The sequence below is a fragment of the Xiphophorus maculatus genome, chromosome 20, assembly GCF_002775205.1.
Source record: "Xiphophorus maculatus strain JP 163 A chromosome 20, X_maculatus-5.0-male, whole genome shotgun sequence".
Taxonomy (NCBI): domain Eukaryota; kingdom Metazoa; phylum Chordata; class Actinopteri; order Cyprinodontiformes; family Poeciliidae; genus Xiphophorus; species Xiphophorus maculatus.
In genome coordinates, this window is record NC_036462.1 from 11,271,161 (window position 1) to 11,559,518 (window position 288,358).

General features: G+C 35.6%; 1 protein-coding gene across 2 annotated transcripts; it reads right to left on the minus strand.

The window, feature by feature from the left end:
• Positions 1–75,825: 75,825 nt before the first annotated feature.
• On the minus strand, positions 75,826–237,234 carry cdh22 (cadherin 22). 2 transcript variants are annotated; one of them, XM_023325751.1, is made up of 14 exons: positions 237,016–237,234; positions 199,613–199,730; positions 158,503–159,611; positions 142,248–142,542; positions 129,933–130,052; positions 122,772–122,939; positions 120,317–120,498; positions 118,456–118,712; positions 112,452–112,588; positions 104,235–104,356; positions 89,391–89,508; positions 85,348–85,497; positions 84,914–85,015; positions 75,826–77,519 (listed from the first exon to the last, which is right to left on the minus strand). In XM_023325751.1, exons 3-14 carry the CDS (start codon positions 158,731–158,733, stop codon positions 76,990–76,992), a joined length of 2,412 nt encoding a protein of 803 aa, XP_023181519.1. In that variant the 5' UTR covers positions 158,734–159,611; positions 199,613–199,730; positions 237,016–237,234; the 3' UTR covers positions 75,826–76,989. The 2 variants fall into 2 exon arrangements, with proteins under 2 accessions (XP_023181519.1, XP_005805305.1); XM_005805248.2 differs by lacking the exon at positions 199,613–199,730.
• Between the last annotated feature and the right edge of the window lie 51,124 nt (positions 237,235–288,358).

Consider the following 288,358-nt stretch of genomic DNA (forward strand, 5'->3'; position numbering starts at 1 on the left):
AATATGGTAAGTTGGAGCAGTAGCATGCTAATGTTGAATTGTGTGCACAATGAATAACACGTGAGAGTGACAAGCAAATAACATATTGCACATTTTAAATGCACAAACACAAGAAGAGTACTTCACCAAGCATAAAATGACAAATGAGCTGCAGAACATATTTGGACTAAGATGCTAAAAAAGCACTAAAGCACATTAATTTTAATTTAATCAACTCAGAGACTTGCTGGAAGCTTATTATTCATTTACCTGTCATGGAGGGGTTAACATATTAGGACTTATGAGAGTTAAGGAAGTGTGTTGGTCCTCATATAAAAATGGCCATTAATATTACATCATATACAAAAATATAACAGGTTGTTTATAAAACAATGGAGAATGTTGAAATTGTATGTCAGCTTTTGCATCTTTCCTATACTGCTCTAACTGTGTGTTAATTGATGACCTTGCCACATCTGTCTGCTTAGCCAGTGAATGATCAACGTAATCGGCAAGATCATTATTAGCAAGATCAGTAGTTCATCCACTTCTATTCAATGCCATTCATCACATCAAGATTTAATTGGATTGCTAATTGATGTGTAGAAACCCATGTAATTGCACTAAAAGCCACTTTCAGCAAGCCTGCCATGCAAGAAAAGGGGAAAAAAGGTGGGGAGAATTGGTAGGTGAGGTGAGGGCGGCTGGAGGGCATGGAAACAAACTGTCTAACATAAGGTCATCATGTAAATGTAAACACCCTCTAAAATGTAATTGTATCACTGCAACACTTTAATGTAAAGCTATTTCCAAATTACAAATTTAAAGCACAGTTGCTTTCTTTTAATCTTAAGAGAAAAAAAATCAAAGATTATCTCCATTTTTATTGTAGTCTGTTAGAATTACACCAGCTAACTGATGGCATGCAGTTTAAATTAACATGGTCGATCAACCACATAATGGACCTCAATGAGACACCATTCAGACTGGAACTAAAGGATCCTTGATGTGGCAGCTAGATAAAACAGAAATCTAATCTCTATTAGGAAAAAAGTTCTTTTCATTACAGTCCCATACCCTTACTGAAACCACCCAAATTCAGAGAGAAAACATATAGTACTTAGCTTCTATAGTTTCTCTGTCATTTCTTCTGTTCATGACTGCTTGTAATATAGCAGACTTTTGTTTCCGTGCAGTTTGATCATTTTTCATTCAATATATTGCGTTTTCTTTTCTCTTTTCAATTTTTTAAAACAAATCGCATGTGCACAATTACCTTTGTTGTCTTACATCCAAGTAAAGATATGATATTGGGTGGGCTCCATGTCGACTGGCATTAGTTGTCATCAGCTCAGTTGTATGGGATTTTGGAGGTCAGCCAAACACATTAACCTCTTTTTGGTGGGATGCTTAGGTATTGCTGTTCATTCTTAGATTTATGTATTTTGATTATCTTGGTGTTTGACCATGTTCCCTGTGTTTACTGTGTTTAGTTGGTTTCCCTAATCCCAATGTTTGATTTGCATTTAGTCGGTGTCAGTTAGTGTGCGTACCATTCATCCCACAGTGAAGATTTCGGTTCACCATATAGGCATGATGTGTACACCGTTTCCAATGAAGTTGCAGCAGGGACACACTCAATAGTGTATCTGAAAATCAGGAAGACTTACTTTGACCGTATGATTGATATAAAAATAATGGGGTTGTTCAGTTTAAGGTTGTCTGAAAAACTATATCAACAGAATATATTTTATTTCATATTCTGTGTGTGAACTAGTAGTTTGTATAATACTTTTGCACATTTATATTGTCAGGGTTAAAAAGTTTTAATCAGACTGGGCCTATGGAAGTTTACTTCTTTAAGAAAACTACAGGCATTTTTTTTCTATTTCGTGAGCAATACCATTAGTATTTCACTTTGTATGATAACTGTATAAATATTGTTGGAAAGATTGACGCACACAGAAGAGACATAAAGAGAAGTAAACTTTGATGATCAGGTGTTACACAAAAGTCAAGATCGGCTTCTATGTTTAATCTGGGAAAAAGCACATTATCAAATATTTGCTGTGGCTGTGGATTTTGCTTTGTGTCAGTTTTCACCCAGTCACTCCTTGTCAGTGTCAGACTTAACAAGGCAAGCAAACTGCCCACAGCCAGCGGCCTGTCAGGTGCAGCATATCTGCACCTCATGGGGCAACAAAGTCAATCTGTGCTGACAAATGCTCACTGCTGCTCTGCCACTCTGGTCATACCCCAGGCATGAGAGATGGACAAGAGAGGAAACCACCATTCTGTCAGACCAAATTAAAACAAATCATCAGCGCAACTGATGAAGACCTATCAGAACAATGAGAAGTTGATGAACTAAAGAAAACATTTAAGTTGATACTTCTGTCTTGTTTTTTTGTCTTACCCTGTATTCTTTTTCTTTACATGCGTGGTGTTTTTTCAGAAATCATGGATGCAGTGAATAGAAGGGAATAGAGCATATACTGCACAAGGGGTAGTGCTTAAACTTGTCATTACCAACCAAAATTTTATACACACCCACACATTCCTTTTGAATATACTGTAGATACAACATTCAGAGTGAACCAGGGTAAAAATGACATCGTTATTTCCAGTTTGAATGATTGATGCACACTAAGCTTCCACCAAATAACCCATTATGCCATGGCAAATCAAAATAGTACCCCAAGTTCAGGTTTGCATACATCAGTTTAAAAGAAAAATACCAACCTCTTCAAAATATTAAAAGTACAATAATAATAGAATAGTCATAAGATATTTTTTTAATTTTCCTTTTTTTAAAAAATAAGGTGTAATACCATTAAAAATCACATAGTCATTTAACTCTGGTTGTTAGAAGCAAAAACTGTACAGTAGTTTGCTTGTTTGTTCATTTTAATTATTGTGGCGTTTTTAGAGTAAATGATGTTGTCTGTCAATTTTGTTACCAGTAAATAAATATGAATTAGAAGACTGACCTGCCAGTTTTGTGAAACCAAATGATGACTTTAGCAGACATGTTAATGATCTGAAAAAAGTGTGAGGGAAATGTCCAGGTGAGACACAAAGTTTTCAAACATGACACTCCTGATGGTATGCTAAACAAGATTAAAATAAATTAAATCTCTCCAGTTTTTGCACACTTTCAAGGGCAGCAAAGAGTAGGTATGTGCCCAAGTAAAATTATGGCTCTCTTTATATCCATTAAATGAAAATATTATTAACCCTGTACTTCATGCAACCACAATTTGCTTGACCAAAATTTGGACTTTTAGTACCAGTGACATTACACTTTTGCACACCACACCAAAGTATTTTTGTCATACCTTTGTAATTTCAGTTGTGTCTTGGGTTTTAAATGTTTTTGTATTTCTTAAGCCATAGAAGTGACCTGCCAAGCCTGGTTCTAGACACGGGGAGTAGAGGTTGTTTTAGTAGAGGGAAATGGCTGATAGGTGAGAAATGAACCAGACATAAATAGGTCTGCTGATGTATGTATTACGTGACTGATACATGACTTGAAATATCATTGCAATTGCCAAGATACTCAGAAGTTAACTCTGCTGAGGTTGACCTGGCTCACATTTTTGTGTTATGAGTCTTTATAAACTGAATTATGAAGTTTAATTGCAAAAGCTCTACTGGACAAAGCAGCTAGCACCACATGTGAATGTGTCACAACTTTATAGCTGAAATTCCAGAGACGTGGTGCTAAGAAGGCAGAATCGCTCTGGGTGTATGATGTAATTGTCTCCTGAAAATTTGAATATTCTACTTAATGAGATATACTCAAACTTGGCGAGGTCCAAAATAGGTGGCAGAAATGAGTATTATTATTATTATTATTATTATTATTGGTAGTAGTTTTTTTATTATCATTATTTTGGTGTAGAAGCTCTGTTCCTTTCAAAACTTCTAAATAAATGATATGTAGTTAGTGTCTTCTTGGGAATTAAGTTCAAATATTTAAATGTCCAAAAACATGACCGTCAGGTTGATTGGTCTTTCTAAATTCTCCCTACGTGTGAGTGTGTGTGTGCATGGTTGTTTGTCCTGTCTGTCTCTGTGTTGCCCTGCGACAGACTGGCGACCTGTCCAGGGTGTACCCCGCCTCTCGCCCGGAACGTTAGCTGGAGATAGGCACCAGCACCTCCTGACCCCACTACGGACAAGGGTGTAAGAAAATGGACAGATGGATATTTAAATGTATCTTTGGAACTAAAGAAGCACTGCATGAATGAACAGTTGTTTGCACTATTGCCTCTTAGCAATAAAGTACTGAGTTCAAATCTTGTCCATAACGTTTCTATTTGGAAAGAGTATATTTCATTCTGAATGGTTGCCTGTCATGGGTGTCCATGTGTTGCTATGTGATGGACAATGTGGTTAGAGTGCATCCTGCTTCTTGCTCAAAAGTCACCAGAATGGTGGGATTGTCTGCAGGAACTATTTGCAACAACCCCTCCACCAACACTTTGTGTTAAAAAGTAACGCAGCAGCAAAGTACATTGTTATTTTTTTTAAAGAAGATGAGTAGCTCCACGGGAGGAATTTTAAAAAAAGTACAGTATAAATCAAATATTAATTGCCTGTTTATGTATAATCTTGTACTAGCACCACACTGAGTGAGTTTTATATACCTTACAGTAAATTCATGTTTTTACCACTGAAATGGAAATATGTTGTATTTTCAGATTATTTCCTATATGACTCCAAATGTATAAATCTATAGATCAAGGAGACCCTTTTTTCTATTTAACAACATTTTATTTTCAGGAACTCTGTGTTAGAGGGGTTGTATCAGTCATCTCTCAGATACCCCAGCGGTGTTTTATTAACTTTGAGAAATACTGTATGTGACCAGGTCATCACTTTCTTTTTATCTTATTGAGAAATTTGTGTGACTTTGACCTCTGGAAGATAAGAGTCATTTTGTCAGCCAGTGTCTTGTCATATCCAAGTGTGACCTCTTCCAAACCTTTCTTGCTCCCACCATTCTTTGGTTCACTCTCAGGACTTAGTATTTACTGTGATACCTTGGATTAAGTTCAGGCCAAATATGTTGAACCTCAGATAAAATAAATCTTAGATGCCAAACATGCTGAACCTCAGCTAAAATAAATCTTAGGTGCCATATATGTTGAACCTCAGATAAAATAAATCTTAGATATGTTGTGCAATAACCAAGCTCAGCTGCAGATTATGGGGGTAATACAAAAAAATAGGCCCATCAAGGCTACTCAAATCAATATAACAAAAGCACTTCTAACTAGAGGTATTTAAAACTTATCTCGTCTTCTCTCATGAAAACCTCTGTATAATAACCTATTCTTACTCAATAGACATAACTACATAGTAGAGGTGGGACCAAGTCACTGTTTTGCAAGTCTCAAGTAAGTCGCAAGTCTTTGTCCTCAAGTCCAAGTCAAGTCTCAAGTAAAGATGGTACAGTCAAGACAGGCAAAAGTCGAGTCAAATCTCAAGTCGGGAGCTTGGAATTTCAAGTCCTTTCGAGTAGTTTTTGTTTGTTTTTTTAAACAATGTTCCAATTACGCTAAATATAAACAATAGACCATGTGTTCTTTTTAAATTCAAACTCGCAATGCAATGCATTTATATGTCAAAGATGTCGCAGCTCTAAGTTTTCAACTAATCACAGGTCCTTTGTATTCCTTTGTTGCTTCAAAGCCTTTTTCGCAGCAACATTGGTGATTCCATCTGTCTGTCAAAATGATTGTCTTGGTGTTAGTTTTTAATATTTCTTAGCCTAACTGCAAACATAATGGTGGTAGTCATGGTTAAAAGTACATTGCACACCATTTATTCAGACTTCTACATAAAACGCATTTTTTTATAATAATGTGGAAGGACTTCCTGCCAATTTATGTAGGTATACAATGAAGAAGAAAAGTTGGAAAGTCAAAGATTTCCTGGTTTAAATAATTTTTTTGGTTATATAGGCCTTTACTTACCAGTGAGGAGACATACAAGAAGGTTGTGAGACAGGGGGAATATATTTAACTAATGCCAGGAGGCCAGGATTCAAACCTGTGACCACCACATAAGATGTGTCTTTGTTTCTGTGCCACGGCTGTGCCCAGTTTTAATCATGTTTTGAGTAAACTTTGGATGTATTTCCTCTAAATTCCTTTAATATTGTTGCCTCTTCACAAACTAAAAACATAAATGTACCATTAAATTGTTATTTCAACTCTCTGAGTGTGAGAATACAGTCTTGTCATAATAAATATCTTGCCAATCTTTTCAAGGTGTATCCCCAGTTTGATTATATCCTGAATGAATAAGAGTAAGGATATTCCAGTCACCCCCACACTACTCCCACAAGCCTTAACAGGATAAAATAGATTTTGAAAATAAGTGAACCAATGCACATAAGTGTTCTCACTTCTGATCTATGCTATATCACTAGCATAACAATAAAACAATCAAATTAAGATCCATACTCTGAATGTTTGCTTTTCCCTTCGGATAGATTTGATAGTGCTTAATCTCTTTGTTATCTGAACACATGTAGAGTGCAAGAGGAGGCACTGAAATGGATTTTGCAACAGTCTGCTAGAAGATTGTTAGCGAGGAGAAAGGGTTGCTGTGACTTTGCATTCACAGTTTACATTAGTGCACACCTACTCATGCCATTCTCTAAGAGAAAAAGAAACAGCACACACAGAACATTCACTGTTCATGATGGGACTCTATATCCCCTCTCTCATCTTCTCCTTGCAAGTCTTGTCATACTTCCCTCTAGTTTTCATCTCTTAGACTGCCACATCCTTTTATTTTTGCTTTTGGTCAGCCTATCACTAATGTGACAGAGTGGGTCAATAGTTTGTGGTGCATTAACTGGATTACCACCAACTAATTAGCAAGGACCCTCTGCTCTTTTGATCCTGCGTCCTTGTGTTCTGGATGACTTCCCAGAGTTTGAAAGTAGCAGGGATGGAAAAGCAGCTTTCAACTACCGGTAATCCTTTGGCTCTGGCTGTGTGACCCTGGTTAGATCACCACATGCCTGTCAGGGGAAAGGTCTACCATTCATCTAGGACACCATACCTGGCAACTATGAGTGAGAGTCTGTGTAGATGTGTAGATGGAATGCACTGATTAAGCAGGGTCCGACATACAGAGTATTTCTAATTTCAGATCTAATGTGAGAATTGTGGTATAATTGCATTGTACAGCTACATGAAAATGGAAATCACACCTTGGGGAATTTATCTTGGATAGAATTGGTTTTTGTTATGACATGGACATATTTTGGATAGCATGGTGGCAAAATTAGTATCACTGTTGCCATGCAAACAAAAGGGTTCCAACTTTGGTCTTTCTGAATGGATGTTGCTTGTACTCCTCAGGCATGCATGGATTCTCACCTGGTATTCTGGCTTCCTCCCACAGTCCAAAAGCATGACTGTTAGGTTAACTGTTATCTCAAATTTGCCCCAAAGTATGAGAGTGTGTCTGCATGTTTGCAAGTTCTCTCTGTGTCGCCCTGTAGATGGACTGGCTACTTGCCCAGGGTGTGGCCCACCTAGACCACTGGAGATAGGGATGAGCCCCCCCCTATCTCCAGGACAAGAGGTTGTAGACAATGGATGAACACTTTTTTTCCATCTTATGCTCTGAAGCTTCTGTTGGTAATATTACAACTTGGACTCCCGTTCTACATCTGTGATTATATGTTATGGAATTTAGATTCCATAGAGACTGGACCTACGAGCTTAATCACGTCATGATATCCAGATGAATAAAGGTGAACATTTGATTTAGTATTGTGTATTGTTTAGTAAATCACCAAAAAGTGATTTTTACATAATACAAATGTAATCTCTTCAGTTTTAACACATTTCAGTCTGTGCTTGTCTATTGCATTGAAAAGAGAGAGGAGAAATGTGCTTAAAAACTGAATCCATCCGGATTCTCTTTCAATATTCTTCTTATCATGCAAGTAATACGTTTCCCCAGGTGAGAAAAGTGGTGGAATACAGGATAAAAGGGAGTAGAATTTATTATTTTTTTTCTCATTTTTTTCAAAGGCACATTGTATGCAGTACAAAAGGGCCAAACTGCACCATTTACAAAATCAGTTAAGCCTTGAGGGAAATCTGTTCGTGGATGACATTGAAGTTAAAAGTGCCCATGGAGGGGCTTCATTTCTCTGCAAATCATAGCCTACATTTCAGCAGTCTTTCTTTGTGCATGAATATGACTGGCAGTAAACACCTGATTTGAATGTTATTGGTCTATTAAAGGGCAACCAACAGCTGCTATTTCCCTCATTTATATGGCACATAGGGACTCTTGTCAACCCCCTTGTAGGCTCACCTATTATTACCAAAAGATTGCTTTCAGATTTTGTCAGCTCTCTATTTCTTAAAATTAGTAAAATAACAATTACTAGAACCCTGACCACAGCTACGAATAAATTAGTGCAGAACAGACAAACCCTTGAAATAATTTATATTTAATTTCAAAACCTTGGTTGAGAACAATGAGAGGAATAGAGGACCATGTACAGATGTTTAGAATAAGAGGTTACCCAAACAGGAAATAGCACATTTGCTAGTAAAGTATAGCTAAACACAGTGAGAAGAGAAAAACATATAAAGAATATGCCTGTGACCGAAGCATTTGAATAATTAGCAAAAAATGGGATGATACATTCAACTTTGTAGGCAAGATGATAAATAATATAAAGTTCTAAAGAGTCAGACACTACATTAATATATTTTTTAGGAAAATTTAAAAACCTAATTGTATTTTCACCTACAGTATGTCCCAAACAGATTAATGACACTTGCACATTTTTAGATCTGGTCACATTTCCACAATCTTCAATATACTTCATTTAATTATTTCAGAAAATCATTTTAGGATGAAAGAAAAAAAAAAATCTATATTTATCTTTCATTTTTACAAGAGCAATTAAGAAGTTTGACACATATTTATATTTATAGCCCCATGCTCCAATTGACAAATTCTGTGCTATTAATTGTCTTCAGAATTTAGTCTAATTAATAACTAAATTTCACCATAGTTTAATTCAGTTTCAGTACAAATTCAATTGTTCCATTGAGACCTTAGAGGTTGGTAAGAGAACACTAGTAGCCAAAGAGCACAGAGAAGACATAGGACATTTTAAAACAGGGTCATATAATAAAATACTAAAGCAAACTTAGAACATTTCACTAAATCCATCACTGATTAACCCATTATTCAAACAGAAAAAATAAATTAATAAATAAAATATGGCAAAACTCCAAACTTAGCCCGATATAGCTGTCTATTTAACATGACATATAAAGTGAGGACGTCATTAACCAGAGTTAATGAGAATAAATGTCATTGAAGTGAACATGTATTATTATATCTGGATTAGTCTAATTTATTTGGATTTATCCTAGATATGATTGCATGCAATCAAATGTCTCATAAACCATATAAAAACAAACTATTTTCTGAGGCCGGTTGAGCACATGCAACTTCTATGTAAACAAACATTAAATGTAGTTGTCAGAGTACATGCTTTCAATGTTCAAACTTTAACATCTTTTTCAAGAAATTATTTTTGATTCTGTCATTGTTCATTATTTTAACTAGGTATTTAACATGGTCATCTGTTAAATAATTTTAAATTAGTGGGGACTTAATGTAGTCAAACAAAGTTATGCCACCAGCAATTACTTAATGACACATGATTCCACTGCATGAATTTGTTTTAATTTAATTTGCTTAGCACAAGTTCTTGTTATACCCTAGGAAAAAAAAAACGCCTCAGTTTCTGAATTTTGACTTTTGTTATTTTGATCTATCAAAAGTACTAAAACTATGTGGGTCTGTTTGAAGAAATCTGGCAAAACTGTATGTATCAGACATGCTGTTTTTATTTGAACACAATAAACAATATAACAACTAAACATTACATTCCACTATGTCCATAAGAGCTTGGATATCCAGGTTCTGCTTGTGATTCTGTTTCATTAGTAAAATATAATTTCTACCTGCTAAGCTCTTTTGAAATAAGAGATGGTCTGTCTGAGAATCAAAACAGATTAATATCAATGAACAAGCTGACAATGTAGACTGCCTGTGAATAAGTTTGTATGTGTTCATTTGACAATTGTCACCACAGCACATAGATTGCTTTCATGTTTGAGAGGTTGATGCAGCAATATCAAATATCTATACAATTAAATATTGTGTTTTGTGCAGCACTGTTGTGGCCCCAAATCACTTTTGCCATAGCACATTTTCTTTGATTCAGCGTTTTTCTGTCTGATTTTTACATTACATCATGGCTGAAACAATTGTTCAATGACTCAATTACAAAATAACCTCAAGGCAAAATCTTTATGCTTCATTTCATATAACTTTCATTCTTTTCACAGATCAGTCTTGTTTTTATTTTATTTTTTTGAATGTTTCTGTGATATGAATAATACATTACTAAATTGACTGCAATGGTGGGCTGCAATATTCACAGGCATGGGGCTGCTTGAAAAATGGTTGGGAATATCAGAAATAGCACACTTATTTTATTATGCAATTAACTGAGAGATTATCCGATAGATTTAGTTAAATAGTACATAGCAACAGCGTTACCCTTTCCATCATATTCTCTCCTTCTGATAATATCTTGCTAAGAAAATAAATGCTCAAATGAAGTTGTTGATTGCAAGTAACAAAATGGTTTATGCACATTTGACTGTCGCTTATCGCTGAGTAACTTGAAGCTATTGGAATATTAATATGATATATTGAAAGTTAAAATGCAGTGGCAAACAATTATGCAACAATGTAAATCGAAACAAAAGACTTTTTTCAAGACTTTGTGCTGTTTTTGTCTCGAATACTTCTATTATTCGTGCCCATACAGCCAGTGTATTGCATAATATTTCATGCTCCTCTTTCCACCCTAGCATATTAAGTCTACTGTAGAAGTAGCCAAGGCAATAATGATAGCATATAATTAGGGACTCATATCCCTTAGCTTCCTCCATAATTGCAGTCTCCATACCAGAAATCTCCATTTAAATGTTTCTCAATATGAGAGAAACTCATTAATTGTAGACAATAAGGATTAGGAATATGCAAAGCTTAACTGAAATGTGGGAGCTAAAACTGAATGAGGGTTTTCTGTTTTTCCATACCAGAGACATCCTCATCAACTCCACCTCCTTTCAATGAGTCGGAGGAAGAATTGCATTTTGTTCCGGTGCAGATGTAGTTGGTATGTCTTTGTGCTCAGTAAAGAATCTGTTCATGGCTTTCTTAAACATTTATTGTTTAGTGTAAATGTCAAGTTTGATCACACAACTCTCTTGGTACTTCCCTTTTTAGTTTAAATTGGACATTATTTTACTCTTTAATGCAGCAATGAATTGTACAAATGTAACATCTTAGTTAAATTCCCTTCCATGTAGGAAGACCATGTCCAGTGTTGTATGAAACATGTTTGTACTTCACGCTTTACCAGATCGCTTAGTACAACCTGTACTTCTCCAAAGATGGATGCTACCTGTATTGTAAGTGTCCCAGAGAAAGACATTTGCTATGCTGAGTTTTTCTTTGGGATCGTTTCTCAATTAAATAAGTGGGGTGCTGCTGCAGTAGTGGCTGTAGATTAAAATGGGTGAATGATTAATCAGGAAAAACTCTATTACCATGACAGGAATTAATGTAGGAAGTGGTCGTGGCATGATGAATGAATAAATGAAACACGGACACAAAGAGGACAAAAGTTAGGGGAGAGAAAAAAACGCTATACCAAGTCTACCATGACAAAACTAGTCAGCAAATCCCAGCACAAGTGTCCCCATATACCCTCAGGAGCTACTATTTCTTCATTTATTTACAGCTGTCTGCAGGAGAGCAAGCAGATAAACAACTGCAACTCTCCTGTGAGAGGCCAGTGCCCCTACCAGAGCCTCACCTAATGATTATGAAATGCATGATCAACTACATTGCAAACATTGCTTGGAAGAATACAGTGTGCATGCACATGCACAAATCCAAAGCTGGCAACAAAAACTTCCCAGCTGTCTGGCTCTCAATTTCCACACTGACAAATATGCACACTCAGCCTTCCAGAAAGCCTCCCCCCTTCTATAGTGGAACTACCACTTTCCCCTTTTTCCCACTGAGTTATGCCAGCAACATCTGTCAGTTGGAAATATTTTATTTATTTACTTCTTCTTTTGTGAGCCCTTCAATCAAAAAAAAAAAAAAAATGCTAGATAGAAAATTGCTTCAAAAAGAAGAATTGTTTGTTTGGATCATGGTAGATACCCTGTGGAACTCAAAATAATAGAAAAAAAATAATCTATGTCCTTTTAAACATAAAAACAAACAAAACAAGCTATCACTCCAATACTACCATATTTTGATAATGAAAATATTTTTTGCAGTTTCAAGTGAGAAAAAGCATATTCCTTCATCTTTGAATATTTCTGCTTTGGTGTATTTTCAAAACCCACAATGCCAGATTTCAGTCTCAAGCACTGCAATGGAAAAGCTTCAAACACATATTTGTTCCATACCCTGGAGCTGCCTAGGCTGTTCCTAAACAAATTACTTTATAGTCCTCTACAGACCACAGTACGCTCGCATTGTACTCTGCCAATTCACAATATGGAATTGTTGTTCTTTCTGTTGCACAACTCCACATGGGATCATGAACAATATTGGATTATGATGATAATCTAGGAGTCTGCTTTAGCATGAATTAAAGTCTGAGTTACAAAAACAGACTTGCAAATTGTTCAAAAAGATGAGCTAACTGCCATGAATTTGCTCTTGCCTCACTCTTCAAATTTAGAGACAGAATTTGGAAAATATGGACACTCTGCTAGGTTTGTTCTGAGTGAATCTGTGAAAGAAGACTATGCAGTTGTAGTCAAAAACATTGAACTAAAGGGCGTGGTGATTTGTATCAGAAAAAACTGCAGGCATCCGTTTAAATATGTGGCGTCCTTTTATTGTCGCTCAACTTACAATTCTTGATGCAACGAAACAAAAATGATCAGCAAATATCACACTTATTACTCCTTTTGATAATACACTTGCTAAACTATTGAACTACTGCAAGCTACTACAAAAAACACATGTTCTGTCACACTCTAGAAAGTTCCAACACATCACGGCTCTGATAGGTTGGCGTTGACCATGATTGACAGGTAGACCAGCCAATCGTTGTCCAGACAAGCCTACAAGGCAAAGTCCAACAAACTTGTGTTTTTTTTCCACAAATATATTTATGGAAAATACATTTCTCATTAGATAAAACAAAACATGCAATTTGTTGTCATAAAAATAGACATCTTGAGGATTCTGACAACTCCAGAATGCATAAAATATTTTTGTAAATGAGTTGCATTGTTTTTTTTTTACAGATGAAAGCTACAGTAACTAGCTATTGTGACATTGAATATAATATTTATTAAGTATAGTTCTGGATATAAAAGATACAAACAAATACATTTTGAAATCACCAAGTAAAAACATAACTTTTATTACTGGAAGATATGTCAGAGACTTTTCTTTTAGTGCCTGCAGTTTGAAAGTTCAATTTAAAATTTAAGGACAATCTATTCATTTGATCAAATCCTGAAATTTGACCATATAAAGAAGTCACTTGATTAGTCAGCTAAATATGCAATACACATACTGTAGGTACACATCAGAAATGTATAGGGACATTAAAAAAACAACTGAAGCAGATAAACAGAAGTCATAGGTCTAAACAACAAAAACACAACCAATACAAGTAATACATTTTGGTGAGTGTTTTGCTGCAGGAGAGCTGGTGCATTTCACAAAATATGTAGATAGCGTCATGAGGAAAGAACATTACACAGAAATGTTGAAACCACAGACCAATGTTCCAGTGTTTGTGTTCATTGTATGTATCATTGTCTTTGTACCCAGAGTTCTCTTAACAAAAAAACATAATAATTTCATTGAGACATTTGTAACTATAAAATAAATTTGAAACAAATTTATCTGTAATGTAAGATGTCTGTTCCTCTCCCTCTCTCTGCTGCTCATATTGCAGAAGCAAATCTGCACTATTGTAAAGTACAACCTCTTTTTTTCACAGCTCAATTAAAGAAATTCTGACAGGTGTTTTTGCCCTTATCCATTTTTACCATAATTCAGTTCTTCCTTCTGCATGCAGCAACTTCAGGTCTTGAAAAGAAGAGTTTCCAATGCTGTACCCATGAAGGATGCTAACTTCTCAAAAGTCTACTTATTATTTGCTTATTCTTGCAAAACAACGGTATTCACCAAATGCAAAAGTCCATTTTGCAGTGTTTCATAAAGCTTTACCAAAAACACAGTTTTACAAAGAATCAAAAACTAGAATGACTAATGTTTCAAGTCACACAGTCAAGGACATCTATGCAGACAGAACATAAATATTTAAAAACGCCATAAATGAACAATGACATCATCCTAAAAAGATTAGTCCCAGTAGTGTACAAATTTGTACACATACAAAGAAACAAAATGTCCAAGAAAAATTTTGCTTTGTCATGAGATCAAAAACAGTTTACAACGGAATGGAGAAAACTGAACTTACAGATAAATATTTTTAAGGTCCCCCGACGGGCTTCTTAAACTCGCCTCTCCCATTCTAGGTTTGTTTACCTCAATGTCTATGGATGTCAAACTATTCCAGAGCTGCAGAAGAGACATTTGTGAAGTGAAGCAGCAAAACAGAGCCTTATTGATCATTCTTGTCCATGCTTTGGGAGTACTGAGCTGAAAATATCCAATGTGTATTGGATGAGTGCATCTTGACAGAGTGGCATAGGTCATGTAGCAATAACAGCACAATTTCTTTTGTTGGCCTGGATGCCTCCCATTGTTTGTATATAATACAGAATGTTTGAATAAGGTGTAATAAATAAAGTCATGGTCACATGGACACCTTTACCTCCGTACATTGGTAAGGTTTTATGTAGTTTGTTGTTGAGAGTGTCTGAAAATCTGAAGTTTGCAAAGTCGCACTAGGAAACATGTTTCTTTATACTGACTATAAGTTGCAAAAGAATTTGTTGTATATAATGTTTATGTTTACAAATAAAGCAAGGTAGCAGCTTGAAACAATTTATATTTTAGGAGTTGTCTCTGTTATGTATGCCTTAGCTTACACAAAAACAACCATCTCTTAAAAATTGAATTGACTGATTCAGCAGAAATATTGATTATGATTTCTGTTGTTTTGTCTGTGATAAAACATGCATGTTTCTTCCCGGAACACACAAAACCTTGAGGGCACTCTCCTAGTGGATATAGTGGCATTGTAACTGTGTGTCTGACTTTGGATCAATGAAAATAAACCAGCAACCAATAACAGTAACCTCTTTAACTTTTTTTCTTTCTTTTTTTGCTTTCATATGTAGTATACAGTCAGTGAAGAGCAAATTTTTCAAAAATGCTCATAGATAGACTTAAGATCTTATTATTTATTTACTAGACAGCTATATTATACTACAAAAGCTATCTAAAAGTTGGGATGAAGAAGTTAGATTTCCTCCTTGTGAAGATATATAAATGTCTAAAACAACATTTTACAACTGGTTTTATATGTGTTGTTTCTTAAAATTTGAAGTAAATCATATTTAGGTTTGTCACATGTACTTGGTAGTACTGCAGGCCTAACAGCCCTAAAGGTTATGTCCTTTAAGACTTAAAATCTTAAAGGGCATTTTAGATAAACTTACTGTAAATGACAGCTGACAACGTCAACTACACTATCAGTGAGAAACAGATTTAAATTTTCTTTGTAATATCTGTGCAATGAGTACTTGTAAAACTTAATTCTGTATTTCTAGTATTACCTTCCCTATAATAATGTGGCATTTTATTCCCTCATATGGGAAATATTTTCCTCTGGATTATTTTTCCAGAGATTACATTTTGGATTAAATTTCTAGAAATGTAGGATATAAGCAGTGGTAGAGAAAGTACAAATACACAGACAAAAATGTGCTCTAGTAAAAGTAAAAGTACCACATTAACATTTTTACTTGAGTAAAAGTAAAAAAGAACTGGCTTTTAAAAATACTTTAATATTAAAAGTAAAAGTACTTGCTGAATGCATTACCTAATCGCCAATACAATACCATTAAGTGTACCTATCATATTTAATTTTAATACATCAGAAATGTGCCATTTTAACGAACAATCCCATAGACAACACATGTTTTTATTGTGTTTACTCTGTAACATAGCTTAAACTTAGATATGTGATTCTATGCATCATAATTTCAGAGACGGAAACATCTCGTCTCCTGTCCTAACATAGCATGAACTTCACTTTTATGCCACTAGTGGCATTTATTTTGAAAAAAATCCAACAGAAAGTGGATAGAAAGACAGTGGGTGGGGGAGGACATGCAGCCAAGGAGCCAAGTAGCAGTGTTGTAGTCAAGACCACCTCCAGAGACCAAGTCAAGACCAAGACCAGCACCCCGTGCTACATGACTCAATAAAATTAAGTGTACCTATCAAAATTGCTTCTCAAATTGATCTGAAAGATCCACTTTCCCATAAAAAACCTAGATATTAAATACTTAGAGCTGAAATAAATTTAACCAGTATCATTATCAATTCAAACTGTTCTTCATTCTGCTTTGTTTCCATCTCTGTGCCACAATCCGTGGAGGTCTCCTGCTATCCCTGAAACATAACTCCCTGGGTGGTTGCCCATATTGCCCATGTCAGAAACCACAACTCTCTGCACTATTAAACATAGCAATTAAGGTAATTAAGGCATTAATGGTAAACAACACTCAACTATGAGCACTGTCCAATGACCAACAAGCAATAAGTAACAAAGCAGCAGGAGCACCGTGACTGTTCTCATCCTGTCTGCCACCATGACAGGTGACGAAAACAAACAAAGAGCAATGAGCATGCTCTGCTTTCTTGTCTTCTTGTTTTATTTATTCGCCAATTAAATAAATCTATATCTTTTTAAATAAAATAATAATAATAGCTAATGCAGTGTACGCAGAGCATTATAAGAACAAAGAAAAAAGCGCAATGCGACTTGGATGTAACGAGTAACGCAAATGTTTTGTAGAAATGTAGTGAAGTAGAAAGTACAGATACTTACTGTAAAATGTAGTGGAGTAAAAGTCGAAAGTATCCATTAATAAATCTATTTAAATACACCATGTTCCAAATCATTGTGCAAATTGGATTTAAGTGTCAAAGATTAAATTTTTTGTTGTGCTATTAAATTTATAGATGGTATTGTGTGTCAGGGCTCTTTGAATCACTATAATTAATTTCAGAGAGCTGGGTTGATTAGTCTGTCTCATGAGCTCAATTAAAGGAAATCTACTTAAGAAGGATGTTCCACATGATTAAGCAGGCCACAGTTTTCAAGCAATATGAGAAAGAGAAAGGATCTCTGCTGGTGAATTTGATTTGTCAGCAATTTGATTTATACTCTAATAGTTCATGACTTGGAAAATTATACTGACCATCATTTGCATTGACCATTTAAAAAAATCAGAGAAAATATCACTTGCATAATAATTTGGAACACGGTGTAAAGTACAGATACACGAAAATTGTACTTAAGTACAGTTACAAAGTACTTGTACTTCGTTACTTCCCACCACTGGATATAAGTTTTATAAGTCATGTGCATAATTTGTTATGGACATCTCCTATTGATGGGACATCATTTAATGTCATTTATTTAACTTAGTGAGATTGTGTTAATTTATGTTGGAATTTTATTTTGACCCACAAACATATCATCAAATGAGATGATTGCATCAAGTAAACATATCAGATACCGATATGACTATATTTCAGCAGTTGTGCCAAATAATAACTGGTACAAGAAAAACTTTATTATTAAAACATTATTTACATAATTGACAGTCATAGAGCTTTAAAGTTTTGTGAGTTCAATTAAGATTTTTTACATTTTGAGGAACTATGCAGACTAAGCTGCAAATAAGATCAATTACAAAAAAAAAAAAAAACGTAATTCAATGAGGTTCTTAGCACAATCATACAGTTTGTCTAAAAATGTTGCTCAAGTGCAGCCAATGCAATCTTCAGACTCCAAAGCTACTATTATTTTGTAAGGGAATCTTGAGTAGCTTAACATCTCAAATAGTTGATGGCAGCAAGCCTAAGATCAAAAGATTGGTTGATGTTTTGGACTTCAGAGACTTACAGCTGTTAACTGAGTACAATTTTCTCAAAGAGACCGTGTGAATAAATAACTAAATAAATAAAAATAAACTGCTTTGTGTAAAGGAAATAGTGAAACATTTTAGCAGACTGGAAAAATATAATAATTAAGATGGATATTTTTTTTCAATATTCAACTGCAATTTTGATTAAAACAAGTTACCATGCAGACTCATTGTGTTTTGTAAATTTATACAAGGCTAGCTCAAATGTAATACAATAAATGGGATTAAAGCTCAATTCATCATTTGAAACTTTTCTTTAACAATTTTCTAAATGTCAGTATCAATGTCAATGGAAACTTTAATATTATTTTATTTTATTTTGAACTAAATATTTAATTTTTACTGTTGAAATTAATGAGTCAATATCACTTTTTATTAGAAAATATTTCTGACTCACTTAACCAAGTAGCCAATGACTACACACAGCAATGACAATTAACAGCAATGACAAGCATTTATAATAAATTATGTAGATGAACAATCACATAAATTGCAGAAATGGCACATATGTTAAACCTAACTGAGTTCAAGATCTAAGAAGGAATATTAAATAGAACCCAATTCAGATTCTATATCCATAATGTTCTTCAAGTGACAACTGATCTTAAGAAGAATGTGACAATTACCCTTACTTAGAGAAAAAGCTACTAATGTATATTGCTATTGATTTTTCATGATACATGAAACCATTCTTGAAGTAGTTCCCATTTCTCCATTTCCCTCCTGTGTTATTTGCATAATTTCTGAAACAATGGCATTTGGAATTTCAGTTGATTTAATTGCATTTCCTTGCAAAAAAAAAAAAAATGAAAGCAAAGACTGCTGGAATACAATAATCCAATATGTGCTCCAAGAATGTGTATATGCCTTTCTAATACCATCTGATTATTTTTTTGCTAAAAGGGCTTAAAATATATTCTTTCATGCAATAACACAATTTAAACCCCACTTCTTTTGTAGATGAGTCTGCAAACCTACCATTACATTTACACTGATTTTGACCGTATAATTGAGCTTCATTTTGAAAGCTGTGGGACATCCTGTAGAGTGACCTGCATGTTATCTCTCTAGCCCACATTTCTTGTGTCTACAGAGTATTTATGAAATGGAAGATGACTGCTGTGGCTCTGAAAGAGGACACACTATTAGTAGGAATGGTGATACAACACTTTTGACATGCACATAATTGTCTTTGGCATAATGTAGAATCATTTCAACCCAAAGTCAGGCTCATTCTCATTTCTGGCAAGTCAGAAGTTGGGTTAAATGGCAAAAAGAAAAGCTTTGATTAATTATGCTCTGTTAATATCACTGGGGAGTGAGACAGAGGATATTCAGCAGCTCTCAGAGTCACCATCATCAACAGTTTCTAGTAGTGTAGTCAAAGGATACTATTCCTGATAGATGGCATGACTTTTTAGTTGTAACTCTTCTGGTTGAGGCTGGGTCTACATATCTTTGCATGCTTTCACACCTAAGGTCTTTAATCAGTTCACAACCTTGTTGCAGTTGTGTACATGTGATCACAGCCATTGCTGAGACTGGTTAGAGAAAGTGGTCTCCGTATAGTTCCAGTTCCAGTGGTTTGTTTGTTTATGTGATCCAACAGAAGGCTACACTGCAAGCTAGAGCCAGACACACTCCCATAGGCAGGCTTGTGTTGGATTGTGGGATGCACTAGAGAAAACAAACTAAACAAAATCTGCACATCAATTTTTAAAGCATAAGCCCCAATGCAACTTTCAAGACGTATTCCAGTGATTATACTTACCGTATTTTCCGCACTACAAGGCGCACCTAAAAACCTTCAATTTTCTCAAAAGCCGAGAGTGCGCCTTATAATCCGGTGTGCCTTATATACGGACCAATATTGAGCCACAACAGGTCTCGCAACTACGGTAAGCAGCCGCCGACTTCATTTTCCCCCGTAGAAGAAGAAGCTCGCGGTGCAAGCTGGGTTTTGTGTAAAGACCCCAAAATGGCTCCTATTAAGAGACACGCTTACGACGCAGAGTTTAAGCTCAAGGCAATCAGTCACGCAGTAGAACACGGGAATAGAGCAGCAGCAAGAGAATTTAACATGAACGAATCAATGGTGCGGAAGTGGATATACTGAATATTGTGATTGCACTAACGTTTGATTTACCGTAACAGTATCAGACTTTTTTTTACGTGTTTATTGAATCAAAGAAAAGTTCCCCTCCACTATATGTTATACCTTGCAGTTGTTAAAAGATAAACTGTGTCACGAAAATACCACGTCACTTACTTTACCTCGGGGAAAATAATAAAACAGCTGTTTATTCATTTTGGGAATTAACAGAGTTTTCAGAATGCTTGTTTGTAATCTATTAATAAAGTTTGACTGACCTATCTGACTATTTTGTTGACATTCCCTTTAGCGCAGTTAAATCTAAGGGATGCATAACGTAACCCCAGCCTCTACTGTAGCGTCTATTCTATGCACCTTATAATGCGGTGCATAGAATATTTTTTTCATAAAAAATATGAAAAAAGTTTTAAAATAGGCCATTCATTTAAGGTGTGCCTTATAATGTGGTGCGCCTTATAGTATGGAAAATACGGTATATAAGTACATAAGTACATAAGAAATACTTCAGGGAAAAATAAGTATTTCTTTGCATACTTTATGTTACAGAGGATTGCATACTTTATGTTAAACATCATCCCACCCTTGACACATCTGACCAATAAACAGATTGACGTCTTTCTGATTTGTAGTGAGAAGTTCATGTTAACATTTTGAAAAACTCAACCACCAGAAAAAGATACAAGTTTACTGAACAATTGACTGGGACCAAAGTAAGCAAAGTATAAGTGCAAAACAGTTAAAAGGTACATGAGGTACGTATATGATTCACAATGGAATATTAAAAAAAATATATAGTTTTGGGTTAGGTCATCTGCTTATGTGTGCTCCAAAATTAACAAAATACAATTCTTAATATTATAAAAACGTGCCATAAATGGTATTACGACCTTTTGTACTGGTTGTGACTGCAGGAAAGTATTGATACTTGGTGTTGACGGTGGCTGTATAAATAATAATAATATTATGCATGAATATTCTTTCAGCTCATGTTTTCACAGGCAAAGAAGCCTTGTAGAGCAATGAAGCTATATTATGCAACATTACCCTGTCAATCAATGCTCTGGTTATCATTTTGTCTGAAGTGTCAGCACTACAGGAACATAATGGCCCTCATCTCTGCTTCTTAGTCTCTGATTTTTATGATTACACCCCTCACCCTACCCTTCTCGACATACAAATGCCATTTGCTTTTTTTGTGCTCCACAATAAACAAAATACCATTCTTTAAACAGGAGACCATCTTGACCTACTTGTGAAGACCCTGATCACTCTCTCATAAATCAAATGTCACTCTGCTATGGAAATTTTATCAGCTTTGTCTGGGGAAAGGAAAGCAGTCTGATACTGACAGTGATACTTTTTTTCCTTCCAGTACTGCTCGCTCCAACACTAATGATTTCATAGGCTTAAGCCAACTTTAAATGGCCCATAGATATACCCACTAGTTGATACCTTATAAATATCATGGAATGCTGGCAGGAAGTCAGACAGTCTGAAAATAAACTGGTCTCCTTAATGCAACTAATGTTATCTACCCAGATATAATCTCCTCCACATAAATGCTGTCAGTGAGTGTAGTAAGATATTTAAACATTTTAGCATTATTTAATGTACTATGCTATAGGTACTCATCAATGTGTGCTATTTATGCATTGGTAAATGTTTCATACATTAAATAAACTGAGCACAGTAATAACATTAACAGTAAAGTCCAACAAGTTGTTATGGGTTCTGCTGCCTTTTAAGATAACCTTGCACACATGGGAGGCTATATTTCTGTATCAATAAACATCAACCGACACAATACATAGTTATTGACTTTCAGCTGGGACTGAAAAAGTACTCCAAGTCTTAAGAGTTTCCTAAGGGTAGAGTTACATCCTGAGACCCTTCAGCTATGTCAAAGGTTATGCCCTGAAGCAGGGCAAATAAATGGCAGCAAAAAAAACAAAAAAAAAAAACAAATAGAAATGAAGGCACATAATATAAATTCAAAGGCACAGATAATTAATAAATATTTATCCTAAAAGTTTGGTGCTACCCATTTAAAATAGGCATTTTAAGCAACTGTGATAAAGAAAGGTTTTTGGAAATCTTTAAATGTATTGTTACCATTTTACGGAGCCCTCTAGGGGACATGGGGATTTTTTTTTCTTTTGCGTTACCTCGCAATACTTTTGCGTTACCTCGCAAAACTTTTGCGTTACCTCGCAATACTTTTGCGTTACCTCGCAAAACGTTTGCGTTCCCTCGCAAAACCTTTTGCGTTACCTCGCAAAACTTTTGCGTTCCCTCGCAAAACTTTTGCGTTACCTCGCAATACTGTACTGGTCAGTTATGCAGCATAATTGAATACTGCAAGCCTTTCCTATGGTGGGCGCCGTACTTTGTGCTTTAATATAAGGTTATGTGAGGTATTTCCATGAATGTTAGTATCTTTTTGTGAAATATCTGAAGTTTTATATCTTTCTTTAGGATAGAAAGACACCACAAACCTACGATATAAACAGAAACCTTCCGTAAGTAGGAAAGAAATAAAAATACATCCTAATTTGGACTATTTCTGAGTTATTATCGCGGTTAATAAATAATCTGACAGTTTTGATTGTGTCTCTGTTGTGTTCGTAACCTGAATGGTTTAAAGAGCTGCTTTCAGTGCCGCTCCATCTTAACCTTAACAGACATAAACATGCAGTAAAAAATAAATCGATTTTCAATCAGTGTTTTGCACCAAACAGTTAATAATAATAAACACGTTTTCACTGAGGCTCTGTAAGAGCCATATGAATGAAATAAGTAATTATTGATATGACAGGAGCAGCGGCTTTGACACTTAGGTGTGTCGACGTGGGAGTGACGTCACCAGGTATGAATGGGAAGGATACTGGCTTTGTGTGTATTAGGAAGCGGTGAGTGGGGCGGTCAGTCCTTGCAAAGTTTGGAACCTGATCATCAAAATGGAATAAATCGATAATTGTGACAGAACAAAGAAATGGTTTGGAGCTGATTGATACACGGACAGATGAGATTCCCCGAGATAACCCAGTGCGGCCCTTTACCATCATTAGTTTGTCGTGTGTTTAATAATAAAAACTTGTTAACAGTAAAAACTGTTTGGTGCAAAACACTGATTGAAAATCGATTTATTTTTTACTGCATGTTTATGTCTGTTAAGGTTAAGATGGAGCGGCACTGAAAGCAGCTCTTTAAACCATTCAGGTTACGAACACAACAGAGACACAATCAAAACTGTCAGATGATTTATTAACCGCGATAATAACTCAGAAATAGTCCAAATTAGGATGTATTTTTATTTCTTTCCTACTTACGGAAGGTTTCTGTTTATATCGTAGGTTTGTGGTGCCTTTCTATCCTAAAGAAAGATATAAAACTTCAGATATTTCACAAAAAGATTCTAACATTCATGGAAATACCTCACATAACCTTATATTAAAGCATAAAGTACGGCGCCCACCGTAGGAAAGGCTTGCAGTATTCAATTATGCTGCATAACTGACCAGTACAGTATTGCGAGGTAACGCAAAAGTTTTGCGAGGGAACGCAAAAGTATTGCGAGGGAACGCAAAAGTTTTGCGAGGTAACGCAAAAGTATTGCGAGGTAACGCAAAAGTTTTGCGAGGTAACGCAAAAGAAAAAAAAATCCCCATGTCCCCTAGATGGCTCCGTACCATTTCATGCAGAACCTTATACTGGGTTATTTAATATTCAATACCTGTTTTATAATTTTATCTTAATCAGGTTCAATGCATGTTGTCTAACTGCATAGCCCAAATATTTGTCATTGGTTCTCAAGCTTCAAAGTTTCAGTGTCTTTTTTCTGATCCTGTAATCAAAATCAATATTGATAAACATAATAATAACAATAAAATAATGTATCACAAAGCTTTTCAGGTGGTGCAAAGTGAAATGTATAATAGAAATCATTGTATCTCAGCAGTGTCTTTTTAAACAAATATAATTGAATTGCCCCTACTCTGTCTCAGCATCTAATTCACAAAATACAAAGCAATACTAACGGACCCACCTCAAAACTTTTGCAGGTTGCAAAATTTTGTAATACTAATGTTGATGTCCTAAGAAGGGTAGAGTGGTAAACTAACAAATTTCAGGGAGACATTTTTTTTGCATCAGAAGGGTGTCACATTGAGGACGTATTTTTATTTTAATTATTTTTTTATATATTTAATGGGGTGTCTTTAAACTCTGAAAAAGAAAAATGTTCTTTACTTGACTGTCATTTCATCCTGACTGTGGCGCTAAATAAATGAGTCTGAGTGGAGCTGATCAAGGTCCTGAATCCTAATCATGTTCTGACAAATGAGTCAAGGACAGATGTTATTTACATAGCTAATTATCTTTTAGTCGCATCCTCTACCTTTGGATAGGAGATGCTTTATGGCAAAAAATTCCATTTGAAGTATTGTTTTTTGAATGGAAAACAAAAAAGAAAACGGAAAATGACTTAATCTTGACAACTTACGGATTGCTGAAAAATCTAATAACGTCGGACATACATGACTGGAAAGAACAGTTCAGTTGTGTCCTTACTGACATGCCTGTTTTTCTGTTACAAAGTCAGAGTTGCAGCAGGTTGCCACTCTTCATTTGTCTCTTACTCCCCTGGGTCACAATTAAAATTAATTCTGAAGTGATGCTTATTAATGTGTCACTCTTATAGCATTTGAAAAGCTGAAACAATCTTTGTGAATTTGCTATTTTTGACATGCAAGTAATTCAACTGACTCCCTGCTCCAAATGTAAAAATAAGCTTTTATTTAAATGTGTAAAAACTTGACATTGTAAGATGTCAACATCTCTACTATTTTCTATGCAACTAGTTGATTGTTTGCTAGCTAACCAAGTTCTCTATGTGATGCAAAAGCAACCCTGGATGTCAGCATCTATGAGAAAACAAGTATTAATAAATTACATTACATTACATTAATAAATTAATTTAAGAACTATGTTAATGAGTGACACAATATAACCATAAATGCTTCAACATGAATGTACTCATTGGTAGAAATGTTTACAGAAGAATTGTGAACTCTATGGAGGCACATGTTCATTTTCTGTATTTACCTCTGTGTACAAAAGTTTTTTTTTTTTTTGTTTGTTTGTTTTTTGGGTGTTTATCTAAAGTTGGCATTTTTATTTAAACAGGATTTTTAAACAGATTTATCTGAAAATATGATTCTGCTTTATGTTAAATTCTATTTGAAATATTTTTAAGTCACAAAATACTGTATGCATGTGTAAGTTTAGAATGCTTTTGGGATAATCAAACCATAAAGCATGCAATATGCTCCAGAATAAAAATGATCTAAACTTAACAGGCCTTGGTATTATGATCTCATTTATCTGCCGGAGAGATTATAAATCAGATGATCGAAAATTCTTCATGGATTCTGTAGTCATCTCCTCATTACTGTAAGAAGTTGTGTTATGGAGATACAAAGGGAACGTTGCATGATTTTCAAGTACAAAACATAAACAGCTCCTGTCCATCTTGGATGGAATTATGCATCATAACAAACAGAAACTGCTGCTCAAAAAATCCATCACTACAATAGCCACGATTTGGTTTGTTTCACTTGATTTGGGCAGGCTATTGAAGGTCACCATTCTCATTTCCATTTTGATTCAAGGCAATAAAAAGATACTCATTCTACAATTGAGCTCTTCTAAGTAATATCCATTTCTATTAGCTTTTTGGTTCAATAGCTGTTGTCTTGGGTTGTGATGATAAAAATCTGTCTTTCAGGAGTTACTTTTTAAGGATGTATTCAGGCCGGATAGTCTGGTAGACTCAGTTCGATTGGGGACTAAAATTGCAACATTTGTTACATTTTCAGAACTCTCGTTTGCATTCACACTGCACTGTGTCAAACGAGTAAAACTAACTGAAAACCTTGTTTCCCCCGTTGCCTGTGTTGGCGCTGCACCAAGAACTACTGAAGGAATCGACACAAAACCTCTGAAGAAGACCAGCGCAAGTTTCTTCTTCACAAAAAGTAAACAAAAACAGAGCAGTGTCAGATTTTAGCGGTTGTAGGATTTCTTCATTGATATACATCATGGTTTGGACATCACCTGTTAGCTGTTAACGCTAGCAACGGTCCTGCAGGCACCATTACTATGCGGTGAGTCTGTCCACTAAATGAGGGTGTTCCAATGCGGGATGAGCAGGAATCACAAAAATGAGCCTTTATTTCTTACCCGATTTCTATAAACATGGCTTAAATTAAAGCTGAGAAAATTGCTGATGTTTGTAAGTATTCTCCCTTGATATAAATCTATAAACAGTTTGGTTTCTATGAAGATTCAAGAGAGTACTAAGCAAATTCCTCCATCCTATGTGATGATTATGTTTAAACAAACGAGGCAATTAGTTCAGTTTTTGTCATTTATTAAAGGTTTAAAAATTGCAGCAGCTGCAGAGCGCCACAGCAATGGGACAATGAGCTGATAAAAAGTTGTAAAACAACTTCAAACCATTTATATTCTGCTTTTCCTTGCTTAGTGTTGGCACGCAAACCCGTTGATATGACAACCGACACAACATCTTCGTTAACCCGCAGAGCAGAGAGCAATATATTGCCCAGAATGTCCTGCACTGTAGCTAACTTCCTGCTTTTGAAACTGTCTCTAGTCAGGTTGCATTCAGACAGGTTTTCTACCGTTTTAGAGTCCACTTCAACCGGACCGAGACCTAGATTTTTAGGCGGATCAGAGTTCGGTTTTTAAGTCCATTTTGGAATTCAAATTTGCATTCAGACCTCCCCAAAAACTCGGGTTTTCTAGACAAATGGATTAGAGTCTGATTCAGGACTCTAATTCTGGGTTGGTCTGAATACACCCTAAAGCTCCAATGGCACAAGTATGAATTTAATAATTTAAAACCTGATCACACAAAATAATACTTCCTAAATCTTAAAGAGGACTAAGGACAAATTATGTAAAATCATTTCATAATATTATTCCCCCATCAAGAAATAATACCTGGCTTTGATGCTTTCACACATGTTTGAGAAATCCTTTACACTTCTATGGCAAACATTCAGGGTGCAAAAACGCTTGCTTTCACTCAGTGCTGCCTTTTCCGTGGAGCTCCTCCCCAGAGTTGCTGTCTCCAAGCCAAGATCCCACTTTACAGAGCACCTCTCCCCGGTGATTCCCCCCCACTGAGGCCCCTCCAGACTAGTGGCAGGAGCAATTAGCTAGTCTGTCGAATTGCATATCTGATTAGCTCATCATAGGAACTATTTCTCAGTGCAACGCTGATAAGAATGTTGTTAAAGGCTTAATGGAGAAACATTTCTGTAATGATGTGCTGAGGGTGGAGTGTCATAGAGAGTAGGAGCTTCCAAAAGAGACAGGCGTCCAGTTTTAAGGCCTTAATTTGTGGAGTCATATTTCATTTAAGTCATGCTTGATATCTACAGCATTTTTATAACAAACTGAAAATAACACAACACTTTATTGTGCTACAAAGTGACCATGTGTGTGTGTGGAAAATATATCATACTGCCCTTTAACCTACAGAAACTGAAAATATTTATTTGTCTTGTTTTGCAAGTAGAAGCAGAGTTAGTAGTAATTGAGCCCGAGGGCAAAACACAGGCATGAGGCTGCCCACAAACCTTGTTTGTACTTGTTTTTCAACTCATATTTATTTAACTTTTTGTTACTTTTTGATACAAAGAAGTGCCCCATGTGATTCACAGTTGCATGTTCTTTGCTGGTTTTTATTTTAGTTTACTTGAGTTACAGCTTTGGATGTTTGCACTCCATGGAATTACAGCAATGTATTTGTTTTCTCCTCTCTTCCAACGTCAACATGGAAAACTACATTTCTACACTTCATTTTCAAATGAAGCAGGAGATAATAACTGAAGGAAGACCAACACCGGAGCTGAAAGGTTTGCTTTGAGACAGGTTGATGATTCTCAAACGGAGTAGTATACAAGAAAAGACGTGCCGAGGATAGACTTGACTTTGAATGAACGGATATTTTTGTGCAGAATTGGCAGTGCATGGATTTCATTTATTAGTAAAGGTAAGACAGCAATAACATGTTTTTGTTTAGTTTTTTTAATGAAATGTGCATATTGTGGGCTACAGTTTGTATGTCTAAAGAATTTAGTAAATTCATCAAAGAATAGAAGCGGTAGCTAACATACCACAGCAATCATTTATTAATAAAACATTAAGCCTAAAATATACTACTGCAACAGACTGAATGTTCTGTTCTGTGTGCAAAATTATTGAATGTTGTTTTGGTGTTAAATCCTAAAACATGAAGTGGCATTGTTGTCAGTTGTCAGCTATGGCAACGAGTCTGTGTGTAGCTTGGCCGATACAGAGCGAGAAAGTGGTTTCGGTTTTTCCTTTTGCTGTGGATCACAGCACGAAATTAATACCTACATTTCCAAGTTTCACTGAGTTAACGCATCTATGGATGACATGTAAAAGAATAGTCTTTTTGCCCTCCAGCGTTGTATGCATGCGCAAAATTTCCATACATAAACATATGCATGGTGTCTATATTTATAAATTGTAAGTCAGTGCCTCACAAGCTATGAACCTCACTGCATGTCACTGCTTTCTACCAAATACATTTTTTATTCTTGAGTCATTTCATGACTATCTTTTACTTTTAGTTGAGTAAATACCTGTTGACATAGTGCTACTATTACTTGAGTATTTTTGGGTACTCAACCCAACTCTGTGCACCTGGTGTATTGAACCAGTAATAGATAAGAAATCAGATAAGATAAATCTTTATTGTCATTGTCACAAGGACAACGAAATTCAACCCAACATCTTCTTTTTTAATCCATGTATGCTGCCAAAATTTTGAAGTGAAGGGGGTGCAATCCTCATGCATTCATAATTTAAGCAATTTCAGGTACACCCTTCAAATATACACAATCAGCACATTTGACAAACAGTTAAAGATAAAAAGATATCCCCTTCATTGAGTTTGTTTTGAGTTTGTTATGTATTTTTGGGGCTCCTGACATTTTGTTTCCACAGGCCAACTGTTGCCTTTGTCTGATTAGGTCTGCCTCAGTTGCCAAGTTGCAAACTATGACAAGTTAACAATGCAACTTTCAGCATTAGTCAGATGACAACTGCGACAAATGAGAAAATACTTCTGCATACAAAGAGAAGCACATGAATGTGTTTGTTTCATAAACAGGTAACATTTTATATGGAGACAACTACAAATGAATGTCTGAGTTAATTGTTGTAGTTTTGAATAATAACTTTAATATATTTGTGGGAACAAACCATTTTGAATTTCAAACATCTCACAACATAATTCCGGGCTTTGACTTCACAGAGATCTCTTGTGCAAATAATACTATTAAATTTATCTAGCCGAAGATGTAAACATGATAACAAAATGTTCTGGCAATATTTCTCAGTAAAAATAAGATAAATATGGTAACTCTCTTGGTTCAGATCTATCACTGGTTGACATTTGTGTTTTGAGAAGATTCACACATTTCATGCAATAAATCATGTGAAATGTTGTTTTCTAAAAAAAACATTGATTGAATTTGCAGTCCGTATAAGACAATAATAAATGTGCACTATGTTTGTTAGTATCATTTGTAATGAGTTATTGACTGCCAAGTATAAAGTATAATTGTAATGGAAATCAATGTATTAAATTAGGTCTCAAATTTCTAAAAGACTTTGCACATATTGCTTCCCTGTTCACTGCAGACATGTCATCGGAAGGGAATGATTTCTACAGGAATACAAAAGAACCACTGCAACTATTTAAAATAGTTTATTAAAATTAAATCAAATACCTGTGAGTTACATTTAGATGACGATTCACAAAAAATATACTTTATTACGATGTTAATTGCAAGTTAGATTACAGTAATCTGCTTTTATGTTCTTGACAGTTGAATGAATGCAGTCTGTTGTTTTCATAATTTTTTCTAATGTATCCATTCCAGTTGCTTAATATTGATTGGATGATCTTATGTTAAGGAGAATAATAGATATGGAATTATTACTGTGAGGATGATACTTTCAGTGTTCACATGATATATAAATTAGAAGTTAGAATTGTTATGAATACTTATATCCAACATGGATATTATGAGTGACATAATTCACAAAAAGGACAAAAAACTCTTGGGAAGATACATTTTCTACTAAATTGTGTTTTTTAAAAACATTCAGCTGAAAACAGATACTTAGATACACTGGTATACTTCTCAAAACAGATATGATGAGAAAATAATACTGCATGGATATATTGAAGAAGCATCTCAAAACATCAAGCAGGAAGTTGAAGATATTTGACCCTAGTCTTTTACACTCACTAGAAAGGAAATGTATGCATATCTCTTGTGTTTGAAAAAAACCCACACTGTTTAGGTAATTAACTTTCACAATATTCAGGCATTTATTAAATCTAATTAATTCTGTTAATCATAAATGAACCAAACACCCAATATTAAAATTGTAAGATTCAGTCAATCAATGCATCAGCTGATTGCAATCATTTATTTATTCAATAAATAAATGCAAGTGTTCCTCCAATCTACAAAAAATCTGCAGATGCATTTTATTAATTTCTTTTAAAAATCAATTCATTTGAATATAAAATAACTTTACATGTGCTCTGTATATTTGCAAATTAAAGTGGTTTTGCTTGGTTTTGTTCATAACATTTTATTTTGTGTGTATGCTACACTTTCTACTGTTGTTTTTCATGTGTAAAGCATTTCAGGGTCAAATAACAGAGTAGCGTGTTAGTAGATTGCAAAGCTGTCTACAAGAGGACTGTAATTTAGGGCTGTTTGTACAAACCACACTTGACTTGAGTATTGCAGTTTATTCACAGTAAAATAAGCATCCATGTGTGAGCAAGTATATTTATCCAGCACAAAGCAAGGAACATATAACAGAACATATTTTAAAACTCTAAAACATGCTGGACTGCGCATGCATAGACAAGGTCAAAAACTGCATTTATTAACTCATTATTTTTAAAATGCTGTATTACATTTCAGACCTCTGGGAATTATACAGTGAAGTGCATTGGTATGGTGTGACATAGCGTTTGTTTATTCAACCAAAATTATCACGAGCTCATTTTATTATTATTAGGTATTACAATAAGGAATATTTGTGAAAAATTTACTTGACTGTAAAATCAAAGATGCATCTATTTTGCACATGTGAACTGTGCAATAGAGAAAATCTGTAGTCAGAAATGCCTCAGTTACATGACAGTTGCTTAAAATTAAGTTGGTTTTGGCAGGAAAAAACAATTATTTACATATCTTGTGGGGAAAGTGAAAAAAAAAACCACTCTCTTCAAGGACAGTATCACCGTTAGATTTCCATAAACCTCAAGACAGGCTTTGTGTTGCAACACAAAGGTTGATTGATTACTTCTAAATTTGTGTCGTCACAGTAGCACAAGTATTCCAGGCAATACCACAGGTACCCTCCACTTGGCTAGGGGCAAGAATAACCAGCTGTCAAGCAAGACAAAAATAATAATGTGGTCATTGCAGCAAGATTTTTCTTCAGCTTTCCTATTTTTCCATTTGAATTTTATTTACATAGTTCAATTTGTTCAACATTTTTTCACACTGCTGTGGCTCATGTACATGCAGAAACCCTGTCAGTAGATATTCTCTAAGTAATTGCTAATTAATTCAATGAATTTGATTTTGTGCAAGTGCTTAAGTAACATTTGAGTCAAAAGATAACATTTGATACACTTAAATATTAGTTTTGGGAAGTTAACAATTCTACAGCATGCCAATATTTCTGTGCACATGCTGATGGATTTTTTCCCCCTGAAATTGTCTATAGAAATAATTATCATTTTGAATTCTCAGTTTGCAGAAGAAATAAGCTGCAAAGTATAGGATAGAAGGCAGAAAGAGCCTTGTCACCCTGATTATCTTTTAATAGTAAGCTATTTAAAGTAGTCTTCTAACAGCTTCCTCAAATGTTATGCTATTTGTAACATTTTTAGTCTGCATCTTTGACTACTGGTTTTAATTTTATATTGAATCATATTTTTTTCTTTCTTAGTGTAGCTGAGATTAAATTCTAGATTAGCTAATATTTTCACAATATAATTTTAGTTATTCTGTAAACCACTACTCCAGGTATATTTTGATAAGGTAATAAAATTATAACATGCTATATATAATTTTTTTTATTTTTTTTATTTTACATTTTATCCAACATCCCTCACATGAACTCACACAAGATTCAAAATCAATATGTTAGATAAAGCTCAATGCAAAACTCTAAAGATTTTAAAAAATAACACCACATCATTTGCATGCACAAATGTTCAACTAGTTCAGTGAACATATCAACTTTGGTACTTTGCTGTGTAGAAGAAACAGAAAAATACAGACATCTAAATTGACCTCCTGCCAGAATCAGTTTGAGTGCAGATTTTATTAATGTGACATATTTCTTTCATGGTCAATGAGAAATTCACTCTATTTTTATAGAGGCTGGGAAATTTGACCAAAACTGCTAAACTAAACAAATTAACAAAAAAACATACATTTAACAGTATAGCAGGAGAAACCCTGACTTTTAAATATGAACTTTTATGCATCAGCTCAATGTTATGCAGAAAAGCAAAATGAGGAGTCATCATCTAAGCCAGAGGCCTTGGCAGTTTGCAAAGCTCCTTTGTATACACAAAACTGCCCAAAAGTGCTGTTTTGTTTATACAAATGTGAGTTGTCTGAATGGTTTGATTACTCTTGGATATTGTTCTCACTTGGCAAAAGCATACATCTCCTCAAGAGACTTGCTGTTCCTGAACAAACTTTGAAAGCCTCTGCTTTACATCAGCAAAGCTGTGTACTTTTAGTGTTCTGGCAGGAGAGTATGAGTAAAGGTCAGGCAGGCTGCTTCTCACAAAAAGCGATTGAGATGGAAAGAAATATCTGTGTGATGTAGAGCTTCAGCTTCACAACAAAATCAACTTAAAGCAAAGGGGGAAAAAAACAATAATAATTTTACATTTGATTATCAGGGTTTTGTGGGAATATTTTTGTTTTCATTCAAGCATCTCAAAACAGTATGTTTATGTAAGCTCTGATACATAGCTATCTATACAGCACACAAATCAGCAATAGCTAAATAAAACAATTGTTTTTATGTAACTATGTACTGTGGCTGACAGGTACAAAGACACAACAAACAGTGAACAGTGCTGCAAACAGATGCAAATGCACAGCAACCAGCAAAATGGGCTGCAGACAAACAATTGATAGAAACTCCAAAACACACAAACACACACACATCAAAACAAATGCAACATAAAAAAATGTTGCAAACAAAAATATTTCAATCACAGAAAATAGGAGCAAAAACCTACAATCAACAAAACAAATGCAAACAAAAACACATGCTACAACGACAGAAAAAAAGAAACGAATGGGAAATTTCTGTAATTTATGTAAATAGCAAAAATAATACCAAGTAATTTGTTCCATGAAACTGAAGTAATTCAGACCACTAAGGGAGTCTGAAGTAGGTAATATTACCTATGTAAATATGATACTATAACATTGTAAAACACTTTGTCTTTGAAAAAGACCAGAAGAATAGTACACCTATTCTTTCTTCCATAATTTTTTCTCTGAATTTGCAGTTAAATGATGACATTCTGTCTTTTCTTAGGGTCTGTTCCCATATGATTTGGTGGTCAATTCCTCCTAGTGGTCTGCACCACTTCTGTTTTATGCAATGAGCAGCATTTCATTTTTGTTGCTGTTTGTGATATTTGCAGCATTTTCCGTTTTGCTTGTTCCTTGGGGCACTTTCTTTATATAATATAGGATGAAAACATTTAGAAATTGCTTTTTTTTCATAACTACAGGGTTATTTCAAGATGCCATTGTTTGTGTTTTCAATTCAGAAAGATATCACTCAGCTTGGGGGAGACTACAAAATAAGTGACTTTACAAACCGTATCAGTTCACATTCACAACCTAAGCTAAATCTATCATAAATTTGTAAGTCCAAAGGATGTCGAGGTACAGATGCTTCTCATAGCATTACTGGTTGAGCTCCAAAATCAGTCAAGTTCACCTTAAGATCCACTTTTCTTCACAGTCACAGGGAGGGAGCGAAGGGAAGAGGACGAACTGAGATGGTGAGAATTTGTCACCTATCCAGTTTTTCACACTTTTTGAAATAGGGTTGACAAACAGGCAAGAGCCATTTGTGAGCAGGCGGATTGTGACAGGATTTCTGTCAGGACTGGCAACTCTAATTAGAGAGCTAGAGCAGCCGAGCTTAGAGAGAGCAACCACTTAAGCTGGAAGGGTCAAAGGTTCAATAACACATTCACCAGCATACAATATATTACAGCCCAAACTATACAAGCAGAACAGCACTCAGTTCAAGCACAATAAAACATAACTTTTTAAGGCTCTATTGAATGTTCCAAGGTCATAAAAAGTTCATGACCTTCCAGTAACAGTTGTTTTGCAGTCTAAGCTCACAGGCCATTTGAGAGCACAGTTCATGCTGCAGTTTTAGCACTCAATAAGGGCTACTTTTGTAACTTTCTCTTCCAGGTACATAGTGTCTGGAAATTATTATTGTGAAATAATCATTTCAATAGGTTTTATTATCATAATCTGTTGTAAAATGTATTCTAGTACTAACCCTAACAACTCTGTCATGATCCCTCATGTAGACTGTCTAATGGCATTCAGTACATTAGTGGTATGTCACGTCATTCAGTGTATGCTGATGTAGCTCAACAGTCTGACCACATACAAAGAGAGAAACTTTTTTTTTAACCTTTGCTATCAGGAGATCATGAAAACCTGGATAATTGACAGAAAATAAGTGCTGCAGTCTTAAACTTATGATCAACTGAGGAAAACTCTTTCAGTTTAATATTTGTAATATTTTTTTACACTGACTTTTATTGTTTCAGTACCAAAACTTCTTTTTGCATTTTGAAGTTCTGCTTAGAACATTTTTAACTCTCCCGCAGTCCTAAGAGGTGTGGTGTGGTTACCACTTAGGCTTTTACCCTGTGTGTGTTTCCTGTGGGGTCGCACTGACCCCACATGAATTTTTACAAGTTTTTTTTGTTGTTCTTGTTTGTATTTTCATTATTTTGGTAACTGGGAGCTGACGCCCCCATTGATTCCCTATTGTCTAACCCTGACATCTGCCTCGCTCTTCCTGAAGCTTTGAGCTAGGACTGCAGGAGGGTTAAGATCCAAAAATGCAAAGTGTAAATACTTGCCATTTTTCAAATAGTTTTAAAACTTTGATCAGGAGTGTGTATATATACAGTATATCATCTAAAGAGAAAAAGCAACTGGAAAAGCTCCATATAATTCAAAAGGCAAATTTGACCCTGAGGCACTCTGCTAAATCTGGGGGATGTAATACCCCACTACACTTCCCTTGTCTCTCATCCCCCATCCACTACTACTCACTCACTTGGGCCTCCACCCATCCTCCTCTCACTCTCCAACAAACTAATATACTTTAAAGGCTGCCGCAGGCAAGGCCAGTTTACATATATCTAACTCGACAGGCGAGCCATGAGGAAACAAAACCAATGACCCGTATAGATCCATTCAAATGCAAGGATGAAGAAAATGAGACACTGTAAGTCTTTTTCCTCTATCTCCTAGACAGTTCTTGAATAATTTATCTTTTAAAATGTGTTGTTTTGTTTATTTCCACAATCACACTGTGTTTGTGAATGTACACTGTGTCTTCAACTCAGTTATCAACCTAGTGACACACATTCTAAAACCTGCTGATGACATTACGAGACATGGAAGGAAAGGTAAGACACATTAATTGAAAAGAAAATAATAAGTGTGCTATGAAAATTCTTAGAAAATTGCATACATATGGCATACAGCAAAATGGTGAGCTCCAAAAAAGTTAACACACTACCTAAGAATTATCAGTACAAATACTAGTTGAAAATAATCAAACTAACACTTGTACTGAAAAAAATACACCAGTTGTTAGGTATTAGGTAAAAGTGACAATATTGTGCATTATATTGGAATTATTAGATAAGAAACATTTTACTAACTGGCATTTTATTTTATATATTTTTCTGTGAATATACAAGCATTTAGTAATTATATTAAGACATGACTCTAATGTGTTGATTTGGGAGGGACTGGAATAAACTGGATCGTTTAAACCTGGATTTAAATCTGAATGAATGTGAAGATGGAGATTTAACTACCACTTGAAGTAGACTCAGTTAAAAAAGATGGTTTAAGGTAAAGTACATGTAGCTGCATTTCAAATGGACTATTTCCAACCATCTAAGATATGAATCTACAGACCACAGTAATATTCTTCACCAAAATGCAGGTATCCATTGGTAAGACTGCTTGAGTCCTGTCAATACAGGTATTAAGACATATGCACGTCATTACCCTATTGCTGAATCATTTGTACCTTTAATTTTGCCCATAATGAAGCCATTTTCAAAAAATTAGGAACAGCTGATTTTAATCTAAATGTATAAAATTCCTTGAGTAGGTATGATTCCCTTTTGAGCTTTTCTCAGGTTTTGTCTTGTTACACCCAAGCTACAAGCAGCTGTGGATCTTCCAGGTCACTCCCCTGCCCTCCCCCCCAAAAAATAAAGTAAAACTACATGTATTCATGATTTTAAATCATAAATTCATAAATAAATACATTTATGTATTTATTACTAAATAAAATACATGTTTTCTAATTTACAAATTAGATGACTGCCAAAGGCCATTGTTTCACTGAATTTTATTTTTGGACAAGCCTGAATCAATATGAACACATTTTTATTTTTGAAAATGGTGTGTCTTTTTACTTTCACATCAAAATTGTGTGTTTTATTGGTCTATATTAAATTCTAATAAAACAAATTGAAGTTTGTGCCTCTGGTATGTGTTTAAAAATGGTATGTGCACCATGACATGTGAATCAGTTTATAGGGGATGAATAATTTTACAATCCACTTTAAAAATGAGCAAAATGCTGACACAAAACAATGACAGCTTCATAGTTTTTACAGCATTCTTCTATACACCTGCACTTGTGAAAATGTTTTTTCTAACTATAACCACAAGAAGAACAACTGAAAGTGTGCTATCACTTACCAATTAGCTACATGCCAAATGTTGTAGGTTATATGTTAACAACTACCGTACTTTCATCTGCAGGGTATACACCCTACTACATTAGCAAATGTTAGCATAGCCGAGGGTTATACTTTCAAGATATCATCATAATTAATGAAGTGAGAACACAGTCTTTCAAACAGTATCTGGTAGCACAGGTTTCTGAGCAGAGCTGGTTTGACAAATAGTTAATCTTTAATCTTATCTTTAATTAGAAGATGATTTGGGGAGAGACATTGTGGGTTAATTGCAGTTACATTCATTAAAATGCACAAATAGTGTAATAATTTTTGTTCCGTGTTGTTATCTCCACTCATATAGTGTAATTAATCAGTTTTACCTTTTATGACCTTTCCTCAAAGGTTTTTATTTGGACTTGCAGCTCCAGCCACTGGTGCCTGGTTGCACTTGATCTCCTGTTAATGTCTGTGCTTTGTCTCTGAGGTAATTGGCAAAACCTCCAGCACATAAACATTTATTTAATTGGGAGGATTGCAAACAACTTGTAAAGACATCTAAGGGAATAGAAAATCTGATTCCTACTCCTCTAAATCTTGCAAAAAAACATTACACCCTTTAAAATTAATTTAGAAAAAAAATAGCTCTGTTAATGCATCACCATATTTTTTAATGATGTATTGTTAAACAAATAGTCAGGTGTCAGCTTTGACACGGTAAGCTGTTGCTTCAGTCAATAGACAGAGCTTTCAGATGACTTTAAACTAGGGTGACCAGACGTCCTCTTTTTCCCGGACATGTCCTACTTTTCAGACCTAAAAAGATGTCCGGGGGTAATTTAAAAATCGTCCGGGATTTTGGTCAACTGCCTCAAAACACATTACATAGCTTACATTGTAGGGCACTGCGCACGGCGCTGCGTGTCACGTAATCCCTGAGCCGCGTCAGTGCGGGCAGCCCTGTTCTTAATCAGAAGATGGCTGTCAGTACGCCAATAACATGCGAAAGCGCAAATGTATGTACTTTTCCCGCTTTTAGACTTTCTCTCTCCCCCCCGCTCAATGGTGTTCTGGTCCCCCCCCCCTGCAGGTTGTCCGGGTTTTCCCACAGTAAAATATGGTCACCCTATTTAAACACAGCACTTTATTGTGATACCAGTTTTCACACTATCATTATTGAGCTAGTTTAATATTTGAGTATGTTTTTTTTTAGCTTTGACCTGAAGGGAGTTTTATGAAAATTATGTTTTTCCTACATTGTGTTTATTAGAAAAGTAAACATAAAATGTTCAGTTTTATTTTATTTTCAGAGACCCAGTTACACCGACCTTCAGTCAAGACAAAAAAAAAAAAATCATCTCAAACAACTCCTTCAAGAAAGATGATTGAGTAATTAAAAGAAGATTAAACATTATATCCTCACTCTTTAATCCAAACCTCCCTGTCAGTATGATGTATTGTCACTGTAATGGAGTTAAGCTGGAAAGGTCTTTACCGTTACTTGTTAGAAGATCTACATATCAAGGCCTCTCATCATTAAGAAACAGTGAACAACTTTGCTGACAAGAAACAAAACTGTTGAGTCCATTTTGTAAGCTGCCTCACTCCCACGCACCATCTCAGAGCTTCCCACAACTTCTCCATAGGACTCAGATTGGGGCTTAGAGATAGCCACAGTAAAACACTGACTTTGTTTTCCTGAAACATTTTAGCTCTATGCTTATGGTTATTGTCCTATTAGAAGACCAATTTGTGCCCAAGCTTTTACTTCCTGACTGATGTCTTTAAATGTTGCTTCAGTATTTACAAATAACATTTTTTCCTCATGATATCATGTAATTTACGAAGAATACTAGTTCTTCCTACAGCAAAACAGCTCCACAACACGATGCTGCCACCTCACAGATGGCAGACACTTAAGATGGTGAAAGCATCCCAACCTGACAAGCCTCTTCCTGGTATCTTGGCTGATTTCTTTTGACTTTCCCATTTCATCAGACAAGAAAGCAGTGTGCTTAAGGCCTGTGCAGTCATCCACACGTGTAACTAAAAGTTTCTGGAACCAAGCCTAACAGGTTTGACGCAAGTCATACATTTTAAAAGATAGTTATTCCTGATACTAACCATAACTTTTGAATTCAAGGAAAGTTACAAAATTGATTAAAATAACTTAAGCTTATTTCTAACTTGAACAGAAAAAGCACAAACAGAATTAGAAACAAACAAACAAATGAAAGGATTTTTGAAAGAGCCACGTCACGGTAGTATTTAAGTCATTCTGTTCTTTGTCTTTTTTATTATGGTCTTTAAATAATGCAACCAGACATCCTCTCCATCATCCATAGAAGTTTTTTTGGGCATCGTAAAAGTGGCCTGACTCATTTCTTAATTGTGATTTACCAGTTTATGCTTTATTTTTGTGGTGGGGAAGGGGGGACAAATTGCAAAATAATAATTTATAACAAAACCTTTTATTTGTGAGGATGCTCATATCTGATAGTTTGAAAAAAAAAAAAAAAGAAAGGCACCTTCTGTGAAATTCAAAGAACCTGGCCGATTCTTAGTGTCTCTAAGGACACCTCCTATCTACAGGCAGGGATGATAACTTCTGCTTTAATGATCTTGTCAGGGTCATTCAAATTAGAGACCTGGAGGAAGGTAAATGAGAATGAATTGAGATATAATCCTCTAACACTGCAGACTTCATCAGCATGTGGCCAGAGATATATCTCTTTTAGAGGTTCTTTATGTAAGAAGGAGGAAGCTCTGCAATGACAACCCTATTATCTGTTTCTGTTCAAGGTTAAAGCCAGGAGATCTATAGAACTTAGAATTGAAAAATAGCTTATTTCTACATGAGCATAGGTTTTTATCATATCTCAAACTGTTATAGATGATCAGTGTCATTATGACTGATGACGTCTCACTCTTGATATTCAAAATGCAAGCATAAGGTGATGATGACTTTCATTTCCTCTGGAGATAGCATCTTTCTTTGTAGCATGCCCATGTGGATAAAAGGAACAAAGATTGAGGTAAAATCCAACCTAAGCCAAGGGCCCCGAGGTTAGGGCTAGAACAACCCCTATAATAAGTTGATAGTGGTAGAGAAGTAAATAAGTCAATTATTTATTAAAATGATCCTGCTTTTCACCAGATTGATCATGTGAACAGCATGATGTGTGTCTTTCTAATGTATGAATAATCATGGAACACAAACTAAACACTCAAAACCCAACATTCAGCCTTTATGAACAATTCCCATTTGTGTTGCCAAAACCATAAACAATATCATTCTGGGTCATGGTAAACATTAAAATTAAGTTGACAGCTAATTTTATTTATTTTAATTAAAATGTTCTCAGATCAGTTTATTCATATGCTTTCATTTTACACTGAAAATTGTAACTGTTTTCTCAGTTACCATATTTTTGATCAAAGAATAAACAATAATGTCTAGTTATAAATGTTCTATTACATTTTGTATTACAGTTACTTAGCATTAATCAACAGATAAAATGGCAAAAAAGCTAATCTTAAAATATTTTAGGTAAGGTAAGGTAATTTTATTTATATAGCACATTTTCAGCAACAAGGCAATTCAAAGGCAGAATGTAAGTGCAATTTATTATCTATATCTAAATATATATTAGATACATTAAAGACATTTCACTTTTACCAGGATGTATAATTTATTATAGCTTTGTTTTCTTCTTTGTTAAAGCTTTAGAAAATAGTATCAGGTATAGGATGAACACAATGCATTTAGGTATACTGAGAGATATCTTTTGGTTTCTGGTTTCTTAATGCATGTTGACAGATAAAAGCAAAAGTAATGGAAATAACTGGGAGAGAAAGCAACATTAGTGTTTTCTAAGAGAGTGCATACACTATTGTCTAAAGTGTTCTCTCATTTATTATAGTTTTCTGCGAAGAAACCAGACCTTGTGTAGCACTTTCAAATGGTATATTTTGCCTAATATTTCAGCTTCCTAGCAGCGTGTGGTTGACCTTGTGTGATTCTCTGCTACATGATTCATTATACATTTTAAAAGGAGAAAAGGTTGCAGGGCAGCTATGTCAAGCAAACCCGCTCTGCATCTTTGAAGTCACAGTCTTCCACAAAATGGGGTCTGACATTTTCCTGCATACATAACAGTGGCTCATAATGACAGAACATGTGTCCATGGTCCTTCAGTCAGTCTCATACAGGCTTATACTAGGAGCACTTTAGTGTGGAGAACATGTGCCATCTTACACAATTGTTGCAATTGTGTAGGATGTAGCTTCCAATAATAACATCCCTTAATTTCGTGTTATGCTTCACTATTCTTGCTGCGCTTATGAAGATGCATTTACTTGATGTGCCTATTGCTTTACAGTTAAATTGGCAGCTTATTCTATTATATTGTTTATTAGGCTAAAAACTGTTAATCCACTTGGGAGCATTGACACAGAACTTTGAGTCTTCATTCTCAGTTAGTTGATGTTCAGATATGCACAGACAGACAGACACACAGAAGGACGGATGGACAGATGCACAGACGCACAGACAGACAGACAGACAGATAGATAGATGCTGTGACAGAATACTGTGGAACTCAAACCCCTCATCACAATATACTTTTACTATTCAAAACAGCAGTGCATAAAAAGTGGCACACATACTTACAGACATGACATAATTTGATATTCCACAAAACTCTTTTGATTTCTTAATGTTTAGACTCACCAGATGTATTTATCAACTTACCAGCATAAATGTCAAGATTGTAAACAGTGTGACAGCAGCTTTTGCGAAAACTAAATCTGTATCATTGAAGTATTTTGAGTGGTTAAATGCACTGCTACCAAATGATTCATCTAGGACATGTAGTTGCCTTTCACATTTGGTGGCTCCACTGTGTGAGGAATCAAGTTTTTGGTTGTGAAATCCTACAGAATTATATAGTATTGTAATATTTCTCAGTTTTCAGGCATGGTATTGGTCTTCACTTTTTTGTTGGTGCTGGTGGCCTCAAGCTCTGGATTCTTCATTCATTTATTCATTGTCCAACGCTACACAGCATAGTAACTTAATTTTAGCTTTGGCTTGAGTCTGCATAAAGCAAATATTAAGATTATATATATATATATATATATATATATATATATATATATATATATATATATATATATATATATATATATATATATATATATATATATATATATATATATATATATATAGGCATAAATGTTTAATAAAGTGACTGGCATGCTGTATCTAAGGACATTGTTGTTTCAAATATATTCAGCATCCTTTATAGACCTGTCATAATGCTAATGATGATGAATGCATTCTGGACTAGACATCCTTCGTAATCAAGGACAATTCTGATGTTTGTCACTGCTCTGTTCCACAATCTCTTGTCTGTACTCGCAACAAATAAATCTCATACTATAAACAATGGACTGTGTTTCATGCTGGTGAATGGTAATTGTCAATTATACCAATCAAAATCCAATTGTCCATGCACAAATCTTCCATTATTGAATTTATATCTAATGTTCTCACCCAGACTTCCAGGCGCATTATGAGATTATATTATTGTCTGTCACAACACTTCCAACCTCCTGTGTAAAGCAGAAAATGACAATTACATAATTAAGACAGTTTCATTAATTACATCAAAGACCAAAGCTGATTTAGAATTAGGACTCCAAGTTATGACACAGATTATCCTGTCTGATAAGTGAGCACTTTGCATAGGTCATTATGAGCACCTTGGTACAGATTCTCAGAATGCACAGTCACGCCTCTGGCACTCTATCTCAATAAAAACATTTTTTTTTTTTCTATTCATGCCACAAGCTTGTCAATAGGAGTGACTTTGTCAGTGGCATTGTCAAAAGTTTCAATGAGATCATTTTCTCAAAAATCATTCTTTATAAACAAGACATGCAGCACTCAGAAGCTGACAAGAGACCCGGGTTAGCAGGCTGTGGCCTAATCAGCCAAGCAGAAAAGTTATTCTTCTCTATTGTCTGCAGATGAAGCTTCCACCCACAAATCATGTTTAAACATTTATGCTAACAGAATGGAAAATACCACCAGATTTAAACTCTGTAACAACAGTGATATGACCATAGGTATGGACATGAAGTGTGCTGCAGAGGCTGAAGTCATTCTTCATTTTTAAGTATGTATATGCAAACACTGTTCTCTGTATCAATTACTAAATACAAAAACTATGATTACATTTACATTTATTACAAGCATCAAAATTATGAGCTTCATCGGTCACATCTGACCAAAAGCTTTCACTGTGTCATTGCTCTAATCAAATTAACAAGTTAAACAGAATCAAACGAGAAATTATGAAAATACAAAAGTGCCACCAGCAGTAAAAAGTGTGCAAAATTTCAAGCTCACACCAATAAACAGTAATAAAACAGTAGATTTGTGCATATGTTAGCAGTCTCCCTGTGTTTCATTGCAGAAGCAGTTCCCTTAAAAATCTTTCTTTCTTAAATGAATCTCTTTTAACAATTCCACAGAGCGAATAACCTGCTTAAAGACACACTGGTTTATGAAGAGTAAGCTTTGCACCTTTTAATACTGCTTGATTGCCTTTTTATGAACATTACACACAAATAGACATCAATGTATTTGATATGTAGCCATATTTGTTTATCTTGTGTAGTTGACAGAACAGTTGCAGGACAAATATTACCTGGTAAATTAAATAAGTAGATTTTTACCAAATGATTAGTCTTAAGTTAATTTGTGAAACCATGTTTTCAGAAAGGTTATTTTGGGTTATATTGTTCAAATTGAACAAATCAATAGAAAATATGCTGATAAGGCAAAACAAAAATAAATGTAGCACACACAAGTTATAAATATTTCAAATGGTTAAACATTATTTAGCTGCGTGGAAGGTTCTTGTTTTTTTCACATGCAGATGTTGAAGTTCTTTTAAAAGTGTAACCCTGCAGATATAGATCTTAATATTCAAGATCTGATATTCAAGTACTGAGAACTCGCATCTAAAGTGTACCCTGTGTATTAAAATATAGGCTTGCAGGAGATAATCTGATGAACGTAGAGCTGCATCCATCATTTCCAACATAAATGGAGAAGTGGAAGTGTTTTGTAATTTGGCATTTGAATACATTCGGGAGAAAATCACAGACTTAATTACTTTGCAAGATTACCCCTCTAAAACAGAACTGTATGAGACAGATTGCTGAGCTGATAGGGACCAAAAGGTGAAATGACAAATACCGTTTACTGCATTTGGCAATTCCAGACCCCATTTACGTTGCCAGTTCATCAGACAGAAACTCAATTTCTGATGGGTTTTTTTTTCAAAAGCTTTGAATAGCAAGATGAAATCCTCAAAATTTATTTTAAAGACATTTTCTAATCCTTTTTTATTACCTAATATATATTATCAGAGTTATCTAAAAGCACCTGGCCCACAGGTCAAGTATTCATTAACACGTAACATCTATTTTAATTATTTATTTTTTTACAGATTTAATCAAATAGATATTCTTAGTTCTTGTTCTGTACAATTAATTCATATTTCATTAATTTCAAAATTGTTTCATTGAGGGACAGGAAAAGTTATGCACTTAGTACAAAAAATGTCATTTAAATGTTTTATGCTTATTGTAAAAACTAGATATATAATCTATAATAATATATAATAATTTGAGTAATACCTGGGAAATTACCCTGGGTATTTTTGCCCATAATAATCCTGATTGAAGTCATTTCAAAGTCATTTTTGGGTTATTTAAAGTGTCTTCCCTGAAATGGGTGAGAGTAAATTTAACATTTTACATCTATTTAATGGTCATTTCCATCTGTTTCTACTCTCTATGATGACAAAACAACCATAATTAGCTTTTTATCCCAGGGAGTTTATGATTGATACAAAACTACACAAATATACTACTTCATTAGACATATGATAAGGCACCTGTGAGAACCTGTGCATTGTCCCTTGACATTATTTAGAAGCAAAGTGCAACACTAGATAGGCCTTGTTAGCTCTGCTTGCCCGAAAGTATTGAATTGATTTTACCTCTGGGGCCCTCCCACCTCCTCTGCACACAATGCTTGGAGCAGCAACCAGCTACTTTAACAGTAATAGTGAAGGCACTCTAGTAGTAGGTGATATATAAATTGTATTGTAGAGACAGTTTAGTGAAGGGCCCCAAGCGGGTTGTGAGGCTAACGCTTCCTAATTAAACAGACAGATCTGGGGTGTCTACAGAGAAATAAAAAATGCAAGTAAGAAAACAATGTAATGCGATTTTTATAGGTCCTATATTTTTTAAATTATTAAACGGCTGTCTCAACTCCCCAAAAAACTATTTCACATGAGTATTTATCACGAGTAGTAAAACAGTGAATAGAATTTAATGTATGACTTCTACAATAGGGATAATTTACTGTTTCTCTAAAATTTTGAAAGCTGTTGTTAGCATTCACTTATATTTATCTGTTTTTTGTTGTTTTTTGTCAATATCAGTATTTACAGGACAGGAAATGTGGTGTATTTATACAAATCAGTCTTTCATATTGACTTTTGTGAAGTTGTGGGAGGCAGAGATTACAGGCTTTGCAAGGTCTCAAACCTTTCCAGGAGCACAGGGGATTATGAAGCAAAGATTCTGTCTTCTCTGAAAATAATAATAAAAAATTGTTTAGATATACATATATAAAACATATCCATTTATATATATATATGTATATATATATATCTGTACAGAAAACTTGGCTGACTTTTCAAACAGTGCTACTGGCTGTACTGAAAGCAAATACCCCAGAGCAAATGAAATGTGAAAAAAATGGTCATTGCAACGGCTATGTGATCTTCTTAAATTCATTTTTGAAAGTGAAAAATAACAGTTCCTGAGGAGCATGCATTAGCAGAAATGATAAATGAATACATTACAAACATTTTGAGATTAACTTTTGTCATGTTTCATGCTAGAGTAAGATTGAGCTCGGGTCCTCTACCAGAGGCCTGGGAGCTTGAGGGTTCTGCGCAGTATCTTGGCTGTGCCAAGGACTGCACATTTCTGGACTGAGATGTCTGATGTTGTTCCTGGGATCTGTTGTAGCCATTGGTCCAGTTTGGGGGTGACTGCCCCGAGGGCCCCAATGACCACAGGCACCACTGTGGTCTTCACCTTCCAGGCCCTCTCCAGTTCCTCCCTGAGGCCCTGGTATTTCTCTAGTTTCTCATGCTCCTTTTTCCTGATGTTGCAGTCGCTTGGTATTGCTATATCTACCACAACGGCTTTCCTCTGTTGTTTATCCACTACGACAATGTCTGGTTGGTTCGCCATTACCATTTTGCACAGATGTTTCTGTACACTATGCCTGCAACTTGGTTATGTCGTTCCATGTACGCTTTCCCTGCCAGTATCTTGCACCCTGCTGTTATGTGCTGGACTGTCTCAGGGGCCTCCTTGTCTGGTGTGGTAGATCTGGGCCTCTATTGCTCTGGTGTTTAGGGCCTGTTCCTGGGCGGCCAGGATGAGGGCCTCTGTGCTGTCCTTGAGTCCAGCTTTTTCCAGCCATTGGTAGGATTTACTGATATCAGCCACTTGGGTTATTTGCTGGTGGTACATCCCATGTAGGGGCTTGTCCTCCCATGATGGTATCTCTGGCACCTCAACCTCCGTTCCCTGTTGTCTGAGACATTCACTGAACACATTGTCTGTTGAGGCTTTGTCCCTGATGTATTTATGGATCTTAGTTGTTTCGTCCTGGACCGTGGTTCTCACACTCACTAGTCCTCTGCCTCCTTCCTTGCGGCTCGTGTACAGTCTCAGGGTGCTGGATTTGGGATGGAACCCTCCATGCATTGTTAGTAGTTTTCTAGTCTTAATATCCGTGGCTTATATATATATAAGCCACGGATATATATATATATATATATATACTGCTCAAAAAAAATAAAGGGAACACTTTAAGTGTTAAACACCTGTTTAAGTGTTCCCTTTATTTTTTTTGAGCAGTGTATATATACCAGTTTTAAAGTCCCTCCACTGGCTCCCTGTAGCTCAAAGAACAGACTTTAAAATACTGTTGTTAGTTTATAAATCACTGAACGGCTTAGCACCACAATACATTAAAGATCTGCTTTTATTGTATCAACCTTCCAGACCTCTCAGGTCTTCCAGTTCTGGTCTGCTCTGCATCCCCAGAACCAGAACCAAACGAGGAGAAGCAGCTTTCAGCATCTATGCACCACAAATTTGGAACAAACTTCCAGAAAACTGTAAAACAGCTGAAACACTGATTTCTTTTAAATCTCAACTGAAAACCCACCTGTTTAGAATTGTATTTGAAATGTAATCAATTACAAATTTAGTGATGTAACTTGACTTAATGATTGATTCTATATTGCATTGTGATTCTGTGTTTGTAATGATGTAAAGCACTTTGAAATGCCTTGCTGCTGAAATGTGCTATACAAATAAAATTTGACTGATTGATTGATGTATATATATATATATATATATATATATATATATATATATATATATATATATATATATATATATATATATATATATATATAATTTTTTTTTTTTCTTACAGAGCAACATAGCTCCCTAGAGGTTTGATTTTAGCAGCCAGTTACTTGGTGAGAAGAGTAATTCATTATACTCCTCTTTAGTTTCATAGTATTCACATTATTTGAGACTGGTGGCTAACCTAACAAATATTATTGACAAACTGTTATTTATCATTGAATTCGTTTTAACTTTATACTCATAAGTCAAAATGAAAAAAATTCTGGAAGCATTTTAATAAAAACGAATAGGTCTAAATCAAGTTCAGTCTAGTTTATTGTCTTAATCCATTTCATTTTCACAATAATCAATTAATATGTGATCCAAAAACAAAGTCAGTTGGGAAGCAATTTGACTTTCTGTAAGGCAATGCAGAAACAAGCAAAGAAAATGCAAGATACCAAAATGATTTTCCTGTTTCCCTTTTTGAAAGATATTTTAAAAGTATCATGATTTCAATTAGGGTTAGGATACTATAAAGATGATAACAGAAAACATTGTCATGAGAGCAAAACAAAAGAAATAACTTTATAATATATTCTTCTTAATACATATCTGTTTTTGAATTCAGAAAAAGGTTTTTAGGATGGTGGAGCTTCATTTGAGAAGGTCACATGTAAAAAGGAAAATCACGTTAAAAAGAAGCCTTTTTTTATTTTTATTCAATTGTGGTAACTTTCTAAAGACGACCTCCCAAAGCCTGGAGGCCAAAGTCAATGATTCAGACTTTGCTCTTTCATAAGTCATCATGTCCAAAAGCAAAACTGTAAGGAGGCCTATGCTGTCACTGAAAATATTGTGTGAAAGAAGACAAGAGAGAGAGGGCAGAAATACTACTGTGTCCTTAATTCATTTCATTTGATAAGATAAGAAAAAAACTCAACAAATGCATTCATGTCCCTTTAGTAACTGCATAAAATATAAAGGAAGAACAATAAAATGTGTTAGCAAAGGGTTGGTGAGAAGGAGAATGCTTAACTCAGGGCCAGGGACAAAAGTCATTAGTTGCCTCTTTGAAACTCCCCAGCCTTCAAACACATACCCCTGTCTCTCTCTCTCTGCCTAGTCCCCCTGCTCTCACCCGTACTTCACTGATCACTGTTCGCCAAAGGTTTGGCTGGAATCTAAAACTATTACAGCTGCACAGCCTCTATGTGTAGCGAGCCTAAAAAGAAGTGACAACAATGTCTCAGGGGAAGGTTGGCAATAGAGGACAAATGGAAGTTCGGAAAAGCAGAGAAAATATTAAGGGAAGCAAAGGAGCAAGGAAGCAGAAAGAAGAAGAAAATTTAAATAACAAGATAAAAATATTAAAGATGAGCGAAGCAAAAAGGCAGATGTATATAGGGAGAATAAACTGTGAGGATGAGGGAAGCTCATTATTTGGTGTACTTTATTGTTTTTCTACTGAGCATATTTCATGCCAGCATTTTATGATAACTACTATAATAACCAGAAACATTGTGCAAGCAACAAAATCAGTATAAGGTTTATAACATAAATTAAAATTGCACTGTTCTACAAGAATCCATATTACCCAGAGATGACCATCATGCGACACTGCATGATGTGGTGCAAGCACACAGTATTGAAATTATGTGCAGGCACCATGGAAATAATATTAATGAAAACCAGGTCCCCTGCCTCGACATGGGCGAAACATGAATTCAGATAAGACTTTTGTCCGAACACCTGTGGTTTTGTTTCAGTATGAAGCAATTATCCTCCCTAATAATTGCTCTTATCAAGATATTGCTATACTTCTTGTCAGATGGAGCTAGGTTGTGTTTAGGTGACAAAACCTTCGTCATCAGCTACCACTTTAAGCAAAGTAGTGGCGATATCAAAAAATAGTAACAAACCGTGAATTGGATAAGTAACCTCAATCGAATTACTGGTTTGGAAATAATAACAATTTAGATTACTCGTTACTCAGGGGTTAAAAGAGACTAATGGTTTACTAAGTAGCACTTTACCGGCATCACTGGTCTTAATTATATTAGAATACAGTCAAAATCAGTAGATAACATGTCAACAAGTAAATGCTAGCTGTCTAAGAACGTCCAACTCATTGCATCCAGCCTTTAGATGTACAGCTTCTCCTGAGCAAGTATGTGTAAATATATATATGAACTGAAGGATCCTTTTCTTCACAGTCACAAATATAATTTCTCTTCACATGCGATTTATGGGCCTTGCACAGAAGCAAATTGCTGATTACCATTGTTAGAAGAGTGCAGTGTCAACACTTTGTCACTTTCCAGTTGGTGTATGTCTTTTGGGCAATATTAATAGTGTTTATGTTAAAATCTTTTTCATTGGGATTGTACGGCAATAGAAACTAGACTGGTAAAAAAACAGCCCCCTCTACTACACTTTGCTGTCATTGCTGAAATTGATGTCATCGTTCACAACTTCTCCTTCTTTTCATTGATTGGCCCGGTCAAAAATTGACAAGAGACAGTCGGAGTCAAGGGAGAATGCCCAGAGTGTACTGGAAGTGAGAATTTCTTTCAAGGGGAATTGCACAGGAAGGCAATGGCCAGGCCAAATAGACACTAAACCAACAACCAATCCTATTCCAAACAAACATGTTGCAACTTTTGGTTAAGGAAAATGTGTCTTTTATATATAATAAGAAAAATGATATAGATAATTTAACAAACAAACAAAATCTAGAACATTACATTTGTACAGGGATTAAAAATGCATTTCTGATTAAATTTACATGACCTTGTGCTGGACAAAACAACTGCAACAGAGGTTAATACAGCCTTCAAACAGAGATGTAGTATAGGGATGGATGACTTGGCTCAATCACTCTTGAAAGCTGCATAAAGGAGAAAGAAGTGTGAGATTGGCAGACAGTTAACCATGAAATTCACTTCCACTGACGTCTAGCAGGTTGCAATTTTCCAGAGGGATTGAGTTGAATCCTTTGCACTCATGTCACAAATTCATACATTCGTGTATGGTAGGTTTAGAGGGCACATACAGTAGTTTGCAATGATGATCCCAGGTTAGATGTGTTAACTAACTTCTGTTTGATTTTTTTGATTTCACTGAAATGGTGTATGGTGACTTTAATCTGACTTTACATCCAAAAGAACACCCTAAAACACTTAACTGAAAGTAAGGACTGGGGGAAAATTTCCCTTGACCAAAGTCAGACTTGTAAAGGGCTACGACAAGGAAGGATGTTTTATTTAATTTGTAAAACAAGGTTATGTTTTTGTATCCACTGGTAATAAGAAAAAAAAATGTTTTTTAGAGATAGATTTAAAAAGTGTGATTATTTCTTCAGAGTGAGTAAAATATTAAATGGGGTGCTTTAATTATTTATTCACATGAGATAAACAGGAGACCAACATATATACACAGTATATATATATACATATACTGTGTACTGTGTATATATATACACACACAGTATATATACTGTGTATATACACAGTATACACAGTATATATACTGTGTATATACACAGTATACACAGTATATATACTGTGTATATATACATATACACAGTATATGTATGTATATATATATATATATATATATATATATATATATATATATATATATATATATATATATATATATATATATATATATATATGTATATATATATATATATATTATATATATATATAATATATAATATATATATATATATATATAATTTATTTATGATTATGGAACATAATCATATGGGGACAATATGTTTCAAATGTGAAGTATGGAAGCCTGGTAATGTTTAAAGTTACATCTCAAAGTTCATGGGTTAAACATGCAGTCCACCTTTGGCTGTAGAATTGTACTTCATTGTAGTGAAAGCAGACCTCATGTAAGTCTAAACTAGTATTGCTTTTTGTCTCCCTGCGTATTCCCAATTAGGATGGGATTCCTGTTGGGACGATGATCACTTTTGACAATCACTGCCTGAATCTTTGGGCCTCTTTACTTCACCAAGAGGTTTGGCCTTTTGGTGGTGTAGTACATGCATATATTTAGGAAATGTTGTAGCTGTTTGCAGATGTTTGCTGTCAGGATTTAAAGGGTTCATTGGCCTGCCCAGCAGTCTGGCAAGGGAGCAGTAGACTGGGTCACCGACGATGTTTAAATAAACAGGAAATGCATCAGCTTGCTTGAATTAGCACAAACTGCCAAAACAGAACTGTATGTAGTCACTTATAAAGTTGAAAAGAAACAAGCAGATAATGAAATGTAGAGAAAGGGGTGGGAGATGATGGCTATACTACTGCTCTCTCACCCAATTCAGTATTCCCTGCAGCGTGAATTAACATTTTATATTCAGAGCTGTATGTGTGTTGCCCCTGCTCTGCTGAGGGCTTAGTGATCTCTCATAAACTTGGCAAGCTCTGTAGGATTCTGCACTGGCATTTATAATTAGCCAGCCACATCCCCATTGCCTTTGGGAGACAGACAATATGTTATTATATTATTATCATATTAAAAAAAAACAATAAAATCAATATTCTCCATTGCTAAAAATATGGTACAAATATATTCTCCCTTTGAAAAAATAGTTGTGATTTATAAACCTATAAACAGTAATGTAAATCAGGAGCTATCTAATTATTTTGTGAACTTGTTCAAAAATATCTGTCAATTCATCTAGCTGTTCTGATAAACAACTTATTTTATTATTATTATTATTATTATTATTATTATTATTATTATTATTATTATTATTATTATTATTATTATTATTATTATTATTATTATTATTATTATTAATTATTATTATTATTATTATTATTATCCTCTTTCTGGCTCATAGAACACCCCTACCCCACATCTTCCCCACACAGATCCACCAGACTAGCAGCAATTAGTAAATGCCTGGTGAAGTGCATATTTACTAAGCTCATCATACAAACTACTTCTCAGTCCAACATAGTCAATGAGACAAAGTGTACATGGATGAATGAGTGTTAAGCTTCTCTCAGTGAACAGAACAGGAAGTTTATTTTGATGATTTTCATCAAAAGTGTCTTTGTAATGTTGCAGCTAGCTTAACAGCACCAAAATGTCAAAAGTAAGTTAGTTTTATTTTGTTTCCTAAATTACTCGAAGTGATTTAGCACAGTGCTCTTTTGGGGAGACATTTATGTGGGAATCACTGAGAAGCTGCAGCTATCATGAACATTTTATGAGCCTGGTTATTATCCACCACTGTCACAGGCTAACAATCAAGCACATTCTTCCACATAAATACAAGCACAGCAGGTCATCACCTGTCAGTGCTGCAGCCTGTTCCTCACATACTGTCTTCTTTTCATTCTTTGATAGAGACAAAATATTAAAAAACTGCTACAATAGATAAAGTCTCAGACCAAGAATCCAAGTCAAGTCTTTAGGGCACAAGTCTAGGTCAAGTCTGAGGTGTTTCATGTTTGCGACTTAAGTCCAGACAGAGACTCAAACTCAAGTCACAATTTCTGACTTTCTCTGACAACCTTTAGTCTGGCTGTTATGTTTTTCTTACAGAGCATAGGTTTCCTACTTGAATGAACCCAATGAAAGCTGAACTTGTGCAGTCTCTTTCTGATTACACAGGCACACACTTTCACATCAACAGTAGCAGAGAGTTGTTGCAGGTCCCATGACGACATTTCAAGGTTTTTGTTAACTTCTTTTTTCACCTTGTGGTCCACTTTCAGGGTGATTTTTTTTTTTTTTTTTTTCTGGACAGCCAGACCTCAGCACATTGGCAGTTGTTTTGAATGCCCTCCACTTGCAGACTATATTCCATATAGTGCAACAGTTATTTCAATTTCTTTTGGGACCACATTAAAACCCTTACTAGACTCAATATGGGATTTACTGAGATAGAAGCTGTTAGAAGGAAGGACGGAAGCTGTTGCTGCCTTCTATTTGCAGGCCCCAGACAGCTATTTAAATCTTACTGCAGTGTTCACTCTCACTTCATCTTCAGCAAAGTACCAAACTAAATGTCTGGGTTTTAAACATGATACATTTTCTTCAAAATGCTGAGTAACAGCTTTTTCATACACTTGATATACTTCAATGCCTGAGTTTAGCCATGTTAAGTGGGGGTAACATGGGGATGTCTTAATGTAATCCTCACAAGAAAAGAGTACCTTCTTGTACTTTATAAACATTTTTAAAAGTTCTACTCCTTGGTCTGTATTTTTTAACTATATAATTTTTTTAGTAATAAATAAGCATAATTAAATGCCCATGTGATCACACAAAAACATTTTTGCTGCAGACCGACATAAAATATGACCAAACTTTTTTTTTTGTTTTAGAATTTTAAGGCACACCTCAAACAAGTCTTCACTCTGTGGCATTATGGGAAATACAATTAAATAAATAAATCATTCAGGAAGGTGACAGGTCTTGTTGTTCCACAAATTAATGTTTTTTAGTACTTACATACTTTAGATCAACATTAGATTATTTTTCTTCTCTTGCTCTTTCCTTTGGTTTGTTATTTTGTTTCATTTTAAATCCTTTAAAGCACTTTGCATTGCCTTGTTGCTGAAAATGTTCTATATAAATAAAATGACCTTTACCTTTTAGTAAAAAAACAAACAAAAAATAGTTCATATCAACTACAGAATGAAAGGAAATACCTTGTGAAGATGCTGATTGAAGTTGGAAAGAGTGTCATTTTCCATAGTGAACAGACATTAAAGACATTAAATGGTATGCAGAGTGGAAGAACCTATTACTCTAAGCACAGCATAGCAAGTCAAATTGCAATATACAAATACACCTATGGACAAAAACTGTAATTGTTAGCTGTCTTGTGGACTGATGAAGCATTTTTTGGACATACTGACTATTGATAGATTTGGAGGGAGACTGGGGAAAGCTTCCAAGCCTGAGAAAACAATCCCAACTGAGGTATGGGGTGAAAGCATCATATTAAGGGATTGTTTTACTGCACAAAATAGGACACATCCAATCAAGAGAATCCTAGAAATCTTACAACAATCTGCCAGGAAATTAAAGATGCAAAGCAAATGTACATTACAAGTGAATACTGACCCAACAGTATTTTCTACTGTATTATCTAGATGGATGGATGGATGGATGGATGGATGGATGGATGGATGGATGGATGGATGGATGGATGGATGGATGGATGGATGGATGGAAGTTATGTATATAAGCAAGCATGTGTCAGTATTATTTTCTCTCATTTATATTACATGATAAACATTTGCATTGTTTAATAATTAATTTCATTGATGGTGTAACTCATTATATTGGAAGATCTTCAAATTTGTATCCTTCACGATGAAGAGTTTTATTGAGACCATGTTCTCTTGATTGTAATGTGCTCATAAAATGGGCAAGTTTGGCATATGTGACCATATCCAGCAGAGCCATGTACACAATTTGTAGTCTTCCTTTGTTTTGTTGAAACACTGACTCTGTGGGGGCTTTGCTCTTTTGATGGCTGTGCACAGAGCAGGAGGACAGAGAGGCAATGAGAGGCTGGTCACCTTGCAGGATTCTTTCAGGGAAGGACTTAATGACATGCTCCATATCGCAAACATTGTTAGGAACAAACAAGCCCTGCATCAATGATCGTGAAGATAATTGCTCCCCAATTTGCATAAGAAATGTTGTCAAACCAATTGGGGTCCTGTGCAAATAAGGATGTACATAGTGCGACAATGATGTGTAATGAAAGGTGAAGAGTTACTGATAGTTAGCCGCTGACCTTAAAAAATGCCAATCAAATGTTATGTTCTTATCAGAGGGCAAAGAGAGCATGGAGGGAGTGGAGCTGTGTAAATGAGGAAAGTGGAATCTAGAGTTGTACTTTTTAACTAACTTTTAGGATATTCCCGACTTTAATGAATAATGTCATTGCCATGAATCTAGGTTGTACATCATCATTTCTTCAGTAACTTTAAGAAACAACACTGAAGTTTATAATCAACTGAGATGGCAACCTTATATTTCTTGTTTCCAAAACTAATTTAATTTTCAGTCTATTATCACCCATAAAAAAACAACCCAAGTACTTGTAAAATAGAAGACCCCATCTACCCACCACCCCACCCAGGATTTACCTTTGTTCTATTTCATAAACTCACTGTAATTGATTCAGGACTGCCTCTCTGCAGCTGGAATCAATCTATCATCGGTGCTGCCTGTGCACTGTGTAATACAACTGCTGGTTAGCCATCCTGCATACCTGTTTGTGGTTGCTTTCCTCCATGTGTCATTCCCTGTTTGAAAGACAGATTGTATTGGCCTCCTCTCAACACAAAAAACCACAACTCTGTGCTGTATCATAACAAACTGTAAATGAACTCAAATGCTGCCAACAATAGAAAAGCATATTGGATTTGACATGAGCATGATCCTTTTCTCATTATATGTTTCTTCTAATCTCTAGTTCTTTAATACAATGGTCAAGTTGCTATGCAGGGATGTATTTTTATGGAACTATGGGATTATTTCACCGTCACACCTGTTTGGCAGTTTGCTAAGTGGCTGTTGTACGTTACATTAAACTGTTGCTGTAAAAATCACTTTTACACCACAATATAAAAAGTATTAGTGTGAATTCAATCTTGACTGCTTACCTGTTTAATCTACAATGATCAGCAACATTGGTTATTAATCAAACAGGGCTGTTTTCCAGGGCTGTTTTAGAAATTCTCCCCCTAAGCATGTCCTTAGAAAGAAGCAAAGTCAAGAAGTCTTCTCTCAGCAGTGGCCAATGTTTGTTTTGTTTGTTCTGCCAGTGAAAAACCTTTATATACATGAAGTCCCTGAACCTGTCTCTGTAATTCAATGTCCAATATTGAGTGTGTTAATAGTTAGGGACATGTACAGATAGACAGAGGTGGGGCTAGAATGTTTCCCTTTGTCCCTGTGGACAAAGAACTGCCCTCCTAAGATTGTTTTTTTTATTTTGTTTTATTTTTACAGTGTAGAGTATCTGGCCCAAAGTAGCATTTCTGGATTTGCCCCATGTTACCCCACGTTTTTGTAATTTTGACCTGCAAGCCTCTGCCATTTCGTGAAGTGGACAGCTGGATTTAGAGCACTGCTCACTCGCACTTGAACAATTCTTGCATACTATATAGCATGCAATGTTTTAGCTGTACATTCTATATGGAGAAAAGTCTTAGCTATGTGAGCATATAGCTAAAAACTAGGTGAGCATATAGGTTACTTAACTTTGTGTATCGTATGAAGCACATCATATTTGGTGTGATGTTTGTGTCACACTGATACTCAAAGTTTTCTGTCTTTAAATGAATGAATGCATTATTATCAAAAATACTTACTCAACTTTTGGAATCTTGTTAGAAACTCTGAAATCATTTTCCCTACACAGGGAGTCTCACACACGTGGGCCACATGCGTGGGCCAATACACGCCCACGCACACGCCCAATGCCCACGCATGCCCGCACATGTGCTTTTTCTGTATGTAAATAGCTAAAAACTAGGCTTGTAGTCTTCCAGAGTCTCTCGTGCAAAATGTTTTTGTCTTTAACAAAGTAATGAAATCTCCCTTTATAAAACTTTGTTCACTTGCAAGCTGCATGGTTTAAGCTGCATGGCTGTGAATTTGCGACATCAGCTGTTTCACCTCAATATATCTAAATCCTATTTACGTGTACAATTTTGTTGTAATTTTGTCTAAAAATATATGAGTTCTTCAACTTGACATTTTAGGACCAGTGCATCTTATGCATATATATTCAATTTCTAAACATTCTATACATGCAATGGGTCTGCCTTTGTTTTTTCAGCAATGTCATTAAGTGTTGCCGCTTCGGGACATATAATGAGTTTTGCTTCATGTTGGGTGCTGGCAATGAATGCTGAGATGCTGTTATTAAATGACTAGATCAGGTACTACAAAGCCATTGCATCATTGCATCATGTCGGCCTGCAGACAGTGTGCCTACAGGCTGTTTAAAATATGTCTACACTTGTGAATCTTTTAGTCCAGGAGTTTGATGCACATATGTTTTTTTATCAGCTGAATTCCACACGCTATCTCTGTTTATGGAGTTTCCTCATTGAATCTTTGACACTGAATTCTGTTTGCTTTTCTCAATTGATGATGTGTTAAGTTTTTTGTTATTTTTACTCAAAGTCTACATTTTTATATTAGTGCTATGCTTTGAATACACTCAATTGTTGTTTTGAAAAGATAACAACATAATATCCTTGCTGTCATCTTATGATCTGAAATAGAAGGATAAGACATCTAAAGGATCATTGCCGACTGAAAATGCTTCTTCTGCTTCGTTTCTCCTGGCTGTGGCATTTCTTCCAGCTTTCACGTCTAACTCACTCTATCATAATGCTAGACATGTCAATCAGAGCTATGCGACAGAACACTCATCTCCCAAGGAGATTATCTGTCATCAGAGGATGGAGAAACTTGAAAATCCCCCTTTCCTTCCACTGCTCCAATTGAGGGCTTGAGGAGTAGCCTATCTCCTCCTCAGTGATTAAAGTGGGAGATTGAGTGTGTTTGCGGAGCACACAGAGAGGCTCATTACAATGCACTAGCATGTTGTTGGAAATAGCTCTAGCCAGGAGCTGTAATCCAGAATGTGCTTAATGAGGGGCCACCCACCCTCTTCATGGGTCTAAGGAGTCAGACAAACCTGAAGAGCAGAACGAGAGGGAGAAGCAGAAAGAGAAACAACTTTTCCACCAAGATGTCAGTCTTCACAGCGATTGAAAAATTATAATAATATGGCTCACTGCTGACATTTAAGCCTTTTCGTCCTCTACTGCCTCTATTTAAATGAAATTCATGTCAGATAGTTGTTCAAAGAAAAAAAAAATCATAAAATATGGATAGAGTTACAGGAGCAAGATTGCTTTTAAGCAAAGATAATGCAGGACAAGAAACCTAAAGATAGGTTATGGTGATAAAGTGATGCAATATGACAATTTATTGATGCTCAGGCATCATTAAGCTCCCTGTACATTTTGGATCTAAAATACTGAACTACTGAGTTTGATCTTAGAAGTGTGCTTGCAAAGTAAGCCTTCAGTTGTTGTCGAGTTCACTGTAATGTGCAAAAATTGTGTGTTTGCCATCAATGTTTGAATAAAGTTCCACTCACAGTAATGCAAAGGCTCAACACAAATAGCACCTCAAGGACTGGGCTTTCTTGCTGTAAATATTCAGCTTAGAACACAGAAAAGTCAAAGTAGTAGTCATCATGAAACATCATTTTCCTTAAGAGCTTCTTTTAAGAATGATGCAAGGTTTTATTAGCATTGAGATTTCAAACATGCTCATACAACTGAATTCCCGTTGCTCCAGTTAGTGTAATTTGGCAACTTCCTTGAAGCAGTGATTGGGAATGTTTTCCAGTTTTTTCACTGAGAGTACCAATAAATATCAATAAACTTAAAAATGTGATTAAATGTATCATTTGACTATGAGCAGTCAAGTAATACAACTCACAATTTGTTATGTGACTGTTGTTCAAAATAAGCATGTTACACATTTTTTCAAGAACTGTATTTATGTTTGTGGAACCATTCAGTCAAAGTTATCAAAAAAAAAAAGTTCTTATTGTGACTTTTATCGTCATCACAATAGTGCCACAAAATATAATGGTAAAACTTGAAATCCATATTGTTAGCTTTGTAGTTACCATGAGCAACAAAAATGTTATAGTTGCAGTGTTTGCAGCCCTTCATTCCACATTTCTGAGTGTTGAATTTAGAAAAAAATTATATCATTGTATATCTTTTCTATTAACCTATTATATTTTCTTTTAATGTTAGCCTAGTCTAGCGGTCTTGGATGGTTTGCCTATCAATTGTAGGGCTACCCGACAGAAACACATGAGTACGGCACATGCTGCACTCTGAACCCCAAAATATATGCAATTTCCACAAAGGATGGACAGTAATAATATTCCAGTTACATTTAATTTATATATCATATCTATCATAAAATTTTTACCTGACAAGGGCAAGAACTAAGACAGTTTAAATAATTGACCAAAAAAATGACAAATATTTTCATGGACAAAATTTCTAGGTGCAGCCAACGTGTTGAGGGGATCCATTTTGGTGGCCTTAGGATCGCATCTCTGCTTATTGCGGATGATGTGGTCCTATTGGCTTCATCACGTCGTGATCTGCAGCTCTCGCTGGAGCGGTTAGCAGCCGAGTGTGAAGCGGCCAGGATGAGGATCAGTGCCTCCAAATCTGAGGCCATGGTCTTGAGCAGGAAAAGGTAGAGATCGGGGGGGTCCTGCCCCAAGTGAGGAGTATAAGTATCTTGGGATCTTGTTCACGACTGAGAGAAGAAGGGAGCAGGAGATTGACAGGCGGATTGGCGCAGCATCTGCCGTGAAGCAGGGGCTATACCGGTCTGTCGTGGTGAAGAGAGATCTGACTCAAAAAGTGAAGCTCTCAATTTACCGGTCGATCTACGTTCCCACCTTCATCTATGGTCATGAGCTTTGGGTCATGACCGAAAGAACAAGATCGCAAATACAAGCGGCCGAAATGGGTGTTCTCTGTAGGGTGTCTGGGCTCTCCCTTAGAGATAGGGTGAGAAGTCATTCGGGAGGGACTCAGAGTGGAGCCGCTGCTCCTTCACGTCAAGGACAGCCAGTTGAGGTGGCTCGGGCATCTGGTCAGGATGCCTCCTGTACGCCTCCCTGGTGAGGTGTTCCGGGCATATCCCACTGGGAGGAGGACCCGGGGAATGCTGGAGGGACTATGTATCTCGGCTGTCCTGGGAATGCTTAGGGATTCCCCCGAGGAGCTGGAACAAGTGGCTGGGGAGAGGGAAGTCAGGGCCTCCCTTCTGAAGTTGCTACCCCCGCGACCCGATCCCGGATAAAGCAGAAGATGGATGGATGGATGGATGGATGGATGGATGGATGGATGGATGGATGCTAACCACAATTACATCTTTAAAAAAATTTCTTCAGATTAAAATTGAAAATAATCTAAGAATTTATTTTTCAAAGTTCACAATTTTTAATTTTTTTTTAAAAAAGGACAAGAAAATCAAATGAAATCTTATTCAAAACAAAAGAGAACATTATCAGAGGATCATAAAATATTGTGGTACAGGTAAACATCTCATCATCTCTAAACTTTGTCTCTTGCAACCTTTTTGGAGAACCAATTCCCAACATGCAGCGTTTCAGAAGTTTAGTGAAATTAGCTCAGTTCTCCAGAACCATAAAATCACAGTGGGACAAAAGAAGGTGGGGTGGAGAAGGAGTGGCTGGTGGCCAGATGCCAGATTAAACTCTCCTGAGAGGACCATGGGCACTGGGCAAAAATATCTCAGCCAGAGCTTTGTTGTGATACATCAAATTCATAACCCTATTTTTACTCTTCTATAAATCTTAGTGAGAAAAAACCTAAATGACCAGGGACTGTGTAGGCTCTGCTTTGCAAGGAACATGGAAGCTGTCTCTCTGTACTCTGTTAGGTAATGACGCTCTAATGACCATTGTTTATTTTTGCTGTCGCAGAGTTCCCTTGAATCTAATCTATAACAGACTGGTTGAGCTAAATTAAAGTATCATTTAGAAAAATACTGACAAAATGAAAGAATAGCAACAAGAAAGAGGGTAAAGGTGAGGTGCATTCCCATGCTTTGCTAATTGCACTTATTTGCACTTATCATAGCAATTACTGTGAATATAAATGCAGCAGTAGGGTTAGAGAATGTTGCAGGTAAGTGTCTCGGGTGACGTTGTGGTAAAAGATGGAGTTGGCACCATTTCACATGCTGGGGGTTGTAATGCAATAATTCAAAGAATTTAATCTTGGTTATACCTTGGATGTCATACTGCAATGAATTCCTGCTCTGCAGCAGATGATCCATCAGTACGCCATAAAAAATCCATTTGCATTATAAAGGAACCGCTTCTCCAACACCTCAAGAACAGCAGTAAACTAATGATACATTGCCACTCTGTAAGTGGTCAGTCGCCTTCAGAGAACATAATTACTAGCAGTATTTGTGGGGCTCAAAGTGCTTTATGTTGAAAATTGTAGATTTAATTAGCAGTTACTAACAGAAAAAAAATAGAAGACATATCAATAATCATGCATGCATTAAGGGAATCGTTTCTGTTATATGGAAGTCACGATTATGGAGTATATTGAGATCAGCATGCGGTTTAGGCAAGTAAATATCACTTATTTACTTCAGTCTTATTACTGGTTATCTGAGGCCAGTTGCAAAAGTTTCCTAACTTTATTAGCTGTCAAAGTTACTTAGGAAATATTGTTTAAATAAAATTGCTTGGATTTGATCAATTTACTTCTAACTTTTAGAAGAAAACCTTTCTCTTTCTGGACATGAAAATAGTTAATGGTCTGTTTATCTCTGTTACTGGAGCATGAAGAAAAGCACTACATTCACACTCCCCAGTGGCTTTAATATAAATTAATGATGTACAAACCCCGGTAATTAATTGTGCAGCCCACATGCACTTTCTCACACTACCAGCTTACTAGGCAAAGGGCAAAAACTGCAAATGCTTGTTGTGTGTACACTTCATAATTAGATTTACAATGTGACGACAACTAGAAGCAACAACAAGACTATGAAACATTAGCCACTACTATTTCTAAAACTCAACTACAACCAGCAAAATAAAAACAAGTATAATCATAAATAATTGTAAATGTAGCTTCTTTGCTTTCAAAAGTTAAATAATACATGTTGGAAATGGCAGTGGCAGGGACAATGTTCAGGGTAGGTAGAAGGTTTGATTGTCAATTTACTTTAAGTTTATTTTTTACCATATTGAGTATGAAACACAATAGGCCTGACTACTCAGAACCTTATCTGATACAGTCTAGGCCCAAAAATAAGGAAACAGATACACTGCTCAAAAAAATAAAGGGAACACTTAAACAGGTGTTTAACACTTAAAGTGTTCCCTTTATTTTTTTGAGCAGTATATTTCTAGTAGTCTGTCCTCTGAGAGTGCTAAAAGCGGAACATATATCGATACCTATCGATTTACAGATACACTTACATCCTTTTATGCAATTCTCAGAAATTGAATATTATTTTATTCATGACAGTGTGTAAATTGTTAGTCTTGTCAAATGGCATATAAGTAAAGTTTATGTAAAATTTGGACTGAATCCTTAACGGAAAGTCTTGATACTCTGTAATCTGTGCATCAGCTTTAGATTTGTGCAGCTTTGCACTGTCAAAATGATGGAAAACCAACCAAGAAAAAATAATAGTGAATTGAATAGTACATGACAGCCTTCAGATTGTATCTAAACATTAACCTAAGAAATTTTTTTTGTCATAATAGCTATGTGTCATTGTTCCTACAATCAGAATCCTATTTGATTAAAGTTTCTTCAGACTGTAAGTGGAATATATGTTGCATAATAATTAGAGGTTATCACTCCCGTGTAATAGTGGAAGGTTAAAGCTAAAATTTAACAAAAATTATAGACTTAGGTCTTCCTTTTAGTCAGACACAAACAGCTCTGATATTGAAAATGGAACCATAGTTTGCTTCAATTTTCTGGCACTTTCCTGGCAGGCATGATAATGCAAGCATGATAATTCACCTGTCAGTGTTGCACAATGGCACAATTTCAATGTAAAATCAACTAATTGTAAAGGGTTTTGTAGATATAAAGGCTTTACTAAAATGTATATTGTCAGCTATATAATAAATCACATCAAGTCATGATTGTGATTTATCTTCTTATGTACATGTCATCTGATATTCTTAAGACTCTTTCTTGTAGGCCACATATTCAACTGCCCTCTAACAACATATTACCTCCAAACACTTTTTGTCAAACCATAAGTCAAAGGGGATAACACTTCAATAAAATGGTTTTACAGTGCATATGTGATCCACAAAAGGTCTCACCTTTATTTGGGAGCACCACATCGGTGTGCTTAAAAGCCCTAGGCAAAGCAGAAGCCAAGCATCAGGATTTGGCAGCATTTCTTCTTGGCTGAGGCTAAGGCTACCAATACAATAAACACAGTTCATGTACAAATATGTCTCAGCAACAAACCACTTGACATTTTATATAAACTCACTTGTGCAAATTACCATTGTTTGAAGGACAGTTTTTATTTAAAAATTTAAGCCTTTATTGGGAAACTTTGACATTTACACCATCTAAAATGTGAAACTTTTACATACCAAGTTACATAAAATATATGATTTTCTACTGGTCATCATTACATCTCCCTTTTTACTGTAAAAAAATACATGTAAATTAGAAAGTGTAGAAAAATTGAGTACATCCTCAGAACTTAAAAAGACAAGTAGCTCCATACAGACATGAGCATGTCCATAAAACCAGAAGTTTTGGTAGTGTGCTGCTTGGGAGCATTTATGAGTGAGTTAACCCACTTTCAGGTAGGAAAGGCAGCAGCAATTATATTGGAGCATATAGTTTTTTACACTTCATCAACTGTAAAAAAAAACAAAAAAAAAACAAAAACAGTCTTGCATTACATGTGAGAGGACACTTCTTTCAAAAATATGAAAACATTTAAGTTGCTGGCAAATTTCCAGAAGACTTAATGACAAACCAAGGTCAGCCCTCTGACACCTTCCCCCATCAGACAGAAAAACAAAAAAAGAAAAACATGGAGTTGGTGTATGGCTATAGACGCATAACTTTGTATTAAAAAGAAATGTTTTAATACTTAATTGAAGTAGCTCTAAAAGTGGTGTAAGGGGATGCATTAAATTAAGTTTAATTAGGGCAAGACCAAAAGAATGTTGTTTGGCAATCATTAACAACGTTGAAAACGAATTTTGCAGCAATCAGCATGAAGGTCTACCTTAGTCTACCTGTTAAGAAAGACCATTTAGTGGATACCTGGATTTGATCTGCTGCCAATAGACCTGCTCACCTTGCATGCACAGAATGCTTCTAATGTGTTTCCCATCAATTAACATTTCTGCTCCTCAAACAGTCAGGTGAGAACACAACTTGTTTTCTTTTTGTTGGGGGGAATTGTTTTTCTTTCTGTACAAGAGTGAATGTATTGCATTTTTCCAGGGCTACATCCTTTTGCAAGCACACCTGAGTGAATTGATTACAAATGACTAATGCTACATGTAACAGGGCACTTAAACTGTTTGTTTTATTGAGATTGAAAACACATCCTCCCACATTCATGGCAATGACGTTAGACTTGTTTGAAGTATTTGCAATGTGGTCCTCATTATTTTTCACACAAAACGAGTACAGATCAAAAAGTGGAGAACAGAAGGGATTGTAAGGGCTCATGAGAATGAGCAATAACCTTGCCAATGGCATTCATTGTATGAGTGTGTGTCATAAGTGTGTATCGGTATGTGTGTGTGGAGCATCAGTTTGCTTGGAGTAGACATATACTAGGCCAGCTGAGACAGCTTGTACACACCCCAGCATCTGGTTGGTCCCATGTAGACACACTTAAACACACGCCTACTTGCAAACACACATTTATTCTTCAAAGCAGGCCCATATTTACTGAGTATGCGTCCATGAGGAGAGGAGAAGCAACCTTGTTGAAAGACAGTCTAGGCTTTCACCAAAGAGATGGTAAACTCTTTGGTTGTAGTAATTATGTTAGCGAAGGTTGAAAAACAGCAGTAAATCCAACAACAGCTTTTGGTAAACATGTCAAACTCTGTGTTTGGATGATTTTCATTAAAAAATCATCAAAGCTAATTCAAGACAGAGAAATAAGAGATAAAACTGAACAGATAAAATGAAACAAATTAAACTAAAAAACTAATTTGAAATGTTTCATCTTTGAATGACTTGCTTCAGAGGAGCTCCTGCAAAATGTAATAGTACAGGAAAGTTAAAGTAATGATTTAATTTCTTCATAGTTTCACAGATTTGAAATAAGTAGGATCCACTATATGGTTGTAAATATTACATGAGTCAGGTCATTGAGAGAGTAATTGGCTTTTAGAGTTGGCTGATAGTGCTCTACCATCCTTGCTGAGATTTATAATGTTGACTTACTGTACAAGACACAGAAGGTAATCACTGACACAGTTTGTCCCAAAGTGCAATCTATCTCTCACCCTCCAGCATTAGAAAAGCAGTGCAATTCTTTAAGGGCAAACAGGTGTCAACCTCAATCAACTTGGAATTCTTAATACATAAAAAGGCCCAACTGGAAAAAAAAAGAAAGTAAGGATTCATCTGTTAAAATTAGATCAAGGCAAATCCAAAGCTTGATTCTAAATGCATTTTTTTGTCTTTCCATTTGATCTCTGCTAATTCATCTTCAAGTCTCCCCACTCGTTCTCGCTAGGTTTTGTTGGAATTAAATTGATTTGCATAATGAAAGACGATCAAATTTGCAGTGCAGAAGTAAAATAGAAATAAAAAAAGGACTTTCCTCTGAGGGCGAATGGGGTAGGAGCCACATGAGAAAGGGAGAGTTGAAAGAAAGAAACAATAAAATGCAATTATACAGCTTCAATAAACCCATAATTCCAGCACGTACAAAAATACCCAGATAGGCGGTTCATATTATTTCATTTGACAAAGCTGTAAAGGCTCATTCATAGCTGCACATGCCTCACAAAGCCACAAATGGTCTAATCATTTTATTTTTTTCTTTTGAAGGGAATTAGTATGTTGCTTGTATGGTCCTTGTGACTGTCTTCACTTTCTAGGTGTTATTACTAATTACATTTCTGCTATGATGGTAATGCTCAGCAATCTCCAACAAAGAAACTCATCTAATTATTCAGTGTTGTATATATCAGGACAGGGTGCCATTCTGAGGTGGTGGAATTATTTTATTCCCAGCACCTTTGTGTTCTGATATTTATGAAATGTTGATATCTACCAAATGTTAATATAAATCCCAAAAAGAAAGAGAAAATGAGACATAAATTAGCCTTCTATTAGTGTATCCAAAGTAACTAAACTAGCTTTGCCTTAAACTTTGCTTTGAGAAATAAATTTTTCTTATATTGATTTTTTTATTAGAAAAAAAAGAAAAATAAAGATGCTTCATTCTTTGTAAAGTCATTTTCAAGAATCACCAGCCTAACAAACATATCCTAGACACAGAAGCAGGTAAATATCTTCTCTTTGCTTCATGTAACAGCTTGGCAAAACTGAAAGGATTTCCTAATTATTTCTTCACTAATTAACAGCCATTTTTAACCAGTTTCTAAAAATGTTACAAAACACAAAATCCTGTTTCATTCAAAATTGTAAAGTGTAAAGGTAATTCTTAATTTGATCAGTAAAAAGACAAACCATAGAGACATAGCTCACAAGATGAATAGCTCATTCATGAAAATAGAAAAGGGGCTTAACTAAGGTTTACCTACTGCTCTGGTTCACCTGTGCCAACATATTTTTCTCCAAAAAGAGTACTTTAATGAGACAAAATGATAATCTTTGCACATTTAATTTTGTTTTTATATTTTCTCCAGCCTTAAACAATTTATATAAACATGTACCAAGCATGTTTATTGTAAATGTGTTATAAAAGACCTACTGTGTTATAAAAGACCTATTTACAGAAAGGAAATTGGATTTATTACAGTTTCTATTTATTAATGTTTTTTTTAAGTTTTTTTAAAGCTATTTAAACTGTTTTACTTAACATAAGACAGCTCAGTAAGTGCATTCAAGGCTTTTGTTTTGTTTCCTTCATCTCATTCCTTGTGTGTCCTGTGGTTGGATCCTCTTTTCAGCCACCATCCTCTTACATCATGACAAACAGTTCTATTGCCAGACCCTTAAGTGTCTAAAATATTTATAAATCATAATTTATTCAGGTGAAATGTAGGTTTAAATTTTAAAATGCTTAGAGGAGGCTATTAGTGCCAACACATCTGGAGACAACAACAACACTAAAGAGCCATCAAGAAGGTTTACTCAGAGCTTTGTGTTTCAGGCAAATCCCTTAACTGTACTTTCCATCAACACACAGCCACATATTAGTGTATTAAAATTTGCTGAGTTAGTAAAATTTTAAGACTGCACACATAATATATGAAACAAAAAAACAGTGTTGTATAAAGTACTGAAATCTCAGAGTCAAGTAAAAGTATAAGTACCTCTCCAAAATATGACTTTGGTAAAAGTCCAAGTCACTGACTGAAATGTTACTTGAGTTAAAGTCTTAAAGTATCTGAAACTTCGTGTACTTAAGTATGGAAATTACTGTAAAAATGGATGTACTCAAGTAATGTAATGAAAAGTACAAGTAAAAAGTAAAACAAGGCAAATGCAGTTTGAATGACATTTTTATATTTTGGTAAACTTGTCAAATACACTTAAAATAATGTACCCAAACAAGTGCAGGCAAAATTAAACCTGCTAATAGATATACCTGCAGGCATCATTTAGTTAAGAAAATTAGGTGCTTTACCTATAGCACAAGGTTAACTTAACCTGCTTTACAACTGAACCAGCTTCTTAGTATACCCTCCAGGACAGAAAATACAAAGTTTTTGTAAGCCTTAAGTTTTCCCTTCAAGTAAGGTCAGTGCTGAAAATGAGAAAAATAAATAGTACAGAAAATGCGGCCAACATGAAGAAAAAGAGCTGTTACGATTACTCTACTTCACAAATCAGTGAATCAGTCAATGCTACAGTCAGTAGGTGGTGCACACAACTGGTCATTATGGAAAAGGAAAAAAGAATTGGGAGGGAAATGCAGCCTATTGTCATCTCTGTAAACCTGGTTTTGAACTTGCATGCCTTTCCTATATTCGTTAAATTTAGTCTAAATTGCTATCTATATGGCTTCTGTCCCCCCTTGAACAGAGGAGTCTAGGTAGCCTGATACAGTCAACATTAGGCCTAAGCTAAATACACCACGTGTGGAACTGAAACAATGCCAAACAAAGTTCATTTATACAGGTAACGTTATGCTCAAGATTTCACAATAGTGCCTAGTGACCAAGCTATAGTTACTGAAACAGGAGGATTATAACCATTTCATAAGAAGTTACCTCGATGTGTTTCTTCAAGTTGGACGGGGAGTTTTTGTAAGATAGAATTTCCACATCTTCGGGCAGGAATAACATACACTGCATGCGCTACGACAAAATCTTTAACACCCACGAAAGAGTATATTGTGTTTAAATAAGGCCATGGGCTCTCATCACCAGCTGGTGATTCCCCTGGAGCCGTGTCCGACGTAGTTGCAGTCGTTGTGGTCTCCGTCTCCTCCTCCATGTGGCTGCTGCTGATTGCGAGACTTGCTTTGTGTTTAATGGGAGAAGCGAAACAGGTGTATCCTATTGGTGGTGATGAACAAGCCCAGGCAAGCAGGCTACGGACTTTGTTGCAGTCAATCAGTAGGTGGGGTCAAAACACTTGCGTTTCTCTCTCTCGCTTTTTTGTAACGAGTAACTAAACCACACATTGAAAATGTATCGGAGTAAAAGTATGCGATTAAGTTCGGAAATATAGTGAAGTAAAAGTGAAAGTCATCAAAAATTTTCATACTCGAGGAAAGTATGAAGTACTCCAAAATATACTTAAGTAAAGTAGTGAAGTATTTTTACTTCGTTACTATACAACACTGCAAAAAAATGATATGCTACTAAAAAATATTCAGAAATTGTTTACGGAACGGAATGAGAGATGTGATAACAAGGATATTTAACTTAAAACAACCATGTACTGTATAAATGCTATTAAAAAGTATGTGTCTCTCTGTTGCTGGCTTTAAGCTTTTGAATAGTTTGGCAGAAGACTTCAAACTAAGTAATATCATGAAAAAGTATAAAATGAATTAAAACATAAAATGATTAGAAGCTATTAAGGAAATTGAACATTTGAAATCGAATTAAAACCTTTGTGATGGTGATTTACTTTTTAATCTTTTTGTTTTTTGTTCCTCTCAGGGCCAGGGACCTGTCCAGGTGGACAGCTATCCTGTCCATCTATCCCACCTCTCGTCCGTTGACAAATGGAGATAGGCACCAGCACCGTCGCGATAAGCATGTTAGATAATGGATGGATGGGTTTTTGATTCTTTTTCTTCTTCTTCTCGTGTTTGTATTCAATTGTTGATTCTGTGTGTTGTTAATATACTAAAGCTATGAAGAGTGAAACCGCTTTATTTTAATGAACAAGTAAGAATAGGCTCTTATATCTTATGAAGTTTAATATTTGACTTTTTTTGAATCCCATTGAATGCAGTAGGAATACTGATAGACTTTTAAGAAATGTTATTATTATTGTCTGTCTTTGGCAACAGTTGTCCATCTAATCTTACCCCTTCTCATTGCATCCAGGTGTACTAAACAATTATTATTTTGTTTTTAGTTTTTGTGTTTGTGTGTTTATTTAAATGTAGTTGACTACTTATCCACTTTCCCACAAAAGGTCATAATTAAGAAAAAAATGTGCTAAACAGGCAGATTATTACAAAACCATTTTTAGTGATCTGTGTGTAATTGCTAGTTACCACATAACACCAAGAAACCAAACTACTTTTACCACAGCTTCTTAAATGGGAATATTTAAAGATCTGTATTTCACCCCGATCCTTATGAAACTTTTCACACTTTGTCACACAAACACCTTAAAACAGATAGAAAAACCTGTCAGAATGACAAAAAACATTGCTGCACAAAGTATCAAACTTTCCAGAAGGACAAGGACATGGAAAACTTAGAACAAAGAGAGATAAGTCTCGTTTTGACAAGCACTTAAGTTCAAGTACTTACTGTGATAGCAAATTTTTATGTGGGGGAGTTGTGATGTCTATAGGGACTAAAAGTGAGAAACATCAAACCACAAAAACAAACAATAGTATAAAGAGGCTGGCATAAAACAACTGATTCCTAGTAGGAAAAGCAGTACACATGTGGCAGCATCAAGTGATGTTGCATGGTTGAAATCTTTAAGTTGTTTTTAACCATGCTCAGATTATAAAGGAGAAATCTGTGTTGGATAACATACTTCAGTTTCCACAATTATCAGTACCCTTGGTGTATTTGTAAAAAAAAAAAACAGTCTTTAAACTAAATTAATCTTTTATTGCAGCATCATTGTCTCAGACTTAGCAATTTGGAAGAAATCAACCAGATTTAGATTGTAGTGGAATCCATTCTTTTAGAGCTTGAGAAGAAAGGTTGAGTCTTAGGTTGAAGGCCTGTTGTAAATGGCAAGAGGTCAAGAATCAAACCTTGAACAGCTGTGTTGAAAATTACAGCTTTCCATCTATTGTGTGCCTGCTTTACCACTGAACCATGTGGCATCCCAGCCAGGCATTAATTTGAATGCATTTATTAAAGTAGAAGAAAAATCAATTGTAAAATCTATTTTCTTTTATATAAGACATGTATTGATGTTCAAAAGTAAGGAAACTACAAGAACTGTGTCAAACAAGGCTGGATGGGGACAGGGCTTCTTTGATAGTGAGCAGGATTGTAAAATCAGTAGAATTGCAGCACTAAATATTACAGAAAACTACATGGAAGTTGAAAAATCTCCATGACACCAACTTACTAATAAGATTAAACATATCTTTACCAGGGTTGCGGGTGCATGGGTTAATACTTGGTCAGTATATGCTGTGTGTGAATCAATAAATAATTAATAAATTGCAAACTTTAATTTAGATTTTGCCACCTACAAAGGACACCTGGGTTGTTCCCTGACTGTAAAGAAAACTATTTATCCTTCACTGTGTTAGAGCAAAACCTCTCATCCTCCAGTGTGTCTTTTCCTGGCAGGCTAAACCTTCAAGAAACAGAAGGATTAACTGATCCTTTTGCTTTTAACAACTATGGAGATAAAACAATCTACACAAGATGCACAAAAGAAACAGCAAACCCAAAATCAATAACACTATATTAATTTCTTAGATGCCTGCATGTGTTAGTGCCAGGGATGCTTTACTGCAGAAGTGCTAAATTACTTTCTGTTTTCCTGAGCACTAATTCATAATTTGTGTTCATGCAAACAGGGCTTCTTTGAATGCTAGCAGAAGTTTTCTGCTCAAAGCCAATAGCAGATTTACTACAGAGCCTGTGCTTATTTTTCTTTGATTTTTGGAGGGGGGTTAGGAGGGACTGGTAGGTATGTGCAACAGAAGTCCTCTCTTTTGTGTTTTAAAGGCTTTCCTAAGGAGGTTAATCATCAGTCAGCTTGCTTATTTAGTACTTCTCAGTCAAAGAATTAGCAGGTTTCTTCCACATAATAGGTACGTAAAAGATCGTGGAAGGTTAGAAGTGTAAAATTTAAAACACAATCTCATCAATTTCCCATGCATTTGTAATGCAAACCAGGGCCATGTCTGTCATGTAGCTGCCTCAGGCCTCAGCCCCCCTGTCTCCTTGCACTGGGGAAGTGATTTACAATTTAGATGCATGTAATAATTTGATGCCTTTATTCTCTCTTCATTGTGTTTGATCTTATGGACCTGTCTTCGTTTTAAACTTTTTGTTGTAAATGTAACTTAACACAAACTTATGTTTTTTCTTTATGTTTTTATTTTATTTTCCTAAAACAAAGTGAACATTTTAGCAAACATTTGCTAAATTAGTGAAATAACAACAAAGAAGTAAAATATTTTCACCCAGCTTTAAGTAAAATACTTGTCAGTGCGTTAAAAACAAGTAATTTAATGATTAAAGGACACATTAAAAATCTCTGTCAGAGTGCAGTTTTTATAAAGACTCAATGGCCCTTGCAGTATAACAGTCATCTCATTTTAACATTTGGGCTTTTCAGTGAACAGTATTTGTTTTGTGATGTAGGCAAAGTTTGTTTAAGCGGCCTCTCTTAATCAAAACAGGTTTTTTTTGACCTGCTAAAAGTCAGCTTTTTTTTTATTATGCCTTGAAACTAAATGTTATGCAGCTATTAGGCAACATATGATTGATATTTCCTGGAGTTCACATTTACGTCCCCCTCCCACCACCAATGTTTAATCAATTGTCATTACCAAGTCAAGTACAAAGAGAAGAGAAGCGAAGATTTAATGTGCTCTCCACTATCCCCTCGAGAACTGTCAATCACCAAAGCTCTATCTGTATAACTAATGGCCATCTTCTTATTGCCCTTGGAATTTGGGGGAGGATGTTCTGACTGATGGCAACACACTTCATGTTCACATGTGTAGGTCATCACTAAGGAGTGACATGTTCCTTGACAGTGATAGAGGTGATGCTCTTTTACAACTGAAGAATATGAGCACAGCTGGGAACTTTCTGCTTCTTTTGAAAAAAACTGATATTTTATAGAATTAGACACATGACATGAGGTTCACTCAGCAAGATGGCTCTCTTATGTTTCTTGTATTTATATCCAGTCCTTCTGACTTTGAAGCTCATGATGATCTACAAAGTCTATGGCCACAAGCCTGTAGCTTTTGTCAGTCAGAAAACGCTGAAGGGATAGGGACAACAGTGAATAAATGCATGCCAAACCCTTTCTTCCAAAAGACACACATATCATTAGGGCACGTATGCAGTACAACAAAATGGCAATATTGTTGAAGAAATGCAAGGGGTGATCCAAAGTGTAAAGTCAGTCTAAATTGCTTTCAAATTATAAATTTGTTTGAGTTAATGCAGTGTTCCACCTATAATTTTTAGTTTTTGAGTTCCAAGTCAAAACAATTCACTGAAATGTTTTTCAGCTGTTCTTTCTTTACTTGGAAATGTGAATGTTTTTTCTTTCTCCAAAACTCAAAATCAAATACAGTAAAAAGTACACTTACATCTAGCCCAACGAATCATTTATTTGCAGGTTAGATTTGTCACAACTCACTAAATCAGTCACAAAGCTTGCAAAAGACACTATGTTTTTTTTAATCTTTCACATTTCATCAAATTAATCTAAGTATTTTATTAGGATCTTACATAACAGATTAAATGTAATGTATTGCTGTGAAAAGAAAGGATGATTATGTGAAAAGACATACAATTATGAATAATTGTATTTCCAATTACACTTTGCTAGTCTGATGCCCCTAAATAAAATCCATTGCAAATGCCTTCGGAAGTCTTCTAATTTGTAAAATGAGGCTAGATGTGTCTGTTTTAAATTTTGTATAAATTCAACTGTTCTGTGAAGTCCTCATATCACTGAACAAACAGAAAGATTAATATTTAAGAAGCCATCAAATATGTCAGATGTAAAATTGCTGAGAAATTTAAAGCAAGTTAATATTGTTAAAATAACTTCAGCATTGTTCATATCAACCTTACATACCTGAAATAGATATAAAAATATGGCACAAATATAAAAACTTTTGTCAGATGTGACAAAATTGGATGTTCAACATGCAAAAGGCAATTTTGTGACAAATAAGTAATTTTCCACCCTAAATTGTAAAACATACTACTGGCACCATCATCTTGTAGGCTTACTTTTCTTCAGCTAGAACAAGGAAGATGGTAACAGTTGATGGGGTGGGAGACGGATGGAGCTTTAACCCTCCTGCAGTCTTAGTGTGATGATCAGAAGGAGCACAACAGATGTCATGATCGGACAACATGATATTTGCATCTATTTAGTCCTTTATAATGTAAATAGAAGAATTTAGATTTCTAAGTGCTTCAAACTGACGATTTGATGAGGTGTCCAGTCAAAGTGTCACTTCCCAAAACCGCACACACAAAACAAAAAAGGCATTGAAAAAGCACACGTGGGGTCAGTGCCACCCACTGGGACTGCGCACAGGGTAAATAGCTTAAAGGATTCAATGGACCACGTCTCTTAGGACTGCAGGAGGGATTAATGGGGTCATTCTGAAAGAAAACTTGTTAAGAGGTTGCAAAAGATATTACTGGAGCTTTTCCATAGGAATATTATTAAACATATATTCAAAGTTTTAATGAAATGGTATATTCACAGCAAAATTTTATATTCAGGAGTTAGAAAGACAAAATCCAGGCCTAAAGCCAATTGATAATGAATGGCAGAATTTAAACTAATCTCACAATTAATCCAAAGTGACTGTTAATGTGTGATTAAAACAAATATGAATTGTATTAATTTTACTTCAAACTATGCAATTTTTTGTGTTTTCTGTCTCAATAAATCCAAATAAAATCATACATACATCAAGTTTCTAATTATAACTTCACATAAATGGGGAAACAATTCAGTAGTACAAATACATACTCTGTAGTAAAATGGTTGCTAAAATGTACTTCCTTAAAACATAGAAAGTATATTGTTTTATGAATTGCTATTAAGTTAGAATAATAAAACAAGAATAATAACAATTCAACTGCAACAATGTTAAATGAAGATGTTTATCTTAGAAAAAATTAAAGCATAAATGTTCTGCTGTTTTTTTCCCGACAAACGGTTTACTTGAAGAAGAGTATTATCAGGTGAACATGAATCCCATTTACTGTCTTACAGGCCATTTTAAAATCAGATGAAATTAACTTTGTATGCTTTGGCATTCTCTAGTGACTTTGACAATTACAGTGGTTTGGCAGAAGACAGTCATGAGGGAGATGTGCTGAGTAGAAATTCTTTGTTTGGCTGGATCCTCTCATATGGTGTGTTTGTTTCAACCTAAAACTACTCTTTCTATCTATCCCTGGTGTAAATAAAATCAAGCTCTGCAAATATTCATAATTCAGGAAATGTCTTCAGAAAGCAATTCATACACAACAACTGTTAACACGGGGGCTCTATTCACTTTATCACTGGCGTCTCATTTAATGAGAAATTTACAGTCAATACACCACTGCACACATTTTGGTTTACAAAAAAGTTAAATATTTATTGGTTTTTTTCTTTTTTATAATTTTTCCATACATTTGCAATTTAAGGTAAACATGGAATAACTTGGGATAAAAGGTTGATGTGATCCAATCTGATCATGTGTTACCACAACCTCCCCAAGCCCAATGAAAACAACCCAACAATTAATAAAATAAAATAAAACACTTCGATTATAAAATGGAATCAACATATTTTACACACTCACACAAAAAATATGAAATAACTTCTGGCTGTTTTTGTCACAAAGTTGACCACCAACCAGCTTCATAAAACAGTCATTTGTTTTTATTTTTTTGTGAAACCCTGCAGCAGTTTGTGCCTTGTTGCCCCACAAATGGCTGCAGAGAAAGTAGGAAAAAGACACTGTTAACACACAATTGTCCTCACTTTCTCACCTTCAAAATGTATCTTTTAATAAACCACAAAAAAATATGTTTGTTTTTTTTTCAGGCTGAAAGATCCAGACTGCATTCTTTCTGTTTTGTATTTCTCTTCAGTGGGTTATTGTACAAAACTTATCAAAGAAAATAAAACATTTTTCCAGTGTGTAATTTTTAGATGGCCCACTTATTACTTCGGTACTTGTGTTTTGTGTAATGATCTGGCACTGCTGCTCTTTCTTCTCCTTTAGTGAAGTCATTCTCCAATAATTTGTATTCAACACTAAGAGTTACCATCGTATGAATAAATAAATAAATAAAAATAAATAAATATACGAATTTTCCTTTTTTTTAAATATGTCATTCAAACAGTGCACTTCCATATTACTAAGTTTTACCCAAGTAATAATGATTCTCGTCACTCTCAGCGTCATATAGAAGCTTTAACTAAAGAGCTGCATGTTGGGTGCAGAAAATAATCCCTTTACAAACAAACAAAAAAAATTTACTAAATAGCACTTTTTATGCCCCCATTTTTATAGCCTAAAAATATTTCAAGAAAAATCACAACAAAAGTTTAAAATCAATGTCGTCTCAGAGCTCAAAGTCTACATTGGAGAATTTCCAAAGTGAGATGAAGAGGTTGCACTCTGACTGAAATGAGCACAGAAGGTTAGCTCTGATGATTTTAGTAGAGTGCCAGAGGGTGAGGAGACAGAAAAAACGAGGGAAAAGGAGTGTTTAACTGTCTCTCTGTAGATAAGAAACTGTGCTAGGATGCTTCCTCCTCAGTCTTTCCTGGAGCATAGTAGCCTGCCAGTTGCCTAAAGCGTGGCCCCCAGTCGCTGAGGTAGGAGAAATCCAGCTCAGATGTGGTGGACAGTGTGTGGATTGAACTGAGTGAAAGCGCAGGTGAACTGGTGCCCTCAAAGGCGTATGTCTGGAATGAGTCATATGGCGGCACTGACAAATCAGCATCAGCCTGCTCCACCTTCTTTCGTATGTAGCCTTTGAAAAGGGAGAAGTCTGTTGCTGCTGCCATAGCTCCGTCCACCCCACCTCCCACTCTGTTTGCCTGTATCCACTGAGGCAACGAGCGGATGTCCGGTCCAGAGTCACAGCTTTTGGCCTCTGGGAAGTCATAGAGGTTTCTCAGTGCGCTCATGTCATATGCTTGAGTGTCCTGCTCCCCTCCGCCTTCGTCATTGTATTTGATGACGTTATCTCTCATGTCCTCCTCGTCCTCTGCCATCCTTTGGCCTTTCCTGTGGCGTTTAAGGGTGAGGATCAGCAAGACAAGAACTGAAGATGGTAGAAAGCAAAAGAAGATACTGCTTTATTAAAGCTTTGAAATTATATATTTACAGATATAAAATCTTCAAAATACTTTCAATAGTTGAAAAACATAAAAAAAATGATGCACGGTTACACTGAACTCATTTTAAAAGCTTAATGTACAAGATATTGACAGTGATATGCTCTGTAAAATATGAATCAGTGTTAGTTTAAAAAGCTAAAACATTAGAATATAAGTTCTCATCATTTTCTCAAAAATGATGAGAATGATGACAACTTGTGATGCAAAAAATATGACAAAATGTGTTTATCAAATTTTCTCCTTGGATGATAGTTTTGAAACTATTTAAAGTTTGTACCTATTCTTTCTATAACTTTGATTTATCCTACCTGAATGTAATGTATGATCAAGTTTTCCATTTCAAATACATGAGCATTGATTTTTCACATCTTTGATAGCCTTACAAAAAATCAGCTACAAAAAGCCCTAATGGTGCCCGATACCACATCAATACTCATTCAAGTCTAATAAAATCAAGATGCTTGGGTTTTAAACTTGGAAATGTAAGCATTCAGCAAAAGAGACAATATGTCAGAGACATAAGTTCGAGCAAAAGAAAAAGATGGATTAGGACAGAAAAAAGCTTCAAAAGAGAACTAAGGCTTAATGTCTGTTTCTGAAGATAAAGAACTTTATTTTCTGATTATTTTGATTGATGCATAAAAATAAATTTTTGATTGGATATCTACACTTACAGTGCCTTGAAAAAGTATTTGTCCTCACACAAATTCCTTATTTCTTGGCTTTTTTTGTCAAACCATGATAAATATCAAACATAACTTAATATCTGACAAAGATAAATACAAAATGTGGTTTGATGATCATTTAATTTATAATTACATAATTAATTTATAATTAAATTGCCCCTAACACCATATACTGATTGAACATCGCTTGGTGGTAACAACTTCTATCAAGTTCTTGTGATATTTTTCAGTGAACTGAGATATTTTGACCCAAGCCATTTTGAAGAACAGCATTTTATAAGGCAAATTTGTGGCAATACTGGCATTTATTACACAACAAGAAGAGCAGAGTGAGAAGAGGAAGACATGCAGCAAATGGGCCAGGGCCAGGAATTGAGACAGTTGTGTTGAGGACAGTAGCCTCTCAGTATGATGCAACTGTTCTACCACTGAGTCATGTGGTACACCAAGAAAAACTACTTTAATTCAGCCACAATAGAGGATTTTTGCTTTGGATCTTTAATCCTGCAAAGGTAAGGTGCAAAACCAAAGTCTGGACAGAGAACAGAATTCATGGTTCCATAAATCACAGGAAATCCTGCAGGTTCTGAAGAGACGAAGGAAAACTAGACCAGCACAATCCCACCAACATATTCATCAGTTTCTGGTATTCTATTTGGTCTTGTCAGTCCAAAGAATATTTCAGAAATGTTTGGCTCATCATGATGGTTTTTAGGAAACATTACATGGGCATTTGTGTTTATCTTAGATTGCAGTGGTTTTCACTATGGATCTCTACAGTTATGGGTTTTTTTTTTTGCCTTTTCTTTTTCTTACTGCTAATTGACTTCAAATTCAGATTATCTTTATTTTCATTCAACAAAACAACACTGACTGATTCTCTGACCTTAAATGTCTTCTCCCAACATGTTATCTGACCACAAAACAATGATAAGCAAACACAAACAAATTAATAAAATAAACAAATTAAAAAATGTTGAAATAAATATATATATATATATATATATATATATATATATATATATATTTTTTTTTTTTTTTTTCATCTCATTTTTAGTTTTAAGTTGAAAAAAAAACTCACTCTTACCCTATAAAATAGTATTGTGGGTGGACAACATCAGTGTTACTAGCACAGTCAGATATATCAGGAGGCTGTGTTTTTTTATTCTCCTCTGCATTGCACAGTTTGAAATATGCCGTAATATTTTACAGCCCAGTACTTTCAGAATATTAAACAGTACTAAAAATATACAAACCTATAAGTGTCTCTCATATCTACTGGTGTCGAAAAAGCACCACCACTTTAGAAGTCAAGTCTGGTTTTAGCTCAGCGATGTCCCACAAATCCATGTAAACCAGACAAACATTCCAGGAGCACACTTGCAAATGTAAATAATCTGCCATGCTTCCTTCAAAACCAACATTAATTAAGTAGGAAGATACAGAAGAAAAAGAGACAAAAAGCTGCTTAACAAGAAAAAAAACAGTGCTGTGCTCTAAATAGGTTGACTAAGAGCTATGTTATAGAGTAAATGCATTTACAATTGCTTCATTCAGTCCTTTTTTAAAGAAATTACTAAGCACAATAAGCTTCAAATGGGTCCTACACTGTCTTTATTGAAACATATCGACATAGTATGTTAAATGGAGATTGCTCTTAAATAGCACTGATGAACAAATGGTGACAAATGCATTCAAATAAAAACTATCCAATTAATATCTTATGATTTGAGTGGCACTAAAAATTTATACATACCCATTATTGATGGAACCTGACTTAATGTCGAGTTTTGATTGTTGATTCTATGTTGCATTGTGTTTCTGTGTTTGATATGATGTAAAGCACTTTGAAATGCCTTGCTGCTGAAATGTGCTATACAAATAAAATTTGATTTGATTTGATTTTGATTAGGGTAAATAAAAAAAGGAGAAACCCCATTTGAATTTACAACAATGATCGCTAATAGATAGTTGACTTTAGATAGCTTTGTAGTAAAAATAGAACTCTAAACCCCTTTCACTTAGCACCATTGACATGCTGTTAAGTAAATTATTTAAATGATGCAATGGTCATTTTGAGTAACATATCTTTAAAATTATTTTGCATATTTCACTGTAATTTAAACAATATTTATTATAGGCAATAAGTCAATTACATGAACTGTTTACAAATAGATCACAGTTTTGTTGGGGTTTCACAAATAATTGTCAAACTGAAAGAAAATTGAGAGCTACTGCAAAACTATTGCAGAATTTTAGACTTGATACAAGTCGGAGTTCAATTCCAGGAAAAATAAAAGTAAATTAACTTGCAATCCATATCAGTTTTTGATATAGTTTATGAATTTGTAATTTGTGCAGACATATCACAATAATCTTCGGCAGCTTATATAGATCCAAACAAATATTCATTGTTACTTAAGAGTGTTTTCTAGTTCTAAAATATAATTTAGAAAATAAGACATCTTAGTCTGTCAGCTTGTTTTATAGCTAAGAGTCAGCTATTGGCTGTGACACCACAAAACCACCAATGCAATGTGTAACTTTTCCTAAATTAAACTGGCACAGAGGGAAGCTGCTTAAAAAAAACACAAGCAGAGAGTTATTTAGATTTAGTTAAAAGTAGACCCCATGAATCTTTAAGAACAGTTAACAGCGTGCCAAAATCAACAAGCTATCAGAAATTTAAAAAAGAGAATTTTCTGTTATAGTGGGGGTTGTTGGTTTGCCTGTCACGACAGCCATCTGTTTGCTATAAAATATGACTACATTCTTTTATTGCCACACTAGGTATTATTATTGGTCCTTCATGAAGTATGTACATGTAAATCACACATAACAAAGATAACTACATTTTGTATGCATAGAAAGCACCCTGTGGGCAGATGGTTTCTTTTAAAATGGTCTCTGATTGAACTATTCTCCTCTTAACAAAGGGCAAATAATACAAAAAAAAAGCTTTAAAATAATTTCCATTGTGTCCTTTTTCTATTATCTGTAACTGTCTGAATTTATTGCATGTGTCCTGAAAGTAAGACTAAAATATATCCCTTTGCAACTGTAAATCTCTTGCCAGAGTAAGAAGCTCTTTATGATCAACAATGGATTTTATATGGAATCTATGACTGATAACGTTGTTCTCCACTCACATTGTTTTGCTGGGCATCATTGGGGAAGCAGCATTTGTTATCATTGTCTTATTCTTCTCTTCAGTGAATGGAGCAAATTAATTGCCGTCAGGTCTAAAAAAAATCAGTTTTCTTTTTTTTTTGTATTTTGCCGTGCATACTTCCATGCATACTAAACAAGCACTAAGACAGAAATCCACCCTATTGAGAGAAGTGAAAGAGAGAGAAAAATGCCCCAATCTGAGCTCTTTTCTTGTACCAGATTTATAAATTTAGTTAAAGAATCTGTGGTGATATGGGACAGTCTAATAAAAAGACAAAAACCTGTCAGACCTGTCACTCACTTTTAGGTGTGCAGATGCCTGGATGGTGAAACTCTGCAAGCCTATTTACCTTGACAATTAGCACACCTTTGAAAATGTCAATAAACACCATGTACAGAATTTACTCTTGCTGGAAGCTCATGTACCTGTGTTTAGCCGTCTCCTATACATACAAAGCTGATACCCATGTGTACAGATGTTGTGATAAGTGTTCCTGACAAGACAGTTAATTTCCCCTTGGGCTGTGCTGGTTGCCCTCACGCGGGAGTTCATCACAAGCAGATGGGAGGTAATTGGAATGGATGCAAGCAGATGCTGCGACGCAATGAAATGGATTCATCACATCAGGCCTATATAAGAGCTGATGGAGGGACTGTTTGTTTGTACGGTAATTAGGCAGAAATTTGTTTTCATTTTTCTCATCATCCTGCAATTGATGCAATAGAGGTAGTCCAGCCTCCAGAGTAAGAGAGTGTTGGCCAGTTGATTAGTCATTGTGTGCACAGCAAGAGACCATGCATGCATGTGTGCAAGAAAAAAAACAATGTGAAAACAATAATAGACCATAAAATAAATAGATTGCATTGCTGTTAAGAGGGTTTTGAAGAGGGCTGCATGCTCAAGCAGTTTGCAGTTTGACGCATGAGGTACAGTAACTAAGTAACTAGAAAAGTGTTGGAGGCTATTTTTGAGATAATAAGATTAGGCTACTGTTAGTCAGCTAAACAAGTTGTTCAATGCTTTGATAAGAAAAAAAAGTATTATGTTACGTATTTCTATTTTCTACTATCATGGTGGCTAGAAGTTGACTGAAAATTTATTAACTCTTGTAACAGGAATGAATATGGATACATTTCAGTATAAAAACAAAACACATATTGCCTGATTTTCTAAAGGTATGTGTGTAGATTTGCATTAGCAAAATGATGCAGGCGTAATAATCTAGCATGTTTGTCTTCATGAATGTGTAAAACAGATGTTGACCATCTGAAATCGCAAAATACTCTGAGGATTAGCAAATATTACCACCTGTGGTGTGATTTATTAAACTTGAACCAGATTGCCCGATGCTGTTTATGCATCTATATCTAGCACATTTGAAAACCAGGTGTAAACTGCCACAAACAAATGTCCATGATCATTTGTCAATCAGAAGGCATAGATGCAATGACAAAAGACAATGCTTGTCAAATATTTAGAATATTTCAAGAATGTAAAATATAAATCCTAAAAAAATGTTTAAAAATAGCCTTCAGCAATGTCAATTATGAACTACAGGATTACCAAATAATTCCAGTGTACCATCACTTTATGGTAGCACACTACTATGTCTTGATACTCTGCAGAATAGTGTGTATATACTGTAGTCTGCTGCATATTCCACAAATTGTGCAGACAAAGGATGTCTGTGTGGGACAAATGAATACAGCCGGACTGCAGACATTGTTTATGCAGTTAAGCCAAAACAAAACAAATACCACGATTAGATTTAACAAATTAAATGCCACCAGAGACCGGAAAACCATTACAGAGCCAAAGAAATACTGAAAATAAAACAAATACTGGGCGTGCCGTGGTGGCGGAGGGGTTAGCACGACCCACATTCAGAGGCAACATAGCCTCGACGCGGCTGTCGCAGGTTCGACTCCCGGACCCGACGACGTTTACCGCATGTCTTCCCCCCTCTCCTTCCCCTTTTCCTGTCAGCCTACTTTGAAAAAGGGACACTAGAGCCCACAAAAAGACCCCTTGCGGGGTGATAAAAAAAAAATAAAATAAAACAAATATAAAAGAAATGTCCCATGCGAAAGAAAAATGTCCCGTCCCCCCTCCTTCACCTGTGAAACTTCCTTTACAGTATTATATGAGGTAGATTCATGTTATAATACATCATTCTGTGCAATCTGCACCACTTTTCAACATGCAATCATTTGCACATGAAATCTTTGGAGATTGTGTACATCCTAATGCACCCATAGTGTACATGTTTTGTTACCAAGTACAGCATAAAAATCATCTGTTCTTTCACAAAGTCTTGCTCTTTCCTAGGGTGAAGTATTAGTTTTCACCTTCAGCTGATGATGGGCCCATGTTTTGCACAACACTAAAGCCATGACTCATTGGAGAGAGTTTTTATGCCCATAAGGTTGCTTCAGATTTGCAGATAACAGATTTGTTGAGGCTTTAAAACCGTAATGAATAAGTGACGCTCTGCTTTTCAAGTTCACTGTTTTATTAATGGAGACACTTTTAATACCATTCATTAGAGAAGCTCTTAAATGAAAAGAGAACAATGCAAGTCATAGTTAAAGCAACATCATGTCACGTCATCCATCATTCACTCTCTGGACTGTATAAACTTTGTAGAGTCACAAAGCAGAGACAGAACACTCTGACATTATTGTTGCTTCTTGCTGTCAGTAAAGAGTGCAATGCAAAGACTTACAGTAGAGGTGGGGGCCAGTAAGAGGCGAACTCATAAATTTTTTAAATATTTCAGTATCAGCCAGCTTTGGTATTTGAGAGTGTAAGCATGTATATTACCATACTGGTCTATATATACAAAAAATCTAAACTTGTCTGGAGAGATTTGACTATTTAAAGCTTCCCATGCAGAGGGACACAAGTGCTGAGGCAGCACTTTGCCTGTTTTTGCTCTCTAACCTTCCTGCACTTCACTTTCATCCATTCTATTTCTGCCTGTGTTCCATGGATCAAAGTGGCTTCATATCAATCATAAAACCAGGTAGAATTTGCACTCCCCTGTTAAACAAAAGCCTTTTTGTCATAAAAAGCAGATACAAAATGTCTGACATGAACATGATGGTAAGATCAAAAGTGTATTGTATTTTGATGTCATGACTCTCAGTATTTCTGCCAGTGCCTGCGCTAATATACTGGTAAAATATGGATACCTTTTAAAAATAATCAACTCATTAAAATGCACTTGGCCACGTGATTTTTGAGAAAAAGACTTTAAACCTCAGATTTTTCTCCAGAACATCCTGGGCTTCAGTTATAATTTCTGTTGGGTCAACTGAAGTTGACCTCTGGTGTTACCCCAAAAAAGGCAAAACTAATGAATTCAAAACACAATACTTTTATAAGGATCTCTTTATTTATATATCTCTCAGACTAATTTAAATTTAGTAATTATCCATGAGGACATTTATCTGCTTACCTATTAGTATGAGCATGCAGACCAGTAGTGCTATAAGAGCCCCAGGGCTAAGAGCTGCACTCATTACATAGGCTGTTGCATTGCAGGTCTGGATGGCTCCCTCTGCATTTAGAGAGAAAGAGAAAAAATAAGCATTTGCTGGAACATATTTGACACTGGTGTTAAGTCAATTAAATGGACAGCCACTAACTTTTCAAAAAGCAAAAACATTCCTTTCACCATGTCCATATTTACAGATTTGAAACCTGTGTAAGAGGCCGTTTGTTGGCAGATTTTATTGATGTGTTGTTTTGCTTTCCATAAATATAGACTCAGAAGAAATGTTTGCTAAGCAAAACAATGACACGTTGACCTTTTCATTGCACCACTGCTGCTGCCAAGGGTGACAGTGATGTTAATGTTAGTAATGGTGCTACCCCCGCAGTGGCTCTCACCTGTGTCGCAGCCACAAACATGGATGGTCAGGGTGCCCGTTGAGCTGAGGGAGGGAGGTCCGCTGTCAACAACAAGAATGGGCAGGAAGTACACATTCTGTTCATGGCGGTTAAAGCTTGACTTCTGGGTACGGATGCCAGCTGTGTTGTCTTGATGTGGGATGCGATTTAGTCAGGGGTGTGTCGAGGTCAGACAGATAAGATAAAGCAGAGAATTACACATGAGTCACTGTATGTTAGAAGAACCTCTCATGCTCATCCCAGTGAGTCATTGTCTTTTCTGTTGTAGACTTAAAACTTTTGAATATAGATGATAGCTTAATAGTGTTTAGCAAATAGACACACAGTACTTACATATGTGCAGCAGTGATTGTAATAAGAAAAACTTTTTGAATAATTTCTAAATCATCTTACAGCACATTTCTATCACTTTAACCAATCTAAAAGAAATAAAAAATCCCAATCCAGACCTAGATCAGTTAAATATTTCCATGATATTGTGTGGTGCTGGTTGACATGTAGATAGGTGTAAGATCCCTACACATATCTACAGTCTAAATTCACTTTTAGAGAATTTAGACTGTCTAAGAGTGACATTTGGGGGAATTTTTGTTTTTAAATTTTCCTAGCCTTTCTCCTCAATGTGCATGATTGCAAGATAAACTTTATTATTTCACTGAATATAAGTTTGGATAAGTTTAGCATAGCAATTTCACAATAGTAATCTGATATTTGACAACGACCATATACCTGCCTTAATTAAATGGCATGTTCTTTTTCATTTTCCATTTGGAAGATTGGCTTTTGAAATTGTATCAAATCATATATGTAGGGAAAAATAAAATACATAAAAGAGTTCTTACTTCCTGCATAATTTTATCAACCTAAAAAGTGATTTCATAAAAAGTATTTTTTTTTGCTTGTTTGTTTTTCTAAGACAAAGCCAATACCATTTTTTAAAAAAGCATTTCAAGGCTTCATCAAGGCTGCCAAAAACTGAGGAGGGTACCAGATCATGAATACATTAGCTAAATAAAAAGCAGAATAGAAATTGAAAGCGACCACTACTGTTTGCAATTGAACTTTACAGGTGTGTGTATATGAGGACTCTGTATGAACCTTAGATAAATCCAACACAATATAAAAAATGAGGCTTTGAAAAAAAGAGTCATGGTGAGTCACGGAAAGATTCGTTTAGAGGATAGAAAGTAATCCGTCTCCCAGAACATTTATCAGTGTTCCTTGTCACCCGAGAACTTCTCTGGCACATGCAGAGCAAATTTTATATCATCATTTATGTTCAGAGGTTTGTCCTTTTGACTTTCACACAGCATTATGTTTTATAGATCTCTAACTTAAAAATAAGACAAGTGAATATATTGAAAGCGACCTTTCTATAACCACTTTTAAAATATAAAGTTTCTTTTTCAGTTGAAATTAATGATAAATTTCAACTGAACAAAAATAACTAATCCACAAAACTACCAAATCACTTTACCAGAGCTTTATCACTAAAATATTTTTAACCTTGTATCATTAGATTTCATAATATTTTTATCCAAGCATGACACATGATGTTCACACATATCTAGAAAGAAATGGCTGGCAGTGCATCATATAGCAGAAAACTTTATACGGTGAGATTAGGGGTTTCCTCTACGGACTGGCAGCAAGACTTCAAAGAGTTTTGCAACATGGGAAAAATGCCTTGTCATCATTGTCTGTCAAGGCCTGGAGACAGAACGCAATGTGAGGGCATGAAGAGCAAGAGACGAAGTGACAGATTGAAAGTGACAGTTTGACAAATGTGTCCATGAAAAAAGACAGTAGAGTGGAAAAAAAGAGAGGTAGGCGGATTTAAAGTATGCGTGGTGCTTTGTTTGCCTTAACCACTTTATATGTTTACACAATACTGCTGGCTGGTTTCATCACAAGTAGCATGTATATGAATGTTCGTTTTTGTATGCAAATGTATTTGGTGGTATGTACAAATGGAATAGTTTACACGTTATGATTACTCTACTCTTATCTAGTCATTTACATGCACTCTAACCTCAAAAACAAATTAAAACAGGCATTAAACTGACATTAAAAAGTGTATTTTGGTGGTTACTTTATTGTGTTTCATGTACTTGTTTACAAAAAAAAATTAGAGTTTAGGGAGTCAAAAAGAAAAATACTCTTTTACTTATTCATTGCTCATCCAAATAGCATATGCATAACCAGTAGAATATGTGCACATGTCCTGAATAGAGGCATGAGTTATGCACCTTTCCATTCAAATGCACATGCATGGTTCAGCAGGAGACCCTTCTGCCTTGACACAGTGACATTTCCCTGGCTTGGAATGCTCCCCTGACATTTTCCTGGTGTCAGATCAATCTTGATTTACCCAGATGTCACATTTACTTAGATACACATCCCTAAATGAAGGATCTGCAAGCGTGCATGCAAAAACACTGACAAGTATGAAAAAAGTAATTTTCCTGACAAAGCAAACTTATTGCCAGGGTGCACACTGAATTTTTTATCCCTTTTTCTAGGAACACGTCAATGCTAACTGTAATACAATTGCCATGGCAACTGAAAAAACATAATCTGCTTAAAAAATTGTTTCTAAAATAAATCTCTTGTATTTAAAAAAAATATGTACTCAAGCAGTTAGTGCTCAGCTTTATGCCATAAGACCATTTTTTTATTTTGTTGTCCAAGCATACTAAGTTTAATTTATCCAGTAATATCACTTCATAAAAAGTAAAAAAAAGAATAAAATAAATAGTAATTACCAATGATATTTGTCATGAAAGTAACGTCCATCTCCCAAAGCGCTATCTAGTTTCTGTGTTAATTCCAGGTATTATTATGAGCTACAGCTATAAAGTCAGTGCTTTTACCTGGATGTTGTATTTATGTTCAAGAGTTTTATTTTAAAGTAAGACAGGAAATAGTTATCTGGTTGTATGATAGAGTCAGTCTTTAAGTATAGAGTGACAATTTCCGGCAGGAATTTTGGTAGTTGGCAAAGAAAAGAAAGTTATAAATTGATAGACAATAGGAATGATTTGCAAGCACTATGAAAATACTGCTACTGATGAGATGTTAGCTTCTAATGATGGTTTAATCTGCTTAATAGTATCCGATTGGCTAGGATGACCATATCGTGATTTAAAAAAAAAATACAAAGGACAATAGGCCACATCTTAAAACATTTCTAATAATTTTTAACATATCTGTATCAGTCTGATGAGTAAAACTGGGCTGTTATAAACAACCACTGTTTATTTCCATCTTGTTGCCCTTTGTCTATGTGTTTCAGGAGAAGAGCGGGTTGACTATGTAGTATCTGTTTGGTCATGTGACAGTGACAGAAATATGGCTCGGGGTGTTTAACTGGAGCAACAAAACAATGGATGTGATGTGGAATGCACAGTGTGGAATGCATTGGAAAATACATAGTGTAAAATATACATATGACATTGGAAAAACTTGGAAGATATCGCCATAGCAGAAGTATTGATATTGGATGTTGCATCAGTCCAAATTTTCTTAGCAGCACATCCTTAATAATTGCTCTTCTCAGAAATAATAGCTCTCCTTTCAAATCAACCTGGACAAAAAGATTATTCTTAATTCCCCCAAACCAACCCAAAAAAGCCTTGCAAATTGCATCAAATTTGACTCCGTTGCAAATCCCACATCCTATGCTTGTTTTTCTTTTATCGTAGAAATAATGACGAGTTTTAGAAATATGTTAAGGGTTACCTTTTGGTGTTTATTTGAATGATGTATCAAGGTTGTAATCCAATTTTAACATTTTGGACAAATTTGGAGGTCTTATTTTTTATGACATCCACCCAGATCCAGAACATTTCTCTCTTTTAGTTTGACTGACAATGTACACATTTTGAATGGCTCCGCTCACACCAAATATGCCCCTAACTTCCTCAAAGAATATTTATTTTTTACTATTAAAGGTTTGACATCTCATTATGATGACAGTTGTAGTTTTTAAAAAATAAGTGAGACGATATTGTCCATCTTACCTTTGACATCCCACAAGGTGAAGTGACGACTGCTGGCAGCCTCTGATGGTAGTGTGAAGAAAAAACGATGTCCAGCTTGTGGTTCATCTCTATCCACTACGCTGATGGTGTGAATTAACTAAGGGCAGAGAAGCAGCAAGGAAAAAAAAATAAGAGGACAAGAAAGAAAGGTTAGATTTTCTACTCAGATCTTGTCAATGGGAACAAAGAAAGGCATTTAAAATCACTTTGCGTTTCAAATGCCTTTTTCACCAGGGAGGGAACGAGGTGGCATGAGATGCAACAGACCGAAAAGGCTTGCTGTGAAATAGTGGCTCAAAAGGGCCATAGTCACAAAGAGATTAAAACTTCTTTTGCCTGAGAATTGACAGCATTTTGAAAAATGCCCTAGTGTTGGGAAGTATCATACAATGCAGTTGTGAAAAAAAGGACACATCCTCTGTGGGGTTGGCACAATTGCTATAAGAAAAATAGAAGTCATGATCAAGATAAGCAGAACAGGAACAATGCACCAAGGCTATTGGTGGGTGTAATGCAATAATACTGATTCACATAAAAAAAAAAAAAGATGTAATTTTGAGAGCTTCATGAGGAAACAATGAGATAAGGTAGGATTCAAAGCAAGCTGAATAGACATCAAACATCCCCTGGAGATGTTTACCCCTTAGCGCACAGCATTCAGGGACAATTCGTCTTCCTCTCAAACTATTACTCTGCAGCCAGAATCAAACCTCAAGTTGATCAATTTTATTTTCGCACCACATTGGTCTGCTTTGTTTTCTTTCCCACCACATAATATATAAAACCACACTTTTAATATTTTGATTTCTTTCATTTAATGCATACTTATTGCAATCCAGATTACTAGAATAATATACAAGATTACTGACATTTAACCAATAATTACCCAAATGATCTATTTTCTAAAGGACATTTCTATGTAAAGTAAGAGGAAAAACAAATGTATATTTTTGCTTAGTTTATTAATTGCACTAGTCAAACATTTCCCTGTGGTTGGATAATACTTACAAATAATGCCAATGTTCTTCCATCTCCTCTACCTATTTATTTTTTATACCAGCTTTGTTCTGTTCAAGGTCGTTGTGGTGGGGGGACGAAGCCTATCAAAGCAATTACATGGACAATGAATAAAAGCCACTCCATACAAGAAAACAAAACAAAACCAACTAAATCTAACCATAAATGTATCCTTCTAAATAGCAGTCATGTTCTTGACAACAGAGATGTTGAAGCATCTAATTAACCATTGACCTCATTCCTCCAACAAACCATTAGCCGCTAACACTAATGTTGACATCTGATATGATGCTTCCTCCCCGCTCTAAATTAAAAGGCTATTTCACAGTAATTTAAACAGGTCTGGACTGTATTTTATTATCTCTACGGCAGTTAATAATAAAAGACTCAAACTCTGAACCAGATAATCTTACATTGAAAATGAAGACTCTGAAATGAGACTCTTATTCTATTTGTGAAATCACATTGAAATGCTATTTGGAAGAATAAATGTGAAGTCTACTGCAATAAGAGATCAATCAGTTAATCAAGTTTATTGCACATTTCACTAACAAGGCAGTTCAAAGTGCTTTACATTATAAAACACAAAAATACAAAGTCATAAAAAATGCCATTCAATTATTGAGAAAACCAGTAACAAACATAACATTTTGATGAGTGCCATCATCAAAATCATCAATACACATCAAATATGTTGGTCAATGTTCCATTTATTATTGTTCAAAAGCATCTCTAAATGAATGGGTTTGTAATCTTCATTTAAAGGAACAGAAGTTTATTCCAGATTTCTGGTACATAGAAGCTGAATGCTGCTGGTCTGCAAGGTTGATACAAAAACAGCAGATCTTTAATATATTGTGGTGCCAAGTCGTTCAGTGACTTAGCACTGTGACAGTGACCTAGCACTGAACGACTTAGCACAAGTCGTTAGTCTGACAGTTAGACAGACTAACTGTCAGACTGTTAGTTCTGAGAGTGAACTAATAGTCACTGTCAGACACTAAAACAAAAAAAGTTTTTGTGGTGTTTTTTTCTTACTTCCAGCCTCCTGGGCCCCAAGCCCTCAGGCACCAGTCAGGAGCAGCATCAGGTTGAGCAAGAGGGACCAACAAACAATGACGCACCTTCACCCCATTTGCCACAGATGCTGCTCCACCACCCCCAGCATCATCCACATGCCTACTCCACACAGAGACGGCAGCATTCCTGGTGCCAAAACCTAAACACTCGCCCACCACCCCCAACTTCAAGGTTCACTCTCATTACGCAACGTATTTAATTACTGGAGATCGGATCAATACAAATTAATCCTGTTAGTTTTTCTTACAAGCATATATTCTCTGTATAAAAAGAGTTTCATCACAATTGTTTAAAATAACTTTTATATTTAAACTCATTGGCATTGGTTTCTTGGTGATGCCAGAAGCATGTGGGATTTTGTCATTTCCATTATGAACTTTTGTGATGTTACCAAACAGTCACAGTGATGGGCAGACTGTTATATGCTCTCATCCAAACTTCATGGCCAGGCAAGCAGTCTCAAAGTGCATGCAGATAGGTGTGATAAACCCATGTGGAGCATGGGGGATTTTGTATTGCTACACCAATTTAAAGTTTGATTGATTTGAGAAGAGATGTACTATGTTTTCTTTTACTTTTATTTTATTAAAGTAAAAAAAGAAGGAGGGAACAATATGATATTCTCATTATGAAACCTCTTGTCAAATCTCAAACAAGTAAGTTATTAAATAAAAAATAAAAAAAATCTAACAGAAAGCCTGGAAACAGATTTGTATAACTGAGTTTCCCAAATCGGTTATTTGGAAAACTACTGCTAAGTTCTGACAACACATTTAACTTTTTTTTTATTGCAAAATTTATTACCTTCATCCTGGTCATCAAAGTCATTGAATTTTCTTCAACTGAACTTCAGTGCATTGTCCTTTAATTATAGTTCTGATGTGTCACGGTAAAAGCAGGTATTTTCAGACCTAAATCCTTTATTACTTCTCTATATGTGAACTGACTCCTAGACAATCAAATTCTTAACTACGGCCATTCTGAAGCCCAAAATGTCCTTTAATGGTATGGTTACGATCCTGTTTATGTTTATGTGAAAGCCGCCTTTGTGCCTTGCACACCACTAAATTATGAGAACGAATGTAGCCTAGGTATTACTGGGTCTGAGCTGATTACAGTCACACTTCCAGGACACAGTTGTACCTTTACAATAAATGGCTTCTGAGCGCTAACACTGCATCACAGACACACAACAGGCTTAGTCATACCCATGGCTCAAGGAGGCTATTTGGGATAATGTGGCTTAGTTTGTAATTACAAATTCTGCGGCATAACTTCATGGTAAATGATACGGCGTCTTAATGGTGCACTGCGAAGAAGCATGTGATGCATTCAAGAAATGCACAGACACCTGCATGATCAGCTACAATTAAAAAAGCTGTGTCCCCTGCTGTTATTAGCTGTTAGAGGCACTCACTGTGACTTTTTGATGATGGACCGGACAACCATTCTGGATGTTTCCAGAATGGACACATTACCAGTCTATCCCTGGTAATCAGAACATATCAAATCTGGGAGCTATTCAAACTGACTGTAATTTATACAGTGTGATAGCTTCCATTTGTACTGTAGAGTTTCAATATAACAGGAAAATCCAAACACATTTAATATTTTCCATCTGTAAACATATATTCTGTTCTATGAACATAAAGGAGATAGTATCTTGTTTACCACCAGATTGTGCACCACAGAATTGACCATTTTACTAATTTTGTTACTTTAATTTAACATCCTGAAAGCACCTCCAACATTGTTAAATACTACAATGCTTATTCTATATGTTGAAATGGGTGTCAAAATAGAGAGGCTTTAACTTTATTGGTTTCTACTGCTGTTATGATTTTATTGTCAAGTTCCGTTAGGTTTAATTTACTGTGCGATCCCCACTTGAAAAGGATAGGTCTCTACTGTGAAACAAAACTGGATTTCACTCAAGGAGTCTTCATTTTGGTTAGTCCATCTTAATTTTCATAATTTTTTGTAGTCCAACCACATAGGTGAAAAACCTCAAAACAAACAGAAACACATCTATTACAATCTGAAATTAACAAGATAAATGCACTGTGAAATTAACAAGATAAATTTCCACCCATTTAAACCATTTAATCCTAAAGTATAATAAATAGTAAATGTTTTATAATAAAATTCAACGCCAATAAATAAATTAGCATATTTAACAACATTTAATTTCATAGTCAAACATCCTAACCAACATTTTTTTTCACTTTCTACTTCAACCAATAAACACCAAGTGTATTGTCTTGTCTTTTTTTTCCTTTTTCTTTTCAATAATATTAACTCTCAAACAATCAATCCAAGTCCATGTTTATGAGCAACAGTATTGTAAGCTTACTGGCTGTCCTTCACAGTTTTTTAGAAACTTTTGCACAGTTTCAGTTTACGTGCTACCAGGATTGTTTGCTTTCATGCTGTGGCACTTCAAAACCAGGAGTGCCAGGTCAGTCACCCCTTAAGAACCTACACTCTGATTGGTAGGAGAATGAATCCACCTGGTTCTCATCACTCCAGCAGAGAAAAAAGATGCAGCAGAGGGGTTTGACAGAGGGGAGTGGCTTGCTGGCAGTTTGTCAGAACATTTATAATTACTCATTTATCAACCATACTCGTATTGCTAACATGGAAAAGGAGGGATAACTTTCTTATTTGTTATTTTAAAGCCACTGGGGCATTTTGGCAAATCACACATCAAATTGCTCTTGATTAAAGTTGCTTTTCCCCATGTTTTTCTGACCTGAGTGCAGGTCAAACACAGGGCGTTGGCAGGAATTATCAATAAATTGCATATTTGCATAAACCGCATAAAGGCTTACTGCTTTTTTGCTTATTGATGTTGTATTTTACAACATTCATCTTACTGGCAGTAGTCACCAAGGTTTCTCTGTCTTATTTGACATTATCTGTTATCTTATTTCATTGACTTCACACATCTTGCAACCTTGTTTCTATCCATTTCTTTTATTGGGTTAACTAAATTTATGTACCACAAAATATAGTTACAGGGTTTGCAAACCATTTCAAACAAATATAAGACACACACATCTCAGGTTTAGTGTTGACATAAATCTACATTCACCTTAACCATCATTACTGAGATAAGTCATTCCTTACTTAATCAAATACTACCATCCATTTACAAATACTTTAAACTTTAGGGCAATAACCCATTCACCGTCATTGCTAATTATGCCATACTTTGTTGGACCAGAAATACGAGAAATAAATCCAATCATTATGTAAAATGAGTCTCTGCACAAAATGAGTTGTGCATGTGTGGAATGTTACTTCAGCAGGTGCTGTTTTGTCCCAGATTTCTGCCCTTTAACTGGAGAAAACCTAGATAATTTTGATTCTTCTCCAGCTGACAGTCCTTGATTGTGTGAACAGCAGAAAACAAAATTGGCAGAGACATGAACGCAAAGGCAAGATGAATAAAAATGTTATGTTTTTTATGATTTAGAAGCTTTCCTGGAGAGAGAAGAGAAGACGTACAACAGTCACTATAAATAAATATTGAAAAGTTATGTAAAGGAAAAAAAAACCCTAGGTACAAATATTCAGAGAAATATGCCTTGATTAACATTCTCACATTCATTGATACCAATAGCGTAAAAGAGAAAAAGAATACCTTTTCTCAAGCGGAATTGAACCCCAGTGTCTCACCTGAGAGGTGAGACACTGGGGTGTCTCAGGTGAGGGGTGTCTCAAAGTGTCTCACCTGAGAGGTGAGACACTTTGCTAAGGGGGAAATTAAATTAGGCACCTCTCAGAGGTGACCTCTGCTATACAGTATCAGGTTAGGCGCTACAGTAACATTCCTGTCAGAATCCCGTTGGCTTTAAAATAGTGCAACTCAAAGAATGTCCTTGTTAAGTCATATGAGCGATGTGCGGGCTGAAATTTCAGAGATATACTGACTGTGCCAAAAACAGTAATGTTTAAAGATATATTAATCCGGGAATGATAAAACATCTAATCATGGTGTGATCACCCACTTCTGAGTTAGATTTCTGCAGAGTATATGCTCTCCATCATCTCCCCCAGAAAAGGACATGCCAGTTCTGACACTTTCCTTAGGCCAGGTCTCAGCAAAACCAGAGGGCAAACTCAGGATTTGCTTAAACAATCCTCTTACCGAGCAAGGTTGGTTCACAGAGTAAGTTGTGGAAGTACGTTGACTGAGGATAACGGCTGTCTGGCTTTCTGAAACTGAAAACCCAAGATATGCACATAGTTACTCCAAAATTTAATAAGGGTCTTCACTGATCCTGCTTTCAGAACAAGGGCCCTGGAGTAATTGCTATCTGCTTTTTCCCTTTATCTCTTTTTTTAATGTAGTCTATCTGAGCGGTCCAAATGATGGTTATAAAACCAAGAGTTTAAAGAAAAAAAGGTTTATAAGAAGTTTGCAATACCACATTTGTCACTTAGTTAAATAACATCAATAGACTGTAGTTGTACTGGTTTCACAGTTAACAGACTGTAAATCAAATTGTCCAAACTAATCATTAGATCAACAAAAGAAGGATCAACAAAACAAACCATGGAGATCTTAGGGAAAAAAAGAGAAACCTAAAATGACAAAATAATTATTTAAAAGGACAGCAGGTTTGTTTTGTGAAAGAAATTAATCTTCAACACATCAGGTGTTTGAATATTCATCCAAGAGTTGTTTGTGTATGTGCACTCAAGCAAAAATGACAAACAAAAAAACATAAAGTAGAATATACTACATGTCTACTCATCCACAAAAATGTCTGAAAAATACAGTAGAGTGGGCTGTGAAAAATGCAAAACCAGAATTGATCTTTTTTTCACAGCGGCCTTTGAAGCCCTGTCATTGGCATGTATTGTTTTTTAGTTTAAAAGTAAAAGAATAATGAGCAAGGCTAAAAGAAAAAAAACGTGTAAGCAAAAAAGTTAGCAACTAAGAGGAAACCTACGTTTTTTAAGAAAAATATGAACACCGATTGAGTTGTTGCAAGAGAACCATGATCTGCTCTCTGTTACGTGCCCTCAGCGGGGGACTCTAAGGGAGCATCGCAGAGTGAGTGAAAACTGAGCGCTGAGACAGAGAAAAACGAGCACGAAGGAAAGTGACTGTGTGGGAGTTTATCGAGTGCCAACTGAAGCTCCCTCTAGCAAAAATCACCTAATTAGATTTCTATCTCGCTATACCCTTTCTTGACCCCCTTAAATCTCTTGCATCTTTGGAAAGCTAGAGGGGGAGACTTTCCCAAAAGTGGAGCCCATTTGCACTGGATGTGTCTGAAAGGTGAAGGTTGTGAGAAGGAGGCATCTTTCTTATTCACAGTAAAAATCAGCAAACCAGAAAGGTAATGAATACCTGAATAAATAAAAAATAAACATGAAACAACCTAAAATGTGCTGGGAGGCTCATCACTGAAAGCAGAATTCTTCCATTACTTTGAAGGGTGAACATTCTTATTATTGTGCCCTTCGGATAATTAAACTGTTTTTTTTTTTTTTCTTTTTTCATGGCTCTGGGGCACACAGGAGATTCACAGCAATAACAATAAATGTGGTTGTTGCCAAAGTTCAAACGTGTCCAAGTCTTGTTTTACCTGAGGATAAGAGATTAACATTTTCTTGACATTATTCCTACCAATAACATGCCAATAACAATATGATTTATAAAAGCATAAAACAAGCTGCATTGTAAATACTGTATGTTTTACTAAGGTCTTTGAATACTAGTTAAGAAGATCTCATACAGAAGGTTGTAGGTGGTTAAAAGTAACTTCTTCCAGTCAGTCTGTATGGCTGAGTTATTTTTATTTGAAGAGTATTAAAGTCTCAAACTACTGCATCTCCATCTGTTGGTGTTTGTCCCCTTTCATGGTAAGTTATGATTTGGTTCTGACTTGCATAAATCTCGCACACATTGCTTCTTGTACATTGTATCGTCTCAGCTCACATAGGGCCACCATGACAAGCATCTACAGTGCCGTAGCACCATTGTAGAAAATGATTTAGCAAACACTTTATTCTAAATTTACAAGTGAAGAGGAGATTAAAATAATTAGTGTACTGAATCAGTTTGTTGCAGGCATTTAGAATAAAAAGGCTTTATTATAATTGAGCGCTGGTAGTAAAAACAAAGCTCTAAAGAGCTCTCAACTATGTCAAAAAGCGACTTTAAAATGCAAACTTACAGAATCATTAAAAATCCTTTTGAATATTGGTAATTTTAACAAAATTTCACAAAATATTAGTGGGACAGTAAGGTCCTCCAACCAAAAATTACATAAAGATGATAAAAATAATCTAAATAACTGCAATAGCAAAAAGGTTTTAATTGCTATAATGGCAATAAAATTTTATTTATATATTAGATGAAAATAAGATTCTCTTTCATTTTGCATTTTCCTTTTTTCTTCTCACACATATCATGTCTAGTTAAAAACAGACTTCATCGAATGAAGACAATTTTAAATATAAAACTGCCAGGGGTAAATATAATTTTTGGCTTTACAGTACATAAAGGGGAACTATACATTTGCTGAAAAAGGGCATGTCTGAACTTTTAAGCCATGGGTTTGGCAACATGGCATAAAAGTGCTGCGCAACACTGGTGGGCGGAAAGAGCTTGATTGCTGAAAGGAAGACATCACAGTGACTGGCAGCTAATTTTGTTTTTACAGACTAGGAATATGAAAACATCAACTAAATGGTATCATACAACACCAGAGGCATATGTCCCAAAATGTTATCATTCAAGCCATGTTGTCTTTGAGTGCAAAAACATACTTTAAGAAGCTGTGAGGATACAGTGATGCATCTGCAAGTTACGCTGTCGTCCATTTTCTGAATTGTGGATAACTTAACTCACCTTACAGAAGTTCAACTTAATTCCCTAAAGAAAATAATTCTACTTTTTGCAGTTAAGATGCCATGAGAAATAATTTCCACAGTCCCTCAGTGTCTATAAAAACAATGTTCTAAACATTTTCCTTCAAATATTTAGAAAGAAACATAGGAAAAAGCTGCTTTTTAACCGCCTATTCACAAAAGATACATATCGGAATCTACAATGGTGTAGACTTTTGCTGCTTGTTTTATCATCACTCTTGTTGCTTTCAAAGGGAACTGTTAAACTTGTTTTCAAAGTAACACTTGCTCCTAGCATCAGACATTACTGTGTCTAATGTATTATGGCAAAGAATCCAAATGACACCTTTTGCATGTATGAGAGCTGCTATAGGTGTTCAAAAAAATAGCATTTCTGATGTCATGGGAATGAGAACATGTTGTGCTTTTAAGGACCAATGTGGGTGTTCATGGTTTTAGTCTCTTAATAAAAGTGGGGAGGGCAAACTCTTTTCAGGGCAGGGACACAAAGGCACTAACCTGGAAGTAAAGCCAAAGCACTATAAAGCTTTTAATGTAGAATCTCAGATTAAAGCATGCATACATAGGAAGTCCAGCGGTTAACTTAAAAATAGCAAAAAATAGTTTATAACAGTTACCCAATTAGTTAAATAAACAACAAAAAATCCAATATGGTAATCACCAAAGCATTAATGATCACCTTAATTATGAAGTGAAAATGGATGTGACCAATCAGTGTTTGATGAAGAACTATCCCAAAGTTGTCCTGGAGTGTGTGATACTTATAGTAGAAAGTCAACCATGTTGGTTCAGCAGCAGGGTCTTTGTGAATTGAGCTTCCTTCCAAAATGAGATTGGTCTAATGCACAAAATTGAGGTTATGGTGACCAAATAAATGCTATGTCTTTGCTTTTTTTTTCTTTAGAAAATATTTGAACACTCTTGGTGTGGCTCAGTAGTGTCCTGCTGTGTTAAGAAGCTGTTATTGTGATATGTTGTTGTAGCTTAAAGTGGCAATAGGTAAACAGAAATGCTTTGGTATTAACTCTAAAAAGTGTATTTGGGCTGTAGTTTAAATTCCGTTGGTCTTGTGACAATGACAATAAAGATTTATCTCTTATCTTAGTTTATGTTATGGACTTATTACGTTAATCTCACTTAATTCTTTTGGTTTAGATATGACAACTTACATTTTTGTGTTGAATTGAAGTAAAAGTTACAAATTTTACCTAAAAGGAAATTTTTACTTTGACTTTACTTGAAACAATTAAGTTCAATGTGTGTTCGTATTCTGTCTAACCTTATGACGCAAGCTTCACCAGGGACAGAGACAGATCCGGTACTGACCAGGGTGCTGTAAGGAGGCCATAGTCCTTGACACGGCTGTCACAGATTTGATTCCCGACCTGATGACCTTTGATGCATGTCTTCCCCCACTTTCATAACCCACTTTCCACATATACATATATACACACTACTGATACAAATGAATACTGGTACAGCTTTCATCTAGGCGTGAAATCTGCTATTGTATCTGACCGTCTTAAATATTTTAGAGACAACAAAAGGACGAGGCATTTGGTGAGTAGGACAAATGACTCATACAGTCTCTTACACATGGAAGAATGTCTAGCAAGTCCGGAAGTTAGACAGTGTTTTTGTTGTCTGATTTGTTGTAACTTTACTATATATACCCAATGTGTCATTTTTGTTTTTCTATTTCTTCTCCATGTATATGAGGTGAGTATCATCGGTGTGTGTGTATGTTTCAACCTTAACATTTAACTATGTCTCCCGGGGGTTGGAGGTTGGCGGTGCTGTGGCTAAACTGAGGTGATTTGTCGCAGTGACCCAATCCATCAGCTGAGACAACACGGTGAAGTTGACAGGCCACTGTTACCCAAGGCCATTCTTTGTCCAAACAGCCCTTTTTTGTTCACATTGCACTATATGATATCTGTCCCTTTGTATTTTGTCAGGAAAATACCACAGGATCAGGAATGGGTTGACCGTGGAAATTGTAATTCACATTTAATAAAGACAAAACTACAGAATTTAGGAGAGATTTTAAGTCAAATCAGAATTTGCCACTATGGAAACTGTTAATTCTGCTTACTTTGAACATGCTTACAAAGCTATGAGATAAATTAAAAACTATTTTCATTCTTAAGATGGTTGGGGATGCCTGCATCATTTCCCATCACAAGTAAGGAAAAAGTATTTATACTGCTCTATCTGTCTTTGTCATGTAAATATATTCATCAAGGCCTAAGAAGCACAGTCTGTATGTTCCATTGTCCCAGGTTGAGCAGAGTTCACAATGAAAACATGTTTAACCCATGTCATTTAGTTATTTTGCTCCTACCTAACCCCTCTCTGCCCCCTTGTGTATTTTCCTTCTAAACACAAAAATGATTGTGTTGCCAGTCCTCAAATAGGATCAAACACAACCGCAGTAAAAAGGTTTAGGTAAATCTGATTTTCTCTGTGGTTCCACTAAAAGCAAGAGCTGAGCCAGAAATCCGACACTTTGTTAACAAAAGTGGGAGATAACACAGCACAAAACAGGCCGCAATGGAGCAACCCTTTTTAGCTTAGTAAACCAGGGTTTGATCTGATATATCAAGAGTGTGACAGCAAAGGATGTGTGAGTGCGGTAGGTGTTCTTGCAAGCCTTTATTATACTGTATGTCTCTACAGAGACAGGTATTGAGATGCAACAAGGGATACAAAATAAAATAGATATCTGTCTCATTGTTATACCGACAGCCAAGTTGGACTGTCTATGAAAAATAATTACTGCTTACCTATAATTAGTAAGAACAAAGTCAGGCAATCAATCATGTACAGTGAATCACAGCTCAAACTAGATTTCAGCCTTTCCTTGGAAAAAAAAACAACTAGTGTCCACTCCTCTTATTGAAAGTTTTGCATCTTAAGCTTAAGCTGGTCAATTACTATTGGTCCATTTACATAATTCCAGGTGGTCTGTGTGCTAAATTAATCTTAAACTAACAGTGAATAAAGCAACCACAACCTGTTCTTAACTCAGATGCAGCAACTGACTAGCATGCACATTCTGTGAGTCCAGAGGGAAATGCATTAGGCAAAGGAGGGGTGCACACCAGCATCTGCTAATTCCAGGTAAAAGTAAATTTGACTTAATTATAGCCATTTCTGAAAGCTGCTGGTTTTTCCAAGCTTGCAAATTGATCAACAACATACAAGGGAACTAGAACAAAATGAATCTCATTGTACAATAACAAAATCTCTCTGTTGATGTACATACCCCAAGGCTATTCTTTTGGCAGCTTTTTTTGTTACTGAACAAACAATTGCATCTTTGCTAACTGTAGACATCAAAGAACTACAGCATTTCAGACAACAACCCTTTAGTTCAATGCAACCTTTGAATTTTGATATCTAAATTACAGGTAAAGTAAAAGTCTAATCAAAATTCTTGCAAGTGGGTACTGTACTTATGTTCCGTAAAATGGTGTGTACATATGACATTCTGGTGGTTTAACTAGAAATACTGCAAATTATATTATAATGTAGTTCTCTGAAACAGAATGAAGGTACAGGCCATTTGCCATAACAATGATCCAAAAGGCTTTTTTTTTTTCTTTTGAGGGGAATTGTTGCAACCCTTTTTGCTTAAAATAGCTAAGGGTTGTCCTACAGGTTTCACAGTTGAAAAATCCACAACCAAATGGTAAGTGGTAACCACTGTGTGATCATCCACAACTCAGCTATGCAAAATGTACAAATGAAAGTATGATGTTAATAAAATAAAATGAATAAAATGTAATTTATTGGGTAAGCATTTTCACCATTTAATTTAAATGAATTTATTCATTTATTTACCAGGGACAAAGTATATAAATGTAGAAGACAACAAGTCTGTCACTTGAGCACCAAGAGTACATAGCTACAGCTAATTCGCAACTCCAGTCGCTGACTGAGCATTTCAATACATGGAAATACATGCAACATATAAATCAATAAACAATAAACATACATACATTTCCTGCCTACATATTCATATAGTACATGGTAAAAAAGCACCAAAGGATCAACAAAAGTGTACATATGCATTTTTTAATGTCATAGTTTAATGTTTGTATTGTTTGTTCATAATAACACCATGAAATATGTTCCTGCCTTTATCTCTCTAGTGAGCGCAAAAGAAAATGTAATTTTCTTTTTAGCAGGAAGACTAATCATCTCGTTGTGATTAGGAGATGAAGGTTAATGTGGGATTTTGCAGATGGGGAAAGGAGCTGGGAGTGGGAGAGATCAGACTAGACAGTGCTCAGCTGAGGCTCAGACTGGCAGTATAGCAGAGGCACATGGGGGCTATAAGTGGTTAAGAGCCTATGGATCAATGAGAGGAGAGGCCTGAGCCTCATTACACATGTAAATGCAGCTTCCAACATGGGGGCCCTGCTTTAAAGTCTCGTTGTTTTAATTATTCCTTTGCTCTGCCCATGATAATTGGGTCTAACTCTGCCAAAGGTCTGTTGGCGGCGGTGTAAGGTGAATAAAACTCCCTAACTACTTTGTCCATTTTTTAATCGTTATCAACTGAAAGACCTGGACCTCTATATGATTGGAAGGCAGCAGCGCCTTTTGTCTTGGTTATCCAGACAGGCCTGTCCAATCAATCATCACTGTTTGGTTGGTACATGGTAAAACGGCCCTTTGCCCTAAACTTATTAATAATTTTGGGCTTTTAAGATGCCACGGTGGTTTTCTATTTGTTTATGTTGTGGGAAATAAACAAGTGAATTGAGTTTTAATTTTATAGCCTAAAGAACACACTTTTATCAAACAGAATTTTACACATCACAAAGTAAACCTTTATAATGGAATAATCTCATATTCATTTAAATACTATTTCCAAGAATATTTTCTACAAAGCAAATACCTGCAAATCCTTGCAAGGTCATGTTGATTGTTTAACTGGTTCATGTTCAGAATAATTTTTCTTGTTCTGTGTAAGATTTTTTACTCCAAATGTTTGCAAAAATGCTTTACAAATGCAAAAATATACACAAGTTTAGAGACAAACAGAAGTGAATTACTTATTTTTCATTAGAATTTCTAACAAAGAAAAGAAATGCAACACTGATTCATGCTCTTGTGCCAATTAAACATATGGAAATCCTCATAAGTTTTCAGTTATGTTAAACGTAGGCTTAAAAAAATCAGGATATTACTTGTGCTTATGTGACAAATCCCTTGAAATCTACAGCTTTTTATTTTAAGACTCAAATATTTTAACAATGTGTCACTTTCATTCAATAGGGAAGGCAGAGAACAGAATGAAAGATGTGAAACTCCAGAGACTTGACATGCTAGAAATGTTAGAAACTATTTCTAGTATTTTTCATATGTCTGGACTAACAAGTAAGGTTGATGACAAACAAATGTAGTCCTATAAAGACCCTTGCTGGATAATATGTCATAGTCTAATGAAATCCATCTCAAGTCATTGAAAAAAAAATTATGTTTTGTCAAAAGGTAAAATTCTTAACATAGATTAAATACTTTCTTTTAGTTAAAACTTAGTTTAGGAGTATGCAAACACATGCAAAAAAGATATGTATTTTTCTTTCTACATATGCATTTGTCTGTTTTTTTATTTTATTTTACAAGATATCTATTATATTAAAAATGAAAAAAAAAAATGTCACAAATACCTGGTATTTTAACCGAAGTGGCTAAACTTTTGAGAGCAAGTGTTCCGTGCCAACTGTGAATGTGTCTTTCAGTGTTGTGCTTTTTTTGATATTGGGCAATTCATATATATTTAGCATATCTTTTTTGTTAAAAAAAAAGTAACAATCATACCTGGCCTGGCTTGGCATCTTCACATATAGCAGCTTCATATGGTGTAGCCAGTTCAGGAGGATTGTCATTTACATCCAGGATCCGAATACTAATGGCTGAAAAGGACGCCATTGTGTGGTTATCTGTAGAAAAGAAAAACAGAAAGTATTTAGACGTGGGAATTCTTCACTGCACCAATTCAGAACAAATGCCAAGTCAAAAAGCTGCAAGACTAGAAGGTCCAATTCTTACCTAAATACAGTATTCATAAACATTATGACAAATGGTGTGATGGTGAAATTGCAATGCAGTAGAGTCAAGGTCAGCAAAGAAAATAATGGCAGTGAGGAACAGGCCACTTGCTATGAGTCATTCACTTTAAAAGCAAGCCCTTCTCCTGAGCAAGTATTTGGTGACAATGGGAAGAAATTGTTTTTAACAGGAAGAAATATCCAATGGAACAACGCTCAGTATTAGTGTTGTGTTGATAAATGCATAAGAAAATACACCAAAAAGACAGAAACAAAAGTCCTGGAGTACTGAGACCAAATCAGTAAATTAGAATATTGTTAAATAGTTAATTTAGTTTAGTAATTCAGTAAGCAAAACAAATTACATTACTATGCACAGACTGATTTTTTTATTTCTGTTTTCCACCTACATTCAAAATATGACAAAGATTAGAATCATACTAATAAAATCAGCCTTTAAACTGTAGTAAAGCAATATTATAATGTATTTAATGGGATTAATAGTAGTCCTTTGTTCTTTAATAAAAACTGTCAGATCAAGATGTTATTACTTGTTATTTACTGAGTCTAAAACCTCACCTGTTTAAAGTTGTCTTTGATCAATAATAAGTGTAGCATTGATCAATATATTTGATGTATATTTGCTTGATGATTTTGATGATGGCATTAGGCAAAATGAAATGTTTATTGCTATTTCATAATTGGTTGCTGTGTTATATTTTTATGATGTGAAGCACTTTGAACTGCCTTGTTGAAATGTACTACATACATAAACTCGACTTGACTTAAACATTTGGAATACTGAAATGTGAGCTTAATGAAAAGTATTTTTAATACCTGCATAGGTTGTTATTTTCAAAAGCTACTTTTAATCTGACTAACAAGTCTCATCAGAATACCTGCTCTAATCTATTGAATGTATCACATTTGGTGCATAGAATTCAGTTATCATTTTACAAAATTTTTGAGAATCTCACTTAAAATCCTAATAAGTAAATAAAGGAAGTTCAGATCCAAGTTACTTCCTAACTTGCATCTGTAACTTTTGATGCAAGACAGGAAACTTGCATAAAATAGTATTGATTACAACATGGATTCTTTTTAAATAACTAACTAAAGTGTCTGTACACCATTCTTTACCAATGCTTTACGTATGCAAATGTAACCTAATAGGTTTTTTTAGTTGTTGTTGTTTTTACCTCATGGAGGCCATTATCCTCTGATGCAGTGATCATTTTGAAACTGAAAATTCTGCCAATTCTGAACACACAACTGTACCGTAGCTTGCTGCACTCATGCCAAAATTGACAAAAGACAGTAGCTTTAAAATACTGCCAACATGCTGATTTAGCAGCATTTTAGTAGTAGAATGCACTATGCATAAGGCATAACACTGTATTAATAGATATATTTATCAATGACTTTTCAAAAGTCAGCATTAATGAGATAACACAGAGATGTGTATATATCTATTTTTTTGCAAGGAAGTGACCAGTTAGTTTAGCATTGTGCCAAAGTGCTGAATAACATTTTCTGGCAGTGTTGATTGATATAAAAATGGTATAAAAGGTACCCTTTTCATCTCTGTATCTCTGCCATGGATGACGCAACTTCTGTACTATGTAATGGCCTGGGTGCAAGTAAGTGCACCCTAAAAATGACAAAATAATGCATTTTACTCCAGAATTTTAGTGTTCTTACTAGATATATGCACTCCAAAAACAATTTTCTTAATGGATTAAAATGTGAATGAAAAAATTAAGAAGATATATAATTACCACAATTAGGACTCACTTCAAATTAGCAACATTTTTGTTTGAGTCTTAATTCTCATCCTTAATGATATGATAATATTTGATATAGTTTCAGTCATGCTCACAAAGCACTGTGTACAATAAGGACAGAAGCCGGAGGGCCACTGAATGTGTCTATGTGTTTTGTGTGTGCATATGTGAAAGTACAAGTTTGTATACAAAAAAAAAATAGAGTCAGAGAACATTATGTGGGAGCTTAATGAACGATCTGGTTGCTTGCAGCGCTGGTGTGGGTATCCTGGTTAATTAGAATACACAGCCCAGGAATAAATAATGCACAACTAACACAATTGAGCGGCACCCCACAGAAAAGGCAGCAACAGCTTACCCATGGATAAAAATAATCCACACAAACGTCTACTGCTAGAAGTATCACATTGGATGTATAAAATTTGCTTAACATTAGTACGGAGTCAAGTGCAACAAACTCAAATAATAATACAAATTGGTTGTTTACAGAAAAATAAGACAAAAATAAATATGCCAGACTAATTGAGAATAAAGCGTGGCTTGATGCACCAAACACAATAAAGCAAAGCAATTAGACTTAGCGTGCTGGAGAGGGGTTTTCAAGCTCTCACTCGCTGTCTCACCTCAAAAATCTAACTATGTATAATACAAGATTTGACAAATAGGTTTGTGCAAACTAGTTTATGTTGGACAGAAACATAAATACTCTTTGAGTACCAGTGCCAAACAGCCCTATTCTTCTGTTTCTGCTTCTATTAAGGTTCTTAGTATACAATTCAGTAAATGTCAAAATGTTCACCCTCTAGATTTGAACTTGAAGAGATCCAAACAGATTTACTGAAACAAAATGGACCATCTAGCATTTAAACTAAAAAAAAAAAAATCTGTAAAACAGGTTCATTCATGTGAACAAAGTGGTACTGTTCCAAATCTGTCTTCAGATATAGGGGGAAAAAAAAAATAATAATACAAGGGTTTCAACAGCCTATTGGCATGCTCTGTATCTTTGCCACACAGACCAGCTGTCGAGAATCATACGGTGGAAATGTCTCTCAGGCACTGCATTATGCTGACATTACTTCAAGAAGACAGATAGAGGATGTGAGCGGGTGTGTCTCTCTTTGCATGCGAGTAGGCGTCTGGGGTGTTATAGAGCTTGTGACCAAATGGTTCAACGTTGCTGGAGGAAATTGTTTGGTTTAAAGTGTCACTTTTGTCAGGAGCAAAAAATGAAGATACAAATGTACTAGACTGTGCCTGAGTTTGGTCTCTCCATTGAGCCAAGGCAGGCAAACTGCGTGCAAAATATCGGTGGGAATTTATTTATTAATTTTCTGTGTGGAGTGAACACAGAAAATGTGGAAGAAGGAGAAACCTATATTTCCTATATGTCAGACTCATAATGAATCACAAGACACATACAAAAAGTGTCAAATTTTGTACACATCTTTACCTTTGGATAAAAACAAAGCAAAAAAGAGAGACACAAACATTAACCTATGCACAAACTACTATTTCTAATGAAATAACATTCTAAATGTATGCTTCAACATTCTCACTTCAGATTAACTCCACTGAGGATGTTTTAATACACTTTACAAAGTACTCTACTCATATGTAGTGATGCAACATTTTTGGTTGGAGAGCCAACAGTAATTCTATGTATAACTACCTTTGATGTTTGAATCGCTTAAATTAACAGGTGAGCCCACAGTCAGTGAGGCACTAACAGCACTACAACATTTGGCATATTGGTCAGGCTTTGTGTCTTAGAGAAACAAAAGGCTAAAATAAATTTTCCAGTGTATAACATTCCTTATAAAAGTACTGTTACCACTAAATGTGTTTACATTTGATCATACTGCATGACAAACTTCAATATTTTTTGTGACAGACAACACGACACAAGGGAGCAAAGGAGCAAAATCTACAGATTAGAAACCTCATGTAGTCATTTCTTATTTCTGAACATATGAAGCACCCTAAAATGAACATCTCTGAGAGTTGGTAAGAGTTGCTCCATCATAAAAGAATCCAAATGAAACATTAAAATTTGCAGACTAACACGTGAACACATTTAACTACATTCCATGTGAAACACCATGCCAGTGAAAGTGTCAAGTTTTTTCTTTACTGAGGAAATTACACAAACATTCCTACATTTGTCTAACAGCTAAGTGTCAGACAGGAATGTTGGACTATTAGTCTGACGAGTGGTACTTACGGTGATCACAATCAATATTTTAGTTTTATAGTTGAAAATATTGAAGTTTTATTTATTATTGGAGTTTTGGTTTAGGGGCCCAGAACAATTTATTTCTAAGATATTTTTTGCCTATGCTTAGCAAAATAAAAATCATTGCCTCTGACCAACTATTTGGTGCATAAACCTAACAAAATATTAATCAAAGTGCTAAAATATCAGCAAAACCTTAACCTGCTACTATACACAATGATTGATAATGCATGTTACTAATTAATTAATTGGTCAGTATGTCATGTTTATTGTTTGAGTGTAATTTGATTTTATATTCAGCCTTCCTTGTTAATCTATATCTTTGCTTTAACTGTTGCTGCTGGGAAACATTGCACATAAGTTTGTTTTAAAAGAGGAGACTAATTTTTACCTAACCAGTTACAAATAAGAGGCTACAAAATGCAACAATCAGTTATATGATAAAACACCCCGCAGTAAATAAACAGTATTAACAGTATTTTTGTTCATCTGTGAACAATTATTCAGTTCTTTTGAACAATCAAGAGTTATTGTTCTTCGCTATTGTCTCTTAATTGCAGAGGATAAATCAAAGTGTGGCAGTCAATATCTCTCACAAAAGGAAACCAGCGATGGATTAGCTAATTAAACTTAAAATTGTGTTCTTATCTAAAAATGTTACATTAAGACTGTATTTTTTTGCTTGATAGTAACATGCTTTCATAACAGAGAAAGTAATTCTATTAATTTAACAACATAGTGGTTACAATGACTTATGCAGCTGATTGTACTTAACATAGATACATAGCAATGAAATTAATTTAGAGAGCTCTAAATTAGTCATAACCCTATACCTGACCTTTGTTGATTATGCTAACATGGTGAATATTTGAAAAGCTCAAGCAGAAGACTGTTTCACAATATTGTGAGATGCAGTAATAACATGTAATAACATCTTGATCTCACAGTTTTTATTAAACAACAAAGGACTACTATTAATCCCATTAAATACATTATAATATTGCTTTACTACAATTTAAATCAATAACTTTATTGCATAAATAAATACATTTAACCAATTTAAAAGACTTGAAAAAGAAAATCTTTGTAATTCTACAACTGTATTTTTTTTAAATATGCTATATGGGATCCCTATTTTTATTCCTATTACCTACTTTTAGCATATGAATAGTATGGCTATGCCCAAATATATGACTGAGTAATAACAAAAATACACTTCTCTGATTTTGTATCATTAGGTATTCACATGTTTGTTGACAGGTGCTTTGCAATGCAATACAATGCTCATTCAAATGTGACAAATTAAACTCTGTTGTGCATTAGGCTACCTGCAAACAGTAACATCCCCTTATCTGCTCTTTATTACTAAATTTAATCTAATTTTGCTTCCATGCTTAATTTCACCTATGCATTTGCATATATTTTGCATATAAAACTGTTTTGCTTTTCAGTTTAATGTTCCTTTTATATTTCACGTCCCTGAACCTCTTTATCTTCCTTCAACGTGTTCCCAACAGTGTGTGATTCATTTGGACATACAAGGGATAATGTTCAAACATTCTAAGAGTCAAAAGGTCTGCATGTGTTTGCCAGACAGCAAATGTAGGGAAATTATGCAATGGTAAACATCTTTTCCATGCAATAGAGCAAGAGATAAAGACTTTCAGCATCTTCGGTATGTTTTTGCCCTCAGGGTGAAGCCCTTTTTTCCACCTACCTGTCTAGGTGAAAAAGCAGTTTTGCAAGGTGGTATCATACTCGCTATCAGTTCTCGAAAATTATATGTCACTCCAACTTAACCTGGTACATTTCTATAGAGGAGACTGCCAAGAAACTTGAGTACTCAGCTAGTGACAGTGTATTAAACGCTTCTCTTGTACTCGGAAGGTACTGCACTCCGTACATGGAAGACAAGCATTATACAGATGAGAGGTTGTTTCATCTTTCATTGTACCAGTGTCTGCAGACATAGCTGAAGACTATTAATTGGGTAAAGTTGAAGACATGCTGTGTTTGCAAATGTTTAGAATTAGCAGGATATGTGTTTAAATTTTAACAAAAGTAACTTTCCTAAGACTACATGCACGAGACATTTAGTTCACTTTTAGGGTACACTTTAACCTTAAGATTCACAGAATATCAACTGTCAGGAAGCTGTTTTCTCTTGTGCAATACTGATATACGCACAATAAAGAAGTTCAAAGGTCTATAATGGACTGGAATAATTGAGGGTAATGCCACAAATAAGACTTTAACAATGTCTTCAAACAACTTGACCTTGTGGCTCTCTTAGTCCTAAAAGAGAATAAAATAATTACGGTTAAAATGAAGATAGTTGTTTAAATGCTCCAAGTAGCCTCTTTTAAATAATAAACAGTCAAAACCTCTTCCAATTTCCATCTCTCTTGTGACCTTATTTTTTCTTTGTGTCTATGTTTTCCCCTTTCTTTCTCTTGCCTGTCTGTGTGTCTGAGCTCTCCAGACTTTGTGAGCTAACAGGCGATAAAGAAACATACTGGGTGGGCATTCTAATGCCACTGACCAGAGACTTTGTCTATGTAGATGTTTCTGTGGTTGTCAGTGCAAGAAGCTTTATCTTTCGAGCGCAGGCATGTGTTTATGTCTAACACTGAAAGGTGCTGGGCAGCATTAAATGTTCAATTACCATTTAAATGTGCCTACGCCATAGTGTCATGCACAAAAAGAAACCAATTAGTCCAGGAGGAATCAAACTGCTTAGGTTTTGCCTAAACATTTGTGTAGGGTAACACTGCATTCAATTTGGTTTTGGTTGTAGTGATTATTAAAGAAATGAGATTGTGGGGAGAAACACAGCAGGAACAAATATAAAGAATTTTTTAATTTTGTCTTGTTTATGGCATTGTTTCCTTTGTCCCTCTCAGTGTGATGTAAAATCTCTGTCAGATGCAGAATCCAATCTATTCAGCCATCACTACAATCCCAAAATCACTCCATCTGAATAAGATTGAAAAAGAGGTCTTATCCATTTTCAAGTTTTCTTCTAATGGCATAGTAATAACTTTCCTGCTATACAAGTTATTACATTCTTTATTTCTCTACTATGACAAACACCCATTGAGATGAAAAAAGAAATGTTCTCCAATCATTTTTAGTATTGTGTTTTGTAAGCTGAAAGAGTAAAATGATTACTTTATTTTCCCACTAGAATAAAAAAAAATCAAGTGCATGGATCACTACACCAACAACTAAGATGTCCCTCATGAGTACATCAAGAGCTTTGATTTAAAAGACAATTAGCATACCATACAAGTGTTATGTTATTTATACAACCACATACTGTACATCACTGGTGTGTTGATTTGATTATAAACAAGCACAATCACGACATGGTCATCTACATGTGTCCATGTAGATCTACATCTACATGGTCATCTACAGTATATATGCTCCTGTAGATGACCATATTACCATATTATCTGTAATATGGTCATCATTACCAATGATGACCATATTTTTGAGAAACTAAAACTTTATCTAGTACAGATTAAATACAATGTTTATAATTTGCATTTGTGGCTCATAACAGTGTAAACATTTCATCAAAAGGAGTCCAAACATATGTTGAAAGAACATATATGTCCATATGTTCAATATGTTACATTGCATCTCAACTATTGCTACTTTAGTAATAATGTAGTTTAGTAATAATGTCAATGAAGTTTCAACTTATTATAAACTAAATTGTGTCCCAATAATGTAAAGGTTTAATTTCAGAATTTTTTGTCATTTCATTAGATAAGTACATATGTGTCTAATATGACAAATAGACAAAAATCAATTTTTAATCATATTGCAGCTTATGAAAATAATTCATGACTTGTTTTATTATCATTTTCATCTTTTACAAATTTCTGATTTGGCATTGGTGATTAATGGTGATTAACAATCAGTGTTATAAAGATGCATAAAACAGAAATTCATGTACCTGCTTCTACAGCCTTCACAGTGATGTTGTGCCAACCTGCCGTCTCTCGGTCCAAAATCTTCCCTAATGTAATGGCACCAGACTCAGCATCAATATGGAAGATCATGTCCTGATCTGTTGTCGGATCAATGGAAAACCTGATATATCAAAAATACATAAATAAACAAAGACATAAAATAAAATATAGAGATTTAAAAGAAATTGTGCAACACATTTCTCATATGTTTTAAGTTTCTATTATTTACTTATTTTTGGGATTTCCTAAAAGGTCAAAAATAAAAGTGATATAGTCCTTAAAAAGAATAATCTCAAATTCATTATGCTTAGAACTGGTTTCTATGGTTGTTCTACTCAATTAGTTAAAGGTGATACAATATAATGCATAGACAAACAATGAATGTTCTTCTAAATATGCTTAATATTATATAATTTTGTTTCAAAAAAACTATATTAAAGAATCAAAAATATAGGCTGTCCTTAAAAGTCAATAATCCAGCTAAAATGTTTGTCAAAATGCAGAAAATTGGCTAATGCAGCATTGATAACGTAATAAGATCCATGAGGCAATATAGTCACACTTTCTGAGAGAGGCCCAAAATATAAAAGTTTCATTGTGCACTCTGGGCAAACCATAAATGGATGTTTCCTTCTATGGGGTACTGGCTGCTCTTAGAAAAGTGGTGAGTAAACAAAAAAATGCTGAAAGGTTTCTTTGTTCTTAGTTCTTCTCCCCAAAAGCACACACACACACACACGCCCGCACACACACACCCCCTGCATGCAGGCTGACAAAGATGTGCCCATGTAGATGGCTTTCTTGGGCACCCATAAAGTAAAAATAAAGAACTACAAGCTCTAACAGTCCTTATGGCTTCTGTCAGCCAGAATCCCTATGGTTTCATTAGAACAGAAGCTAGGTGATGCAGATATGAAACAAAATGTAATCGTAAGGCAGTGCGAGATAAAAACACAACTTTGACTCTTAAATAGATCATAAAAGAAGAAGTGTTAACAGAATGATTTCTGTTTGTGTACAAATTGTACTTATATTTATAAATATCAATTCATGAAAATAGACAGAAAATTTTTGCTTTGCTCTCACAATGTAGCTAATGAAAAATAATGTGGTGGCACATTCTGACACAGCAAAGAAAACATTGCAATATACTTTTAAGTTAATATGCACTGAAATATCTAAATATGTAAAATATTTCATCTTAATCATTCCACCTTCAACTTTGCTTCATACATAAAGATGTTAACTAAAGGCACAAGCTCCAAACCTTAGAACTATCAGGTTGCACTGATAGGTGAACCCTTTTTTTGTTTGTTTTGTTTTTCTATGTGGGAGCTGGAGCAGAGACACGCAGAAAAGCTGCAGATCTGAACTTCTTTCTTCGACCACATGAAAGAACAACACAGAAGAATTTTATTTACAGGATTCAAGATTTGCCAGCTAATATGCTAAAGACAAACATCATGGTGGGTAATTCCATAATAAAGTTTATGCAAAAGACAACAAATTGTAGCAACAGTCATAGGCATTAAAGGATGGGATGTTATGTAAAAAATTACATTTTTGAGCTCTATGTTATGTTATGCTATTCCCTCTACAAAAACATTTCTGGAGAGTTGATTTAATTCTTCTATGCATGTTTGAGAAATCCTTGATTCTCCGGGGGCACCCATTCGGAGTGCATAAACACTTGCTCTCACAATGTGTTGCATATTTCCACAAAATTCCTCCTCGGAGTTGCGGTCTCCAGCTGAGCTTCTCCTCCCCTGTGCCTTCCCCATTGGAGATAGGTATAAGCTCATTATACAAACTACTCTCAGTTCAACACTTCTAATAACGGTTGTCTTTACAATATAATTCTACACATAGAACACAGTTAAGGCCAGAAGCGTACCCCGAATAAAAGAGTAAATTCACTGACTCCGCTCCCAGAATCACAGGTTCCCAAACTGACGTGACAGAAGGCAAGTCATTGCAAAACAATTTACTTTCCACATGTCTGAGTTATTTACCATGCTTTGTAAGTAATTTTTTCTGAGATGGTTTATATAACTATTATTTTGAGTTGAGACCCAGTATGATGCCACATTGCTTGGTGATAGCATATTTAGCTTAGCACGCCGAATGTTTGTTTAATTCATCTACATAGACACTCTGTTAAAACATACAGTAGTTAAGTTTACATAGAACTATTTCCAGATTTACAATAAACAATATTACAAGCAAGAAAATGCCTGTCTGACCTATGTCATAAAAATACATCTCACAATAAGTTTAGCTGCTGCATTCTTCATGGAGAGAGCAATCAAGTGTGTTGTGACTTTTACTCAGTAAAATTGGTTGCACCTACATTTGAAGAACATCAGTGTATATATATCATGTTGTAAGGCAAGTGCAAACTATTTACTTTAACTGTGAAGTAAAAGTGCTGCTATATTTTAAAGTGACTAGTTTTTCACAATGTTCCCTCTTGGAAAAAGACTGAGGTCTAGTTATGTGTCTGTATATCAAAGCAAAAGGGATAAGATAGTTCTTACCAGAAGAACAGGCTGGGCTGAATTGCTACCGTGTTTAGAGCTCCATAGTAAGATAATATATTTCTGTCTACAATAGTAATTATTTGCTATTTTCTACAACTACAAAAGTCTATAACGGTGGTCTTGTTGAAGCAAGCCCTTCAAACAATAACCAATAAAACACTGCCCTCTAGACGGATTATTGTTTTGAGTATAAACGTGATGGCTGCCTAATCCCAAAGAGCAGGTTCTGTAACTTGCAAACCTCTAATGATTTAATTCATAGTTTACAGTTTTTTCTTTCCAACACATGAGCTCACAGGTGTACTCATTATCCAAATACATTCAGCTAGAGCTATTTTAACAGTACCATCGTGTGGTGTTCTATAATACATGGAACATTGGATGTCATGCATTTTTAATCAAGGTGATGCTTAGGGACCTGTGTGTTGGTTTATGTTGTATTAATAAGACTGTTATAGTTTTATCTACAGCCTCTCCTCACATTGCAATTACAGTTCAAAGCACATAGAAACCAAAGATATTGGTGTACTTTTCAATAGATAAAAACGTTGCCTGTATTTTCACTTTATTATAATGAGAAATTAAAAACGAGTTGTTGTTTTTTTCAGAAATCAAGCATATTTATATTCATAATTACTGAATCGACTGGAGAGTTGGGTCGGACTCTCCGGTCCAGTGCTTAACTGGTTTGAATCTTACATAAAGAACAGGGATTTCTTTGTTTCAATTGAAAACTTTTCATCAAAGAGGTCAAAGGTCACACGTGGGGTACCCCAAGGTTCCATCCTAGGACCCCTTTAATTCAATATTTATATGCTCCCACTAGCTCAGGTTATAACAGGAAATAATATTAGCTACCATAACTATGCAGATGACACACAGCTCTACATTACGATGTCACCAGGTGACTCAGAGCCCATCCAATCACTGAACAGATGCTTAGAGCAGATAAATGTGTAGATGTGCCAAAACGTTCTCCAGCTGAACAGAAACAAAACTGAAGTTATTATTTTTGGACCTAAAGAGGAACGATCTAGAGTCAATGCACAGCTTCAGCTATTACAACTGAAAACCAGCGATCAGGCCCGAAACCTGGGAGTAGTGATGGACTCTGACCTGAACCCCCAGAGCCACATAAAGACAGTCACAAAGTCGGCCTTCTATCACCTGAAGAACATTTCCAGGATTAAAGGACTAATGTCTCAGCCAGATCTAGAGAAACTCATCCATGCGTTCATCTTCAGTCGTATTGATTATTGCAACAGCGTCTTCACAGGTCTGTCCAACAAATCAATCAAACAGCTGCAGATGATCCAGAATGCTGCTGCTCGCGTTCTCACTAAAACCAGGAAGATAGAGAACATAACACCAGTTTTAAAGTTCCTCCACTGGCTCCCTGTAGCTCAAAGAATAGACTTTAAAATACTGTTGTTAGTTTATAAATCACTGAACGGCTTAGCACCACAATACATTAAAGATCTGCTTTTATTGTATCAACCTTCCAGACCTCTCAGGTCTTCCGGTTCTGGTCTGCTCTGCAACCCCAGAACCAGAACCAAACGAGGAGAAGCAGCTTTCAGCATCTATGCACCACAAATTTGGAACAAACTTCCAGAAAACTGTAAAACAGCTGAAACACTGACTTCTTTTAAATCTCAACTGAAAACCCACCTATTTAGAATTGTATTTGAAATGTAATCAATTACACATTTATTGATGTAACTTGTCTTAATGATTGATTCTATATTGCATTGTGATTCTGTGTTTGTAATGATGTAAAGCACTTTGAAATGTCTTGCTGCTGAAATGTGCTATACAAATAAAATTTGATTGATTGATTGATTGATAATAATTCCATCCAATAAATTACATTTCTTTAAATGGAACCTATAAAATTTTTAACAGGCAGAAACCTTGGGTCCTATTTTTGTGTGTCAGCTAAGGACAGCTGATTTTTTATTTCTATAACAACATAGGTCTACAAAGCAAATTATTTTAGAAGGCTGTTTAGAAAATGTAGTATGTGAAATTGGGTGTTGGGATTTCGAAAAGAAGCAGTTACTGTTTGTACATTTTTGATTTTTATTTTTTAAGGTCAGAGTTGAAAATACAACAAGAACACCCCTTAAATTAGAATTCTGGGAAAGTAAGTGGTTTTCCAGCAGCCTCAGGTTTGCTACACAATATGGCTGCAGCAGGTGGTAGATATAAACTATTTCATGGCACTTAAGATGTTAAAGAAGCAGAATTATGTTTATTCTAGGCATATAATGTCATTTTATGGCACAATCAAGTAACTAATCAGTAACTCGCTGTTACCGTTAACTGTTATAAAAATGCTGTATATATCAAATGTAACGTAACGCAATATAACACCTTGAATTTCTCTCTCTTTAAGAAGCTCCTGCTCTTTCAGACTCTCTGCCTTCAGGGTGTCATCACAGCATTCCTCTGTCAAGCATTTGACAACATTTTAACCAATGTTTCACTGAGAAGTAGTTCCTGTGATGAGCTCTGCAGAGGCAAAGTTCCAACTGGTGTTTTCCAATTTCTGCTACCGCTAGTCTGAAGGAGCTGAGTAGAGGAGTCATGGGGGACGCCTGCTGTGTAATGCAGAAGCTCTGCTTGGGGACTGCAGCTCCAAGGAGGAGCTTCGTCGAAATGGCTGTGCTCGGTTACACCACTTGTTTTCAGGATTGCTACCAGGGGAGATTAAAAGATTTCTCAAACATGCATGAAATAATCATAGGAACAATAATAACAATATGACTCGATGTGAAGCTCCAAAAAGCCAATTTTACAAAATACCATCCCTGTAAAACAAGTTAAGCACACTGTACAGTACTATACAACTCAAATTTCCAAACCTGTTTCATTAGTATTGGAAAACATAAAATTGAGAGAAATACATTATAATCAGCTTGTATCAATAATTATAGATAGAACCACAACAAACAGCAATTCCCATCAGTTTTACAACTTGCAACTAGGACACACTCAGCTTATGTGTAGCATAATTCCTGTATCTATACAGCAACTTCTGAGACAAATCTAACGAAATTCTATTCTACCCTATTTAACGTTACACATCTCCCTCCAGGAGGTGTGTCTCTGGGACAGAATGGATGACCAAACAGATTTAACTGTCTCTGATGCTCAAGCGCAAGCATTTGAAATTAAGTTGTAGAAACAAGAGATAACACTCTAATATATTGACCTTAGGAAAATTTAAAAAATCAGTCCCAACGAATGAATGGGTGTTCAGACATGTGCATGAAAAAATTGTACTTTAATTTATTAGAGGGAATCTCCAGGGTACAGAACTAAGTCAATAAAACACAAGTGAACTGTGAAAAAAGTCTAAAAAACTTCTGTACATTACTCAGTCCTTTATGTATTAAATGTAGGGAGAATTCATCAAGTTAGGGGAGAATTATCTCTTTCATACCTCACAGGTTTGTTCATCACATCTGGATCCCTGGCCGTAACAACGCCAATGAGAGATCCAACTTTAGCATCCTCCTGGACTTCCATGACAGCACCTTCCGCTGGTAGAAAGATGGGTGGCTCATCAATATCCCACACAGTCACTTTAACGATTGTCTGATCTCGGAAAGAGCCCAGGTCAACAAAGCGAGAATCAACGTGTTTATTTACTGCCTCCACAATAACACTATGGATCCTCTTGCTCTCGAAGTTCAGCGGCTGACAAAAAAAACAAAAACAAAAAAATGCATGTTCAACACATCAAAATTTATCGTTACAAAGAAATGTTCTTTCAAATACTGATTGGCTGCAATCCACATTTGTTAGCACCTATTAGTAAAGTTGTGCAAAAGGCTTAAAATAAATTAGTCTTTTATTGAAGCAGAACAATGTCAAAATATTTTTTTTTAAATACATGTGACTTATTTTTATTATGTCTTCAGATTTTATGTCATAAAAATAACTTTAACAAAATCACTACAGGTATGTTTCTGTCAATAAGAAAGCACTTAGTATTCTACTATAACATTTTACAAGATCGGAGCATACAGAGGGATCTTTGACCATACAGAATCTCACAGATTCTGTATCTGTGAGATACAGAATCAAGGCATTCTGTATCTGTGAGATACAGAATCAAGGCAGTACAGTACAGCCTTGTACTGTACTGAACATGAACGTGACGAAGTCATGGAAAGTTAATATACCTGATCCTGATGCAGAAAAATAAAAGTGAATTAAACTATATTGTTCTAAAATTAAATGCAATATGCTGATTGGGAGCACATACCTACTTCAAAGATATCACAGGTATAGATGTTTCATAAAATCGCCAACATTACCTGGACCCACATTACCAATGTTTTTAAAAACTTTATTCCCACATGACAGCACAATTATCCAAGTTGAAAAAAAAACAAAGAAAAAAAAAACTTTACACTTACTTTAAATGTCAAATTTAAAAAAATATGTGAAAACCTTTGCTATTGCATACAAGATCATTTATTTGAAAGCCTTTACACATCTTCACCAGGGATGGTGGCACTGTAATTTTTATACAGGAATTAGCATAGATTCCAAGACTGTTGGTGGCACTGTGCCAGTAGTGTGGGGAAAAGAAAGACTGTTTTTACCCCTGTTAAGGTATTTGACCATTGCTTACAGCTCATTTTTTGCCTTTAGGTAATGCTCACGGCAACAAATCTAATCTAGTTAATAAAGTTAATGGTTTAATAGCAAAAAATCCCTGAAGTAAGCATATTTTACCCTTTATAACTGACACTGCTTCATAATGTATTGAACACAGTCTGGGCTTTTTTCATGATTCACTGGAACATGTAGTTTCCCATTATCCTTTCTAGAGATAATCACTTTCCTACTAATTCAATAATATCAGTAAGTTGCTTTTCTTTTATTCATGTGAAGATAATGTGTACTTTGTGTATATTATTAATAACATTAGACACAGGATTTAAAAGCAACATGGTGGTTGCTGTTTATGTCTAATTACTGCAAATCTTACTTCGTCCTCTCCCAGTACAAAACCATTCTTGCAAATAATGAATAATAAGACATTACAAAAAAATCATCCTATATGGTATTGTTAGCAGAAACTACAATAGGCAGAAATATCACTAGAATGTGAATAAAATCATGTTCCTATGTAATATAGTCTATAAATAAGACATATTACAACTAATAGGAATTTTCTCATTAATTTTACTAGCACACATGAAAAATGCCTACATCATGTTCCTTTCATTTAAAATAAAACCAGTAGTAAACAGAAACACTGCAGCAGAACTGCTTTAATTCAGATGTACCTTTTTGATGGAGACAACAGCTTCCTGTGTTTCAACATCTGTAGTGACCTTGAAGAGATCTCCTTCGTCAATGATCAGATAGCTCATATCTGTGTTCTCCCCCATGTCTGCATCAGTAGCAATGACGCGCCCAACCGGTGTCCCCACAGCTGCCCCTTCTGACACCGAAAACTGGTACATCTCTGGTAGAGGGAGGAGGTGGCCGGAGGGAGAAAGCATATACATCTCGTATTGATGGCATTATATAAAACACCACAAAAAAGAATGAAGGTGCAAATGTTATGCAGAAATGAAGAGGAAAGCACCAGAATTAGAAGAGTTTGATAGTCATAGGCAGGCTATCAAGAGTAGTTGATGGAGGGAGTAAATAGCTTTAATAAATAAGAAAAATGACTGAGAAAAGAAAGAAAATAGGATCATACCAATGATACCAATGACATGTTAAGACATGCAAATTTTGGTTAATAACATCCATCTTAAAGCTTTATTTAGCTTAGGCATTTTTTTTACCAGTCCTATATATTTTCCATTTGGTATTATAAAATAATTGCTTCAGAGTGTGCTTTTATATTTTGCCAGACTAAACCCAATAATTCTGCTAAAATGTCAAGAGTGTGCAATAAAAATGTATAATTTCTTCCACTGATCATTATGAACTAGATAAACAGCAGGAAGATGAAATATGATTGTTACAGGAACAGAAGACATCTGAGATCTTACATACATCATACTGTATGTCATCCTTTTGTGTAACTGATTTATAGAACTGTATTCCAGATTCTGTTTCCCAACATTCAGCAGTGGAGGCACTATAAGTCTGCAGGGCTTATCACTCTGACTGAGTAAATATGATTTACTGAGATGAAAAAAGTGATTCATACACAAATATGAAAAGGTGTGTGAATACATATCACTCACTGTCAAATAGACTGCTTGCACATTGGCTTAATCAAATGTAATACTATTTATAGGGTTAAAGTGCTAGTTTATCTAAAAAAATTTAATGCAAAATAAATTAAATAATATCCAGAAAGAAAAGTACAATGTTTTGGTAAATGCATTTTCTTTCCTTTAAGGATGAGACATATACAGTATTAGAAAAGTGAATTGCTTCTACAAATGTACACGTCTATAAAAATATGATGTGTATTTTTATACACATCATATCATATAATGATGTGCATAAAATAGTATTTTTATAATGATTAGTATAAAAATATGATTTACCAATAGACTCATAGATTTTTTATTAAAAATATGGAATGGGGGTGTGCTGTGGTGGCGCAGGGGTTAAGCACAACCCACATGAGGAGGCTTTAGTCCTCGACGTGGCTGTTGCAGGTTCGATTCCCGCCGTGGCAACCTTTGCCGCATGTCTTCCCCCTTCTCTCATTACCCACTTTCCTGTCAATTAACTATCAAATAAAGGCCACTAGAGCCAATAAAACCTTTAAAAAAAAAAAAAAAAAAAAAAATATGGAATGACAACATTTTGAGAGCACATTCAGATAATGCCACTAAAATTATATCAGCATTATAGGTGATTACAAAGTACAGTAGTTTTTAAGTATGAAGTAGAGAGAAAATGATTAATGGTTTTCAATTGTGTTTAAAAATAAAGCCTCTTTTATTATAAGCCCTTAACATAATCCAGTATTTACTTCAGTCTGTTAGTAGGACTATTATTAGTTGTGCTCTCTTCATACAAGTAAGCCGTAAATTATTCACTGTTGAGTTTTGGAAAAGATATGAATGATAAATGCAAATACTTTAATACATTGTTTGATTATCTTTTCTCTTTCTTCTCCAACAAGAAAAAAAAATCCATATCTCTGCCATAATTATGAATAGTTTTGGACTTAACTGTGTGTGAGAAAGAAGAAAAATTTAAAATAAAAATAAAAAAGAGTAGGAGTACTAGGGGTGTTTGCCAAAAGCCATGTAGTAGACACAGCAAACATGTGAAAGAACACAGTCTGGTCAGATGAGACTGAAATTAAACTTTTGGCCAAGATGAGAAAATCTGTGTTGAGAGAAACTAACAGTGCTCTTCATCCTGAACACTCACAACCAAATACCAATAAGATTTGGGAGAGGTTTCACAAAATAGGAAATAGTTCAAGGGGTATTTTGCAAGGTCTTGTACATGACATGTTTTAAAAAAGTATATAGATAAATAAGCAGTTATGCCGATCAATTCTCCACCATTGTTATGACACCTTTTTGTGGGGCTGAAATGGCCCATAAATTTAATTTAAGCGATTTTTCCCAGGCCCCTCATGAAACTACCTATTGGTGTCAATGGCCTGCAGGTTTTCACATTGTCTTTTTATTATGCTCTCATTTCTCTTTCCAGAGAAAAGTCAGTCAGCTATTTCCAACTGCTTTCTTTTCTCCTCCTACACGACCATCTCTTTTAAAGTCTAAAGTAAGAGAATGTGCGGGAAACACTCACTCTGTGGAAAGCGTGGTGGGTTGTCATTAACGTCTGTGATCACTATGGTCACCGTGGTGGAGCCGGAGAGACCACCCATTTGTCCTGCCATGTCTGTTGCCTTGACGACCAACTCATAACGATCCTGTGTCTCGCGGTCCAAATCTGCTACTGCTGTCATGATTATTCCTAATGATTGAGAGAGATTGAAAGCAAAAGACAGAGGGATAAGTTGAATAGTTAGTCAATGAGGCCAGAAAAGGTTACATTAGTTGTTAGCTTAAGCAGTAACATGTTATAGTGTTTTTTTTTTGCTTGTTTTTTTTCTTTTTTTGGGGGGGTGGGGGGTGGGGGGGGTCAGTCTGAGTATCCATTTCTACTCAATTGTGTATTAAAAGATGTAAACATCAGACCCAAAAATATTTAAAGTTTCTAAGAGCATGAAATGAAGTTCCCAAAAAATTAGGGTTGTGTATCTGTACTGTTGTTATTAGCTAGTCATCATTTAGCTAACAATACCTGTATACACCCTGTGCATGCAAAATGATAATAAAGTCAGTCTAAGTCTAAGTCTATCCAACAGCATTACTCAACTCAGTCGGTTAGTTTGGGGAAAAAACTGTGCAAAGTTCTTTGCGTTTTGCTGGTTTGCTGCCATGATTCTAGCAGCTCCTGCGTAACTCTGCACAGCAGCAGCAAGTCTCTGTCACTGCCGCACAGCTGTAAATCCAGCGCGAGCGTCTCAAGGTTCATGTTGCATTTGTACGCGGCTCAGAAAAACAGGTTGCGACGTGTTAACAAAGGATTAAACAGTTTTAACTGCTGAAAAAGGTGACACGGATATGGGCAGTGCGGAAACCCCTACTGTATCAAATATTACAGTATTTGATACAGCAGGGTATCAAACTACTGTATCAAGTAGTTTGATACCCTACTACTTGAGGGTATCAAGTATATGTTATTCCTATACAGAGAGTTATAGGAATAACAGAGAGTTATTTCTATAACTTTCTGTTATAGAACTACCAGAGAGTTGGCTACTCTAAGGTAAAAACAACAAACAGCTTGCCCCCAATGCCCACCCATGCCGTCGGGCCAGGCATGCTGTATGCAAATAGGTTGCTTACATTTTTTTTAATTAGTTGCATAGGCAACATGCAAAATATAAATAAAGCAAACCAGACTTTTCCAAAAATAATATGTAGTTGCATTTCATTCAAGCTGCAGTATATAACATTAATAAAAAATATGTTTTCTCTTTATTTATTAAAGCTCTCACCATGTTGAGACGGTTTGTTATGAGACAGATAATCTGTGAAAAGATTAATCTCCTCCACCTCCTCCCTGAGCAACTATTGCTAGCTAAAGTAATACAACATTCAGGCCAAAAACAACCAATCAGATCTAGGAGGAGGGTGATAGCGCTGTCAATCAACCTCACTCACTGCTGTGCTAAAGGGAGAGAAACAACTTTTTGTTACAGGAAAACTGTTTATCTGCCATAATAGCTATGCTAGCTAGACTTAGCATTCACAACAGACTGTTTTAGCTGCAGCATAGCACAGAGCAAGGGGGAGGAAGGATGAGCAGCCACATGAGACTGTGATTAATAATCACAATCTCATGTGATTGGGATTATCACACGAGATTATGACAGTCAGAAGCCTTCTGCTTCTCACTGGTTGTTTCTAGATAGCACTGGGAGAAGGCAGAGACAATAAATATTTCAGAGATTATCTCTCATGCCATACTTTCACCACATAATGGCAGTTTTAACAAATATGTAAAAATATATATTTTTTATAAAAGTTACATACTGCAGCTTTAATTTCACCAAGGAGAAGACGGGTCTGGAGGGAAGTCGTAACATATCTGTAATTTAAATGCAAGTTAAGGTAAAAGGCTGTCTTTTTATTTAACCTGCTTTCTCTACAACAATAATTTAAAATTTGAATGTGGAACCTGGACATGTAAAGCTGATGTACTAAATGTACTTTTATTTCTAAGTAGGTATGTGAAGAATGTGTTTCTTTGATTTTTAAGGGGCATCTTTTTAGTTTGATAAAGAAGTATTAATGAATGTATTACTTGTAAAAAAAACTACACTGTTCATAAATTGGCTTATAACTATAAAGTTTGGAAATGCAGGACATGTAATGTAGTTCTGTTGTTGGTTTGAACCTAGATTTGAGGGCAGGGAGTTTTCTTGTGGCTGTGTGATCTTAAGTGAGGTGTGAAAATGGTTTTGTGCTTTTGCACTCAGTTGATGCAAAGACTTGCTGAAGAATATATTCATGTGGAGCCTACTCATGTAAATTTGTTTTACTGAATGTTTTTATTATTTTTTTTTAAAAACAGAATAATCCTGAGCCACCAGCTGCAAAAGCTGCTTCTGCTCATCTGCTCCTTGTCAATGCATAACAAGGCAGTGTCTCTGTCAAAATTATGGCACAAATGAGACCTGCTTCATATAGAAAAAAACCCATCTATTTCCGATGCAATTTATTTCATCATGCTCCAGCAATTAATTAACCTTGATCAAAAATATTGGCATTAATTTTTTGTCTACAAAAATGTGATGTACAACAGAAAAAATCAAGAACAAGTTCCCAGAGCAGAAATTTCTGAGAAAATCATCAGTTTTAATTATTGGAAAATAAGAAGTCATGAAGAAACCATTCTAGTTCTTTTAAAGGGGTCTTTAAAATGTTAACTTTATTTTTACTGTTTTGCAGTGTGGGGGAAACCCACATACCATCTTTGATTGGCTGGTCTTTTGCTATTGATCTCGGTCAATAAGCTGCTGATTTGAATAGAAGCTATAACTATCAAACACAACATTAGAAGCTAAGAGAGAAGAAAAGAGAATTTTCCAGTTGGTATACTGTTGTGCAGCTGCAAACTTTCTCCAGAGTTTATGTACAAAGGACTCTTTAGTAACAGCAAGAGAGCAGCAGATAATAGGACCACTTAGATAACCGGATGCACTTTAAGTCTGCAGGAAAACTTTTCAGTTTTTCATGGAGTGACTTTCAGAACTTTTTCTGTTTTCTAAACACAATTATTATACATAGCACTAAATATTATTTTGTGAAATGTACTTAAAACTTATGTGATGGATTTGAAAGGCTTTGTTGTCCATCGCATGGTTAAGTCTGTTCCACTGCACTCTACATGGAACCTGTCACATGAAGCGTGAAATTCTGCATGACACTTTCGGCACACAGATCAGGGTCTGCCCAGCCCTGCACTGTGTCACTGCGGCTGGGTTGAGTACGCTATGACAGTGACCGGGTGGGTCTTGTCTCAGACAGCATTCAGATGTGGGTAAAATCCATGTACCAGTCACCAGATCCACATCACACTCAGAGGAGATGACTGCACATGCACCAGTTCTGCACTATGCTGGGATCATGACCCTCCCTGACACCTGGAAAAATCTCTGATCCAGTTCAGGTCAGGGTCAATTCGGCCAAAAAATGAAATAAGAATTCTGTATCTGTGCCACATTTGGGCCAAATGCAATATATTTATACCACTTGTGTGATTAGGCATGATTTAATGACACTGAAGTTCAGGGTTCACAAATGACCCCATGACAAAGGCTCACAAGACAGAAGCTCATAGTTTTATTGAAACAAGAGACAAAAGCTTAAAACGTATAAGCCATAACCATATACGCCAGTCAAAAGAAAAGAAAAGGTGTCTACACACATTTCCAATAACATCTGTTGACAGTCAATGCTGTGGTGTGGGGCTATAACAAAGTAATGTGAATGAACAGCATTAATTAACATCCCTGGGTATCTCATAATAGGAACATGTCAACATTCAAATGGCAATATCTTCTTCAGTTTATTTAGTTCTTTATGTTTGACATCTTTAGAAAACGTAGAATCCACACTTTCATAATCTGTAAATAACGTGTTCCTGGTTTTGTCATGGTCAGTCACAAGTGCTGAAGCAGCTCAGTTATTCTTCAGATGAGCTGAATGGGAGAGGGCTTGTCACATTTGGTGCTCTGCCCATAAACCATTTTATGGCTTAGTTGTAATAAAATGAATAATATATATGGATAGAATAAAAGCATGGCAATTCCATCCTGAATAGCATTACAACTCTTCTGTGGTGGTAAGAGCACCCTTAGCCTAGGAAGTTAATATCCAGAAAGCATGTAAGGAATATAGTGTACTTTTTTAATACTGGGGAAGCATTTAAGGCCAGCCTGTGCAGTGGTGTGATGTTAGAACTGGTTCCTTAAAAGGTTGGGTCTCTGCTGGAGGATTTCTATGAGGAGTTTGAATGTTCTCCTTGTGCATGCGTGGGTTTTCTCAGGATACTTCTCCTCCTACAGTCCAAAACTATGCATGTTAATTTAAGATTTTAAAATGACCTATGGTGTGAGTTTGTGTGTACAGTTGATGACATCTACGTGTGTCTGTCCTGTAGTCAACTAACACCATCTCCTTGATGTACTCCAACCCTTCACCACTGACAGGACAGCACAGATTTGCATGCAGAAAAGATAAGTGAGGGTGAGCTGAGTTTTAGATAGGAGTCTAAGCCAGAACATTTTTTTTATTGTTGTTGGGGAGGGGGGAATACACTCTGCCATGCAACTAGCTGATGCCAGCCACCTTTAGTGCTGGGCCATGTTCCTACTACTACTTAAGATAAAGTACATGCAGTAGTATAACTTAGAAGAAACAAATCATGGTTCTTTTTTTTTCTTCAATTGTCTGTTTTCATCAGAGAAACTGAGAGTCTAATTCCATGTTCTTACAGCTGTTCTGCAGTTTGGGCTTTTACAGCCAATATAAAAATTGAAAAGAGGCTGTTTTAAGACTGAGATGTCAGCTTCCCTTTTATGGCTGTCACAGTACCATTACTTTGGCCTCTGTGCATAGAAACTGATGATCCATACACAGTGTATTGCTGCATTCACATTTTCATAGGCAGTGCCATTTTGCTTTGATGTTGCTGCAGACAAATGTGGCATAGACAAAACTGAGATAACTCATTTACCTCTAAAAAAAATCGAATATAAACAGAACGTCTTTTTTCCTTTTTATGCGGTTTCTTGTCTTTCAGTGTGTTGAAAAAAATGGAAGATTCATACAGCAATACTTTCCTTGTATGAATATTGACCTTCATTTTGCCCATTATCCTGTCTCTTAATAGAAAGCAACTTTTTAGTCGTGTGTGTAAATGATGCGACGAAGTGGAATGGTAGTTGTGAACAGGGAAGTGGAACAAACCATCCAGTCTTCCAGCTTATCCCACCAAGGTAGAGTCATTTATCATCCAGGCACCCAGGTGGACCAAATCAAAGTAGTGGACACCAAAAAAGGAATCATTAAGACTTCAGAGCGTTCCCCTCGGGAGGGTATTCTAAAGTAGCACCATGCAAAGTTTCAACTGCAAGTCTGTATAGGCCATGTTATAATGATCTATAAGTTCCAGTTCTCAAGGGAGATGGCAAATTTTCCATATATAGACATGATGAAATGTTTCATCAACTGAAAATAAATGCAGAAATATAGTCAGTAATATAGAATAGTAGACTTCAGTGTAATCTTAATGTTTACTTAAACCAATCAGCTTAAAGCATTTTTTAAAGTTTTACGTATGTCCTTATCTCCAAGCAATAAGAGGGGTCTGTGCAATGGTCATATACTTGTATATTTTGTTGGAGTTTTGTAAATTTACTTATTTCTGTTATTCTATTGTCTGTGTCATTCACTTGCATTTTATTATTCTGAGTATGATGCCATTACAAGTGAATTTATCACTGTGGGATCAATACAGTTCAAGTCTAGTACAGTATCTCAAACAAGCTGCTTAAATAATTAATTTCTAAAGTTCAAATGAAATTTAGATTTACAAAAAACAAAGCTTTGGACTTCCAAGTTGTATTTAATGGAGCATTATTTGAAGATAAAGTTTGTAGGAGATAAAGTCGAAAAATTGGGAGTATAGGACTCCAGCAACTTTCAAGTCTAGAATGCCTAAAACTGTGACAGAGGCAAACTTTCAGAGTTGGAGTTTTTCCCATACATCTACAACTGAGGACAGAAAAATAATGTGTTAATTTTATGCCAGTTGAAATGTGGGACACACTTTCAAAATACCTCTTTGTTTATATTTTCAATAAACTGATTTTTTTTTTCAACAAACTCTTGGGGATTGTCAATATGTTTATTGTGCAAATTTGAGATTAGTCATTTTTTTGTCAGTGAGTTCACCCTTAGAACTCTCCCATGTATGCCATTTTTAAATTTTTTTTATTTTTATTTTTTTTCTCATTGTTGAAGCATGAATACTGACCTCAAATATGGAAAGTGAGGCCATAGTTGCTTTAGATGTTTGTGGTTCTTTTCTAACCTCCTGAATAAGTCATTTGAGTGCCCTCAATGTAACTTTGGAAGGCTGATGACTCCTGGGAAGCTTTTACGGCTCTTACTGTTTGTTGGAGTCTCAAAGCCTTAAAATGGCTTTGTAACTCTTTCTGGACTGATAGATATCAATGACTTTGTTTCTGACCTGTTCTTAAACATGTTTTCTTTTATTCAAGTGAAAATTATCTTGTTTATAACTTTTATGCCAATTTGATATTGTCTAACAGGTTTGATTTAAGCACTGTCCTGAACCCACTAGTCTACCAGTAAAGCAGGCCCTGGTGTGGGTAGATAAACTGAACCAAAGACATTTGAATAATGACAATTAATTTGTCACTTAACAACAGTCAAGTTTTTTTTGGGTAGCTTTTTCTTCCAATACATCTTATTATTTGAAAACAGATATTTTCAATAAACACAGATTATTGTTGTTTGAGTTTAAAATTAGTTTGAGATTATATATAAACATATATATTATATAAACATTAAAGACAAAAAGCAAAAACAGATGAATTTCATACAGATGCAAATAATTTTACACTCCATATCTAACAATTGACACGTATGGTGTTACGTTTTGCAAAATTTACACAGCATGGTATTGCTAGTCACTGGAATGGACCTTCTTGGCAAGAATTGTATAGTAATACACAACCAGTTGATTTCATGGTTTAGGCTATGATCTTGAACATTTTGGTCTGTGAAAATTAAGCTGATACTTAAGAACCCAGCACAGGAAAAAAAAATAAATAAATAAAAAGCAGATTTTGGAGTTTCTTCTTACCAGTATGTCTATCAACAGTGAAGAACTTTTCTCCATCCAGTACACTGTAAACCACTCTTGCACTGCTGCCGTATGTAGGGTCGTCAGCGTCTGAAGCAGTAACCTTCATGACAGACGTTCCTGTAGAAGACAGACAGCATAATGTAAAAATAAAAATGGCAATGGAGGCTCCAGAGCCAGAAACCCACTAGGGACTAGTCCTGAATCATAAATCAGTGCAGGCTAGAGTCAAACTTGTTTTAGATTTGTCTTTGTGAGGACAAATGGAGGCTTGAGAACTTTTGAACACACTGGTGAAGTAGAGCTGTTCAGCATAGACAGATATGGTTTAGGCTTAGTTTGGTTTAAGTGAATGTTTGGTGGAACATTTATGGATAAGCAAAAGTTGATAGCTAAAAGGTGATCTATTCATATAAATAAAAAGTCATGTGTTTAATTTTGTAAACCTACCAGCATTTGCATTCATACTTATTTCATACTTTTGATATCAATACATTTGTGGGTTATGATAGGAGTAAACAAATTCAGCCTTTCTGCACATAATTTCCGTTACAAGTATTTTGAAGTTTCAAATTACCTTTTCACAATGCATGTGCATGTGAGCCACAACATTACTAAGATTTTTTTTTTCTTTTCATCTGCACAGACGGCCTCACAGAGGACAGCAAACATGGAGTTTTCTGTCAACATCTTCAAAGACTCTCACAAGCTTCATAGATCTGGATCAAACAACATCTGATTACCAGCACTTAGGCAAAAAAAGCAGAATTTTTTGTACAAGACATCAGGGTGTGTGGCGTAGTTTTTTTTTTTCCCCCCCCATCATTATTTTACACTCAGTGCGATATTTTTGTCTCCAGTGTGCATGCACAAGCCTCTGGCAACAGATACGCAGGCACATCGTCTCATTTAGTCACACATTTTAGTTAAATCTCAGCCCAGAGCTTTGTAAACTTTAGGTTCCTAATTAGAATGGTAAGAAATGACTGCATATTTGTTTCCCATCTGAGCACATTTTTTTTTTTGCCTCTAAATATATTTGTAAAAGAAAAATGAAGGTAAAAAGAGGTAAAAAGGAAGATGTTTAGAGACGTCACAGGTCTTAAAGGACACAGAGTCCGTCTCTGTCTCCAATCATCTGGCCAATTCTATGGGTAATTACTGGCAGCTGGTGTTGTCCAATAAAGGTCACCATTGTAGCCCGTCTTAGAGCCCTGTCATGCTACTGTCCAGCTACATAATGACCATATGCTAATGATGCTAATTAGCAGGAAGTGTCAGAGCACTGTTTGTTTCCTGTCACTGAATGGAGTTCCTAAGGGGACTAGGGGGAAGGGGCACTGGATTACCATTAAGGTCAAGCAAGCCATTAAATCACATGCCTTGGATTACCACTCCAAGGTGCCTTCTGAACCACCGTTTTGTACCCTACTGTATGTAAAACGGCGCTTGCCAGTTTGCATGTTGCTTTGCATTAACTTTTTGGCCTGTATTGCCAAATGCATTGTGAAAGCTTCAGTAAAATGTGGATTCACTTGCAGAATTAATTTAAAATATTACTCATAAATATGCTGGTAAAAGGTTTTAATATGCATTTGAACCATAAATTATTAAAAAAAATAATGTAGCATTCCAGTTGAGAGATTAGGGAGGTATCATATTTTAATGGAAATATGAGACTGTAAAAGGTAAGGTATTTTCAATTCTGGCAAAAACCATAAATGTATCTCTTTTCTACTCTGCTGATTATTCTGCCCATGCTGCTATGGGTCTAGCAAAGCCATTTTATTCATAGGATTACTTGCTTATCTTAATTTTCCCAGGTAATACTCAGTTAGACATCGAGCTGTTTCTGGGTACTGCTGGCAGCAGCGTCAGATGGTATGAGAGAACTATAGAAATGTAAATGTTTCTTTGATGTGTTTATATTAACTGGAGAAAGAAATGAGTTTGGTTCCTGGATTCTTATTTAGTTTTAGGGTTCAAGAAAATTTTATGCAGGGAAAGTCATTACTTAGAGAATCTGCTGGCAGCACTAATGGAATTTTAAGTGTTTATGAACTTGTATGAACTAATTCAAAATATATATATTTTTTACATATGGTGACTATACATACAGAAGGGAAACACATCTATTGTGGGGTTCACTATTTAAATGTAGGCTTTTCTCACAGCAGTAATAGAAATTATTTCTCTCAGATAAAGCAATGTGTATTCAAACTATAATGATTTAAATAAACCACAAACAAAACAGGGATTTCTTTTTTCGAGATGAATACACAGATGTTTTGGTTGATGTTTTTTCTTCTTTTGGTTCAGGTACGACAAAGTAAAAATAGTAACTGACTGTACATCATTGGAAATGTGATGATGGATGCATTTTTACATTAAGGTCTTTAATTAGTGAACATTGATGGAAAACATACATGCAATCCATTTATGATTTGCAACACCAATGTTAAGAGACAAGCCAAATACCACTTTTATGATTTCTTTAAGAATTTAATATTGAATCATTGTATCATTGTATATTTTTCTAAACAAAATTGTCCCCTTAGTTGCCTACAAAGCAAACCAAGATTTTGGGAACAATACTGGTGTTCACTGACTTTCCCAAAGCAATTTTGGAGGAAAACGACAGATTATATATGCCTGTCTCAATACATGTCCAATCACAATAAGCTTGGTCAGTCAAATGTGTGTTAACCTAAAATTAAGGCATTTCTAAGTGAAACATTGCAGGTCTTCATTTTTTGACCATTCTGAGAAAATATATTCCACTTAAAAAAAATATATGCATTTAGTCCAGTGTTACTGTGAAGTGAAACTTCAATGTGCAGCCTGCAAATATTTTTATTATTTGTGAGCATATCACCAGTCTTTCTCAAGGCCAACACACTCGCAGACCGCCATGCACCATTACACACAATATTCAATTTGAAAAAAGAAATAAAATAGCTGTCCTAACATGTAAGCTAGTCAACCTTTGGATGGTAGGAGGAAAGCACACAGAGAGCACAGTAGGGTCTACAGGAAAGACTCAGAAGGAACCCTCCCAGATCACAGAACTAATATCTGCAGCACAGGAATAGCTAAACTTTGGGATCCTTTTTATAATCAGAAATTATTAAAACTCTGTCTAGTTACAGACAACAAAATATGCAATTTTGTAACAGGTAAGGACCATTAAGTAAACCAAGATGGTTTAGAAATGTATCACACCATGATTTCCCTCAGCAGGAAGGACTAGACAGGGTTGCAATGGCTCTTTGCTGTGCAGCATTAATGAGGGTACAGCTTTGTTATTCATTAAATGTCCTAGCATAGTGGGTAAGTAATTGGGGGACAAATTCTTCACTAATCTCAACTTCTATCCACATTCTTTGTTAATATTTCTATAATTGTATCATTTATTTCTGTAAAGTGCTTACACCTCCCAAGGGTGGGTGGGATTAATATAAATTTAAACACAGTAAAGGAGCTAACAGTTTGCATAATTATTGTTTTTTGCAGTTTTGAAACCTTTCTAATATATCTTGTTTTCTTGAATTCAAAATTATTTCAACAGTTATGAAATGTCTTTGCTAGAATTTACAGCAGGGAAGCAGCAATTGTGTGTGTGAATGTGGGGTGTTTTTTTTTCCAGATATGTATTAATACTATATCTTTTATAGTATTTTTTATGAGTAGTGCAAATAATATTCAAGTAAAAAAAAGCTAATCATATGACGTGACAATATACAAGGAGGAGGGTTGCTTCTGGGGTGTGGAGGATTCATTGGGGATTAGTGACAATGGCTATATAGTCAGATTTATGCATGAGTTTGGTTTAATGGTATCAACACAGGCTGTCGGAATGGCTTCCCATACCATTTCAGCACTCTGGGAGAGATGGTTCAATTACTGCAAAGGGAGCAGGAGGAGTGAACCACGTGTGAGACACTAGACTGACAGCTATTTAAGAGGCAGCCTCGTAAAAGAGATTTGTGCCTATCTCAGCTGGTGCGATACTGGTACAGGCTTCAATGGAGGGGTCTAACTACTGCAACAGTGAGCCGCTCTCTTGCCTCGACCCACCTTAATCTGCAGGACTGAGTGCTCCCTGCCCGCATTATGGATCATTTAGTAAAGCCATAAAAGCTGAGATGTTTTCACATGAAAAGTTATTCCTTTACTACTTCAAATCTGATTCATTTCTCTCTCATCCACATAAATGCCCCAGGAAAGGGATGGCAGAGGGAGTAAGGCAGAGAAAGATGGGTGAGAGTGAATGAGGTTTAAGGAAAAGAAAAATCTGTGATGTCATAACAGCCAGTGGCCTGCTTACATTGATCCTCTTTCAGTTCTCAACAAGGATTTAGGGATATTTTTCATCTCTGCTGAATGATATTGTAAATCTAATCTTTGTTTGCTTCTGAACCTGTGTCTTTTAATAGATCAGATCATGGCTTGTCTTGCAAAACAGTGTTCTGAGCCAGTGTGGCACACCAGCTTTAATTTGTTGCATTTTGTTATTTTGGGTGTTTCTGTGTGGGATTAAATAATAAAAAAGTATTATCCATGAACACAAAATCAAAAACACAAAAGCCAGCATATAACTTTTTCCATTTATAACTTCTCAACCCACTCTGCATGTGTGTTTTGTTGAAAAGTCCAGTATACTGTTTGGAAAAGATTGCCGGTGCTTCTGTGCTATATCACAGTTCTATAAAAATGTTTCAATCTTGTGTATCACAATTGCAGATCTATTATGCTGCTGCTTTTTCTTTAAGGTTGGACAATTTTACATACTGAATCCCATATTACCACTTTGTTGCTTATCCTCTTCCCTAAAGATGTAAAAGCATGACCTTGCCTGCTGAGATCAGCCAAAATCAATCATGTCAGGCAGTGCGGTTGAGTGCATATTTGTGCATGTTGCTAGTCATATACATAAAGGTAGCTGGGAGGATATATTGATTGTAACTTTCCTGCATTGCTGCAGTCCTTTCTCTTGTGGTAACAGTGTTTGGAAATACCTCCTCTGTTGTTAGTATGACAAGGGTTTATTATTGTAATATTCGTTCTGTGGAACCAATCAAAGCCAAAGAAGCAAGAGCAGTGATTATTACATAAACTCTCCTTTGGAATCTCTGCATTACATGAAGAGGGATTGGGGCATCTCTTATGGTAATTATACAATGGTGTAGGATAAAGGTCAGGAGATCAAGAGAATACAAAGTAAAGCAAAGACTTAGTTGGTCTGTCTTGTATTTTGTAATCTGAGTCTTAAACGCTGAGTGCTTACAAAAACAATTTTTGAGTGTGGAGTCATATTTAAAAGGAATTATTGTCAATTGCAAATGTGGTCTATAAATTATGAGGGATCTCAGGTATATTGCCTTGCATCAATTTCTTGATTAATCATGAAGTATTCATATATCAAAATATAAGTTGGGCAAATACATTTTGTGTGCATGTACGAATCCAAGCACAGTTTCTTTAAACATCCCCAATAAATACGGAATTATGATTTGAATGTGTGATTAGACATGTTGTGTGCAGTTACAGAAACTCTTTAACATAGTTTGATAAATGAGCTTAAGGATATAAAATGTTGAGTAACGTTTGAAACAATAGTGATTTTCAGTAATTCATAGCAATTATCACAAAAAGTGGAGAACTGTTAATTTATCTTCTTTGGACAATTTGACTTGTCAGTCAGTGTGACCTGAAGTTTAAGGCCAAGGCACAGATGTTATGTATAGCTCTGCCACTCAACGGGTCTGAAGTAATTTATGATGGAACCCGCATCAATCACAGAATTATCCTGTGGATTTCTTTTTACACCATGAGCTGTTCACTTAGTTACATTCTTATCCAACCCCAATGGAGAAAGAAAAAAAAAAAAAACCGACGTCTCAGAGACTAAATGGTTTCATACCCGAGAAAATGTGCTATAGTACTTTATCAGTCAGCTCACATAAAAAAAAGAAAAAAAACTGATTGATGGATGTCTTAGTATGCAAGTTGTAACACAGTGTAATAGTGATTTTAAATTGGAAAAGGCCTGTCTTTATTACTTCAATATTAGCAGGCCGTGAGGAGCATATAAGCTATTGCTTTAGGGTGCCACTGCCAATAATGTATCTGCACTATATGTGCCAGAACTAAAAACTCAATTATTTCACTGCCTAATGCAACTTTTGTAATGATCAGACCCATGGCAAACAGTTTACTTTACCCACTGTTTTTTTATTTTTTTATTTTATAATTTTATTTTAAAGCCTAGCTCAAAGCTGCATGAATATTTAAGTCTTACTAAAGATGGCAAACAAAAGGAGAAAAAAGGTAGATCAAATTTAATATTAATGAGAAAGCCTTGAGAAGCACAAACCTTAGTTCAACATCTCATTAAGTATGAACTACTCTGCATTTGCATCTAAGGATCATAACAAAGATAAAGAAATGCACAAAAATCTTCTCGCTATGTTTAAAATATGTCATTCATTTAAAACAAAAAAAATGGACAAATAAAATTTTGTTCAGGAGTCTCTCTATCAATTAAACTCACTGTGGTGATAAAAAAAAAAAAACACCATTATCTTTGTATTTCTGCGTTTTTAAGCAGAAGTCTCAATTTTTGGGTCAAAACTGAAACATGGGACCGTTCATGTTTTTTTTTCCACCTTTCCAAAAAGAACTGAGTATAGTTTGTCTATCTCAAGAAAGTAAATCAAGAGATCGATGCTGCCATGCTGTTCCTTTCATAATATGTTACATGTTTTCTTTGGAAAAAATAGATTATATTGTTCAACCCTACTCCTTAGTTCAGACAAAAAGAGAGTACAGGAAACTATGCCTACATGCAGAACTCAACCAGTACGAACTAAGAATTCCTGCATTACTTCCATGTTCTTTGTAGTCTTCCTGACCAGTGTGAATCTTGTCTTTATCAGTCCTTAGTTGTGGTAAGGTTTGTTTTCATATTCTTTTAAAATACGAATCACTGCCTTCACTGTGATATGATATTGGCTGTGAAATTTTAATACCCTTTTCTTTACTGATACCTGTGTACACTTTGATCCTCATGAGCCCCTTTGATCCATAGTCTTAGCATGATGCTCAGGAGGAGAGCGGCAAATGTCACTGTCAGACAGCGAGGAAGTGGGAGTTGTCCCAAGAGACCATCATTTCCCAAAACCACACAAAAAGCTAAAATTGTCTAGAATGTCCCATTTATGCTGCTGAACTTTTTTTTTAAAGAATAATCAAATTGCCTATAGTTCATGACAGCTGATACTGAAACTTGATTTCAGTTGATTTTCACAGATGACAAATTCAACATGGAAAAATGTCAAACATTTTTATCTTAGATAAACCTGGTATTTTAAAAAGGAATGTTTTGACTTTCTATATCCACTGTATGTAATTTTTTTTAGAATGCCAGAGCAAAAAACTTGCAGATGGGGCGTGCTGTGGTGGCGTAGGGGTTAGCGCGACCCGTATTTGGAGGCCTTGAGTCAGTGGTCCCCAAACTACGGCCCACGGGCCAGATGCGGCCCGCCTCCACATTTGGTCCGGCCCCCTGAACAATACCAGAGTATTTTCATATATGTGCATTTTTATTTGATAAGTTGGACTTTTGCAATAAAATAAATGTTCCTTAGTAATGAACTTTATTTATTATTAACTACTAGTTAGTAACTGTTTTATACATGCATATAATTGACCCTAACCCTTTTTTTTTATGTGGAGAACCCAGTGTTATTTGGTTATTATTTATTTCATAAATAGTGTTATTTCCTGACTTTTGTTCTCTGAAGAATCCAGAAAAGGTTATTTGATTGTGCTTTCTGAAAAACAATACATTTTTATGTTTAGCACTCTTACAATCGTCACACTTTTTCTGTTACAAACTGACCCCGGCCCCCCATCAGAGAAGGGACAAGTTATGTGGCCCTCACAGGAGAAAGTTTGGGGACCCCTGCCTTGAGTCCTCGACGCGGCCGTCGCGGGTTCGACTCCCGGACCCGATGACATTTGCCGCATGTCTTCCCCCCTCTCCTTCCCTGTTTCCTGTCAGCCTACTATCACATAAGGGACACTAGAGCCTACAAATGATTTTTGGAATCAAATTGACATTTAGCAGCTGTTTCAATTTAGTTTCACTGAAGTAAATCCTAGCAATTTTCCATAAAATATATTTTACACATATGTTTTAAGGTATCATGATGTTAAGTGCAGCAGTTTTGAATCTTTCTGCATAAAGATGGCAAAGATACAGTAAGTTATATTTATATCAACTGTATATTGTTCACACTAAACATAAATCCTTCTAACACTAAAAGTTATGGAACTTTTTAATTTTGCATCTTCTCCTAGTATGTGGCATTAAGTAGCCTTCTTAATGCAGTTGGGTCCAAAGGGATGGCTGAGGGCTTTTTGCCAAAGATAGATTGGATCTTATTCATAATAGAAGAATGGGTGTTTAAATGGACAGACATGTACTCTTACCATTATCTCATAAATGAAAATGAGGCAACATTAACTTTTAACATTGTGGATGATTTGCATTAATGATGGATCCATTATTTGAAATTAAATAAGAATTGAACAGACATAGAAATAAAACCATTAAGTTGTAAGTAAGCAACCATTATTCAAAATATTCAGCAATGGATATATTTTGATATTGTAATATGATTCAACTGTGAATCATATCGGGATTCCCCCGGAAGAGCTAGAAGAAGTGGCCGGGGAGAGGGAAGTCTGGGCCTCCCTTCTGAAGCTGAAGCCGCAACCCGACCTCGGATAAGCGGAAGAAGATGGATGGATGGATGGATTCAACTGTGATCTTTAAATATATAACACAAATGTAAATGTAACAAAGTGGTAAAATGTTGGGTCAAAAGCACTATTAGGGGTAACTTTAGATCACATATTTGACACAACAGTAGATTATTTAAATTAAAGAAAGATCTCTGATACTCCTCCCATTTCTTGGTCCTTCATTCAGGCAGTGGTTACAATAATCCACTGAAGAATTGAACTCTGCTTTTAAGCTCATACTTTGTTGGATTCCACTAATTAATTGTAAGCACTCATTTATCCTGCAGCAGTAATCAGCATAATTTTTTTTCTGGTTGTTGAATTGATGAATAGCAAAAATATAAAAAATTTAATACTTCAGAATAAATCCCACTGGATCTTAGTTTCTTGTTGAGAAATAAAAACATATCAAACTGAGAAATGTTATTTCTTGCAAATAACAAATCTTACTGTAAATCACCAAATCACCTTCATCTACATATTACACTGTTTGCAACTGTCATTAAACATTTAAAAATATGTTAATAAGTTAAATAAAAATGAACCAAACCAAAAAAAAATTCTTAGCAACCCCTATCTTTTTGTTTTTGAGAATATTCTAGTTTTTCTTAGGTCAATGAAGGCATTCCCCTAACTCACCAAAACAACCAAAATGCTAACCTCCTAATGTGACTTTGCTGAGCTAATAATGAGGGGTTAAGGGTGAAAGGAAACTGGTCAAAGTCTGTATTGCAGATTTAAGTTTTAACCAGGGAATCTCATCTCATGTGGATAACATTGCTGCACATTACTTACTCTATCCTGGTAACGCAGAGTGAAAACATAATGCACACAATTGTTATTTATGTAAAAATGCTGAACAGGCAGATAGTCATAGAGACAGGAAGCCTGTGAGAAAAAGGGACAAGCAGAATCGAGGGCTTTGACGCCATGACTAAGAATGGCATAGGAAGACATGACAGGAGTGATAAGTAAAGATGAATATGCCCTAGGCAGCTGACTGCTGATTACTTTCCTACTATTACAGCCTTGTGTGTTTCAAGACAATTTGCCTATACAGTTGGCAGTAAAACAGCATAGTGTGCAAATCCCTGGTGTGGCTAATGCTTGCAACCTGCTTCAAATCACAGCATAAAATGCAACCCTGCTTCACATCACAGGAGCTGTGTTCAAAATTACATTATAAAAAACTGCTGATTCCAACGGGGTTTCAAGCATATCCTGGGTTCATGCAAGAAAAGAACAAAGTCATAAATACACAACATGTTACTAAGCTTTTACACCCACCTCATTTCACAAAGTCAAAAATTATCTCCAAACGCACAAAACAAACTACAAAAACACTGACAACTGGAATAAATTATAAAGAAACTGTGGATGATGCTAAGACATTCGCTAACTGTAAGTAAGTTTATTAATAAATCACAATAAAACCATTACACCTTAAGAATGCACATTTTTCTTTATGAAGGCAAAACCATGTTCACAGTTTACCGTTATGTCAACGTGAAAATATTTTTTCTTCACTGTTTTCAAAAGAAATATTAACCCACTTTGTTTTTGGAAAACAGAATAACATTACAGACTGAATATCATCAAACTGGTCTAAACTGCTGTTTTGGGGTCTTTTATTTTAAAAGACTACATAGTTTTTCAACAATGTTACCTGAATCAGTATAGAAATCAGAAGGATTGCACTCATATTCATCAACGTTACCAATCCTTACTGCAGGCACAGCAACACTGCTCAAGGGTTTTGAATTGTCTTTTGTGAGGAAAAGTATCACTATTTCACAATTGCCAGTATGGCAAAATGCCATACTGGTCCTCCTAAATACAACATTAGGTAGTCAGTCAGAGTCTCCTTTTCAACACCACAGACTTCCCCAAGCTGGGAAGTGTCATCCCTCAATAGTGGACCATCTGGTCCCCCTTTTTATGCATTTGGTCCACCAGATGACTTGCCTCTCCACAAGGCAAATCATCACTAAGAGAAGTGGTAGTAAAACTTGTCTAGCCAGGAATTTGTTCTTTTTCTTGTTCACTTCTTTTATTGTCTTTGTCCTTGTGACTTTATTGTAGACATGTCAAAAAAGAAAAAAAAAAGCATCACTGGCTTTACTGATGTTCAGTAATGCAGAACTGAAGCAAAGAGGGGCAGGGCAGAAGAATGCTTGACTAAGCACTTAATGTTATCTCATTAGTTGAATACAGCACAATCATGTTTAAAACATGAACTGCACACCTATTTAGTGCGTAATTTGACTGAAGCGAGACAGGGTCAAACAAAGGTGGTAGGGTCATGGCAATTAAAAGTGCATTAACTGCTATTAACTAAGCAAAGCCTCTGTTAGTCCATGTTTCTTTTTTGCAACAGGCCTGCTTTTGTCTGCTGAAAGTGGACTGCATAGTTTCCAGAACTATGCCCTTCTTGCTTCCTTTTATTTTTATTTCACCTATTTTTCTTACCTTTTACTTGGCCTATCTTATTGCCTCTCTCTCTCTCAGTCATACTCACTCTTCCACCCCATTCAGTTTTACAGCACACCGTAGGCAGAAAATGCCCATGGTTTGGATCATGCTGAGGAAGCAAGAATTAATTCCAATCAGGCTTGAATAGGGTAAGACTCATTCCATTTTGCAGCACTCCTGTAGTCATTCAAACAAAAAAGTGCCCCCTGTTTACCAAACCTCTACTGCATGTGAATAAACACAGACACACACACCCCCACACACGTCGTGTCAAGCACAACATGCTGATCACACATGGTTTTGTGATATCGCTTGGCAGCCAAATAGATTTTTGTTTATTAAACATCAGCTGTTTTTGACATTAATGCCATGCTAATGAAGCCTCATACACACTACTTTCACCTTTCCTTTCCATTCCACTGATAATTTTAGGCAGCCATGGGGTTCTGCTAATAAGGTTGCTAACAATAAAAACACGTTTGTCAGGATTAGCAGTATTGCGTCACTGTTAAAAGCTTTAGCAGTGGGATTTACTGTCACAATCATTTGCTTTTCTCCGGCACCTCTCTTGTACTTTATGTACCTCCCCCAAACCCTATTGCTCAACATCATTTTCCTAAAAAACATTTCTTTTGTCAGAACAAACCCCAAATCTCATCAGGTTTTTCGTCTTTGCTTCTTTTACTTACCAGCTCTGTTACACTAATTTTCAGTTTCATTCTTGCCAACAGATTGAAGCTGTATATCACTTTGCACAGTTTACTTAAATTCAATTTTACTTTCTAACATGTCCTCTGCTTTGATGTTCAATTATACTGTAGGAGGAACTGTGTCATCTAGAGACCTTTCAGGCTTTCTTTGATCAAAGGAAGTAGCATTACAGTATACACACCTCTAATGCAGAGTTTAAATAGAAGTTATATAACCAAACTCTATACACCACAGACAGCTTGAAGCCATTCCGTGTTCAAAGACTCAAATATCTTATTCAGAGGACACTTACCTAACTGCGCAGCAAAACGTGTAGCTTACCTGTAGGTGACAGTTCTGCCACACTGCCGATGTAGGGGCCTTCCAAGAATTGGGGCTCACTGTCATTGATGTCCTGGACCTTGATGACAAACTCAGACTCCGGTTCTAGAGGGGCATTGGTGAGAAGGTCTCGGGCCTGAGCTCGAAGCGTGTAAAAAGCCTTCTCCTCTCGGTCCAGTCTCTCTGTAGCATGTATGTCCCCTGTAAGCTCGTCGATGATGAAGATGGACCCTGCCCCCTCTCCTGAAATGGTGTACTTGATATTGCCCTCACCTTCATCTGAGTCTGTATGGATCTGAAATTGGATACAGATGTAATGAAATGCAAATTAAGGCTTAAAACAGGAGAAACCCTACAGAGTTTGTTTTACTGCAACACCACAATGTCAAATAAGTTGAGTTATTTACTTATTTAAATAAATAACCAGAAATAGGACAGCATAAAAACAAAAACACCACATCAGATAGAGCAGACTCAATGGTTCTGTTTGCTGTTACAAAGTTTATTGATGTTTGCAAGTGTTTTTATATTATATACATACAGTATATATACAGTATATACTGTATATATACAGTTGGATTGTGTTTACTGCTAACCAACACATTTACTCATGATCTGATCGTAATTCATTTACCCATTAATTAATTTGTCCTTTTCTGTATTTTATTTCATGTACACATATTGTTATTTCACACCATCTTGCTTCTGTCTAAGCATATATGTAACCCGTTATTTACTGCTTTATATGAGTTTGCTTTTTTCTGTTGTTAAGTACTGTCTCATTTACAACTTAACTATAATCTTATTTCCTGAATATTTGTTACATCATATTTTAATCTATTGTAATTCTGATTCCTGTTGGAACCTGTGGCCAGAATGTGACCCCTGAACAACAACAAAATAAGAACTCTGACTAACCTCCAGTTGATATTTATAGCAATCAAATAACTCCCATTCCTTACAGTAACCTCTAAGTTGATGACATCATTACTTTGATTTATTAGTTGTCAATGCTGGTACAAAATGTCTACATGGTACTTATGAATTGATTTATCACTGATAAGGAAAATGGAAACATGAAATAGCAAACTGACAAGCACCCACATATTAGATCACTAAGGCAGTGATAGTAAAAATGTAGGGTGTACATGGATTGATGAAGATCTCTGGAATAAAGAGCTAGGTGAATTTATTTCGTTGAACTGCGGCATATTTAAGTCATGCAGTCTCGCTGTAGAGCACATTTTAATCTGAAGGTATCTAACATACCCTGTCAACTGTTTGATTTAAGACATCTATGTAACAGTCAAATGCTGTTTGATTATAAGATGGTGTGTGCTCTATGAATCTCTCTTATGCTCTTGTGGTGAAAAGTAGTGCTAAAACATGTCATATAAGCCAAATTATATCCCAGTACAGCTAAAAAATATATATCATGAAAAAGTACATTTTTTCCACTCATTTCATTAAACTAAGCTCATATAATAGATTCATCAAACATAAAGTTACATATTTCAAGCATTTATTTTTAATGAGTATGACTTTGACATAATGAAAATTCAAAATTCAGTATCTCAGAAAATTTCAATAATGTGAGTAAATCATATAAACAATAAGTCTAGGGAAAAGCATGATAGGAAACTCTGCATTAACATACAGTTTAGCTATAAATAACCTTGAGAAGATGGTCAAGGTGATCCATTCAAAAATCTGCATAAGTTCATAAGGAGTGAACCAAGGCTGGAGAAAGAGCATCAAGAACAACTGTGCACCAACGAACTCATGCATATAAATCAAGTGAGATAAAAGATGGAAATATATGAAAAATGTAATAAGAATACAAAGCTCTAATTTAATTATCTGTGTGGTATTGACAGTTAATACATAAAATGGTCAACTTAAATTTTGGTACAGCTACTGCAAGGTTTGGTCAACTTTATATTTCCAACTGGATCTGTTTTTAAAATGTGCTAAACTCTTCCATATATTAACATCGTATTTGTACAGATAAATCAGCAAGAATTGAGATTAAAGTTTATTTTTCCTTTGAGGAATAGTTGCTGTAAAGTTTACATTTACAACTGCTAAAATATTTTTGCAAGGAGCTTTTTTGATTAGCTTGTGGCCTGTCTGGTTGCAAACACCAGGCAGACTGTTAGATTGTTTGTCAAACAAATTACATTTAGTCATCAAATGAGGCTAAAGGAAATTAGAATGCAGTAGGTCTTTCATCAATTCCCTTATCTTTTTCTCTAAATGGAACTGTATATTTAGGTCTGTTTCCCCTTCTTTTTACAAACTGTCATCATAGTACCTGATGAAGACTCTATTTTAATTCAAATTTACACCTCTCTTATACAATACACCCTTCACAGGATGTGACTCTCATATTAGGAAATCAAAGTCTGTTCAAAGATTGTAAAAGGAAGAGACAGAGGTGCTAGGGCTGAAAAGTCAACCTAACTGACTTCCAATAAATCAGAGTTGTTCCTCCTTGTGATTTCAAGACATTCCAATAGTGGTAAGAGGAGCATCAGTCCCTCATCCCAACATCCCCTTTGGCTCTTTAGTGGGCACTTTGGACATGCTTTTTTCTCACTCTCATTCACCTTCTATCTGTAATCATAATTCAAAGCTGTCTTTGCAATGTAACTATAGTTCAATCCGCTGAGGAAACCTTGGGAGAAGGGAAATTGCCCTGTCCTCCTGGTTAATATTTTATAAAAACTTAATTAAACACAGACCTCTAATACCCTTGCAGGGATTTTCATTTAGTATTTGTCGTAAAACTGCAAAAATAACGCATGCCTATACCCTGATATTGCCTCCCTCATCCATTTTCTCCCACATTCTTTTGTCTGTCTGTTTTTGCCCTCTCTCACCATTGTGAATCATCTGGAAGAAAAATACAAGAACAGTCAGGGAAAAATATACTGCTGGGTACTTTGAGGTATCAATATTTCAGTTAGGATAATAAAAAAGTTTCATTGGTCCAGACTCAGAAATATCCAATAAAAGTGAGCTTACTCCTTCATCGCAGGGTTTCTTTTTCTTCCAGACACTCACTCTTACTCAGCCTTTGTTTTTCTAAATTAGATTGTGTGGAAATGTGTGTGCATTTGGGATATGTTCTCATTAAATGTTGATCCACTTGCACAAGTACTAGAACACTAGAACTATGGAAACATCATTCTACCTACACATACATATGTGCTCCAAGTCACACATACACACGACCTACTGTGCTTGCTCATTCACAAACCCCCCCACACAAGTAAAAACATTGTGGGTTTTCCTTTCTCCTGGATTAATTTCCACCCTCAGGCTTTCTATACCCGTCTTTCTGTCAGTGTATCCTCCTTGGTGTGATTCAAGCTGGTAGACTGAAAAAAAAACTAAGTTAACTTAGCTAAAGTGTACTTTGAGTACCAAAGGTCAGAATGAGAGTGCAAGTCCCTTGCACTGCAAAAACATAACCTGGGGTGCAAATATGACATAAATAATTAAACAGAAAAATATATATATATATCAACCTTTCCTTATGCCTATCAAAGCACAAGTGTAAACTTATGTTTATTTCCAATACTTTACATAAAGTTAAAATGTTTTTCCCTCACTAACCATCAATAAATCAAATGACATATTTTGTGTTTTAGCTTCAGATTAACCTGGCCATTTCCTTCTTAAGCAATTTTGCTTCAAATGTCAAATATATTCAACATTTGAAGGTAAAAAGGGTGCCTAGTAAACTCTTCACTGATTCTACAAAATGCTTTAACCCACATTCATGTAGTGCAGGTTGAATAGAACACAGAGAGAAGTGTGATTATACTGCTTGAATCCTTGAAAGAAGCACTTAAGCTTTGTTTTCCAACAGAGTCGGTTTAGGATGCTGTTGTATTCTGATTCACTCACTTCAGCAACACAGACCTCCCACCCTAACTTGATCTAACCGTTTCTTCCATCTTATTAGGATCCCACATTTCCACTCAAACACTGTGACTAACAAGAGACACTCTTTCTTCCTCTCTAGCCTGCCTGTCTTCAGCAAATGTGTGTAGGGCCACCGGACTTATCTGAAACAAAGGGCTACAGGTCCAGATTAAGTCGGCGCTTGAGTGTCCTGCACAGAATAGATTTGTGTGATTCTACAAAATTGCACCAACCATAGTGAAAAGAATACTCCCAAGGTGGGAAGGCTACTCTATCTTGTTACAATACCAATGTAATCCACCTAATTCGTCTTTCCTCAGTGAATTTAAAGCATATGCTTGGAGATACTGGAGTCGCCACAAATAAATGAGCAGATGGTGAGCTCTTTATAAGACCCATTGTCGTTGGTGTTAAACTTGCAATAACGTTTAGGATTTAGTGAACACAGTCATTTGAAGCCAATAGGTACCATTGTAGTGATTGTGTCATTTTGTTTCTCCAAAATGTTTAACATTACATCCCCTGCTGTCACCTGCAACACTCCAGAAAATTACAGGTATCAACCTTCATAGCCACCGAACAAAAAGATCAGTTTGCAAAACTGAATGGTTGTGTATCTTAGAGCATTGTCCATCACACCAAATCACTGCAGTGGGCCTTAGCTCACAATTTACAACATAAACAACAAGCATCCTGGAGTCCAGCTGTCATCTGCAGATGTATAGTTATTTGGGGACATATAAGCTTCTGAGCGGTAGGAAATGCTAAACTAATTTCTGGCATAATGTTGGATGAGGTGCTTTTACAACCTTTTTTAATTAGAGCTGAGTAAAAAATAACCAACAAACTATTAAAAAGAGATAAAGGGATGCAGATATCAGGAGGCCACTTGGAACAGTCAAAATTAGAAAATGGTAAATAGGGCTGTTTACAGGAATCTACACAGACTCATTTAAAGTTTTTTGACCTGTCACTAAAATATAAATGTAATAAAACTTCCCAGTGGGAAATCCACTGAGATAACAGTATGAAAATCAGTGTGTCAAAAAAAGACTGAGCAGAATAAGAGGGCTGCCTCACAGCTGGGGTTCACTTTTTATCACTCCAGAGCTTATTATGCAAATAAGAAAGTTGCACTAGTATCTAAAGATACTGGTCAACACTTAACATGCACTACTGAACCTGCTATTCAAAGAGTAGTGTAAGTTAAGTGTCAGCTTTGTCCCAACAAATGTTGTCCTGGAAGCCCTTTTTGCTGTCAGTTTTTGCTCTCTAAAAAAATTATGTAACTTCAACTTATTAATATCATTTGATTCTTTATTCTGTTCTGCACTAATCAGTCCAATTTTGCACAACTGCACTGTGGCACACTTGCTGTACATATATTTACATATACATACTGTATCTGCATTTTTTGAATCTTTGCAAGGACTGCTCTAAGTTGCTTTTTATATTGACAGCATGTTATATTTTATTTTTATTTTGTCTACAATTGCTACTCAGTGGTGGTTGTTGCGTGTCTTGTCTCTATGCTGCTGTAACTGCGAAATAATTTCCCTGCTGGGATGAATAAAGTAATTCTATTCTATTCTATTCTATTTATACTGATACAATAAATATTTTTTGAGGGGGTCAAAAATTATGACCCCCAGTTAAGTTTATTGGCAGTGTTAAAATAAATTAAACCATGTGTAACCAACCAAGCAATCATGTGAAAGGCTCTAAGTCACTCAGGGGTGACCAAGGTTGTTGATAGCCTAACATGATCACTTTTGGGTCATAAAAACTGAGACTGAAAATGCTGAGGATTTCTAGTCTCAGCATTTTTTTTTTGCTTGCAGAAGTTGATGCTTTTTTGTTAGGACAAAAACATTAGATTACAATAAAATTCTACTGCCAAATCGAGTAAAGTAGACTAGCAATGCATTTGTGGAGCTGGGGTTTACATTTGCAAAGGGAAGGTACTGAATCTTTAGTTTATTGAGGGTTTTAAATTGGGAGCAAATTGGCTGTCTTATATTTAAGTCTGTGTAATCAGTAGCAGGTCTGCCACATTTCACCGCAGCTTGTCAAGCTCTCTGATCTTAACAGCTTTAAAGTGTTAACAAGGTGACTGTATCAGAGATGGGCCTAGTAGAAGACAGCTATGAAAAGGAAAAGTACATACAACATGAGACAGAGACAAAGCTCAAGATGAGAGTAGTGAATAAATGACTGCCACAGCGGTGGGAAGGAAAGAAAATGAAGACAGTTGAAAAAATGTAAATGAATTGCTGGAAGACTAGGGAAACTGAAAATCATAGGGAAACTGAAAAAAGTAGGTCTAGAGATGGAAACCAGGGACATGACAAAGCAACACTGTGTTTGAAATGAGTGAAACAAATAGGTAATGTTTTTTTCCTTTCAAACCAATAAAATAATCCTCAGTTGTTTCTCAGGTTATCCATTTTTGAAGTTGTTTTCAAGTGCATTTAGGTTTATTGGTCTCTCTCTAAATTTTCCTTAGGGATGAGTGTGTTTGTGTGTTCCTTGTGTCTCTGTGTTACTCTGATGGACTCAAGCTCAAAGTTGATTCAGTCCAGTCCACAATCTGATTTAAAAATATTGTCAAGTGGGTACATACGTAAGCAAAGCTTTATTTCCATAGTACCATTCAAGATAAAGAAGTGCTTTACAATAAATTAATTGAAGCCTAAAAGACAACAATGCATAAAAAACAAGAACAAATAAGAAGTTGTTTTAAAAATATGTTTTTGCTTACTTTTAAAATAACCCCTAAAGTCCACTCTGATCTCATGCACAGAAAATGAGAGTTTCAGAGTCTGGGCTCACTAGAAATGATCTTTCTTCTTCTGTTTTCAACTTGGAATGGAGCACCATCAGCAAGCCCTGATCACATGACCTCAGGGATCTGCCAGGGACAAATAGGTGCAGAAATCCTCTGAAATAAACTAGCACCTGTCAGTGAAGAGCTCCCCAAATCAGTAAAAAAGAAAAAAGAAATCTTGAAGTGCCATCTGAAATAAACCAAAAGCTGAGTTACATCAAGATTGGAGTCACGTGTGAAAACAATGAGGATTTTGTTAGAAGCCTTATGAAGAAAACATGTGAATACTCTATTGCAGTGATGTAAACATAATCAAAATTATGTATTTCCAGTTCAGAATGTGACACATAGTTTGGAAATAACAGAAACAAGAAAACCAGATATTTGACATGTGAATCCAAAGTTAAAAACAAGTGGATGATTATTATTCCAATTTGAGTCATATTATATTAAATTTTTAATTTTTAATATGAGGGCCTCCCACCTGAACTGATCATATGTATATTCAGTGATGTGCACAAAGAAGTAATGCCTTACTTTAATCCAATTACATTTTTTAAAGTAATGAGTGAAGAAAGGGATTATTATTGCAAAAAAGTAATTAAATTCCTCTTACCTTGTGAGCATCTCATGACAATCACACAATATAGGCGTACAACTTCAGTGGTAACAGACAGGAGTTTAGATCAACAACAGATAACATGGAGTGTGGGAGAATGCAGCAGGACTATGCAGCATTTAATGCTTGGAAGTACTGAAATTTGTGTGACTCAGAGACAAAAACATTAGTGTCCATTGTATGTTTGTGTGGGAAGAAAACGTATCTTCAACAAAAAACTCCACTTCAAATCTGATCAAGCGCCTAGCAAGCCTCAGAAACCCCCAGGTCCACCAACTGACTTGACTGATGCGGCTACCATATCTAATTCCACTGGGCTAACCTCCGACAGCCCCTCTCCTGCTAAACAGGTGAAAATAGATTTTTGAGATTCATCATTACTCCTCACTATGCTTCATCAATTAATAAAATATGCATGTTAATAATTCAGAGGACAGTAAGGAGAGATTGATTTAAATTATTTATCTTATCACTTATTTTTAAATCTATTCTTACAAAGGAGTCCAAACACAAACATAATTGTATTTTATATGGTGGAATTTGTTGAAATATAGTTTGACAGAAGAGAGACTTGGTTTTCTTGAATTATAACATGATGCAAAAAGATTAAACATAAGATCTTACATAACAACCAACCCCTTAAACCCCCTTTAAATAGTTGAAAATGGACTCAATTCTCTCTTTTTACGACATAATTAGTTGCCTAGGCCAACCTGATACACCAGAATCTATTTAGGTGACTTAAGCATTTTTGTTGTTTTTACATTCTTTGTAAAATGACCTTGAATGCTATGAAAGGTGCTTCTGATTGAAATTTTATATAATTATTATTCTAAAACATTATACAATACCAATTAAATGTTGAACACTTAAGAGTCTCATTTTTCTCTTTTCACATACTCTTTATTTTTATTACATGTGGCTGTGAGAAATTTAAGACACTCTGTCATTTTATACACCAGCAAAAATAGGACTGTAGCCAAAATCAGAGCCATAAAAGTTATACTCCATAAATCAGGCTTTTATTATTCAGAAATAAGTAGAATTTTCAGTCAGTATAAGATATGATTCCATCTGTTTCAGCAGGCTCAGATATTGAAAATGGAACACAAAGGAAACTTGAACATTGATTGCAGAGGCTGTCTTAGTCTGTTCCTGCTTAGACAAAATAAGGAAATCCATGCCAGATACATGCATCAACATCAGAGTGCTGGAAGGATATAAAGGCCTTTTGAAACTGTGTACAAAAAGCTTGAACTATGCTCCTTTTTGTTGCAGGAACATAAAAGAAAATATGGGTCTATCATATTCTGCCCATCTTGCACAGATACAGGCAAAGAATAGTTTAATCTTTCACAACGTTTATCAAAATAGAAGAAAAAGCCACAAGAGAAGTGGAATGGGTTGACTATTTAAGATTATCTATGGTCTCCAGCACCTCTATCTGCAAACAAATATATGTAACAGCTTTGTTCAACCTATTACATACATGAAAATTGTATTGTAACAACCACTTAGTTATTTTTATTTTTTTATTATTAAAAATGACAGTTAAAAACTGTCATACCTGATCAACTGTTTTTCATAGTTTAAATCATACTGCACTATTGATTCTTAAAAAGATTGCATTAGGATTCCGCAGTCTGATCCGAAATACAGTAGTGCAATTTTCTAAACAATTGTCATTTGGGTCTTTGATGTGACCCAACTATTGTGAGCAAAAGAGTCATTCATTCAGAGCAAGGCATGCTGATTTTGCATTTTGCAAGGCTAAACTTTGGCAATCACAACATATTTTTTGTGCATAGCAGGCAAAGCCATGTTTTCACTATGCAGAATATTTTGTTGACCAAATGAATTTGGATTTTCTTCTTACAATCTAGACATTTTTTACCCACATTTTCACATCAAGCGGAGAAATGCTGCTGCATCCTCTGGTCTGTCTGTGTCACGTGACCTGCTCTTTGTACTATGTTCAGTTTCCCCAGACAGCCCTCTGTGAGGGAAGAGAGGTGTGAATAATCCAGCTGTTTTCAAATTTTATGACATTCACTGATAAGAGCTAAATTTATGAAGCAGAGAAACAACTTTTTCCATTATTTTTGTCCACACTTGATTAACCGACAATGTCAAATTAATTTTTTTAGCAAATGTAAAACCAACCAAAGTTTACCAAAGAGCTGGAGCTGCATAATTTCAAACCTATAACTGGAAATTTCAAACCAGGAATTGGAACCACATTAAAATATGCTATGAACCCATCATCAACAAATTATATTAAAACAGAGAGCAAACATACTGGTGACTAAAAGCAATCAGTGTAAAAGCAGTGAGGAGGAGCAAAACATTGGATCTTTGAACATTGTGTCTATATCTGAACAGTCAGATAGCTTCACGAACTAGAGACAAAGCTCTGTCTGTTTTCGGTGACATGTTGTCAGAACCCTAGAGAAATGTTTTTTAACTTAGGTAACCTATGTCGGAGTGTTGCAAACTACTGGGACCATTTCCCTAGAAACATCCAGATCTGGCTTTGGTTGGACCTGTGCAGAGGTGTAAATCACCTACTTTATAACAACATTGATTTGTTTGGATGATCATACAATGTTTGCCAATATCACAAAGTATGATACTTAGTGATTTTACTTCAATGTAATTCACAAATTTGCAATCAACAAAATGTAACAACATATACCTCTCTAACACAATCACTTGAATTTATATCAACTCACAAGAAACAACTAAAATAGTATTTGACCATTTTCTTTTTAAGCTCTTACAGGCATGGAGCACTCAAAAAAACATGTCAAAATTACACAAATAAAGACATAGGTTAAACTTCATAATATGCATTAATATTAACATTTTCCATAAATGAAATTGGATAATTAATTATTAGATCAGTATGTCAATATAGATCAATGCCTTATTACACCCCTCCTATATAAACAAGAAATTGCTTAAATGGATTATGCAGGAGCAACATGAAGTAGTCCCAAAGATCTGAAAAATCAACACGTCACGTCAGAATCTAAGAAACAACAAAATCCAAAGTTATTTCTAAAGCATCAGTGAGTGCCATTATACATGAAAGGAGAAAACATAACAGGGCTGAGTCTTCTTAGGGGCGTCCGGTCTTTCCAAAATTACTCCAAGAGCACACAAATGACTCATCCAGGGGAACTAAGAAGAACAAAGAACATAATCTAAAGTTTTGCAGGCTTCCATGGCTTTAGCTCAACGGTGTCATCATGACTAAACAATGAGAAGGAAACTTGTCAAAAATTTTGTAAATATTGGAATGCTACAACAACAAAACCTGTGAAATAACAACAAAAGGGGAAGCTGTGCATCTTGCTACACCATGGGTAAAAATAACAGCATCCCAGAAAAATAGCATTTCTTCTAAAGTCGATATGGTATTGGTAATGTGATGAATGATTTGTAGCGTAGCTACTATCAAACAAGGGAGGCACTTTTTCATATAAGATGAAGTTGGTTTTACTTTTTTCCATTATTAAGTAAAATGATCAATTACACACACATATATATATATATATATATATATATATATATATAGTATTTACTTGGGTAATTTCAACCTCATAAAATGTGCTTGTTTATCTTAAACATTTAACAATGGCAATAAAGCAACAAAAAAAAAATTGAAATCTGAAAGATGCATCTTACAATTAGAATTGTTCAATAATATTCACTTTATTTAAGATTCAGACTAGTGCTAAGTATATGTAGATGCCCACACAAAGTGACTTGGCTTGGTAGAGGGGTCAGAAAATTCTTATTTGGGCATTCCTACCCTGAACACAAGTGGTCCTCTGAATTATGTTTATTATATTTGTCTAATGGTGTACAGAAATTCCAAAAAGACCTAAAAATAGAAACAAAATTACCCAAAGCGGCAAACAACTTAAATGATCAAATGTTGCATGACTAAAATTCACAAACTGAAACAAACTATTTATGGAAATATTTTTGGTGTAGTTCAACAAGTTATTTTTGCATCTTTAAGGCTTTTTGGTTCAGTCTTTAATCCAGTAGATCTTGAAAAGTGCACGTCATTGTGGGTATCTTTTTTTCCCTCCCAGTGTTATATTACCATGTAAAATCTATTGACTTTTTTTATTGCATCAACTACTGGTTAAAATAGATTTTGGCTGCACAATTCCATGGGAAAACATTGTGTGGTTAAAGAGAAATGCAGAAATACACAAAAACACACTGCTTAACATTATTAAATATTTAAATTGTGTTTAAAAAATCTGAGAGCCAGTGAATGCGTGTGTATGTCTGTCTATGAATGAGTGTGATTTGCACACGATCACCTTAACACTCATACAGACCATTAACAGTGAAGGCAGTGGCCACTGCTCCAGTTACATGAAGTGCGATAATAATCTTACTAATAAAATCAGCTCTATTCTCCTGCTGTGACAGTCCCATAAGATGCCATAAGCAGTTTTGCATCATTGCCTTCCTTGGCACACAAGTCTGTAGTGAATCACAAGTATGTGCATGAGGCTCAAGCCTTTCTGTCTCGCATCCGCAGTCTTTCCTCTTCCTACATTCTTCTGCTTATGTATCACTCACTTCTGTTCTGTCAGTGCTGCCTGTTGGCCATGTTGTTGGTCTAGCCAGCAGGAACACATCAGAGATCACAACAGCAGACAAGTAATGACCAAAGGATAATTATTTTTGTAACACCGTGCCCTGCATGCTGCAGCGAACATCCCCATTCATTTGTAAGAATGGAGAGATCAATATATGCAGATGTAATATTAGCTGGTCAACTGCCATGTCTAAATCATTAGGAACAAGGGGATCACATGATTGATGTGTGTGTGACTCATCGCTGAGTCTCATTCTGTCTACCCTAATGTTTCTTCTTTTCACATCACGTCCTGTATAAAGCAATTGAATCGCACACACTGTCCAGTCTCATCAGCTCATGAGATTCATTTGAGAAGCAGCAGATAAATTGGATGTGAATGGGGAGAAGGCAAAAAGAAGGCAAAATATCCCCAAATGTACAGTAGACATCAAACTAAACTGATTGAAAATAATTTAATCAATGATTTTACTTTCATTCCAAAAGTACCATTTAGTGATCACAAATATATTTGACATTTTGCTCAGGAAAAGCATATTCCTGGAATTGTCATAACTGTGGAAGACTAATTTATTAAGAAATACCTTCAGGAAAGGGTTACCCAGTAATTCTTTTTGTCAGCTCTCAGCACAATTATGAATGGACTTATAAAACTATGAGAATTACAAAAAAAAAAAAAAAAAAAAAAATATATATATATATATATATATATATATATATATATATATATATATATATATATATATATATATATATATATATATATATATAAGCTTAGAGGAAAATAACAAATGTAGAAGTAATAGAAAACATTGCTATAGTCAAATGACTGAAATGTGGTAGATTATAAACATGTGTTTTAAAAATGTAAAACTTGTTTTACTTATTGGAACTTAAGAGGAATTCAGCTTCTTGAAGCACCAGAACTCTTTTTGAGATAAAGGTACTTACTGCATTTTATATAGGAGGCCCTAATAGTTATACACTTCTTAAAAACCTAATATTAAAGTCATTTGAAAAAATGGTTTATTTTGTTCATCATGCTACAGTTTAGTTCAAAAGTGGTTCAAGATTTCTTTTATGATTTCATAAACAGGCCACTAGAGTGCGACCAATTTTGTTGGAAATGCGACTAGTGCACCCACACATTTGAGTAAAAATACAGGAAATGATTAAAGTCTACTCAGTCATTCTTTCTTTAATTTATCCATTTAATAATTTTATGATAATTTGTTTTTAGGTTACAATTTCAGCTCACTAAAGGAGTTAAAACTTTTTTTTTTTCTGAATTTTACCTGTCTTGTAAAATTCCACTTCAAATGAACTTAATGTTAACCAGACTGTAAATTAGTCACTTACAAGTCAATGTTGTCTTTATAAACAACGATAAATAAATAATAAACCTGTTGAATGGCAATGTTAGGTGTGATGTGGTTGAAAATTTGGGAACAACTAATTTTTTTGCTGGTGCACCTAAGTAATAAAATATAGGTGTGCTAGTGCAACAAGTCTAGAGCCCTGTTATGTCTTGTTACCATTTACTTTGGGAACACCTGACTTCAAATAGCTGTGGAGTAGTTTGAAACCTTGAAAAGCAAAATGTTCTTTGAAGAATGTGAAAAACAGATTAAGATGCAGTTTCATAACAGACTGCTCAAGCAGGTCATCTTTGAAAAGCTTTTCATGTGAGGTATGAGGAGTTAAACAAGAGCTAAACTTTTTAACAGCAAGGAGATCAGAGAACAAGACTTTTTTTTATGAAAAAATCCGAATAAAATGTGAACAATGCCTTAATTTCACAACAAGTAGGTCTGGTAAATGGATTTTTTTCCCTAGTTGAATTTAAACTTCTTGAACAAGGTGAGCTTTGTGATGAATGGGCAAACTGTTTATGGGGCAGCATGTCCTCTTCACCATTAGTGAGCCTAAAACAATGTGATTTATCAAAACACTTGAAGGGGAAGTTGTTGTCAAATAACTATTCCTATTTACTGGGATTGCTCACTATAGAGCAATTACGCACTTTAGATGTTAGATAAGCAAGAACTTGGAGAATCAAACTGACACCATAAGTAGTAAAAAACTTTTTGCTAAAGCACAGTGATAACAGTTGCCTCAGTATTGATCTAACAGTTTTCAAACTTTTACAAGAGACTAGTGAAAAAATACATTTGCAACAGCTTTCTAGTTGGTGAATTTATTTCCTTGTACCTACTGTAGATTGCATGCTCATCAGACTTAACTGCATCATCCAGAGTGCATAATCCTGAGAGTGTAAGTTTAGATTTTCAGGTCTACAGCTGGAAAGTGAATGAATTATTTAGAATGTTCAGTCTACATTTGTGATTTTATATCCACAAGAGTTGGCTTTCTCAAGTTTACTTAAATGTTGTTAGTACTGTTGAATTCAAGTGCATCTTAGATTCAACAATCAGCATCTTTCTCAGACATTAACTCTGAGATGATGTTGATTTTAAAACCTAATATATTATGTTCCCCTACTGTGTATCAGCATCCAACAGTATGGTGAACAGAAATATTCAAGTTCAACTAATTACAAGGAATATGTATGTGTGTGTTGTTACAAATGCTGAATCTGTGTTTATTTTTACTTTACCTTGATGCACAGGTGTCAAACTCCAGTCCTCGAGGGCCGCTGTCCTACAGCTTTTAGATGTGCCACAGGTACAAAACACTGGAATGAAATGGCTTAATTACCTCCTCCTTGTGTAGATCAGTTCTCCAGAGCCTTGCTAATGATCTAATTATTCTATTCAGGTGTGGTGCAGCAGAGGCACATCTAAAAGTTGGAGGACACCGGCCCTTGAGGACTAGAGTTTGACACCCCTGCCCTGATGTAAGCAGCAAAAGCAGGCAACTCAGTGTTGGTAACATGGCAGCACTGTCTTATACTACATGCTACACACTAGAGAGACATGCTTTGAAAATACGAATTTTTACTTTTAAACAAGAAATTTAACTCTGTTTATTTGTAAAACAGCAGTTCAGTTCTGTGCAGAAAAATGTTAACTTTTTTGTCAATGAGCTGGTTTGAAACTGTAATATCACAGACTTTGACATAAGAAGTTGTGCTTTTTATCCTACAATCGTAACTGTTTCATCTAAAAGGATTGGTTTATTACCAGAGAGATAAAAGAATAAAGTTGAGACTAAAAAAAAACAACATATATACAGTACATATTCCATTACATCGTCTTCCAAGTAGCCAGGGTTGGGCACGGGTGGACAGCAGCCTAAGATAATTCTTATTTATTTTATGTTATTTAAGGTAGTCAACCATCAGACTGGTGAAAAGTGCTATTACGTCAATTCAGCTTTAAAGTGTTATATGAACCCCTGGTCATTCATGTAACTTGTTTAGAAATGTGGATCGTGAACACTGACATTGGTATCTGGGATGTCTGTGCTTGCTGTAACACGTCTTGCATTAAGGTGGCATTTTAGGCAAGAATATGAATGAATGATGAATTACTGAATGAATGATTATACTTTATTGGTGATAATTGACCAATATCACCAAATAGTTTCGATGATAGGCCAGCTGTTTTTTGCACAACATTCACACAACAATAGTCTTTTCCAGCGTCCCATCGTTTTGTGAAGCAAAAAATCAACCCTTGATTACAAAGAAACAGCTACCATCACTGCAACACTGGTTTGTGCATTATATTTATGGATGTACCAGACACGCACAAATACAAGGTTCTGGCCGGAATCTTTGTATGTAAAAAGTAATGTGATTCATTTTGGATTTAATACCATGAAAAACTACAATTCCTGGAAGAGATTTAATCAATTTTTATGAATTATACAGGGAACGTTATTGGGATTTGTCAAAATGATCAAGAATTCATCAACTGCTCTTACTTAGGAAAAACAAACAAAAACAAAACAAATCATCTGTATCCAGCCTGATTCAAAAATATCTTGTTTTGTCTTATAAAAATGCTGAACTTCTTAAGAGGTGTATTTCAAATTGAATTAAATAATAATACTTTGTATTTTGAATTGTATAAAGAAACGTAAATTGAGTGCTCATTATATTTTGTGACACAGAAAACCTCTTGCTAATAGTTTACTCACCCAGACAACATGAACATGCAGAAATATTCCTATTTTTAATTTAATGTTAACTAGGTCCTAAGGCACACTTATTCAGCATAACTAACCCTAAGCCTGGCGTATTAATTTCATGAGACATTTATGTCAAGTGAAATTAATGTCTTACCTTTCCTACATATAGTGGCTCTGTGCCCGTGTACTCCTCCACCACAAAAAACTGGTTCCACACCCATCCTCTCTTTACTCTTTCAAGCGATGAGGGTTCTTCTTGTTGTTCACTCCCTCCTGAGTTTGTGCCACTAGTCCTTGAGGCCTCAGACCACTTAAAACAACAGCAGCTCAAAAGACCCAGTGCTGCCAATAGTGTCCACGGTCCTGCTGTCCAAAGGGGAACCATGTTGTTGGGAAAAAGAAAAAAAGAAATTGGCCAGTGTCTACATGTAAAATCAAAGATGCAGACACAAAAGATTTTTCACTCGTAGTTATGTACAAAAAACAAGTCCACCAGGGCAAAATCAAAATGTCTTGTTGAAAGAACTTGAAAGTTAATCCATGGGATCACAAATCAATCTGAAGTTATCTGCTGAATACAAGGGCAGGTCGTGGAGCATATTGGGTTTGTACCGCCCGGTGAGAGCATGTTTGTATCGTCACATGGCCAGTCAATTTGATTCTTCAGACTACCTCCCCTGCCCTCTCACTGAGATTCTTGTATTTTTTTAAAATAGAATCTGTAGCAGTGAAACGAATGGATTAAGGAATACCTTTAAAAGATTTGATGGTGTCAGAAATAACAGATTTGACAAGACTTGCTCACTAATCAGTTGCAAAATTATGGGAGAAAAAGGTTGTAGGGGCATTGAAAAGCATGTTGCTGAAGAACAACATTGATGTTTTCCATCCATTCTTCACTCTCCTGCCTCCAACAGCACTTGTAGCCATTTCACATCCAGTCGGCACCGTGAGGGGATTCAATACCACACTGGTAGTTTAGAGTCCTGGAAAAATTCCCAGATTAAATTTATTCTGAAAAGGAAATCTTTTTTTTACAGTTCAGTCCCTTGAATAGTTCTAACTGTTTTTTACTGGCAGAAGCAGAAGTCTTGAACTGTGAAAAGGCCAGCTGATTTTACTGTTGGTGATTACATTTGATCTTGGATGGCTTTGACCTTCAGAGCAATCCACTGGTTTGAAGAGCTCATCCTTTAAAGGTCCTGTGTAATTATTTTGTCCATTATGACAGCTCTATCAGTAATCCAAAGCCAGGAAAGGAATCTGTAAAACAGAAAAGACAAAAAGATGTTGACCTGGATCATTTGCTACAGCCTAGACTGAATCTGAGCATGCTGAAAAATCAATACATTTGACAAATGTGAAGGAAACTTGTTCAATATATTGTCAAAATGCAGTTTTAAGAGCATACATATTGCATAAATTTTATTTATTGACATTTGTATATTAAAAATAAAATACTACATCAATCAATCTTCAATCATATTATTGCCACTGACCAGTAAATATCACTGCCTAATTTTCTAGTCAAATCAAGTCAAGTTTATTTGTATAGCACATTTCTGCAACAAGGCACTTCAAAGGGCTTTACATCATAAAAACATGATGTTGTTTCATAATTCACCAATTATGAAACAAACAATAAGCATTCTACAGTTCTCTTCTTGGTAAAAACTGCCTTTCACATCTTGTGAGTGTGAAGTGCACATACAGCACTCTGACTGCTAAGATACTGGCCAATCTAGACTAGGGTTCCACAAATCCAAGCGTTGAGGGATATAACCCTGCGGCTTTAGATGTGTCCCTGGTTCAACACACCTCAATCAGATGGTTAAATTACCTCCTCAGGTCTCCAGAGTCCTGCTAGTGACCTGATTATTTGACCCAGGTGTGTTGAAGCACAGTCACATCTAAAACCTGCAGGACACCAGCCCTCGAGGCCTGGAGCTGACAGTCCTTGATTTAGACATTTATTTTCATGCCTTTTTAGGCATAATTTTTTACAGAAAAACCAACATGAATATGAGGAGCCTGTGGCACTGCTGATGTGCGAAGGAAGCCCAGGTTGCTGGTGTCATTCATATTGCTCTTAGCAATGCCTTATTTGGTTTCTGTGGTTTTCAGGTCAGGCAGGTTTGCTGTTCAATCATGTACAGTAAAATCATAGTCTAAAAACCAATTGCAGAGATTATTGGCAGTTTGTGCATGTGCCAAGACATTTTAGAAAATTAAATTAGAATCTACATAAACTTGTTAATTGGATTTGGTTTTCTCTACACTCTCCCTCCAGACCCCGGGATCTTGATTTCCAAATTGAATCAAAAATTTACTTTTTTTTTATTTGATGAGAATACTTTTCATTTCTAGTATACCCATATCAAAAACTTATATTTTCCTTGGTTCAAACTGGCTTAACAAAAAGCATAGTATATACACATACTATATTATGTCTTAGATGTATTGAGGCACTGAGTGCAGTTACAGTTTGTGATTTGTCAATCTCCCAAACTTATAAAATAAAGGTTTGTGGCCTACCGGCTAGACTTTGCTGCCTGATGCAACTGCACCAGTGCCTTTTTGCATGTGCGCACTCCTGAACTGCTCTATGGGCATAAAGGGGTAATCAGCTGGGGACGAACAGTCCTTAATGTTACGGACCTTTAATGCTTGGCTCCATTTTACGATAAAAAGCACTTTGCTGAAATGTGCAATACAAATAAATTTGATTGATTGACTGATCAATTGATTAATCCCAGTACATTTGCTAGTGCAATGGCATCCCCTGCTGATGTCATAAGTCTTATTTACCCCACAATTCCTATCCTTCCTCCTTAGCCACTTCCAACATTTTCCCTTTTCTGCCTTTATGGTGTTCTGACACCCTCCCCTCCTGTGCATCTCAAGTCACGGATCAGATGAAGAATCCGACAAAGCCCCAACATTTCACCCCAGCAGGTTACATGATGACTTTACTTTTTGCAAATCATTCCGAATAACATGTGAATGGGATTGATTTACAAAACCTTCAAGGCTGAATTTATTCCTGTTGCTTGTGGAGATATTTCTACCGCATTTTCTCCCCATCATTAAGCTTTCCTTTATACTGTTATATTGCACTTTATGCAACTTTCTCTAGCAATTAGTTTGCGTGACCAGTCCTTCTTGTGTAGTTAGTCCCTGATTGTCAATAACACAACAGTCAAATCTTGCATATTAATTTTAATGTGGGCACATTTGTATTTTAAAACAAGAAAAGATAAATAAAATCAAACCAAAATGAGTTTTCTGTTTTAAATTTAGCTGGAAGTCATAATCATTCAAATTAACAAAAATAACCATTTACTATACATAATTTAATGTGTAACAGATTTATATAAAATATGAGTTTTACTTTTTTAGTTAGGTCACTGTTCTATAATATTTTAAATTATTGCTATGCACCTTAATTTTGGTTCACTTAAACTTAACTTATTTTTTTACTGTATCAGAATCATAAAAACATATAACTTATTTTTTCAGTTTTCCTCTTACTTCAGTGTTCCTAAATCCCCAAACCTAACAAGTCTTGGTGAGTTTATGATTTTCTAGGGTAAGCAGTGTTTTGATGAATGTTATATTCAACAGTTTGAATTTTAATTCTAAGATGAAGGGTTGAGCAGGAGATCCCTGCTGGGAGAATTGCAAAGACAAACCAAGAGGTCAGTTTTCATCACACACAGAACCAAAAGCGTCTGTCTGTCTTTAATCTGACTGCAGCTTTGACCTCAACCAGCTGATTAAATGGATGAGAGAACACTAATTGGATAAAAGTATTAATCAATTAATTCCATCCATTGAGGCTACATCTCCCTAATACTTCAGACAAACACAGGAGGGAACAAAAGGATGTGATATACTTTATTGATGTTAAACATGCACAGACTATAGACACAAATGTAAAGTTGACTCATTACAGACCCATTATTCAAAAGATAGGCATCTAAAGGTGAAAGACAAAGTAAAAACAAGAACAAAAAAACACAAAAAAGAATAGTTTTGTGAGAAACAAGAAAATGAAACACACTGTTGTGTGAAACTGGGATTAATAGTCTCTGAAAGGTTCAAAGACAAAAGTCTAATGACAAAAAAGGAGAAGAAATAATAACATTTAAAATGTCTGAGGTCTTACAATCCAAAGAAAGGAATATTGCAACACAGGCTGAAGAAAGGTTCCTCCGGCCTGCAGGTGGTTTAACCTATTGTATTTCTGTAGGCACTTCTAATCTCACTCTCCCTCTGCCCTGCTAGTAAGCTTGGAGCTTCCGGAAATAATTCCTTCTCAGACTGTTGGTCAAGGCAATGTCCGTGGTATTGGAAACTAACTGCTCTAAGGCTGTCCAGTCTCCAGAGCAAACAATTCAGAAGAAACCTAAGCAGCTCAGACGTCTTAACTCTTCACTGCAGCACAGTTGTTACTCTTAGAGTTGTGTGTAATGCTTGTATCCTACAACAAGAATTTAAATTACAGTGACAGAACCGTTGTTTCAGTAGGAATTTTAAAATTAACAAAAGGATTACACAAAGATGTTTGCTGTATTTTGCAGGTAAAATAAAAATAAGTAGATTACAACTGATATTTCAACAGATTCTGACAGGGCTATAGAAAGTAAACCATCTATTAGCCATTTAGGTATTTTAATAAAATAAACTTTGTGAATTTATCAGTCTTGTAAAAACACTGGATTGTAAGATCTAATACATTGCAAGCCTAGGATATTTCACATGTAAACGGGCCTTGTTTAAAAATTCTGTGTTAAGGATTTTAAGATTATAACTTAGAGATTAGACAAAGTACAACAGGGTGGAAAGCTTCACCCTGTGGAGGATTTCCTGATAATCTGATGCAGGACAACCATAATCCTAAAGATTTTCCATCCTTTGCTTTTGCACCCATGATCTTTGGGGAAAAAGCTTCTAATGCAAGATTTAAAAGGGAAATGGACATTGAACAGAAATTGATTTGAAAAGCTCTTAGATTCTCCTTTAATATTCAACACACGCTTTTTGAGTTTAATCTTATACTAAAAGATTACTCACCTCACTTCCATTTGTCATTCACCAATAGCTGTTCAAAATATGTTAACATGTAGGTGGATTTTGATCCAATTTATATTTTGTAGAAATTATGGTAACGTTCAACAAAAACTCTTGTGAACTAAAATTACTTTCCTATAACGTTTACTGTTTAAACAACATTGAAGTCTCAATGGCATATCTACATTTAGTGTATTACCCTGCAGTTGTGTTTAGATTATGTAAAAATCTGAATAATAAAACTGAAAACATGAAATAAATCCTTCTTTTTGAACTGTGTCACAACAACTGTGCAATGTTCAGAGCGCCCTGAGAAAATAACAGGCCCTTCTCACCACCACAAGTGACTTCCATTAAGAAGAGGAATTTGGCTGTTGTAAAAGATCATCATCAAGCCTTTCTTCCAATCTGAAAGTTTATTATTCAATATTTAACACATGGAATATTTACTGCAATCTGATCAAGAACTGCACAGTATTCTTATTCTGGAGATGTAGGATAAGGAAAGACTTTAACTCTTCAACTTCTCGGCCAGCTAAGCAAGGTTGGTGTCCATCTTCCATTTTACAATTCGGTACTTTCACCTGTCCACGATATCAGCAAATCCTTGTGGTCTTCTTGTAGACAAGATAAATTATTATAATTCTACACTGAATTGAGCTCAGCAACATTGGCTGTGATGGTAAGAAAAAGTAAGTTCTCACATTTGGAAGTTTCATGACTCACAATTGCTTTCTGTCAACACTGTGATTGTTTGTTGAACAGGGGACATTCGATCACAGGGCATCTACCTGCTGTATTGCCTCCAGCAAAAGAAGTGAAAAACCCTCGGGTTAGAAAACTATTCCACCAGTGTCCTGCTCCTCCATCATTTTCTCAGAAACAATGGGTAGCTAATGAGGAGCATGTTTCCTTACCACTAACTCTCAGCAGGGTGCCCCCAACATTGTGGAATACAGTTTGAATGTACAGAAACAAAGTAAAAGCCAATAAAATAAATAGTGCATATCAAGTAGATTCTATTATCATTTGGCGAGATCTTTAATCATTTGGGAAATTATACTGAAATGACATGTACAAATATGACATACTTTAAATGTAAATTTGTGACAACTATTTACATTTTTTTTTGCTGTCTAAACTTGTGTGGTATATTGAGGATCTTTAGCATAGTTCTATTTTGGAGAGGTGTTAAAAAAATAATGCTAAACGTTTAAGTTTATCATATTTTTCAGGTCAAAAAATTCTGCACCCATGTCTTTGCAATTAATGACAAGTCAGAATAGACAGCTCTAAAAAAATGCAATTTCAACTAGATGCGTCATTGGAGTCAATTGATGTACATAAGTTCAAATTAAGGTTTAAGATCCATATGCATTTAGTCAGAGAAAAAGAAATGACTCCCTTCTGGCATAATGAATGACACTCACTGAAAAAAGTAATAAAGAAAACTCATCTAAACTTCCAAGCTTGACATACTGATCCAAAGTGCTTTTTTAAGTTCCCAATTAACTCTGGTAGAAATATGGAGAGATAACTTCAAAGAAATAAAAGCATACTGTTTATTCCTCAGTGCCTCCAGGAACATACAGCATTAGGAGAATATAACTAACTCATTCTTGCCTATATAAACCTCTGCTGTTCCATTACAGTAGACTATGTAATTGTGCCACTTTGAATTTATTAATTTCTATGAAAATAAATTGCCTTCTTTATCAAAAGTTATTGATTATAAAGTAAAAAAAAATAGCATATAAAAGCAAAGTTTGCTTAAATAGGTTTGCTTAAAATACTTTGCAAAAGTGTCCATAGATTTTACATTTCTAAAGATGTTGTGAAAATCCTGGAAGAATGTCTGTTGAAGCCATCATTAGCGAGAAAATAAAACCTAACAGACAGCCAGAGCTACAATATCTTACAATAGCCTAATTAAGATCCACATCTAAATCCAACTAAGAATCTTAAGCAAGACTTGATTTTTGGTTCAGAAACCTCACTATTTAGTTTTGCTAAGATCCACGTACAAAAATCTATCTCTCTTCACCTGTTCGCAAATCTCTTGTAGAACCAAAATGTGAAAGACGCAGTTCTTCAAAGTACTTAGGGAAGTTGTATAAAAATACATTCTCACATGTAAATATGAGTTAGATGGATGCAAGGTACATGGTTATTTTGTTTTTACAAAAACTTTAGATTACATATTTATCTTACTAAATCTGTCTCTTTCCTCCATCTCTTTCCTGCCCCTCTTCGAGTCCTTCTCCAGTCCAAGGCTATTGGCAAGCCCTGTGCAGCCATTCGTGACCTATTAGAGTGCTGGATGGATCCTAGAGCATGGCTGCAGCCTCTCATCAGTGGGCATGCCCTGAGCAAGCCCTTTGACAGCTGGCAGCGGACAGACGACAGCCAAGCAAGACTGATCACTGCAAACTGATAGGCATAGAGCCAATGACCAGCAGACAGCCTTCTCTGTCTCTGACACACTCCCTCATAAATGCGCTCACACATGCACACAGTCACAGACACGCAATCATGGTGTGTAATGTGTTTGTATCGTGAACATTTTTTTGAAGGTGAAGGTAGATAAACATGTATTTGTTTCTTTGCATTTGTTTTTTGCTGGCTGCAAATGTATTAATTTATAAATGTATCTTGATAAATGTATAAATAAATTTATCTTGATGTTGAGAGAAACAGAACTTGAATTTTGCACCCAAATTTAAGCTTGTATAAATGACCAGCAATTACAAAAATAACTAATAAACAGGCCATATTGCTGATGGCATAACTTGAACAAGCTACACTGTATCTATTGATTTACACAAGACATGAATATATGCTGTAATTCATGGAAAGGAAAAAAAAGGTAGCAACCAGGGCCAAAAGGATGGATGCAACACTGTCGTACGGTTGTAGTAATGACAGCTGCTGCAAAAAGGAGTACAAGGGGCACACTGGAGATTTTCTGCAAAACAAGAAAGCATGTGGAAATGGCTTCAGCCTGAAAAAATGAAAAAGTTTTATTTGTGTGTGTGTGTGTGTAGTGTAATGTGATTATGTGAGTTTTGTCTAAAAACATTCCTGCCATGATGAGTGAAGGTGTCAGGCCAAAGCGGAAGCAGGAGAATGGAAACTGCACTGCAGTGAAGCAATTTAATACAAAAAAAGAAAACTTACAAAAACATGAGAAGACCAGGGCATGTGGTATGGTCAGCATAACAGAAGAAACTAGCAGGGAACAATAGAAATCAGGGAGCTTAAATATAAAGGAGATTTGATCGATGAAATGGGAACCTGGTGAGTCTAATCATGGGATTGCTTACCACCTTTTAGAGGAGAATAAACAGGGAAACTGAGGTAGGTGACCAAGAAACACAGATCATACACATCCAGCTGGACAAGACACAAAATTATCTACAAACAAAAAAGGGAAAAAACCTAAAACAAACTTAAGAGAATTAACAAATGAACAGTAATTAATAAGAAAATAAATAAAAAGCAATGAACAACAGGAAACAAACTAAATATGGCCAAATCTTACTAACACACACACACAAAAAACATTGCTAGCTTGTTGCTTTTAGTTACATGCGGCTACAACAGCGGCTAACAAGAAAGTGCACCTACTGAGATGATTAAGAACACGGCTGACAAAACAACTAACTGAGCAGTGGATTATTTGATTTTGTCTCCAGTTTTTTTTTTTTTGGTTTTTCTTCACTCGGATAAACTTGATATCTTTGCTTCACCGCTCTGCCATTAACCCTCTGTTCTCTTTGCCATGCTTTCTCTTATCTATGTGGATAAGAGAAAGACAAGATGCAAGTTCAGAGAGTTGTGTGAAGTACATGTATGAGCTCTGTGGATCACTTAGCAAAAAATAGCAGACTTCTACATTGTTTTTTTTTTTGGGGGTTTTGTATATAACTTTCAACTCAGTTTAAAAAATAAGTCTTAGTAGTGATTTGTACTGTTTCCCAGTGACTTGTAACTACATCAGATCAAAGTTGTTTCATTTTAGGCAGTGCCAGTTACTGCAAACAGAGACTTTGTGGCAGTGACAGAAGCTTGCAGAGCAGGGAGCTAAATACTGCTCATCAGATTGCTAAATGTACTGAAAGAAAAGATCAGGAAGACGGCCAGAAATTGCTGTAGTGTGATTTTTTTTTTTTAAAGGAAAAGCATCCATGTGACTGTAACAAACCATGTCTTTCTTCCGATGCAAAGAAGTGCAGAATTTACTGTTTGAACTGTAATTTCAAAGACTTTATCCCTATAAGAAAAAAATAAATAAATAAGATGATGTTAAGCGCTAGAGTCCCAGAAAATGTAGTAACTTTAAAAAGGATGTCTTTTTGAGCCATCTAAAACAAGCTGTTTAGAATCAAACAATTGACTTCGACTTTGTTGGCTCTTGGGTGCTGAAGATATGTATCTATATCCTCTTGTTCCATTATGTTCATCTGCTAATACTCTGTCGTGTGTAATTTGTGAGTCTTGCTTAAGTGAATTTCGCACTTTTACAATGTGGATTGATTTTGGCTTTAAAATTCTAAATTTGGCCAAAGAACTAAGGAGGGTGAGAAAAGTGATTACTGATTCCCTTACAATTAGCCATGGAAACATCAATTTGTTAAATTGATGTTTTCCGGATACATCTATTATGCTTTTAGTTTTTCAAAATGGTAAACACAAATGTCATGCAATGCAAGAAGATATGCTGTATATTCATACAGTCATGTGAAAATATCTTATGACAGCTTGAATATTTTCCTAGCATATTTGGCCATTCATCCACTGTCTATACTCGCTTATGCTTGCAAATCATGGAGGGACAGGTCTCTACTCCTAGCAGTCATTGGGCAAGAGGCAAGGTACAACCTCACAAGTTTAGTTTTCATGAGGGATGTGAAATGGAGAATCATTTGCTGTTGAAGAACGTGAAAGCAACAATTTAGAAGGAAACATTTTACAGATATTAAGCCTGGAACAAATTATTTGGTCTCTAGAACAAAGTACAGTCCATCCTAGTGACCTATGTTCACCTTAAACCATCAGTAGATCCACACAACATAGAAACTCAACATGTCTGAAATATGTGCCAATAATGGCATCCATTTCACAGTAAATGATTTGTTATAGATTGTGGGTGCAGTTCAAATTGTTAAAGTTGCTGTATGTAACTTTTATAAACAATAAGTTTCTACATATTTGCTAAAACTGTCCCTGTGTCCTGATAGTATAGTGTAAGACACATAATCTGTGAAAAAAATCTAATCCTCTGCCTCCTCCCTGTGGTCCTACAGTCTTCTGTAGAAATACGCAGCAGGGCTAGAAACAACCAATCAGAGCCAGGAGGAGGGTCTTAATGCTGTCAAGAACCAATCAGAGCCAGAAGGAGGGTCTTAACACTGTTAATTACCCTAGTATAGTCAAGCCTCAGATGTCATTACTTTGATGAGATGAGAAGTAAGGCTGCCAACGTAATTGTAAACTGTAGTTTCAGTCACAAAATAGACATTCAATTTTCCTCTATTCAAAATTTAAACTACAAAAATCCAAAAGTGTAACTTAAAGGTGCCAATTTTGCTTACAAATAAATTTGTCACACGGATGTAATAAAATGTTATGATTTAATCATGGTAAAATTTATGATTTTTTCCTTTTTTATGCAGAAATCTTGTTATAATTTATAGTCTAAATTTTTCACAGATCTTAGTTTGGATTGAAGGCAGCTTAAAGAGCTTCTTGTATGAATGACCTTTCTTCCTAGAATTCTGAGAAGAGTACAAAACATGAATGCATAAACAGATGCAAACAATTGGAAATACATATTCTAACAAAGCACATACAGAAAATGTGTGCCACCTTAAGTATAACCAACTGACTTTGGTTATACTTAAGCTTGAGCCTCACATACTCGTACACACACAGCTATACGTCTCAGAAACACAAAATCTCCCTTCTTTATGTCTGTTTTTACTTCATAGTCATGACATTTGTAGTCTTCGTTTTTTTATGTTAAACATTTTGTTTTTTTGTCTATTCTGACATTAGTTTCTCTTCTGTCTGGATTCTGTTATATTAGCCCCTTTAAATTGTATTTGTGAGTTTCTATTTTACGACTTGCAAAAAACTCAACATTCCTGTTTTAAGTCAGCCCACAGCTTTGGCAACACAACACTGAGATTTGTCAAATTTGCCCCATGTTGACTGTAACCTCTGAATTAATCAACACATCCTCAACTGGGAAAAATAATGAACAATCTTGCATAAAGTGGATATTTAGAATTATCCACTCAAACCAGAAACTGACATTCCAAGCATAAGCAGGCTACACTATAAAATAAAATCAAATAAAATAAAATAAAATGTTCAAGGTAACTGTTTCAGATGATCTGAAGACATATCTTACGACTCCACACAGCATGCTGCTGACACTATATCCAGTGTCGCTCTGCACAAGATAAACAAGAATGAGCCTCTCTTCTTAGCATATGCATAACTGTCCGCAATGATGTAGAACAGACTCATATATGACATGATATAACACAGCTTTATACCTTTTCATGATGTCCAGTTACAGTCAGACTCAAAACACAACCATTTCTGCTCTTATACTAATGGTATATAAATAAGAGATTAATACTATATGAAGCTAGTTTTGTGACTGTCACAGTGTGTGAAGTGAGTGACTGCAAGGACTATTACTTCACTTTTCTGAGTGATTGCTGCATAATCAGGAAAAATAAGGATAACTATGTCACTACCAATGATGCCACCTTTCATTTCATCTGGTGCCTCTTCTAGATGTGTCAGCTTTTCGCAAGTCGATTTATTTACATACCCATTTTTGTTCCGCATGTTTACAAAAGTACATCTGAATGTCACCTTTTTTGTTGACTAACTATCCTTTATTTTTAGTCATTATATGCTCAACTCTTTTTAATCAATATTTCCCAATATTTTCTGTTATATTCATGTGTGTATTCATGAAGTGGCCAAGGCCGTTAGTGGCTCACCTGTGTCTAGATGTGACTCAGTCGTTACAGTTGTACCCTGAGGGATTCCTTGGGTTGTTCAAGGGGAAGGAATATGGACAAGACTGGGTAGACTTATCAAACCTGTTAACAGGTTGATTCAGACAATGTCCCCACAACGAGTTAAGATTTTGTGATAGATCATTCAAGGGCCATTTATTTTGTTATATGTGTAATTTATTTATTTTTCTTCTTTATTGGGACTTCTTTCACTGAGGTCTGGTCATAATTTTATTTAGGTTGTCCATTGCACTGGACACATTTGGGTGATTTTGGGTGTACTCTATGATAGATGTGTAAGTGGCATGTCTTCTATTGTGAGGTGGGGACTTAGCTACCCCACAACTCCCCTAATTCTTCAATGAATAGCTCTTTGCTGGTCAACCAATTTGGTCTTGTATGGAGGGTATACTGGGGTTACATGTATTGTTATGGTCAGATTTGTAAGTTTTTGTTTTTTGTGTGTTTATTATGAATAGCTCTTTGCTGGTCAACCAATTTGGTCTTGTATGGAGGGTATACTGGGGTTACATGTATTGTTATGGTCAGATTTGTAAGTTTTTGTTTTTTGTCTTATTCTGTTTGGTTTGTTTTTGTTTTTCTTTGTTATTTGGGTAACTTGCCCGCAATCTAGTGTAAAACAGTGGGGGTGAGTGTAGCAGTGTGATGTTATTACACTAGATTGTCAAGTGATAAGCTGTTACGGTAAGAAATCATATGAGAACCGGCAGCTTTTATTTTGAAAAGTCGACAGATCCATTGCAAAACAACGGGTAACTTCCTGTTTCAAAATTATTATTTCTATTCAAATTTAATGTGTTACGAATGAAAATGTGACACATAAATTCTGCATATTTTTATGTATTACCACATACTGTAAATTATATTTATTGTTGAACATATTGAGTTTGTGGATGATTGTTTTGAGTGTCAGTTCAAGGTTTAAAAAGACAAATTAATGGATCATACCATTATAGTCTGTGAAGGGTTTTCCCAAGCTCTCTGTCACTCTTTCTGTTAGGATTCTGTGGGAGAAGGTGTGAAGTTTTGCTTTCTGTTTTCAATAAGTGTATTTTAAGCATAATAAGTCACAGTTCGATTACTGTTCTTGTAAAATATGGTGCTTTGAAGCACTTAAACTTTGTTAAACAGTGATAGAACTGTGTTAGCAGCTATCTAGCTGCTCTTATGCTACATAAGAGCCGCTTATGTAGCATAAGCTACATAAGAGCCTAATGAAATGCTACATCCACGTGCTGAAAATAGTATTGTTCGTGGTTAAATAAGCGCTGTGGAACACTGTGATGAAAAAGTCTGTTTTTGAATATAGAATTTATATTTTCTGCTATTTGAATGCAAGTATGTGATGTTTCATTACTTTTGGTGTGAGATTATTTTGTTTATTTTTTTTTTCTTATTCATGTACTGTTTAAGATTATTATGCTCATGTTTGGGCTTAGTTATTAATTATTGTTGCAATTATTTTTATTTTGTAAGGTAAATGTGTTATTTTACACAAGTCACACATGCTCTTTCTGTTCGGATTCTGTGGGAGAAGGTGCTGTGGAACACTGATGAGAAAAAGCCTGTTTTTGACTAGTATTTTCTGCTATTTGAATGCAGGAGCATTAAAAGTGCCTTCAGATCAGCTGCTATCTGGCTGTTATTTCCCACAAGACACAGCGAAGAATCAACTACGCTACACTGAAACTACGCTCAGATTCAAGTAAATTTCTTTCCACCCCCGCAAAAGAATAAGTGACAACCCTGGCTGAACCTGTCATTAGGAAACATTACAGCTTTGTTATCTAACAGCAGAATCTCTGTTCAGATGCTATGGAGACAAATATAAAGAAAAGTTGAATAAATATAAAACAAATTATTGCTATGTGAGAAGAGAAGTTTAGATTTGGCATTTAATAACCGGTGGTTAACACATGGCTCCCCTGAGCCCACTCATTCGCGGCAGTCTATCTGTGCCTCAGATTGATTTGTGCAATGAGTGATTTTGTATTTGCTTAAAATCATCCTCTGCAACATACATATACATACACAAACACATTACACAGACACTGTAACACACTTAGACTGCAGATAGCGAGCCATAGATGATTCTGTCTTTCCTGCCAGAATCTGCCATCAGATGGATGAAAGCTGCCATCAAAAGCTGGGCCCACAAGGAGTTCAAATAGTCTGCTTAGTCAAGTGAACCCAACACCAGAGTCCAGTTCCTCAACCATGCTTATTAAATAGCCAATTTTTGTCATTTGCAATGCGATTTGTTATAATCACATTGCTCATCATACCCGTGTCATGTAACACTCAGCTGAAAAGAATAAAAAATATACAAGTTGTGCAAGAGAAAACATGTTGGTTTCTATAAATTGCTGATGTTGCAGTGATGAAGTTTTAATAGCTAGAGGAAGAAAAAAACGGCAAAAAATAGGTACCGAAAAAAAAGACCTTCAGCACAGAAGCAGTTAGGTTGCCATGAAAGCAACTCTAGAAATAATGTAAACATTCAACGACGTAAATGAGTCATAAAAGACAAGCAAGCATTTAAAAATAAATAAAAAAATTATCTACTGCACACAACAATCTTCAATAAAATTCACTAGTACATTAATTATTGATGTTAGTAACCTTTGAGTTTTGTAGTGACGTACTGTATTTTATCAAGAAAACAGGTATTTTCTAAGCCTAAACTCATAATATTCACTATAGTGATGTAGTGTTTTATAAAGAAAATAGATATTTTGTGTAAGCCAAAACTCATAGTATTCAAATGTCATCCTCCCATTGCTGAAGAGAATAACGCAGCTGTCATGTTATACTTGTCCAAACATTATTTTCTCTAGTCAAACCTCCACTATGCAAACATTCAACTCATTTACCTCATGTGAATTAATCAGACCCTCTTTAGTTTACCAAGGATTTGAACTAGACTCTTCTCGTCCTCCAGACATTATATTCTCCATCGGCGGCATGCTACCTAGACTTTGCTCCTGTTGAGGTGTCTCTATCTCTCCTTTTTCTCTGTATTCACAACTGGACTCTTTATTTTGAATCTTAAACTGTGTGTTGTATTGGCAAGTCGATGGTATGCAGCCATGCATGACTTTAGAGAACAAAATCTGCATTGACACAAGGAACTGTCTGGAGAATGGGTGCTGCCTTGAATTAGAGTGCTCTGTTTGCTTATGGTTTGTAATGAGAGGTGACGTATTGTCAGTGGCTTGCTAAAGCTTGTTTTCTAATTACACTAATTGCTGCTTTTCCACCCCCATCTTTTCCTTCATTTCTTTTTTCTATTCTTCTTCTCTTCACCCCTGATCCCCCACCATCTGAAACCAGTACTGCTGTTCGTCTTCAAAACTGAAAAGCTTCCACCTACATACCAAGATGGGCCTGCACCCACACTCTTTTTTTAAGTAATCTCTGTGTCCAATCATTTCCATAGATTTATTTTTCAGACTTCCCTTTCTTTGCCTTATCTTGTCTATCGTTTTATTCTCCTTTCTCTCCCTGCTGACTTGTTTCTCAGCCCATATATGACACAATGTCCACTAGTACTGCAGAGACCCAAATGCCTGGGCTGCCAAGTGCACAATTACTAAATCGCTCATCTCACGGGTGGCTGACACTCAGTATCCCCGGTCTTTGGAGAGGGAGAAAAACTAGTGAGAGAGGTAGCATAAGAGTGAACCACATAAAACCAGGGATTGACTGGGCTAAGAGCCTGAACTGACTTGCTCCTCTGTGACTTCATGCATGTTTTTTTTTTTTTTTACTTACACGCATGTGCATGCCTATGTCAGCTGAAAACAGGTGACGGCCGAGGTAGCTGACAGCTGTCAGTGCTCATGGGCGGAGAATGGTGGAGGAGCGGTGCTGTCTGTCAAGGCACTGCTCTGCCTCTGCCCTTAGCTCCAGGCTGAATATGTGGGACCCTCTGAGGATAACAAGAGACCACTCGTGCCTTTCGGAGCGGCTTCCGTCTAATGCTAATACAAAACCAAGCGGGTCAGATGGACTGCCATAGTACCAACTAGATTTGAGTCCATCAGAAGAAATGTGTCAGGGCTGTTTGCACCCTTTTTAATGAAAGGAGGCTAGACGCATCATGCAGCAGCAGTGTATGATTGCACTCCAAGGCCGGAGGCTGGAAGTGAGGTTGATGTAGATTACATAAATCATTAATTTATGCTTCTGAACAAAAAATATTAAGGAAAGAAAAACAAGACACCTAATTATGCTGTGCTATGGAAACTATGTTTTGACAAATAAGAAAAAATAAATAAAAAAATGTGTTTTTACCTGGTATTTTGCTTGTTTGCTTTTAATAAAAGACTACTATTTCCCTAGAGTTATATCATCATATCATCATCTTGCATTATGCTTTGCTTATCATTTACCCTTTTCATATTTTATATATTTTTCTAAATATGTGTTGGTATTTTATCTACTTTGGACCTCAATTTGATCAGACCCCAGCAGCTTTGTTTACAATTATGTTACATGCAACCTCAAATATTAAAGTGTATTCAGAAGAATAATCATTAAAGGAGAACTTCAGGGGTAGCATATTATGGCATATTTATCACAATACCAATCCAAAAAAAAGCTAAGATACCGCAGAACAGTACAGAAATAATATCCAGTCATCACACCTCTTGGGTTCTTGCACATTTTCTTTCATGGTATTGTCATAAACTTCAACATGTGTTCTTATTTTAAGTGACATACCCATCAAGTATAGCTCATACCTGTAGAGGGAAAAGAAAACTATCCACGTTTCAACATTATTGTAGAACTAAAAATCTGAATATTACAAACCATTTTCCTTTCATATTAAATTCCAGCAAAACACAAATCCAATAATTTGCACCAGAAAAAAAATTATATTTAAAATAGTCTCTGCATATTATAGAAAATAAGACTATTAAAACAGTTGTGCTTTGTGAAGAGTGAAGGAAATCCAGAGCTGAATACTTTCTCTGCGTGTCGAACAGCAACATAGCCACAGTTTTCTTCTCAGCATGTTTCATTTTTGTGGGTGGAAAACTCTCACTAGGTGGCCATACATCCTGACGCTGTGTGCTGTGTGGTGCACTCACCCATACGATTCCCATTAGGCCAGACTGTGGTCAGAGGGGATCGAACCTGAATCTGTGTTTCTTCTTACCCTTCACAACTCTAATGGTAGAGTGTTTATGTGTTTGTGTTATTAAAGTTGTTGTGCGAGGAGTTCTTTGAATCAATCTCTTTCAAAACTCCGGGAGGTACAAAGCAAAAGTTGGAACCAAACATAAACATCTAAGAACTGCTAGCAAGCTATATTGATTAGCCCTGTTATTCTCTCTGATGTTGCCAGTTAGGATAACCTCTTTAGAGATAAAAACCAACAAAACTAATCTGTCACACAGTACATGCCCTCAGAGTAGTGCAAGTATATGCAAGTTGATGCAAGATGACATCTTAGTTGCTGTGTTTGGAGGCACAATAGGAAATGACATGCCTGCTTTCGCATTAAGGGAGATGAACATGTTATTTGCAGAAAGGTCAAGCCTCCAAGCCTGAGGACAGGTTGTATAACTGCAGTAATTATTATGTAGCTGCTCAAGAATTAGAAGGAATTTCATGTCAAATGTCAACAGCCGGAACACAGGCTGTTTGAGTCCTCATCAGTTGGCTTTCAAAGGTCAATGTTGACCTAAGTTACATGGGTAAAGTATTTCCTTAAACTTTGTTCCTTACAGCTACACATTAGAGCAGTTGTTAGCATGAGAGTCTGGGTTCTACCCTAGTTAGGGCCCTATGTGTGGCATTTGCATGTTCCCCATAAATGGTTCTGGTTATCTCTGTTTACTCTGGCTTTCACTCTGAAATATATACAGTTTAGTTAACTTAGGTATTCTAAATGACTCATAGTTGTGATCATATGTCTGTGTGTTTCCATAGGTTTTTTTTCTGTGTCTGTTACCAAGCAGTTAAAAAGAAACTGTTAGAAAGCAATACGGAAGCAGAGTTGGAATATGTAGAAAGTTAATAGAGTGTTTTTCACAACTACTCGGTGACTTACAATGTAGCAATTAACCAAACATGGCAATCCAATTTTTCAAAAACAATATCAGACAATGGAAAACAAAAAATAATTCAAATATTATTTTTCTTATTTAACCTTCATTTGCCTAGGACAATGTCACTGAGATTAAGAGCTTCTTTTCAGTGGAGTTCATGAACCTTGTTCACCACTTATCACAGTTTAACAAAACCACTTTTCATCATTTCCACAAGCATACTTACACGTTTAAAACATAAAGAATGTGCACAAGACAATAAGATCTGCTAGAACTAAGTACTTTTAATCAACTGTTCACCAAAAACATGCTACAGGATAGACTTGGACAGTTTGGGATTTCTGGGAATGTTAACTCACATCTCAAAGACAAAAAATAAAAATAAACTTTTCAAACACTGGTAATAATATGTCAAAATTTTACGATTTACACTAAATAAAACAACAAGGGTACATTTTGAGTTCCAAATTTCTTGATATTCACATTCTTCCATTCGGTAGTGTCATGAGAAGAAAGGATGATAATTACCATGGAAAATCTGATGACATACATCTATTGACTGCTGTAGACAGGCCTAAGCATTCAACTCAATTACCTATTTATTAAATTATATAGAATAGACTAGAATATATTAGAGAAGAATCTATTAGACTAGATAATAATAAGATCATTATTGTTTATCATCAAGTACAGACCATGTATCAAATGTAGAAACAAACAAAAAAACTTCTTCAACCCTTTACACTTTTTTTTTTGAAATCTTGAAAATTACCTCTGAAAAAACTATACTTTTAAAGAATATCTTTTTAAAAATTATAGTTGCAGCTACACCTACAAGCCATCCTCAGCCAGTGGGGTGTTCATTAAACCTGAATTAAGTTGAGTCCATGTTAAGGAGATGCAGCCTCGGCTATTTTAGAGAGCTGGAAGCAATGAATATAGAGTGTGCAGAAATCAGCCGACAGCAACTGATTTCACATAATAGCCACTTCACAGGACACACCTCCTCATCATCTCAGTGAGAGCCTTTTCCAAAATCAATAGCTGGCTGAACATTCATTTCTTCAAAGTTACACACACAGACTGAAAGGCATAGTGTTTCGATGTCTCTCTGCAGCATACGTGGACACACACAGGCAAACCGATGCTAGAACCATTATCTGGGAAAGCCAGCTTTTAGAGTGTCCTAGATGTTGTAATAGCTTTTCTGAAGTCCACTAGATATTTTTGGCTGCATGCTACCAGTTTGTAACTGCCCTCAAAAGAAATATATAGGGACAAGCTTTATGACACAGAGGTAGAGACTTCCATGTTGTCCCAAAAGACAAAAAGAGCAAAAGTTATTGAACAAAATCATAGATCACAGTCATAACTATACTCTTCTGGTAAAGATCTTTACGTTGCCTCCTTTTATTTCTGCTGAAAATGTCTTATGAGTTTGTGAGAACAAGAGTTGACACTTTATTGGGCCGAAACACAAATAAAACAAATTGCTTTAGTGCCAGATACAAGAGAATTTTCTCTCAAAGCCCAGGAGCAATACAGATGGGATGCTAGGGATAGTTTATTTTGTATGTGTTTCAGGTTTAGGTTTAGAGACTTTGGAAAAAAAATTGCTACATATTTCATGTTACTGTTATGACGTGACATGGAAGATTAATTTAAAATAATTTAATGTTGAACATACCTTTCTACCTCGCAATTGCTAATTGCTCTTTTCTATATAAAGTTAATCTAAATCATAGAACCTGAAGTTGGAATTGCACACTAATACTGATTTTTGAAATATATGTAGATTATTTATTATTTGTTTGCTAATTAACTCTTAACATATTCAGAATCTCTGTTAAAAATTTCTGAAAATGTTGATGAACAAGGAAAAGCATCTTCTTAAATGTCATTGCTTAGTATAATAAGCAATAGTAAGCAATGACTGTAAATAGTATAAATAGTAGAATATATTTATATTTTCAAAATATCTATTTCTATTTTTTCAAATAACCCTAACCATAGTAACAAATAGCAATAGAACATATCCCAAGTACTTTTCAAGTATGGGTGTAAGTATGGCTTTGTGATCCTTACAAATGTTATTCTTAAATCTGCCCATCAAATATTAACAAACTAAGTGGAATACTGTGTTGCAATTCCAGTCCAGAAATTGTGTCAAAAGCAGCGAATAATAAAGAGCAAAATAGCTGTCCTCCTTTTTAATTATTCCAAATTCATATTCAGTTCAATGACAGAGATTTGCTGGTTTTCATCACATACCTTTCTAACTAGTTGGGTAAACTTAAGATAATAAGCAAGAGCCATACAGATTGAGTTTAAAATCCTTTGTTAAGGTCATTTCTAATCATTAGATAAAAGCGCAGCCTATTAAATGTTATTCACTGTTGCAGTGTTGTATAGTAACAAAGTACAAATACTTCACTACTTTACTTAAGTATAGTTTGGAGTACTTCATACTTTCCTCGAGTATGAAAATTTTTGATGACTTTCACTTTTACTTCACTATATTTCCGAACTTAATTGCGTACTTTTACTCCGATACATTTTCAATGTGTGATTTAGTTACTCGTTACAAACACGCGAGAGAGAGAAACAAAGTGTTTTGACCCCACCTACTGATTAGCAAGTAGCAAGCAGGCTACCGAACAAAGTCCGTAGCCTGCTTGCCTGGGCTTGTTCATCACCTCCAATAGGATACACCTGTTTCGCTTCTCCCATTGTTGGGGAAATCAGAAATCAGAACACCTTACAGCGGGTGGGTGGGGGGGACGAACAGAGAAGAGTGCTGCCCGCACTGACGCGGCTCAGGGATTACGTGACACGCAGCGCCGTGCCCTATAATGCACTGTAAGCTATGTAATGTGTTTTGAGGCAATTGACCAAAATCCCAGACAATTGTTAAATTCCCCCCGGACATCTTTTTAGGTCTGAAAAGTAGGACATGTCCGGGAAAAAGAGGATGTCTGGTCACCCTAGTTCAATGGGGGACAGAAGCCATAGCGATAGCAATTTAGACTCAATTTAACGAATATAGGAAAGGCATGCAAGTTCAAAACCACAAACCATTAACATGTGCTACTCTTTAAAACTGGAACAATTTATTAGCAGGTTTCATTTTGCCTGCACTTGGTTGGGTACATTATTTTAAGTTTATTTGACAAGTTTACCAAAATATAAGAAATGTCATTCAAACTTGCCTTGTTTTACTTTTTACTTGTACTTTTCATTACATTACTTGAGTACATCCATTCGTACAGTAATTTCCATACTTAAGTACAAGAAGTTTCAGATACTTTAAGACTTTTACTCAAGTAACATTACAGTCAGTGACTTCGACTTTTACCAAAGTCGTATTTTGGAGAGGTACTTGTACTTTTACTTGACTCTGAGATTTCAGTACTTTATACAACACTGCACTGTTGGTATTTTGTAAACCTACAGAGACATCTTAAAAGTATTGCTTAAAAGATATTTCCTTCCATTTAGAGTATCTGTTATGGTGATATTATGTGACTCATCCCAAAACACCAATTTCACTGCCTGGACATTTTTTTTTCTCTGAAGACAACATGACTGGCAGGCTCATTATCCTATCCCCATTACGACATTGCCTAATCAATCTATTCATTGTGTTCTTCTGGTGGCAGAAAAGGCCAGCTTTTGCATTAAAATCGGCACAATGCTGCAGGATGCATTCCAAGGAGAGAAGAGGAGAGTGGATGAGTGTTAGGTTTCAATTTGCAGCTGAGTAAAGTAATCGCATTTGCTGGCGAATTGATCAATATTAATCAAGATGTTATCGAGAAGAGTTGCGTTCAACTTTCCTTCTTTGTCTAATTCAAACTGGCATTAAAGTACATGTCCCAAATGGCACAAATGGTAACATAGAATAGACATCAGATAAAAAAACATGGTTGTTGAAAAAATGGGAAGGGAAAAACATTTCTGAACACCAAAAGGTTTTTGTTTTCCTTCCTAAAGGAAGCGCTGTTAATACTAAACTATACAATCCAATAGGTAGAGTTCAGTGGGAAAATGACAGCTGCCCATATAAGCTGCAATGTCCCACACTCCACTGTGAGGTAAATCACACCTTTGAAGTCAGCTCATACACTGCCTGCTGAGGATGCCGCGCGACCATCAACACGCTGTGAGCTCTCAGCATTATGATCGCAACCATTTAGATGGCACTGAAGTTATTATTACTGTCATAAAAAGAACAATGTCCATCAGAAGTAAATCAAAATCCCGGCATGGGACCAGAGGTGATATACAAAGGGGACAATTGTGGTGCTAGTGAAAGTGTGAGGTTTAAATTCAACAGAATTAACTTCTTAGATTATGGCCATGAATGCAAATACTATTTGTCACAGCATATCAATAAAAAACAGATGTCAAAAATGGATTGGTCTCAGAACTGATTTTTTGTTAAAATCAAAAGTCTAAGACTGAACAAATACATGTGGAAAATAAAAATAGATAACTTTACAACTACATTAAGAGCTAAAATGATTTACTGCTAGAGAACAAAGGGCCTTTGCACTTTAAATTATTAGGACATTTATAATTAACAAAAATACTCAATGGAATTTGCACTCTAAGATCCCCAGAAATCAGCAAAAATAATGGCTAAATTGGGATGTGAATGTTTGGGTAATTAATGTGCAAACTAAAGGTCAAATTTGACACTTGCTGAAGCTTTAGTCATCCAAATAAAAACCTTGTCAGAATGAGGATTACAATGCTAAATAATTCCCTGCTGATTATATTAATCTGTTGAGAAATGGTTCATTGCTTTGATTAACCAACTGCAAACAAGATTGTTTATTCTGGACTATCCCATCCAGTTATTGTAAAAACACAACATGCTAATTAAACAAAATAATCAATACATTATCTTAGGTGAAAATTGGTGACCTTTATACAATACATCAAACACTGTGAGGAATCTACACATAATCGACACTGGAACAAGATTAGTATTGATCGCAATAAGTGAATAGACCTACATTAAAACAAGCTAAAAGGGCAAGATGAATGTCCAGATGAATGTTGGTGGTGCATTAACATTCGTTTATAAACATTTACCAGAAGAATACGCAATGTGAGGAGACTTTGTGTTTATGTATGTTGAGATTTAATATCCACAGAATCCTCTAACAATATATTCTCAACCCCACTACTCTGTGCTTGCTTTTATATGCAAATGTGTATAAATTACACAGACCATTGTTTTCATAAAAATCGTTAATATTTTAGAAACACAAAACATAAGAAAACTGTGTTGAAATTCCCTTACCTTTTGTGGAATTCTATTTGATTTTCTATATGTAGACACAAACGAACAACAAAAATGCCAACAGTTAAAAAAGCTCCAGGGCCCAGTTGACCTATTGCACTGCTTTCCCTGTTTACAGTACACTTACTTTTATATGAGTTTATGTGTCTGAGGCATGAAATGAAGCTGTAGCTAATGGGCACCCAGCATTGTAAGGGAATAGTGTGAAAATGTAGTACCTGGGGACAACTTAGTAATAACAAATTTCCAAACCGTTTTGCAAAACCTCCAGCAGCGTTACAGATGACAGTGAAATTCCCAATACTGTGTAAAGGCAATTGAGCACACTCCTTAGCAGAGAGTGGAGGATTCTCTACATTATGTAGCCATAATAACCAGAGGTCTAAAAATAAGTCTTTTTTGGAGATGTTGACATTTTTAAGATGATAATTTTATCTGAACTGTTTGAACTCAGTGGCCTAATTAAAGATGGCTTTGGACTGCTTTAAAAAATTACCTGAATGCAGCAAATTGTCTATGTTTAGAGCAGGCAGCTTAAATGGTAGGTTTACAGTTGCCTGTTTTATGTTAGTTGGAATGATAAAATTGCTATTTGCTAAATGCCAGAAAAATAGATTTATTTGACATTTTTTAATTGCTTTTTTCCTAAATAAGCTCATATACACAAGTATCACTTTGCATTTAAACACATTGAGAACATTCAGATGATAATGTCATAGCTTTGTAAAGTTCTCATTAATTCACAGTAAATGTGGTTCAGCAACAACAAATTCATTGTCTATATGTCATAGAAATTGATAAATAGCAAGGAAAAGTTTAGTCTTAATTCATAGAGGGAGGGAAACTAATTATACTTTCATCTATTCCATCTACTCGAGCTGCACATTGGCACAGTTTGTAGCACTGTTGCCTTGCAGCAAGAAGGTCCTGGGTTCGATTCCCAACCCAGGGAATCTGCGTGGAGTTTGCATGTTCTCCCAGTGCATGCGCGGGTTCTCTCCAGGTACTCTGGCTTCCTCCCACAGTCCAAAAACATGACTGTTAGGTTAATTGGTCTCTCTAAATTCTCCCTAGGTGTGAGTGTGTGCATGGTTGTTTGTCCTGTCTGTCTCTGTGTTGCCCTACGACAGACTGGCGACCTGTCCAGGGTGTACCCCGCCTCTCGCCCGAAATCTTCAGGTGAGAGGCTGCTGGTGCCTATTTTATTTTAGGCACCAACACCCCTCCTGACCCCAATATATCAGGAGGGCTGTACAGAAAATGGTTGGATGTTATGTTTCATCTGCTGTACTAACTGTACATTACATTTTAAGCCACAAGTGTCAAACTCCAGTCCTGGAGGGCCACTGTCCTGCAACTTTTAGATGTGCCTCTGCTGCAGCACACCTGAACAGAATAATTAGGTCATTAGCAAGGCTCTGGAGAACTGATCTACACAAGGAGGAGGTAATCAAGCCATTTCATTCCAGTGTTTTGTACCTGTGGCACATGTAAAAACTGCAGGCCCTTGAGGACTGGATTTTGACACCCCTCTTTTAAACTGAAAAAAACCCCAAAATGAAGCACAAAATGAAGCAATGGCAAAGGCATTGACAGAATTAAACTAAAAGCTAGATAAAGTACTCATGTTTGCAAACACTTATTAGGAGAACACAGAAAAAGTATAGACTATGCCTCAATACCACATCAAGGAGAGGACAATTACAGAGTGCATCCGTGTCAGCTTTCAAACCCCACTTCCTTTCATTTTTCTTAATTACCAGGCAAATATTCTCTCTTCCTCTGCTTCATTAGCTACTTTGTTGAGCGTTGAGTGATGTCAAAGAGATGATGGAGGGACAGAGCAGTGAAGCAAGAGAAGGAAATCATATCACCAAGAGCTCTTGTCTTCTTTCTGAGATTACCGTCCCTTGAGAAGGCCTTCGAAATGCTGCCAGCCACTATAACTCAACCAACAACAAAATGACTACAAATTATGGTTTTGATGGGTGACCCGCTCCTGCTTGGCAAAGTTAAAGGAACACTAGGGCATTATAAATTTTACTGGGTTATCTCCCCTTACCAGGCGCCTCTTTCACTGTGGGATAAAAATGTCTTATATTGGGACTTATCCTTTGTTTTGGATGAGGAATATAAACATCACAACAAGGCTAAATGCAAGACAAATGCAAAGGCAGCCCACCCAAAACACTCAGACTACAGAAAGTGTTGATATTGAAAAATTTTGTCATGTCTCAATAATGAAAAAAAATGTCAGTAATCAACTCATCAAAACAAATGCAATAAAATGAAAATGGTTATTTTAATTAATCAGCTGTTTGTCTAAAAATACAAAACCATTATCTGTAATGGAGATGCATTCTGAAAAAGTTATCATATTTAGATTGATTCATGCTTGGAATCAGTTCACTTATGTCTGCCTCATTGTCTCCAAGTCTTCTTGTCTGTCTGAGACTTTTTTGTATGCTCCTTTTGATTTTTCAACTAAGCATCTCTCTCTCTTCCTCACTCTGCACTGCGTTCCCAAACTGTGCAGTAAAATTGTTATTCCCAAGTCATTATCTTATTTGTGCGTCTCCACTCAGCTGTAAATCCTCTAGGTATTCCTTTCTATTCTCTATTAACTCTACCGCAGTCAGGCTTCGGCTGCCAATCACAAAACACTGCTGAGGGAGAAAAGAGGAGCCGACACAAGGACAAGGGCATAAAGACGCCAGAACACAGAAACCTAGGCAAAAAATACCAGAGAAAAAGTAAGTCAGGGTGGATTAATTGCTGCAGTTATAAAAAGAACAAAGTAAAATGAAAAAAACATTGAAAGATACAAAGATTAAAAGGCTTTTAGGGCTAATAGAGGCTAAATCAGTGTCCAACTATGGTTGAAGGCTGGGTTTACTTGCTTCTGGGGAAATGACTGGAAAAGGAGATAATTCTTTTTTTTTTTCTTTTTTTTCCCTATATGTCTGTGGTAAAGATAAGAAAATGAATACTGGAAACACACAGAACATGCTGCACTAATTGGAGCCAGAATAAACCAAGGCATTGAACAAAATAAAAACTTAAACATGCAAAACATTTGAAGAAATATTGTAATATAATACAAGTAGTACAAGTGGATGTGAAAATAAACATTTATCGGCATGAGGCAACACACACCTGAGCCAAGGTAGTATTAATGAAATGCTTACAGAATGATCTTAGTCTCAGTAATGAAGCCCTTGCTGAGAAAATCATATCATTTAGTTGCAAGTGTACACAAAATCAAGATAACAGGAACTGTTAAAACAGTTAAATGCCATAAAATGCATTAACCAAATATGTTTAATCAGCTGGCAATCAAAACATAATTTCAGCTGTTTAGCTAATGCCTAATATTGATAAGTAACCATCTTATCATTCAACTACCACTTCATTTAAAAACCATTATATTTTTTAATCTACAGCAAAAGTCTCCCATAAAAAAATTAACTCTCAAAATAATTATGTTTGTCTCTAATATCATAGTCACTTTACATTGTGTCTAAGATTTGTCTGCAACTTGATTTCATTGTGTTCTTATGAAGAAAAAAAATACTCCATAGCAATATCAGGGTTAGGGGTGTCTTTGTGGAAAAGAGAAGTGGTTGTCCTTTGTGGTAGATGTTCAACATAATAGGAATACCTGTAATATTTTTTTGCCACTCACTCCAGAAGTAATCCTACTCAAAGCCACTCATTAATCCCTAAATATCCAACTATTTATGCCAGTGACCTAAGTGAAATCCAGATCCAGAAATCAATTATTTTTTTATGATTTGACTTTATTTGCTAATGCCTTTCAGAAAGTTATGTGAAATGAAGAACTTTTATTTGCCTGTTCTCTATAGTTAATCCATCTGGAGTTATGCAAACACATAACTCCGGCACTATATCACACCTACACTATATCATATGTATTTTACATAACAGACCAATATATAATTGTGAAATGCAAGGAAATGATGCAGGCTCTGTCTTTTTGAGGCACTTTGTGTTTTTATCTGTGAAAAGTGTGACAAATTCTAAAGGTAAAGCTTTCCACTTTTAAACTAAAAAATGTACTATTTGTATTAAGCCCCCTTGAGTGAATACACGGTAGAAGCACTTTCTGATGCAGTTACACTTGCAGGTCATTGACACATGCCTCTATTAGATTTTCTGATCAATAGAGTGAAATATTTGCATGTTCTTCTTTTCAGAAAATATGACGTTTTGTTAGAATGTGTGGAAAGCGTCTGGACACAAAGGTTTTCAAGGTTTGCCACAGATTCGCAGTAGAATATGCTTTGATCGAAATCAAAGCATATTTGATTTAGAGTGTGAACTCTTGCCCTAGTCTGAAGAACATCATGATGTTGTCACCATTATGTTTCACAATAAAAACAATGTCTTCAGGTTGATCTGTCGGGTCAGGTTGGTGCTACCTGACCAAAGGGAATATCTTGAGGTATTCTTGCAATAATGATTTGTGAAACACATAACTGATAGTTGCCATATCTACAAATTTTCCCACCTGAATTGTAAATCTTTAAAGCTCCTCCAGATATATTATGGGTCTCTTGGCTGGCTTTCTCAGCCAGTAAGTCAAGGTGAATGCCCTGGTCTTAAGAAGATTTTTCAGTCTGGCCATACTATTCTTGTTTTTGATCAAATATTAAATGATCAAATCCTTCTTTAAACCGTGTGTCATTCAATTTAATTCAAAAATACATTACTGATCCCAAAGGGAAATTAAAGGCATATTTATTCAAGGTCCACCAAAGAGTTGCTGTAGATGGTGATGACTGTAAGCAGGAAAAATCTGCTGTAGCAGTCTGTTTTAAAGTGAATTTAAAGAAAACTCTGACTGAAGACACTATGGCAGTCATTTACTGTCCATAATTTTCTTGACACTTCATCTTTTTTGACAATAAATGTAGGACATAATCCACAGTCATTGAGTTGTCTTTACCTTTTCTCCCAAACACTCTCTTGGTGTATCTTTTGCTCCATTATGCAAAAAGTACACTATGATGTCCCCATGACAAATGACACCATGTGCACTTCTGTGTATCATTTCTTACTATGGATAATAGTTTCTAAAATTTAAATTAGCAATGCTGATTGTTCCACTGCAGTATTATGTAAACTTAAAAACCTCCCTGATTCTAACCACATTAATGCTCTGAAGGCACACGTAATTGGAGCCCAAGGCCAAGAGATCAAAACTGAAACATCCTACAGTTTGTCAACAAAACAGACAGGTGTAGATTTTTTATTTTCCTTTTCCTTTCATTTGGGTATAAGTGAAAACACTGTACAAATAATGGAAAGATTAATTAAAATAATACCATAGCTGCTTTAGATTGCAATAATTAATTTTACTTTGTATATCTGTAAAGCAACTTTTATCTGGTTCAACAACTCCTAATGCACAGAGGTTTTACTGATAAAGACCTAATATTTAATAATTCAATCAATCAATTTTATTTATAAATCACCCTTCATACTAAAAGCAGCTCAGAGTGCTGTACAGATCAATAAAACAAACAACCCACCCCACATGGAAAAACTTTGTATAGAAAATGCACAAACTACACAGAAATTATCCAAATCTGGAAATGGAGTTAAAAAGATGGGTCTTGAGTCTGCTTTTAAAGACAACATTTCCTGCGGCCCTCAAATTCTCTGGCAGATTGTTCCACAAACGGGGGCCATCATTATTAATTATTTAATTTTGCTTTGGGCTCAAAGTGTTTTTAAATTTTAGTGATTCAGGTGGAGATATTCACTAGCATCCCTCCTGACCCCAAAGGGATAAGGGTATAAGAAGATGGATGGATGGATGGATGGATGGATGGATGGATGGATGGATGGATGGATGGATGGATGGATGGATGGATGGATGGATGGATGGATGGATGGATGGATGGATGGATGGATGGATGGATGGATGGATGGATGGATGGATGGATGAAGGTGTGGTGGACTTTGCAGAAATCAAAAAGTTGCTGGACACCTGAGAAAATGCCATTTTTCCTTGATTGTGTTTTTTCCAGAACTTCCTTCTCTAAACATGGCAAATATGACCTGCTTAGCTGCAATAAAGCACCACCCCTCTGTTAAAGTGGCCCACACAGACATCCTGCCTTTGTACAGCGGGTGACTATTTACCCTTTCATGACTACCTTGGGAAAAATGCATAATTTGCTAGCTATTTAAACACAGAGTTAGAACTTTTGCTTTCGTAACACACATTCGCACATGGTGTCACAGATTTTGTCTCCTGCTGTCTGACGTGACACAGAAAGCCGAGTCTGTACTGCTCTCACAGAGTGAGGAGGTGGTACTTGTTTGTTCTCTTTGTCTATCTCAGATTGGTAAACACAACCTGTGTCTGTGCTCTGCATTAGAATCATCCGGGGAGCCTGTTCAGCCCTGTCTGCTAGGATTAATCCTTAACAGGTCAAGGTCAGTAACATTACAACAATGCCAGGCCGGTAATAAGCATGTCTGAAGATTTTGAAAGCTCTAATTTAATTCCTAAAGTGTAATGTGAAGCGGCTGAGGGATGGAAGGTGGTGGAGAAAATGGTGAGAGGCAAAGAGGAATAGAGATAGACAAGAGGTGAAGCAACAAAACAGCTAAAGTGACAGTTTTCTGCCACAGGACCTCATCACGGCACTGCTGATGGTTTTCCTCTCTAACCTAACCGGCACATCCGAATGTAGCAATCAACTTTATTAGAGAATTAACTAAGGCATTAGAGAAGAGGACACAAGCAATCAGTGTACTGTAAGTTCATCATGAAGCCATGCCAAAATAACGTGTTGCAATTTGGGTGTTTCTGCTTCAGAGAAAACACATTTGTGGGACAGCACTAGACACATAGAAGAAACTGTTACATCTCATAAAACTTTTGTTCTACCTTATTTGTTGTTGTTTCTACAAATCATGATGGCCTCACATTTCCTGACAGGTCAGAGATGTTAGTATTTATTGCACCTGGAAATTGAAAATCTGTTGCCACGTTTTTGAACATTTCTTTTCATTTTTTTGATGGTAGATAAATATATCAGATAGTAGTGCAGATAAATGAAGGTGGCTGCCAAGACTATATTTGTTTGCACTCTCTCTCTCTCAAACTACAATAACATGTTGTAAAACCTAAAAAAGTTCTTTCTTGTAATTAAATTAATATTTTTGTTCTGTCTGTATTTACAAATCCAGTTAGATTTAACTTTGTACAAATATGCCCATATGCCGAGTTATTTTTCAAGTTCAAAATTATTTGTATGAAATTACTTTATTAACAAAAGTGGATTTTCTTTCTCCTATATCTTTCATTTTGCAATTATTTGTTGGTGGATTTCACTCAAGTTTGCTTTCTGGATCTCAGTCACATTTTCTATCTCAGATGCAACAACCATTTCATTCTTTGCAATCATTGTTCACACACACCTTGTAATTTCTGTTCGTGCCTTGCTAAAAATGTATTCTCAGTCCTAAATTACTATCTGCAATCTTGAGAATAATAGGCAGGCTAATCAGCTCAAATGAACAATCTTAATATGAAGACAGGCCCTGAAAGTGTTCAGGTGTTTGTTGAGTGTACAGGTCGACTTTCCTATCAAAGCCTGAGAGTGCTTGGCTGCTTTTGAATACACTTACGACACACTTGACAGAATCCCCTTGTTGCACAATTTAGTGGGACATGTAATTAATGTGATCAATTATTGTTGATTATAAGGAAAGATAATTAATGCCCAACTAATGTGGCCAGTAGCTGTCCTCATTTGTGGCTTGGAGGTTAGATTTCCACACTTGGTAAGGTAATTTAATTATCAATGGCAAACTGCAAAACCTTCTCTAGGTAAGCAGGAATATATTAAATCTTTTTGTCAGAGCTTCTTTAACATACATTTTGAGTATTATGTACTGAACAAATTGTATTTACAAAGCATCCAATAATATAGCAAAACTGATGACTAAGACAACAAACTGTGGAGACAAATACAAATGATCAGCATGAAGGATTTAACAGAATCAACATGGATGTTTTATGTCTAAAATCACATCTACTACTGTTTTTATGTATTTGATTTAATTTTCATCACATAAAACAGCCAGAAAAAACCCAACTTTTTTACATCATAGCATGCCATTTTTACTTGTTTTATCACCGTCACAAATGTTATTGTTGTACTCTGTTAATTTACATTAAACTTTACATAAAGAGTAATGTCATTTGTGTTTGTTTGATCATTTTTGTTGTTAAAAGTACTTGCTCACAATATTTTTCATTTAATTTAACAGTGTTTACTTTCCTTTAAATGGTAGCCCATTTGTAAGGAAAATGCATGTGCCAGTTGAGCAGTAAACCTGAGTATAAATGTTGTGCTAATGTAAAACCCAGCAAATCCTTTCTGCCACAGTTAAACAGCTTGTAGTGCTCTTGACTCTTGTTTGGATTGGATGACTGATGTTTGAAGAGATAAAACATATTGGCAATTTATCAATGTATTCATTAAACAATCCCTTGGCTTCAGTAGTGTGTGGGAGAACCATAGACAACAAACCTCAGGCTGGTCATTGGCTTGATCACACATTGCTACAGGATGGCATACTATTCTTGAACCAGAATTTGTTGCAAGACTAGGTAATGTGGTCGTCTTGGACATTTTTGCATAAACAGCATGCCGTAGGTTATTCCATTGGGATTGGGATAGAGACTGCAGGCAAATCATTCCCCTCCATGATTAAGTTCTGGAGGTGGTTACTCTTTGGGGGCAAAGAGTAACTCTGTCATCTTGGAGGACAGAGTTGGGAAATGGAATCACCACTGGTTGCAAAATTTCATTGATCTCTCTCTGCTTTGAGATTGCACAGATGTCACCTGACATCATGACACTGTCTTACCCAAAAGATCAGCATTGGCACAACCTACATATCCAACTTTACTGCTCAACCCATAAGTACATTTTCACAACAAATTTGACAGCCGTACAGTGTAAGACTTACTGCCCAAAAGGAACAACAGCTGCTGTAATCCTCAGGTGATTCATTCCTCTAAATATTACTCAAGAATAAAAATAAAATTGATAATGGAGAAAAGGCTGTTTGTAATTTTTGAGTATTTATTCCATTTGTTGTCATGATGGATCAATATTTTGTGGGTGTTGGAAATAAAAGTAAAAACAGTCTTAGCCATTGTGTTGGCCTTGTTAATTCTTATAAGATGCAGTGATAATTTTCTAATAATTAAATTATACTGTATATAACTTTCACTGTTTTCCAGCATTTCTTCAAAATGTTGGAGAAAATATTGCACATTGTTTGTGAATCAAATTTGATGTGAATTTATAAAATACAATTATTTTAATGTTTAATTTCTTTAAAAAATAAGGCTAATTAAATAGACAAAACGGAATAAAGGACAAAGGCAAACCATCAATAGATCTATACCCGTAATGATGTGTCTAACCACAGAATAAACTACTCCAGCGGGGGGCCAGCTGGTCGTTTCATTTTAGGACCACACGTGCACTGCAGTAGCAAACATTTATCACATAGCAATGGGATGTTATGGACTCTGAGAGAAAAGAGCAATGTGGATCACACATGATACACACACGCGCGCGCGCGCGCGAACGCACCCCAACACACGCAGGTTTACACAAGGACACACTTGCTACAAAAGCTGATGCATGAAAAACAAACCCACACACATACACTGTAAGGCCTCAAACTAATGCCTGTGTACTTTATTCTTTTTCTTGCTCACTCACAGACTCCAAACCAAGGGCCAGAGCGAGTTAAAGGGAAAAAAATAGTCACAGCTGCTAGCCATATAATGATAACCTGCTGCCTTAATAGCCCTCCAACTAACAGTAGGGTGCTGGGGGGCTTGTCACCGAAACAATAGCAGAGAAATTTTCTTTGGTCACACTCTGTCACAAGGTAAATATTTGAATTGGGACATTAATAAAGTCATACAATTTTGCAAAAGCTTAAAGATGTAGTTAACTTTTCATATGCTAAACTCATTACTTGATACCCCGTACTTAACGAGTTGCTTTGCATTTCGTCATATAGGATCACTGCCTTTATTTCTTCAAGCATTCCATAATTACCCCTAGGAAATGAAATAATTTTTGAAACAGTAAAGGCTTAAGGGTATTCATTAAATTACAATATGTGATAAGAGACTTCTTAGATTAAAAGTACCTTTTGAAAATGACAACCTTTAAGAAGGTATTGAGCATACCTTTCACTAAGCTTACATTTCTGTATATGTTTTTTGCATAAGACTTATTTATGCTTATGTAATACTCTAATCTTAAATGTTATGTTTTCATTAACTGTAAGTCGAAAATTAATATATTTAACAAAAATAAGGCTTTCAAACATCCATTTGTGTGTAATTAATCTATACAATGTGTTTCTAAAATAAATATGCTTTTCAATAACATTCTAATTTATTGAATGAGTCTTTATAAACAAGGTTAAGCACAAAAATTCAAGATACAGACAAAAATTACTCATAAGAGAATAGCCAATATTTCATAATAATGTAAAAGATTGTGTCAGCAGACATTATAATGAAAATAAACAATATGTATAAAATCTTTCTCCCAAAAATTATTTACGTTGTTGCTGTCGAACTGATATAGGTAGGCTTTAAACCGATGTTGACAACATGCAATTCTTTTTTCTGCTGAAAGTGAAATATAGCAATGCAATATTAATACCTTGCATCATTAATGTATTTCCCTTGTGCAGAAAATGATCCCCTTACACAAATCCTTTTTGAAAGAATTTTTTTAAAAGCATCTTTGGAATGTGAGCATTAGCTTTGCACATTCTTATGACACGTAACAGTTGTTATACCAGCTACTTCATGGGCATGGTAATTGCTCCCAGCTCAAAGACTTGTAGACACCTGCCATGATTTTTTGGGAGGGGTAGAGATAAAATAAGTCTCCTTTAATGAGAATCTAATTTGCGCTGAGCTTAAATACTCATGCTTATGAAACACAATTTATCCGCTGCAGGGATTAGACCATGTAGACATTTGAGTTAAATTCCACTTTTCATGTATTTCAATTTCTGTAGTATGAACAACTATAGTCATAATGTTACAAGTGTGCAATGTGTCACACTGAACCTAATCAGTGGCATATATTATCTTATTGCTAACAACTGTTCCACTAAAGATCAATGAAATATGCTTAAATCTTTCAGGCTGGGTTAAACAAGAGTTCAAAACATTTCTTCTATTCGTGTGTTTTAAGTCTCCTGGGCAGTGATCTAGGTTCTGATAAGACGACAGAATAATGAATTTTTATCAAACAAGCTTCTACTTTAGAGGCTTCCTGAGATAGCAGAGATGTAGAAGACTTGTGCTTGAATATATCAAGCATAAAAAGTAGCCAGTTAATGATGAATGAAAACTGCTGCTTAATTAGGTGATTTAAGTTGCTAACATAAAGTAAATATGACATATAGAAATACAGTCACAGCACATGTTCAGTTGATTTGAAAGCCTTTTATACTCTGATTTCTTCCCAAATGTTTTCTTTAGAATTGCATACAAGAGGATAAAATTCAAGAATTTGAAAAACTATCAGGCACAATTGAGAAAAGAACAGAAAAATGAATTGAAAAGGGGAATTTCTCCTTTTTTAGGAGCAAAATAATGGTGAAATAAGACAAGTGCCACTTATTCAAATACAAAAAGAAGCAGGAAAAAAAGACAAGAGCCAGAGGCCTGGAGAAAGATTCAGAGGCATCGGCTCAGTGATCATTTGTGTCCCATACTTTACCCTTGTGCCACAGGACTCAATCAAATTCTCCTCATTCTTGCCCATGCATTACCTTAGCAAGCAGAGACCTCCTTTCACTCCCTCAATTAAATGCCCACCCGCACATAATTAACGACTGTTTTGTCCACAGATCAATAATGGGCCTGTTCATTAAAAGTCCCTTTGCCTCCTCAAAGATCCCTTAGCTCAGTTCACCGTCACATCTGAGGAGGTGACTGTGCTTAAAAGAATTCACATTCAGGTTTTATGTCTGTGGCTTGTACATGGTAGCAAAGTAAGTCAAAGAGGTGATGAAAGCTCAAAATAGATGAAAATCCTTTGAAATAAAATCTAAGTTCTAATGGGAACTCTAAATGCAATAATCATGGCTGAGCTCGTTGCCATCTTATTCATCCCGTACAATCATTTATTAACTGTATAATACCAGTGGGACTGAATTATGTTCAGTTTGTGAAGCATTTTATTCAACATATCCTTCCTTTGAGGTAGAATTAAAACATGTTTTAATGTAAGTAGCAAAATACATTTATCATGCATAAAATTATGATCATGTGTTTAAATTTTTGTTAGCTCTCCCTTTTGTTGGTAAAACAGCCCCGATCCATTGAGACTTCACTAAATCCCTGAAGGAGTGTCATGACTCTGATGTGAACAGGAGATCACTTAACCCTCCCGCAATCTTAAGAGACGTGGTCAATCTGACCCCATAAGCTTTATACCCTGTGCAGGGTCCAGTGGGGTCACACTGACCCCGCATGCATGTTTACAAGTATTTATTTATTTTTGTTTTGTGGTTTCGGGAGCATCTGCTGTGCTCCTTCTGAATGTCATGCTATGATCTCTGGAGGGCTAAAGTGCTTGTGTGAAGTTGCTATGACAAAAATTTCCCGTAACTGTATTAGACAGACATCTTATCATTGTGAGCTTGTAAAAAAGTAAATATAACGCCAGATCGGCGACAACCACCTTAGTCAAATCAGACTCATTCCTCCTCTTGTACAGTCCAATGAGTTCCTTCTCGTGTGCAAATGTGACCACCCCATCTAAACTGTTAAATAACAGCAAAATCTCTCCTTGAATCAATCATTTCCAGCATAGGAAAGTAGCTTACAAACCTGTGCCAAAATGTGACACAGGCTTGTATCACATTTTGCTATAAGCCTGACCTATGGTCAGCATAGGTAGGTGCCTATGACCATTTCACGTGGGATGTAGGTGTGAAGATGCTTTGACCCAGTCCTATAGACATCTCTGCCTGGCCATTGTCAAACCTTTCTGCTTTTAAGGATAATAACCATCAGTGATATTAATTTCAGGTCTCATTGGCATATTATATTCACAAACTTCCCCAAATCAATCCTGTAGTCTATGACAACCACCAGTGTTTGTAGATGCAAAAACCAAAATGTCTACCTGTTATTTCTTAGAAAATAAAGATCAATAAACAACAAGAGGAGTTGGTTTTGTTAAAGTCCACCTTACTGCCAGCCACCTGTCAGAACTAAAACACCAAATGATTGGACCAAACATTGGTTCAATCTGGAGGATACACAGAACAAATATACACCCAAACACATATTTTTTCCCACTTTAATGATTAGTGTATGCTATGCTATTGCCTCTCACCTCTCCCATCTGTCACCGAATCACAGCATCTCTGGAGATGGATAACAGGGTTTAAACACACAGCAGTCTCATACTTGGCAATGTTTTTATTGTGTTTTTATTGTGTTTTTATCAGCCACAATCTTAGATTGACAGTATGACATTAGGTAGCTTTATTTTGCACTACTGCAACCAGAAACCAGTGGACATTTTCAAATGTATCTTAGTAGTTTCAGGTTTTATTGTTGCAACTTTTATTTTTTTTTTTTTACTCTAAACTCACTTAGAACCCTGCTGTAAGATTGTTCAAGCAAAGAAACTGGCCGTGTAGTCTTAATAAAGGGCACATCTTAAATGTAATTTTCCTTCAAAAATTTTATTGGATGAATGGATTTAAAACATCTCTATTTGTGATGTTTTTAATCTATGTATTTCTGCATACTGTGTACTTTGTTCACTTTAGAATCTTTCTTCATGGCAGGCAAAAAATAAATACACACAAAGGCTGAATTAAATTGGTAAACATCTAAAAAACATGAGGTGTTTTATGAGAGCTACCTGTAATATTCCAACCAAATTTTCCAGAGCCAATTCACAATCCTTCTATCCATGGTCAGTCTTGATACAGATGGATTCCCTTGAGTAACATCTAGCATTCTCTAAGCACTGGGCATCCCCCCATTCACTTCCTTGCTCATAAGCTGGTGTAAAAATGCCCCTTTGAAACAACTCCGCAATGGATTCCTCATTCAATGAAAATCTGTCTATTTTTTAGTAATGTACAAAACACTGTCACATAAGTTTGCTCTGTCTGTTTCTTTAAACTGATGAATGTGGCAGAATGGGTTTGAATTCCCCAGCTCCCAATGCTATGATGTGTGCCAATCTCTTGGATTATGAGACATATGGAGGCGTGTGAGCACACAACCATGAGCAAATAAATTCCGGAAGTCTAACATAGTTATACAGACAAGCCTCACACAGAGCAGAATTGGAAAAAGCTAATAAAGGCAAGACCATATTCACATGCTAAATAATGGCATACTTTAAAAGGAGGCACAAAATACATTATCTGAAGTAAACTGAGAAATAGACTTCTAAAAGCCTATAAGATATTCTCCAATCCTGCAGCACATGCATTTTGGCTTATTATTAATATTTTAATTTTAAGTAGTTAATCCGGATCTCGACTTGTCATGCCTCAGAGATTTTCTAGTCTAAAGCAAACTATTCCTAAAGATTAAATTTTAATGTTTACTTACTGATACACATTTATAATGGATATAGAAATAAATTAAACAGATACATCACCATATTCTGCTAGATAGTTTAATATAAAAAAAACCTACAACTACAATAAAACAACAGTATTTCTCAATTTCAAGCTTATTTACTGATGCACTATGAACAATGCTAAAGCTGGTGCTGCAGTTTGACCATACAGATATGTTATACAAAGAATGAAAACAGAGGGACATCAAATTATTCCCCTTCACTAGACAGTAAGTCTACAGCTGTCTGTCATGTGGCCTGGAAACTATACCAGGTCAGCGTAAGTGTAGAAAGTTCTAGTGATCAAAGCTTGTGTGTACATGAAGTACTCTCAGTGTGCTCAGTAAGTCTGGTTTTGATCAGTGCTGAAGGATTAAAAGGAAGTAATACCTCATCCTGGCTTGGTACCAGTGACATACTTTTACCCAACTCCAACTCTTTGAACTGTCGCTCCTGTCTGGGTGAAGGAAAAGCACAATAATTTCTTTTTAAACAGCTTTGTATCCATTGGCTTATAGTTTTAAGGTCTAATTATTTACCTTCTTCTTTTTTTTCCCCCTAATTCATAACAGAACATTGTATAAATACAAGATTCCGAAAAAATAATGTATTAGAATTTTTGAGATCAAAGTTATTTTGTCCTGTCCAAAAACCAAAAACAATAACTAAGTACTTGCATAAATAGTGCATAAATATGAGTAACACATGTAAACAAAGCAGCATCTTTAAAGACATGTAGGCTAATATACATTATAAAACTAAATTAATATGGTTGTTTTCAGTAGATTTGTTTGCAGTGTTATGTTATACATGCTTGTATAAAGGTCATATATATTTACGTAAAGTTAGGTACTTTATATGTTTTAGTTCAGAAGAAAGTTGTTCGTCATTTCTGAACAGCTACTCAGGTATTTTTAAGTATTTTCAATGGCACTAGTACATAATAAAGCATGGTTTAGGATGCTAAAATGGCTTTTTCCTTGAGCCAGGTATTTTTACTCTGGGCACCATATTTGCAATGAAATGTGTTTTTCTATTTCTTTGATGCATCTCTTGTACCCAGAGCTACGAATTTTAAATGAGGTATTTTTATTCATGGTGGTGCTATGCTTGGTTTTTAACTGTTAGCTACAGACTCAAAAGCAAGAAGCACTGGCCTTTTTTTCCCTCTAATATTTTTCCACGTCTTTCATTGCAAAACATTATTTGGTGTTTTCAATTTAGAATTCTCCACAAGGCTGAGATTTATTCCTGATGGATGGACATCGACAAATCCTATGGATTCTTCTAGATACATACATGCAAAAATACAAGCAGCTGGAAAATATTTGCACTTCCCCCACCGGATCTATCAGATTATGCCATGCAGTACATTCAATTACATACGAGAGCAGATGGTGTAAACAAAATCAAACATGCATAATCTTGAGATTGGATCCTTCAGTTAGATATTAACTCTGATAGTCAAAGGCCTGACACAGGACCAGACATATTAAGAGGAGTTTGTGGAGCCAGCGAGCTTACTGACTCAGGGGTTTTCAAAAGTGGGGTAATCCAGGGGAATGGATACATGCATGACAAGTAAAATTACACACACTCTTTCTCTCTTCTCCTCCTCCCTCAATTTCTCTTTCGCTCTCGCTCACACACACACAAACAAAAATGTTTATCCCATGTGTCGCATCAACAAACTTTTTTATTTTCTCATGCCAATTTAGATTACCCAGGATAGAATGCCGTCACACAAATGAGTTCTGAATGCAATGGAATAATTTCATAATTTGATTTAAAAATTAAAGGCTTTTAAGACCTGCCTAAAATGCATACAGTAAAACTTTGTTGTAATTCCTGGACTATTGCACATACCTGAATTTAAGCAGCACCCACTAACTTGGAAAAGAAGAAAACATGCATATGTTTATCACACTTGCCTATAAGTTGCAGGTGTCCACATTGTGGGTCCCTGAAATGCTTCCCTTGAATTTTATTTTATTTTTTAAATGTGTTATATTTACTTGACTCATTTTTTCTCTCTCTTTACTATTAACCAGAATTGTGCAGTGAAACAAAATAAAAACTGTGGCCTTTCAAACAGTTCAATCTCATCGAAACCAAAAAGAGTAGAAATAAAGCAAATGTTTCTTCACCTCCTTCTCCTCTGGATGTCACAGGACGTGAGCCCAGGAACCGGCAGGAGAAGAGTTGTCTACAAGTAGCTAGCCTTTGTTTCTCCTTTTTTATTATTTAATGTAATTTGTAATAAATACGCTATGGAGCCATATGTGTACGTGTGTGTGAATGCTTTGCATTGTGCACATAGCCTTGTGTGGGTTAGATATGCTGTTTATGTGCGCCAAACACATTATGCTCACATAGTATATTTGTGTGGTCAGGAACTGACTGTCAGGTGAACAGTACAATGTTGCTGATTTTGTGTGCCATGTGCATCATGCACAAGTGGCTTGCATTTGTGTGGCTCAGGTACATTGTGCTGATTTTGTGCGCTAATAGTTTGTATTCGTGTGTTCTCTGCTATAATGTCCTGCAGTTATCCCTGGCCCCATACGCTCTTTCTTAGTCTCTCTTTTGTTGTCTTTCTCAATGTCACCTATGTTTCGCTATTGAGTTTGTGCTTCATCACTCAGCAGTCAACCTTTTTGAAATCCATTGGTAAAAAGCCAAATATTAGCCACAAAGCAGTGTTCAAAGTACGTGAAAATAGGAGCTTGTAGTTTGGAAATTACGCTAATCTCTATGAAGAGGATTTTTTGTTTATTTCTATCAGGCCTAGATCTATGAGTCTAGAAGAGCAATAATCTTGTGGCCTGTCATTTGTTTCTATATGCTACGCAATAAAAAGTTTTAAAGTTGTAACACCAACTGATCAATGTAACAACAAACCTATGCTACTCTGCTTTTGAGAGATTAAGGCATGCATAAAAATACATAACAGCCAAATTTAGATGAAATAGTCTGCTGGTCAGATTAGTAATGTTTTTCCTGTCACCCTTTATCCCTTAAGTACTCCATGGACCATGGTGTATGCAAATAACAGACTCACCGTTCCTCAGCCAGATGACCTTGCTGCCACTCTGCGTGAATGATGACTCTCAGGTCCTTCAGCTTGTCTGTACATTGTCATTCAGCATTACTCCTGCTCCAACACTCTTCTTCAACTTCTAAAAAGATAAATAAAACATACCCTGGGGTGAACTTCTTTGTTTTTTGGGGGGTTTCTTTTTTTCTCAGTTAAAGCGAATAAATTCCCCAGTTAGATTTTAATGGGAAAGTTAAGGAGCAGGTGAGCGGATGGAGGAGGGAAGGGGGGAGGCAATCTGCTAATGGAATGAGTAGAAAAATGGTGGGATGAAAAGAGATAATAAAATTGGTGAGAAAAAAAGACACCTTAGATCTGTCTGGAGAAAATAAGCGTGAGTTATAGGGCTGGCTGTAAAGTGGTTTAAACAAACACAATCATTAACTGCTTTCCTCATCTGCAATACAGGGTTGAGAGGGGGATGCTTCAGAATGGATATGAATGAGATAGAGGTGGAGTCTGCAGTCTTCATTTAATTACCCCCCATTATTCCCCTTTACACACACACCCACTGCCATCCCCATCCTCCCAGCCCCTTATACAAAGGATCCCTTGAGATTGCATTGTCACTGTTTGACTGTTAATTAATATCTAACTTAAGTCTAATCACAAAAATTTTGTCCTAATGATGATATTTAAAAAGACTCCACGGTCACACAGCTGCGTTGTGAGTCTAGATTATAGGCCAGAAACTCTGTAAGCAAGATGAAACTCAGGGATTTGGGTCTTTTAATTTAGTGGAACATGATTTATCTCCCGACTAGCTGGAATAGAGGTCATTTTAACAGAGTATGTTTGTATAGCTGACGGATGCAGATCCCTTTTAAGGGACAAGTGCCCAAGATGTAAGGAGGAGTGCAATCTCTTCATTGATTATCTGTCTCATATTATACTGTCATGACACAGTCATAGTTTTAATAAATATGTAAAAAAGCATATTCTTTATAAAAGTTACATACTGCAAATTTAGAGAGCATTTATTTTGTGTGGTTACCTCAATAAATCAATCTATTAACTCAATTGCTTGGTTTATGTTTATTTGTGCAGCATTTTGTTTACTGATTATTGTTCGTTTTTACCATTATCATATTTTATTTTAGGTTGTTTTGTAGGTTCTGTATTATTTAACTCCTAAAATAAAATAAGACATAAAAAATACTTCTTTATTATTCCAACCCTGAAACATCCAAAACACCAACATACAAAGTAAAAAAAAAATAATAAGTTTTTGCTATTTTAGAATGTTGGTGTTGCAAAACGTGGTATGTGTGCACCTGGCCATAAGGAAATTGAGTGCATTTTTGTGGAGAATTAAGTCCTGTCTTGACTTTCAAGTAGGTATGTTACTTTTGTTCTTTTCCCATTTTGTAAAATCTGTGTGCATCAGGATGAAGGTGCAAAATACTGTGTAATACTGTGTCAGGATTGGGTAAATAACTTTTCCCCCATATGTCTTGCTTTATTTTATTTTTAAAGCCAGATGTTCACTTAGGTTTATTAGACTATGATTGATCAAGTAATCATTAATTAGAAAGTGAGTTGAGATGCTGTCAGTCCAACAGTCTAGCATTTGGAGGGAGAATATCTTAATCAGTTTAGACAGAATGCTTTCATAGCATCCCCCAAAATATCCAATGTTATTTTTGAATTGTTGTGCTATTCGGCCATTATGTGTGATATATGCTGTATCTCAGAGTTGGGACACTTATATGACATAAATGTTGACATGTCCATGACATATGTTATAGATAGGCTTTGCTGGTGATCATCTTAGCAGCCTGTGACTTAAAAAACTGCATAAGCAAGTAAATAAAATAGTTTTGTTCTATATAATGCTCTGGATCCCTTCAGGGTTGATTGTTCACAAAAGAATGTGTCCTAAAATGAAGAACATAATAGAAAACCCTGACCACCTACTTTATGTGACTATGATACAACAGATTTTCTTCAGACTGAGGTTTCATCAGAGACACTGTAATACAGAGCCCTACAGGATATCTTTCCTACCCACAGGCATCACGATCTGAAACCACTCTGACGAAGCTTATGTAGACAAAAAAAAGGCAAGTTTGCCTAGTACTATTGTCAATCCAATCACGATGTACTCCTTGGAGGAGGTACATACTGAAGACCCAGGAGAAGGTGATTCAATCACTGTGGCAGAGGCCTGAGGAAAGACAGGACACCAGGTGGGAATAATATGTGGCCTGAAATGCTGAAGAATCTGGACATTGTGACTAAAATGGTAGTCCCGACTTAGAGGAAAAAAAAACCAAGAAGAAGCAGGACAGGAGAATGTGTGCGACGACCTATTGAGAATCAGACTTTTTAGATTCTCTGAGAAAGTTTACTCAGGGGTGTTAGAAAGAGAGACTCTGACTGACAATAAAATCTTGGAATTGAGAAGAGGAATATGGGTTTTGTCCTGGCTGTAAAAAATGCGATCAGTTTGTCTTCTTTCACAGAATTGCTAAAGGGCTCACATGAGTACGCTTCTCTAGTCTACATGTGCTTTGTGGACCTAGAGGAAGCTTGCGACTACATTCCACAAAGTACGTTGTATAGGGTGCATGATTATAGAAAATCTGGTTGGCTTTCAGGAATTTCTGAAATCAAACTTGTACTTATTTTGCTGTCAATACAACATCTTTCAAATTTTGTGTCCCACAATACAAAAATACTCTAGATTACATTTATTGAATTAATAATGTACAACCTCTGAGATCACATGACAGGGTCCTCTCTGCAACATCCATCTCAAATCCCATGCAGCTTTTCCACCTCCCAGTGTGTATATTTTTGCTGCATATTGAGACTCAGAGGGTGTTTTACACTGATTCCCAAGAGGTAAAAGTCTATTTATACAGGATCTTAAAACAGGGTAGTCTAACTCATCCAACATCCCAACCCCACCCTTACAGCAGCAGCAGCTTAAGGTGGCAAACGTTGACACACAACCACATGATAGTCCAATCTAATCTTTTAATCGCTTCAGTTACTTCATGTCTCCGGGTGAGATGGGCCAAGCTAGGGGTAAGGATGAAATATCTTGTGCAGAAATATGATACAATCCTGGAACACATGAGGAAAAACACACACATACTCACCCCTACACACCGTGCCACTCCACCCCACCCCCAGAGTGTTATGGCGAAGTCCCATGTATCTGTGGGTATTAACAGATCAGCACTGAGCAGCCGCCACCCTGCTTTTAAGTCTTTTCTTGAGGTAGTGCTTCTGAAGCCTTCTGCAGAGGAGGATAAATGTGCAGCAATCCCCCAGGCCCAGTGCCTCCTCAACCCTACTCACTTCTGTCTTTGCTGTGCCCTCCTTCTCCTCCATTCCTCACTTATCCCCACTTTCCTTCAGTTCCTCATTATTTCTATCCCACTTCTTTTGCTAAGGATTTCATGCTTTCTGGTAGTCTCTTTGTTAGTACCTTTCCTTTGCTATTTCTGTGTCTCTTTATCCTTTTTTCCCTTTGGTTTTGTGTCTTTGCCATGCTTGATTCTTTGCCCTCATATTTTCTTTCACTCAACCTCAGTAATGAACTAGACTTGAAGCTCATCACCAAAAAGAAAATTACAAGTTACAAAACCTTACATCCATGACCAAAGGCTGAATTCAGGGACTTATGGCTTACCATTCAATCACCACTCAGATTCCAGATATATTGCCCTCTAAATATTAAGTAAAAAAATCACTACAGATGAAAATTAGCCTTTCCATTGCATATTAACAGCCATCTCATTCAACTCAGCACTTCTCTCTTCGCAGTGGGTTGTATACAGCAGAGACAATTTTCGTTAAGCTTCATAATGTCAAGAAGGAGCATTATATCTGTTACAGCCAAAAGTTAGCGATTGGGTAAAATTGAAAATGTCAATATTACCCTCCACTAATCAATTGTTCCTCAATAACTGAGGGTTCAAACTTTGTATGAAGCAAAGCTAGATGAAATTTTATTGGTTATACAAATTTCTTTTGGTCCCAATGATTAGTGATTATCAAATTTATGTAAATGAGCAAATATAGAACATGTACCTAATGTAGCAACACACAACAGTAAATTGCAAAATGCAAAATGAATTCAATTTTAATCACATTGCATGTCACAACGATAAGTACATAGAGCCTGATCACAAATTTATGAGCACAAGGGATGACTAATTCCTACAGTGGTGAAAACAAGAGTATACTGCAAATTTAAATGTGCTTCTGTTTGTGTCATTCGCTTTGACAAGTCAAAGATTCAATGTGAGGTGCATGAAAAGGTTTAGTGCTCAACTTGAACATCATGAGACACTTTTTCTTTTGTGTCTAACATCAAGATTTTAACCTGAAATGTTTTTCTTTCGTTTGGATGTTTCTTGCCACTGTAATTATTGTGAAGACAATAAAATCAATATTTAGGCAGTGAGGTTGGTATATCGGCATATTATTTATTTATTTAGTGTGAAGTGACATTTATTTTAAATGAAGTAGATGCTTTGCACCAATTTGTTAATACCTACTTCAAACTTCATCATGAATTTGTCCTTGAGCTGTGTGGTGTGGCTGGCGCTTGTCTTTAATTATATTGATTGTTCACTAGTATTTTGTAACAATTATACTGAAATTGAGTGAACTCATTTGAGTAATTGGGTGACATTTGAAGACAATTTATAAAGGTGGATTTTATTTAGGGGTATTAACATGAATAGGGCTGAATGTCAATGTATGCTACACTTTTCAGGGTTTTACTTGGAAAAAGTTTAGAAAACCATTTACCGTTTTCTCTTCATATGCACTACTTCATGTTGACACAGTACATAAATTTGCTATGAAATTCATTCAAGTTCAAAGGATATGAATACTTTTGGATGGTACTGTATAGTGAGGGGTCCCAAATGATTCTGCAATCAAGGAAATAACTGAGAGACAATTAGTTATTTTGACATTGATATTCTACCAAAACAAGGACAAAATTAGCTTATTATATGTAGTTTCGACAATTACACCATCTATGCAGAAAGTGCACCAATGATGGTGCACCATCTATGCACCATCATTGGTTTCTCATTTCTTTGAGAAACCAATGAGAGTTTATGTGATTTATTTATTTACAAAATAGAATAACTACTGTGCTTGACATGGTCAAGATTACTGCGAACAGAAAAAAACAGTAAAAATTGAGGTATTTTTAAATGTAATCCTTATCAAAAACAAGAGATTTTGTTTGTGACATGCACACATACAAGTAATCGTTTTGCAATTCCAGTTCAAAAAATTGATAAATAAACTTGAAGACAGACAGACAGACAGTCAGGCAGAAGAAGGAAGGCTAAGTAGGTTGAATCCAAATTAAGCTGATCAGAGCTCACTGTGAGATAATCTAGTTATGTGCATAAAGGACTTCCCCATGGCTATAAACACATCAAGTTATGACTCAATGTGTGTGGATTTGTGTGTGATCGCATGTATATATGCAAATGTTGTAAAACAAAGCATGTGCAAACTGTTTTCTAATGAGTAATGTTTGTATCTATATATCCATATTCAAATATATCCATAGACTAAGTCTCAAAACTTGTCCTAACAGCTAAAATCTCTGTTTTCTGCTCTACTTGCTCACACTCAGAAAGGAAATCTGACTTCAGCAGGTGACTTAAAGGACAGACGTTTATTTGTAAGGCAAAACTATGCTAATAAGTTAAGCTACCAAATTTGGGTTAGGTTACAACTGAACAGTACACAATACAACTCAACATTTTAGGGCCAAAACAGAGATTTGAACTCTTAACTGCTAATGTCAGAAATTTGTGTGGAAAGACATAATTACTCAATTGGAGTTATGTGGAAATGCAACGCCAGATTGAATACCCAAGAGGGCTCCACTGTAGACAGAAAATTACAAAAAAGCTAAACTGAAATTTGAAAAAAATGCTTGTTGAGAAGGCCTAAATGTTCCATTAGCTCTTTGTCTACCAGAAGAAAAATAAAACTTTTAAAGAAAAGAAAACTCTACCAATGGTGAAACATGGAGGGGGCTGTTTGATTTTGAGGATTTCTTTGTTGCATTCGGCACAGGAACCCTGACGTTCATCTTGGTATAAAACATAGAGCATAAAACATGTCTGGAAGCTCAGCATCCGTCACAGATCATAAGCCTTCTAAAAAAATACATCAGGCTGTTTTTAAATCCTACTTATTAACCCAGAAAATAACCATATTTATCATCAATGCAAAGACCTAATAATTGCAATTTGCAGACGACATCTCTCACAACCAAAAAAAGTGAGCCACATTGGCTTCTGGCAAATGTTGATATCTCATTGAGTCCAGCGATCTAGTTAGTGTAATGGAGGGCAAACCAATTACTTAATATCTATATTAAAGGTAAACCTTTAACACAGACATTAAAATTCTATCTACAAATAAAACATAGTTATTCCAAATCAAAACTAAGCAACAACAATTTAACAAAAACTCAAACCTGTTTGCATATTCACAGATCCTTGCATGTTAACTAAGGTCACCTCGCCACATTACTGTATTCATGTAAACTCTCTGACAAGGCCTGGTGATGAGAAAATGTTCTATTCAAGCATAATTGTCTTGCCTCCAATGAATACACAAATAGTGTACAAGAAGATGAACAAAGTCATCATTGTGAAGATGACCTTTAAAACAGTTACTGTACATTTGCTAAGAAATATTACAAGTGACAATGAATCCATTTTCTTTAGAGTCAGTAAATACCCTTATATTTATCTAATGGTAAGAATGCATACTTGTACTATAGGGAATTGGGATTTCTGAATTCAATCAAGGAAGTTAAATAGTTATGCACACAGGGCTATAAAGAACAGGGCAGAACAGGGCTTCAGTGCAGAAAGACAGACTTATATCACTGAATGAGAAGCATTTGGTCAGTACAGATGCAACAGCTAAATAGGATTAACTCTGTTTTGGATCAATTAAAATGGCACATTTACATGATAAGTTTATATGAGAATAACATAAAACATACCATATTCTAATGCCAATTTTTCATTTAATTCCAAAGATTAAAAAAAAAAAAACCTGACTTAGAATATGTACTCCATATTCAGAAATCTGAGTGATTTTACATTTCTGCTTTTATTGTAATGTGTCTTGTAGGTCTAGCTCCCACTTACTGAGACTTGCCCAGCGTCCTCTATAGTAACCTAGAGCCATTAGGTAAAGGCATCCCCATTTTATATATAATTGCAGACCAACTTAAACTCCAGATAGACACAGAAGATTTTCTAGATATTTAGGCACGTTCAAGCAATCAGACTTAAAATACTGTAACTTTAGCATGCAAGAAATGTGGCAATAAACTTTTTGAAACCTGTGCACTATTACCTCCTCTGCCACTGCAAGAGCAATGCTCATTAGAGTTCTACTTAAGCCTCAGTGAGATGTGGTTAATCTGAATTTGCTTAAATGAAAAAGCATTTTAAATGGTGCAATGAATGTGGAATAATTGAAGTTAATAGCACATGAAGGTTTAGAAAGACCAGCCTCCTTGATGAAGAAAAATTTGTGCAGTGTTTAAAGCTGATAAGTAAACAACTAGAGTTCAGTTAAGAGGTTGATGGTCTGGAAAAAGCAACACCTTTCAACCCTCTGTGAAAGGCAGTCAAACTGATGATATGTCAGAATGGCCTTCCAGTTTGTTTATCTGCAAAGGTTCTTTTCTTTGTCTCTCCCCTTCCATCTTTGTCTCCCTGTCTACATGACTGTCTGTCTTCCTCAACTGTCTGAAAATTGAAGACTGCAGAAAGAACAGCCCACAAACGGCTTTTCAAAAACAGTAGAATGACAATGGGGCTGTTAAAGCCACTTGGCCTTCCTAATGCTCATCCTATTGACATTATTGATTTCCCTTTCTGTTAGCAACTCTCATAGCCCTCTAGAAAAGAGACTATTCACTTTGCCCCATGGTGATGGTCAGCAAAGTCAGTTTCAATGGATACAATACAAACCATACTGAACACACATGCCCACACACACACATCCTTGTACTTCTATACAGACTGAGGACTTTGTACTGACTACCATTCATTTTAGGAACTGAATTTATGCCAAATACAGACATTGTTACTAAGCCTAACTATTACTAGTCTATTCCTAACCCTAACTTTAACCAAAACCTAATTCACACCATATGTCTAAAGCTAACTAGTAAAGAACAAAAGACCTGCAAAAAGAAGGACCAGTAAAAGGTTCTCACTTTCCTCAAATGACCTCCCTTTGTTAGTAAATACTGTGAAAGTGGTCCTCTATAAGTACACACACACACACAGCCAAGGACCGAAATAGATTCATGTTCAAACGCAGTGGGGACCAAAGTCCAAACTTCAAACTCTTCTACTATGATGTTCTGCCAGTCAAAGGAGAGAAGAGCTTTCTCCAAGCGCAGCAAATATCTTGTCCTTTTCCCTGTCTTCCTTTTTCACTTATTTTTTTCATGGCAGCCTGAGGCTCTGACCTTGTTTAATGTCCTCCACCTGACTGGCCACTCAAGCAATTCTTCCCACTTAATGAGAGAATGTCACTTGTTAGCCTGTGCCATTAGCCCTACCTTCAGTCCCTAAATCCACCTGACATATCATGCCAGCTCTGTACAAAATAGTGCTATACTGACAACTGAAAAAGAAAATAAAACCAAATGTGGTGAAACAAAGTAGCACACTTAAACCAGAGCTCTAATTCAGCTGAATCCACTTGCATAATTTTAAATGAGGCTGTTTTTGTTCTTGAAGCCTAAAGAAAGTGGAAAGAAATTTATGAGAAAGAGTATTTGTCAGGATGAAATGGATTTTTAGGAGAAACTATTTATTAAATCAGATAAATGTCATTCATGTCATTAGTTACCATATAGTTTTTCTAAGGTTTGATACAATATCCTGTCAAAAAAAAAGAGAACAAGAGTGAGATGACAAGTCTTACACTATAACACTTCAATCAGCTAAAGAGAATGTCAAAATAATGCAGTCGTTAACAGTTTCTCCTTTTCACATTAGAGCATTGGGTTTTAAATGTCAAAGCACTTCTGTTTTTTTCTGGGTTTTCTGGTTTTCCCTCAGCCCTATAGTAAATCAGCCTAACATCAATCTGATATGGATGTAAATACAATCTCCATGTTTCCGTGGATAACAGTGATCACAGATGTGGAACTTTAATTAATTGGCTGTTTTGCCATACTTTGTCTTTGAAATGTTGCTTTAATTCCACAAAATGATTAGAAAAGATGAAAAGCAGCTGGACCAGATGTTTAGAGAACTTTTTACTGCTTTATATTTTCTTCTTCCTAATCCTGTGATTTGCCAAGATGCTGGCAAAAGCAAATTCATTTGCTTTGGTGCCATGTCTTGAGTTATAGTTGAAAGATAACCAAAAATCTTAGACACATCCACAAATGGATGTGTGGAAAGTGCATTAATGATGAAGTTTGTGGGAAACGATGAGCATATTTAACTGCATGACCTTACTAACATCATAAGTAATTTCAGTTTTAATCTTTGGTTTTAGTGTAGCTTAAGCTTGTTAATGGCAAAACCATAAGTTCACAGAGAAAACTGTTTGAGATTGTAGGTGAAACTTCTTCAAATTTGTAGATTTGGGCATTTTTACTGTAAAAATGCACAAACTGTTTTTAAATACAGTTGTATTTTTTCTTTTAATGGATCAGTGGTAAATGTTTTTGTAATGAGTCTGTGGTAGGAATAAATGACTTAAAATAAATAATTACACTTTGATGATTGTATACTGTTTTAGACCTTCAAAATAATATTTTTTAAAGATTCTATTCTATAACCAGAACAATTTCTAACAACAATTTGGCAAATAACTAGGGGCATAGACAACACGTTGTGAACATTTCTAACTTGGACACATTCTAAAAGTCTGTCTGTCTAGTTAGACTTCACCTCCCTTGAATTTGAGTAACAGAAAGGAATGTCAATGAAGCTCTCCTTGACATTAAAGACATCACACATCAGCTCTGAGAAGCTTTTAACTTCTCAGAGTAACAAGTACAGACATAAAAATATTTTTTTTCAACCACAAACTCAGGTTCCCTAGTCTTAAAAAATGATTTTGGGAAATGATTTTGGTATGGTGACCTTTAATTGGTATGGTGACCAATGTTATTATCCAAACAAAAACATTGTTTAGAATTAAACCAAATAAGCACATATTGCTCATGTAGTCTAAAAAAGATGCATTGTATAACATCTTTCAGACAGTCCCAAAGATTCATCCATTTTCTAACTTAGAGCTATCATTTGTGCACACATTGCACAACAAAAGAAACATGTCTGATGAGTGACATCTATTCAAGATCCTCAGAAAAACTTTTTGTAACAACAGCAGACACATAGTATTTTGACTCTCAAGAGCTTTTATCTTAAACAGCTGGAATCTTAAAGAAAAAAGAATCTTAACATAAATATGAATTTGGATGAAAAGAATGGAGCTAAGATTGTTGGGATTTTGGTTTTGCTTATAAATGTCATAAGGTGTAGTTTTAAAGTAGGACCCAAATGCAAGAGCAGCAGAAGCAGAGAGTTAATGATGAATGTTTAATATAAAAAATGATTAACAAAACTTACAAGAATCACAGTGAGCCAGGGTAGAAACAAAAAGTAATCCACAGCAAAAAGAGCGACAAAGGATATACAAAAGTAGACAGGGAAGGAAAGCAGTGAGGAGAGACTGAGAAAGAAGTGCTTAAATACTGGGAGGTTTGATGCAAAAACAATGAAACTGGGTTGATTAGCTAACTGATTGCAGGTGTGAGGGAGGAGAGCAGAAGGCAGACAGAGGAGAAGGGAAACAGAGAGAGGGGGGGCAAAACAGAGCACACAGGGGATTAGAAAATGAATCTAGCAGTAAACCAAACTAAACATATTAAAACTGGAGTAACTAGACACAAGAAATAAACATACTGAGATAGAATAATTAAGAAAGCACTGAACTGAAGATAAGCAGGAACAAGACTGTTTTAACCAAACTAAGGAACACAAAATAATAATGAAACTATAATCAAATCAAACTATACAACAGCCTAAAATCCTAACAAAAACTTTTTCTGTTTTGTCATGCCAGAGCCAATAAATTCAGTCTATTTTATGAAATTTGATGTCATAGTTTGCATTTTATTGTACAAAAACATATATATATATATATATATATATATATATATATTTGGACACACCTTTTAATTCAATGAGTTTCCTTTATTTTCATGGTTATTGACATTGTAGATTCACACTGAAGGCATCAAAACTATGAATAACACATGTGGAAATATGCACTAAACAAAAAAGTGTAAAACAACTGAAAATACCTCTTATATTCTAGTTTCTTCAAAGTAGCTACCTTTTGCTGTGATTACTGCTTTGCACACACTCTGCATTTTCTTGATGAGCTTCAAGAGGTAGTCACCTGAAATGGTTTTCACTTCATAGGTCAACCTGCCCTGTTAGGTTAATAAGTGGGATTTCTTGCCTTATAAATAGTCATGAAAATAAAGAAAACCCATTGAATTAGAAAGGTGTGTCCAAACCTTTGGTCTGTACTGTATATCCAGGCAGGATTAAATAAAGAAGCTGCTTCTGTAATGTAAATGGAGATGGAAAGAAGAAGAAAACAATCAGGCAACCAAAGGATTATTGAGAGGAACTCAATTATTAAATTACTCTGTGTATTTCTGTTTTTTTGTTTCTCTAGTGCACTGTTAAAAAATGTCTCTGTCCCATGAGAGGTGACCTGCATTTGTAGTGTGCTCCCCCTGTAACCTAGCTGTAAGCTATTCTCACCTGTCAGATCAGTGCCAGGATTTGTGTTTACATGTGGAGGTGGGTGGGCGGGCGGGCGCGTGCGTGCGTGTGTGTGCGTGTGTTTGCCCAGGTTAATATGTTAGTGTTTGTGGGTATAGATATTGGTAAGTCTTTGTCATAGGATTTGTGTACACATGTTGGAATATTTGTTATTTTCATACAAACAGAAAAGTAATTTTCTCAACTCTGCCGAATGCCCAAAGCCATTCCAATCAAGGTTTAAGTTCTTAGCTTTGAATGCTTTTCTTTCACGTTGTATTTTTGCACAGATACACACACGTATTCACATAAATAAATTGAACATCTGTGCAAGTACATTTGAGAATATAAATATGTTTATAACTACTGAATAAAACAGTAAAATGAATGAATGAACCACAGTAAAACTGTAAAACATTGGAATTTAAGTATTTCACTTTTTTACTGCCAAAGTTATACAGTGATATTCAATAAATTAGACGTAGTACGTATGCATTAAGTACACTTCTCATTAAGCTCACATTTCTATATTGATTAGTTTGATGAAACATTTTTATATTAATGTTGTGTTTTTATTATCTGTAAGCAGTTAGTCATAATTATCAGAAATAAAGGCTTCTAAACTTTATTGTGTCTAATTATCAAAAATTAACAAATGTGTTTCACCAAATTGAGTTATTGAAATAAATGACTTCAATAATATACATATTTATTGAATAATGCAGATTTATTTAAAAAATAATAATAATAATAATAAAGAGTAAAGTCCAATACATAAAGCCACAATATGTTTTGGATGAGTGGGTTGTGCATGACTGTGTTCCACTAAAGATTTTAGGTCAACTTTGATTTCTTCCAGTCAATTAAAAATAACATCGCTTGGCAGTTACCTGATATCACCTTCTCCCAGCATTCCAATTAAATTTACATGACTTAAGAATCATTCCCTTCACAGTCTGTGTACTCCTGCCAGTGTGGTGTATCTTCTTATCCTCCTAAAAAAATCTCATAGCCACAACTGCAAAAGATAAGACATGTTTGATTTGGTAGTAAATATTTCTGCAGTTAGCAATGACTCTAGAAGTCCAAAGCTTACTAAATTATTCTTCATGAATTATTTACATACACATATCCAAGAACTTTTCACTGTGCAAGAAATATTCCCATAAATAATTTTGCAACAGTGATAGTTTTTTATTGCACAGACTAAACATGCAGAGGATAAAATTTGCTTACATTAACTTTCTATCATAAGAAGATTTCAGCCTGGTTGAATCGACAATGGTAGTCTGCAAGATAGAGTTTAAGGATGAAGATGTTTTTTTGTTTGTTTTTGGGGGGGTTGTCCAAATGATAACAGAGTTGGCTACCTGAATGGATGCTTTTTTTGTCTAGCTGAAGAGACAGAATTTTTGCTATTAAATGCAACCATGTGTGTAGTTCATTTTAGAGGAGAGGATTAGGAACTTTGAGATTTGATGGATTTCAAGATAGAACGTAGACTGAAAAATTGTGTTGGATTAGTGGTGGATAAGTGATTACACCATGTAGGTGCAATGTCTGTCACCATTAGAATCAGACTGTCAACACATAAGTAGGACAGTGAGTTAAATGATTAAATAAATAATATATAGGTATACATTGCCTTTCTAGCTTTATCTATGTTCCAAAAAGCCATTTACTCATAAAATAATAATAAAAAAAATAACAGAAAAGTACGGTTTGAATACTGGCTGTCAGGTAGAGTGTGAAACCCAAAATCCTCTAATTGGAAGAGGACTAATGGAGAGGCTGAAAGAAAAAAACATTTCAAGCATATGCTGTTTATTAATAGCTGTTCCTCTGCCTGTTGAGCTGTACCTCAACACTACCGGCAAGTAGAGTAAATTCTACTTAAACGCCATGGTGGACAAGATAATCTGGGTTAATAGCACAAGCAGTTTTTAAGTTATTTCTTTTTAAGGGGAAAAAAAAGCTATTCAGACCAAACTGTCCATATATTGTACAAAATATTGTAACTTAAATCAAATAACTAGTGGTCACATCATTGGCATCAAAAACTGCTAGCAAGCATTTCCAATGAGATAATTGTTTTTTTAAAACCAACAGTCCTCTTTGTGGACTTGTTTTTAATCCAAGGTAACTAAAGAGCTTTTCAAGCATGAACAGACATTTAACGTCATAAAATATAATTTCAGTAAGATTAAAGTGCACACATCGCATAGGCCACTCTAACACCTTCTCTTTTTTGCCCTTTGGAGGAGCATTGACTGCAAGTTTTCTTTGTAGTTTATTAGATAGTGTCATATTTAATAAATGAGACAAAGCACTTCAATGAAGTTTGTTTACCAGATAAAATATACCTCTTGAAAACAACTCTTTTTAATATAATGTTTTATATAGTGCCATGTTTGTGTTTTTGGATGTGTTCAGGGCACACAGAAAATTAAAGGCAGCCTATGAGCAAAGTTACACTACAGGTGCACAAATGATTAATCTGCTTAATCAATTAAAATCACTGTATTCTGGCTGACCAGAGAAGGCACACATGTTCTTATTGCAAAGGAACATTTCTGAGGAAAGTCTGTGTTCTAAGTAAAGAAAAGATATCGGAATATACAGAATATACAGATTCTTTTACCAGCTCAGGAACAATACAAATAAAGTGAGTAATTCATTTCCTGTGCCTTTAGCGTTTATCTTAAGTTGTTTTTGTTTTTGTACTGCTGTTACAACACTGAATTATTTGTGAAAGTGCTATAAAGTTTATTATTGTTACTGTTAAATAGCATACAAGGATGGTGTCAGCTGTGGCTATGGTGTTGTAAAAGATAGAAGGAGTGAAAAAGGAGGAAGAGATTGACATAGAGGTTTAGGAAGAGATAGAAAAGAAGGAGAAACAAGAGAGTGGATCAGCAAACATTAAAAGAAGAGTGCCAGGTATTGGTGAAGTGTGCCTGACTGAGTTGGCATTCCGTCTTTCCTTAGTATTATATTAACCTCTAAAGATCAAAGGAAACAATGACTGCATGAGAATTTCTTTGTCATTGTGTCCCAGAGAAACGACAAAAAATATTAAATACATGCTTCATTTACCAAGATTATGTTTAACAAACAGGAGAACTGCACTTGTGTTCAATTATAGTATAGTATAAAGAGTGTTAAAAAAAATATATTCCTAGGGTTTAAGAATAATTGTCTTTGACAGAACAAGAAGAGTCTAAATAGAAAGGACATTTCAACAGCTTGTCTGAAAGTGAAAAAAAAAAGCAGAGAATCTAAGCATTGTTTTGAATTGCAGAAAACCGAAATTTAATTAGCAAATTCTCCTTAACAGGTTATGCACTTGAAACAGTTTACTTTTTTAATCATTTTACTAATGATTTCTCTATAAAAGCAGGAAAAAATAAAATTTAGAGCAAGGTCATCAGTGTCGATGCTTCTTTAAACCACCAGAGAAAAACATGTTGAAGTTTATAAAGTTGTCAAATACATCCTATGCATGTGGACTGGTAAATGCTGCAGCATGTTGTGTTTATTTGTCAAGAGAATATGTGAGGTAACCAAACCTATTAAAGTTAGTGGAAATTAGAATTGGCAAACTTGTTTCTTAAATTCTAGAAATAATAACAGGCCTAGACGTTATAGAAAAAGTCACCAAAGGCGCTTTCACACTGAGGTACAAGTAAATCCAAATGAATTTGTTGTTAAATATTTGATTGATAGTTTGGTTCAGGAAGGCAGTACAGCTACATTGTCAACCTGACACTGTACGCTGGATAATGATGTGTCGAATGATGATTAAGCGTTTATGGACAAGCCATTTTAGAGTCAAAGGTCTTTAGCCTTGCATCCAGTAAACAAAAACATCCACCAACCAAAAGTCAGCCTGCCTTGTCTTGGCAGTTGAAGAGCAAATCTCCGCCGCTTTTTTTTCTTTTTAGGCTTAGCCAAGAGACTGTGCGTTGAAGAATACCGTTATCCCTGCATACCGCCTTGCAGGTTTTACAGATATGTCATTTTCTAACAACAAGGGTTCCCATGATAGCTTTCTGCTTTGAGTAGCAATTAATGTCCTTTCTTGCTCACTGGTTTGTCAAATGAATTAATCTGAAGCAAGGCAATAAATAAAAGGAGGCAACTAAAGAAAGGAAAGGTAAGGGGGAGGAAAGGAAAAAGAGAAGGAAAAGGAAAAGACAGTAAAGAAAGAAAGAAGCGGATTCAATGTATTACAACGGTCCATTTGTAAATATAAAACACAATTGCAAACTGATAGATCTGCAGAGAGAAATGTATATACGGAGAGAAATGTATATATGGGATTTCTAAGTAGATGTATTGAAATGCTTACACTGACTGCAGGATTTGTTTATATGTAAACGACTTCATTGTTATCTGAATAAATAGTTTTGAAAATTTCACCCAGATTTTAATTGCTTGAAGGATCAAAGAAAATGTACCGCATTACTAAGGATTTTTTTGAGGAACAGGAAAGCAGCTGCCCATGGGATGTATCGAGCAAAGAAGATAAACATGCATCCCAAGAACTCAACATCTCTTTGGGTAATTATAAAGGACCTTAGGGCCTCTTTGTCTATTGGAAATGAGGAACACATCATGTACATGCAAAAAAAAAACAGCCTCTTGGATCATTAGTTTCCATATCTTAACAAAGAATAACTATTACACTACTTATGTTGTTGTGCAACGACTTCACATTCCACTGATCTCCTACAATTAAGTCAAGAAAGAGCTGGCATGCAGAAATAAGGCAGTAACGACCTGCCTTACGGTTCTGCTTATTATAGGGGGAAAATTACATTGAAAAAGGATTTACAGGTAAGAATTGTAAAGTTCAATAATATATCAGACACTGTAGAGAAAATACTCAATGAGGTGGTCATTTTTCTTCTGGTGAAATTCATACTAGTTGTTGGTAACAGCCAAAGTGAGCTAAACATATGTGACATGCCACTCCAAAAGTAGGAAAATGTTGCCAGTGGACAAATAGAGAAAAAGAAGAAAACCACCAATTTCTGAAGAAATAGTTATTTTCAACTTTTGCTAAATATGCTGGCTGAAGTTATGAAGAAACCAAGCCGTGATAGAAGTAGCAGTTTCAGAGGTTTTGAAATAGTAAGCTTTGTCTTTAAATTTAGCTTGTTTACAGAGTAATTTGAGTCAGCAGAACATTTAAGCTTCGGTGTGGATGAACCCACAGCAGATCAACAAACCATGTTTGAATTCTGTTTACAACACTGTTGTTGTTGGCTTTGGCCAATAAGCTGGGTAAAGAATGGCTGCCTAAATAAGTACTTTCAGTTTGGGTTATTAAACAAAGACAGATCAAGTTGAACATGATGCCAATTAGGATACTGTCGTAGACCCGCAAACTTTCTCTAAAATTCATGCACAATGTTTGGATTTTCTTTCCATAAATCTTCAAAGGAATTTAAGTGAGGTGATAGGTTGGATTTTTCTAGCACCCTTATTTGTTTTTCCACTACACCAATTGCGTTTTTCATGGCTTCTGCTTGGGACCTTACCTTTCTCAAAAATCCGCCCTAGTTTCATCTTAATTTTTCTAGCCGACTTCAAGACAGCCCCACACAATGATGTTCTGATCACCACTTTATAGTTCATGTGATGTTTTTGGAGTGATGTGCAGTGAATTCCATCCACTGAACATAGTGGATTAACTCTGCAATTCAGAGTTAATTCTGATCACATCTGAGCACAATGAATATTTTCAGTATTAAACTGACTTTTCCAAAGGTTCTATAGGAAACTTTCTTTTTTTGCAGCATGGTGCAGTGAGCAGGTATAGACATCATTGTGGTTGGATGCATAGCTTTTTTCATTTTGGAAAACTAAATAGACTAGTTCCAGATCTTTCTGGCTGTGTTTTGACCACTTCCCTTGGATCTTGGACAACTCTGCTGATTACTTTTTGACCCCGCCTTCAGAAGTATTGAGAGGAGAATCTGCCCGTGGCTTGTTTATGATAAAATTATGTTCTCTCCACGTCCAGATTATGGCCTCTAAGGTTTTCACTGGAACATAAAGTCTATCCAGTTTCATCAATATGTTTTCCAATGATAAGGTTGCATAGGTCTTTGGAGAATGCTTTTCTTTCACTAATCATGAAATGCTTCTTGTGGTAATGAGAAATTATTTCATAGGCCAATCAATTAAGTGCAAATCAGCATATATTATTTGACTAAAATGTTACAGAACTGCTTACTAAATATCAACAAATGTCAGGAATTTTGTTGTCTTTCAACACCTTTATACAGCTTTGTTTATATATTTTTTCAATGCTTACTGTATGTGCCTTTATTACATAAAACTTAACTGACCTACTTGTTTTGATTACTTAATGTGAATTTCATGCCAATCAGTCCATTACAAACATATTTTTGGAAAAAAATTTAATATTTACTTTTCTCTCTGTAATTCATTTAAAAAAATATATGCTCCTGACAATACATAGCTTGCTTTATGTATGACTTCCCTTGCCATTTGAGAATAGTAAATTATTCATCCAAAACACTTTAGAAACATAACAGCAGCAAAGGTTTCCAAATAGTTACTGTGATTTTAACTTACTTCAATGCTATTGTTGCCAAGGCAATTAGCCTCTTGTTCGGTATAGCACTTGGCTTCAGTTCACTGTCACTTTCTGTCTGATGGGCTGAATGGAGCCTTGTTACTGTTACACATCTACATAGCCCTGACAGAGACAAGGCACTAATATGGCCTTGCTGTTTTTATCTGAACATTTAACATCCACAGTGAAAGCTGTTAGACTTTGACACCATTTAGTTAGAAGCACCTAGCATGCATTTTGAGCTTGACTTGATGTCTTATCAAAACAAAAACAGACGAAAAAATAATTGAAGAAAATAAGCCAGTTGAACAGAACAAAAACCATCCCCAACCCTTTTGATCTAACCATCACCAGCACTACTCTACTCTACCCGTCTTGCAATAGTCAGTCACCCCCACCTTTACCTGAACCTGACATTTCCCAGGGGGCATTAAACTCACTGGCCCCGTTTGATTTAGGCAGGTCGGATGTCAGTGTTCACTACAAGCCCATGGTGAACCATGAATAATGGATCTACCACGGGTCTGGGTCTCCCTGGGACTTCCAGCTGCCCCCTTCCCTCTCTGCAGCTGTGACTGGAATAGTCAATATTCCATTAACAAGCAATGATTCATAAAAGTACTAGCGACAAGACACAAGGAGCAGAAAAACATGTTCCGGGTGGGGGGCAAAAAATTACTCTTCTTTATGAATCTTGATAACAAATATGTTTACGTCAATGATCTAATGTCAGAGACAGAAAAATTACAATTAAACAAAGAGAAATTGGGCTATGTTCTTAAAGGGGCAGTATTATGTTTTTGGGAAACATGATACAATGTAGTGCTATTTTACACAATCGAGTAACAATGTTACCTTCAGTTGTTATAAAATGCTGTATATTTGAAATAAATTTGACTTAGTAAATGGTTTGAAATTTGGACTCTGTCCCTTAAAGAAAATCCTGCTCTTTCTGACACTCCATCATCATGAAGTCATCACAACATTGCTCCTCTATTAAGCTTTTAGCAATGTTTTTAACAGCATTGCACTGAGAAATGGCTCAGCAGATGTTCCACCAGGTGTTTGCTAATTGCTACTACCTGAAGGAACTGAGTGGGGCAGTAGTGGGGAAGTCGCAGGAGAACATAAAGCTCAGAGGAGGAGCTTTGTCTTTGAGGGTGGTGCTGGGTTCCACCAATCAATTTGCACAGCTGAATAGTTGCCACTGAAGATTGAAGGATTTCTTAAAATTTCATGAAATAATCAAGGCAACACTCCAAGTATGTTTCTAATGAGGGAATAATATAAGATGATGTACAGCTCAAAAAAGTCAATTTCACATAATACTGCCTTTTCAAGAGGAGAGGTTTGGTGAGTCTTTTCAATGTAACATTTGGTTCAAAAAGAAAAAACATTTTCAGAACATAAATATTTCCAGATTAAAGTATTTTGGTCATAATATGAAAGATCTGCCTTTATTTTTTTATGTCCCAGTGGATCTCATTGATCCAATTGTGCTCATTCATGAACCTTTACAAAGAAATTCTAAAAAGAAGTGTAAATGTAAATTGTACTGTTGGAGTCTAATGATTTGTGATGCTACCTTTCCTGAAAGAAAGACCCAATGCTTTCACCTGTCATTTTCTTCACAACACTTCTCCCGCTTTTTATCTTTTGTCTCCTGAGGGACCATCTTGGAAATACTAAAGTTGTTCATGACAAAGCATTTACTTGAAAAGCAAGGGACAGTATTCCAAATAATTTTGCCTCACTTCAACCTGGTCCCACAGAGATGCATGACTGCAGTTAAAACAAAAAACAAAATCATTATCAGTAATAATGTCACTGCTCAGGGAAAGCTTTTGTCATAATGTGAAAGAAAAAGAACATGGCAGCGAAGATGTCTGGCTATAGATGGAGAAAGTTATCATTTAAGATCAGGCATGGTCTAAGCTCTTGCAATTTTTTACATTTCAAACTGTGTTTGTCTTATCCACTGAAAAGGAATGTGTTACATCTGTTAACAGCAGTTTGTAAACTAAACAGCATGTATTGTAAATACATACATAATATCATTACATAAATAAAACAACGCAAAACTGTGAGATATTGGTCATGTTAGTTATGCTTTTTTACAAACTTTATAGAAGATATTCTATAAATAACAAAAATATGTGTTCCTATGCATTAAACATTACCATAGATTATCTTTAATACCAATTTAAGCAATCTCATCTTTGGCAGCGAAACGTTTAAGTGCAGTGTGAAAATCTGTATCAGTATGATATTTGAGGGCATAACTATGCCTTCCTCGTTTTCTGCCATTTTCATGTCTTATATTATCACCTTCCTAAAGTAATAACTTAAGCCACCGTTTTGCCAAATATGACATTGGCAAAAAAAATTAAATAATAATAATAAAGTAAATGAATATATCACCACCTCTTTCTTTCCAAAAGATGTTTTAGGCAAATAAAAAAAAGAAGAAAAAAACTTTTGGCAAAAAATTACTTTGGCCATTATTTTAGGAAGGTGACAATGTGTAGAAAAATGACCAGCATGAAAAATGAGATTGTTTCTACATTTTACTTCTGTTGCTGAAGGGGAAACAAAGATGTTTCCCCTGAGATAACTTTAAGCAGTGACGTGCGGTGAGGTTCATAGTCGGTGCTAATTTCGTGCTGTGCACCACAGCAAAGGGAAAAACAATTAAAGTACAACTCAAAACCACTTCTTTCTCGCTCTCTGTATCAGCGCAGTTACTGACAACAATGCCACAAAAAAAAAAAAAAAACACTGAAATATTTCCCACACAAAGAGCAGAACATTCCGTCTGTGGCAGTAGTATGGTTTTAGGCTTAATGTTTATTTTGTGATTATTAATAAGCGATTGCTGTGATAAGAGGAGAAAACCATAAATATATCGCTCCACTTGACTTGACTGTATTGCTAGCTCGCTGTTACTGTCTCTTACTCTGCAGTTGTGGAGTCACAATGTCTGGGATCATGAGCGCCCCCTGCCATGAGGCAAGAAAATTGCCTGTCTAACCTCGAATCTGTTCTCTGCCGTTTATGAGCGCTCCTCATCACACGAAACACGTTACACACACAGTTGGTGACAAAAAGCACTACATTATATACATAACCTATATTATGGAAAATCAGTTCTGACCAATCAATATGTTACTTCCAGTGGATAAATTTCCCTCTGTGTCACCAGTGGATTCCCAGTATTCATGGTGGCTCGGGACCACAGCTGGCTTTGAACAGCTAAAATCTGTAAATACTTGAGATCCCTCTGAAAACTTATTACTTATAACTACCTATTTTATTAGTTCAAACACCAAATACACCTCAGTGCAATAATATGCACCTTAGAAGTAGAAGCTATCTTGGCACCACCGAAGAAGCTAATGTCACTAGATTTTCTTTATCTTATATCTTGGGGGCATCATCAATCGGCACTTGGAAAATACATGGCGCTCCTGTATTTGTTGCTTTGCAAACACCAGCCAATATCATGTCAAGTTGCATTGGGCCTACGTATTTCAGCTTCCCAAACTCCATTCTCTTCTTTAACTGCTCCAGATTGAAAAAAATACATTTTTAGAAACATTAAAATGGGGCATCATGAAAAATCCACATTTTCAGCTCATACCCTTTGACTCATTCATGCATGTTTGAGGAATCCTTGAATCTCCCATGGCATCAAGGCATCCACCCATTTGGGGGTGGATCTCTGGCTCTCCCTACTTTAGGTTGCTGCCCAAACCCAAATAAATGCAAGAAAATGGACGGACAAACAGATGGATGGAAAAGCATCTTAAAAGAACCACTTGGCTTTTTGTTTTTTTTTTAATGTTATCTCTTTCTTTAAAGGCGAGTATTTTTTGTTTGTTTTGTTTTTGCATCATATTCACTTAACAATTACAACTGTGCCCAAACCATTTCTAACACTGCAGTGGAAAAAAATACTGTACCTGTATTTAGAGATTAAGATAAATGTTTTTCAGACTAGTTTACAGAATCTTTCAGAAGCACATACACTGGCATGCACAAACAAATGCAGATACAGTGTCAGGAATTCATTTCTGAGACTAAATATAAAGCCAGCCTTGTCATATAATTCCCCATGAGTTTTCAGGTAGGAGGACAAAAGCTCATATGGCTCTGTTAAATTACATTTTTAAAAATGATGTCGCAGTGGAGGAAAAAGTAGGATAAAAGGCAAAAATTATGTTTCTCAACATTAGTCTTGAGCTTCAGCACATCTGAAGTACAATATCTATTTTTAAGTTTGTAGAAGTATGAGAAGGTGGCCTACAGAATTTTAAACTGGGTTGATTTAACAGGGAGACTTCATGTTGTAACTATAAAGGAATACAATAAAACATTGTACTTCTGCTTTGTTTGTATTACCATACTAAAGCTGGTACAGTACACAGAAGTGATAAGAAACTCCAGATTCCAGATAAACTACTTTTGCAAACTGCAAGTATGTAAGGGCAACAGAGGGGGAATTGGGAGTGAAAATGTTTCATTTTTTAGATATCTTATTAGTGTCAAACATTGCTCTGACATTTTGCAGATTTCTGTCAAGGTTCTTCTTGAAAATGAGATCTCAATCTCAAATGAGTTTTATCTGATTAAATACAGGACATAATTAAAAAATGCATTAATTAGTTCAGAAAATGCTGAAACAATAAAGAAACAGATGTTTTCTTTTTTATAAATACTTTAGAGCTACTGTAAAAGTTTTTGTTTCAAACCTACTTTGGAAGTTAAAAGTTAGGTCAGATAGATTGAAAATGTCAGCTGCCAGTTCTGCTGTTTGTTTATCATCCCTGAGTTGCTATTGAATGACAGTATAAAACCCATGATATGCTTCAACTACAAAGGAGGGGAAAAATCAGTCCTGTGACTTCTGAGGCAAAATGATGGCTTTTCTGACTGACAGACTTTGTAAACTTGACAGGATTTACTGAAATCCAAAGCAAACTGTGATGTGGCAGTGTTTGTCACTGCTGCATTCAATGGGGAAGAAAGCTGGTCTTTCTATGGGAGAAAAAATGAAGGCTAACTAATTAAATTATTAGAAAATTAAAATGCAGTAAATGAAAAAAATAAAACAACAGAAAAATAAAATGCTGACTGGGCAACTAAAGGTTTGAGACCTTACCTTTGTTTTTCTTCTGTACAATCCTAATTGGCTGCATAAGCAAACTGGCAAAGGAAGTGGGACACCATGAACTACAACCTGTCATTTAAAATGGAGGCAAGACATTTTATGGTTTAGTGGCAAATGTTCTATCAATACGAGCTAAAACAGCTCCAAGCATAATTGTTCTGTTTATCAGTTCCATTACAGACCTTCTAGAGGCATCAAGCCATGGCAATAAATAAGCCCAGGTACTGTGAAGTTACAGTGCAATACCCCCATCTCACTTGATAGATCTCTAATAAACAGTGCATCCTTCACAAAGTGAATTATGCTATCTATTTCAATCTCTTCCACAACACAACATCTCCCACACCAAAGCAATTACCAAGAGAGCTGATACACTTCACTGCCAAAGCCATAATTTATGCCCCTATAATACCTCTACCTCTAAGTGTTTAATGTGAGTTTTTTATTTATTTCATTAATTTATCTGGCTGTTAATGTAGCTATTTTGTTATAAATTAAAATTTGATCAATATCAAATGGAAACATTAGTAAGATTATGATAAATTTAACCAGAACCAGAGACCCCAAAAAAGTAAATAATACAATCATGCAGAAGCAGTATAAAAAGAGAAGGTCAATGAGTTTTTTTCTTAAAATTTGTATTATCAGATTACAGGTAGATATTTCACTAAATGACTACAAACAATTGCATGGCTTTTATTCAAACAGAAGATATCTTTAAGAAAATCCGTGTACACATTTAAACTTAGATGCTTTCTACAACAATATTGTAAAAAGCAGAGTCACTGTTCACTCTTTGCACCATATCCAAAACTGTTTGTAGAGATTTAAACATACTTTCTAGAATATGTATATACATCAAATCTTTTTTTATTATTATTGTACCTGTGTACCCTTTACTTTACTGTGTGTAGTGTGTCCGTACTGTGCATCTTATGTGCATCGATTTAAATACCACAGCATAATTTTTCTAAAAATATTTATTTGTTACATCTTTTTCTCATTAATTTTTATTTTAATGCTTCACCCTTCTATCTAGTTCACTTGCAGTTCTTCAGAACTGCAAGTGAAAATCACTTGAGATTGAAAATATTTGTCTTTTTATATTAGCCACAGTCTACATCTCAGTTAAGCCAGGATTAACAAAGAAAGACAGTAATCACTGCAATAGTCCAACACATCTGACAGGAATTAAAGGTTATGTTAAACCAACTAAATTATGAAATGCACTGACTATTGTATTTAATTTGTCAAATATACCAAAGTTTGAATCTAATTAAACTCCTTTTTCTTGATCTGGTAATGTATATTAGTCTTCAGTGATTCTACTTTGTTAAAATTATTAAATCTTAATTTTACAAAACATCTGTGACAAACTAAGACAATACCTGATGGAAGGCAGAGAAAACGCTATAGACATAACTAGAGCACAACTGACACCTGCCAAAGCCCCTCTTTTTCTGCAGTGATAAAAAAAAACTTTTCCAATAATTAGTTATGACTCTCATTGTTAGCCTTCTGATTGTAAGCAGCAAATAACAATGATACAAAAAATAGCTTATAAAACTACAAACAAAAAGACTGAAAAGCAAGGACATGATCAGGTAAAAAGAACCATGACAACACTTAATATCATTGTTGGTAAATTCAGGTTTCCCTGATTTTCCAATCATAGCTCAAGCTTTGAGCCAAACCAATGAATGCTGTGAACTGGGACGGCTTCCCAATCCTCTAGCTCAGAAGTATTGTTGTCTCTTGGGTATTATCTTACAAAGCCCATTATGCTGCCGAAAAGAAAAAGGAGACAGAGGCCCAGAAGTGTAGTTAGTCTAGCATGCATGGCTACATGCACACACAACACACACTGGCACATGCATGCATAGTAGTTTAATCTTTGCAAAGATGTGTATTATCAGTACAAATCCCTGTGTGCGTTCCAGATTACTGATATGCATGCAGCTGTGCAACATTAAAAACAGACATGACATCTTCATACCATAAATTTGTCTGTGACAGATAATGCAAGCATGGCAAATTCACAAATGTGTAAACAATGTGTGGAAACCCCAAACTCTACCATCAAATATACCTCATTCAGCTGGTACAGCCATGATGACTGGTGGTTTTAGAAATATGGGTCAACATTCTGTCAGCATGGTGGGCTGATTTCTGTATTCACAAAATAATCTGCATGAGTTGTGTAGCACACAGAGGTGACTTTTAACCTCATTTAACTCATCTGGCAACTCCCTGGAATCTGCAAACTATATATATTTAATAACCTTGTAATACTCATAGCTTATCTGAATGGCTGTCAAAAAGTGAGAGTCCTTCAAATAACAGTATCATTATGTTGTTAATTAAATAAATCAGAAAATTAATTATAACCTATGGTTTTCAACTTTAAAGAGTGATTAATGTGTAGAATCCTGACTCATGAACTTCTCTTTTAATTCAGTAGAATAATTACATGTTTGAATCCTTGAATGTGAGAAAAAAGTAAGGAGATTCTTTTACTTAAATGATAGTGTTGACAATTTTGATGTCCTTGAGTTGTATGGTTTAATAAAATTGAGTATTGGCTGTGTATCATTATAAATTGCTTGCATCGTCTCAAGTTTACTTCTGCTTGGCAGCAACTCCTCTCCTGTAATCTCTGGCTTGATACTTAATCACCTTGTTGAGATTTGATTGTGCTTTTTGTTCAAACTGCACATTTAACATGTTACTTTTTTGTTTTTCCTTCATACTGTGGAAGTGTCCTTGTCACCATTGAAATAAATTTAAATTGTTTATTTATTTATTTTACAAGTGGTGTTTGACATTCTAGCATCTCTTGAATTTTGGAAGAAATAGAAATGCTAATATTGTTTTGTCAATGTATTTTTTTTTGTCTAACTCGAGTCTAGCTGAAAAAGCTGAAAAATGAACAGCAAAATCAATCTTAAATCTGTACTTCATTGTTATGACTCAAAGTAGCAGCTCAGTGGTCATTACACCAACAAATGGTGGTTCAAGTCCAGAAGACTGGGATTTTAGTAAAGATAGACAAAAAAAGCAAAACTGATTGATTGAGGGAAAGTCCTTAATCAATCAGACTTTTAAAAACTTCCAGTTTAGGTGAGCACGAGTTAGGCGGCAAGATTACAACAAAATATGAATCTATACCTTCAGGAACAACATACTCACATCAAGAACAGGCAAATTCTACACACAAAAAATAACTAGACAGAGCTACACACTATATTTCATCTAGTTGAAAAGCTTCAACTCCAACATCTCAGCTCAGACACTGTGAATCAGATACAGATAGAAGGAAAAGAGGGAGAATTAGGAGATAATCATGAGAAATGTCAAAGATGAGATCGAGAAAGATTGAGAGCTCAGGAAAAGGGTAGTAAGCTCGTCAAAAAATAAAGGGAGAGGCAGAGGAGAGAATGGGGAAAATAACACTCACTGTTATTTTATAACATAAAATTAATAGTTAAAAAATAGTTCTAATGGAAAGAAACCAAATTTTTATCTTAAAATAGTAAATAGTAAAGTTCTGCAAATTTAATGGTCACCTGGTTGGAAAATCTGCTAAAATATCCGTCAATCTCCTTTAAGTTAAACTTAATGTGACTTTTCAACAAACTTACTATTTTTATTCATATTAATTTATACCATTTGCTGTGCATTATACTATATGCACAGCAAAATTACAGAGTAAGCTACTGAGTACAAAAGTAAATGTACGTTTTACATAAGCTGCAGACTGTCTGATTCCAAGAAAACCATAGGTGTTGATGAAAGTCCTTTCAATTTTTAATAATATAGCTTTTTTCGCTGTGCAGGGCTATTATTTAATTGTATTACATTAGGACTTATTGCAGTTCTTTTGCTTTTTCCATTCAAAATGAAGAAAATGAGTCATAACTTTGTATTATTGGCTATCTGTCTTTGACGTGTAGCTGGAGGACTTGAGTTCTCTGCTGACAACTTAATTGATGAATTCTTGATGATAATCATCCCAGATCTCCAATGCTCACTGACCCTGGGGCACACAGGGGATCCTTAAAGGAGTCATATGAACAAATCCGTTTCTTGCACAAATTTCTGCAGGAAAATACCTTTAAGACCAATAAGTGTTTTATTTTAAAACGTGAACTTCCTACTCTCCAATTCAAATTCAAAAATGCTTTATGAAGAAGAAATATGCTGTAAATATTCTATCCTATGCTTGTGGATCTTACATGTTTATATGTGTGCTTGCTGGTGCATGTCTGTGCATATTTTGTTAAACCAAAAGTGTAAACATGCTTTAAATGCTAATACTATTAGCAAAAGCATAGATATTCTCCCAAGACTGTGTTCCTAATACATAATTTAGCAAACACATAAAAACTTAAGAAGTGTATCTTTTTTTGGAGTCTGTTTATGAAAGGCTATGGATGGTGGTACAAGAAAACAGCATCAGAAAATATTTTCTAAAACCAAACCATGCACTTATACCTAAAACATTCAATCTTCTACCACTTTTCAAAGAGACCGAACAGTAATCTCTGCAACATATACTTTAAAATGGCATCATTTTCCCAAAAAGCTGAGAGAAATTGTTTCCAGCTCCATTGGTTGAGTATCATGTAAGACACAATTATTTAAAGATTCAGTTTCCATCTCTCAGCTGCAAGGTGCCCAAAGAGTCATACTTGGAAAACAACTTGGTTCCACTCTGAAGGAGTCCCTAAAAGGACTGTAATAAGTGTTATTACTTTGCCTGGAGGAAATCATACCCATGCAGTCTGCAGACACATTTCTTAAAGCTCCCACTTACCACACACCTCTTGCTCTTTTTCAGTTTGGATATGACACAACTGTCATAGATTATATTACTGCAAGATTTAGTGTAATCTTTTTTTGTATGGCTTTTGTATCTCAGGTGAACTATTTAACTTTATTTTAGGCCAGTGGTCGCAAATAATTGTCATGGCAGGTCATATTTATATGACAGTGCATCTGCTAAACATCCTAAAACATCTTTAACAGTTACACCATTCATGCTGTAAATGGCAGGATGAGCAACAAACATGTGACTCACCCACAGTGGGATGACTTCTGTAAGAAAACAATGGTAGGACTGATGTTGCAGAATAGATTTGAGGTGCATAGTCATACAGAGCAGTATCAATTCAGCTACAGTGACATCTTTGTAGCATGGACGGGTTTTTATCTTGGTAGCTTTTGACGACATTTTCAACTTGCATTTGCAAAATGAAAATGCTAGATGACACTTAGCACTTATGTTGATGAGACTAGTAAACAAACTACTGTAGAGCTAAAAAAATAAGCATTGTCTTTCAATATTTCTTGTTAGTGATTAAGTAGTCAAATGTGTCTGTAGTGCAGGGAAATTGGTATAAAAGGGATGGAGGCAAATTTTTGCGCCAGTTTGAGACAATGAACGAGATGATCCAGCATAATTCGATAACGCTGACAGAAATGGCGTTGTTCACTTCCTCCTCTGCCGTTGCCAAACTACAGGTCGCTTTGCAATTCTATAACAGCGCAAAAAAAAACAAATATTATCATTCACAACGTCTTCTGTTATAAGATTATTCTGGCTGAAATTACACTGGAGAAATCCAGTTCAATGGGAGAAAGCCGAAACGTATCCCTGAAGGGAGTTTAGAATCGAGCAGAATTGTGTAGGAAGGAAATGGCAAGGCTCAGACCAACCGCTGCTCATCAACTCTTGAGTGATCTTGTTTTAGAGGTAATATTGAAGAGCAAGCCATAAATTGGTATTTTTCTCATTCATCTGATGCATTACTACTTCTATTGAGGGTCAGAGTGTGCCAGAGCTCATCTAAGCACAGACTGCAGGCTGCAGTAGAAGAAGGAAAAAATATCTTTGATGAGTTGCCAATTCACTGTTTGATCGACATAGACAGACATTACTATTAATATTCATATCAATGGACAGTCTGCTCTGTCTAATCAGCCCAAAAAGCAAATTAACAACAATTTTAACAACAAAGCAGCAATGTCTCACCTTTTGTGTTGCATGAATTCCAATTACATGCAAATACTCGTTTTCCCTTCTTCATACAACCGTGATGCAGATTCAACTGCAAAAATGTTTTATGTCTCTTTCTGAAAAGAATTCCACTTTTAAGTCACTGAACCAAATAAACTTATCAAATAAGCAGATGCGATTAAAATTTTTATGGTCTAGTTAGCAGGCCCTCTGAACTATAGAATGCTTTCAATTAGGGCTGTACCTGAATCACTCTAAGTCTTTAAAACTGACAACCTATCATAAATCTAATTTCAAAGAAGCTCATCAATGAGTATCTATAGTCTAAAAAAAGGCTGCCTTAAACTGCTTGCACAAAATAGGAGATGAGGCACAAGCTTAAAAAAACATGACATTCCCTGTCAAACTGAATAAAACTCATATGTACTGATATTACAGCCACTTGCTGAGCAAATAAGAAACTGAACTAGTAGTGAGAGTATACTGTTTACTTATTAAAATGATCTTGGCTGCCTGCATTCACACTGGTTGCATGAATAAATCTGAGAACTGCAAACAAAACGTTACAAAAACGTACTATTTTCCACATCTCTTCTAATCCTTTGTTCAGTTTAATCTCAACTATATATATATGTGTGCCTGCGTGTTCATGCATGTGCGCATGAAAGCGTATATGTGTAGTGAGTCACTGCATTAGTGTGTCTCAATTCATATCAAATATATCAACCTCAAAACGTGGATGACTCCCTACCTTGGCAGCCTTCATCCCTCTAAATCCGACATTGATGCAGAAATACACCACCGCATCAACTCTGTCAGTGGGGTTATGCCAGACTTAGAGGAAGAGTCTTTGTGAACCGTGACATCCAGGTGAAAAACTGCCTGTTTACAAAGCAGTTGTTCTTCGCACTCCAGTGCAGGAGGTACAAACATAGGCTGGCAGAGGAAGAATGAATGTAGATTGTGTACATATGGATTCCATCATAAGAGATAAAACTGATGTCGCCAGGAGAACACGCATCTTAAAACAACCCTCAAAGAACAGGTTATTAAATATCTTTCAACCATTATTGGCAATATTCTGTACATTAAGGGTAAGGTGTCCATTCCACTTGCTGACAGGTTCTTTTGTTGTAGAATGTTTTTATTTTTATTTTTTTTAGCTTTACCACTTACAAGACTTGTGGTTTTGAAGCACAAAAAGGTTTTGCTTTCATAATTCCCATCGGAATATACAAGACAGAGGTCATTTACTCTTACTATCATGCAATAATAAGAAAGTGAAGTCATTTCCATGAGAACACACATCTATAGGCCTGCATAATAGTCTTTTATCTTCCTTCCAAAAACAAAAATTTTATTTAGAATGCATGCATACTTGAAAGCATGTTTTTTGTTGTTTTGATCTTTTTTGTCTGAATTCTCAGCTCAATTGTGCTCCATTGGCTTCAAATGGCTTTAGAGAATGTTCCCATATCAACAGATTTTACTTCATCAAATGGACAGATGGACTCAGCAGCTGTCTGTATGTTGTTAGAGTTCCTTCTCTCTTGTTGCTTATTTCTTCCTACTTTTTCTGGATTGGGGATTTTGCTACACTACAGGATTTGCCGGGTGTAAAAATCTAACAAGAGCTGCTTGGCCTTTCTGACAACAAGACTTTTACACTGTTTCCAAATAAAAAAATAATGAAGGCATTGAGTTGATAAGCCATATCTATACAAACAAAGGGGAGTTTATTGGTGGCAAAGTGGCTCTCAGTTTCCCAAAAACTGTGAATTGGACAATAAATATTTGAAGTGCCAGTTTTCTACAACAGAAAAATACTGTTTATTGCAAAAAATTTATCACCTTTTTTTTCAAAATAAAATTTAAAATAATTGTATATTTAAAGCCTTCAGAGCAAACGCTTATTTTACAAAACAACCTATTATGTTGACTATATTTAATGAAGACTTGGAATACCAGTGTATTTTTTATTTAACAAAGCCATGTTTTCTTCTCTTTCTCATTTTTGTGCTCTGAACATATACATACACTTTATATTTCAAAGCCTGGCATGATACAACTGCAATGTTCAATTTATTTTATTGGGATTTGTGTGATACACCAATGCAGAGTAGCGCATAATTATGAAAAAGCAGTAAACTTTTACAATAATTAACAGATAAAAGCATGAACAATTGTAAAAGTACCCTTCTACCAAATAACAAAATAACGTCCACCTGTGTGTAATTTGATTTACAGTGTGATTAGAGCTGCTTTGTATGATTATATTACTGAACATGCAGCACCACAAAGACCAGGCAGGTAAATTATAAAAGAAGTGGAGAGGTTTCAATATCCCAAATGGCCAAAATGAGTTTTCTTTGCAGGATGCCCGGAGTCAGCCCTTCGACAGAAGGTGAGAAGCTGAGTCTTTCAGGAGTGGCTCAGAATCGAGCCCCTGCTACCCCCTATCAAGAGGAGCCAGTTGCAGTGGATGGATTTTACTATAAAATCACAGCTGCTGGTATTTTACAGTAAATTAGAGACCTTTTTTCTTTTTACATTCTCCTGAACACCTCCCTAGTGTGAAGAAAACTAATAATATAGTGTACATAGCAATGAACACACCATTTCTTCTGTAAAATATGGTGGCGGCATCATGCTGTGGGGTTGTTTTAGTTTCGGAGGAAAAGAGAAACTAGCTAGAGTGCATTGAAAATAAGTGAAGATACAAGGCAATGAAGGAAAAAACTTGTTAGAGGCAAAGACTGGATATTGGGGTGGAGGTTCAGTCTGTCTAGTTGATGTCCTTCTTGCAAAACAAACTGCCAGAGTTACAAAAGAATAGCTTAGATCAAAGCACAATCATGGGGTTGTGTCTTGTTTGAGAATTGCCAAGTAAAAGTCCAAACATAAATCCAATTGAGAATCTGTGGCAAGACTTAAAAGATTATGTTCACAGACACTTTGCATCCACTCTAGCAGAATTTCAGCTACTTTACAAAGAATAAGTAGACTTTTCAATACCTACATGTGTGGTAGACATATAACAATAGGCCTGCATCAATAACTGCAGCAAAAGGTGATTCTACAAAGTATTGATTCCAAGGCATGAATACAAAAATACACCACACATTGAAAAATTCTATCTGTATAAAAAGTCCATCTGTGCTTTATCTTCCTTGTATTTTACAATTTGAAGCTACTTTATATCTGACTAGCCCATTTCTTCAAAGGGAACTGTGATAACAATTTCTAAAAATGCAGTTTAATCTAAAAAGGAAAAAAAAATGCATGTTTTTGAACAAAGATACTGGCAAATTGTTTCATCAAAGAATTGCCCGAAACCTTCACCTTGAAATAAGCACAAACAGTGCTGAAAAATCAACCATGGAGCCTGTCCACCACCTTGATCTCTCTGTCTCCTCCCACCTGGTGATTCTATCATAAAGCTCCAGTACTAATACAGTTGATGCAGTTTCTGCCCTTAGGTGGTAATAAAGTGACTATAGGGGCCGATCGTTTCTGACCGCCGACATGACAGCAGGTGTGAGGAGTGTGACAGCGACAATGTGTATTTATGTGTGTCTCTGAGACAGAGAGGAAGAGATAGGAAGAGTATGATAAGCATGAGAATGAACTAGTCGCCTCACCACAAATCCAGATCAATTAGTTGGCCTAATCACTCCCCTCGCGGTTAGCCGTAAAAATCCTCAGGTCTGCCCTTCTCACATTTCATCTTTACTGCCATATCTCTGTAATCTATCAACCCTCTTTCTCTTTCCAGCTTGTGTCATTTCTTCTCTCTTTTCTTCTCTGCTCCGGGATCTGTCCAAGTCATCTCTCCTTTAACACCACATTTATGCACCAGCTTGGTAAACGGTAATCAATGTCTCACAATGGTGCACTGTTTCATCTAAACGATTTCTCATGGAGGCTGTGCGTGAATGTGTATATGTGTATGACGGAGAGGGCAAAAAAGAAATATAGGCAGACAGGATAAAAACAACAAAAAGGGAGAGATATGCTTTTTACAGTGCTCTCCCAAGCTTTTTATGCATGTAAACTTTTATGTTTTGCATTTATGAGATGTGAAGATTAAAACGTGTGAAGAAAAAAATAAATGCTTGCCTGGATTTGGCACCAACTCCAAAATCCCACAGTAATGCGTTTGCTTTAGGTACATAAATCACAATCAGGCTGGACTGCCATCTGGGTTACTGCTACATGGCCCTTGTAATGTACACGCTAGTTAGTCCACCACATGAATAAATGAAGAGGGCGGGATGCAAAGCAGATACATACATAAAATACATTAAAAGACGGGGTAAAGAAAGCACCTTTTGTAAGGGAATTTGGTCGGTGAATTCATGAATCAGCTAATGGCTTAAAGGTTATGCTGATCCAACAAGCAGTCCACTGACAGGTCATTTGATTCAGTGATTATCCTATATTGCAATGTTCGCTTGAAAATCTTGAGTCATCAAGTGGATGTTACATTGACATGCTCCACTCACTTTTTTTTTTTTTTTGCGGACTAAACATTTTCTCACAGACAGAAACAGTGAAGTCACCCTAAAACTTTTTAGTTGTGTAGCAGGAAAACAAGTCTGTGAGATGTGCCACAAGAAACTTGATCAATGGACTCCTCATTACCACAACAAACTTTTGCACAAAAAGGTAATATGTCTTTTTGAAAAAATTGATATGCTTATTTAGCTGACAAGCAACTATTGCTCAGTTATATTTCAAATGTCACTGAATTTAATCTAAAAATGAACATCCCAGTAAAATCTTTGCACTTTTTCTCTTTTGTGAATGACAGACAAAGCAGTCTTGATTAATGTTATAAATTGGGTTAATAAACTGAAATTTGAAATAGTTTGACTAAAACAATGATGTGAACTACAACAACTTTTAACGTAATTAGTTGCAGTGCATTTTATTATTTTATTTTGAAAATAAGTTGATTTTACGCAGACAGTAATGGTCTGTACTAGAGCTGCACCAACCCGATATTAATATCTGTATCGGCACCGATATTGATCTGGTAATGGTGACAATGTGCCCAATCCATAAGAGCAGATCGATTCAAAGAGTAGCAATGTAACACGTTCACGAGTTATTTGATTCTTTTCAACGGCTCTTTGCCATGAATGGTAGAACTTGAGTCTCAGTGAGATCACAATTAGCCCGGACTTCCATCAGGGTTACTGCTACATCGCCCTTGTAATGTATATGTTAAAGACATTAAAAGACAAGGTAAAGAAAGCACCTTTTGCAAGGTGTCTTTTTTTTATGACTTAGCTTGCTTATAGCGCCCGGCCACGTCAACAGTTATTTTTATTTTTATTTAATTTAAAATGATTCAATCAAGAATAAATACAATAGAAAAATACAATTGATAGAAATGGTACATAAGAAATTTTTAGATTTCATAGTACACAAGAGATTTTTTTTTTCTGTATTTTTACAATATTAATTCTTCCTTTGTTCTAGTTTATTATTTATTTTACATCTAACAATCCTAAGTGCACTTTCTGGACCATTTGATAGAATTGCAAATGGTCCATAATTTGTTGCAGTTTATTTTTGCATATTTGACCAAAGCAGTTACCCTATTGTTTTAGTTTCTTTATAATTATTTTGCATTGACTGTTATACTCCAAATTGAACTGACTGAACAAAGTGTTGTTTTTACATGTTTGATCAAGCTTGTGAAGCTATTGGTGTATTTAAGTGTGCCATACTGGTGCAGAGTTAGCAAATAAATTTGTTAATCAGTACGTTTATGTGTGTTTTAGAAAAATGAAATATTTTACGTCATGTCAGCACTATTTTTTTATCAGCTGATACTAAGTCTAAGTTATCTGTATTGGTATCAGAAGTGAAAAAAAGTAGATTGGCGCATCCATAGTTTGTACAGATAAATAAATATTATAACGTTTCAATTAAGAACTATTGCTTCAGAGCATGTGAAAAACACTTAAGCTTTTGTGTTCCTTTAAAATATTTCAAAAAGAAGTTTATTTTATTTCACAATGTACACTCTGGATATTTATTTTGTTATCCAGATTCAATAAAGTTCACAGTCCTCAACAAGATTTTTTTTCTACTTGATGGATTCCTGGAAAGACGTGTGTATTTGGAGAATACAGCATTGATGGGCTGCTGCGGTATCACACATTTTTATCACTTCTTCCACACACCAATTAGCTCAAGGTAAGTGGTTAACAGATATGCGCAAGATCTCGTGAACACCGACAAGTCAAACCCCGACAGTCTATGAATACACAGAGTTACAGTCAGTTACAAGGGACGCTCTTAAGTAGAATAAAGTTAAGAACTAATACAATGCCCTCAGCTAACGTTACCGAGTAATATCCAAGCTCCAAGTGTATTATAATCCCACATTGGAAAATTCATTGAAACCAAAGAAAAATACGGATTATCAGTTCATTAATGCACAACGATATTCTTTTTTTCCTCAGACCATATATCAGACCAAATATCAACCTGAGATGAAAAAGAGTTGTTCTGTCATCCAATTTAAACAGAAAGTAGTCTACAACAAAATTAAAGAATGCATATATACAGTCACTTAAACAGAAAAAGCTGCAATCCATCATGATAAAATGTTTTTAAAATTTCCTGAAAGAAATGTACATTTTTAGTGATTCCAGAAACAAGAAAGAAGCTGCTCCTCATGGTGATTTGATTTATGAATAGCCATTAGTCCAATTTGAGTAAATGGTAATGGTAATGTGAATAAAAAAGAAGAAAACAGGCAACAACATGTAGTCCCTGTTTTGTGTTAAAAAAATGAGTATATCCATAAAAGCTAATCATTACAAGACTTTCATTGTGTTTTAACGCAAGTCCATCACACTATCTTACGATCACACTGTCTGCTTTTATGTCGGGATCTATTTAACTGCATGGCCTTAGAGCACAGTGGCACACATCCAACTTCCCCAAACGCATCCTGTTGGCGCATCAAGTGGCTGCAGTCTTTAGAAAGCAGCTTCACCGAGCAGAAGGCGCGTCTCTTCGTTTCACTACAATTTTCCTCGGAAAATAAATACTGTTTTTGTGTAGTTCCATCCTGCACAGGTACAAACAGCTGAGAATTCCAAATGCAACTGACGAGGTTGCTTTTCCTTTCTTTCCTTCTTTCTTTCTTTCTTTTTTTTCTCTTTCTTTTTTCTAAAGTTATTGAGGCTGAAATTTGAGATGGACACACAGATTTGCTTCTGGAACTAGTTGCAAAAATGTTATCATAAAATATCCCTTTCGTATTTACGAATGAACACATCAACAGTCATGGAATAATACGGATAAGTCATCAGAGAGCATTTCCTGCTTTAGTACAAGAGGTCATTTATCGCTTAAATTATGCGCAGCGCTCATTACAGAACTAACCAAACGTTAAATGAGTTACAAGTGGCAACAAGTTAGCGGGTGTAGCTCTTCAGCCATGAAAAAAAAAGATGTTAAGCACTCGATATGATGCCAAGGATTTCATCCTACCGCACAGGTTCAACTATCAGCACACAAAAACCGAGAAAATTAATGCAACCCTTTTCTATTTTCAAAATATTACGGGTTTTTTTTCGGGGGTTTTTTGCTGCAGAAATGCAACAAATCAGCACCGAAAAGCACGGTGCAAGTCCATATGTGGGTTACAAGAGCATGCCAACACGCTATGAACTTTATCATTTAATTTCAGCATCCTAAAACTCTTACCTTTGATGCGTTGTGGAGGAGAAACAAACGCTTTTTGACTTGACGCTCTGCAGCGGGACGGAAGTGATCGGTATTTAACTTCTCTCTCCTCTCAGGCATCCAACCTATGCGACTCCACGGGAGATGGGAATAAGAGGGACAGGCAGTTCTGTGCGCCCTGTCTGCCACCGTGCAGCTCATCTGGAGTCTCCGCTCCTACAAGCGCAGGGTAAAAGAACTAGGGAAAAAGACCTGCTGTCGGCACGACGCGGCGTGGAAAGCCCCTGGTGGTGGTGGAAGGAAGCAACAAATGAGATGGACGAGAGAGAAGAAAAGCAGAGGTGGGGTGAAGAGGGGAATCATCAGAACCATTACATATAGAGTAAATAACAAGGAAAGGGCATTTTGTTTAGTCCATCATGGAATTGTTTGATAAATCACGTCTTCTTTCATCTACCTTTTTTTAAAAAAATGCTTTTTTCTTCTGAAAAAAGAACAAACAAAAAAAGATTTGTGGACAAGGTCCTGATAAATTTGCTATAATGTTATGGAAGTTTTTCATTGTGTGCCTTTCGTAAGGGCACAGAGAGATCAGAATTATTGGTGTTCTTGTCCATTCATATGGCAAAAACAAAGTCCAAACACTGGCCGCATAAAAAAATGTTGCAGTTTCCACTTCTTATTCAAAGACATCTCTTCTATCCCCAGAATGACTTATATCCACTGTAAAAAGTTCAAGGAACAGTAAAGATCTTGACTGTCTTTGACATCTTTCTAGTATTTTGTTGAAAGCAACAAAAGGAGCATGGTTTCCAGTTACAATAATAAAACGCTGCAGCATTTCTATGATCTCAAATACTTAATGGGTATGCTTGAAATTTATAGTGAGGGGGAAAAAATTGTGTACTTCCAAGTGTGGCTGCTTTGATGAGGTGGTTTACCTATTTAATCATGGAGTGTGTTTGCATGCGTGGGCGTGAGTGTGTTTGTGAGAAATGCTGTCGGTGACAACGGACTGGAAAGAACCGGAGTGAGAAAAGCTAAGACAGATGAAGGGAAGTCCAACTACAGATTACACACCATCACACAGAGTCTCTGAAGCTCAGTCAGTGAGGTTAGGAAGGTTAGGAAGCTGATGTACCAACAAGGATTTAAAAGCTAGTCACCATAAGCTGAACACAGGGAGGTGAAAATAGAAGAACAGAGATTTAAAGGGAAAAAAAACGGCAAAGAGGAGGCAAGGTTTTTTTTTTTTAAGGGTAAAATAAATGTTTTTATCTTAATCCCATGCAACAACCTCAAAATGGCAGACAGTCCTAGTAAATAGCCGAATTTGAAGTCACATCATTGTCTTCTGCTTATCTGTGATTGGGTCGCAGAAGTAATATATCTTGAACATTGTGGCTCCCAGTTTCTACATTTCCATATCAGTGGGATACCCCTTGAAAGCTTTCAAAGGCAAATATCCAGGAGGTAATCTGATCAGATGCCCAAACCACCTCAGCTAATTCATTTAAGAGTAAAGGAAGAGATACTTTACTCCTGCCTTCACACTATTTTTTTTTTCAGGGGTGAGCGCAGTCAACTTACATAAGGAGCTAATTTCAGATGGCTGTGAAGTAAAATCAGAAGAATAAGAGAAGGTAAAAGAGAAGAAAGGGAAAAAAATTAAGTGAAAAGAGAAGGGGAAAAAATCAATAAATTAAGAAAATACATGCACTACGTAGCTGTAAAAAATGGACAATCATTAAAAAAAACATGGCGGTTGTACTACACTGACCATAAAAAGGAACAGACAATGACGGAATAATTAGAAGCGGCAGACAAGGTAACGAAAAGCAAAGTGGAGTTTGGTGTCACATTTGAACAGTGCTCTGCTGGTGTGGTGGGCCTGTGCGGAGCCAGATACATCTATAAACAAGAGGAGAGGGAGCCAGTAAGACTGTATTATTGTGAAATCGCACTGCTGGACTGCCTACATTCTGGATTAGCTTTAGCCTAGCCACAGGCTCGTTAATACTTGTGATGTTGGCTAAATCTGAATTTAAATACTATGTGAAATTTAGCTTTTAATTGGTGATATGATTTTTATGGTTTGAATGATTTTTGTATTGTGATTTTTAACTGATGGATTTGATGACGTTAAGAGTGGAACTAATTATTAGTTAAGCATTAAATAATTTAAACTAGGTAAAATAATAACTAGAAAGTATAATTATTGTAAAATAAACATCCGTGGTTAATATCAAAAAGTTAACTTTTGAAATGAAAATATTCATTTGAAATGTTGTGCTTTAAAGTTAAAGGACTTAAATTAGTTATTTTGTTCTTTGACTTTGTGGGTTGATTCACAGTGGTTTGTATTATTTTTGTGGTTTGCTTAGTATTTCCTTTGCAGTCGTAGTAAAATTAACAATGGTGTTGTCTTTTGGACTTCATCCATAAAGATAAAGGTACATCAACCAGCAAACTTCACTTTCTGACTCAGCTCTTTGTTCTTGATAGCTATAAGAGCAGAGTAGCTGCCATATTATTGCACCCGATGCCCTATTGCATTTATGGGTCTGCTTCTCCGTATAGTCATCACTTGTGCTTGTTTCACAAGTGATCACATTTTTTTTTTGTTAACTTTTTTTAGTGATACTATGATTATCTGAAAATAAATGCAATTATTTATTTGGACAGGTAAAGTTTACTTCTGAGATGTCTTACTTTCTACATTAACTTAAAATTCTTTAATGGTGCAACTTATCTCATGAACCTAGATTTCCTTTCTTTTTCCAAGTCTGTTGCTTAAAAAGAAAAAAAGGAAAAACAATTGTTTTGTCATGTTACCAAAAAGTTGAACTTATAAACATTTTTGCTACTTAATGATATTTTCCCTTGTTTTTAAGTGTTCACAGTATATCTCAGTGTGCTGGGCATCCCAGGCCATTTTACATTGCCAGCTCTGTGGGTGAAAGTGCTGACTAAGGATCCGGTCTCTTGAATTTAAAATTTTTCTTCAGTAGCATGGTGTTGAAGCACTGCCCATGCCTATTGCTCAATCCTTAATGGGATCTATAGGCCTGCAGCTATAAACATAAATATCTGTAAAAATCGTACTTCAAGGTGCGACCACCCACAGATCAATACATGTCAATGAGAAAGAGAGGGTGAGGAGGGAAAAAAGGGCTGTGGGATGTTTTGAATTAGAAAAAAACATCTACAAGTGTTAACCACAATGTTATTAAGACCTACCTAGATGAACATATCTTAAGTATTAAAATGTTGTAGACAAGTTTAACTCCAGTATGTTTTGAAAATTGCTTACTGAAAGATTTGGTTTCCTATTTGTAAATATATATTATCTTTTAAATAATAATGTAATCATCACATTTTAACAATATGATGAATACATTGTTAAAATAAAATTTTTTGTGTTTTCATGAAACTAATGAACTTCATGTCCATAATCAAATGAAGAAAATATATTGTAGTCTCAAGACAAGCATTTCAGTTTTAACTTGTTTTATGTTCTTATGTAAATAGGCAGATTAATCTTACCTTGACTAGTAATTTAAAGCTATATGAGCAACAGAGAGGTTGAAAAGCTGTCATTTTTTTGTAAAATCTCAGCTGTAATATGAGATTTAAAAATAGTGCATAACATGTGTTTAGTTGTATGTGCTCAAATAGCAGACTGTGAATTTTGTTGAGCAATAAAACTTCAAACGTTTGCTATGTATTTACATGTTTGTGTTCAGCTAGATGCATGTTTTACACCAGGACAAGTCCCGAAACAGCACAGAGCATAATTTCCCATTTTAAACAGAAGAAGCATATATGAAATCTGCTCATAAATCTGTATTGGTATTGCTTGACATTGGTTGTCACAAAAGAGGGGGGGGGACTTTACATTTGTCAAAGAGAAAATCTTGAAACAAGTTTTTGAAATGTCTTTATTTAAGTCTGAAAAACTAGGAAAGACTCAATTCAACATGGACAGCTCCACTTTCTAAAATAACTCGTTCTAAAGTGATCCAAAAATCAGCACCTTGGAAAGTTACTCATTTTCCTGCAGTTGACTGCAGAGATTTTTTTCAAAGGAGACTCAATTGCAGAACCCCAACCACAAGCTCCTCCAAACATCCCCAACTGCAGTACCCAACTCCCAACCCCCAGACAATTCCTCATTTCATCAAAAGAATTAAGAGAAGTGCTGCTTTGAAACTGATCCTATATCAGCCCCCTGGGCATATTCCCATCTTTTCAAAATGAAGAAGCAACTTTAAAGCTGATTCCATATCCGCAACATAGGCTGCATAAGGTATTCATACAGGCTGAATTCACCAAACAGAATTGATTTATTTAGGAACCATAGAGCTGTAAGAAATGATAGTACTGCTTCTATTCCCCCCATTGTGGTCCCTCAGGGTGGCCACTATGTGAGAAAAAAAAGTTTGAAAGCAATTTTCAAAAACTAACTACATACATTTCCATTTCTCTTTTAAAATGTCATTGGGAAGCTGAGTAAATAGGTAATATCTACGTACACAAGACATGACAAGTAATGTTAGGGTTACATCTCAATGTCCATACTTTATGAGGGTTGAAGGAAATAAATCAAACCTGCTATATTAGTATACAAAAGTATTCATACCCCTGAACTTTTTATTTCTGTCACTTTAGAACCAAAAGTTATATTTGGTTGTAAATAATATAATAGGACAGTGACATAACATATGGTCAGTGTCCTGCTATGACCCTCTACCTCAATCTCTAGTTTTTTTTTGTTTGTTTTGTTTTTTGGCAAGTGTTAGGAAGTGTTTAAAATTGCCCTGACAGTTGGGGTGGATGGCCACATGTGTGGTAGGAATGAGGTTGTACCATATGCTCTCTATGTATCTCTGATGTTTACCTGAACTCTTCCCTCTAAGATATCCAGAGCTAGGGACGTTGTGTTTTTGTCTTACTCTTTTTGAACTGTCTCTATAGTTAATCCCGGACTTGACTGCTCTGTTGCTTAGTTTTTATGAAATGTCACACAAAATTCCAAAAGTCCATTGGGTTTTTGTTGTAAAATGACAAAAAATGAAAAGGTTTGAGGTATAGAAATACTTTTTAAAGGCACTGTATCTCTAAACTAGAATACAATTTTTGCAATTGGTTCTAGAACACTGTACAATCAAGTGACAAAATGAGTTGCACAAAGTTCTGATGCAAAATTGGTAGAAGGCAATTTGCAGAAAAAACCCCACTGAAAAATAAAGTAGTTAGAATACAAACTGAACACATTAATGCCCAGCAGACAAAAAATAAAAATCAATTAATAAGGCCATGTGAATAAAAGCTCCTGAAGTAGAAGACACCAGGCTTCAGAAACTTGAGCTTTTGTTTCCCAAGAAAACAACAGTGCAGACCAAAGACATTGCTGTTTTCATCTAATAAAGACTTGTCTGTGCTGTGTGTCAAATTAGAGCAGCTTTGACTCATTGAAGGTTCACTTTGGCCATTGCAGGGCCATTTCAATTCAATTTAATTTAATCCAATAAACTTCATTTATCCCTGTGGGCATGTTCTCATGGTGGATAAAAATATATTAAAACAACACACTGGAAATGAATATAAAGAGTGACCAATTCACAAAACGCTCAGCCCCACAGAGTCACAAATGCCTGCTTTAAACAACTAAACATTACAACTATAAGTGATTAGCTTTTATTAATCTTTCAAACCATACAGGCTCAGTTAGGGTTACAGAATAGTTTAAATCATGACAAAGCAACAGAAAATACTTCACATGAAAACACATTTGTGATCACCAAGTATAAACAATAGGTCAAAAATGTAACAGTTGGCAAAGAATTATTATTTTATTTTTTTTCTGAATGCCTGCAAAGACAACTTTAAACCTCAGCAATGTTCTTCTGCCTACTGTGGTTTTAATCACATTCTTTCAGATCCAGCTTTACATGCAATGGAGAATTCTTTTCAGCAATGTTGAAGTGAGCCTTAGAATCTAGCTTTAAATCACCTTCCATGCATACACTTCTCTGTTTGGAGCTTCAGAGACAAGCAGGCATCCATATCATCACTACCTTCCATACAGTTTTTCAGGCAAGTTTATTTTTCTCTGCATTTGTTCTCTCTCAATCATGTTGCATCACCAGGTAAGAGGGGGACTAAATTCAGCAATGCTTGTAGCTAGAACAAACATACTCACTAAAAACAAATATAGACTCACCATTACTTCTGTGGTTAGCTTTGCATCACTAGTTACAGGAACTAGTTGAGGGATCTTCATTATCATAAACACATGCCCCAATATTAGTGGTCACGTTTTTATAAAATCATATTTAAGCAATGTTTTGATGCATGTATAAAATTATTGAAGCTTAAGCAAAAAGTCAAAATAAAGGGCCTCACGTACTGATCAACTTAGTTTAGCTTTGCAGAAAGTCTGCAATGAGCCTCCAAATTTTCAGTCTCAAATTTTTGCCAAAATTGACTATGTATTGGGAACATGTTTTTTTGGAACTAATTCAAAAACTACAATAATTCCTTTTCCTCATAAATATTATTGATCATTTAGCTCCTGTTCCTTTTATAAAATGATTAGCATTCAAACCAGCATGTGCACATGGAACAGGAAGTCTTGGCCTGGTTATCCTTCATTCATTATCTGGATGTGTGCTGGCAGCGCTGGAATCCCCCAAACATCAGCTGCTGTCCCCAGACACTACATCATCAGATGAAAACAGATGGGCTTCCAAGGCAAATCTGCAAAAGAATAAAAAATAAAATAAATAGTGCCCATTATGGTGGAAAAAAATACTGCAAAATTAATGTATGATTACTTGTGTCCTGCATGGATACATGTCTGAAGTATTACAATTTCTTGCAAAATTTTGTTTCTTGCAAAATGTGACATGTTCTGTGCTATGTTCAAGCACTGTAACTTCCTATACTACACTCAAAAAGTAACCAAATCAGGTTCCCAATAAAATCTAGTTTGTAAGTTACTGTCAGAGACGGTTGAGTTCAACAAACAAATATAGTGTGCATGATCTCCTGGAAGCTGTACCATCAGCTTTGTGAGCTTGTCTTTCATCTATAACCATAGCAGACTCTTTGAAAATATAGGGATGCACAAATATTTGAAATACTAATAAATCTTTTTATTCATTTTCTATGCTAATCTTTGCAATCGGACTGGTACACGCTGGACAGATTTTCCATCAGTCACAGGTCCACAAGGCAACACTGAGAAATGTAAGAAAAACATGCATGCTCATACTGAAATCTAAGGCCAAATTACTGTGACAAGTTAACCTATCATGCATATTTCTGGATTCAAGAAAGTCAAAGTTCCAGAGAAACACCAATAATAAGAACAAGACAACTCTATGCAAAAAGGGCCAAGTTGGAATTCAAAATCCAAACGTTATTGCAAACAACTATTTCCCCATCTAGCCCTACAAGCAAATAAAAAAAAAAACCTCACACTGTATTCGACATGAAATAGGACAGTGTGACAATGGAAAATAAATATGTGCAAGAGGACTGTTCAATAATCCTGAGGAAAATAAACAGAAAACAACTGCAAATTACTGTTTAAGAAAAGGAGGCTTCAAGCTGTTGAGTGACTAAAAAAATCATATGATCAGGTGAAAAAGAGAAAAACATTTTGCTTTCAAAGCCACAGCAGTTTGTCTTCTCAGATCCTAAACACTGACAGTGTCTTGTTAAAAGAAAAGGTAATGGATCACAGCAACGTAAAACACCAAAGCTCAATTCAACAGCTTGAAACAAAGCTTTGAAGCTCCATGATAGGAAATGAGAAAATCTGAGCAACAGTTACATGATGCAAAGTCAACAGCAATGAAAGGAGAAATATTCAATGATAAACAGTGTGTTGTGTGACAAAAAATATACAAATACAGACGAAAACAAAAAGCAGAAAGTCAAAGTAAAACCCTAATAATTACAAGAGCTGTCAAAATGCCTCAGTTTATAAACAATCCTAAAGAAATAGAGTGCTGATTAGTAAAAATAAGTAGAGTGTAAATAGAAAATCTCATATTTTTGCTGTCTGAGAAGTCATAATAATAGGCTTTTGATCCAAACACATTACATGCTTGTTTGTGATACAATTTGAATTGTGTGGGTCAATCTAGCAGCATAATGGATGTAGCAGGGAGTTTAATCAAATATTTTACAAAAGGGAACACAAGATTATTATCTGTAAGAATCTATTTTACAAAACAACAAGCACAGACATTTTATGGGAAAAGCACAATTGTGCAGAAAATGGTGCAGGATCCTAAAATTAAGATATTCACTTACTTTGTTTCACCCCATCTGTAGCAGAGGCTTCTCACCTCTTTGACAGACTTCCAAAGTACACTAGCTCTGATCCAGCTGTTCATCCTCACCAGCATAAAAGGGAGAAAAGACTATCAGATATCAGTGAGACTGCCGTTGCCCAAAGCTAGATCAAAATCCACCCGAAGCTGTTGCAAAGTACCGTGGCTTGATAATCTTTGCTGATTTGATCCTATCTACTAGCAGGCAGAAGAACCCCCTTCAAAGAAACCCAGATAGTTGAGTGACTGAAACTATCTGCAGACTCTGTGTTGCAGGAACTCTTTACCATATATAATTTCCAAACAAGAAAAGACAGTAGAAAAGCAGAAAGTAAAAGAGAAGTGATTGAAGCTCACCCTAATATTTTTAAACCATGCTTAGGAAGCTTGTAACTACTGTATATGGCAGAAAAAGTGTTTTTTCATCAAAATATTTAATCCTACATTGCCACAGTGGTGAGGCAGCAACAAAACTCTTTCGGTGCTAAACAGTCCTGGAGACCTAAAAATAGTCTTTCATATTTGCCACATTAATCTCTCTCTGTGCCCCCCAGAGACATTATATTGGAGGCTAAAATCCAGTTATTTTCCTAAAGAGAGTTTTTCAAGTCATACAGTATTACCAAGGCATTGCATTACATTCTGTATGTGTGTGCAAACAGAAGGGTTTGTTCATAATGCAGAGGCAATTTATAGCATAGGCATGTTTTTCACCAAGATCTTAAGTATGTATGAGGATGAAATATTAGCGTTTAGTGTTCCTAAAACAATTTCACTGCAGAGCTGTGGCTTATAAATGGAGAAAGCGCAATAATCTACAGCAGCCCTCTCTTTGGCTTGTGCATATTGTTAGGCTTTTATATGTCCGGGTAACATTTATGCATAACTAGATGGATCCAAAACAGTGGTTGTTTCTGTTTTTTATCACCCCCATTGTACTTTGGAAGAATAAACTTTTTTTCTCAGAAAGTTAGAAAGTCCACATTTTTGAACACATCATTCACATACAAGGACTCAAGGTTATAATCCTGAATCTCAAAGATGTCCATGTGTTGGAATGATGAAGCACTCTGAATAGAGTATAAGTCAATGCCTGTCAAGAATACTTACTTAACAGGGGAAACGACAAAGTGGAGTGAAGATTGTAGAAAAAAATTGGCATTTTTTGTGACTGACTCACTTTTTTCTTTTCCATGCAAGACACATTTGTATGTACTTGTTTATTTATTCTTAGTCTGTTTTTTAAACAAAGTGTTACTACAGTTAAACACACCATGCTTTAAGTTTTGTATCTGATGTTACAGTTGTTTTTACACATTGTCGGCTCAAATATAAAAACTAGCAGGCTATCAGAAAAGGTGGAAAATGGGAAACATATCGCTTATATGCATACCGAAAAAAGTGATTAAAGCTTCAACATTAGTTTTATTTTTCATGTTAATATATCTTAATTATTGCTCTTAATTTTACTGTCATCTTAAGCAATATTATTGCTCATGAAAGTTCAAATATAGAAATTGCATGGTAAGAATTTGAGTAATTTTCAGATCATAGCTTTAACAGTGCTTTTTGTTATGTGTTGCCCTTCTTTAAAATTCTCCATAGCTGTAGCCATAAGATGTCAAATATAAGGTATATTTTATTGAGCCCAGAATTGGAAAATGATGTGTGTTCCTTGGTTTATATGTTACTGTTCACAAATGTCACTAAACCCATCAGGTCTGCACAGAAAACTGAGATTGAGTTAAACATTGGTGGACTCTATTTACACAAAAATGACGTCTAATGGTAATAGATTACACAGCATCTTATTTAGGACTGTCAGTGTAAAATGGGTTAAAAAAAAATTCAAGCACAGTTTCCAGATTGACATTCATGAAAGATTTTGAAATCAGTTAATCTTTTTGTTTCTATTTCAAAATCATGCATTATTTGACTTATGCAGTTGTACAAAATCCTAATAAAAAACTAACTGTAGTTGTACCATGACAAAATTAAAACAAATAAAAAGTTGAACAGACATAATTACCTTTGAGAAACACTGCATGCTTAGGCTTGACAGTGCCTCATTAAGTCCAATTCAGTAAAGCAAAAACATTTTATTTATCTAATTTTCTTACAAACCTAATTTGTTCTCTGGCTATGTAATGTGATTTTGAAATAGAAGCAACCGTTATGCACAAATCTGATATTATTTGGCATCTGCTGTGGTGTGTGTCTGTGTGTGTTTGTGAATATACATTCTAATCTTTATGTGTAGGAGACGAGATGAAAAAGTCAGAATGTCTTGTATGGTTTGCCTCTAGATTTTCAAGTTTTAGAAGCACATTGGAGGCAGCAGCTGACCTTAAACTGTTGCCTTCTCAAATCGAATCCAATAACTCTACCTGGTTGCTGACTGTAGGATGTAGCTGTTAGCGTTTAAATTGATGCTGGTCACCCAGGGGCCTCAGAAACAAAAAAGCCCCCAAAAGTGTCAGAACTAACCTCTCCAGTAGGTTTAAAAAAACACTTTCAGTGGCATGAAAACAGGAGCTTCACATAAAGCTGCACAAACCAGCAACATATCCCTGAGTCCTTCTGATTGTGTTTATTAGATTTCAAAAGCAACATTTTAGTTTCACTAGTTTTTTATACTACTGAAATATCTGACTTTGTTTAAAGAGGGGAAAAAAATCCACCAAAGAAGAAAAATGTACTGGTTGCCAAGCAACATTGTTATATTTCCTTCACTTGGGTTTATCTGTGACAGTTTGGTGTTTTTCAGTATTAGCAGTGTGAAAGTCTTCAGAAGCTCAGGAATTGAAAATCTTCATCCATTGATGTTCATCTCTGATATGTTTGTATATATGATAACTGAGGGATCTGAACTGGAAGAAGAGCAGTAAATCCTGTGAACACTGTGACCTTTAAGCGACTCCTTTAAATTTTGCTACATTGACAATTGATGTACAACACTGTCCCCTTTGTACTATAAATTTATTAAAATATTTATTTATAGAGCTAAGAGACAAATGATCCCAGTCTCTGCTGCTTTGATCAACTGTAAGGTGTAAAATCCTCTATGAGCAGCGAAAGGCCTCTGCCACGTGTTTGCTGTGTTACAAAGGTGTGTCTTTTGATTTGATCACAAGATCACAGTGAGCTCTGAATGAAATGCATGATTCCTGCCTTTCCCACAGAGGGGTGTACTTTGGCAGGAACTCCTTTCTTTATGCGCTTCGGCTCATGATCAGTCATTCACATGTTCACAGCTATCCAACAGTTAGACATGACTAGGCAACCTGACAAATAACCAATGCAGGGGGACGTTCCTGAAAAAGGCTGGGGTGTTTTAGAAAATGTGCTATTAATTAAATATAATTGTTTTATTTTACTCTCAAGGTTGCTAAGGAGACATGTACAAAATTTAGGACCATCCATATAAACAAAGATAGATAAATATTTTAAAAATAATTCAACAAATGTAATTTTACAAAACCTTGCAGACTGAAGACACTCTTGATTTTTAGGACCCATTGACATAATCATTATTTATTATATTATATTATATTTTATATTATTATAGGCCTTAACTTCTTGTCTGTTCAAAATAAAATAAAATTAAAAAGTACATTTAAATATGAACTCATGAATGTTCTTTTTATTAATGTTTATTTTATTAATTTTATTTTAGGTCTTTGGAGCTGAATTTCTATTAGCAAAGAAAATTGAGAGCCATCTTTTCAATACTCCACAATTAAATAAAATACTAACCGTGACCTCTTTTTCAATCATTTGGTTTTTGTGCTTGTTTTTAGGAGTAGTTCATGTAGTACACACAGTTGTCCTAGCCTGAAGCAATTTTGGGGGGAAAAAAGCTACAGTAAATAGCATTTAATCCAGCTGCAGTGTTCAAAGGTCTTCTTTTAGAATTAAAGCAATTTTTTTCAGGCACATCTGAGAATTGACTGGTTTTCTGAGACAGTTAAATAAGTTTGCTGTGTGCCAATTTAACAGCTGAGAAGTAAAAAGTTTTTATTGAAGTTGTTTTGATGGCAGTAGTGATAGTATTACAGAAATTCAAGTTAAACTCCTGAAGAAAGTATATTTTTGTGCTTTGATGAAAAAGTTTGGATTTTTTTCATTCTTATTTATTATTTCTAATTAAAACCTTTAATGAAGCATATAAATGCTTCTCTCACTACTGCTCATTGGTTCCCTTTACTGAACACACTATACAAGACATATGACAACATAGACCAGGTAAGCCAGCTGCTTCCTTCATGTCACAGAATGACCTTCAGGCCTTAAAATGGCTGCCTTGCTGTGATTCCCCTGTCAGCTGAGCCAAGAATCAGAATGGTGAAAAACATACTGTAGGTAAAGAGTCAACTCCAGTCCATTGATAAAACTAAGTCCAGTCTATCAATACCTATGCCCTGCCGATCATGAGATTCCCTGCCTGAATGCCATCATGACTAAAGGAGAAGATAAAAGCCATAGATATCAAGACAAAGAGGCTCCTCACAAATCTAGCATCCTGTGGAGGAAGGAAGGTCTAGTGACCGCGAAGATGCCCTTCATTGATTGATTTATCTACTAAATGACTGTCTCAGGCACCAGAAACCCAGTGTGCCCAAGCAAAAACCAGAAGGAAGCATCATAGAAAGACAAGTCGCTGCATGACACGTACTGATCGAACAACTGAACATGTGGCTGATATCGAGAAATCCTATCAATGGCTAGAATACATAAATAAATAGAATTAATAGAAAGCATTTATTGTCATTACACTGAAATAGAATACGATTACAATGCAACTCAATGGTACACAATAACACATTAAAAGAATGTAAAAGACATTAACACTCACACCACATAGAATACCTTGTCCTTTCAGGATAAAATGTCAAAGTAAATAGAATCAGTGGTAGGATCAGTGGTAGGTTGGACTGAAGAACAATACAGAGGCTCCACTTGCAGCAGCACAATAACAGGCACTGAGCATAAAAGCAAGATGTTGACCCACTCCAGACAAGATGCCCCTGAAACAGTCCAACATACACATGCACCTTTGCTTAAATATTTCACCTTGTCCATTTACTTTCATATGATTTACAGCAGACTGCATTCTGTGCATTGATTACATGTTTATATAACATTGTAATTGACCCATTCTAATAACTGAATGATTATGGAAATATTGCTGTTATGCCTCTGACAGGGACCTCATCACAATATGGTACTAAGAACAGATATGATTGAGAAAAATAGCACAGTTAAATTAAAATTGTGATAAATTTAATACAAGGAAGGACCAAAAATTTATTGAACACCATAGTTATATCTTATTTTGATTTAATAGTGATTGTAAGTCATTTTAATAATTTGCCTATCTCTCAATACAGATTTTTTATATAAGCTGAACAATTTTCATACATTTAAACCTTTAACTACTCTATCTAAAGCAGAGATTAAAATGGTCTTAAAACATTTACAGCCTTTAGGCATTTAGGTGTTCAGGCCAGTGAAGCAGTTCTTATCAGTTGTAGTGAATTGTGACATAAAAAGTCATTATCCAATCCAAGCTATTACCCATTTTCCAAGGTTTTTTGAACATTTGCGTGAAATCATATATAAGAGAAAAATGATGGCCAGGCAGTTTTTACATTTCACTTCCAACAAGTCATGCTTCAGTATTATGTGGTAATTACAGCCACAGTTCACCTCTATTGGTTTATTCATAAACTCTAATTCTCAAATAGTAGGGATTAATTTCATTTTCTCAGCTTTAAGGGAAACTTGGATCTATGACATTTTTCTTTTGTGGCAGCAGGAATAGAATTAAAAACTTCAAAAGTCACAAACATTAATATTGGCTGGTATAATTGAAATTTACTATTTAAACATCATTCAATAAGTTAAAATGAATTTCAGTTAAAGTAAAAACAAAAACAAATTGAGATCTCTAAACCATTTACATAAATACTTACCATAAATGGATTGTTGTTTTTTATGTAAACTTGCTAAAAGCTAACTGTGCAATAAACGTACTTGCAGTGCTTTTACAGACCTGCCTCTAAAACTGGCTTGTTATGACATTAATGTTAATGGTGGTGACTCAGAATGTGCTGACTGCAGATCTGCAGATCTTAGGTGGATCAATACAGACTGCACATATGTAAATGTAATCATTAAATCTTTTTTCAGTTGGATGTCTGGCTTCAGGGAGTATGCAATAACCAGTGACAGTCATGAGAGACAAATTATTTCAACCTTGAGAAGTTAAGAAGGTCTCCCTTTTGGTTTTGCGGGACATGAGGTCTCATTCTTTGATCTAGACATGCAAAGCGTGCTCACATGAATCTTTAGGGTGATTAAGGGAAGTTAAACATACAAGAATATCTGCACATGCTGAATGCAAATGTAGTGTCATCCCGCTCACATTATCCACAGTAACGGCATCAGCATAACTTGCACGCTAAATGCTCATATATAAAGGTGGAAATGGGCACAGCCACATGAGAACATTTAATCAGAAAGCAAAGTAGTATCCCTGAAGCCTAAACAATGCGTACCTATGCAGATTGCTCCATAAATTGTCTTTCTGTTAATGTGTTTGACCTCAGGTACAATATTTTCTGCTTTGTTTTCCATCGTCTGATAGTCAGAGCTTGAAGTGAGAAAAATTGGGGACATGTGCTGAAGTGGAAATGTTGACTGCACTGCACTACCTGACCTCAATTACTTTCCCTGTAGATAAGATAAGCCTGTTTTGATAGATAATTCAACTTCTTCTGAAAACAATGTGGGAAATTATGAGTCAAGTGGCTTTTGTCCCTGTGACTTTTTCCTCCAGTATCTCAGTATGTTGTGGTATGTTTTCAGTACAAAAACCGGACACATCCCCGTCATGTTTTTTTCGTGTGTTCGTTTTTGTTTTGTTTGTTGGCATTTCATACTTTGCCTTTTTTATCTTTTCATCCTTTATGGTATAAAAATAACCACCTAGTATGGATAAGATTATGCTTGCTTTTGGGGAATTTCATACTTCCATTGACAACCACTGATAAGTAATTATCCCTTATATATTGATGTAATGTTAGGAAGGCCAAACAATATATAGGTAACCTAAATGGGGATAATGAGCATCAATTGCTTAAATAGGGATAATGAGCATCAATGGCAAAAAATGGAAGCATTTTTAACAAGTAACAAAAGAAATACATTGGTTAAGTAAAAAGGTGAAGAGGTATGGGGCAAAATGATTGTGGTAACAAAACTAAGGAAGTATTGGGGGTTGGGCAATTATGACAGTTGGAGAAAGCCCAGAACCATTAAAATGAAAAGTGGATCCAGTATGGTCCTTGGTATGTGTTGAATATTCATCAAGTGGCATGACTGTCTGTTGGTTTGATATGGGAAATGGAGACAAATTACATGACAATTCACTTTATTGGGTTAGCAACAGTTTAAATGTGTATTATATGCACTGAATGCTTGATTTTTTATTTTTTTTAAATTGAGAAACAACAACAAAAATGTTCAATCAAATTAGCCAAGATGTAGTTATTTATATAATTCTATGTGGAGCTATCTTGTGAGGATATGACTAATTACACTCCAAGATTTCAAAATTATCAGTCGATCATGAAAAGCAGATAAATGATAAAAATTATAGCTGAAGTAGTTTTGGTCCTAGATTGTATGGTGTACAGTCACATGGCAAAGACAACACACCAAACTCAAATAGATTACACACACATTTCAATGCCAGATGGGAAATTTCACAAAACCTCTCCAGATCAATCGTGAGTTCAGAGTGAACAAACATGACCGATGAGGAAGACGCATGAATGATAGTTTTGGGACTATTTTTAACAGACAAAGATGTTTTGTCTTCTGTATTTTGGTTTTCCCTTTGTGTCTCCATCATCTCGCTCTGATTTGTAACACGTCACATTCAACAGGCCCTATACCTATTGGGTCAAGGCAATCCAACATGTTAAAAATTCCCAAGTTACAGGCGGAGTAATCTTGACGTCGTTCCGAGTGAACTAGATCACTCTTAACACACCACACACAACAGGAATATCTCCTAAGATTCTCTGTAGAGCCATCACGATAATCTGTGTATCCTTAAGATTGTTGGAAGAGGAATATTGGATCCAAAATTGACATAAAAATCTCACCATGTGAACCAGGCACTAGCATCCTCATTTCAAAACAAAGATTCATTTTCCAACTAGTTTTCTGGTATCTCATGTTATAAAACTGCCATGCTACAGAAACTCAGAACACATTTGCTTTGTATATTTTCAATACTCTACGGCACATACACACAAAGGTATGTTGTGTATATATTTGTTTGTAAATATGACTTTAAAATTAGTAACATCCAAATTGTAGTGCAGTTTAATGTGTATAGTTAAGAGGAAATGAAGTTAGTTCTCTGTGGTGCGTAAGGCTGTACTTTTTCCTTTTGCCAGAATAAATAGAATTCTAAAAAATGTATTTCGAAGGTGTGTGCAGTCAGCAATATTTTTTCCTGGCTGCTTCCTGGTTCTTTAAGAGTGCAGGTTCACAAGGGAAGGTAGAGCTACCCCCGAGATTTTTTTCACCTGTGCTGACTGTCTATTGCAGTCTTTTCCTGTCCTGGCACGCAGCTGTTGAGAACCAGATTTGATGTGCACAGGGCAGACTCAGTGAATGTAGTACTGAAATTGTGTCAGGCATTGCTAACTTCTTTGCTGAGAAAGTAATTTCCTGACATAGCCCTGTTCAAAATGAGTCCAAGCACTTTTTAAATGATGTTCTTATACTGGGCCTTAATAGGTACAGTTTTCAGGTATCTCCTATAGACATTATCTCTACAGGCTTTGTGTCTCCCTAGCTGTTCAATCTTTCATTGCAGACTCTTTGCCATCTTGGATAGGGCGAGTGATCTTTGGTTATGTGAAAATCTGAAGAGTTTGACAGTTGGGTCCTTGGAGGTAGACTCCTTGGTGTAGAGTGATAAGAGCAGTGGACACAGGGACACATCCCTGTGGGGTAAAAGGGCTGACGGTCAGATGTGATTTCCCCAGGCCTCACATGCTGTTCTCTGCCTGTCAAAACTCTTGTGAATCAATGACAGACGACTTATGCTATACTGGTAGTCACTTCCTTTACTCTGTGGAATACGTTTAAATCAGATGTTTTTGTCTGAAAATTAGCAGATATTATCATCATTACATGACATTATAAATTATTTTGCTTTCCTCATCAAAATAGAACATTCTTCTTATGATCCTATTATTAACCTGTGTTATAAATAGTTATAGGTTTTCAGCTGAAAGAGCTCAGAGGACCCCTATAAATTCATTTTTGTGCTCCAAGTAAACACACAAAATTTCTTTCAAACATTGTTTACTTTTTTAGTCTTGAAAAATGGCAATGGAAGCCTTTGTAGACAACTTGAGATGTAAAAAGTAGCTTGTCGTGCTGATCTTTGAGTTTCCATTACTTGTCAGCAGAATAGATAAAAAACGTAGATAAAAAAACAAATCATACTGCCTCTTTTTTTCAGAGTAGAGGTGTGTGTGAATGAATAACATGTTTTCTTAACCAGACACTTTGTAGATTTTTTTTTTTTCTGAAATCTTATTTTCTTTCTGTCCTCTGTTACCTATGAATACTCAATGCAGAGTTTATTTCTTGAAGGATAAACTTGCACTTGTAATATTAGATTTTGCTTTTCCTCTGATTGAAAAAAGCAAGCTTTCAAGAGAATTTATGTTTGCAAATTTCTCCTATTTGCAATTCCCTCTGAATTTCAGATGGAAAAAAACAACACCCAGACATTGGCACAGGAGACAGATTTCAACACACATGAAGGATAGGCAGAGCAAAAGTGCTGAAAATTCAGCATCAACATAATGCTCCACTGTGGATATTAATTCCCTTTACCCGGGCTCATATTTTTCAAGAAAATTAATTCTGCTGACTGATTTGCTTTTGTAAAAACCTAATAGTATGCCACTACTATGCTTACTCGTCTGGAACTGATGGGGAAAAGAAAATATAAATTGAGAACTCCTTACCATGTGGACTGATATTTAATAGAGATTGAAATTCATTCTCATTTTTATTAATACAAACCTTTCTTTAATTTTAATAGCAGGCTTTATACCTGGAGAATGAAATAAAAGGGAGTGATGAAAGAAGGATCATTAGGATATCATTAGAAAAATGACATAAAGTCAAATAAATGGCAATAAATTCAATGGTATCCCACTGGTACCATGTCAAAGTGACATTTTCTGAAATAACAATCTTATTAAATGATTCCAATGTGAAAACATGTGCCATGAAATACTGTTGGCCTTTTCACCTGAGCTATATGGGTGCCATTTCTCCTTTCAACTCTGAGAAGCATAGTGAAACCATGATGTCTATTTGTTTTTTAGCAGAACCAGCATTCCACTATATTTTACACAGTTTGCAAGATGGAGAGGACATTTTAAAAACAAGCCGTTTCTGGTTTGTCACTCTCACACGCCCACAGACTGCATGTTCCAGCCTCAGCTCCGTCTGACAGCATTGAATCTATTCTCTGTCCTCTGAATAGGCAGAAGCCCATGCATTAAAGAGAGACTCAATCAGGTTTTTTTATTTATTTATATACACTTTCTGTTGTATGTCTTTGTTATGTTTTTAGTTTTTGTACTTTTCCAGACTAAACAAAATGTTTGAGAAAAACAAATGGTCACACAAAGAACAGACATGAGCAGAGAACAAGGTTATGCCTTTCATAACAAGTGGTGTATTTGTGATGTTTTGAAGATCGTAGCTTGTAGACTTTTCTTTATAATTTTTGCAACACATTTAAGTAATATGACATTCCCAAACTTAAACATAGAGGGGAAAACACAGAAAAAGTATCACTTTTGTTTCACCAATTTGTAAAACATTTTTGTTGTGAAAATGTGTTGTTCCATGTAACATATCTTAGTAGAATTAAATTCAGTGACAGCAGATTTAAATCTATATATTTTATTAAGAATCTTTCTGCTGACATCATAAAGCACACCTCCCTTCTGTTTGACCTCAACAGTGACTTGGAAAGAACTGTTTCCAAAGTCATTGCCGCTTATCTCATAAATCTGTTCTTCATTTGGCTGTTAAATATTTAAAAAGCAAATTATGCCAAAAGATGAACAGTAAATGATACATATTAAAAGAAAATATAAAAACTGTGATATAAAGAATATATATAGTTACCTGATTATAAAGATTTTGAGATACTTTTGTATTTCATTATAATCTGTTCAGTGATAATTCTATATTTTTTTATTAGTGCCTTAAGTGTTTGGATTATCTGACTTATTTTCCAGTAATTAAAAAGGAAGCAGACAAATACTGTTCAATGTAATTAACAATTTGTCCAAGCTCTATGTGTGACTGAAACTTGTTTAGAATTTTTCAAACTACATCTTTTCTAGAAAAATTATTTTTTGTAGTATTTTTAGTATTTTATTGTATCATACCTTTTACTTTTAATCTTATTATGAAGCCATGGTAGGCAGCCTTATTCCCCATTGTATCAAATTGGGTGTGTTGGTCTACCATATGAAATCCAGATAAAGTACTTTGAAGTTTGTAGTTTTAAAAAAAAATGTTAAAGGGATATGACAACTTTAACCAGGTACTGTACTTCATTAGAAGGAATAGTTTTATAATGCTTTAGGGAAAGACAATCTTCCATGCATATTAGAAGGACAGAGGATGTACCCACTTCATCTATTTCTCTCTGAATTTTAAATGGACATTTTTATACCTTCAATTGTCTTTATTACACTTGAGCACTCCAGTTTCCCAACATGTTTTTACCCTTCACGGATCTCAGACTCTGAAGAAGAGAGCCTTTTAAGTGCTTCCCTTCTGAGTTGAAATGCGTTTACACCTAAGACACTTCTCTTCACCCTGCAATCAAAGATGGTTTCCCAGTGTGCAGCACCCAAATGGGAAGCTTTTGTTGTGCGTATTTTTATGTGAAACCTAAATTGTAACTACACTAAATGGTTTAAAACTGGACTTTGTTCAACACATGAGCATTATCAACAGAGTTTTGACTTTGGCGGGGGGGTTTTACTCATGAGTAAGTGTTTTTAAGTGCTCAGCTTTACGTAAGTATCTGGAGGATAGGCTTACAACACTGCTTTGATATAATCTTTGAGTTATTTTTAAGTTTCGCACATGCATAGCACATTCTTCCATGTACAAACACACCCTTGACAGTATCAGGTCTGCTGAAAGAGTGTTTACTCCTAAAAACCCTACTTTCTTCCTCAGCTCAAATATTTAGGGTGAGATTCTCAAAAACTCTTTTGAATTGAAGTAATTGGCTTGTGTTTAAATTGAAATTTCATAGGCAGTAGATTTCCACACAGAGCTGGGAAGCTCAAAGAAGGACATTCCTTTGGCTTTACTGATGTGAGGTATATGTGCGTGCACAGACATGTGTCCAGCTTGATTAGTATTCTATCAGTAGAGCCATATGAAAGTGTCATCTCCCTCTTTTTCAAGTCACCCCACCCACTCATCTCTGCTGCTCCCTTGCTCGGTTCCCTTTCTATTCAAAGGTCCAGAGTGTGCCCTGTGGGCAGCTATTAATGAGGAACTTTGTGGTGAGTCTTATTAAACCTTAATGACACACAGCCACCTGTCTGGATTTCAATGCAAGTAGGGCTCAGTCATCAACACAGAGAATCTCTAATCTGTGGATTGAAAAGAAGGTCCCCTGCCAAGGTAGGTCTCTCTGTGATCTTCCACATGTTTCCAGTGAAGCAGGGAGTTTTGAAGTCAAATTTAAAGTTTTTTATTTTTCTACACAGCCTATCATCTTATTTGCCTTCCCAGGTTATAAGATGCACAAATGGAGAACAGGCATTTCTTCGTGTCATCCAAGTAGTTAAAGATATGCGTTTATGAGTGGCCATATTTAGCTATTCACAACATATGACACGTGGCATCTCTATCTGCATATCTTATAGATCAACATAGTGGAAAAGTTGTAGTTTAAATGCAAGAATAATGAGAGAGATTTCTTTCAGATAATTCTATTACTTTGTTCAAATTCAAATGTTTGAACATATCACTTAGACTTGCATACTGCCTGACCTGGGTGACATTGGCCATGTAGTTTGAATGGTAAACATTTTTATTAGCAATATCTTTCCACAAGAAAGGGGTTCAGAATAACTTACAAAAGTTATTTCAGTTGAAATAAAAAATACTTTATTAATTCCACAGGGATGTCAAATGTTTCTCAGACAGTACAGTTTTCTTGAAAGAGTTGTTGTAGATGCTGATGGCTATGGGCAGGAAGAATCACATGGGAATAAAGCTGGTTAAGTGTATGATTGTTGTAATGCCAATAAGGGTTTTTGCATTGATAATTGAGGAGGGTGTAAGTAGTTTTCAGCTTTAGAAATAAAATATATAAGTACAGAGGCTTTTTTGTTTCATAAGTTATACTTTTATTTCCATTCTTTTAATTTCTATTCTTTTAATATCATATTTCCCTGAATTTTTTTAAAAAACTTTGTCATTTAATCAAATGCCAGTAGTATAAATACATAAGTTAATGTGTAGTTTGGTGCAGGGCTACATTGAACAATCTATGACTTGGCAAGGATGCTAATTAACGTAACCAGAAGCTTGTACTTTCGTTAGGTTAAAGTTACTGATGTGATGATTTCTTGTTAATTTGAGAAAAAACCATTTGCCTTATTCTGGAGGTCTCATGAAGGTGCTATAAAACATAACATTTATGTCTGAAATAAAAAAAATATGCAGGAATTATTAGTAAAACTGTATTTCATCTGGACCTTTCTGAAACCTGAAACTGAAATGATTAAAACTAAACCTCCCAAAGTACTTCATTAGAGATCTACTCATGACTTACAAGATAATGACTGGTTTTCAGTGCTACTCTTCATGATAAAGCGCTACACTCGTATTTGTCCAGTTATTTTTATGTTTTCTGTCAGTCAGTGCATTGAGTGCCACAGTCTTATCTCAGCAGCCCTTTGCTATGCTGTCAAGCTTTTTCATCCAGTCCCCTTAGTCTTTCTGATGTATGCTCAATGTCAAGGCCTAAACTACAACCTATTAGTGGTGATGAATGGTCACAATGACTGCTGTCTTCTTGTGGTTGTTGCAGCTCAAACGTGTCGTTAATATAATATATTATGTGAGCAGTACAAGCAATGAACAGAAAAGATAATCCAAACATGTAGTTAAAGAGCTTTTTATTTAAAAATTACAAGGTGCCAGTTTCGCTCATCCCGTTAGACAGTTCGCAGATTAAAAACCACTCTGGTCTAGTTAGTTATTTGAAAAGCATTTCATCTGCTGAGCAGGACAGATTAGTCCAGAACTATTCTCAGGTGCATTTCTCTGTTACGGTGATCATTTTATCTTTGTTAAAATTACATTCAAACAGAGAATTAACAGAAAATGTTATACACTTTATCATGCTTTTTAGTACTATCAGAGTGCAATTTAAGGAAAATACACTAAAAAAGTTGAGGTTGATGCTAATATAATGTTCCCAGGGTGAGGATAAAACAAAATAACAATAAAAAGATTTCTCACGACATGAGCTTCGCGGTAAAACATGTATTGTGGTTTTAGATTATGAAAACAGTACCACTGCTTTCAGTGATAAAGTGATTTTCCCCTTAAGGACCATGTCAATTAATTTGACTTGAAAAACTCAGCAACAATACCCATATTGGGACTTGAAGGTAAGGTAAGAAGTTTTGAGGCGAGGGCAGCATGGAGAATGGAGAAGCATTGCAAAGCTTTCTTCACAACCTGGAGCCTTTTGCATGGTTAATTAAAGGAAATTAAAAGAATTGCCAAACTCACAGATTGACCTGAAATATTTAAAGCATGCAGATTTACTTTGAACCAAAACAGTCAATGAAAAAATAATGTAACATTAAAACCAACTGTTTGAAGCATAGAAAACCCCTCAAAATCAGTGACAAGATTTTGAATTCTTCACAGAAAGTCCAGGGTGATGTAATTTTGATGTAAATGGCCAGGCAACAAGGGAAAGTATTTTTTAAATTAACTTTATAGTTCATATTAACATGTTTGTTTTTAATTATTAGCCATGCAAAAAAGTAGCTTTTTGACATGACTCGTGTTCTGAGGTGTCATTTCCAGGGATTCTGTCTGACAGATGCACTTTGATGAAAACAATCTTTCCATGTGACAAAAGCTTGCTCCATCTGCACGAAGAGCTTCTCTATCTACTCTGAAGAATACACTCCGTTTCAAACATCAGATGTTAAAATAGATGGCCCCTGTCCTCTACATATGGGGAACTGATGCCATATCTGAACCCAATAGCAAAGACGTGGTTTGCTGGCATAACTCCACTTATGCATGTTGGTATGTGTACACTGGTTTAATGTAACGGTCATCTGTTTTACATGACAAAAACTTTGAAATTTTGAGATCAGTTGCAGTGGTGTTTCAGAACATATTGCAAAAGACTTAAAAGTTAAAATAGTTTAAAAACATCTTAATTTTTCAGAGACTGCAACAGTTTGGCTTCTCAAGGCTTTTGTAATCAAAGACAATCTTTCTGTATAAAGATGGAAGGCTTTTTTAAACCCTATATTTAAAAAGACAGTATTTAGGATTATATTCTAACAAAACAATTACTGACTCACCAGAAGACTCAACTATTGAGGCAACTCAACACAAGACAGCTGTGCAACTCATCTAAAAGTAAGCATTTCCATTAACCTACCAGATTACATGCTATTCAGGAAAACAGAGGGTTCAAAATTCTATAAGCATGAACTATTTGACATGTTTTCAGAAACTACTTTGTTCTAAACCTATTCATCATTTCATGCTACTTTCACATAGTACATAACGAAAACCTTTTTGGCTTTGGCAATTTTTAGATGTTTTTTTGGTCATTTTTTTTATTAACTTTTCATCTTTTAAAATATACAAAAGCAGACCCAAAACATACATATGTGGTAAAAAGTGGCACTAAATGAGAAATAATATAGTGAACTCTTTACTTTTTGATCTGACAATTGACCCCATATTTGATTTAATTTTATCTGGATTTATCTTAGGAATTAACAGTTCTCTGTGATGAGTTTAATCCATTCTTCGGTCTGAGGCTTATGGGAACCTTTCCAATTCCTCAGTCTTGCAGCCACCCACCACAAATCCGAGAATTTCTTTAGATCCTCCCTGAGGTATGAGACATTTATCTCCCAAAAGACACACTTAGGATGATTTAAGTATTTATAGGCCAGTCCATTTTTTTCAAATTTACAGTGATCTCCATCCAAAAAGGAAACACAGAGGGGCCATTAATATATGTACTAGTGTCCTTGCCACATTTTCTACATTTAAAGGCTTTGAGTAATTTTGTGATTTTTTTTCTAGATAGGTTTGAGTCAGTTCAGTCGGAATCCAACTTACTCTACTGTGAAACAAAGCATGATCACGGTGTGCCAGGAGAAAAAAAAAATACACATTTCCGGTGATATGTATTTGTGTGGGCAGCCCAAATGTGCTGCAACATCATGTTTCAGGGTAAAATAAGAGGAATGCTGTGGATTGGATATAACATGCGGCATCATGAAAGCCTCAGGGGAGTTTGGACAGGGGCACAGACAATGACACATCTGTGACCTTTATCTTTTTCAAACAAAAATGAATCACTGCAGCATCCTACACTGACATGATGAAAAGTAATAGTGCAAGGCGATACACTTATCCTGTTTAAAATATTCTATTTGATTATGTAGGATAGCTGAGATGTCACACAAAGACCTGGAGATATGAGGTGAAGTCTAAGATGATTCAAATTATATATATATATATATATATATATATATATATATATATATATATATATATATATATATATATATATATATATATATATATATATAAATATATATATATATATATATATATGTATATAAACGTTGCATGTTAGGTTAACTGACCCAGCTATATGTTTCCTTAGGAGTGTGTGAGTGCATCATTGTTTATCTTCTATCTGTTTTGTCATGTGACTGCTGGAGATAGGCACCAACTTTGTATCTCTATTTTTGTATTAGATGGATGGATGGTAATTTGTTTGTCGCTTTTTTAATAATATAAGTACCTAATTGAAAAATAATATTGTGATATATAAAATAAGTTATCACAAAAAGAGTATTAACCTAAAATCTTACAGAAAAAAAAACAATGTATGATAACAATTGTAGGGTTGACTTTTCTGATGTTATATTAGAAAAAAAAATTCTTACTGCACATTTCAAAATCTAGACATTTAAAAGCTTTTTGGCCTCTCCACAAAGGTTGCATTTCATAAATAAACCAAATAGCCTTCTCCTTTCATGTTTCAGGTTTTCCTCTTTATACTTGACATGCATCAGATGAAAAATAAATTTAAGTGGTTGAAAGCGTAAATTAACCCATTTGCCCATCTCTGTTGCTTCCACTTCAAACTGCTAAATCAGTCTTCCCTGAAGGATTTTTTCCTATTTGATAAGAGGTCTATTGGAGTGCATTGCCCAGAGCTACCTGTGATTCACACCTTATCTCTTCTTGCTTTTTCATGGACAAAATGCTCATAATATACCAAATTTTTGCTTTACACAACATATGCTGTTCCATGTAGTTTTCACAGTACTAAATTCTTGCCATGGTTCCACAATGGCATCTGGTTGCAAAAGTCAGGAAGCCCCATTGTATATGCTATAAACTTTCCTCCTGTAATTTAATTTATTTAGTAGCAATTAATAAGCCACTGTTGAAGAAGGGACAAATGAATCAGTAACTATACAACAATATCTATTAGATTGATAGACAGATCTTTTTGTGAAAATATTTTTAAAAAGTGTCATACAAGGCTTAAGCTTTGCAACCAAATGTGGACTATCATAAGTAGTACCCCTCTGCCTTTCCTATAATGGAACCTATTAAACATGAACCACTGTTAAATTATTCATAAGTCCTGTGAGAAGCCATAGGCTACTTCATCAGTCAGTCGCCCCACACTAGATTAGTGTGGTGAATTTAAATACCTCACACTGTGGTGTGGCCTTTCATCAGTCAGATCTGTGATATTAACCATATACTATAAAGGATGGCTGGTCCCACAGGGTTTTAAAGGTGAAGACAAGGTGGGAGTGCTGTAATACCAGTGAGGGTTGTAACACAGTGGTTCAAATGGAATCCATTTGGAAAATATAAAATCTTTTCTTATAGCAATGTGAGTCAGATTTTATGCCCAGCACCACCAGCTTATCCAGAATTACTGAATCATGGCTTCAAGAGGACCAAAAGGATTTAGGTCACAGGTTAAACTCAATTATCTGAATTATTTTTTGGCCTGTTTTATTTATTTTATGGCAGACTAAAACTGCAAATTGTATAGCTGTGCACAACCGCATGCTCTTCTCTGCCTGCTGATGGAAACATTCAGAGTTTAATGACTTCTAACCCTGTTACCTTGGTTTTCTTTTGAACTGGTTGTACTGTCATGGTGAGTGGTGGTGAAGGACTGAAGCAGTAACAGGACATCAGCAAAAGCTTTAAAGAAGGTTGCATATTTAATAAACAGATGACAATAATCGGCATCCAAGGAGCAAAGGAACCAGAGATAACAACAGATGATCAGCCAACAAGTGAGCAGGGGAAACAGACTTTAATACAATATCAAAGAAAACAAGCAGATGCGATTCATGGAACTTGGTTGCTTTTCTACCAGTTCATTGGTTTAGATGCACAACAATCACGATGCAATTGCCTTTTTAAGAAAAGAGGCTACTTTTTAAAAATATATTCTAAAAATAAGCACTGATAAATAAATACCACACCTCCTGGTGGTCTTGGCTTATCAGCTGCAGGAATATCTCAATTATTTGTACAGTTGAGCAATATTGGCAGCATTATAGTAATAAACTCTCATGCACAGGTGACAGGTTGTACATATATTTAGCATATACTTGGTTAAACAGCTTGCATTTTTCAAAATCTAAACTCCTATAAAGTGTTATTTTTCAAGTAAAGCCTCTATCTAAGATCTGAACCTTTCTCAGTTTGCATAATTCTGACCTCAGGAGAAAATTTTAGACACTCCAAAAAACCTTACTATAAAAATAGAAACTATCCATTAACAAATCCATCTTGTAGTTGTAAAGTAAGTGCTTTGCTTCTTTATAAGTCACCCCTTAACCCCCACTACAAGCTGCAAAAATTGTGGACAGTGTTTATTTGACCCTGTTATAGTATCTTGTGGCCAGCAAAAAAAAACTTTTGTGTTGCAATTTTCTGGGCCTTCAGGTCAAACGGATGAGTTTGCATCGCTTTTAACCTCAGTTACCTCCGTTTGTCTTTTAAAGCACAGCCCTATCGGTGACCTAAAGCATGCCTAACTAAATGGTGGGGAAACTATTAGCAAGAGAAAGACCAATGCCTAATTATTTATGAAGACAATTACCCCCCAGGAGTAGTTTCAATATGTCTATGCTTTTGTGTGTGAGAGACTAGCAGTCAGAGAAAGACTGAAAAAGAAAGCTCAGATTGTATAAAATGTGCACAAATACAGCTTTTGAAAGGAGTCTGAGAGCCAATGAGGCCACGCTGCTGTCTAACGCAAAAACATAGGTCTCTTTATTTGGGTCTCAATTATTCAATGAGAAAGCACCCTCCCCCTCATGAGTATAGAGCTGATATTGGACTCTACATTACCTTACGACAGGGGAATAGTGGGACTGCAGTACATTCCACCTGAGAGGCTTTTCTGGGACCAGGCACCGGCTGTGCCCCTAATGACATCATCTATTTCTCTGGGCCTCCTGGAACACAATTATGGTGATTTACAATTTATTCACATCTGTTGTTGTGTTGAATTCTTTTGTACTCGTTTCAGCTGTTCCGAGCTGTGATCTACTTCTCTGCTCCAGTGGTACAGTGAGTAGCCTTTGGTGGATCAGCAAATACCACGTTAAAATGTGTTGAACATCAGCATGCAGTTGAACATTTGTCAAATCACATACAGAACCACCTGTGTTGACCCCCATCTGTACTGTACTCATGGTCTAAATAGTCAGAATTGGACAAATACCGTTAGTGAAGCTCTCAACACATCTGTCACTTCAAATGAGCTGCTGCTGAACAGCAATTATTGTGAATTACAAAAATTTAATTAAATATATTGAGTCAGACAGATGTCATGCACGATAACCTTCCATGAGCAGCCTGCAATATGATGAAAGTGGATAATTCTCCAGCTCAGTGTTAAATGATTATATTGATTTTAAATGTCACAGGCATAGCAGTATTTGGAACACTGTCACAAATGTTAACATATAGACTAAGTAGACATTCACAAATAAACATTCAATTTGATCTAGTTTAAGAGAAAGAGAGGTATTTGAAATCTGTATTTTTGGGGACTGATTCCAACAAATATCACAACAATTAAAATACATTTATTGGGAAGGTTTAATTTTATTATTTTAATTTTATATTAATTTAATTTGAATCTTTCTAGTGTAATGCCTTTGTTAACATTTTGGTTACAATTCTCACATTTACTTAACATTAATTCGTTTACATAATCAGATTGACTTGACTACCAGTTCATATTTTGGTTTAGAAATCGCAAACGTGCCTCAAGATGACATTTGTTGAAAGCTATCTAAATAAAAGGACCTGAATAAAATTGTATCTGAACTTTCTTTCTTTTTAGATATGCAAGTCAAAAGTCAGACATTTTGATTTCCAACAATTCAGTTGTGAATTTTGACTTTTTCTCTTCCCTTTTTGTTTGCTTTTGTGGTTTTAACCAGAGAAAAAAGCGAAGAATAAAATTGCAGGGAAATGAGCAAAGAATTCAATGTCCTTTCCATTTCCTTGAATCTTTACTCAATTATGAACACAATCTCTTGTTTGGAAATTTTCTTGTTTTTCCGTCAGTCATATATAACACATGAAGCAAAAATGAAGTAAAATATCCAATATTTACTTGTATTAGAATAATCCTTCAATGGGAAAATTCAGGCTGACACACAAGAACATAGCAATAAAAATAAAGTAGGACACTATATTTTAGATTACCTGTAAACTTACACTCAATTGTCACTTTGTCACCTGGATTTTCGCTACACTAAATTGCAGATTGCAATAACTCAAAGCTTCCCCAAAAATTCCAAAATGTGTATATCATCTGGTTGCCACTTGGTAAAACTTTATTTCTTTAGCCTTTATTTTATCAGCATAAAAATCAATTGAGATTAAAAACCTGTTGTAAATCACCTTGGCCACCATTTGCAATATGACATACCTCATGAACATGCTTAATAAATGAAAGAGAATTTCTTATCCTGTTTATCATGCATACTAAAGTCACAGACTGTGCACACATCACAGAGGCTTCCACCATCATCTAGTTCATATTAGCAAAGTATGCACTTGTCACTCACTGGCATGAGTGACAAGTTAAAAGAAAGTCTTAACAGAAGTGATGCAACTTAAAAATTCAGATGGCTATATTGAGGGAAGGTGGACGTTTTGAGGTTTCAAGGTAAAGGGAGGTTTATTAATGAGCACCGAATAATCTGAGGATGAACCTTATTAAGTAGAATTTAGTTTTTTCACTTAATGCTTGTTTTTTTTTTATAGGAAGTTGTTAAACAGGTATGATGATTAGTATACTGCAGTTGCCAAGACTGACTTGAGGAAATTAAGAACCAAAGAGATAGAGACAAATTTTAATTTTGTCTGTAGACCTACTCCAAACCAAAAATTAACAATACAGAGGCGAGATGGGCGTAAACTTCCTGTATCACAGTGAAAATGTAATGCAAGAATATCTCACAATTAAAGTGGCTAGAGTATTGCTTTATCTACCAGCACCTTTACTTCAAAGAAATCCTGCTAAAGTGAAACAAAAATGTGAATGTGGTTGGAATGACAGTTTTTTTCAGCTGTTTCTTTTGCATAATTGAAAAGTTATTCACCACTAAAACATCATAGAGCACATCAGAAGCATTAGCATATAATCTTTGAGTTTTACCATAAAGTGTAAACTAAGCACAGTTCTCATGGAAATTTTAATTCAGCGTACTGCATTTTTTTGTGTCTGTAAATCTCACCGTGAATGGAATATTTCTTTACATACACTGCAATGACATGAGTCTATGCAAACATCCCAGCTGCACACTTCAAAGAGCAGCATTGGTACAGCTCAGCAGGGAAGGGAATCAGGCCCCAAAGAGACCATGGAAAAAAATAAAAAAGCAGCCTACCATTTTCGATGCTCAGCCAGTTTGACAGAGGTTATGCTTCTCATCTTCTTTCTCTCCCTCTAAACTTTCTGCCATCCTCCCAAAAGCTAGAAATTAAAGATTACAGATTATCTTTGATATTCGCCCTGCACCTTGGGCAAGTTGAGTCCAATTAAACTTTTTTGGAAGACGTCATAGAATTATAAAATTATGCTCTGCATTAAAGCTTATATGAAGGTCTACCTCTTCAGGTAAAATGTAGATTAAAAAGCCTACACAACACAGCAACGTTTATAACAGGTGAAAGCCACAAGTTTAAATCCACCTCAAATGTTTTTTTTTGTGAAACGATAGATGAAGTGTGCCAATAGAAGAGACTTTAAGACACAATGAAACAAAATTACCTATTTCCCACAGAGGGTTACAGACTGCTTCTTATCACAGGAATGAGAAAAAAGTGGTCAAATTCAACATGTCAGGTAAAGACTACATTCACAATATGTTTATTATTATTTATTTTTTACATAGGGATTGAATTGGACAGTTAAGAAATGTTGTGGAATAGCTCCAGAAGGAAAAACTTTCCAAACCTAACTTAACATATTTCACAAGTTGACTCTGGTACATATACTGTACTTTCTATTACTTTTTGGCAGTTCTTTCCTTTTACATTTGACAGTACTGAATTTGGTATGCACCATTGAGCACCAAGCATTTGTTTGGTAAGAAAACAATAACACCAAACAACCAATAATGTTTAACATTGAATACATAATACGTGACACAGTTGCTATGATTCAAAGACATGACAGTCGCATACCTTAATAGAGCAATGCACCCTAAGAGAAAGCATTATGGCTTTTCAGTAGCATAAAACAGGTTGTGCGCTGGATGATTATCAACGTTTATGAATCTAACTCTGCTTTTCAAATAGTGCCTTGTAAATCCCTTCATACCACTGGATTTTTATCCTTCTGTGCCAAAATACAACCACAAACAACAACGTGTTCTAATGTGAAATATAATTGCATATGATACGAAAACAGAAATCAGTAGGAACCTTTGCTGCATTAACAACATAAACGATTCTGTTGGGTTAACTCTTTGGCATCTTTGCAGAGATAGAAACATTTGTCCATCCTACTTTGCAAACCAACTCAAGCTCAGTCAGATTGGATTGGGAGTCTTGATTAACATTAACTTTTAAGTCCTGCCACAGATTCTCAACTACATGTACGTATATCTAGGCTTTAAGAACATCATTCTTAATTCATGTTTTGATCCAAACCATGTTTTGCATTTATACTGCTGGATGGTAAACCTCTCCTGTAGTTTGGAGTCATCTGCAGCGTTTTCATGATTTTTCTAGATTTTGCACCATCCGTCTTCCCTTCAACTTTTTTTAAGGTTTTATTTGGCTTAATGTGGTTGGACTGGAACGTGGGCCATGAGAGGGGGAAGACATGTGGCAAAGGTTAACAGGCCGTCACTGTCACAGAGCTTGTGACAGCTGTGTCAAGGACTAAGGCCTCCATCTGGGTTACACACTTTACCCCTGTGCCACCACCATGCCCCATCTTCCTTTCAGCTTTGACTGCCTCCCCTTTCCCTATGAAGAAAACGTTTCAAACAGCATGATGTCATGATTGTGTTTCACTGTTGTAATAATGTATTTAGAATAATGCACAAAGTTAATTTCCCTCTACATATAGCATTTTTCATTTCCAACAATGTGTCCTATTTGAACCAAGCACCAAGTTCCTCATGTTTTCTAGCATCTATAGAACTTGTAGCAAACTTTAAACAGGTTGTTTTTTAGTTTATTATTATTATTTTTATAATTATCATTATTATTATTACTACAACGTTGGTTACATCTCCGTGGCTCTATTATGAAGGCCAGATTTCCCATAAGGTTATATCTGACACATGTGCAATCTTGTTTATTCTTCATAATGCTGTTTCTCCCTAATAATGTTATCTACTAAATCAGAGAGGATGTCACAAAAGTGTTCTATAGGTAGTGAAATTAATTCCACATGGATGGACTCTATTTATGAATTTGGTGACTTCTGAAGGCAAGTAAATGTAGGAAATTTAATTTAAAGGTGTCAGATAGTAGAGAGCAAAATAGACCCACCACTATTTTCACATTATTATACAGAATAAATAAATAAGATAAAATTATATTTCATTTTTCTTCCACTTCTCAGTTATACTTTGTGCTGGTATGCTCTATTAAATTGCACTAAAAGAGTTCAACAGTTATTTGACAGTAAGCTTTGAGTTGAGTTCTACCCAATGTTCATTCTGAATATTTGCTCACATATGCACAAAACTTTTTTCTCTCACCTACTTCACTTTTGATCATTCATGTGACAAGTCTTGTCATCTAGAAGCTTTCAGAGTAGTTCCACCTTAACCACAGCTGTTAAGTGACAAATATTCTGGAAACGAGCTATAAAGCAAAGAGCACCACTAAACTAAAACACTTTAATTAAACATCTCACATTGGAGCTCGGGAAGTCTGGAGGTAAGCTATATTTTTCTTTAAACAGGCATTCAAGGTACATTATGAAAGTCAATTAGCTTGTTGCAGACAGATATTAATGTAATTTATATTTTTCAGATAATCCTAAAGACAAGGGTGTGAACAGAGTAGCACATGAAGTGCTGATCATGTAGTCTTTAAAATGGTTACTAATCCTGTATGAGGCGAATATGAATAATAATCACAAAATCTCTACTAGTCCCTGCTTAGCACTTTCAGGTATGGCACATGTACACACAGTTAACCTACATTCAGGTAATAAAACTACTAAATTATGTATTTAAAAGAAACTAATATTGTCAAAAATGATGAACTTTCTTTATAGTGTGTGTGTAGATAACGCAGGAGGATGCAGTTCTTACACTACTGAAATAGTGCTCTGAAAGCATCTGACAAATGTTTTCTGGGGTTTAGAGAAAAGCAGCATATAACACAGTAATCTATAAATATTGACTTTAGTGGTGAATGGGGACATGCTGACTGATTGTCTAGTATCCTTATTTGTGGATCTTATGACATTTATGGTTGCATTCTTTATATAAAATGTGACAGTTGAACATTAATAAGTGCAATTTTTGTCAGCATAAGATTTTTGCCTTGTTCTGAGTGTCAGGGACCCTCTGCATGCAAATCTTACTTGCTCATATGTGCCCACTGAGAATAATCGTAGGATGATGGACGATCATTGTACCTGTGATTAGGGACACGGTTCCAGGGATGCTTTGTCACCTTCACTTGAGCAGGAATGCCATCAATGCCTGAGGCAAGTCTGAAAAACACATAAAATATAATTGGAATAGAGGTCAGGAAGCCAACTTTAAAGATTATGTTATTACAATTTCCTCTACATATGTTTGAGAATTAACTGACAACCTGATGGAAAGATTTTTACTGAGTGAGCAGATGAAAATTAAGTATCCACTTTGGCAGGACACGTTGTTGTTTCTGGAGAGCAGTTAATTCCTTGATCAAATCAGTGACAAGATATACTCTTTAACTACTTGGCTTGAGGCAGGTCTAACAGACATGCTGTTCTGGAAACAAGAGGTTGTTGGCCATCAGCACAGCATGCTTTTTCTCAGCCCTGGAGCAATTCAGCTCCCCGACTGCTGCCAGAAGTGAAGAAATATCTGGTTGGAGTGTTTTGCTAAAAATCCATGGAACTAAATGTTTCACCAAACATTTAGAAGTAGTCAAAATTAGGGTTTGGTCAGAGTAAAATATGAAAGCATAATCAGACAAATTCATGTAAAGCATGAATACATCTCAAGCGAATATCTAACTGAATGTCCGTCCAAACTGAATTGCAAACTATTAACACAACCTCCTACCCCCAAATTTCCCTGATGTGTGATTGCTGGACTTCGAGTGAGTGATTAAAATGCAGCTGCATGGCTCTCAAGGTGGGTTTTCATTAGTAGAGGTAAATAATTTTCTTCCTTTATTATCTGTGGACTGAACGGTGTGGGGCTTTTGATCACTGCAAAATTGGGTATGGTGAAAAAAAAAAGCTGTGAAAGGGATGAATAAAAAACACCAGTTTTAATATCTTTAAACAGGCAACTCCACAGACAACCATCATTCCTTTTACCAGTTAACACATATACTTATTGTTTATGTTGCCTAAGATTAAAAGCATTGCCATGAATTTGATTACTAAAAAATATTAAAACCTTGTTTATGATCAACTCCCTTGCATTTTATGCATGTACAGGTATTATGGAAAATCAATTTTTGCATCCATCCTTAAGAATAAAAAAGAAAATGTCTGTTAATATCTGTTCCCTTTTCCTGGTTAATCCTGACAGAAAAAGCCAAAAGGATAATCACCAGGCAGAGAAAAACAATCACTGTCAAGCAAGTACAATTAGTATTAATAACATATGGGCTTTCTACCTGTAACAATGGAGCTGCCATTATACATAATGTTCTCTGCCTATCTTGGCAGAGAGAAGGAAGGAGGGAATGGGACACTGTGATCTGGTGAATAAGAGAAAAAAGCCAGGGCAATCATGGCTGGCTCACAACATTAAAACCTTTTATAGATTTCTCCATGCTGCCATTTTCTGATGAGAGGGACATTTTCAATGGGTTGTGATTGCTACTGTCAGAAGATCATGGCTCGCTGGTAGATGGAGGGTTTGAGAGCCACTGCTGATGGAAGGGAACAGAGAAAAACTCCATTTTGATCGTCATCGCACTTCTACTTTATATTCATTGTGTCTCTTTCAGCCTGAATCTCTTGCGTTCTTCCTATCTGTGTGTGACTGTATGGAATAATAGAGCTGACGCGTTTAAACCTGTTAACACTCAAAGTGTGGGTCAAAACAATAAATTGTTCTGCAAAAGTGACATTAGAATGATGATTTGCTGAATATATCAGGTGTTTATTCTTTTTCACAAGTTGCGCATGTGAATCCAATAAGGAAATGAGTTCTTTATAGAACACATTCTTTGACCAACGATTCTTTGACTGTTTTTGAATGAATAATTTTCTTTTCAGTGGTTTCATTTTAACAATTTAAATGAGTAATTGCCTAAAATTGAACCAAAACTTAACAATGATACAGTCAAGCTATTTATTTAAAATGAAACCTCCTGATAAAAACAGGCACAATATATGCAAGACTAGATGTGCACCAGGAAAAAAAACATTTACCCTTACAGAAGAAAAATATGGAAAATTCAAAAAGGTTTTTTTTTTCTTACTTTATTTTTTTGCCTCAAGCTGAAGTGTCATCTTGAAATATACGACTGTTCAATAAATCCTTGTGCCTTTGTGTATCTGCCTTGTGGTTCTATGGTATAAAAGTTACCGTACATATACTGAACAAAAATAAAAACGCCCCATGTCAAATTGTTCCCATGTGGAGTTAACAACTGTAAATGAGCCCATTTTATTGTACGAAAGTAATATTTCTCTTGATTTGTGTATCATTTTTAATCCAACTTGCTGTCAGTGAGCATTACTTAGTGAGTTGCTTTTTTACTCTGTGCATGGGTGGGGCATGTCCAGTGGGTGATCAGACAAAATGAGCAACAACTGGAAAATCCTTGGACTGGAGACAATAAAAGGCCACCGGAAAATGTCAAACTTCGGCACAAGTCATAATGCCTCAGATGTCGCACGTTATGATGGAGCGTGCCATTGGCATGTTGGATGCAGGGATGTCCACCAGAGCAGTAGCTGCACAGTTCAATGTCCATTATCGGACCATAGGCAGTTTAAGAGTTTGTTTCCAACAAACTGTCACTACTGCAAATCGACCTCGTCGGCCACTTGTGACCACTCCAGCACAGGATTGCCACATCCGGCTCGTCCATCTGAGGGATCAGCTAAGACCAGTGACACACACAGCTGATGAGACTATTGGTCTGCACAACAGACGCATCACACCTCAGACTGTCCGCAACAATGCCGATATGAAGATCAGTAATTACTGAAAATATACTTTGAGTTTCTCTATATATTATGTAACCCAAATGTTCATAAAACTCTTATTTTTTGACATGGTTCATTTATATTTTTATTCAGTTTAGACAGAGAAAGAAATTGAATACATTACAGACCAAAAGTTTGGACACACTTTCTCATTGAATTCAATGAGAAGGTGTGTCCAAACTTTTGGTCTGTACTGTATATCCCAGCATTAAACAGGCAACAATCCTGAGGCACATCCAATGGTCATCACCAGCCCCATCCTATTACCAACAGCAACCCTGCACTCACACTTGAGTTAGCGTTTACAATCAAGCTACCTTCAAATTTTGAGATTACTGAATGAAACTACAACATAACCCACCTAAGTGTAGCCTCCAAACAGAAAAGCCAAACCCAATTAGCTAAATTAGCTACATGATCTAGGGATCATTTTGTAGAAGGCCTCAGTTTAGCATCTTGCATTACCATAATGATTTTCAGTCTAAAAGTTTACCTTAAGAAATAATTCCTTCCAGAAACAACTAGCAAAAGATCTGTTAGTTGGGCTATATTGTTTTCTGTTAGTGCTCCATTTTCTCCTCAATGTGATTGCTTCCATGATGTAAACATCCACAGAAAATCTCCCTACTCTGTAATTTCTTCATGCCTACCGATTTTGATACAGTGGATACACTTCATGCATTAACACCACCTCACAATCCTCTTTGTACACAAAAAGCACATCTTTGTATTGTTCTGTAACGCTGCCAAGGTTGCTCAGGTCAGAGGGTCATGTCATCCATGTCCAAACTGAGACTGGTTAGATTGTTTGTGAGGCAGAACAATGTTCCTTTGATTAGTGCTATGTTCACCCATATTTGACTGAAAAAAAGACAATGTGTAACCCATTGTAATGTATATATTGCCAATAATATTGGTAACATACAACATACATGTATATGTGTGTATATATATGTATGTATATATTGGCAATATTGCCAATATTATTTTTGCACACTCTAGTGGCTCTTGCATTCCTATAAAGATGAAGACATTTACCAGACTGCTACTTTAACATGAATGTAGTTTGTTATAACCAAGAAATAAATTGGCAAATGTACGTATGGTTAACCTTGTCCTGAAATTCTCTGGCTGCCACTTATAAGCCTTCTGACATTCCCTGTTTATACTCAGTTTGTGAGATCAAAGTTCCTTTTTCAACTCCATTCAGCATCCGCTGTCAAACAGTCAACTGCTCCTACAGCTCAGACACCACACTTGAAGCAAGAACCAGACTTTTATCTTTTATCTTGTCGCCATCTATTATTGGACTAGAGAGAAATTGCTCTATCTTCTTTAAGTGGTTGTAGTTTGCTATCTGCTTATTAACACTTTTCTATTACTGCAGACAATAGATAAATCTTTATTAACTTTGATGTAGATTTTATGGGAGGAAAAAAAAAGACTCCTGACTGTGGAGTTCTCCAGTCCAGAGAAAAAGCAGAATATTTAATAGGGGTTTGTCTTTAATCAAATCCATGTCAGATTTAATTTAAAGAATTCATGTCTGGTTTGGAAAATAAACAAATAAAAAAAGAAGTCTAGATGGATTTTGTTGTTTATAATTCATAGATAAAAACATAACTACATGAAATCCAAATCTTGCAGACTGGTATGTTTTTATTTACAGTATGTTGTGGATATTTCTATTCAAAGATCTATAATTTTGATAACTAGAATCATCTGTCCACTTTATGTGCATGTGGAAAAAACAATGTAGGCTTAGTGAGGACAGTTACACACAAGGAATTATAATAATAATACAGCTTATGTAATAAAATAGAAGCAGACATATTTCCATTTCCGTTTTTACAAAAAAAAGGGGACAAATGTCTAAGTTATAAGTTAAGTCAAGTAAGGTCACCTTAATTCAGTAAGAGAGAAAAAAACATTACTAATGCATTCAATGCTGCAAAACTGAAAGCTTGTTCCTGTTGTATTGACCCTTTGCAACTAAGTCACTTAATCATTCGAGGCCCCATGATGGACATCGGAAGGGAGGGAAAAATTGTTTTCCAATGTTGCTTTTTTTTATTACAGTTTCTTCGTGGCTTCTACTTGTTCGAGTCAAGCTAATTTGTCTGTGAACGTAACACGCCCGGTTGGGGCTCATAAACGGTGGGTTTTTTAAAAGTTGGAAACAGCTAGCTCAGAAACCTCCTTTCTCTTTACGTGTTGATCAAATCACCGACTTTTCCGGAATTCACACCACATGATTTATGTCACCATGTCATAAACGGCGTTTCCCCTTACACCGGAGCAGCCTTAAAAACGTACAAAAGACAAGATGCTAACCGTTTTGTTTTTGTTTGTTTTTTTCGTACATGCTAGGCTACATGACGGTGTGGCATTGTTTCCATAGTTACTAATGGTTAGATGTGTACCTGCTCCATAATGCCACATTTCATAACTTTCTAAAAATACTTATAAAGTATATGAACGTTAGTCTTCTTACCTTGTAAAAACGTATCCGTTGCAAATCCGCGATTACACCGAGGGCTGCCACTCATGACTGACAGATTCTATCCATGCTGCTTTCCTCATTAAAAATTACACGATAAAATGACATCTTTGGTTTGCGTCCTTGTCTGTTTGAGCAGCCGACCGCGCAGCATCATATGACCATTTTAATGCGAAACCAGCTTAATAAAAGCAATAGTAGGCTACAACTACACATTTTTTGACAGGCTTTACGGGAGTATAGGTTGTTTTCAAGTCATTCTGTCATGGCGGAGTGAGCGGAGTTTCGAAGAGAGTGGCGTCACGTGCAAAGGGTCAATATGAAATGTGTAGGCATAGACACGAACGAGTCCTACGTTACGTCACCGCCATCTTGTATGTGGCAGGCCTACGTCCTGTGTTGTGTGGGCTTGTTTCCACCGTTTTACAATACAAACTGGATTCATTGGCATTACCTTTCACAGGTAAGGATGAAAGAGCAGAATTACTCGAATTTGCAGCCAGAAACTCGCTTCTAAACAACCCAGAAATATTTCCTATGTAGCTAAATTGCCCCAAAGTAACCACTGATTGTTAGCGTAGCTAACGTTTTCATACTGTTTTCTAATGAGAGAGAGCTGATGAGAAACTGCTGTTAGAGGGGCCGTGCATTAAAGACCAGGGGATTTTGTGAGGAAAGGTCAGTCAGGATCAGAGCTGGAGCTGCTGTTCTTCTGTTTCACAGCTCAGTTGACAGTTTCACATTGTTGGTATTTAGCTATGCTATAAAGATGCTACGAGTCAGAGCCCCAGCATGCTGAAAATGTCTTTTTTTCTGAATGTGAAGGAAAAATATATGTATTTTCTATTACACTTTTGGATAATTTCTCTTTTATTCTCGACTTTAGCCTGCGTAACAGGACGTCTCAGAAGTCGTTGGAGTTCTCCCAGTGAGACCAGCAGACAGAAGCCCTGCCTGTGGCCAGTGTTCCCAGTGTAATAGTAAACACATAATAAATAAATGTGTTTTATTCTTTCACTTTTGTGTATTTTTAAATATCTAAATCTGAAGTATTAGTGTATTAATACAGCTTAATAAAAATAATTTACTCTTTTAGAATTATTTTCACTCTTTGCTGTCAATAGCAGAGTTGGCATCATACTGTAATAATTTTTTTTTCCTGGAAAAAAAGTCAGAAAAATATGAAGTTTAATATTTGACAATGACTGATTTATCAGTCATTTATCAATAATATCTAAAAAATAAATACAAGAAAATATTTTTTTCTTGTCTTGAAACATTAAATGTACATTAAATTATTTAATCATGTAAATATGTTATTTAATAAAACACTGTAAAAGTATGTGCCTGTTCATCAGTGTTAATATAAAAATCTGAATCATTTCTATCAAATAAAAACATTGTGCTCTTTATTCAGAAATCCCCAAAAACAATTAAATAATCACATCAAAAATTAGAAACCCTGTCTTTAGTAATTTCTTTGATTACCAAATATATTAGTGTTTTTGAGAAATTGTGTGAAAGACAGGTATTGATTTAAAGTACTTTGTAGAATGGCACTTTTTGAAGTTCGGTCCATTTACTTGTATTAGCTTACTGGCACATAGACCACATTCAATATAGCAGACGCTGTGATGTATCGCAGCAATGGGCCGATCCGCTCTGAGGCATCTACGTATTCATGTCTATATGTTTAAGAAGCTGTTAGGATAACAGTCAATCAATATGTTGTTGCAATGTGGAAATTTTGTTTATTTAAAAAGCCTTCAACAATGATTATGAAGAAAGGCTTTTAAGTTGCTATATTTACATTTTAAATGATGTTGTTTTTGATCTAGGGAGTGAATAATTGTGAAATTAAAAAAAAAAAAAAACACCTGTCCAACTATTTGACTCAAACATTATTTACATGTTCTGTCTGTTTCTGTGTTGCCCTGCGACAGACTGGCGACCTGTCCAGGGTGTACCTCTCTTTTCGCCCGGAACGTTAGCTGGAGATGGGCACCAGCACCCCTCCCGATCCCTCTAAGGGACAAGGGTGTACAGAAAATGGATGGATTATTTACATGCTCGGGAATACATTGCTACAATACTGTGACAATAGCTGAATTACTAGCTTGTTTGAAAGTTCTGTTGAATAGCATTTCCAGACAGTGTTTTCTATTTGTGAAAAAAATGCACTCATTTCGTTAAAGGAACTAATGAGAATAGGATTTAATGAGTTGGGATTGAGAATGTGTTAAATCTTTTGTAACAGTGGCTCTAGTATGTAAAGGCAATTTTAACCCTTGTCCACACAGGCATCGCTCTGGAGGATGTTAGAAAAAAACAAACAACTGCATTTCAACAGGTTCATGGAATCTTTTGATTTAGCATTTTGCAGTCACAAAGAAGGGTCTTAAAATCCTGATAACAAGGTACTTCGGTGGCATATTATCCCACAGTTATTTTTTGTCACTAATGCAAATGTGGTCTCTTATCAAAGCCCATGGGGGCTACTGAAGTAGTAGAGTTGATCTACCCAGCTGGAGAAAAAGAGCAAAGGTCAGACAATCCCATTGGCCAAGTTTCTCTTATCACACTGCACCTTGGGAAGGAAACTACCCAGAGGACTAAGATGTAAAGCAGTTCAAATAGTAAGAATGATGTTCCTCAGAGGGCTTCTCCACTTTTTAAGACAGTGATGTCACTGACTTAAAAAACTAAAAGAGGAATGAAGTACATAGCATCATTCAAATACAATTTTAGAGCTTATAAGACCCAGACAGGTTTGCAGTACAGTGTTTTCCAGCAGGAATTATGCTGCTTTAGATTTTGTCACATTACAGCCCCACATTTCTGGTTCTCAAAGCTGAAACAATTCTTGGCAGTGTCTACAGCAGGTATGATATTAACTGCTGATAATTTGTTTGAACCCCACTTCAAAAAAGTCTAAAGATATAGTTAAGGAGTCTGACACCTGCAAACATCAAGCCATGGTATTTTACGCTGACAGGTAGATGCCACCTTATTTTGTTTCTTTGCTTTTTGTCTCTGTAAAAGTTCCCAGCCAAGTTCCTGAATAAACAAAACAGCATAACAGTCATGAAAGCTGTTTTCATAATCCTTTCGGCTCACACTGGGGACTATTGGAGCGGTGTCTTGCAACATCTGGCTACAGCTTAACCTTTCCCTTCTGCACCCAGGAGCCCAAGGGCACACAGCACTTCATACCCACTCACATCTACACGCACACCCACACGCCCCAAGGGTGTGATGCACACTGACTACAAAGTGATTTTACACTGTGACTGTTAGCTGTGCCACACTGTCTGTGTGTGCGTGTACATCTGATGACGGTACACAGTCTGTGTAGTGATGCCAGTCGTGAGACTGCAGGCCGTCACAGGCAGGGCTGTATGCCGCCTGATAGTCCAGCAGCATTCCCAATACCCTCCTGTTCAGTCCAGTCCAGGAACCAGAACACAGCCACTGCTGCCCACTGGCAGCAGTTGTTGAGAAATCTCATGTCCAGGAGTTCAAGGGTGTCAAAATGGGTACCACTTCAGTTGAACAACTTATGTTGATGTTTTCTTTACCATGACAGCTGACATTACCTTTATATTTATTTGTATTTTAATTTCATTTTCCAAACAGTGAAGTTTAATCAAGTGTTGTATAAAAGACATTATTTTGTTTGCCGGTTTGTGCACTTTTTACATTTCAAAGGTTGCACAACGAAGAAATTTCTGCAGCTTAGGGACAAAATGCAACCATTGAAAATCACAAAGACATCTATAAAAATGCCCCAGAGAAAAAAAATCATAAGTGCCTTTGCTGGACTTCTAGAAGCAGCAAAAATAAGGAGTGATTTCAAGCTAAAACTGTTCTCACTGTTTCCTGTCTCAGTATGTAGATTTGGCGTATCTAAACATAGTTTTTGCATTGATCCAAACATAAAATAAATGGACCACATTGTGTGTAACATCAAGTCCTGGCACTTATTTCAGGTATGTGTATTGGTTTCGATGTTACTTATTTCATATACGTAGTGCATGCTTATCTCAATCAAATCTGTTGAATTTTCAGTGTTATTGGAGCATTGCATATAATTTCTCAAATTTGTTTTTAATTATTTGGAAATAAATAACTATTATATGAAATAAACAGAAAGTAGGTGAGATTATTGCAGATGGAAGTGGTCTGATCATTAAGCAAGTTAATCTCCAACAGCATAGAAAGTGTGTGTGCATAGTGTGGCATGACACTAAGCACCAAGCATGTAATTGAATCATTGCTATAACATTTGAGTTGATCTTAGAAATACCCTGTGGAAGGCATGGTTTATACTTGGCATCTCAGAAGTTACATGATCTTATTGGGAAATCTTTTCACATATTCAGTGGCGGCATGGCTTAACTGGCATTCAAACTGTTTTTAATAGTGTCACAGCATCTTAATATGTCTTTGAAATTCTGAGAGGATATTGAACAGTGTGACAGAGGTATTGGATTTGACCAAAATGAGCAGATTTACCTATTCTAGAAATCTCATTATTATTTTTTGTGCTATTTGTTTCAGATATTTTATCTGCAAAGTCCAGAGCAGCAGGCGGATTTTGAAGAATGACATAATTGGTTGTTTCATGCTGCTCGACCACTGCTCCTTCACACTCTGCAGTGCTTTTAAATAATCAATACACCCTCTGGTGTAATGCATTCAATACACCTTGAGGACCAAATCACACGTAAGGCTTACTCTTAAGATTTTTAAAAAGGCAGGAAATAGAGGTGGAGAAATGTTAGCTCTGCTATAGTATGTTTTTCATCATACTATTGATCATGTAAATTAGGGAGTAATTTTACAAAGAAATACATGAATGTGTGGGACAGAGGTTTTGCAAGACTTTTTTGTTATCCTCCATTTTGACTGATGCGATAAAAAAAATCATAATCAATTCTTATCTGTCATTTTTTTTAAATTAATGACATATTCAATTGCTATTGATTTTTATTAAGTGTAACTAATATTCAACCCGAAAAAGTGAATAGAGAATCCATTACATATCAAGCCTGAACGCACAGTCTCACAACTTCCTCCTGGTCCGCATGAACCTGAATTGCACACCTACTTGTGCGTAATCAAATGTCTCAGGGTTTTGATGTTGTTCTGGAGGATAAATCTGTGTTCTGCTGCCTGCTTTAGAGAATAATTGCAAGTTCCATTTCAGTCAAACTCTTGATATAAGGGATAATTTCTCCAGCTGAATTGATTAGAAGTCAGGACGACTCTCTGAATGTGAGGTTTTATGATCCCAAAAGGTCGCCATCAGGAGGAAATCCCGCAACATGTGCTCCTGGTTCAGAAGCCTCCTATCCATAGCTCTTTTGGTGATCTGTCAGTTCCCAGATAGTGAGATGCATTTAGTTCAGTATCCAGGCTAGAGACAATACGAATATGGGAATTTTTTCCCAATGTACTCAAGGTGTAAAGTTGGAAATGTCTATGCTTCTGCACCTATTGGTAAGGGATATGGATTGTAATCTGGGAAAATGACATAAGGCCTTTCAATTTTTCCATCACCGTTTAAGAAAAAAAACAGTCAAATTCATAAACGAAAGATGCTGGTGGTAAATTCTGGGTGATAATAAAACCAAGGCACAATCATAATCAGCAAGTGAAACATCACTGGGGCTGCACCATACTGATGAGATCAGCGCTACTTTAAAGTAATCTGGAATCTCATTATACAGTGAAGCTGCCACACTATGCAGAACACACCTAAATGGTTTAGAGATTAAGAGAATCATTCCTATCACATGCATAGTGGAAATGAGCTGCATCTCAAGCCATAAGTACAATGTATGTTTTTTTGTTTGTTTTTTGGGGAGTGATAAATAAAAGCAACATTTTTACCTCTGACTGTGTATTTTTCCATTTCTGTTTTCCAATTTTCATACTGACTCGTGAAAGCAGAATCAGTTGTCCTACTCTAAGTGATGTTATGCCAAAATACTCTTCTACAGGCTGTCATTTTTTGTTCTGTGGTTTTATCTGTTCCAAAGCAAGCTGAAGACGTTTACTCAGCTCAAAGCAAGACAAGAGTACAGAACCAACAGAGACAAATGTCTCAGTTTAGAAGGATTGCTGACAGATCAGGAGTTTTCCCTATTGGAATAGGCTTAGAACTGCAGAAATGTATGTGGCTCCTTACTTTTGCTCCAAGTCAAGCTTTCACAGCTTAGTTCTGAATTATGTATTATGTCAACATAAAATTTATAAGTATTAAACTGCGGATATTTGCCTTTGGCTTGAGAGAACCTTGCCTGATCAGTATCTTTCAACATGCTGGTGTTGAGTGAAGAGGAACAGAATTGGTGAAATAGTGTCTTCATAAGTACACTGCGTTACATATTTCAGGTTAAATGGTTGCACCCTCATTCCTGCATGAAGTGATTGCATGGAAAAAGTGTTGTTTTTTTAAGTTTAGAAATCTTTTTATTGTTTTGTGCCCAGAATGTTTAGATAGATTGACCTTTGAAGGAGTCATTGAATATAATGTCCCTGAAATTTGACCAACACCAAACCAAGGCTGTCAAAATACTGAAACTTGCTAACTGGTCTCAAGAGGGGTCATAGTTTGGTGTTGCTGAAGTGTAGAGTGGGTTTGTGTGTAGAGGTCGGGACTAGTTCAGGGAATTCCTTCCCTCTGTCAGGGTTGAAGAATAATCTATCAAGTCTATTTTTAGGGGACTGAACAGCTACACTACAAGCTGGAGGGGATATTAGGGATCTGACGATGTGATCCAAGGCAACTGATTTATTTAAGACAGCCACCTCAAAGCAGAAACGTGGGATGAAGATTTGTGTCTTTCTCATTTATTTTGCTGCTTTTAAGGTCTGGATGGAAATTGGGTAAATGTAGCCAGAAGTTTGTTTAGTCAGTCTGCAGGCCAAAATGTCTGAGAGTCCAGAGATGTCTGTAAACCTTGAAAACTGTTTAAAATTAGGATAAGAGCATTAAGTTATTTTCTGAATTTCATAAATCACATAATGAACAGTTCTAGATAGAGAGTAATGTAAAGCACAGTGCCTTGCATGAATTAATGCATTCATTCAACTCAGGTAGGCAAACAATTTCTACATGGTTTTCTTTATCGCAAGCAAAAACAAAGCATAGATTAAATAAACAAACCAACATAAAGAGCAAGAAAAAGCAAAGCTGGAAAGATACATGCAGAAAAAGTAAAAAATAAATAAAAAACTTGAGACCAGCTCTCCAGTCCATTACAATAAACAGAGCAATTAGGAATTCATCATCTTCCACACACAGAAACACAGACACTAGCTGAGTAAATTCAATTCAAGAATTCAATCCAGTGTCAATGACATAGTCATGAAGGTGAATTCATCATAAAGAAGATGGACCTTTTGCTAAGCTATCAAAAGAGGAGGAAAGGATTCCCACAAAACTACATACTCTGAGGGGATTTTCATTAAGCCCATGTCAATTAAATTTGAGGGCACATCATTTCCTGGGTTGATGGTTGGAAGCAACAGCAAAATCCTACAGCATTCACATGGGAAAGGCAGTCATGTAAAAGACAAAGTCTCACAACACTTCCTGTCAGAAAGTCATGGTCAACTTCTGACATGAATGCAAATGTGAGCTCAATAAAGAGGCACATTGAGCCAGCAGGAAACATTGTGTTACTTAGAATTAGGTCCCAGGCATTGTTTTGAATGGAGGTTTTACCTTTTTAATATACTGTGGTGGAAAATTATTATAAGTTAACATCTGCTGATCATGTTATATGAAATTAATGGTGTCTCCTGCAAAATCATTGTGACTAACTCAGATTACCTGCATGCATTACTTATGGACACATTCTTTTCTAATGAGCATCAAACAGCATCAGTGTTTATTTATTATACTATCTCTTCACTTTCCTCATTTGCTCTGTATTTTATGTTCCTTTAGCCCTGTAGGCTCTACGGTTGATGGTTCTATTTTTAGGTTAAAGGGCAATTTGGCTTTTCCAGTGTCAATGTTAATGCTATTTTTTTCTTTTATAAAATTACCCTAAAATTTTATAGCAGCACTAAAATGAAGAGGATTGGATTAAGAATTAGTCAATTTCAGTTAGATTTTATTTGTTTGCCTGTTTTCCTCTTATAGATAGTTGCCAGGTGAAAACTGCTTCTTTTCTCTATTATTTGCAGCATACACCTTAAAGTGGCAGTATCTAACTTCTATAAAAATATATATTTTTCACATATGTGTTGAAACTGGCACTATGAGACATATAACCCGTGACAAAAATCTCAGACAGTGAGAACCAAAAGGTTGTGTTTCTCTTTACGCTGTGTATGTAAACACCTGTTCAATTGTGTGTAAAAGGACAGAATTCAACATTAAGGTGAGCCTACACCTTGATAATTGCTGAAGCATGCAGTCATGCTATGTGCTTTTTATTCAAGACTTGACCACAGTGTTTTAATCCTGAATTATTGCAAATGGTCATAATCCCTCGAGTGATGAAGGTGACACGTTAATCTATTTGGAAAAGTGCACACCTAAATAGAAGGAAAAAAAACCCATAAAGCACCATGAACTTCATGTGGTGTTACTTAACTATAATTAACAAAAAAACAAACCATTTCTTTTGAAAAAATAGTCTTTTCAAAACTGTAAAAAAAAAATAAACAGAGTTCAACTTTTCACCAAATGTGAAATAAGGACAAATTGAAAAGGACAATTTAATCACAGTTATCATGTTTTGTGGGCAGAATAAAAACATTAAAGAATTTGTAAAACTTCCTTCAAAGATTCCTTTATCTTCTTAAGGTTTTCTTTTGTCCTTATCGCTTTTGTTCTTCTGTTGTAAAAGTGTGTTTTGATCTACAGCCTTGTAGATTAACCATTCCCTCCTCCCTAACCAATTCTTGCCCTATTTGTGGTTAATGAAATACCTTTTTTGTTTGAACAGAAAAAAAGTCAAAGATGAATCAAAGCACAGACATGTTATGAATCTGACAAACAAAATGGTGCAAATAACAGAAATCTTGAAGTAAGTGCTGCCGCTCAATAATTAAACTAGTAGAAATTAAATGTTTGGAAATCTCACCAGTTTTGAAAACCGTGTTCATCCGATGGTTTGGTTATTCAACGGTAGTTTTCTTTTCTCAACCTTGATGTTTTAAAAAATGGTCTGATTTATACTTCTTTTGAGAAAGTACTAAGCAAAAAAAATATGGTGAGTTCCATTTTGCCAATTTTTCTCTTCATAAAAGGTTTCCAAGACTGGAAAATATGGCCCTGAGCGGGCAATCACACGGCACTCTCAAAGGTGACCTGAAGGAGGATAAAAAGAACTGGTGCCCAACGCTTTACATCTCACAGCTCTTAAAATGGCAGGCATGCACAAAAGTTTTCTAGAACGTAGCAGAAGCCCGTACATAATTAAGAAATGGGGTTTATGACAATCTTATTATTAAACCCGGATATCATGTGTACTTAAATTTAACCTGGTTATTAAAAATCTAGCTCAGATGTCTTAGTTTCTCTTTCTAAATCTCAAAAACAAAGCTTCAGAGCACAAGGTCATTCCATATTCACAACCCAAGCACATATTAAGTAACGTAAAATATATACACCAAGGTAAATGGCTGTAAAAAATAGAAAATTAAAAAATAAAACAATCCATAAACTGGTATTTTCATATCCTTGAGTCTTCATCAGGCTTTTTCAAATGCACAATCCCAAACTTGTGTTTGATTTTATAAGTAAACACTTTAAAATTAAAATGCAGCATTTGACATAATGTTTTGTCAGAGTACCAATTACATATCTTGGAGGCTTCTTCCAGATCCACTGGAGGTATTGGCCTAAACACTACAATTGACTGACTTTTCTTAATAAATGAAACAAATTTTGAAAATCGTCTTAGCGGCGGGCAAAATGGTTGCAAAAGGAAATTTGCACACAGGGATGTCTTGTTGCTGTAAGCTGTTGTTTGACTTCTTCTTCCTGTTTTTTTTTCTTTTCTTTTTGTGCCCAATCAGAGAGCAGAGCACAACTTGTCTTTGTGTTTGGAAGTTATGAGTGACAATTTACTCAGAATTTGCTCAGTCTCAAAATAGTAGGTTGTGTGTTTTGTTTTCTGCAAAGGTAGATGATTCTTTCCTGGTGGGAATCCTCATGGAGCCTGTCCTTTGAACAGTCTTTTATAAACTAAGTTGGCCATTTCATTCACTAACAAGCCAGGCAATCTAACTGAGTGTTATGACATTTTGAAAGCCTATAAATGTTAGTGTGAGATAATGGGACTGTCATAGTTAAGATGTAAAAATTACTATTTTCTCCCCTAGTTGTTTTGTAAGCTCTTCAGGGATAGAAGTGGGATTGCCTTTTGTCTTCATTCAGCACCTTATACTTAGAGGTGTCTCTCCTTTATTACAGCCCAGATACTTGTGCTGTGTGCTACAATATCTCAGGTGTATCATAGTCATAAGGTTTTGCGTCTACAATATTGGACCACTGTTGCTGAGATAGGCATCCACTGTAAAGCTGCCTCTGACTGTTCCCCAGGTTGCCATTTTGAAAAATAAAAATCTCAATAATTTACATTTTAACTTGTACTGAAAGAGAGAGACCATTAAGAGACCCCCAGGCAGAGTTGCTTCTAGGTTACACTTCCAGAAAGATTTTTACTGGCTCTGCTTGGTTGCATGTGCCAGATATCTTCAACAGCCGCAGTGTAGCATATAAAAAAGAAATGATAATTAACCAAATAAACAATTTGCCAAGGGATGCAGTCATAATAAAATTATCCCATGCGGGAGCAATTTTTCAACTAACAGCAGGGCCAAGCTAAGCTCTTTAGTGTGGTGTCAGAATTTACAGTATTTTACCTTCTAAATTGTCTGGCATGTCTGAAAAAAATTACATCTATGTGTTGCCCATCCATCTGTCCATCCATCCTTTCTTTCTTCTTGAGAGTGCTTTCTAACTTCAAATAGACTTTATGCATAAATAGTATGAGTTCAGCTAATCTTAGTTAAAAACTGGTATTTCACTTTGAAGACATTCATTAAAAAATACCCTGAAATTTCCCCTAATTTTGTCCTAAATCACTAGGATTTATGACTCGGATTAATTTAGGGCAAGCACCTGCAGCAAATCTGCACTGAAAACAACAAAAGCCTTTGGCTATAAATTACAGTGCCATCCAAAAGGATTTAAAACTGCTGCAACATGAAAATTCAACATTCTCAAGTCGTTAACAAGAATTCAAAATAGCCTTACAAGAACAAAAAGTGTGTGAAACCATCATTTCTCTCAGCAAACTTCTTAGTTGAGGACAAATGAGAAACTCTTGAATATTTGTAAGGATAGATTGCTCCATTATCATCTAGCTGCCATGTAATGAAAATACAGTAGGTGTAAACCAACGCTTAACTTAATGGCTCAGTGCTGATGCTCTAATTGTGAAAGTAATATCTTAAAAGCCACACAAACTTACAAGAAAATCAATACTAATCTCTTCCAACGGAACTCCCATCTTGGTGAGACTTTTTGCAGCATTTAGAGTATTTTTGGAGTAACTTTAAGGCTGTTGTCAAAATTATTGTGCAAAAATTAGAAATCATTTTTCTTCATGCATAAGGTGCCCCTCATATATTTTTTTTAATATGTGGAGTCCACAAATGATAATTCGCTGTCCAATTAGATAATTTATTATCTAATCAACTCAATGTGGGTTTGAAGGGGTAAAATTATCGCTCCACTGAAACTGAACAAAAGCTGTTAGAAAATATGTTTTTAAATTACTACCAAAAAAAATAGCCCTCAAAGAAACCCTTTCAATCTCTTGCCACCTCACAGCTCTCTTAAGAATTTTTACCTTATGTGAGTGTTCACATTTTTGAGTCTGGATGCATGCGTGTGTGGGTGAGAGGGAGAATGGAGTAATGCGAGTAAGGGGATGGGTACTATATTGTCATAAGAAACAACATAAATTTATTTGTAATCCTTTTTCCTTTTATTTTTTTCTTCTTGTGACCTCTGTCTTTAAAACTGCCAGAAAAGAACCTAGTAAAAATGCTTTGGTTACGACATATTCCTCTTAACTGCATTGTATGCCAAGGGTGTGCTTTGATAGCAGTTAATCTCTGAAGAGCTATGCTGGTAACATCTGTCTTTGAGGATTATTGTGTGGTAAATGG

Bases quoted from the DNA above. Each gene is read 5' to 3' on its own strand.
- cdh22 (XM_005805248.2), bottom strand. From the start codon at position 158,733: ATGGTTCCCCTTTGGACAGCAGGACCGTGGACACTATTGGCAGCACTG. The intron at 112,589-118,455 runs GTATGAAAGAGA...TTGATATATCAG, and splicing joins GTGATGAACAAACCTGTGAG to GTTTTCCATTGATCCGACAA. The intron at 85,498-89,390 runs GTAAGATGGACA...TCCCACATCAAG, and splicing joins CACCTTGTGGGATGTCAAAG to ACAACACAGCTGGCATCCGT.